General features: G+C 33.4%; 24 protein-coding genes and 1 non-coding gene across 34 annotated transcripts; 11 read left to right on the forward strand and 14 right to left on the reverse strand.

The window, feature by feature from the left end:
* Positions 1 to 1998: 1998 nt before the first annotated feature.
* Positions 1999 to 4527, reverse strand: LOC123704081 (bystin). The gene is made up of 8 exons (XM_045652348.1): positions 4305 to 4527; positions 4079 to 4196; positions 3762 to 4002; positions 3521 to 3677; positions 3185 to 3376; positions 2785 to 2993; positions 2525 to 2675; positions 1999 to 2126 (listed from the first exon to the last, which is right to left on the reverse strand). Exons 1-8 carry the CDS (start codon positions 4437 to 4439, stop codon positions 2046 to 2048), a joined length of 1284 nt encoding a protein of 427 aa, XP_045508304.1. The 5' UTR covers positions 4440 to 4527; the 3' UTR covers positions 1999 to 2045.
* Positions 4528 to 11637: 7110 nt separating this feature from the next.
* Positions 11638 to 14128, reverse strand: LOC123704146. Its single transcript, XM_045652445.1, has 5 exons — positions 13803 to 14128; positions 13186 to 13372; positions 12957 to 13109; positions 12351 to 12502; positions 11638 to 11884 (listed from the first exon to the last, which is right to left on the reverse strand). Exons 1-5 carry the CDS (start codon positions 13883 to 13885, stop codon positions 11683 to 11685), a joined length of 777 nt encoding a protein of 258 aa, XP_045508401.1. The 5' UTR covers positions 13886 to 14128; the 3' UTR covers positions 11638 to 11682.
* Positions 14129 to 14590: 462 nt separating this feature from the next.
* On the reverse strand, positions 14591 to 18323 carry LOC123704163 (very-long-chain (3R)-3-hydroxyacyl-CoA dehydratase hpo-8). The gene is made up of 4 exons (XM_045652468.1): positions 18051 to 18323; positions 17103 to 17220; positions 16087 to 16316; positions 14591 to 15341 (listed from the first exon to the last, which is right to left on the reverse strand). Exons 1-4 carry the CDS (start codon positions 18143 to 18145, stop codon positions 15086 to 15088), a joined length of 699 nt encoding a protein of 232 aa, XP_045508424.1. The 5' UTR covers positions 18146 to 18323; the 3' UTR covers positions 14591 to 15085.
* A 4662-nt stretch (positions 18324 to 22985) lies between these two features.
* On the forward strand, positions 22986 to 24468 carry LOC123704209 (60S ribosomal protein L30). Its single transcript, XM_045652528.1, has 4 exons — positions 22986 to 23060; positions 23163 to 23206; positions 23434 to 23579; positions 24276 to 24468. Exons 2-4 carry the CDS (start codon positions 23186 to 23188, stop codon positions 24448 to 24450), a joined length of 342 nt encoding a protein of 113 aa, XP_045508484.1. The 5' UTR covers positions 22986 to 23060; positions 23163 to 23185; the 3' UTR covers positions 24451 to 24468.
* A 1356-nt stretch (positions 24469 to 25824) lies between these two features.
* On the reverse strand, positions 25825 to 34450 carry LOC123704116 (collagen alpha-1(III) chain-like). 3 transcript variants are annotated; one of them, XR_006753082.1, is made up of 10 exons: positions 34116 to 34450; positions 33790 to 33983; positions 33305 to 33430; positions 32186 to 32372; positions 31822 to 31938; positions 31469 to 31540; positions 31076 to 31204; positions 30524 to 30666; positions 27843 to 27953; positions 25825 to 25937 (listed from the first exon to the last, which is right to left on the reverse strand). XR_006753082.1 is itself a non-coding variant. In XM_045652422.1 (9 exons), the coding sequence occupies exons 1-9, from the start codon at positions 34202 to 34204 to the stop codon at positions 29509 to 29511; spliced, it is 1065 nt and encodes a 354-aa protein (XP_045508378.1). In that variant the 5' UTR covers positions 34205 to 34450; the 3' UTR covers positions 29157 to 29508. The 3 variants fall into 3 exon arrangements, 2 of the variants coding, with proteins under 2 accessions (XP_045508378.1, XP_045508367.1); XM_045652422.1 differs by lacking the exons at positions 25825 to 25937; positions 27843 to 27953 and adding an exon at positions 29157 to 29519 and having other exon boundaries at positions 30524 to 30663; XM_045652411.1 differs by lacking the exons at positions 25825 to 25937; positions 27843 to 27953 and adding an exon at positions 29157 to 29519 and having other exon boundaries at positions 34116 to 34447.
* Positions 34451 to 38076: 3626 nt separating this feature from the next.
* Positions 38077 to 38733, forward strand: LOC123704201 (p53 and DNA damage-regulated protein 1). Its single transcript, XM_045652516.1, has one exon. It carries the CDS (start codon positions 38248 to 38250, stop codon positions 38641 to 38643), a length of 396 nt encoding a protein of 131 aa, XP_045508472.1. The 5' UTR covers positions 38077 to 38247; the 3' UTR covers positions 38644 to 38733.
* A 2486-nt stretch (positions 38734 to 41219) lies between these two features.
* Positions 41220 to 58635, reverse strand: LOC123703894 (serine/threonine-protein kinase mig-15). 4 transcript variants are annotated; one of them, XM_045652097.1, is made up of 22 exons: positions 58351 to 58635; positions 58110 to 58175; positions 57323 to 57530; positions 56637 to 56813; positions 55882 to 56113; positions 55172 to 55300; positions 54708 to 54935; positions 54326 to 54399; positions 53910 to 53994; positions 53338 to 53455; positions 52953 to 52973; positions 52764 to 52860; positions 52426 to 52555; positions 51062 to 51173; positions 49202 to 50146; positions 48015 to 48137; positions 46451 to 46670; positions 44147 to 44367; positions 43632 to 43822; positions 42733 to 42859; positions 42312 to 42446; positions 41220 to 42201 (listed from the first exon to the last, which is right to left on the reverse strand). In XM_045652097.1, the coding sequence occupies exons 1-22, from the start codon at positions 58414 to 58416 to the stop codon at positions 41953 to 41955; spliced, it is 3954 nt and encodes a 1317-aa protein (XP_045508053.1). In that variant the 5' UTR covers positions 58417 to 58635; the 3' UTR covers positions 41220 to 41952. The 4 variants fall into 4 exon arrangements, with proteins under 4 accessions (XP_045508053.1, XP_045508045.1, XP_045508060.1 ...); XM_045652089.1 differs by having other exon boundaries at positions 46451 to 46859; XM_045652104.1 differs by lacking the exon at positions 49202 to 50146.
* Positions 58636 to 63791: 5156 nt separating this feature from the next.
* On the forward strand, positions 63792 to 110418 carry LOC123704005 (zinc finger protein MSN2). 2 transcript variants are annotated; one of them, XM_045652249.1, is made up of 3 exons: positions 63792 to 64076; positions 83745 to 83778; positions 105095 to 110418. In XM_045652249.1, the coding sequence occupies exon 3, from the start codon at positions 105509 to 105511 to the stop codon at positions 107225 to 107227; it is 1719 nt and encodes a 572-aa protein (XP_045508205.1). In that variant the 5' UTR covers positions 63792 to 64076; positions 83745 to 83778; positions 105095 to 105508; the 3' UTR covers positions 107228 to 110418. The 2 variants fall into 2 exon arrangements, with proteins under 2 accessions (XP_045508205.1, XP_045508196.1); XM_045652240.1 differs by lacking the exon at positions 83745 to 83778.
* A 2579-nt stretch (positions 110419 to 112997) lies between these two features.
* Positions 112998 to 121643, reverse strand: LOC123704099 (serine protease inhibitor 88Ea-like). Its single transcript, XM_045652370.1, has 8 exons — positions 121459 to 121643; positions 117354 to 117651; positions 116870 to 117037; positions 116015 to 116276; positions 115577 to 115675; positions 115314 to 115444; positions 113991 to 114117; positions 112998 to 113451 (listed from the first exon to the last, which is right to left on the reverse strand). Exons 1-8 carry the CDS (start codon positions 121461 to 121463, stop codon positions 113291 to 113293), a joined length of 1251 nt encoding a protein of 416 aa, XP_045508326.1. The 5' UTR covers positions 121464 to 121643; the 3' UTR covers positions 112998 to 113290.
* A 7477-nt stretch (positions 121644 to 129120) lies between these two features.
* LOC123704033 (cytosolic non-specific dipeptidase) lies at positions 129121 to 145125 on the reverse strand. Its single transcript, XM_045652287.1, has 9 exons — positions 144715 to 145125; positions 144173 to 144370; positions 142791 to 143052; positions 140847 to 140994; positions 138644 to 138744; positions 137076 to 137206; positions 134728 to 134850; positions 131445 to 131603; positions 129121 to 129543 (listed from the first exon to the last, which is right to left on the reverse strand). Exons 1-9 carry the CDS (start codon positions 144979 to 144981, stop codon positions 129493 to 129495), a joined length of 1440 nt encoding a protein of 479 aa, XP_045508243.1. The 5' UTR covers positions 144982 to 145125; the 3' UTR covers positions 129121 to 129492.
* Positions 145126 to 150107: 4982 nt separating this feature from the next.
* On the reverse strand, positions 150108 to 156439 carry LOC123703988 (nicastrin). The gene is made up of 15 exons (XM_045652219.1): positions 156205 to 156439; positions 155936 to 156037; positions 155491 to 155686; positions 155022 to 155225; positions 154832 to 154933; positions 154583 to 154673; positions 154399 to 154468; positions 154156 to 154260; positions 153624 to 153865; positions 153084 to 153351; positions 152825 to 152979; positions 152486 to 152716; positions 151539 to 151641; positions 150955 to 151180; positions 150108 to 150522 (listed from the first exon to the last, which is right to left on the reverse strand). The coding sequence occupies exons 1-15, from the start codon at positions 156248 to 156250 to the stop codon at positions 150498 to 150500; spliced, it is 2166 nt and encodes a 721-aa protein (XP_045508175.1). The 5' UTR covers positions 156251 to 156439; the 3' UTR covers positions 150108 to 150497.
* Positions 156440 to 161497: 5058 nt separating this feature from the next.
* Positions 161498 to 165654, forward strand: LOC123704051. 2 transcript variants are annotated; one of them, XM_045652317.1, is made up of 7 exons: positions 161498 to 161671; positions 162569 to 162784; positions 162889 to 163008; positions 163456 to 163593; positions 163986 to 164106; positions 164277 to 164389; positions 164475 to 165654. In XM_045652317.1, exons 1-7 carry the CDS (start codon positions 161648 to 161650, stop codon positions 165216 to 165218), a joined length of 1476 nt encoding a protein of 491 aa, XP_045508273.1. In that variant the 5' UTR covers positions 161498 to 161647; the 3' UTR covers positions 165219 to 165654. The 2 variants fall into 2 exon arrangements, with proteins under 2 accessions (XP_045508273.1, XP_045508265.1); XM_045652309.1 differs by having other exon boundaries at positions 161499 to 161671; positions 164274 to 164389.
* A 7249-nt stretch (positions 165655 to 172903) lies between these two features.
* LOC123703972 lies at positions 172904 to 177127 on the forward strand. Of its 2 annotated transcripts, none has more exons than XM_045652199.1 (4): positions 172904 to 173063; positions 173480 to 173617; positions 173957 to 174088; positions 174493 to 177127. In XM_045652199.1, exons 2-4 carry the CDS (start codon positions 173495 to 173497, stop codon positions 176563 to 176565), a joined length of 2328 nt encoding a protein of 775 aa, XP_045508155.1. In that variant the 5' UTR covers positions 172904 to 173063; positions 173480 to 173494; the 3' UTR covers positions 176566 to 177127. The 2 variants fall into 2 exon arrangements, with proteins under 2 accessions (XP_045508155.1, XP_045508163.1); XM_045652207.1 differs by lacking the exon at positions 172904 to 173063 and adding an exon at positions 173168 to 173387.
* Positions 177120 to 179561, reverse strand: LOC123704089 (mitochondrial chaperone BCS1). The gene is made up of 7 exons (XM_045652360.1): positions 179138 to 179561; positions 178912 to 179051; positions 178615 to 178827; positions 177968 to 178106; positions 177663 to 177857; positions 177398 to 177535; positions 177120 to 177295 (listed from the first exon to the last, which is right to left on the reverse strand). Exons 1-7 carry the CDS (start codon positions 179458 to 179460, stop codon positions 177175 to 177177), a joined length of 1269 nt encoding a protein of 422 aa, XP_045508316.1. The 5' UTR covers positions 179461 to 179561; the 3' UTR covers positions 177120 to 177174.
* Positions 179562 to 181095: 1534 nt separating this feature from the next.
* LOC123700097 lies at positions 181096 to 188702 on the forward strand (the record flags this gene model as incomplete). Its single annotated transcript, XM_045647223.1, has 11 exons — positions 181096 to 181286; positions 181537 to 181758; positions 181964 to 182179; positions 183083 to 183226; positions 185138 to 185307; positions 185463 to 185505; positions 185667 to 185801; positions 186125 to 186284; positions 187435 to 187578; positions 187837 to 187993; positions 188527 to 188702. Coding segments are annotated over exons 1-11 (1758 nt in total), but the record flags the coding sequence as incomplete, so codon positions are not given.
* Positions 188513 to 210789, reverse strand: LOC123704025 (transcription termination factor 5, mitochondrial-like). The gene is made up of 9 exons (XM_045652275.1): positions 210550 to 210789; positions 209585 to 209822; positions 209308 to 209468; positions 208736 to 209076; positions 208330 to 208461; positions 207537 to 207655; positions 206976 to 207206; positions 206338 to 206589; positions 188513 to 188703 (listed from the first exon to the last, which is right to left on the reverse strand). Coding segments are annotated over exons 1-9 (1611 nt in total). The 5' UTR covers positions 210686 to 210789; the 3' UTR covers positions 188513 to 188702.
* On the forward strand, positions 195804 to 203169 carry LOC123704107 (homeobox protein OTX1 B-like). Its single transcript, XM_045652399.1, has 3 exons — positions 195804 to 196505; positions 202189 to 202312; positions 202422 to 203169. The coding sequence occupies exons 1-3, from the start codon at positions 196150 to 196152 to the stop codon at positions 203073 to 203075; spliced, it is 1134 nt and encodes a 377-aa protein (XP_045508355.1). The 5' UTR covers positions 195804 to 196149; the 3' UTR covers positions 203076 to 203169.
* A 435-nt stretch (positions 210790 to 211224) lies between the features above and the next one.
* LOC123704104 (transmembrane protein 43 homolog) lies at positions 211225 to 216807 on the forward strand. The gene is made up of 8 exons (XM_045652385.1): positions 211225 to 211405; positions 211527 to 211631; positions 211729 to 211955; positions 212168 to 212361; positions 212888 to 213063; positions 213653 to 213881; positions 214217 to 214322; positions 215742 to 216807. Exons 2-8 carry the CDS (start codon positions 211527 to 211529, stop codon positions 215857 to 215859), a joined length of 1155 nt encoding a protein of 384 aa, XP_045508341.1. The 5' UTR covers positions 211225 to 211405; the 3' UTR covers positions 215860 to 216807.
* A 707-nt stretch (positions 216808 to 217514) lies between these two features.
* Positions 217515 to 222683, reverse strand: LOC123704137 (72 kDa type IV collagenase-like). The gene is made up of 8 exons (XM_045652432.1): positions 222543 to 222683; positions 221443 to 221575; positions 221057 to 221158; positions 220563 to 220728; positions 220186 to 220237; positions 220011 to 220100; positions 218383 to 218514; positions 217515 to 218101 (listed from the first exon to the last, which is right to left on the reverse strand). The coding sequence occupies exons 1-8, from the start codon at positions 222627 to 222629 to the stop codon at positions 217910 to 217912; spliced, it is 954 nt and encodes a 317-aa protein (XP_045508388.1). The 5' UTR covers positions 222630 to 222683; the 3' UTR covers positions 217515 to 217909.
* A 1985-nt stretch (positions 222684 to 224668) lies between these two features.
* On the reverse strand, positions 224669 to 232451 carry LOC123704172 (72 kDa type IV collagenase-like). The gene is made up of 8 exons (XM_045652477.1): positions 232411 to 232451; positions 231147 to 231282; positions 230473 to 230571; positions 229287 to 229449; positions 226538 to 226586; positions 226265 to 226363; positions 225576 to 225707; positions 224669 to 224928 (listed from the first exon to the last, which is right to left on the reverse strand). Exons 3-8 carry the CDS (start codon positions 230540 to 230542, stop codon positions 224758 to 224760), a joined length of 684 nt encoding a protein of 227 aa, XP_045508433.1. The 5' UTR covers positions 230543 to 230571; positions 231147 to 231282; positions 232411 to 232451; the 3' UTR covers positions 224669 to 224757.
* A 23056-nt stretch (positions 232452 to 255507) lies between these two features.
* LOC123704187 (peptidyl-prolyl cis-trans isomerase NIMA-interacting 4) lies at positions 255508 to 256946 on the forward strand. 2 transcript variants are annotated; one of them, XR_006753097.1, is made up of 4 exons: positions 255508 to 255687; positions 255775 to 255896; positions 256014 to 256502; positions 256732 to 256946. XR_006753097.1 is itself a non-coding variant. In XM_045652501.1 (3 exons), exons 2-3 carry the CDS (start codon positions 255812 to 255814, stop codon positions 256331 to 256333), a joined length of 405 nt encoding a protein of 134 aa, XP_045508457.1. In that variant the 5' UTR covers positions 255508 to 255687; positions 255775 to 255811; the 3' UTR covers positions 256334 to 256946. The 2 variants fall into 2 exon arrangements, 1 of the variants encoding a protein (XP_045508457.1); XM_045652501.1 differs by having other exon boundaries at positions 256014 to 256946.
* A 506-nt stretch (positions 256947 to 257452) lies between these two features.
* LOC123704153 lies at positions 257453 to 264556 on the reverse strand. The gene is made up of 5 exons (XM_045652455.1): positions 264461 to 264556; positions 262210 to 262339; positions 259889 to 260049; positions 258926 to 259114; positions 257453 to 257650 (listed from the first exon to the last, which is right to left on the reverse strand). The coding sequence occupies exons 1-5, from the start codon at positions 264536 to 264538 to the stop codon at positions 257477 to 257479; spliced, it is 732 nt and encodes a 243-aa protein (XP_045508411.1). The 5' UTR covers positions 264539 to 264556; the 3' UTR covers positions 257453 to 257476.
* Trnak-uuu lies at positions 261011 to 261083 on the reverse strand. Its single transcript has one exon. It is a non-coding gene; the product is annotated as a tRNA-Lys (tRNA).
* Positions 264557 to 273887: 9331 nt separating the features above from the next.
* Positions 273888 to 276831, forward strand: LOC123704178 (SPRY domain-containing protein 7). Its single transcript, XM_045652490.1, has 4 exons — positions 273888 to 274087; positions 274336 to 274506; positions 275576 to 275884; positions 276318 to 276831. The coding sequence occupies exons 1-4, from the start codon at positions 273985 to 273987 to the stop codon at positions 276413 to 276415; spliced, it is 681 nt and encodes a 226-aa protein (XP_045508446.1). The 5' UTR covers positions 273888 to 273984; the 3' UTR covers positions 276416 to 276831.
* Positions 276832 to 283171: 6340 nt separating this feature from the next.
* On the forward strand, positions 283172 to 285095 carry LOC123703997 (para-nitrobenzyl esterase-like). The gene is made up of 3 exons (XM_045652230.1): positions 283172 to 283379; positions 283448 to 284712; positions 284795 to 285095. Exons 1-3 carry the CDS (start codon positions 283179 to 283181, stop codon positions 285063 to 285065), a joined length of 1737 nt encoding a protein of 578 aa, XP_045508186.1. The 5' UTR covers positions 283172 to 283178; the 3' UTR covers positions 285066 to 285095.
* The last annotated feature ends 2598 nt before the right edge of the window (positions 285096 to 287693 follow it).

The raw sequence follows: 287693 nt of genomic DNA on the forward strand, positions 1-287693 counted from the left end.
GCGCAAACTCTCGTTGAATACCTAAATAAATTCAGTGAAAATAAAATATCACGCACATGCGAATTTTTCTTTTATTTACATTCCCACTTTGTCAAAATATATTTTTTTGATTATGAGTAGACCTTTTGGCAATTGAATTACCTATCTACATCAAAATGGATTCATAGGAGCAGACAAACTAAAAAGGGACTATGTTCTATACTATATATAATGTGTGTATAATTAATAAACGTTTTTTCAAACGTTTTTTTTTTGTTCTATACTACGTAGGTATTATATTTTAATCCTTTATTATCGTAAGTGAAACTTGGCAATACCGTCACGTTATGGAGTAAGGCAACGATGTTGGTATCTTTGAATCTTGCCAAAGAAGTTTCACTTCCGGAACACACGCTCTTTTTTTCCTTTTTTAAAGTTGATTTTAATCCTTTAAATAAATCCGCCAAGATCCTTTTTTCAAATTATGTAATAGGGTGGAATATAAGTAAAGCCTAAGGTAAAGCCTCATCGAGGCAAAGTGCTCCTAATACTGAAGGTAGAAAACTAAAAAAGGTGATGTTCCATTATTTTTGTTAAAGAAAATAAACTGCATTCAGTTCAAAATGAATTTCGAACGAAACGAAAATTCAGTTGCCACATCTGTGATTCGATTATTCGATTTAATTGCATTGATCGCTACGGTCAATTTTAAAGATATATCTATCTCATTATGAAACTAGATATTTCCATTTTCATCGATAGTTGATCCAATGGGCAATGGCATATACCAACCTAGGGGCTAGGTGGAACAGTGCCCTAGCTCACAGCTCTAGTTCAAGGAGCCATCAAGACTCAAGTCCTACCATAAAATTTAACAGCTTAACTTTCGAAAATTTATCTCATTATTATGACAGATTGTTATTTTTTGGATCGAAATAAAATGAACAATTCATACATTTTACAGCAATATAAAATTTATACTTAATACTTATAAAATGGAATAGATAATAATTCAACAGAGCATTAATTCAACTATAATGCTCTAAGCTTGCTCTAAGTAATTCAATATTAGAAGGAATGTCTGCATGTTTCCCGCATACACTGTGGCACAGACTAATAATAATATACTATCGACTGTAGTTTGAAGCTGACATTGACAGTTGTATTTTGATTGTCATTGTCAAATGTCGAGATTTTTCAAAACGCATGTTTTTGTTTACACGGTTTACACTTTTTAGTTTTTAGTTAGGTAGATATGTTTTGAATTAATTTATTCTTTTTCAATTTGTATTTCAACATAAATAATAGAATCATATTGTCACAAGAATTAAAGGATTTGTGATGAAGATCATTTTAAACTGTTTAATAACATAGTGTGAAGAATGCCGTAATAACCTCCAAATAAAACTTTCCCGAGAGAATCATAATATGAAAACTTAAAAAAAACAATAATATGCATATCTATAAACAAATATGGAAACGAAGAAATGTATTGTAAAGTGCTATAAATGTAGGAATATGCTAGTTGATGATCTGCAAACATCATCGCCTAGTCCCGAATGTATTTCAGATGGAAATTGCAATAGTTATGACGTGAAAAGCTTCATATACCTCTTAGAGGACAAACTGCCGGACTGGATAAAGAATAAAGTTGAAGAAGAACAATGGACAAAGGGAAAATTACATTGCAGTAACTGCGGTTGTAAAGTTGGTTCATTCGATTTTGTGTCAGGTAGAAAATGTGAATGTAGGAATACTGTACTACCACCTGTACATTTTATAACTAGCCAAGTTGATATTCCTCTTGGTACTATATTTAAATAAAAAATAAATTACTTTTCACAGAATGTATGCCTTATTCTTTCCACACTTATGCAAAATTAAGATTGTAGTGAGTATAATGAATACGAAAAATTACAATAATATTTGGGAGGGTTAACACTGCTGCAAGGCAATAATTAACCCCCAAATTAAATAAATATTCTTATCAATTCCAACGCATAGGTAAATAAAAGTCAGTTTAAATTGTACAACAATATATATTTTGCATTTACTTAACATAAAATTTATTCAACCACCATACAACTTGGTACAGCTTCATTGACTTCAATATCCCTACATTTGGCAGCATGGAGTTCTCGTCTTATCTGCAACAATAAAATAAGTAATATCAAGATTTTTGAACAATCTGACAAAACATTATTTGAAAACATTAAGTAATTGTAAAATTATTAACTTAATTTAAATATAAAATATCATCTCATCTTACAAGTAATTAGTACAGTACGATTCAAACTTAATGGCAGCTTGGAACATTGTATGTTCCGAAGCGCAAAAAAGCAATTTTAGATATCAGCGGGACATTAAGGGACCTGTGCGCACGTTCACTCACACCTGCACTAATTTCCGAACCACCATTAAGTTTGAATCGAACTGCAATAACAAATCTTTCACAAAATGTTTGCAACTGCTTCGGCATGGTCATGTCATGAACTGATAACATCTAATACAGCACAAATAAAACTTTTTGTCACGTAACAAATACCTCAGGTGTAATAGTAGGATGTGCTTGTTTCCTCAACAATTCCAAGAGAGCATCACGCTGCTCAGTAGATATATCTGCCTTGTATCTTTGTACAAATGTCAGTAAGGCTTGATGCCATAGTACAGGCAATGTTCTGTGATCATTGTTAAATCTGAAAGATAACAAATAGAATAGAATAACATAAAGAATTCATAAACCAAGAGAAATACTTTAAAATCATGGTCATTTGAACTTCTACTGTAGGTAGGGAAGCAACTAACCTTAAGAAGTGGAATACTACAGAATCAACCACTCTATATGGTAATGCATACTTCTTATCAAATAGAATCCTAAGGAATATTGAACTAGCACCAGTGTAGTCCATTTCAGCTATTTTCAACATAGCCGCACTTGAATGTAATACAGGCACAGAATTTCGAGCAAGTACTGAGCCTACAATAATAGCTTCCCGTAAAGTACAGTCACCTGCCTGGAAGAAACATATTGTACTTCATTACATATATTTTAGACATGTATATTAAAAAGTATATTTCATTAAAAAAATTGTAATATGATTCTTATAGCGTAGTTCCTATAAAAAACCATTACAAATGCATTGTAATAAATATAAAAACTTTAAATTGTTATAAATTCCTTTAAACCTTAAGCCTAAATGCTTACTTCCAACAAGGGTAACAGAATACCCTTCATAAAAGCTCCAGGTTTGAAGAGGGATTTCCTCAGAGCCTGATATAAATGGAAATTTAATCTTTTGTATTCAGCCAAATCATCTCTCACTCTTGGCAACAATACTAGATTGTAAAACCTTTGGGCCATCTTTTCCTTTAGATTTGATGCAAATATTCTTGTAGCCTGAAAAATGTTATACAATAAAAATATAATTATTTTTTATTAATTTAATAATTCGTAAACTTACATAGAGAAAATAAATGAAAAAAAACTACAGTCATAGAAAAATAAATTTTACTTCATTCTCTGAAAGAAATTAAGATATACCTGATACATAGCAGCCGCAGACCAAGTTGTTGGTTCAGTGAGATATAGAATTTGCTCCCAATTTTGCAAATGAGGGATCATTTTAAATGCTTTTGGCAATTTTCCTGATCTGTACTTCTGTAAGACATCTCTAACTCCTTGATACATAGCTTTTATCCTAAAAGAATAACATTTTTAAAAATATTTCAAATACTACCTTTGAAGAGGAATTTGATTTATTTATTAGTAAAATGTTTATTACCTCGGATCTATGTTCTGTAACTTGAGTGTTTCTACATCTGAGAATTGTGTTTGGAGTTCAGTGTGTTTGTCAGTTATTTTATCCTTGATAATATCAGCCAATGTTCTTGTCCTTTCAGGATTCGCTGACATAAACATTCGAATTGCCTCCTCATCTTCTTCATTGATTTCAATATTTTCGTAATATGTGTCTGGTTCAAGATCATCCTGATCTGATTGGTCCTCATTGTCAGAATTGGAATCTAGAGGAAATCATTTTTTTAATACAAATAATTTTTCATGCTAACAACAATGTATGTGTTCGAGTAACAACATTACCATTTATAGACAGAGGAAGTGTATTTTTAGTAGAAGATGAAGCAATGTCAGTTCCAAATTCAGCCTGTTGCCGCCGAGCGGCTTTCAAGATCTTTTTCGACAAGTCTGCGTTGACGAACTATAAATTAAAATAATAGTATAAAAACTGATTAAAATTAACTTCCCCTTTGATAAATTTTTACCACCGTAATTACTGTGTTATCACAATAATCATTATAATACTTACTTCTTCGTCCTCATCGTGTCTATTTTTTTCTTTGATTCTGTTCTTCGATTTCACTGAATTTGTCGCTTCTATTTGATCAGCAAGGGCTATGTTTTGACCTACTTGTGAGGGTTTTAATTTTTTCGCTTTTCCCATGTTTACCAATTAAAATATACACTCAATGAAACATTAAATTGAATTCCACACGTGTGCCCACAAATTTATATGGCAGCTGTCAGAATATAATATAACATTGACATATTTTCACAATTGACAATTTACTCTGTGGTAATTACCAATTCCAATAACAGATTGTCTATGATTTCAAAGATAACATAGGTACCTATTATTTTATACCTACCATGTAGGTACCTACATGGCAGTTCGAAAACGTTAAGGCGCGGAATAGAGTAAAACCCAGCTCTAGCCGTTTTTTGTACTGTTTTCTGGAGCTATCTCCTTCTTATCCAAAAGATATATCAACTAAATAAAAATACATTAAATTTCTACATATTCTTGGCTCAAAAATGGTAAAAGTATTTTGTTATTTTATTGACTTAAAGTTTAATTAATCTCCTCCCAAAGAAATCCCAGAAATTAGAAATAATTATATTTACCGTGTATCTCCTCTTAAACTAATGATTCTTTTGATTTGGTATTTACACTATTGGATAGGCAATTTCATTACGAAAATTATGGTAAAAAATTTTTTTTGATAAGACCTATACTAGATTTTATAAACATTTTATTCAAAATTTTGGGCGTATTCGCAATTATATCTCTTGCGCTTGTATGGGAGGTTCAGTCGGCCGCTAGGTCTCGAGGGTGAAGCTTGTGTCGTTTGTCGCCGTGAGCGTCACATGACAATCACGTGACCCATGTTTGTTCGAATAGTACGAATATCAAACAATGAGCGAGGCATAGACGCTACTACTATTAATTTATAGTGAGATTTTAGAAATCATCAATAATATAATAACTGGTCAATGAGCTTTAGTTATTATAATATATTAAAGTGAAACTTTTATTACATCGTCTCAAACTTTTTGGTCTGTGTAGCGCATGTCGCGTGACGCACGATATGTACGATAATTATCGTACAAATACGATAATTTTTAGTTAAATGTCTATAGTGTGAAAAAAGTTTCACTTTTACCGTGGTTTCATAAAACCACACAACATTTTTTTTATATAATTATGATATTTAGTTTTTAAAACATTCAAATGCTTTATAAATATAATTTTTTTAATAATCGAAAATATTTTATAAAAATTATTATAAATTTATTAATTTATGCAATAAATCACATTTTACTTTTTAAGTTTTTAGTGAATAAGTATTAGGATTAGACAAACAACATTTGAAGTTTTAAGTATGTATACTACTTTTTGTCATGGGTGTCATTTTCATGGTTTTTGCGGTACCTAGCTAAATTACCCAATATGAGGTCAAAACTAAAATCCAAGATGGCGCCGAGAAAAATTTTACATCTTTTTGTCATGGGTGTTATTTTCATGGTTTTTGGGGTACCTATTAACCAATATGAGGTCAACATTAAAATTCAAGATGGCGCCGACGATAATTTTACATCTCTTTGTCATGGGTGTCATTTTCATGGTTTTTGGGGTAGGTATAAACCAATATGAGGTCAAAACTAAAATTCAAGATGGCGCCGACGAAAATTTTACATATTTTTGTCATGGGTGTCATTTTCATGGTTTTTGGGGTACCTATTAACCAATATGAGGTCAAAACTAAAATCCAAGATGGCGCCGAGAAAAATTTTACATCTTTTTGTCATGGGTGTCATTTTCATGGTTTTTGGGGTACCTATTAACCAATATGAGGTCAAAATTAAAATTCAAGATGGCGCCGACGAAAATTTTACATCTTTTTGTCATGGGTGTCATTTTCATGGTTTTCGGGGTAGGTATAAACCAATATGAGGTCAAAACTAAAATTCAAGATGGCGCCGATGAAAATTTTACATATTTTTGTCATGGGTGTCATTTTCATGGTTTTTGGGTTAGCTATTAAGTTATTAACCAATATGAGGTCAAAACTAAAATCCAACGACGAAAATTTTACATCTTTTTGCTATGGGTGTCATTTTCATTGATTTGTGGTGCTTATATGAGGTCAAATCTAAAATACTACAAGGCGCTGACAAAATTTTGATATTTTTTGAAAGAAAGAAAAAAAGAAAATACTTTTAATCACAAATACAACATTTTAGCTTACAACTAATACATTTTGAGAACAATAGAAAATAAAGAATAAATATTACATCAGATATATTCTAGTATTTGGTCAGTATTTGTGATAAGGTGGACTACTCAGCATTTGCCTCTCCGTATTAGTGGAGAGGCGCCGGTTTTCAGTAGTCCCCTCTACTTGCTACGCTTGGAGCACCAGAACGGTTTTTTTTTTTTGGGTGGTAAAATAAATAGCATAAACGCTTGTTATAATTTTGAGATAGGTGAATAAAAGATAAGTAAGATAGTTATAATTAAAATAGAAAAGAAACAATATATTATATTATGTCTAAATATAAAAATGAAATGTACATACACATATAAATATATACATAATGATTTGAATTCTGTTCGATTAATATGTAAACGATTGTAAGAAAAACCACATAAATGACACCCATGACGAAAAGATGTAAAATTTTCATCGGCGCTATCTTACATTTTAATTTTGACCTCATATTGGTTAATAGCTACCCCAAAAACCATGAAAATGACACCCATGACAAAAAGATGTAAAATTTTCGTCGACGCCATCTTGAATTTTAATTTTGACCTCATATTGGTTTATACCTACCCCCAAAACCATGAAAATGACACCCATGACAAAAGGATGTAAAATTTTCGTCGGCGCCATCTTGAATTTTAATTTTGACCTCATATTGGTTAATAGGTACCCCAAAAACCATGAAAATGACACCCATGACGAAAAGATGTAAAATTTTCATCGGCGCTATCTTACATTTTAATTTTGACCTCATATTGGTTAATAGCTACCCCAAAAACCATGAAAATGACACCCATGACAAAAAGATGTAAAATTTTCGTTGGCGCCATCTTGAATTTTAATTTTGACCTCATATTGGTTTATACCTACCCCCAAAACCATGAAAATGACACCCATGACAAAAGGATGTAAAATTTTCGTCGTCGCCATCTTGAATTTTAATTTTGACCTCATATTGGTTAATAGGTACCCCAAAAACCATGAAAATGACACCCATGACGAAAAGATGTAAAATTTTCATCGGCGCTATCTTACATTTTAATTTTGACTTCATATTGGTTAATAGCTACCCCAAAAACCATGAAAATGACACCCATGACAAAAAGATGTAAAATTTTCGTCGTCGCCATCTTGAATTTTAATTTTGACCTCATATTGGTTTATACCTACCCCAAAAACCAAGAAAATGAGACCCATGACTAAAAGATGTAAAATTTTCGTCGACGCCATCTTGAATTTTAGTTTTGACCTCATATTGGTTAAAACCTATCCCAAAAACCATGAAAATGACACCCATGACAAAAAGGTGTAAATTATCGTCGGCGCAATCTTGAATTTTAATTTTGACCTCATATTGGTTAATAGGTACCCCAAAAACCATGAAAATGACACCAATGACAAAAAGTTATTTAAACTAGAAACCATTTGGAGACAGTTTTTGAATGGGAACATCTAGTTTAAAAGAAATATAAAAATATCACCGAATGATGATCATTACAGAGTACCATCAATTTTGATTCATTTTAAAAATTTAATATAAAATTCATCCATACGACTATAATTTAACTCTGAATTGGTAAAGACCAAAATTATGTGTTAGCACCATTATAATGTTTTTCTATAAAAAAATATTTTAAATGCCATGTCTGTTACTTCTGAGCTCTGTGAATTTTACTTGTATTTGAAACAGTTCACGCGGATGCGCGTTAGGTGGCGCAAGAATTATTTGCGAAGTATTGTAGAAGCGGCGGATAGCTGTGGTTCGGGAAAGAAGTGTGAATGCTCAAGGTCACTCGCTCAGGGAACGACCTTAAACAGGCAATTTTATGTTGTTGTTCATGTTATGGATGCTCTATGTGTTATGGTGTCATTATGCAAATAAATGCACCGTATTTTATGTTATTTATCAACTATGTTTATCAATATAGGATTCAATAATTAGGATTAATATAGGTGCTGACTATTTCTGCGAGAATATATCTTGCAGGACAAAGTATGGACCGTATGTCAGCACTAAATAAAATTCGCGCATATTGCTCAGTCGTACAACGACGCTATTTAGAAGATCCATGATATTGGCACTATTGAGAAACTTGAAGCTTGAACCATCGCTATAATATTATGAAGAACAAAAAAGGCATAAGAAACGACTCTGTTACTTTTTCATAATGTAGCTGTAGTTATCACAGTCAAGACGTGTGAAACTCGTCTTTTCTTCCTCACTTCTTGAGATTATATTTTTTAAGTTAGAGTTAATGATTTATGATACTTTTTGTTTCGCCTCCTCGCCTCGCAAGCAATATTCCACGCGGAATTTTAATAGTTTGAAATTTAAATGAACCTTCATTGGTACTTATTTGAGACATCCTGTAGGTATATATTTTGTTATATACAGGATGTCCCAAAAAGTAGTGATATACTAAAGCTGAGATGTATGTTAAGAGATTTTTCGAATTTTCGGAGTTATGACTTTTTTTTAATTTTTCACCTAGCTGTATCGCCTGAGTACGATGAGATTTTTATTTATGACTAGCTTTCTATACCCGCAGCTTCGCCCGCGCATCAAAGAAAAACCCGCATAGTTCCCGTTCCCGTGGGATTTCCGAGATAAAACCTATCCTATTTCCCGGGGTAAAAAGTAGCCTATGTCCTTTCTCGGGTATCAAAATACCTCTATACCAAATTTCATGCAAATTGGTACAGTAGTTAAGGCGTGATCGAGTAACAGACAGACAGACAGAGTTACTTTCGCATTTATAATATTAGTATGGATGACGTTAATTATTGTTGTGGTAGATGCTTGATTTTTTTTTGTGTGTGCTAAGCTGATAGATAGTCCAAATCAGTACGGTAACATTTACTATCGTTAGATCTTTGAATGGAATAAAAAACGGATTAAATGCCCTGTATATGTACTAACAGTCAAGTAACCTAAGCAAGTAACAGATTTAAGACGGGCGAGATTTTGATATGGAGATGATATTTTGATAGGCTGTAGGTACTTAACTTTGTGCATGTTGCAATTATTATGTTTTTGTTTTATGCGATGTTTACTTTTTATTTTAAGTTTTTTGAGAGACTATTGTTGGACAGAATTTGGCTTTGATAGGTAACTACATAAGTTTAGACAAAGTAGGCAATGTGGAACGCATAATCGCCTTGAGTAAGTATAGCTTACCCATTGAGTATAACTTGTGCCATAATAGGTATGTGATAATAATATTAATAAAGAACCCGCAGGACACCTTGTGGCGGGGTATCGGGGAGTAGCGACCCCGCGGGAACCGAGTGCTCCCGGGGGAGGCCCCTGTCTTCATCTCCGGCTTGCCTTCACCGGCCGGTCGGAGTGAAGCCTGACGAGGACAGGACCCCCCCACCTCTGGTTTGCCTTAACCGGCCGGCCAGAGTGGAGTCGCGAGAGCTTTTAGCTCGAAGGGTGGAAGCGAAGCGTAAGTGGCGAGTGGGCACGTGATGCTGGACCCTCAGGGAGCGCGTGATCGTCGTTTAAAGTTCAGGGACGCCTCTCCACCCTTAGCTGCTCACGACATGTTGCCCTCTTGTTGCTAAGTTACAGCGACTTTTTAGAGGGCCCATCTGTGAGAGGGCGAGTCACCGTCTGCCAATATATTTTTACAAACTTTGTCGTAGAAAGGCAGACGCCATAGTTCCTATAGATCCAGTAACCTGTCCACATAGCACCCCTTCCATAGTCCAGTTATTTATTTCCATTTTCTGTAATAGTCCTACATCGGCCGCGGACTGCCCAGGGCTGTATCTCTATATAGTGCAGTCATGGGCAGGCTGCGGCTGGTGTCCCATAACACATTAAACACTCTCAAAAGGGCCTCTGCGTGTTGGATCCGATTCCCCACGTAAGCCTTCCAAAAGACCGGGTACCGTCCTTCTGGTGGTACCCGAGTATTATGGAGATGAGAAACTTAATAAAGATAATATTGTAGTCTTAAAAATAAAATGGGTTAGGTATGCGATTCAGTTATGAAAGGAAATTAGGAAAAGTCAATAACCTTTTAGCTTTAAGTTAGTTAACTACTTAGAAATTCTTTTTGCATTTCAGTAACCGTTTTTTTTTGTTTTTCCTGACTCTTACATCTAATAAGCATAATATTAGCATTCTATATTCACTTGGATTATTAACAATTATTAATTTGTTGAATTAACAGCTACTAGGTACGTCATTAGATGGCGCTGAATCGATCCCATTCAGTTGAATCGCATAGCAGATATATACCTAAATAAAAAATAAAAAACGAAGTTAAGATTGTAGAAATAGTTTGGAAAATCCAAAAGTGCACGCCTCATAATCTCATCCTTTACAATAAAATTGATTATTTATAAAGAGTACACTATAAATATAAAAAAGAAATAAAATAAAACAGTTGGAAAAGTAAAGAAAGCGGTACCGTAATAATTGAGCTATTTTTCTTGTGGCCCCACCTAGATGTGAAACTGCGCAGGTTTAAGGGACTGACTACCAACTTATTTTTTTAAACCTTGGCTTATAGTAGAATCGAGTTTATAATGGTGAATTTTGAGTACACTATAAATATAAAAAAAAATAAAGATTATATGTATATAGATATACTAAAATTATGGAGAACAGTCGATATTTTTTTTTGTTTATTTAATAACAATTAAACCACATCGAATCAGACCCTGAAAAATGAAAGGGTTCTATTCCTGAGCATACTCAAGCGTAAGAGAAAAAAAAGACTCGATTAGTAAACTATTTCGGTCGCTATCGTGTTAACAAGAAAATCCTCCGCACATACAGACACACGGACGTCCAAGACAGAACTTTTTTAAACTGTTTTTTAACTAGTTTAAATAACAAAAATGACATCAAAAATATCATGAATGTTAAAAATAGAGTTTTTTCTTAATATGTGTGTGTATGTATTATCTTACAAGTGCAATGTATGATACATAAAGACATTTTAAGTTTGAAAAATCAGATGTTTTGCGCGAAGTGACAGTAGTACCCACCTCAACGCTTCGCTTATGAGGCGTGCAATAGACTCACCGAAATGGGTTAATATGAGTAGGTAGGTATAATAGAAAACGACATTACTGATTATATCTATTTAATAATAAAATGTTATTGGTTAACACATTTTGCATCTAATAATTGTAAGACTCGATCTGGTTGATAACTTCACGAATAGCAGAATTGATGTCTGTGATAGCAGATTGAGCCACATTACGTATTGTTGACTCAACGGTCCACATGATGATACCATTGAAGAGAGTCGTGAAGACTCTGATAACTGGGTTGACAAGCCAATCAGTGAGAACATTTCCACGTAGCGCTACTCGTAGGCGTCTGTAATATTAATATGGATTAATGATAAAAATAAGTTATAAATCTGAAGATTGTAAGGATTTCGCCCTGTAGGTACCTATATGTATTCATTATATTCATTTATATTTTATCTATAGTAAATTAGGAGGTTGATAGTTAATTATCTATTAGGTCCGTTTCAAATCTCTTAATCGTATCAATACAATATCGCTTCATTTTCATCGTGAAGTTGGAGTTAACTGCATTATAGATGTTATTACGAATTCAATTCATAGACAGCATAGGTAGGTAGGTAGGTATATCGTTCGTTTTAGATATGAACATTAAATATTTTCCATAAAATCCAGCCCGTTTTGACCAAGTGGTTTTAGCTTCATCATCGTGTGTATACTTAGCATAATTAAATGGACTTGTACTATATGTATGGAAATGTATTCAGCAGCCTGACCTCGACCTTACTCGTTGAAAGTTGAAAATATTAACTTACCCGACATCCGTTAGCGAGAACTGTTGTAAGTGAATTTCGTCATTATTGAAATCTATTAAGATATCGGCAACTATTCTAAAGCGATCCAATGAACCAACAATTCGTCCCGTGGGACCAATGTTCATGACCTTTACAAGGTAATCATAATTGAACTGGAAACAAAAATTAGGCACCAATTATATAAAGCCATAAATTCTTAAAAAAATCTTTCCGTAAATTTTAGAACGTGTTCACAAAAAAAATTACCGCGAGTTTTTGTTACTTCATAATTTACTTTTTATAAAATGTACGTACATATTAGATAAGTAGGTAAGTAAGTATGTATATGCATTTGCGTCATTTTTTAACAAACACAAAAATTTACCTACATTTTAATTAAAATTATTCTGTCTGTGATCTTATCTTTGAAACAACAACAACTTTAACAGGAAAATCAATGGTTTATGGTTTTGTAAAGACTCATAACTCTCTCCCTTTTTTTTTGTCCTCAAAGCCCTTGCGAGCGCCACTTCTAAATAAGTAGGTATACAAAAGTTTCACCAACATCCCCTATACTACTTTACTTTACTTTACTACCAGTCTTTCTTTTTCACGTAAATCACGTACCTCAAGATCGCTAAATTGAAGCTGGACCTTAACACGCAACATCTTAGCAAAGTAATTTACAAGCTGATCTTCAAATCGAGAGACATTAACGAGACCCGTCATACTTCCATTTTGAAGCTTCAACCATGCGCTATATGTGATGAGTAAGAGTCGCTAAAATTTTAAAATAAACGTTTTAAAGTGAAGATATTCCTTAGAGACATATTTTCACGTTAAAATAATAACTTACCACTTCAAAACCTTCAACAATATCGGGTAGAAACATGGGATCCAAGCCATTTTCTTGCATGAAAGGTACAAGCATAGAGATGGTATTGTCCACGTAATCATTGACTGTTGCCGTTTGACCTAGATTCCATTTTGGACTTACGTCCTTTCCAATAGATGGTGAAATATCATCAAAATACAATTTTGCTCTATAATAGGCATAAAAATAGGTACTTATTTATTTTGCATTAAACAAAACAATATTCGAATCGAGAATAAAAAATATCTCCCTAAATACCTTATATAAAATGCAAATGATGAATTGAATTAATTTATTTCAAAAAATCTAAATACGCCACTTTCTAACTAGTACGTACTGAAATATTAAAAAAAAAATTTGGCTTCAATATAATTATTAATTATGTAACTACCTAGTTAGTATGATGTTAAAAGAAAATCGATCAGTGAAACAGATGTATACCTAATGCATCTGCCCCTACCCCACTATGGGGACATGGGACTTCACTTTATGATGTTAAAAACAATATTTTTGGCAATTTTGTTCTAAATTCTACTCTTCTAAATATTACAAAGTGTATGTCTAGAATACATAATGCTATCGAACAACGCTGTACTCACACATGATTATATTTGGCAACATTGCCTTCGGCGGCAATAAGCAGCACCGCCAAAACCAACGCTGTTGTCTTCGTACCCTTCATGCTTTCAACGCACTTGAATAATGAATTAACTTATTTTTCAATAATAGATTGCTTTATACGAGCCCTTGATTAATGATAAATCTTACACTTTATCAGTTACCACTGGTGCTAATTCAAAACAGGGCTGATTATTAATTGACGATAAAAATCGTAATTATTTGATTTGTATATAAAAATTATCATTAATTAAAACGTTTATCTTAAACACAAACAATTGATGAACTAGATAGTCAAATATCCTTCAATCGTTTGATAAGAGAATTATGTGAAATAGGTACCTATTACCTTAATAATGATACCTCGAGTCGTTTTGTAATTAAATAATAAAAACAACAGATTTGATAAAACACATTAAACACAAAAGCTAATTTTTTTTTTCAATGAACGTAATTTTTTTGTTCCTTCGTTCTTTATTCGATATTTTCAGATCTTTTGGCGCTATATTAAACGTGTTTCTCTTAGCTCTATGACATTAGGTACATATCTACCTACTTATCCTTCACAAAGTTCGTATGTAACGTATATTGCTGACCTTATGGTGCCATAAGACTCCGCAATAGTAAAAATGGCAATAAATAGATTTTAATTCGTACAGATGTATAGGGGTGGATACCCTTTAATATGTTAAGTCGTTTCTGTATTTATAGATAATTTCAGCATAGAATGGGAATGGTAAAAGATAAGGATATAAATGAAATGCACACATGATATGTCATAAAAATAATGTATTTCACCATAGCCCATTCATATGTCCTTAGCATAAATATAGTACTTACATAAATAATAATCATAACAGTTGTTATTTACAAAATTGGAATATAAATTTAATCGATGTACAAACAGATATCATTGCGATTTTTAAACATAATGAATCTTAGTCAACATTAAATAGGTATCAAAATTGTGCAAAAACAAAAGTAAAATAGACACACTACCCACTTATCTTCTAGAAAAATATAAAACTAATAACAGCATTGCTTCTTTATATTTCTTATAACTATACGAAACTCAAAAAAAAAGGTGAATTAAATTCCTATTGCCTACTTATCAATATGATAAGCATAGTAAGCCCGTCTAAAGAAAATTATACTTTAGAGATTCGCATTTGTATTTAGCATTTTTAAATAGAAAATTCATAATAAGAATAAATAAAACCCGACTACCCGTTAAATTATACTCTAATTCACTGAAAATAACCTACTATTTCGATTTTTTGGGTTCACCAGACAGCATCCTTTTCCTTTGTTTCAACATGTGTCCGAAGAGAACAGGGAATAACGGAATATAGGACAGCATGTAAATAACCAGGAAGTAATAATAGTTGAATATAAAGTTCCATGTGTTGGGCATAGACATGGTAAAGATTTGCTTCTCTACGACTTCGTCAAGCGTGTGATACCAGCATAGCAACTCTCCTGTTATACCAATTGGATACAGAAACAGGAAGGTTGAGTACCTGTGGAAAAAATAATAATTTTTATAATTAAAATTTTAAATGTTTCCGAAGGTTTTGCACTGATTTTATGTATAAAACTGAAAATAAAATGTAAGTATATGAACTTATACAGGCACATACAGGTGCGGTAACCGACTGACGCCTTAATTACATCGATAACGAAAATAAATGTCGTTTTGTGAAAGATATTTTTACTAATTGTATCCTTTTGCTGGCGGCTCCGTGCTCCGTCCGATAACGAGAAATTATCTATTTTAAATAATTAGAGATTTAAATTTCTAGCCAACTTCATCTTCAAAATTCATGCATTATTTGTTCATGTTGACATCCCATTTTTACGCTATAGATAATTTCAATCAATGAAATTTTATTTTGTACGTTCATATTTTTGGCCTTACTTATTAAATCAATTAAAAACTAACGTATCTTTAGTAGTACGTAGATATTTATAAATTACTATTATTTAATGAGTTTTTACTAATCCATTGTCTCAAAAACCTATTAAATATGAAATATAGTAGGTATATACCTTATTAGCTTTCCGCAAGTGGCTTCGTCCGCTTTGACAAAAAAAACCTAATAAGATATATACCTAGTACTAAAACCTTCCTGTTGAATCATTATCTATTAAAAAAAACGTCAAAACTTGTCGCATAGGTATTTTAAAGCGACTTTGTTTTATACTACATAATATTATTTCGTGATAGTGGAGTAATTAAATCCCAAACTTAGTTCCATAGCTTACCTTAAAAACAGTAGATTTTCAGGCACCGCTTTCATAATATTCAATGCATAGTATGAGTATCTGACTATTTCGGTGATAGACCAAGCAAAGACGCATACTGGTAGTCCAGGGCTAACCGTGGGTCCATGTGCTATCATAAATCCACCACACACCAGGAAAACCCTGGAGAACACTTGCATGAGAACCAAGAATACCCCTGACGGTACCAAGCCAACGGCTGCATGGAGGATCTGAAAATAAATACTGTATTACCATCTGGGTTTAAATATAATTTGAAACTTTATAGAAGTAGTTTGAAGGGCCCATCTTCTTGTATCTTATATTGAGGAGTTATGAAAAGTGCCATTATTATCAGTAAGTGATTTCAAAACAAATAATCAATACTATCATATAGGTAATGTAGTTATGAGCATAGCAATAAGGAAGTTAACATAGTTATCATCAAACATGAACTTTGCATCTGTACTACTTACTACATATTAAGTACTGAACTTAATTATCTATTTAATGACTCCACATAAAAATTTTTTAGAAGGAATTGAAATTTATTCATCCATATGATTAACCTTGCTATGACCCTCACTGTTTTTTATAAACATACAGATATGGCAGTCCTAACTAGGGCATGCTATGCTTCAATTTACATTCTAAGTGTGGCAGACTAGCATATTTTTTTATAATATCTGTGCATGATCACATAGGTAACAATTGAGAAATGTATACTTTTTGAAAAAAATATGTCATATTATATAGGTAGGGCATTGACTTTCTCAGCAGTCAAAAAATCTGCTAATTAATAAATAAGGTAATAGAATTATAAACTTATAAAGAAAAGAAAAAATTCGATCACGAGGCGGGACTCGAACCCATCCTTTCGCGCCATTCCGGGGCGGATTCTGACCAACTCCCAAGTCCGGCCTCGTAATCGAATTTTTTCTAATATTTATTAAACATTTGAATTCCATAAAACCAAAAATATCAATTTCAGTAAAAGAATTATTAAATAAAGTGCATACTTCTAAAACTGCAGCATTTTGAAATATGTACACTGTCCATTTAATTTCTTCCCAAAAAGTGTCCAAGGTTCCACGGTTCAGGAAGTGGACAAGAGTTTGCCATAACATGTATGACCATCTGTAACAACAGAAAATATTAACCATACCATAGTAGGTACAAGATAAACATTTTCTACATAGCTTTTTATATCCTAAAAAAACATGTTTTGATGACCATAGTACAAAAAAATGTTTAAAAAACTTTAGCCTTTTTGGTTCCTTTACAGCATGTATATGTATAATAATTATAACTAATAACAACAAGGTCATACAAAGGTTGGTTGGTTAACTGCATATTAATTAGATAAATATATGATTTATTTTTTTTATAAATCAAGCAAGCAATATCACATATTACCTGTTACTGTGAGAATTTATTTAACAGGTAAAATGAATATTTATCTAGAGTTCTTTTTGATTTATTTTTATTTTTAAGTTGCATATTTTATTATTAATTAAAAACTAATTTTACAACATTTTTGTAAACACTGAACATTTTGTACATATTTGAATAGAATATTAAAATTTTATAGAACAAAATTTAGAAAAATTATGATTCTTTTGAATTTTTTTAAAGGAAAGCATAATACATAAAATATATCCCATATGCGGTTGGCCAAATACACCCTAGTGGGCCTAGTGGATTAAAAAGAAATATAACATGTTTACAATTGAACATAATACCTATCTAAGTTTTAAATCAAACAAAATTTTTATTTATTTAATCACTTGTTATGTTCATGATATCAATAGATGAATAATCTTATCACTTCAGTGATTTAATTATGATAATTTATTAAATTTATGGCGTTCAATTTTTCAGTTAGTTACTCAAAATAGAGTACCCCACACGCTACATAATCTTGTTAAAATAAATACCTCAATTATACATAAAAAAAAATTAATCACCCTAAAGTTTGCACACTGTTATAGGCGATAAGATACAGTTTTCCAACAGCTGATAATTCTGTGTTTTTTGGCTTTTTTAAAGTTTTGGACGACATACTTAATATAAAGTCTACAAACTATATCATATAATAAAATCGTAAATCTAGCAATAAATAAAGCTATAATTTTCAATATACGCTACGTGTACGTAATGTGCAGTTTCACCGTATCACGTCTGCGTCATCACCATAGAGTAATATAATATATACTGGTCATCAACTCATCACTCATCACAATTCACAACTTGTTATTTACTGGTAGTAGCCTACTCACGATTCAATTTCAGTAACAATCTGTTGACACAATCTGCAGTGAGCTGACAGATTGTGTCGTGAATAGTATAGTTGAGGGCACGTTGGGGGCGTAAAAGGCCCTACTCACGGTTCAACACAACCAACAATCTGCTGAAACAATTTGTTGCAGTCGCGATTGAGCGTTCTCTACTCACGATTCATCCAACCCTCAGAGCGTTTTCACATTGTCCGGTCCGATATCGGATATCGGGCGCCGATAGCCGATATCCGATATCGGAGGCTAAGTAAAATGTATGATTTAGGTACCTGTCTTTCACATTGTCCGGTCCGATATCGGATATCGGAGCCAACACCGATATTCCCGTGAACTATCGGACGATAATGTTCAGTGTTACCAACTCAATTTTCGAAAAGATAGTATACCAACAGCAAAAAAAGCACTAGTTTGTGTATTTTCAGTCATTTCTAGGCGCTGAATGTAAAAAAAAAATCCTTTCATTTACTTTAAACCTTTTTATTAAGAAAACATTCATTTAAGTATTTAAAGGCTTTAAAAATACTATTTTTACGGGAGCTATTTTAATACCGTCCTATAATATACGGCAATTGGCTGAACTGAAGTAAACAAAAATATCTATATCTTTTTTTACGTCTCAAATATAATAAATACAACAAATAAAGTTTTTTATTATAGTTTGCCATGATGACCAGTGTTGCTAGACCTTATGATTTTTCGGGTGATCTACTGATTTTTCAAATAGGTACTAGCTTGGAAAGAAAGGGGTAGTTATAATATTTGTTAAATACTACCCAGAATATTTTAAGAAAGGAAAAGTAAATTTGCATATTATGTTAACGAGGTATCAAAATATACTGCACTTTCCAACATGTACAATAAATCAACAAAAATAGTATGACATATTTTAGAAGAAACTGACGAAATAGTTAATGGAGAAACAATTTTATGACATTCAAGAATTTATTACATTGCGGAATCTGTGACAACGAAGAATTAGTTTAGTTTAATTTATTTCGTTAAATATTTGCACACCCAGATAATAGGTAGAATGATGTACATTCTACCTATTATTTATAGGTATAATATATATATATTATTATTAGCACTATAAAATTGTAATAACAGCACCTACATTTGTAAATGTAATTTGAATTTATATTTGCCAGTTTCGTCGCTTTAATACTGAGTTGAATTTTATTTTATTTTATTTGTTTATGAACATAACAGTCGTAACTACATGATTTAATATAAAAAAGTTCTAAAATTCACTACGACCACACAACATGTTTAAAATAATGGTACGCGATTATTATCATTCTTCTTGTCGTTCTTAATAGGTAATCTATTTTGTATTATATATCTTTATCGCTTTATATATTTATTAACATATTTTTATGGCCTTTATTTATTCCTTCCTATACCTACTATTGTGAATATAATATATTGTATTTCTCGATAATCTCATAGTTACATATTAATAATTATATTCTTACTTATTATATTTATGCTCTGCCCTATTCCTCTCCTCAAACTAACTTCCTTCCGTACGTCTGGTTGTCTGGAAGAAATCGCTAATTAGCGATAAGACCGCCATTTGTTTAAATTTATAATTAGATTAAGTTCCTAGTTAAGTTAAGTCAGAGCAATAAAGTATGAATAAATAAATAAATAAATAAATAAACATGTTCTATTATTAAAAAAAGAAAAACAGCATATAAAAAAAACAAGCCTCACAATGAAATTGAATATTGAAACTAGATTCTGACTCTGCAGAGGGTACAAATCCAAACTCCGCAGTCAGCAGATTAAACCGGTTTGAAAAACATAGTTTATTTACTACTATTTATTTTATTTAAAATAAAGTTTATTTTTTGTAACATAAATGCATCCACTGTTTTTTTTAATTCTCCATATATCTACTTTTCCAGTTTCTGGCAACACTCATGATATCGGGACGATATTATCGGATAATGTGAAAGGGCAAATTGTGTCCGATATCGGATATCGGCTATCGGCTTCCGATATCCGATATCGGACCGGACAATGTGAAAACGCTCTCAATCTGATGAGTGATGACACAATTTCATTCCGCGATTGCTTGCCACAACGTGTGCATTACTTGCTCTGTGGTGTGCACGTCACGTTGATGCTAAACCTCAACGCAATAATACGCATTATTAATGGATATACAATTTATGAAATATAAGATAATTATCTTTGTAAAGCTTGTATTTTTTCCAATTTTATTGATAGATTTCAAGGGCTATAAAGTATAAACGGCTATAAAATATAAACATCTTCCTCAAAATCTCAAATATGTAAAAATGTCTTTCCCGCGTTTATCTCAAAACCGCCATTTTGCGCGTGATTCGATGTATTTCAGTAAAGTTGCATAATATAGTAAATTATTTTTTGAAAAATAAGGTCATAAAGAAGTTTCACTTCTTACGTGTGTTCACTAGTACACTAGTACACGCACACATTTTTTTTATAATAATTTAATTGCCATCAAATATCATTAATATTTTAGTCTGTCAACTTTAGAGCGTTTTCACATTGTCCGGTCCGATATCGGATATCGGAAGCCGATAGCCGATATCCGATATCGGACACAATTTGCCCTTTCACATTATCCGATAATATCGTCCCGATATCATGAGTGTTGCCAGAAACTGGAAAAGTAGATATATGGAGAATTAAAAAAAACAGTGGATGCATTTATGTTACAAAAAATAAACTTTATTTTAAATAAAATAAATAGTAATAAATAAACTATGTTTTTCAAACCGGTTTAATCTGCTGACTGCGGAATTTGGATTTGTACCCTCTGCAGAGTCAGAATCTAGTTTCAATATTCAATTTCATTGTGAGGCTTGTTTTTTTATATGCTGTTTTTCTTTTTTTAATAATAGAACATGTTGTGTGGTCGTAATGAATTTTAGAACTTTTTTATATTAAATCATGTACGACTGTTATGTTCTTATACAAATAAAATAAAATAAAATTCAACTCAGTATTAAAGCGACGAAACTGGCAAATATAAATTCAAATTACATTTACAAATGTACGTGCTGTTATCTACCACAGAACAGTAAATTATCTACGTAGTACCACAGACTAATAATAATATAGCCATACGAGCCATGACAACCAAAATAGTAAACAAGCCAAACAAGCTCAAAAGTCGCCGCGCGTTCTTGACAAAATGTAAGGTCGCCGCATTCTAATTCTGAAATTTTAGAGAAAACTAAACAAAATTGCCGTATTGTAAATTTTCTTTTCAATAAAAAAGGTTTGATTTAAAAAAAATCAACTGATAGATCGTAGTTGTACATACAGTAAAAATAACTACAAAAAAGAAACCGACTTCAAAAACAGCTGGAAAAGTAAAATATAAAAAAAAATTGATATTATTAATTACTTAATATTATTTAGATGTGCTATTTATTATACAGGTTTGATATCGGCGCTAAAACAAAGCACTAAATCTGTGACTCAATGACAACAATACAATTAACAGCTTACAGCACAACAGTAGTCCAAGTAGGAGGAGGAGCGGGCCAGAATTAGTAAATAAAGATAAAAGACACTAATATTTCGAAGATACGGTTGAATTTAAGAACGCAATATATTTTTGTTTACTTCAGTTCAGCCAATTGCCGTATATTATAGGACGGTATTAAAATAGCTCCCGTAAAAATAGTATTTTTAATGCCTTTAAATACTTAAATGAATGTTTTCTTAATAAAAAGGTTTAAAGTAAATGAAAGGATTTTTTTTTACATTTAGCGCCTAGAAATGACTGAAAATACACAAACTAGTGCTTTTTTGCTGTTGGTATACTACCTTTTCGAAAATTGAGTTGGTAACACTGAACATTATCGTCCGATAGTTCACGGGAATATCGGTGTTGGCTCCGATATCCGATATCGGACCGGACAATGTGAAAGACAGGTACCTAAATCTACATTTTACTTAGCCTCCGATATCGGATATCGGCTATCGGCGCCCGATATCCGATATCGGACCGGACAATGTGAAAACGCTCTAAGTGTCATAATTTGTCATCCATCGCACAGATAGCACTATTTACAAAAATCGATGTAAACTGTGTAATTCTTATAATCGATTTATTAAAAATCGATTTTTACCATTAATAAAATCGATTATAAAAAATCGAAAATGGAAAAAAAATAATCGATTAAAGTAATAATCGATTATTTATTCACTTCCCTAATTTGAGGAAGATGTTTATATTTTATAGCCGTTTATACTTTATAGCCCTTGAAATCTATCAATAAAATTGGAAAAAATACAAGCTTTACAAAGATAATTTATCTTATATTTCATAAATTAGTATATCCATTAATAATGCGTATTATTGCGTTGAGGTTTAGCGGCCAGGCATCAATGTGACGTGCACACGTTGTGGCAAGCAATCGCGGAATGAAATTGTGTCATCAGATTAAGGGTTGGATGAATCGTGAGTAGAGAACGCTCAATCGCGACTGCAACAAATTGTTTCAGCAGATTGTTGGTTGTGTTGAACCGTGAGTAGGGCCTTTTAGATTTGTAAATTTGGAAATTTGTAAATACTGGCAAACTTTGCCACTGCCCGCTGTGCTGCCCGCTGACCGCTGCCGTAACTGGCAACACAGAATCTAAACTTCTTTTTCGTTTACGCTTCGTGTCGATCGGGTAGGTTTGATGGTTAAAATTAAAATTTATTATACGCAATAAGATTCGGTCGAACTTTATTTAATTGGAGATTTGTTATAATACTTTGTTTTCATTTTACAGTGTGATCCAAACGAACCATCAAAATGGTCGCGGCTAAGAAACAAGTGAGTATGAGCACGTGTTTCAATACTTTGGTCCGGACCCTTGGCATGGTTATTATTACAATTCTGAGGATAATCTCCTAAAATGTGGTCCCAGATTGATGGCTACTCGATAGGCTCGCTTATTTTTAATATGGGAGGTTGAGATTGTAGCCGACAGTTTACTGCTAAGAGGTTATTTTTTTCCAAGTTCCAATTCTGCCATTTTTACACTTGTTTCTTTGTTTCAGAAAAAGACCATTGAGTCTATCAACTCAAGGCTGGCGCTAGTAATGAAATCTGGCAAATACTGCTTGGGTTACAAACAGACACTGAAGACACTGCGACAGGGCAAGGCTAAACTAGTCATCATTGCCAAGAATGCTCCTCCCCTAAGGTGAGACTACTGAGAAGTAGAGTTCCCCAAATTGCTTTAATTAAAGGAAAGCATATGGAGTCTCCGGACTAAGAAGTATGGTTTCCCCTTTTATTCTCATCAATTGATTTACTTAATTCTTTGAAAGTAAAATGTAAAGTCGATTAAACTGGGAACCCTATGGAGTAGTCTTTGGAGTGATCCATGTGCTTTTCTAGAGAGGTAAGGCTAAAAACTTTTCATTTATAGTCGAAGTAGATATAAATGTAATGTTGTGTGTAAGCATATTTGATACATTATCTTATTTATACATACTATGATCACTTAACCCATTGAGCCCCAAGCGGTCCCAGACACAATAGATTTTCTATTGTGTCTGTGGTGCCGGGGCCTGAGTTATTAACTATTTTATCTCATTTATTTACACTTATTCTCTGATTCATTTTCCTCTTGTTTGTCTGAAAACTGAAAAATTCTAATAACTTACCACAATACAAGTCAACGTAGTAACTCGGGCCCTGGAACCACAGACACAATAGGCGGGCCACTTGGGGCTCAATGGGTGAATCAAACAATTATCATGTCATCCTTTTATACACTGTCAATGTGTATGTAGCATTGAAAAATATTCTCAATTTTGAAACAATAAGAGTATGTAGTAGTAGTAGTAGTAGTAAAAAAGGGGTAAACATTTTTAAACGTTATTTATTATTGCAGGAAATCAGAAATTGAGTACTACGCTCTGTTGGCCAAGACCGGAGTCCACCACTACAGTGGAAACAACATTGAGCTGGGCACAGCTTGCGGAAAGTACTACCGCGTGTGCACACTCGCCATCACAGACCCTGGTGACTCTGACATCATCACCACATTGCCTGAGGCAACCGTTTAATAAATAAGTTTAAATTAATATGTGTTTTATTTGCCTTCTTCTGCACATGTCACAAAGTGAATATATAAAATTCCAATAATATTGTAATGTTATGCTTGTGTTATTCTGAGTCTTCAGATACAGACAAAATTTCATTGTAATTGGTTCAGTAGCATTTGCGTGAAAGAGTAACAAACATCAATACACACTCACAAAATATTAGTAGGATTCTCCCTTGTAATATTGTAGGATTACAAATTTCAAGAGATCAGATATGTAATAAATTAATTTACTAGTGAGTTAACAATGGTACAATTTCTATGTTTCGTCCGAAACAAAAAACAATTCCAGATATTTTTACAGATAAATAAGGAACCCTAGTCCGGTTCTTACTTACCTACCTACTGTGTTGTCCCGTGATTAAGGTCTATATTCCTTAACAAAAAAAAATGGTCGCTGTATGTAAAATGTAAATGAACACGTGCTCGACTGGAACGCAAGCTAAATTAAATAGTTTATCTGAGTACATACCTACATAATTCTTTGAAAACAATTGCGAAGAAAAGCTTCTGTAGCTAGGCTACTAGTTATTACTCTGTGCTCCAAGTGGCATTCCAATTTCCATCTTCAGTAAATGTAGGTACACAAAGTAGGTATTTCGAACATAGTTTCTATGCATGACACTGTTTTAGATATTGACTAGCTTACCGCCCACGGCTTCGCCCGCTTTGTCTAAAACCTAATAAATTATATACTAGGTACTAGAGGTCCGCCCCGGCTTCGCCCGTGGTTCATATTTCGCGATAAAAGGTAGCCTATGTCCTTTTTCGGGTATCAAAATATCTCCATACCAAATTTCATGCAAATTGGTTCATTAGTTTAGGCGTGATTGAGTAACAGACAGAGTTACTTTCGCATTTATAATATTAGTATGGATAATCTTCCTCTTCAATCACTCTATCTATTAAAAAGAACCGCATCAAAATCCGTTGCATAATAATTTTAAAGATTTAAGCATACAAAGGGACAGAGAAAGCGACTTTGTTTTATACTATGTAGTGATATGTAATTTGACTTTCATAATAAATGCGGTCTACTTTTTGCGGGTAATAAATAATAATTAAATTTGAATTATCATTTAACAATCGTGGTGAATCTCTCAAGGCACTAGCCCAGAAAACGCTTGAATTAATCAGCAATATCAGAGGGTCTTGAAAAACATATATGGATGGTATTCAAACAGTTGTCCAGGTTTCACGCAAGAACTACTAGAGGTTTTGATGATACTTACTTGTGAAATGTCCTCAAAATTAGGTTTTATTGAAAAAAATTGAAATAGGCACGAGCGTAAAAACTAGCGTGCTCATAATATGATTAAAAAATAAAACAAGACAGTTTTCTAAATTAATATTTTTTTATTTTGCAAATATTTATAAAATAACAATCATTGCGGTTTTTATGTCACGTATCGCCGATTCTCGTGCTCACGTAAAACGATATTCTGAAACCTGTGAACAAAAAATTATTTTAGAACTAGAATATTAAATAGAAAATCTCTATCAGACAATTTGTTCGTATATGTTCTAATCTGTTCAGCAGTTCTCAGTATTAACATTTATCTAGACGTGTATCAAAAAGTATTGGCTATGTGCGAAGTGGGTTGTGGGGAACGGCAAATCGACCGTAGCGCACGACGTGGCAGAAGTGTGAATTAATTCTGGGCTGTCATGTGTCAAATTGCTTTATTTTCATAACTTCCTTTATAATTTTAATTAAAAACGTAAAAATTTGCGACATGGGTGGAAAATTTGCGACATGGTAAAAATTTGGGACATAGTACATGCTGTATCGTAAATTGTAAAAACAATAGGAAAAACAGTTTGTGCAAGTTTTATTCGTTTCCAACATCAAAGCTGTGGACATTACAGCAAAGACAAAAATGGACAGCTGCTGTGAAGAGAACCAAGAAACTACTAAAGAAGAAACCCAACAAACATATGATATTGCTCGAGCTAGAATCCATGTGGAAAGAATTATGCAAAGACTGAGAGTTTATCGAATTTTAGATAAAATTCCTCACAATTTATTTGATTGTAACGATAATATTGTATCTACATGTATGTTGTGTATTAGTCAATTTACAGCCCTCAATTTTGGATAATATAAATAATAGTAATCGTAAATAAAACACATTTTTTGTAATTCAAAACAAAGTTTCTTATTATTAAATCAATGTCGTTTTATTCATAAATTCGTATTCTTTAAAAATGAAATAACAATAAGTAGAAATAATTTGGAATGAAATCAAAAACACAACATCTACTAAAATTACTTAACATTAGAGCAATTGAAAATATTTTTTCCTGTGAAATCACGCTTACGTGTAGCTTTTCCTGTTCGTTCTAAGCTCTTCCACTTCTCCCACATGCTGTGCTAATACTAATTTTTTCCCTTTTGGCTCAGTTTGAGGTTGGAAATGTATTTTATGCTTAATCGATACAAATCCCGTACGTATTATAATATCCATATTTTTCACGAGGAAGAAAATCGCTAGGTATATTATATGTACTTATACACACTCGCTTTTTTTCCATTTCGTTGAAAAACTAGTTGAAAATCAATATCACAAATTCACAAAAATATCTTATAATCTAGTTGACATGATTTGACAGATGACAAGTCCTGAATAGTTGCGGCCACTAGGGGCTCTGTCATCGCGCACACAACGAATAGTTATTATTCAGATTGCTTCACAAATTAAATAAACGAGTTAAAAAATTTAAACCCGCGACTTCCGTCACTGAAATCTAATTTGCTTTTCACCATAGTGGTATATTTTTATTTCAGACTAGCTGCTCCGCACGGTTTCACCCCCGTGGCTCCACCCCTGTTGGAAGTAGCGTGATGATATATAGCCTACTAGCTATGCACTCGCAGCTTCACCCGCGCAGTCAAAGAAAAACCCGCATAGTTCCCGTTCCCGTGGGATTTCCGGGATAAAACCTATCCTATTTCCCGGGGTAAAAAGTAGCCTATGTCGTTTCTAGGGTATCAAAATATGTATCTCTATACCAAATTTCATGCAAATTGGTTAAGTAGTTAAGGCGTGATTGAGTAACAGACAGACAGACAGAGTTCCGTTAGCATTTATAATATTAGTATGGATAACCTTCCTCGATAAATGGGCTATCTAACACCGAAAGATTTTTTCTAATCGGACCAGTAGTTCCCGAGATTAGCGCGTTCAAACAAACAAACTCTTCAGCTTTATAATATTAGTATAGATATGTAGATATCGTAATGCCTATTGGAAATGACTGTGATGAATAAAATATTAACAAATATGAAACATTTTTGTTATTTTTAACATTACAAACATAAATTTCCGCAAATAAATATTTTTAATCACTTACCGAATCTCGTTGCTCTCCCGCTTCTCCGTCATTTGAGCCGTTCAATGGGTTGATCTTTTATGTAATTCTTGTTTATCAAAGCTCATTTTTGTCATGATTTTCAACCAAATTCTGTAAATTTAATAAATGTTATAAAACCCATTCGACCTTTATACTTAGAACTACTTATTGTTAATCGCCTATCTATGTACACTTTACTATTGAAATTATGTTGCGTTAGTCATGACTGGTGATACAATGTATCATTGAAATTTTCCTTACATCTAAGTTTCTGAAAACAATTATGTATACCTTTTAATATTATTTTAAATTTATTTACGTACGAATAATGTCTAGAATAAATAGCATACCCAATACTATTACGATATTTTTCTTTTGTTATATTTAATATATATATCATAATATTTCGGTATTAAATGTGCGCTGGCTATTTCTTAATAATAGGATTGTGCAAAGAATATTTCAGTAGAAAATTATTATAGATAATTATTATTATAGATAATTATATATTATAGATAATTGTAGATTAAGATTCACTATTCCTCAGTTAAAATAAGCGTTAAAGAATTTCTTATTGACTACAACAATATAACTTTGAATGACTTATTTTTATAAGAATATTCATTTTGGTTAAGAAGTTTCTTTGATCGCTAAATGTTGTTTTAATCTTTTATGAATTCAATAATAGCTAGTAATACTAATCATAACACCAAGATATACAACGAATTATTCACTGTTCTTAAATGATTTATAAGTTATTATATTATAATAATATCTTGTGGTGCTATGATATTGCTTTTCAACTTATTTATAAAATTATGTAATAAAATGTGTTACCTGTATTCATTATAATCATATAAAAAACCTCTCCCATGGATAGCTAAAGCTATGATTTGTAACATTTCTTTGATCTCTTGCTGCTCATTCATTCATTGGTAGTTTAATCTTGTATTAAATTAATACTTTTTAAATAGTTATGGTCTTGTATAATCTAAATTTTATCTTTATTGTAAATAGGACCATTTTCATCTTATTAATACAATTTTACTAAAAAAATACTTGGGTGAAGTTTGACCATTTACTATTAAACATAGTTTATATTTAAGAATTTTCTGGTTACTTATAATCTATGTATGATTCTAAAATATCATTTCATCTCATAATTAAATATTACTAAATTAAACTAAAAATATTTATTTTCAATGAAGAAAAAACAAAATTGAGATGAACTTTAAATTATTACTATGTATCTATTATTCTTCTTATATTATATGTATCTTCATAATTTGGCCAGCATAAATAAATTGCACACAATTTCTTTCATAGTTTTATTTTATAAAAAAAGTATCTTAACTTCTAAGACATGGTATGTTTAATACCATTACAAATTAATATTAAATAATACACATTGGGCATGTCATTGTATAATTTAAGAATACGACGTCAACTTAAGTAGTTACAATTTATATGTTAAACAAACATTATTCAGAATCTACGTTACTTGTAGTCAAATTTTATTTTGTCATAATTCTTTGCACTTGTTCAGTAAAAAAAAAAAACTAATAAAACTATGTTTTATCTGTTCTATATTCCTTAAACACTTGCATTAAGCGATCCAGCTAGATTTATTTCGAGATGTTTTTAGGTTCTTTTACACTCAAACCAATCACCAACTGCCTGTAATACAAACAATTACATAGATACTAATATTAAATTATCAATGTATGGCCTTATTATTTTACAGTAATTCCTACATTATTGACTACATTCTTATAAATATAATCTCATTTCAGCAGCATGTTACTTAACTGTAAATTCAAATATGTAATAATAGATGTTAAATACTGTGTCATTATTTTTGTTTCCTTAAAACTGTTGCTTTCAATTTAGTAAAAGCTTGCACTAATTGAATATTCTTACATTACTAATGTACTTAAAACTATTATTGGCCTGTTAGTTTTTGTTGTTGATATCAGTATGAGCCTTCATTATTTTCATTGTAATAAGCTTGTATATATAATTAATCATAAGTCTCAAATAAAATATAACTGTTGTATGTTTTAATATGTTCAATAACATGAAATCTATAATCAGTCAATTAATTTATCAATTCCACCTAAAAGTGTTTCGCCACAAACTTCTACATATTAATGTCATAATAATGTTCAACTTTCAGTATTGCTTATCTGTGGCTGTGTAACGTTTTCCTAACTTTAATGTTAAGATAATAAATCTTCATAACAATTCTTGCTGTTTTACACATAAAAAAATTAAATTATGCTACTAATAAATCTTAAGCCTAATTTTATACTTTCATCACTTGGTTTAAACCAGTGTTTTTTATCCAATCATAACACTTAGCTGTTTCAATTGTCTCATATTTTCTAGCTACCAAGCCTACCTAATATAATCATAATCAATCAATACTTAAACTAAGATCAATATGATCCACCTACAATTATTCCAGCAAACCAAAGTATTATTTTATACATAACCAGTTTTCGCCCGCGGCTTCGCCTATTTTGTCTAGAACTCTCTTAAATCACTATCTATTAAAAAAACCCATCAAAATCGATTGCGTATTATAAAGATCTAATCAGACAGACGGCGGACTGCGACTGTTTTAATTTTTACTAAAATGTAAGTATCAGTTGATAATCAAATGGTCGCTTAGTACTCACCACCATAGCTAGCGTTGTACTGCGTCTGCGGCTGCTGGTACGTGTTGTAGGAGGGCTGCGCGTACGAGTCGTACGCGGGCGCGGCGCCGCCGTACGACGGCTCGCTCGGCCCGTAGCCCGCGTCGCCCGCGCCTCCCGCACTGCTACACGAACAACATTCAAATTTAATTATATGTACCTACTATTTATTTATTTAATTAGTTTTATTTTTTGATTAGGTGTTCAATAGAGGTATAGTTTACGAGTCTTTGCCATGAATGTATGTGCACAGATATAGTAATAGTAAATCACAATAATTATCTTGATTATATAATATAAGTATGTAATGATAGGTAGTGTGAGTGAGTGATTGTGATGTACACATCATACAGTTTTATTTTTGCAAACACTAGTTTTTCCTAGTTTGTGTATCATAAAGTAGCAAATCAATATCATGGGACATATTGGGATTAGATGTTTAATTAGAAAGTGACTTCTGAGTTCTGTGGAGGTATTACTGAAGATAACAATTTGATAAATTAAAAAATTATTCTAAATAAATACTTCACTTACCCATAGCCATCATTTTCGTAGCCCCCTTGTCCCGTGGAATAGCCATAATTTGAGCCATAACCACCAGAATTATAACCAGTGCTCGCAGGGGCGGGAGCTGGTGTTGAATAGCTACCACCTTGATATGAACTAAAGAAACAAACAACTTGTTACAAACATATTCCTAATCAATTCTAAATTTACTTATGAATAACTATATTCAGTTGTGTTTCTATCTGCATCTAAGTATCAGACGGCAATTCCTATCAAAACAGTTTCATCATGTAAATACAAGCACTAATATCAAAGAATAGATTTGACTAATAAGAAGTACATAATAATTACAACTATTCAATAACTACTTAAATTTAGTGATATTTACAATAAGATATTATATGTATAAATGTTTATTACCTAGATGTGTTGTATGAAGATGTTGCATAAGGATCTGCCGCTGGCTGTTCATATGGTTGGTAACCTGTGTGTCTGTAACAAACAACTTACGTTTGGCGTCTTAACTCTAATAAAGTATTTTATGTTATTGTAATCAAGTATTCAGAATAAAATTAGCGTCATGTGTGTATCAGACGGCACATTCCTATCAAGATAAAGGGTTCATCATTTCATAAAATTATATGTATCAAACATATTATTTCTTAATATAAGGTATTGACATACAGATTACTTATATTTTTTTGCAGTACATACAGTATAAGTACTTAATTTACATCAATATAAGATAATTCCAAATATATTTAACAACTTACGCTGGTGGTCCATAACCGTTTGGTTGTGGCGCTGGATTGTGTGCCGGTGCCTGTTGGTAACCCCCAGATTGCTGTGGCCTTCCACCTCCTCCGCCGCCACCCCGTGGGCCTTCAAACCTGGTAAAATTTGGATTAGTGAGAATATCTTAACAAAATATTATGTTAAAAACTATTGCGTTGAATATATTCACTAATATTATAAAACAAGACAATATTTTTGTATTAATGAATTTGCATTGAAGTCATGTACTTTTGCGTTCATGACAAATAAGTAATTGAAATCTTAACTGAGAGATTAATTACATTATATTAAACCCTTGGCTACTACTACGCAGACATACTGATCAAGTATTTTATTAGTTACCTTCCCCGTTTTGGTGGAGCACCTGGGCCACCATGCGGAGGTCCACCGCCTCTCTTGTATGCGACTTGCGGAGGTGAAATTCCCTGGGGTGCTGGTCTGGGTAAGGGCCCACTCTGGTCATGTGGGGCTCCGTGAGGACCGGCTGGCGGGCCTCCTTGTGGACCATGACCACCTCGCCCTCCTCTACCTGATTTAGTATGATAATTTATTACATTGTAATACCATAATATATTGAATGTATCAGTATGGACTGGTTTGATTAACGATTGAATGATTAAAAATGCATTTTAATTGATTAATATTGAATAATTTAAAATATCCATATTTATTTTATGTATGATGATTAATTGAAAGCCTTGTAAAATTAAAAAAGTTTGGAAAATCCAAAAGTGCACGCCTCATAATCTCATCCTTTACAATAAAATTGATTATTTATAAAGGTGTATATAATATAAGTATGTAGATACACTTGTTCTCATGTGCCAATGCTCTTGTACTGTCTCAAAACAGTTGGAAAAGTAAAGAAAGCGGTACCGTAATAATTGAGCTATTTTTCTTGTGGCCCCACCTAGATGTGAAACTGCGCAGGTTTAAGGGACTGACTACCAACTTATTTTTTTAAACCTTGGCTTATAGTATAAAGAATCGAGTTTATAATGGTGAATTTTGAGTACACTAAAAATATATAAAAAAAAAATAATAAATAAAAGTCGATATTTTTTTTTGTTTATTTAATAACAATTAAACCACATCGAATCAGACCCTGAAAAATGAAAGGGTTCTATTCCTGAGCATACTCAAGCGTAAGAGAAAAAAAAAGACTCGATTAGTAAAGTATTTCGGTCGCTATCGTGTATGTCAAAACAGACACACGGACGTCCAAGAGAGAACTTTTTTAAACTGTTTTTTAACTAGTTTAAATAACAAAAATGACATCAAAAATATCATGAATGTTAAAAATAGTGTTTTTTCTTAATATGTGTGTGTATGTATTATCTTACAAGTGCAATGTATGATACATAAAGACATTTTAAGTTTGAAAAATCAGATGTTTTGCGTGAAGTGACAGTAGTACCCACCTCAACGCTTCGCTTATGAGGCGTGCAAAAAATAGATTACCTCTCATGTAAGGACCTCCACGTCCAACACCCCTGTCTCCACGAGGCACAAAGTCACCTCTTCCTCTACCACCACGTCCTCTCATTCCTCCGGGACCTCCTCTGTTGTTGACAAATCCACCTGTATCTAAATTTTTTGTAGGTTAGATTCAGAAGCAAACAACAACGACAATCAAATGTATTGAATAAGGCAAAAGTTAAAGCATGTTTTGTTTAAAAATATTGCTATATTAGCTTTCCACTCGCAGCTTCGCCCGCGCAGTCATAGAAAAACCCGAATAGTTCCCGATCCCGTGGGATTTCCGGGATAAAACCTATCCTATTTCCCGGGGTAAAAAATATCCTGTCCTTTCTCGGGTATCAAAATATCTCTATACCAAATTTCATACAAATTGGTTCAGTAGTTAAGGCGTGATTGAGTAACAGACAGACAAACAGAGTTACTTTCGCATTTATAATATTAGTATGGATTATCAATAAACTTACTTTGTGGAGGTCCTCTACTCTCAATGGTCGGTACTGGATGTGGGCCAGGACCTTGTGGACCGGGTGGAAATCGGCCACCTCTCTCACCACCACCTCCACGCATCGGTCCGCCGCGGAATGGTCGAGGACCACCTCGCATAGGTGGACCACCACCTCGCGGCGGACCACCTCGACCCCGCATGCCAGGTCCGCCCCTGAATACAGTATTTAGAGGTTATGGCAAATCAGACGTCATCGTCATTGCATAAAAAATTGCCGACTTTATTTTAGCATGAAATTATGTGAAACAAACGTGTAACAAATTAAAAATACAGGATATATCATACCGTCCTCTCATATCAAAGTTTCCTCGCCCGCGAGGGCCCCCGGGTGGCCCACCGCGTCCTCCACGAAAACCACGATTTGGACCGTCCATGGTAAATATTTAGATCGATACGATCGGACTTTAATTTTATGAATAAAATCTACATAAACTAGTTCATAACTCAACTTAAATAATTATTAATTTGTCTGTAAAACACTAAGCGACATTCGATCTAAACCTTACACAAAATGGCGACCGCCAGAAAGCGCGGCCCGCAAGGCGCGAACAGCAGCGAGTCGCCGGTAGCTTCCACAGATTAAATATGTAATCCACAGATTGGTAATTTGGTAATCCTAAAATCCTATGTGATCTCGATCATTTACTTAATGATCTAGGCTGTTTACCAATTACAGACTACAGAGCATAATGCGACTCAGTGGCGCACAATGCCGACTTAATGACTTATGCTGATGCTTAATTGGAACGTGAAACGCACCAGCAGGTTGCGCTAAGTTCAGTATTGAAAAAAAAAAAATTCATAGAGTGAAAGGCCCTACTCACGGTTCAACACAACCCACAATCTGTTGACACAATTTGTTGCAGTCGCGATTGTGTTCTCTACTCACGATTCATCCAACCCTCAATCTGATGACACAATTTCATTCGATTGCTTGCCACAACGTGTGCACGTCACGTTGATGCCTCGCCTGAAGCTAAACCTCAACGCAATAATACGCATTATTAATGGATATACTAATTTATGAAATATAAGATAATTATCTTTGTAAAGCTTGTATTTTTTCCAATTTTATTGATAGATTTCAAGGGCTATCAAATATAAACATCTTCCTCAAATATGTAAAAATGTCTTTCCCGCGTTTATCTCAAAACCGCCATTTTGCGATTACTGCATTCTAGTCTGCTGAGACAATTTGTCTGGTTGCTTCCGCGCCGATGCAATTCGCAACCTGTTGGGTTCTGAGAGCAATTAGTTGGGTTACACCCCCAACGTGCCCTCAACTATACTATTGACGACACAATCTGTCAGCTCACTGCAGATTGTGTCAACAGATTGTTGCTGAAATTGAATCGTGAGTAGCGTAGCTTAAATAAAAGTGGTTGATAGTGGTTATCATAATAATTGGTTGAAAACTATGTACGGTTATTTTAAGTAATTTGGATTTTGATTATTTCATTTACATTTTTTTCAATGTTTGTACCTTCATCCATACTTATATTTATTTTTTTAACATAATTTGAATTAACTTTGATTATTTCGAAACGAAACGAAAGCTTTAAATTTTTTTTCAACAATTAATAATTACTAACGATAAATCGATTGCACGCATCAATTCACGCGCATAAGGCCACGTTTCCACCTGCAAGTAAACTCGCGGAAGTCTTGCATGAGTTACTTGCAATGTCGTTTACATATCCTGCAATTTATTGCTGCAATAATTAATGTCATGCGAGAAGCTCGCGGATGATACTATAGCAACTTATCGCGGAGGTGTTTACACACCATATTGCGAGTGACGGGATAGGAATTACTGACACAATTTTTCTATTCTATTTTGTGAAATAAATCGTATACTTTAATTTATAATGTGTACTATTTAATGTAAAATGATCTAATGAACTAATGTAAATAATATATTGTTTAAATAATAACTTAGTTAAATTATAAAATTAGATAAGCATAATATAAATATATTGTATGCCAATTTGTTGGTGAATTGTGCGGACATGAAATTTATTATAAAAACTTTGTAACCACAATTCAACAAATAAATTTTCATTTCATTTCATTTTCAAAAAATAATCACATTATTCCATCTTAAGATCTCATATAATCCTATTGACTTTATAGCTGTTTCTTCATTTTTCACAAGAGCATTCACGACTCATTAATTTCAAATAAACATAAATCTAAAGCCGTGCGGGCGATACTTGCAGCTTGCTGGGAGTACGGAACTAGACCGATAAGTTGCGATATCTGTCGCGAGTAGACGCAGTCATGTTTACACACGCTGTCGCAACTTCTCGCAAGAAGCGCTTGACAAACTGTCGCGACAGAACTTGCTACATAGTTTACACTTGCAAGTTGCTGTCAGACAGACTGTCGGACAGTTCTTGCAGAAGTTTACTTGCAGATGGAAACGCCGCCTTACTTTTAAGCACAGCTTTTAAGAGTGCTCGATTGTGCTAAGCGTTGCTGTAGTTGGAACATTCAACATTAAGCATTTATGCCTACAGATAATTGCCGCATAATGCGCTCTAGTGCTGTCTGTGAGTGCTGTCGGGTAATGTCCAAGGTTAATGTCACGAATATGTACAATCGATGTACATGCGGTATTATGTTCGAAAATTTAATAATCTGTGGGTAAACTATTAACTAGTCAATGTCAATGTCATTGGCGCAGAGTACCACATATGTCAATGTCAATTTTTTTTTGACAGTTAGTAGTTAGGTACCTACTACCTACCTACCATTTTTGATTTTACTCCAGGGGGGGGACACTTAGAACAAACTGACATTTATTAAAGAAAGCCACGCGATCTATACTTTGGCGAGTAAAAACTTATTTAAATAAGTTTATATTAAATCCCCAAAAGATGGCATCGCACTTTCCGAAGTTTTTGCAAAGTGAATAAAGATATTTAAATAAATGGAAATTATTCTTTAAACATTGTTTTATTTTAATAGATCGAATGCATGTCTTACTTTTTTTCAAATTCCAATAAATAATTTTGCGATTTCAATCGCTTCATATGGTATCAAATTAATAAACTTGCAACATCTTCTGAAAGCTTCTCAGTGTTGTCCTATATGAAATCAATGCAGTAAAATAAGGCAAATGAAAACCTTTCTTTATTCAAAGTTTAAATGAATTAGAACAATAATCTCAGATTTTTAATTCAGTACCTATCTTATCTAGAACTATAATTATTCAGGAAAATATTTTACATAAAAAAATAGTGCGTCTAACTAAATAAAATACTGAAAACGTCTTATTTAATTTACATGAAAAGTGTTAAATATGATTTATTAATTGGTAACATTGACTAACTTTTTTTTTGTAATTTGTATTTGATAATTCTGTCATAAAATGGCGGCGACTATACGTGAACGGTGAAGTTTATTTACGTTAAAATTACTTAATTAGTTCATTTTGTTGATAATCGTGTGAAGTTTATAGTTCTCGTGAAAGTGTGGTGAAAGTGCGTTGAATCGAGCCCTACGTTCAGGCTTTCAAAACGTTTTACTGAAAATTATGTGCACGGACAGTTTTGTTTTAGATAAGTACTTAAAAATATGTAATATTACAATATGTGAAAGCATTTAAAAAATAAAGAACTAATTTCTTTTATTGTCGTTTTCTTCATTATCCTTAGTAAGTACTTCAATTTGTTTTAAGAAATTTGACTGAATTATACCTATTTAGCACTTCCAAATATCTCATTTTTAAAGACTCCGTATTTATATTCATATAATGAAACTAATATAAATACTAATTATATAAGCTAATTATCTTGTAATTATTACAACTGAAAAGTTTTTTTTTAAATCACCTAAATCTTTAAAAACCATCCATTTTGTAATCATTTAGATCTTAGTCTTATTTCTAAAATGTTGAAAATAAATGATAATAAATCAGTTGTAGGTATTCTCTGAAACAATATCGCTCTCCTATTTCAATAACGACGCAAATATAATATGTGAGCATTTATTCCAGGCACATATTATTTTTGCCTGAAATGATTATTCAAATTAAATTGCGTCGTTATTTATAGAAGAGTAGTGATAAAAAAAATATACCTACTACCTATGTATATTAACGTATATATGTATGTAGGTATATGGAATTAGTTCTAACCCCAAAATCCAGAGGGCTCATTGTCGCCAGTCAAAGTCAAATAGGTTGGCCTTCATATGCTTCAAGAGGGCTCTCTATGCCCTATTATACATTATACTCTTTGTTTTACTCTGTGATTTTACTCACTTTTGATAGGTTTAATCTTGATTTTTTATCTTGATATATTAATTTGAAAATATATTCAACGTCCAATAATAAATTAACAGTGTCATAAGCATATTTAAACTACAAATAAAATACTTATGTTAAACAAAGAAAAATAAATACCGTCCCAACATGGATGACCAGGCTAAATCACTAAAGTATTTAGTGTCGGTAGAAAAGTTGGCGGATGAAATTTTAAGCGACAGACGTGAAATAGTGTTATTGGATAAGAGAAGAAATCAGAATCGTGAAGCATTAAGAGATCTCACTAAGACAAATCAAAAGCAGTGCTGGGTTACTGTTGGTTCAGTACTTGTTAAACATAACATTGAAGCTACCAAAGCATTGTTGGAAGCTGATCAGAAGCAACTTAACATAGATATAAATAAGCTGCGTAGTAATCTTAAAGTTAAAGTTAATGATTTAAGGGATTTGGAGATGCAGCCACCTGTACCAGGCTTAATGTTAGTGCCAATGTCCAATAAAGAAACAGAAGCCTTTTCAAGAGCAGGACTTATAAAGTACTAATGCAATGCATTGAATGGAACCACTAAATTTTATGATATGCTATCTACAGAAAATGCTGATTGGGATATTGAAGAAATTACTAAAATACCAGAGTTGTGTTTTGTATTTCAATTACTAAATTTTAACCTAGTTTACAATTTTTAGTAGGTAATTGAAAGAAACTTCAAAAAGATTGGGTAAAACTAATTTATCTTATTTATTGTGACCCTTAGGTTAGGAGACAGTAGACAAAATATAATTTCAGATTGAGATATCTCTAAGCGAAATTAAGTTTTTCATGTTTACCAAATTGGAAATTGTTTGTCATTATTTACCTACAGGTCATAAAAATAATTTTAGTTATTTTAAGATACGCATCATGTTCCCAATTGTTTTATAAATCTGAAACTTTCAAACTTAGTTTATTTTTGATTTTGAAAGGGTGATATCAGTTCGTTTTTTTCATTTGGGCTTGGAATATTCCAGGACATATAACTACCAGTAAAATTAATTTTTAATGAAAAAAAGAAAAGGCATATTTATATCAAATATATGAATTATTATTATTTTATTTAATTAAAAAAAAAATACATACCTTTTGGCAAGGCAATTCAAATGAAAATAATTATTATCCAAAAAAAAAAAAAACGTAAAATAAATTCAGTCTGTACATAAGTATATATAAAATATTTTTAATTATTCTACTACATATCGATCTTCCATTATCCATTTCCTACATAGGTCACATGTGAATTCAAAACTATCGCTTTTCCATTTCCCTTTCCTCAACAATGAGATTTCTGAACATGGCACGGAAAAAATAGATGGGTTTTAAGATACCCTTGTTTTTTCTCTTTCTCTTCATGAGATCAGGTAAATGTTCTGATCAAAATTATCAGTGGAATTTTATAAAATTTTGGACAATTTCACAGATAACTTAAGCTGTTTCTGTATGTTCTAGTGTAAAATTAATGTACATACACTGGTAAAGTTCAAAGACCATGCTCTGTTGTTAAAACTACAAAGTATTGTAATCTTCTCTGTACAATTTGAAAATTGAATCGTCATTGAGGCTCTAGGTTAGAGCGACGGTATATTCACGAGGGCAGTTTGGATAATATTTAAATATTTTTTATTGTACCGTTATTATGAAATATCAGAGCAGAGCTTTCGACTTGGCGGTAACCTTTTTCCTTCTTGGTAAGAAATCCTTGGAGCTTCTTTGATGTTTCGACTTGTCACGATTCTATGCTTCCTCTGATTGCATGTCTTGTCCGGCTCATATTATATAACACGTCGCTTCCGCAACTTTCGGTATCGGTAAATCTAATCGTTTACTGAGTTGAAATTGCTTGCCACTGTTTATCTACGAATTGCCCAGCTTTGACAGCAGTTTTTTTTTAATTTTAACATTTTTAAAAAAGTTCTCCACGGATGCATTACATTAGTGCTTCTTCTCTTTCCGTGCAATCAGTGAACAGAGAGGAATGAATGGAATAATTCGCATCATGCAGTTTATTCTAGACAGCTCCGGCAATTCTTGGTGTAAAACACGATGAAGAGCGAAAAATGACCATTATACAAAAATTTTGACTCACAAAATACGATTCTTTTTTTAAATAAAATAATCGAAATGAATTTTCAGTTTGATTCAGACCTTGCCAATTGTCTTTTTTCTGAGATGGGTGTGCTACTCAATGTGCGATTAAATGGGTCTAATTCACAAGTGTCTCTTGTGTGATATTATTTTTTCGTCCGATGAATCGCAGTGTGAAAAGATGGGTGTGCTAGGTACTCAATGTGCGACTAAATAGGTCTAAGTGTCTCTTGTGTAGTATTCTATCCTGTATTCTCAGTTTCCGATAAAAAAATCAAAAGATGAGGATGTTCAATAAATATTTAACCTTTTCAGAATCCAAAAATAAACTAAATTTGAAAGTTTCAGATTTCACATGAGTGATAAACAACTCTTTCACTTGATCTATAATTATTTCAATGTTTCCACAATATATTGCTTTTCAACAAAATATCCTTTTTTGCATTCTTATTAGTTCAGGATGCAGACATACATAACGTAACACTTGTAACATGTAACCGTAACCTTGCGTGTTTGTTTTAGCACTAGGTAAAGTTTTGATTCATTCAACCAAGATGTGAATTTCAATTCTTCCGTGATTGCTTAGCTATTTCCTCTGTTCTTCATTTATGGTTTCTTGATCTTTCAAGGCTTTTTCAAGGTATCTGTTGTGCCAATATAATATGAATTCCAAATAGTTGGGCAAGGGCTTGTTGGATGGACCAGTAACTTCCAACTTAATTTCAGAAGCTTTCAGTGACATAGCACTTAGATTCCAGTAATCCTTTTTTTAGTGGGGAAATTATGCAAGATTTATATATAATTATAAATCTCCTCCAGGGAAGGAACAGTGGGTTATGTTTGGATTTTTCATTTGTTTTATATTTTTGAATGAGTGAGTGAATTTGTGATCTAGCTATAAAAAATGTGATACTAAGAATAAATGTTAAAATAAAAGATATTTATAATATTTTGTGTTTTATTGGGCTAAGGTAATTTCAAATAAAAAAGTCATCAAATATATAATTTTCAATATGCACAGTTACATCTTTATACATGTAAATAATATAGTACATAACAAATAAATAATAAATAGTACCAAATTTTGGATTCATCCATGATTAAAATTATTGCAGTTTGGTGTGATAATTACCATATACAGTGACTTGACTAAGTGCCAATTTATAAAGGAGTATCCTTAAAATGATAATTTACATCACCTACGAGTATATTTTTACGATTGTGTCAATCATTTTTTAATTATTAAAAATGGCATTGTTATTTGAACAAGTAAATAATGATATAACCAATGAAATAATCATCACCAAATTAGCTAAATAAACAATATATTATGGCATAATGTGATTATCTAGTCTGATTTGTATTACATTCTCTTTCAGAAATAAACATTTGCAACGTAAAATCTAAGCATTATTAACTTACTTAACAATAATTGTCAATATCAAAACTTTATTCTATAGGTTATTGCTTAATAATATAATATATATCTTAGTAGCTTGTATTGAAATTACATTATTCAGTACAAAATGCCACATAATATGAAGAAGGTCCTCCAATTAATTTTTATATTTTGTGGATTGTCTTTTGAGCACATTTTAAACCGGTAATACTCATTCTTCAAGCTGCTTTTTAGCCGAAAATCTTTCAATAACATTGTGATCGATATTGTGTGTCAATGAGGGCCTAGTGCTACATCACAGATCCTAGGCGTCCTTCGCCTATACGTCGTTTCACTACCAATTGGCCATCCCTGGCTTGTTGAGCGTCATGAAATATATTTGGCAGGAAGAACCGCCTTTTGCGGACGAAAAGAATACTTTGTCATTACGCTCACATAAAAATTTAAGTCGTTGGGCTTTTTTGTGCATGAACACGCCGTCAAGATGGCCGCTTTCGACGGAGCGTATTTCTATAGCTTTGTTGCCCCACCCCATTATCTGTCCTGTGCCAATGTAGGCTACAGACGTTGGCATTTCTCCCCACTGAAAAAAAGAAGAGGTAAGTTTACTTATAGTCTTTATGTTTTCTCAAAGGCCAATGTTGTGTTTTCTCAAGGTCTTCCTAAAACATAATAAAAAAAAGAAAACATTACCTGAAGTACAATGTTCTTGCTAACTCTTCCATATGTGTTCACATAGACGCCTTCATTATCATAGCATAGCAAGAGCTGTCCACCATTGGAATTGGGCAGTGGAACAATGCAATGTGGAACTATAGCTCCCTGGGTCTGAAAGTAACAAAAGGAAACATTTCACCTCTTCACTCTGCTGTGAAAATGTGATATACAATTCTAATTCTAATTTGTAATATAAAAAAGGCATTACAGTTATTCAATTATTACTTTAAGAAGGAAATCTATTATGCATTTTGAATTATGCATATAAAAATACAAGGAATTTGATTTTATGAAATACGGGACACAATATATTAAACTTGTTATTATTTATTTATTGTTGTTTACTTTACTTTACTTTAGAAATTCCACTTATTGTTATTAAATCGTGTATACTTACATGTTTTGGAATATAAATATCATATACACTGGCAGTATCGAGATCAACAGCATGGAACCCATCAGCAGATCCATAAATTACTTTCAGTCTGGTGCCTTCTTCTATTGTTAAGTCCACTAACAAAGGCCTAAAACATAATACAAACATGGTATTTACTTATGTGGAAATAGAACTTTTATATTTATGTTCTCACTAGCTTACCGCCCGCGGCTTTGCCCGCTTTGTCTAAAACCTAATAAATTATATACTAAAACCTTCCTCTTGAATCACTATCTATTAAAAAAAACCGCATCAAAATCCGTTGCGTAGTTTTAAAAATTTAAGCATACAAAGGGACAGAGAAAGCGACTTTGTTTTATACTATGTAGTGATAGTGATTGGAACTACTTGCATTACATAAATTTAGGAAAAAATCTATATTACTTATGTGCTGGTTAATGGTAAAACAATTTTATGACATTGAAGAATTTATGACTTTGAAGTAGTGTAAACTGAATTGTGTGTGATAAGTGAAGTGTGTAGTGATATAATCGTGTAAATCGTAGTGCGTTCGCGTAATTGTGAAAATTGAATTGTGTGTACATTTAAATAATTAAACTAATCAACTTTCTTTTTTAATATTTGCACACCCAATAAATGGGTAGAATGTATTAGCCACATAATATTGTAATGAAAACATCTATAATTTGTAACTACATTCTTGCAAATAAATATAATTTGAATTTGAATTTGCTATTTGTAATTTTAGTTTTGCATTTAGCTTCATCTTTATCATTCATTATTTCTTTCTATACTCTTAGTTGTACGGTGAAAGATGTATGTATAAAAAGGTAGTTAAGACACTACTGGATTACTCAAGTTTATAATAACTTGCAAATTAGCTACTAAACAATTTTTACCTGTGTTGTAAATCACCAAAGCTTTTAAATGCCATAAACTTGTGATACGGTTTGGGCGCCCACGCGTATATCTCGATGGAGTCCTTGAGAGCGATCACAAGGAACTTGATGCGCTCGTACTTCACGATACGGAAGTGCACTGCGCCTTGGAGTTCACCGACGTTGATCCAGCCGTTCCTCCTTTCCACTTGCTGTGTTGAAAATAAATTATATTTGACAAAGTTTTTTTTCGATATTTTTTTTTTATAAATGATAAAGGTTACAATACGAAAAACAAAGGCTAGCTAATTAGCATAGCTCATTTAAAGACAGTTTCACAAGTTCTGGATATTATCTTCTGTTTAACAACATTGTCATTTAAAAGTACAAACAATGTATGAAAATTTACGTCAAAAAGTGAAAAATAACCGTATAGTGATTTTATCAGCAAGTTCAGTTGTTATACCGACCTTAGTACGAACACATTTTTTTCAATTTGTAATCCATTATTCAATCTTTAAATAAAATATACTCACGTCGCTGAGTCCGTCTGTGCGTAGAATTTTAGACTTCAGCCAACTTAAATAGTACACTCTGACGCGATTCTTCTTCCCAGACACCGTTACTAAGATATTTTGACCTTCTAGCACTTCCATTTGTTGGAAGCGGCGTCGAGAGATTAACTGATACACTTTGCCTTGTCCAGAACGATCCAGTAACATGAGACCATTTTCGGTACCAATAAGTAGGTTTACTCCTGTGAAAATTACGATAAATTAATCTTGTGTTAAAAATAAATATTTGGTAATACAAATTAAATTGTTGTTGTCTGTTTGTTTTTTCACTACCAAGTTGGTTACTTTGTAAATGACACTTCTTTATGATCGCCTTGTATATCTCAGTGTATTGTTAATCTAATACATACAGTGGTGGACGTTTAATTAGAAACACGTAACAGGATGAAGTAGTCATCAAATTTATTTACTTTTGTGTATTAACGTATTAGAGATTAAGCATAATTTCATATGTAATAGAACACCCGTTTATCTAGTTTTATAAGAAATTGCTTAATTTTAATCAAACGTTAGCTTATATTAATAAAATTAAACAACTTTAAGTGAAGTCTGATTTCCGAGTATTTTCAGTCTGGACAACAAATTAGAAACAGCATGGTTCGAGTGTTCCAAAGTCAAAACCTGTTGAAATGCCGCCAATATTTTTTTCTTCTACAAATATTTGCACCGTTTTTTAAACATTCCATCTAAAAGTTTCTGAAAATTAATTTGCTTTGCAGTATAAATGGGTAAAAGTAAGATTTGTGACCCATCAACAAGAAAAATAATTTTAAGTTTACATTTTGACAAAAACTGGAGTTACAGGAAAATTGCAAATCATTTAGAGTGTTCGATAAAAAGATATTCAATGCTACAGTTTATTTAAAAGAGCATGGTACTTCTGATTAAGTGCCTAAAAAGCTCGACCATGAAAAAGCACTGCACGCGAGCATAGGCAAATAATTCTTTTTGCAAAGATGGATCCATTTAAAAGTTCAAATTCTATAATAAAATTAGTTTTTTCCGAAGACGAACCTCGCAATGTGTCGATGAGATCGGTTCGCAGGCAGTAAGTCGAGGCAAAATTTTTTGGGAGAGACGCCAGGAAAGTACAGCTTCTTACTAGGCAGTACAGGGAACAACGATTTTCATTTACTAAGAAATATTGCTAGTGGACAGTCCGCCAGTGAAAAAGTTTTATTTTGGGATGAAACTAAAATTAATTTAATCAATTCTGATGGCAAAGGATACGCGCGTCGTTCAGTTAACCATGCCTTAGATAATAAATAAACAGTTCAGCATGGCGGAGGAAACATTATAGTATGGGCACGTATGGGGTTGTTTTTAGACTGTTATAATCTTTATAGACAACAACGGCTTTACAACATCGTGGCTTAGATTGTATGAGATTTTAACACGTTTGCAAAAACATATTTTCTAATACAATTGGAACCTTTAAATGGATCCATTTTTGCAAAAAGAATTATTTGCCTATGCTCGCGTGCAGTGGTTTTTCATGGTCGAGCTTTTTAGGCACTTAATCAGAAGTACCATGCTCTTTTAAATAAACTGTAGCATTGAATATCTTTTTATCGAACACTCTAAATGATTTGCAATTTTCCTGTAACTCCAGTTTTTGTCAAAATGTAAACTTAAAATTATTTTTCTTGTTGATGGGTCACAAATCTTACTTTTACCCATTTATACTGCAAAGCAAATTAATTTTCAGAAACTTTTAGATGGAATGTTTAAAAAACGGTGCAAATATTTGTAGAAGAAAAAAATATTGGCGGCATTTCAACAGGTTTTGACTTTGGAACACTCGAACCATGCTGTTTCTAATTTGTTGTCCAGACTGAAAATACTCGGAAATCAGACTTCACTTAAAGTTGTTTAATTTTATTAATTTAAGCTAACGTTTGATTAAAATTAAGCAATTTCTTATAAAACTAGATAAACGGGTGTTCTATTACATATGAAATAATGCTTAATCTCTAATACGTTAATACACAAAAGTAAATAAATTTGATGACTACTTCATCCTGTTACGTGTTTCTAATTAAACGTCCACCACTGTATATATAAATCTCGTGTCACAATGTTTGTCCTCAATGTACTCCTAAACCACTTAACCGATTAAAATAAAATTCACACACCATGAATGTTCGATCCAACTTGAGAGATAGGATAGTTTAAATCTCAAATCGTTTTAGAGAAAACGGGCGAAGCCGCGGGCGGTAAGCTAGTTGTATTATAATATGTATTGATATAGAAACAAAATCTGACCCCATAGCGCAGCACACAGGATCTCCGAGTTGAACCGCTTCTTGTACTTCCTGATCTCGGGCGTGTCGGACGAGATGTCGTGTCCGGTGGGCGTCACGTTCACGTTGACGTGGCTCTCGCGGCGCGACGCGTTGCCCGAGCCGCCCGTGTTGCCCGAGCCGCCCGTGCCGCTGCCCGTCGAGCCCGCGCCGAACCCGAACGTGAGGAACGAGCGCTGCTTCTGTTGCAAGGGCAGAAACTGTTGCTGCGACCCCACCGACGAGTTCGACGGCGAGTGCTGCAGGGGGTGGGGCGACCCGCCCTGCACCACGAACGACTTGGACGGCGTCGACTGGACGGACGAGGGGAGGGGGTGGTGGTGGTGGTGCGGGGCGGGGGCGGGCGTACCTCCCGCTATGGCCTGCCTGTACTGGAAAAGAAATATACAATGTCAATTCGTTTGTAGCGATTGTAAATCAAGAAATAAAACACATTTGATTGTATGTTTTTTATCGATCTGTTTTGTGAATTGTTAGTTCATTATAAATCCACCGCCCGTTTATTAGTCAACATCTCAAGTATGGTCGGAAAGTTATTTGCGACATGGCCAGTATCTACATTTTATGGTGACGCATGTTTAATTGAATGTGGATGTTGAGTATAATATTGTAGCAGGCAATGATTTTGCATGTGTAAATATGAAGTGTAATAATGTTCATGAGACAGTATGATTAAGAGGTATTGAAAAATGGTTATTATTTATTCGGGTTTAAGTAATTTATTTTTTAACATTTGGGAACTCGACAGTAGAGTAATTTTATTTTGAAATGTTGACTCTAGTTTTTAACTTTTTTTTACTTCATTGCCAGTTACATTTACAAGATTAAAAGTACCATGAACGGTAAATCTTTACAACATATCGTATTATCCATAAAACCTCTCCCGATTATCTACCTGAAAGCTGTTTAGTCAAGTCGATTACATGTAAGCAAATCTATGAGTATGCATAAATAGAGAAGAAATGGGAGTATATAAACAAACAACATTCTATATACGCTTGAATTGAAGCATGTCTTGTTTGCGATACGTTTCGTACTTACGCGGTGGTATCGGGTGTCTGCAAACCGGTCGCGGACCGTGGCTCCGATGTGTGTTTGCATGATTGACAACCATTATTACATTAATACTATATACTATAAGCTCAGCGCGGCAATTTGCGAATATACTTGGGGCCCCAAACATGATCTTAATCTAAGCATAAATAAAATTAGGAGTATTCTTAGGCACGTTTTAGAATCTTAATAAAAAAGAACAGTTAAATAGCCCATAAAGTTGGGAGCCCCGTGGGAATGTTAAATGGGTAACGCGGCCGGTTACACCTTGAATATTTATCACAATAAGCACGGTATGAATGAATATATTGGCAAAATTGCGTAAATATACTATATGTATTTTAAAATGCTTCTGATTACTAGATGTAAATGTATAACATATTTAACCCATGATGATATTTGATATATTTTATGAGGAGGCTCAATGTATGGGACATTATAAATATAGGGGGAGTATTTGGGCTGTTATTTACCTCTTCGCTGGTGGATTTGTCATGTCTCGGCGGTGTTGTGGGTTGTCCAGCCTGGCTCAAGAGGTCGGGTAGTACGGAACTCGTGCGGGACCCACTTCCCTCATTATTTCCACCCGAGCGACCCTGGGAGGGATATCCACTTATAACTCTATTATTCTCAAACAAATAGTAGAGTTATATGAATGGTTTCAATATGGTTAAAAATGTAAATAGATACAATACAAAAGTTTCAAAAAGTACACCTTTTAAATGTAGTGATTATAATTTTTAAAAAGTCAATTGTGCATAAAAAAATATTTGTGTAAAATATCGAGATTTCTTACATTATTTTTGGAATTGGAGAAATATCTTTATGATTAAAATAATATAAAAACGGTATAAAATGATTAATAATGTAAAAGTTACATCTAAAATAATGGCGATAAAATCGAGCTATAAACTGTGCATTAATGTTTTAACGTTGAATCAATAGCGGCATAGCGAGACAAACACAAACAGTAGCAAAACATGCAAGTGGAACACATTCACAAATCTGATGTATAATGTTTCTTTCCAGCTTCTGTGACATTTCGTTAGGCGATCATTCCCAAGTTAAGTTAAATATCGTTTTAATGGCACAAATTTTGTAATTTCATCACTCAGGACACATCGCATTTCTCGGCAGGAAGACGGTATCCGCGCACAGATGGTAGAAATTGTTAGTTTATTAATAGAGTGCTTTGTTAACAGTGGTTAGGTTAATGTCAACTACCGAGCTAATATTTATATAAATGTTTCTACATTTGTATATACACCATTTGCAAAATTGTACTGTAAACTCTACATAATACAGATGCTTACAATACTATAAGTATCATATAAAATATCACGCCAAAATACAAGACTTATGAGCAAGGACTAGAAATAAATAATTATCTACTGTACAATCTATTCATAAGAAACATATTACAATGTTATTACTGATGATATCATTAATTACGTATGAAAACTGGACAATCCCCATATTTGCCTCAACCACCACCCATAGCTACAGAGTCAAACATAGCTTGATATACGTATAATAGCATTGCAAGTTACTCAGGTTAGTATACAGTTGTTAGATATACAAAGATTAATGTAACCCTCATACCAAAACGTAAGTAAGTATAAAAATATTAATCAAACTATCCCGAGCAGTGAGCAATTACCTGTTCCTGTGCGTTTACCGCTTCCTGCCCACAACTTGACAAAACCTCTGTGTGCCGATTACAATTCCTTCGGAAAACGATATCGGATTCTGTCTTTTCTCTGCGAGGTTTCATTATATTGCAGCTGTCGGGTATATTGGGGGCTGGTTTATTCTCCAACGTATTAGCAGTTAGATCTAAAGTTCCAGTTCTCTCAAAGGAAGCCCCACTGGTGAAACAGATGCTAGTCGCCGGAGAATCACTGTTCACGCTGCTCTGGCGACTGATACCGTTATTTTCACTGTCTTGCCGAATTAATTCGGCGACGTTCTTCAGAGCATCAATGGGATTGTTACCCGGCACTTTTCTATCTGGGGTTCTTTTATCGTTTCTTTTGGCTGCGTTTTGTGAAAACTTTAAACTGTCATTCATTTTTATAAAATCTGTCAGTATAGGCTCACCAGAGGATTGTGGTTTATTGCTTTGTTTTCTTGAATGATTGAAAATTCCGCTAGACCTTTGTTTATTAACACCAATTGGACTTTCATGCTTAGGAAAGTATATGGCTGAATGCCGTGTACTAGACAGAGGAAAGAAGTCTGAATTCTCTCGCCGGAACCCTCTGAAAAATCGATTCGGAGAGCTAACTTCTGATTCTTGTTCTTTTTTATATTTCAATATATCCGACAGCTTTTCTTGTGTGGATTTTTCGGGTTTTTGGAAAAGTTGTTTGTGGCGAGAAGGCGGAGTCGCGATTGCTTTATATTTGACCCATGCATCCTCCATTTCAATTCTGGATTGACGTTGGAGTTGGGCGCGCTTTTGCTCAGTCTCCTTACTAGCGTCTTGTTTCTCCTCTTTGGCTTCAGAATTTTTCGAAGGGAAAAATCTTGCAAAGTCCCAGTCTTTCAGCAATACCGCCTCGTCGACGTCCGATTGCCTCTTATCGTTCTCTGTGTTCTCCCTCTGATGTTATTCAAAACATGTTTAGTATAAAAGCCACATATAAATAAAATTGTTATAAACAATAGATATGATCGCTCACTATCTTATTTTGGCGTGAAAATTAACAGATTAATGCATTAACCTCACCAAACTATAGAGCCAAAGGCGGATAAAATGTTGGAAGCCGAGGACATGCTAAATTTTTATCACAAACATTAAATGCTCACTTTAACATGTACTCAACCTTAATGACATTGTAAAGAGCAGAACAACAATAAAAACTCTTGTGTATTTAAACATTTTACCCCTAGACATCAACAATTAATGTTACATTTCTGATAAATAAACACTTTAAAAGGGCATGAAATATAGTTTTATTATCACAGTGTTGTTTATGAGGGTCCTAATGAAGATGACAAAATGCTCAAACAATATAATGGAGTGTATATAATTTGAATGCAATAAATAATGAGCATATACCATACATTATGTTTTAAATTGGATTTTTTTAAATGAATGATTAAACAAAAAATATAATTGTTTAAAAATGTGCCTTCAAACAAATTTCTCTTAAAATCTCAAGCACGATTATACCATGTTTTGCGGATATGATTGACAATATAGCATTGAATATTATATTTCGTTAAAAAATAGATTTAAGATAAAGTGAGAATACTGATATTATAATAAAAAAATAGGTACATACATTAATTGATCAAGTTTCCCCACAAAACCCACCACTAGTTAACTCGGTAACTAAACGTCTTTTTTTTTGCAAGTAGACACCATTTACATTTTATTACTTTCCAACTTTACCAAATCGAATTTTATAGCATTTAAATGCTTCAAAAAAAAATTTTTTTTTTAGAAATAACATTTTAGCATATCCAATCACATCCACCTCCATACATAACAGCATACATTGACAAAACTCACCCGCTTGACGAGCGTGCGGTCGGCGTGCGGATCGTCGTCGTCCGGCGTGGGCGGCAGCGGGCGCGTGGGCGGGCCCGCCGCGCCGTCCTCCGACACCGCCGACAGGCCCGGCCTATAGCAGAACTCGGGGCTGACAAGCCGCAAACGAATAACGGGCGCGTGCACGGGACACGGGTTTGTAAACGGGGTAGGGAGCGGTAGGGACACGGGTTTGTAAACGAGGTAGGGAGCGGTAGGGACACGGGTTTGTAAACGAGGTAGGGAGCGGTAGGGACACGGGTTTGTAAATGAGGTAAGGAGCGGTAGGGACACGGGTTTGTAAGCGAGGTAGGGAGCGGTAGGGACACGGGTTTGTAAACGAGGTAGGGAGCGGTAGGGACACGGGTTTGTAAACGAGGTAGGGAGCGGTAGGGACACGGGTTTGTAAACGAGGTAGGGACACGGGTTTGTAAACGAGGTAGGGAGCGGTAGGGACACGGGTGTGTAAACGAGGTAGGGAGCGGTAGGGACACGGGTGTGTAAACGAGGTAGGGAGCGGTAGGGACACGGGTTTGTGTACGAGGTATAGGGAGCCGTGGAATTTGGCCGCAAGGTTTTATACAAAAGGTAGTGGAGTGGTGGAATAGCAAGGTTTTGTATAAAAGGTAACGGTATAGAGTTTTACAAAGGAAAATTAGTATAGATGGGATAGGGAGTTTAACGAGATAGTTTGTTAAAATGGGACGTCCAGGTAGAGGATACACGGTTGCGAATTGTAATTGGATAGAAAATAGCATTCATAAAAGAGGAGAATTAAAGTAATGATTCGTGAGAAATGATGAAGTGTATTAATGGAAATTTAAATTACAATAGTAATAAAGATTTGAAAAGGGATTCATGTTGATGGATCAAAATTTTAATGAAAGTGGAAAATAAAGTTTGATAGAAGACACATAGAATTTATCAAAATACATGATAATGAAATATGAATAGTTATTTAAGTGGAAGAATATGAGAGTACATAGGATTCATGGAATAAGTATGAAGATGAATTGTATGGGGTTGGGAGAATAAAATGTGCAAATGCGATGATAAAAAAAAATAAAGGTGATAAGGGGAAAAATAAATGTAAAATGCAAAATAAAATAAAAAAAGAAATGGAAAAATGTCATTAGTTGAGATGTAAATTGATATGAAACAAATGTTGATATAAATTCAAAATTTTTAGACATCACATGATTAAATTGGACTTATTCAAAATCAGCATAAAATTTATACTACAAGTTAGAGCACAGAAATAACTTCGAATACCAAAGTCACCGGCAACAACTACAGTCTGTTATTGATAGACATAAATTTATTTTTATTATAAAAATCTCACTCACAGGGGCTTGGGCGGATCGCTGGCCAGCAGAGTGCCGTCGTTCCTCACCCGGCCGCCGCCCTCGTCGGCGTCGGAGTCGCTGTCCGAGTCCTCGAACGTTGGTTCTGGAGGATTTCGCTCCACGGGCGGACCTTGAAACATTATTATGAAATAACAATTTATTTAGTTACTTAATTATAATGGAAAAAATCGCCGAAAGAAATCGAACTTGAATTTGAAAATTTAATCTACCTCATAAAAAAGGTTAATTTGTCAATAATTACGTAATACACAATATACATTATATCTTGAAAAAATCGATGCGTAAATTATGTTAAATAGGTAATACTTTTGAAATACCTTGTCCATTCGTTGGTGCTCTGGGCGGTCGATTCGGAGGTTCGTTTCCAGAAACCACTCCAAGTTCATTCAGCTGAGCAGCAAGTTTGTCCAAATCCTAAAAATATGTTTTAAGTGAATAATCTAACTAACAATTTTGAATAATTTAAATTTTTATAAAATTAAATAAAAAACGAAACCAAAACACACCTCTGGCCTTCTTGGCGGAACCTGCGTTCGAAGTTAAATCAACCGTGCAAAGAAAAACAGCGTGACATGAAAACAAAAATACAAGCAATAAAATAACATAAAACATACATTTTAAAATATCAGAAAGATTTTATATAATATTGCACCAATTTTCGTTTATAGCTTCTTATTCCACCGTCACGCATTAATTCTTCCAAATTAATGTAATAAATTTCAAGATAGAAGTATTGATATTATGTTCTCTCTGAATTTTCTATTCTATTCCAAATATTCCTTAATATACTTATATGCAGGTTATTGCAAATAGCTGTAATCTCAATGCAGATTATTTTAAAAATATTTTTAAATTCATTAATCAAATTTTTACATAATATAGTGCACATACCATAGGAATAAACTTGTTAGATCGCTGCGGCGGCAGGGGGCCGCTGGCGGGCGGCGTGCCGTTGTTAGAGCCAGAGCTGTTCGACGAACCAGATGATTTCGGCGTTGGGGGAAGAGGCCTGAAATTTAATGTATTCAAAGTATATTTATATTTAGACGCTTATTTTATTAAAGAGTTACCTGAGCAACAAAATAATCCATACTATAATATTATAAATGCGAAAGTAACTCTGTCTGTCTGTCTGTTACTCAATCACGCCTAAACTACTGAACCAATTTGCATGAAATTTGGTATAGAGATATTTTGATACCCGAGAAAGGACATAGGCTACTTTTTATTGCGAAATATGTACCACGGGCGAAGCCGGGGCGGACCGAATAAAGACTAAAAATTAAATAAAGAAAACATATAATATTAACCATTCTAAGAAAGATGCGTGAGTAATGTAAGTAAGACTTATGCATTGTTATACAAAATCTGGGTACCTAATATCTAATTATGAAACAATTCTGTACCTTAATATACTTAACTTAAAATAATGTAAGTTTTTGTTTACAAAATGTAATAATTACCTATATCTGTTAGGCTGTTGTGCCTGTGGGTCTGGCACTACAATCAGTCTTTGTGGAATGGATGGTCTTGCTGGCGGACCAGGTTCTATATGCAACAACATTTATGTTAACGGAATTTAAATAACAATACCTTGTATATAATGTATTTGTTTATATGTTTCTATCAGGAATTCATTGTAGAAAAGTACGAAATAAAATCCTTATTTAAGAAAAACAATATTGCAGAAATAGTAAAAAAATATTGATTAGGACTTTCTTATATCTGTTGTGTATTGACAAAGTAATCATTTATTTTAGTTCCTATAAGGTGCATATTCATAAAGATAATGCATAAATACCTAATAAGAACCATAATAATATTAATATAAGGTGTGTAATATAATATTTATGAATCTAGCAAGCAAATGCCAATTTACCTGGAATCTCCTCTCGCTCCTCGCGTTTGCTGTTGCGTTTAGGCGGCGGTTGGGGTTGTTGCGCTTCCGCAGCTCTATATTTCATGATAAAGCATTATTTAACACACTTTTTTTATCAAATGTTAGTATATCTTTTATATTACTGTTAATACGCTATAATGGACATGGATTTTAAAATCATTTGCGGCAATCTAAATAAAAATTTCTTGTTTCGGAACACCACAATGAAATAGGACATCACTGCCACATAGAACTAATGCATTTTTTTTCATTCAATATTTAAAACATATTTATTTAACTTCTTTATACATTGCTATTAAGATTTAGTATTGCAAGCGGCAAGCGACAGACAAATAAACATAATATCGACATTAGTACTAACCTTCCTTCTTGTATCTGTTGGAAATTCCTGCGTAGAGTGTCCCCTCCTTGGTGCGGTGCGTTATGCACAATGGACGATGGTTCGCCCGCAATCGCATTGTCTTCCTCTTCACCCTCCGAACCGGAGTACTTATAGTCTTCACGCACCGAGTTCTCTTGCTTGCGTTTTTTGCATCTGTCTATGTGATCCTTCAATTGTATCCTCACTTGCCGCTCAGTGGGTTGATCTCTGTAAGTAGGCATAAAATTAAATTTTTATACTAAAATGTTATAAATGTATGTTGTTTGATCTTTTAACAATGCATTAATATCAACTAAGTATTTCAATGTAATAATATTTATAAATTTTATTTAAAACAAAAATGAAAGAATAAAACACATTTCACTTTCCATATTTTTTATACTTAATTTTAAACCAATTGAAAATAATAAATGTCCTTTACTATAATGAGATAAAAGGTTTACCTTATGAATGGATGTTTTAGCAGTTGCTCAGTGTAAGGCCTTTGATGATAATCCTTCACAAGTACAGTTTCAATGAAACTATGAAATTTCTTTGCCCACTTCTTGGACTTTAAGCGAGGAGGAGAATTTCTGTAAAAAAATAAATACATTGTGTTTAAATTATAATAAATTATTTATTTCTTATACTATTTAGTTCGCCTTTCTAAATGGTTGAATGGCAAAATAGCAATTATAATTATTATTCTATGGCAACTACCCAACACAAAATAAGGTTATTATAAAAGGCATGCCTATAAGATGATGCATAAATTCACAATAAATTCATAACAAGTAAACATAATCTCATATTCAAAACAAATAAAATATTGTACATTACATATAATGTGTAAGATAAGATATAGAAATATAAATAAACAGAAAAATTACATTGTAATGTACTGGGATATGGATCACAAATCACAATCCGGTATTTATTCTTATCAAAATGAAGTAGTATTTTTTTTAATAATAATTGTAAAAAGAATATACAATTATTAATATTTTTTATGAAATTACACATAACTTTGTGTTCAAAGATTTGTTAATATTTTAAAATATACATTTTAAATATAAAGGTTTGAAATGTACATCCCATTAAAGAATAGTAGCAATAACAACAACTCTCTAATAATTTGAAAAATCTAGTAAGATTATTGTACCTAATCTCTTACCTTGGAATAAGAAACAGAGCTCTCATAGGATGTAAATCACATAGAGGCGGTTGACTCTCTGCCATCTCGAGGGCAGTGATACCGAGAGACCAGAGGTCAGATCGATTGTCGTAAGTCGCCTCTGGGTTCTCATCGCACGCAATCACCTCTGGTGCCATCCAGTACGGAGTTCCAATGAAGGTGTTCCTCCTTCCAATTGTTCTGTCCAACTGGGCTGACACTCCAAAGTCCACTAGGAAAACATTATTCAATTGTTAATATGATAAGTTAGCTAGTAAGCAATAATAGGCAATGCTCAGGTGCAGTCATAAAACACAAATAAGCTTTATGCTTAAATCTCTAAAACCCCAAATGAAATATGGTAATAAGGATGATTTCACCAAATACACTTTCTGGGAATGGGATAATGGGAAAAGAATGGGATATCTATCTGATGATGAGAGAATTTAAAGAATATGGTGTATGTTTTAAGATTCTGCACATGACAGACAAACAGATGTTGAGGATGAGTTCGCTTTATAATAACTACTAGCTTCCCGCCCGCGGCTTCGCCCGCTTTGTCTAAAACCTTCCTCTTGAATCACTCTATCTATTAAAAAAAACCGCATCAAAATCCATTGCGTAGTTTTAAAGATTTAAGCATACAAAGGGACATAGGGATATAGGGACAGAGAAAGCGACTTTGTTTTATACTATGTAGTGATGTATTGGTAATTGGTAAATAAATATTTTTCCTTAAGTAAAAATCAACATACCTAGCTTCACTTCAGCATTGTCAGTCAATAAAACATTCTGGCCTTTAATATCACGATGTATTACTTTGTTTGAATGCAAATAGCTGAGACCTCTAAGGATTTCTCTGCATATATAAGATATCCATTCCTCCTTGAGGGATTGTCCTTTAGTTGATTTAACCAAATCAGTCACAGATCCTAAAATGATGCAAAAGTTAAAGATGTGTTGAAAACAAGTAAATTGGTATAATGAAAATATTTCTATATTAAAATTAATGTTACCAGCCTCCCTAGACAAGTGGCTTTCTATTAGCGTAAAGTTCAATAGAATAGACTAAGAATGTATGAGATTGACGTAAGCTGTAGGTAAACGTATCTACAGCTTACGTCAATCTCATACATTCACAATCTATTCTATCAAACTTTACGCTAACAGAAACCCACTTGTCTAGGTGGGCAGGTTCTCTCTCTCGATTTTGAGTACATACATTATAGTAATGAAAGATGCATCGTTAAAGTTTACATAAATATGGTCTTGATTTTAAAACACACTGTTATCAAAATATTCTCAACAGAGTAATGAAAGGGCACATTATAATGTAAATCAGTATCAAAGGTCATTGACCTCACTTTCCCCAAGTGTACTTCATTAATCTCATAAAACAATATAATTAGTATATAATTAAATAACATAATGATATTCTTACCAGCACCACAATATTCCATAACCAACCAGAGCTGGTCATCTTTACCAGGCAGACTCTTTTTAATAAAAGCACCATAATACGTAGCAATGTTGCGATGGTTTGAATACTTTTTGAGTACATTGATCTCAAGCTTTATTTCTTCCTCTTCATCTTGAGTCACATCCATCACCTTGATGGCAGCAAGTTGACCTGTTTTTGTGTGACGTCCCTAAAACATTCCATACAACAAACAGTATTGTTGGTGTCTATGTTCATACATCTCTCATACTTTCAGAACATCATTATAATAAAATTGCTCTCATTTTGTATAATTATGCAAGAGTGTAACTTGAATGGTGTGAGAAAGTTAGATGATTGTTATTTTATATAAGACTGCCACAACTACATTTTTGATATGAATGAAAATTTATGTTTCAAAAGATTCAATACTGTTTTCAAAAGCAATGTTACAACAATAACAAAAGTATAATGGAATCATTGTTTATAAAAATAAGAAAACTGAATGTAAATGTTGAAATGCCTGAGATAAATCCAACAATAGTAGGCCACTACTTTATTAGAGAAGACAGATGAAAATTAATTATGTTCATTGACATTAATAACTGTCCTCAAATGGTCAAGTTGTTATAATTGTAAATAATTAAATTAGATTAAACGATTTCAAGAGCTTGCATTAATGAGTCGAATGTTTCTTGAACAAAATATAATCCAATAAGAAGATTTTTGATAAAATATTAAAAAATGAACTTGAATAAAATCATGATTATATTATGACAGCAGCACTTACCTTGTACACCTGACCGTACGTGCCATTTCCGACGACTTCTATCAGTTCAAATATACCAGCAGGATCCTGAAAATAAGTATATGCGAGAAATGTATAGATAAAAGCTAATTATATTCCCCAATACACCTTCCCTATGATTCACACCCCGTGAGATCATTGCACTCTAAGCGAGTTAAGACAAAGAGGCCTTTGGAATGGAAGTTTGTTAGATTGCTAATAGAATATATGTTTTTAGATTTACCTTTAGTGCACTGAGGTCAATGTCGTCTAATGAACAATTTACAGACGGTGCCAGTTGATGCGCCATTTTGAGTATATTGTCACACACGAAGACAAAGCACGAGATCCTCACATCAATATGTAAAACTTACAAAAGCTCTTAGATTATTACATTGATGTAGAGATTTGTAGGAATTTATTATTGTACGTCTGAATAATTTATAAAACACATTGTTTACAATTAAATTTACAGTGATTTACAGATACACAATTTATATGCCGCACACACACCCGGCAGGGATGCCAGATTTTGCAGACAACATTCTAAATTCTACCATCACAGACTTTTCTTCTACTATAGATTAAAAATATAAAAAATATAATTTGTAAATTTAATTCTGTTTTTCTAAATTAAGAATACCATAAAAAAACATTCTGGTCTCTCGTAATATACTGTGATAATATCATGGTCGTTGTATCAAAATGTAAACTTGCTATCTTTTAGCATTGCATCCACTTCCATCTTGCATACATTTCACATCCACATCGTGATTGCATCAGAATGGGAGGTTTTAGAGAACTGGTAACAATAAGGCGAATGTCAAAAATGTGTCAAAAATAGATAAAACAGATAATAATTAAAAAATCGTGTAACACAGAAATTGGTAAAATACACATAAAATACCTGTTACAATATAATACCGATATTATAATATATTTTATTTGTGTAATTGTTTATTACGCATGGTGTAGGCCTTAATGTATAAGCTTATGTGTTTGCTTTCGCTTTATTTAATCATATTGAATTTAATTTGGAGATATTTCACATTCATGAACACTTATATGCAAGATTAAAAAAAAAAAAATTACCGCCTTTTTTGAAGATTGCTTTTACTGAAAAGAATCTGCACTAAATTCGGATAATTAGATCCAGCCGCAGCGTTTTTAAAATATTATTCTGAATGCTAGTGTTTTAAATCATAATAGTTACGAAGTGGTTACGAATAATAATTAATAGTACAGACACGGGGAAGAAACATTGTGAGATTTGTTCAGTAATGGAAAATAAACTGGATTTTTTTTATTTAAATATCTTTCCATTTTTGCATCCCCACTAAAATACCATCTTGCTCCTGTGATCTTTGAAATTTCTTACGCATCCTTTAATCTATAATACTTACCTTTTTTTTCTCAGGATGTTCAGAGTGATCAGAAGAGGTCATGAAATCATGAATTATATGTTTCTGTAATGGAACAAAAAAAGGCTGCCTACAAGTTAGCAGCAACAAACTCACAAACACAGAAAGATGTGAAATACTACTGAAAATTATCAAAGCTTAATCCGTAAGAATAAGAAAAGAGCAACAATTGTTTATATTGCAAAAAAATAGATCGCAATTTGCAGACTTAACATTTCACGAGGCTTTGCCAGTGCTATGTGCAAAAATGGACACCAGTTATCTGTTGAAGATGAAGACGATGGCATAGGATTTACATTTGAATTATAAAATGTAATCATAGATTACTTTTCTCGTTATGTTTCAGGTACGTAATAAGTTTTCGATATTACTTTACGAGTCAATCACGCAAAAAAAAAATATAGGTATATTATACTTATAAATCTCTCTCGCCTCCACGAGTCGGGCAATTCCTGAAATTCATATTACATAATTAATTAGTAATTTTCCTTCCTTCCTACCTTCTTTAACATAAAAAATTAAAGAGGGTAGGTGGTAGGTAGGTGCCATTTAGGTGTGAAAGATTTTAAAAAGTATTTATTTTTAAATGTTTGTTTTGATTTGAAAACAACGCTATTTAAACTTTCTCTATCAAGTGCTTATTCTTTTTATCACTTATTAGATAAGAAAAAGGAGAGTGTATATTCTTGCATCAAAATAAACATACTCATATCTAGGCTAAGAAATGTGTGATCATAAATAGCTAACATACTATATGCATATTGCATATGTTATTACTATGGTTTTATGCATGTCGTATTTTAATTGACGAAAATTACAATTACAACATGAGATATGAACAATATTAAATGTAAGTATGTAGTAGCAAATATTATTAGATTTAAAGGTTTTTTAGGAACCCATAGATTTTAATGATAGCCACATAATGTACAGCACAGAACATATATTACCCTTACAGTACTCCCAAACTAATAATGCGCATAGAAAAATTCGTCACTGTTCGGCAACTGTCAATTCCGCGAGCCTCCGAAGATGATATGTATATAGAGTGGTTAAATGTATTTTCTTCATGCATAGTTTATTAGAATTATGAGTTTTATTGTGATTACTTATATGGTAAAAGAGATAAGTAACGAAATTTGTTTCGATAATTCAAAAGTTAATAGCGAGGATAAGCCACACGATTACGAATATATATTTGTTGTATTGATTTACTTGGAAAATTCTATACTTAGAACTATTAAAGTGTCTTTCTGAAACTGGCGTAATGATGGATGTATGGAAGGTTAAAATAAGACAAAGTTTGTATTTAAAAAAATGATTTTCAAACACTGGTTTACATTTAAATTGTGAAATCTAATCATTAAATTCTCAGTCCAAAGGATTTACAGAATCAGGGAATATCTCTATTTCTGATATCGTAGAATGATCAGAACTTTTATTACCTATGCTCTTATTAATTTTCACTTTCCCCACTGCTATCTGCTAAATGAGTAAATAATCATTTTACCGGATAATTGAACTTTGAAACAAAACTAAGAATGGTATGTAACAGCAGCTCTATATAATTCCATACAGTGATAATACGTGCGGTCACCACCAATAAATAAAGACGACTGACGGATTTTTTAATTTTTTGACTGACAGGCTACCGTCACTTATCGCCCGAATTGTTTTCAATTGTGTATGACTCTGAATTGACTCCTATTTCTTCCCAACAAGGTGCAAGATGCAAGTGCATTGTTTAGGGCACTTACGATTCAATGATTCGGGGTGATTCGGGTGTTTCTGGAAATACGATAATTAACGAAGATCTGCATGCGCATTATTAATTTTGGAGTACTATAAATCTCTTCAATACATAGGTACCTGAGTACCTGACTATAATCTAACCGCAGTCGGTTCGATGTTGATTTTTATATCATAAAAAATGGTAAGAGCAACAACATATACATCTCTTAAAACTTGAAGTCCACGAGAGAAGCTGCAAGCTGCTGATTAAAACGATAGTTTTCAGTTGCTCTCTCGCTTATACTCTCGTAGTATTAAGTGTTCTTTACATAAAAAATACAGTGCCATGTTATTTAGATTTCTATATTTTTCTTATACTTCACGTATTCGCGGGATAGGTATACGATCGGAAAATATTTTTTCTTGCCACCCTTGTTAGGGTGTTGTTTTATTGTTTTTATGACAAAGATAATGCCACTCCGGAATAATGTAGCTTTCTAATAAGCTTACAAACAAAGTACAAACACATCTTTATAATATTAGTGTAGATTATTAGAAAATCATGGTCTTCTTATTTTACCTAGGCAAACCGGCAAATACCTAGGTATCACAAATTTATTTAAATTCAAAATTCTGAGAAAATTAAATTGTGAGAGAATTGTTTTTGCATTTTCAACAAATCGAATTAACCCACAATCTTAGATTCTAAAATAAAAGGTAAAAAACAATATACCTACATTATCTATACATATCACAGATACATAGGTATAATAAATCTGTAGAAGGGTCAATTCTGTACATTGAAAATATTGAAAAAATAAATAGCAGTGGGTGTTACTGGATCGATACCAAACCCAAATATGTGATTAAAAAAATTTTCGTCTGTCTGTCTGTCTGTCTGTATGTGAAGGCATCACGTGAAAACTAGCGGTTCGATTTCGATGAAACTTGGTATAATTATACCTTATTATCCTGGGCGTAAAATAGGATACTTTTTATCCTGGAAAAATACGTAGAAAAAATTAATCTTAATTTTTCAGTTTTATCCATAGACGTTGTTCCGTAGAACCGCGAACACACGTTGCGTATTATTATAGGCCTAGCCGTATTTGGGAATTGGGTCCAATAGATATTTATAAGATGTTATTGACAGAGGTACTCAAAATGGAGAAATAACCATCCACGCGAAGACCGACATCCGCGCGGACGGAGTCGCGGGCGGAAGCTAGTATTTAATAAGTTTGTAATCTAAGACTAAAATGTTCAGATGGACAGACATATTACATATGCATTAAAATTTAAATGCACTTTACGTAAAATTAGAGATGAAATTAGTAAGTAGAGAACAATTTTCCACAAAAATTGTAATAAATTCAGTGAATTTGAGTGCACTGCAATCTAGAACATATGTTCAAATTATCTTTTTAAATTGCTTTAGATTAAGATTTCTTGTTTTTATAATCTTACCACAGACCACGATTATGATAGAAAGTGTTGATGCACTATAATTTGGATAGAATTACCTAGATGAATGTAAAGATATATTTCTTCTAAGACACATTTCATATAATTTAATATGTCTATATCTTTATAAAACAGGAAATACGTTGAACTTTAACTTCTTATTTACATCTTTCAAGTATATTAAAGGTTTCCGAAAATTATATGGAATTCACAAATCTTACCGACATTATGAAATGACAAATTCCTGCAAGCGATCATATTATAAACTCACACCCAAAAGCTTGAAAATTTAAGCGCCAAAGGCTATGGTTGTTGATTGATTGCAGTAGACACAGCAATACCTACTCGTTCATTATCATGGATACAGACATTTACAATGAGTACCTACTAAGAAATAAATGCTCATAAGTACTAAAGGTCCCTGCTATTTCGTGGTCTCAGACAGCCTTGGTTGTCAAATTTAAAATACCAGCCTTCTGATATATTTGTTCGTCAGACTAGATCAGGGTTCAAGATCTCATTGATATCTATATCATTACGTGATCTAATTTTACTTAAATATGCGAAGGTTGCAATCAAGCTGAACAAAGAATCTAAGGCAACTAAAGTAATGATTGCGCGCACCGAGACGTGGTTCGACAGTGGTAATTTTGGTAGTGAAGATACTGCATCTGTAGTCTAGACAGATTAAGTACTGACCTAGTTGTGGCTTAAGCAGTTAAGCGTGTGTTATTGCACAAACACCTAACTTAAATTATTGACTAGATATTATAGAAGTAAAATACAGCCTCGCCAGTCGGTACTACGTGGCTACGTGCGGCTGTGCGGCCGTGCATACCGAATCGTAAGATAAAAGCACGCATAGGTACTTTACTAACTCTGACACCCACACGAATTCATCGGTCTACGTCTGTGTTGGGGTTATAGAACACACATGCGCAGACGCGCCAACACTAATAAAAGTTACCAAGACAGAAGTGCGGTGTACGGTACTATTTGTTTGGAGGGAGGTTGAGGCACTCATACAAACGAGGGAGAGGCTGTGTTGGCGCGGGCCGCGGCCTGGCAGTTTACCGTTGCAAGGCGCGTTGTGCGGCCGGACGTACGACCGTCACCCGCGCGCCGCCGGCATTCTGAAGCACCGGCCTCCGCAACCTGCACCCACTGCCCTCACCACCCTGGACTTGCCACCGGGACTTTATTACTGTAATCGTTGTGTACATAAGGGGTGTTAATGGACTGATTGATCGAGCCTTGTTTTCTAACTTAGAGACGAAGTGCTACAACTCGTGAATATTTCACTGAAGTGCAATTCCCATTTCTGTTTCTTTATTGGATCGTCTCTATATCTACGGTAAGTCTCATAGATCAGGGTTTTTTATTTTAGTAAATAGTAAAAACAGGAGTATTAAGTATTTTAATCGGTGTTTGATTGCAGTGTATAAAACCTAACATTATTTTCGTATTAAGTCCCATTGGAAAGCTGTGCAGTATAAATATGTATGCATCGCAACCGTTCAAGCTTTGACAATGATATAAAAAGACTATTAGATACGATTTCTCTTGAAATATTGCGCTTTTATTGATTATCTCCTGTAACGTGTATATTTTTCATATTGTTTACATATTGTATTAATAATATTATTCAAACGGGATACAATAGTGATGAAATTTGATCTACATTATTATCTACATATTGAGTACTTGTTAATTCTCTTTTCTGTCTGTCATTACTTGAACTAGTTTATTTCCAACTCATTAAGTATTAATTGCCTGAAGTAAAACTCACGGCAGCACGTTCCGTGTAGACCGTACATAATAATAATTTGACATTTAGTATGGCAACTTTTGGACAGTGGAATTTATACTTTATTAAGCCAGCAGATGAATTATTTTAAGTTTTTATAACTTTCCTTAGAGATAATGCAGAATTTTCATTTAATATTATTTGATATTGTTTTCTTTACTTATAGCAAATACTTAAACTAATATAAGTAGTTTCTAGAAGCAGGTTGTCGTAGTCACGAATAAATTAACTTTATCATGAGTGTATAATATATTAAAAACTGCTTGATGTCTAATGTCTCTAGTTCAACGTGGTAGCCACGTATTGAATTCATTTTAATAAATAATTTCTTGGTATATTGGTAGTTCATAATTTTATACATATACCTACAATATATAATAATATAGTTTTATGTTTTAATATTAACAAATATCTTACTGCATTTATTATTTATCTATATAATGTGTATATAAAATATCAGCGGCAATAAAATTGAAACCCGTTGTAGGTACGTATGAATTCATCCGGTATCAATTCAAATTGAAGAAAAACTCCACGTGAGCTACACTTGAGAAGCAATTTTTAACATGTAGAGACAATGGTCCATAATTGCCCACTTGAATGCACTAAAGGCTGACAAATTACTGTATAATTATATTAAAAAAACGTTATAATTAATTAAGAGTCAATAAAAATGTCTTATGAAAATTACATGTATATTGTATACCTAGATAGGTACCTTGTTGAATCTTGTGTCAGTTTTTATTTATCAAAGTAGGTATCATAGTTATTAATTGCAATCTTAAAATAATTGATCCTAAAGCTGTTAAACTAATATTATGTATTGAACAATTAATCAGCTGTAATAGGATATCGAAGAAAATTGTTTTGGTTGTATGCAAGTTGTATGTATTTATTCACGTTATTACCAGGTAGGTATTTTAGGGCTATAGGTACTTACCTATATTTCTTTAAAACATTGCACTTAAAATTTGGTTTTATTTTAACCAGCTAGATTATGTGAAAAGCACGTGTATACAGAATGCAAATTTCCAGTTTAGCTGTACAATTATACATGTAGGTACTAAATAAATCTGTATATCTTCATTTTGTATATATGTATAATATTGTGCGTTACTGACGCTTACCGTTCCTGACCGTATCATGATTATTTTATGTTCTTTGAAGTAAGTAAGGCAGTAAAAACTGGTAGTTGTTAAAATTACAGATACACCTACACTCTTGCCAAAAATGCTTATCTATGTTGTGTATACGCACATAAAAAGAAATATAAAAATTATCTATGAATCGATAAAGAGTAGTCCATTGTACATGTTATGAATAGCATTATTAAATACAAATAATAGATTTACATAACATTTTTTCATATTCATCAGGAGTAAAGTCGTGACATAGTAATAACATCTGACAAGTGGACCTAGGAAGCAGTTTACTGACATAATAAATTCCCTGCATACTTATTATGGGTCAGATGAGAGATTAAAGTAGGTATTAAATACAAATAAAACGGAGAATAAGACAATATATTATTAAATTATAAATGTTGATGCGTAAAATTGATTTTGTCTTGAAAGCCAAACGTTGTTTCAAAATTCAAAGTACGAGCACTTGTTTGATACGTAAGAATAATTAAAAAAAAATATAAGTAAAAAGTTATTTTGTTTCGTTTATGTTACAATATTATTAATTAAATGTGAGCCATTATCAATATAAATACTTCTACGTAAATTAATTTTTATTCATATAAAACCTGTGTTTTATACAAGTAAAATTCTGTATTTGACACCACATTAATTGAGTATACAACGACAAAACATGCGAATTCAAATTATATTTCAATTGTACAAATCATAAAGCCCTTAATAGACGAGAATATAGCATTTATATTACTTATATTTCGCTAAGAGATATCTTTAAATAGTAATAAAATAAATATTACCTTATTAAAATATTGATAAAGGCGTAATACAGTTTATTTCATTTATCGTTAATGTTATAGCCTTAAGATTGTTACACATAATTGTAGCAATGTCCAAGACGGTTGTTTCGAAATTCATTACTTTAATTTTAGCTGTACTTACGTCGGACGTTAATGTAATATCGATACAGTTCTTGAATGATTATGTAACTCAGTTTCTTACTTTTCATACATCTTTTTCTAAAAAATTCTCATAGTAAAATGACATGCTTCCTGCCACATACAAAGGCAAATACAGTAGTCATAATTGTTAACAATAAAATTTTAAATATGCATTTTATTGTGCACTTAAAATCTGTTTACTAAAATAATAATTTCGCATTCTTTAGTAAGCATACAAAAATATATTATCGGTATTACGTTTTTATACAAAAAATAAAATGGTATTAATTACACGAAGGTTATCGGCTTACGTTTTTAAAAATGATACGATTAAACAAGTATAAAACAGGAAGAGTTAACATATCCCGGCTGACTTTATTTATAAAAAAATACTTATTTACTGTACATTGTTGGACGAAAAATATCAAATATTTTTTAACGCGTGACTTGTCCGTGTATTAAGCACGATTACATAGTTAAGGGATTTCAAATATATTATATATCTGCATTATAAATCATTATTACTGAATACAAATCATTCCTAAAAACGACCTTGCCATAACATAATCATAAATATTTATATGTACATATTAATTACAGTAATAAACCTAATGGAAAGTTTTCTTTTCGACGCACAACGCGTTGAAGTCTTTTGGTCAGACGTATATATAAACCGATGCAAGCTTTAAAATTAACGCTATGTCTATTTATTGATTCTGTGAGGAAAAAAAGTCTGTAGTCTTTTTTAGATCATTAATTCATATGATGAATTTTAATTTTAATTAGAAATATTATGAAAGTTATCATCATTTTATATTAAATCCTACAAATTTTGAGTAAGAATCTATTATATTATGTGCCTTTGAATTAAAACTTTCTAACCGTTTTTGATAAAAGTTTCACTGTTCCTTAAACTGTACTTAATTGTATATTATTATATAATAATAAATATAATATTATTAATACAAATGGAGGAAAATTATAAGATCACGTGCTCTTGTAAGTAGAAAAATTTGGGCGTATCACATGTTATTTTAATTATTCTATTGGATTCAAATTTAATCTAAACTACTAGTTGTTAACTGAACTCTAATAACTACAACTAAATATAGAACATTATTTTTTGAACCTTATTAATAAAAACAAAAGAAAGATGGAAAGGTTCAGCAAAACGATCTATTAATTTTTTATCGAATGTAATAAACGCCATCGAGTCAAACCAACTTGGAAATGTTAAGAATGAAGTGTAAATATTTATACAAATCTTGATTGTATCGTGATTAATAAGTACCCCATTACTTGAGAGTAAATGTCTTCTGACACAATGAGACAGCCGTGGTGACGCAGCGCTGCCAATAAATTACGCACATATTAAGAGCTTTATTACTTCCATATACTTTGATATTGTATTTATCTCAATAAAAAAGACATAAGCAAAATGTTGTATTGAATATAGAGTATAAAATGGGATCCGCGAATCCAGCCATAAATCGTTAATATACAACATACTTGAAACATTATAATATAAACGACTTTACCGTCCGAACATTGTTGTCGAGTTTATTGTTTTATTTGTCCTCGTGACCTTTAATTTTGATTAAATATGAATATTTCGGCTAAGCAGGTAATTTCCTTATCTATGAACGGAGAATTTTAAATTAAATGTAGGTTATTATCAATATTTAGTTTTGTTTATTTTCCACGTCCAATGTGCTTTTAGATGAGCAGTTTTTATCAATAAGTTTTATATAGAAATTATTGAAATTAGCTCCGCTAACGTAAAGATGGCATTAAAGCAGTCAGCGGGCGCGGCTGGGCGTAACTAGCATTGTTCACGCTCGCATCGTGCCGTGGTATCTATTGACTGTTGCCCTATGCAGATGTGGAAAGTTAATCCCATACCTTGAAAAGATGCAGAGGAGAGCTACGTGCCTATATTGAATAATTAGAAATCTTCATATAATTTCACAAATTCTAATTAATAGAAGTATATGAAAATAAAGAGGCATATTAAGTTTATTATATAAGATAAAACGTTAGTATGCGGCACTAGTCCCTTTGCTGTATTAATAAATCCTTCGCTGATCCAATTGGATTTATAATCAGTCGTTGGATTTAAAATATTGATAATAACTGGCAAAAATCTACTTACACATATCTAGATATTATCACTACGTTCTTGTTACAAGTTAATTTGGAACACGAAACTGACTCATTAGGTGAAGTAATCACACGTGATTTACATGTCCATGGATTCAGTTTTCTTTTGTAAAATGCTATTTGTCTTTGCAAGCTTTGTGTAGAGTAACAAGTGCAATCTCGTCATCAACAACTGACATATCGAACTGTGCTATGATTCATGACAGATTCATCTCAGCGATCCACGTCGTGAAATGGCGACATTACACAATATACACAAGTGTTCATTGATTTGCCGAATTAAACTATCACCTTCGAAGGTAGGCATCCTCTAAGCTGATGCGCAACCTTTACTTTACGTAACTGCATAGAATAGCGTATGTATTTTCTGTTTAAAATATCCATAAATAATATAAAGCTATCATGAAAATGGCCATGAATCATTACACAGCAAACATTTGCAATTGGACATAATATGCACTAAAGTATTTGACTAAGTATCAATTGAAAAAGAAAGTGCCTAAGGCACTTATATTCTCCTCAGAATTAACGAGATTTTAAATAAGCACCCAATTCAGAATAACTAATAAGTAACAAAATTCACTTTTATAACAAAATTTCACGTATCACATGAAAAAAGTACAAACATACAGAGTTTTACCTTACTGGAAAATCCCCTGTAGAGATGCTAAATAAATTAAATTTCCCCCCGACTACAAAGGAAGTGACCTTTACGATTGGGAATTTCATAACTATCTTGAAACATGTGTTATTCCAAATTGCTTTTCTTACGAATCGTGTCTGGATACAAAAGTGGTTCAACTGTAGTGAGAAGATAAATTTAAGTGAAATGACCGAGTAGATGCCTTGACCCTTTGCGGGCGTTCACGAGGCGCAAGGCGGAAGACTTGTGCTCACTCGACCGCGACCCGGTCCTGCGTAGAAAATGCCCGTCCTTGTGATTTCACAATGTCTAACCTTTGACCTTGAGTTAAATACCCAAAGATAAACGTTGACAAGTTTTTTAATGGGTTAATCATCTACACTGATTGTCTTGTTTGGAGTGGATAAAAAAGAAAAGTGTAGCAAAAAGTATTATTGTTAAAATAAGTTGTGCTTGGATTTTTCCACCGTGATATAATTTTTATATTTGCATTGCTGAGTTAGAACTTCACTTAGTTGACGTAACTTACGTTATACAATTGAGATTTTGTTTTTTTTTGTAGCTTATAATATAGATTGAACCGAATATCGATATTTGTTTAACCCTAATCGGATTTGAAATTATTGATCTTATATAATGTTCAAAATTCAAATATTATAACGGATAAAACGAACCAAAGTGTGAACATACGGATTATTAAGATAAATTAAACTAAAGAAATAAGAAATATAGACCATCTCATGGGTTATTTTTATTAATATAATTTATTACAATATAATATGCCTTATTACTTGATTTCAAAGGAAGTAAAGACCTACATTTTATTTCCTCTTTCTATTTCCGTCACACTTATTACATTTTTTTTTCAAAACTCGTATATAGAGGTACTGGTATAACTGAGTTATAGATTCTATTTCCTCTCAATGTCTCTCAGACAGGTAGCATTAACTTATTGTGGACGTTCCTATAGTAGTCAAATAAAAAAAATACTATTCTGTATTGAAAATATCTTATAAAAACGAAATCAAATAAATATCTTTTAGTAAAGATATAACCCACCAAATGTACAAAACTCTACAACTCAATTAACCCGGCCACGAAAAAATCACTTTAAAGGCTTACCCGTGACTAATCTGTACATTAAATTTTAATATGTTGAAATACACTCAGCGTACCATAAACATATTTTCTATCTCACCATGTGCTACAAAGCACACACAGACATTCGGTTGTTTTTGTCGAATATTCGACGAAGAAACCGCCGAATACCGCTAGCGACGCAGTCGGTTATTGCTCTCGGATTCCGCAACAAATTAACATGTATTCAGTACGGCTACATTTAATACTTAGTGTTTATACAATATAAAGATTTTTACCACTTTCTATTGTAAATTGAGCATGTGCGTATATTTTGAAATAAATAAACTATAATAATAAAACTTATAACTGCTAATAAAACGTTAAATAAAATAACAAAATCCTCACAGATATTAATTAAGTTTTATTCTTCATCTTGCTAATCTATACATGAACTAAAAACTTGACGGAACCATTTATCACCTTACCAGTTTTCAAATTGCATCCAGTAAATCGATCATTCAATAATCCGTTCACAGTAATATTAAATACGCATTTTGAATTAAATAGGATTTGTACAGAAGGAATTTATCAAGCAATTATTGTAGCAGAAACAAAATCTCGAAGTAAAACTAAGATGGCTAGCCTGATCCGGTTTTAGGAGAAAGTAATAAATTATGTTCTTGGCCAAATTTTGATTGATAGCTTTGCATATTATATTATAGCAGTCTTGTTTTGTACATATTAGTCCATATTATCTATTCATCATATAGTTGGTTTTTAAATTCAATTTATCTTTTTTCATTTGCTTAGAATGTTACCTAATCGCCTTATTCTTTGTCTTAAAATTACTAACAAATGCAATGAATAAATATTGAAGAAATTTTGAATTTAAACCAGACATTAGTCATGAACACAAAAAGATAACTTTAAGATCATTAAGCATATGTATGCCGTAATGTACAAAACAAAAAAGATAACATTTTGTAAGCAATGGCTGAAAATAATTTCATATACAATACGGAACTGCTAATTAGAAATTTCTACGATGGCACTAATTGCCTTCTGTCACTCCTCGAAGTAATTAAATCAATACGATTGATTAGCATACAGTCCAGTGATAAAATCAAACGCTTCGATGCTGCATTTTATGCAAAGTGTCATATGTTTGCAATTTTGAGACTCATAGCAACTAAAATATGTGTTCATAATTCGTACACATGTCTGCAAAAATTTAAGCTGCATTTTGTTGGCTTGTCTACCCTAGTTTCTCTTTTATTTTTATTATATCTAGCATCTTAATTACTTAATTGCTTGGTATTTGACTGCAACAGTATTTGGCAAATTGTATAAATTAAAATAGCTTGCAGAAACATAAGTTTTGTTAACATACGCGTTCTGTGTATTTCTAATAAAATAAAAGTAGCAATATAACACTTCTTGGCGTAGGTCTTCATTTTAAAATTAATGGCGTTGAATTGTTGTCTTATAGTGAAAGTAAATCCGAATTTAATAGCGTTAATTTAATAAGTGTGTTAAATAAGCGGATTATACTGTACATTTTAATATATTGATTTTTAAAAACGTTAAATATGAATTTAGCACAAAGCTTCGATAATAGACTAATGTCCTTCATTGGCATTGGACGCGGAAATTAAACGACTAAATTACTACCTACATTCCGTATGCAGACAGCAAAATATAGCGTTACTATACGCTACAGTTCCACTCATAAGATTTTAATTATGAATCGTTATATAATTTTGTATTCACATAATGTTCAAAATTCGTTTCTCACTGTATTCATAGACACACTCGGTTATTAGTTCAATTTTTTGTGGAAAAATCCGACTCTTGTTCGAATATCTTGCAACAAAATAGAATTGCACTGTTCACGTCGTTTACTTGGTATAACAAAAACAGCATTAGTAGTATTTAATCGAGCGTGGGATTACGAGAACAGATTTAGGTATAAATTAAGTTTTAATTCGTTGTCTTGTACTTTTCTGATTGACCTTCAGCTTTTAGCGTATTGCCGGAACATTTGTCATGGAGTTTGTTAAGATAAAGACTGATTTATTAAACTCAATAAATGGAAACCTACCGAAATGCTATTGTTTTAAATTTAAAAGCTATTTTTAAAGATTTATTACGCTTATAAACGGTTGAAAAGTGTTAATCTTTCTAAAATGTACATTTAAACTAGATTATTACACTACACGAGAATAAAATTCTTTTAAAAATGTGAGAACGTTAGTTATATTTTTGTTAAGAATAATAAGTACCTTATTAGAATTTTAGAAACTTATTCTAAGAGCCATAAACCTGAACCGAGTCGAACATCGGTGAGTTTTAACTTTTTAAGTATCTAGAGCATATTCAGATTAAATATTAAAGTAAGTTAATGCACACTCTCAATGATATTGTTGCTAAAAACAATGGTTAGATGATTCTACAAAATGAATAAAACCGCAACAGTGGTATCCAATTAAGTGGATTGCTAATAAAAGTGAAATCGAAGTGAGTGCAGTGGCCGGCGGGTGGCAGCGGCCACCGAGACTCGTACGACAACCACACACATTGATCTGCATCATTATCATCGTCATTTGTTTACTAAATCCAGCTACAAGCTACTATCACAGACTAATCTACTATTGACAGAAGTTTTAACTCGTTTGGACCGCATATCTAATATTAGAATCCTTACGCACACAACATCAACCAAACGATAAGTATAATTAATATACCGTTGTATGTTTTTTGCTGCTTATTATTTCATGATCGTATAAAAATATTAATAGATTATTTTATCTATCTTAACACAATAATAATTATTAATAAAACGTCGGTGATTTGTAAGTTTTTATATGACTAAATTTCTCGTCTTATATTTAGCTCAGCGACCCGATGTCGCCTTCCTTAATAATAACATTAATTAAAGAATAAACTTTGTAGATTATAAGTAGAATTTGAGATTTTTTGTATGTTTACAACTTAATGTTCTGGTTTACTGTTTCGTCCAATCACGCAATTTGTATTCATTTTGCAATGCTTAGATAACGTCAGCGGCAAATCTGAGGAACATTGTTATTCGTTTGAGATGGGATCATACACGTCGTTATAAACATTGATATGATGATATGATCCTTGCGATTTCCTGCGAACATTACATCCGTTGACATAATATATCTAGTTATGTATCAGTGATACTCTTGCTTGGGCAGTTAGACTGATTTCTATCAATGTAGAGTCTTAGTTAAAAGTATTATTAAATACTTGTCTAGATAGGGACATATTATTTGATACTTTGATTTGATTGAACATAATTAAAATAAAAGTAACAACGTTTAGCTCGTAATGTAAGCTACTATAAGCAGAGCACGGCGTGGAGGAGCGCGGGGCGCGCGGTGTTTCGGTCCAAGCATGATTTATCTCGAGCTAAGATCCGGTTTGCACCGTTTAGCGGCACCCACGTCTATAGTTTGCTTTATCGAAGTAAAGCAATCATTTGGCACTTTGTTCTTGGCAATTATGCGTCCTTTGTATTGTTACGTTCATGCTTTAAATTTGATTACATTTTATTTCAAATAATTTTTTGGTTCAATATACTATAATTAATTATTGAACATTGTAAGATAATAAATAAGGAAGTTAGGTTGTTTATATTGATATTAGGTTAAATCTATAGATTTATTTCCATAATTTTACCAACGATATTAAATAAAATATACATAATATTACAATATTAACAGGAAATTTACCAAAAAGTTGGTGCACAATGAAGCAATTAATTAATTAAGTATATTGATGGACGGCGCGATGCTAAATTAGCAATTAAAGTAATTGAATTCGTTCCAGCTATTCAAGTGTATGTACATTGCGTATCGACTGAAATGGAAAGTCTGAAAACGCACAATGACAAGCGAACATGATGGCTCATAGATCATGCAAATAAAGCAAAGTCTGTGTTATTATCTAGACACATCACGATCCGTTTGACATGACTCTCACGTCTGTGTGTCTGTGTGCTGGGTTCTCGTGAGTCAGTAGGCAGAGTTGCGCACTGCGCACGGTGAGGAGGTAGCGCATAGCGTGCCAACTTATATTACGGTTATTTTGCATCATTCTTAGCTCTCGCACATCGCTACTGAAAGAGACAACTGAGGAAAGTCATGACGAAAGCAATGCGATGCATTCGGCGCGTCTGTAATAAAAAACATTCACTCAAATTGATTGCTGAAAATATTAACACGGCCAGTTGCCAGTAAAAATTAAAATTGGTCTTTACACCCCCAATTTCAGTTTTCATATTTTAATTTATTTTGATTGTAATCTATATAATAAGTTTAAAAACAGTCTTATTAATATCATCGTTATTTATTCCATGAATCGATAAATATGTAATGGAATTTCATTATGTAGAAAATGTGCTTTGATAGCAATAACGGCAACCATCAATTTAATAATCGTGAATCGATGTTGTGATCTTTAAAAGTCGAATCGTGCCCTGAACATTTCTTTGTTGCATTTTTGTAGGAACCAATAAACTTTTTGCTCATAGACATGAATTTCGCCGGCCGCTCTAGGCGCTTTCTTCATTACCCAATTGCTTGTCAATGCTTCATCATTATTGACTGACCGTTTGACCTCGCCTCTTATTACTAATTTATTTACACTTCTATTGTAACATAGATAAATACCCTATTCACCTGGTGTTTGCTTACAGTCATTAATAATAATGGTAATTCAATTTTTTGCCAATTAAGACTAGATTGATAAGTTGAAGACTTGTTTTGCATCATATTTTAGAAATTTAATCTCCTATAGTTGTTATGAATAGAAATGTGTCTTATGTCAGATCTATCTTATTATTTTTAAAGACTGATGATGTAAATTACTTGTCATGTTTTACATTTTATCGCCGCATAATTTAACTTAGTTGTTTATAACTCTCTACAAAGAAAGACATTTAGGTAATTAATGTTTTCTGTAGAAAATATGAAGTTTAGGAGAGAGTTTTGAGGAACGGTTTGTAGAGTTTAGGAGAAGTTAGTTTTACATTAGGAAATAGGATTATGTCAAACTAATTAACATGGTTAGGTGCATTGATGTAAATGTGTTAATATTGAAGTGTTAAGAGATTGCATTGTTATTGACTGAAGTTGGTCAGCTGTAGCATTAGTGTCGATTGGAGGATTACTACAGTTCTTAATAAAGGTAAGGCGTCGATATTTAGCTGTGGGTCAGTGGCCATAGCGAAGACTAAGACCACTTTCATCGCAGCCGCTCACGACTTATATTATCGGTGCATCTTTCCATTAGCCGCGTCCGCAATCGTAACCATAATCTATATGAAACTACCGAAATAAAATTGAATGCGAAATGTGACTTTGTAATAACCATATAAAAGTAATTAAAAATGTATAAAATTAAATTTAAAAATTTTAATTGCTTAAACGTATTATAGCGAGTAAGAATGCAATATACAACACCGATTTCATCCGTGGTTGAGTAATTTTTAGGTTTTTACTAAATGTGAACATATTATTTATTCGGTATTTAAATAATGTTGTTAAATAATTTTGATGTTATAACAAGCAAATATGTGGTAAATTTGCTTGTTATTAAGGGCTCTATGTTTCTAATAAGCCATTAAGAAAACTTAACGACAAAATAAAATGCTTAGAATGTATTAAAGTTTGTAAAGTGTCAATATGTTGGTAGGCTTATTTGCTTATAATTTAAATCGAAAGATTGACCTTTTATTAAGTTTTCTCTTAAACAACACTACACAGTCGCTTATTGCTTAATCGATAATAATATAAGTGAATTATTTGTACCATAAATGTTACATTATTTCATGTCTAGCAACATTCAATTATTAATTAAAGTTTAATATGTGTCCTTTTTACTCGTTACCAGTTATTTCAATTAAATATTCACAGAAATCATTACTAGATAAACAGTAGGGCGATGAAATTTAATTAAACGGAAAGGCTTAATAAGCGATTAAGAAATGGAGGAGTCCCTTTTGTTAATTATATTCATAATTATTTAGTTAAAATTGCTTCGAGAAAAGGTTACGAGCACATTAAATGATGATCATGTTAATTGAGAACCCAAATTGAATTTCGCTCATCATTAGAGGCTGCTTGAATGATTGCTTATAAGAACACTAACCACATAGTCGGGGTCACACCGTGTAAGACCCGCCTAAATTACCTTACCGAAAAGAAAAAGTGTACGGATCGAGGTGTACAAGAAGTAGACGTAAATCAAATTGTAGATGCCCGATAAAGTGGATAATAATTAGTGGAAGTCGTGAAAGTGTTGGGAGAAAAATTCGTGAGAGTTTTGTGTTAGTGTGATTGTGCATCTGTCAGGGTATCCGGTTGCGGTCTGCACGGCCACGGCACAGCTCTAATAGGACGATAGGTATTTTGTTTTTTTGTCATTATCGTATATATGAGTCATAGCCCATAGGCTTACCAACATACGTGTTAAATAATTTATTCTGAATTGACCGCACCGCTTCCTATTTATTCTATTTAATGAATGTCTCTTAAATATTTTTTTAAATAAATCTGATAAATCAATTATTTTTTATTTTATAAAATGAGTCATTGTTAACGACAACAAACCACAATAAAATTTTGTTATATTTTTATTACTTTAAATGGATATTTATGAATTTAAAATAACAATAAAAGGAAACATCTTTTTAATGTGATCTTAAAGTTCCTAATTTGTTAGAACATTATTTTGATAAAAATATTTACTATGTACCTTGATTCCTACCCGGATGTTTGCTGAGCGTTTTGACCCACTTGTGTCAGATCTATCGACAGGTCAAAAACGCTATGTGTCATTCTACGTAGAGTTAAATAACTAATTGGAATATTCAACAAATGCAATACATACGCTATATTTTTTAGCCTACACCGTTAAATCCATATAATATGTCTATTTAGCTATTTACTATTTACCTAAACATTGAACCAACAAGACTAAAAATTGTTATCATTTCCTTCTAATGTAGATATCTTCTTTGAATTTGTTGAGTTTGCTTTCTTTGTTTCCTTAATTATGTGTGTGTAATGAATACACCATAAAAAATATAAATGTCAATTTTAAACTTTGTTTTGTTTGAACTAAGCCAACGTTAGTTATAAAATCTATTCGTTTGAAAATTCTTCCAATTTTACTGCTTTAATAGAATATCTTGATAGACTCTAGTCATGGCTTAGAAAGTAAAGTTTGATTGATTCTAATAAACCTCAATTTAATAAGTAATTTCCAGATAAATGCTACAATTTAGTTCTTTAACGAAGATCTTAGTACAAAACCGATATTATGTATTTTGAGTAATTATAATTTATAGTAAATAAGTAATGAATTATGGCGTGGAAGTGCAAAGCTGACTTAATAGCTTTCGCGTTCGTATAACTGATGGTTTCTCCGGGATATTAATAATCATTTCTTACATTCAATCGACTTAATAACGAATAAACAATTATATGAACGACTCCTCTTATTTTAGAAAAATAAGGAAATAATGAATATATGGGCGAATGTTTTAATAGAACAAGAGAGACTCTACATCCTCATAGAATATCACTGTTCAACTTTTTGTTTATTATCTAAATGTAATCAGTGACACGTGGTCTCATCTGATTAATATATGGATAATATTAAGATTCGATTAATATTGTGTGCACTCTATGCTATATATAAATCATAGGAGTACAAAAACAAACAAGTAAACAAATCACATAAAAGTAACAAAAAAACCTAAAAGCCAACATGAAACATGTGTAAAAAATAGCGAGTTAACTTGTCACTATAAGCAGAACACAACCGGCTTTAAACCAGTTCCCTTATATACTTTAAGTGTATAAATCAAAATAGTTTCAGTATCTAATGGAAATGTAAATGATAAATCCTATGTAATTATAAACACAATTGTAGTACCGAGAAACACTTAATGACAGGTACCGGTAGCGATTATTATGCAACGAGCCGGACCCAGGACAATGTTTATAATATTTATATCACGAGCGACGTGACTTGATCTAGAAGATATCGTTCGATGCTCGCGGTACCCTAATAAACTTTACTATGCGAACCTTTTAGCTCGGAATTTACGCGGAGTTTACAGAATTATAACGATTTACGAGTGGTCTGTACTACTACAAATGATATGTAATATATATGAATAATATATTCATATAGTAATGTTGTCACATTAAAATAGTATAAAGTTTCATATAAAATGTTAGAAATTATACTTGATTTGCAATTAAGTAGAAACGCATAACGTGCCGCAGGTGTGGGCGAATGCTTTCTGTCATTATTAGATCTTCGTTGGAGTTATTAAAATCCCTACTAATATTATAAATGCGAAAGTAACTCTGTCTGTCTGTTACTCAATCACACCTTAACTACTGAACCAATTTGCATGAAATTTGGTATAGAGATATTTTGATACCCGAGAAAGGACATAGGCTACTTTTTACCCGGGGAAATAGGATAGGTTTTATTCCGGAAATCCCACGGGAACGGGAACTATGCGGATTTTTCTTTGACTGCGCGGGCGAAGCTGCGGGTGGAAAGCTAATAATAATATATAGCATTTAATGATATATGTAAGTAAATAAATACAATGTTGATGCATAACAATGATTTTTAGTAACGGCGGCTAGAATATATACATTTACAGCTTAAAATAGGGTATCAATGTTGGTTCTGTTAAAATATTGGACAAAGTTATCCAGGTTTTCTCTACATATAATAGATATAATTTATTTTCTTAAGAACGTCTAGTAATAATACCTATATATAAATTATTTTTAAATAAACACATAATTTTCAATATTATATACAGTACTATATAAAAAATAAAGTAAAATTACATACTTGAGCCCAGTCAGTAAGTGCTGCTTTTTCAAACAAAAAAATAATACTTGTAAGACTATTTGTATTTACAATGGTTCTCCGAATACAATGGTAACATTATTAGTTACAACGACGCGTGTCTAATTTTAACATTTTACTTAAATCGTTTGTATATATTTTATGCCTTTATTATTTGTAAAAGAGTTTTGAGACATTTATACGCATGCAATTTCATAATGGCAAGAAGGAAGTCTGAATATAGTTTATACTGACAAAGAATATTAATTAAATATCAATAACGGAACTGAATCGAGTCAGGCTACAAGTCGACATGGCCATAGCAGTTCTTAAGGTCACTTTAAATGCGTCCACTCTTATAAGTTAATAATACAAAACGCCTTATTGACCTATGCAGAAGTCATTAAAATTAAGACGTTGCTCGTCTCTCTGACATTAAGGGTCATCGCAAGTTTTTATATTGATCGAAAATACATAATTATGTTATTAAATAAATTCCTTTTATAATTGTCATTTAAAATACACTTATATTGGTCTCCGTAAACTTGATAGTCTTATTAAATATTGCTTTATCTTATCGTACCACAATCCTAACGCTTCTGATGTAAATCATGTAGGTCAAGATATTTAAAATATGACTTGACGTTTTTAATCGATTTTTATATGACACTCTCAAATAATAAATAAAAAGTAATCCTCGAAAATAATTAAATCAAAGACATTGTTGTTCCAAATCATTTTTATGAGCCATTACTTTGTACAGCGCTCGTATACGTCAGTAAATCATAAAATTTGTTCAGATATTAAATTAAACGCTAGGACTTAAGAGGTGAAAGGCAATTTATTTTTTTAATAAAAATACTCAATTATATGGAATTATCATTTGTATTTAATTAACGATGAAAATGCAATCAAGAGACAACTTTCTTCATAAAAAGTGACTATGCTACTGCAGTCTACACCTAAGTCGCTACCGGAATGCAGTCTTCGTATGATTATCTACATATTATAATAACGATTTAACGTTCATCCCATATAAATCGCTGTCAAGATTAGCGAGAATTATTGAATTAAAATTTATGATACAATTAGCATTCAGGCGGACGGCTGTAGAATGTCGTGCATGGTGTTATTTAAATAGCATAATATGCGCGTGCGGATCTCGTGACTTGCGACGATGATTATAGAGCCGCCTTTTATCGTGCCGATAATGCAACGTTGCTGCTGCGTAATGTTCAGACAATAGTTTACTTTGCTCAGTGAAAACCGAGCACCGGTGAACATTAACACGGAAAAGACACAGCACCCGTGTATTACTGGTGTTTTAACTTTTCCAATGCTATAGTGCGTCACGGAAGATAAGCGAAATGGGCAGCAGATAGTATGCGAAAAGGATCGGTAATTACAGATGTGAAGCATTGTGTAGTACGGGGCGGCAATCGAAAGCATTTAGTCGTGAATCGGCGCGTGTTGTCGAAGGCTATTGCGGTCGGTTTCTCTCGCACTTGTATCTCGCGATCTCAGCGCGGAGGCGTTTCGTGCGCCTTTTTTGGAATAACTCGAGCAAATTTCGTCGGAAACTTTTATTTCGCTCCGCGCGAGTTGCACTCGGAAATCGGATTTTTATTTTAATGAGCCAGTTTCGCGGCGCCGTCTCGCTCACACCCGCCGTTGCACTGAATAAATAAATGACTTGCTCTACTTTCTATGAGATCGTTTCTTTGGCAGGCCGATGAGACACGCTGGCTCGCCTGTGACGTAGACGCGGCTTTGTCAGGGCCGATGCCCGCTCACGTGTTCTCTGACCGCGTGCTCTTAGCCAACGCTGGTCTGTTGCTCTGTATTCACGAAACCGTTTTACGATTCCATCTAGATACATTTGAGTCACGATTTACTTGCAACAAATGCTTCTTAATAAAACTTCTTATATAAAGCTGCAATCATTTAAATCTCTCCGTTCTATATAGAGAGCTTTAAAAGTTGATCGTGCTCTGTAAGCGCTTGTTATTTTTACAAAAGCTAATGGTGTAAATATGTTTAGAGATTCCGCGTTATCGCCTTCTACGTCACTCTGATCATCGTCTATTAATTAAGTGATCAGGGTCTATGATAATTTTTCTCAACGTATAAATCATTATAATAAATTGGCAGACTTGTAACTGTCAGGTCATCGGTTCCTCATGGAGCAATGATTGATGATGATTCGTTCATGGAATGCGCCTTGTTCGCTATTAAACATTGTTAGCGTGCCTAGTACACAAATGATGTACATAAGACAATGTTCAATGGGCAACACAACCTTTCGATGGGCATATCAAAAGCACACTTGAGGAGAAAATTTCACTGCCGCATTACTTTGACCGAATAGTACGATATGTGTAACCGGCCATGGAAAGGACTTATTTATTAGTGCAATGCACTTGTATGCGTCACGAGTGACACGAAGGACACGCTTTGTCTGGATCAGGTGGTGAGGGCGAGCGGGGTGTGCGGTGCGGGCAGGGCGGCGGCGCGCGGGGGGCGCACGGTCGCGGCGGCTCTCGAGGCCGCTTCCTGCCGCAGGACTGGTTCTGCTATTTGCACCACTTTATACTGCACCAGTTTCCATCAAGTGCGCACAGCCTTCTCAACACTTAGATATTTACTCAACGCGTATAAATTTGCATGCTAAGGAGTTTCGCGGTAGGCTTATTGCATAAATAGTAACCATTTTAAAGATTACTAAAGCAAAGTTTTACATCAATTAGTTTGTTACGTTACAGTAATGAAATCAAATAGCATACGCTTGTTGTCCCAGAATCTACTTCAAGGACAGCAAACGCTTCAGCAAACATAACATAATATCTTTACAGGCTATTGTAATACAAAGCTATAACATTTTTGTTATACATATACGGATATTGCTTAATTGTAAATATACACATTACTCACACACACACACTTCAACATAAAGGTTATTTAGTAAAGTGTGGATATAAACATAATTACTTTATAATGAGATAACTATTTATAGATTTAATGTGCATGTATATATGTCATTTTCAATAGGACAATTTTATTGTTATAACCAATTTAGATTTAAATCTATTTGAATATCCTGATAAATTATAAAAATATGAAAGAAAAACTCGTACGAGATGTTATCTCCTGAGCACAAATTCGAAAGGTAAAATATGTAATACGTTAATAAGAAGTATATACCTCGTAAGCTTACAGGTACATAGGTGTAATGGCTTTTAATTACCTCATAATTTCCTATTCATCAACACTTGACACCTAATACGATATTTGACGTCTCTATCGCAGGAAACTTGTAAACCATAGAAAGTTAACTCAATCTATTTTCATTAAAGTTCATCAAAATGTCTGAGTTAACAGAGCCTATCAAATTATATAATTGTATAGATAATTCCTATTGCATCATAATATGTAAAATAATCAAACAAAAATCTAAATTAGAATTATAGATTATGTCCGTTCTTTATGAACTGTAAGTAAAATTGACAAAAAAAAAACATAAACTTTTAGCTAATACTAAAAAGCCTTTATTTTGAGTCTACATATTTAAAAGTATTTTCAGATAATGTAAGAACTTAACATGTTTCCACAGCATATGCAAATAACAATAAGTGATAAATATACAAACGTAAAAACGTATCAATATGTTTACATTCCTCATCATAAGGAATTTCAAATGCATATTCACGAGACAGCGAGTGCTGTGTATACAGAAAGCCTCAACTAACGATCTTAACAGAAAAATACATATAACATTTAATAGTAACGAAATTGAAGTATGTTTAACTCAACGTGTGCAACCTACATCGACGTATTAGTGAATTTAAAGTAAATAATAAAACAAGTTTCCATGCTGTATCTTAGTGCGGATATGTATTTTTTGTAAAGTTTTCGGCCGTCAATCGAAAGCATAAAGCCTAATATGATTACATAAAGCGATGCAAATGGAAAAGATAATGTTTAATGTATGAATGATTGGCACAACGAGTACAAGCGAAGACACTTAGTGACCCACCTGCATGGTGCCAAAGTGTTTTTCTAACTTGTATCGAAAAAAGTGTTCAATTTCGGACATCAATCAATTACCGCTTTCTAATTTTATGGTTGTTTTTATCTGCAATATGGTTTTTACAACCTATATTTTTAAGAATATTTTTTTCAACGGATACGATGACGACGGACCTATGCTTTGCTGGGCTTAAAATTTCATTATCATTTTTATTGACATCTTAAAATATTTGATATATAAAAATGCTCAAATTATTCAATTATTAGTAATTATCACGAACAATTTTTGATTATTTTTTTTATTTTTATTTTTCAGTGTACCTAAATAGCTGCCACATGCGCATATTGAGGTAACATTTTATTTTTTTAACATAGTTTAGTTCAATTTCATTAATTTTACGTTTGATATGTGACTGCAAAGAGTCCTATTTTAAATGAGTAGGAATTATATTAATGTTATGAGATCGTTAAACTTACCTATATGACCAAGTAGGTACCTATATACCTACAAAAAACAATAATAGGAGTAATTTTCATGATACTTTATATGCGGTTTTATTATATTGATTTCTATCAAACTAATGTTGATTACTAGGAAGGTTAATGCCCGTTCCACAGAAAGTACTTTAAAGTTTGACTTCGAAGAACAACAAAATTACTTTGCTCTTATTCTGGTAATGAGTAGTTTTCTCCAGGTCGGTCGGTCCTTTCGTTCGTTTTTTCATCATTTTTTATTATTATATACTCTTGTTTTGTTTATTCTAAATACCTTAAAATACTTTTCATAAATTGGAGAAATTGAAATATGCAGATTATCTATACTAATATTATAAAGAGGAATGGTTTGTAATTATATATGTATGTATGTATGGTTTTCACGCATAAACTACTGGATCGATTTAAAAAATTCTTTCACCATTAGAAAGCTGCATCTTTACTGAGCAACATAGGCTAGGTTTTATCCCGGAAATCCCACGGGAACGGGAACTATGCGGGTTTTTCTTTGAAAACGCAGGCGAGGCTGCGGGCATATTCGATGTAGCATTTAAACTGTTTAAATAAGATTAAAATGTTTTATTTGCATAAAACCGCCTATTAACATATTTTTTGGCATTTTTGTGATCACATTTAGTTTGAGACATTTAACTGTTATTTTGAGACTAATAGTGAAGTACTTATACGTTGTGATTGATATACTATACTATACAATATATACTAACCCCAGCAATGACGCCAAATAAGACAATGACAAATTAAGCTCTGATTCAAAGATATCGATTTAATCCATGTAGATTGTAGGTAGAGTTTTAAAGTTTAGTTGCAATTATTTACAGGTAAGTTCAAAATATTTCAAAGAGTAAAAATGAAATACAAGGAAAAAGAGTTAATTATGTAATTGAAATCGACCTATTATACAGAGTGTCCCTCTATTGATATACTAAGTGCGAACGGAATTGTAGTTTCGCATACACTGATCACGAAAAATACTTAAACAACAAATTGACAACAAAAAATTTTAGCTAAATTTTTCCTGAAAATCAAGTAATTTCTCTAGCTTCGCTCAGCCAGTATAATATATACCGCTTCGCTAATGTGAGCATTTTGTCTGTTAAAACATAATCTTAAACGATAGGTCACGTGGTAGCGTGGTCACGTGGGCGGGTTGCTTGTTAGGATTGTACCTACACATAGAATTATTAGAATTCAAACATTTGAAAAAAAAAACTGCGTCTGGAATTTTATAAGTATATAGTAGTATTTTTTACGTACTCAGCGTAAGCAAAACTATAACTTCCTTTGAGCTTAGTATACCAACAGTGGGACACTCTGTATAATAGAGACCATGAATTTGTTTTCTACGTTGCGCACCATTTTCCTCATACCATTGAAAACGTATCAAATTAGATGCATTATAGATGACAATTCACTGCATTGTATATCTATCCGATAATACGCAAACATTATCCATTAAAATGAGTGATTTGGTACAAGTTATTTTAATATTATTATAAGTATACCTACGTATCGGAATGAATTGTAGAAAGTCGTTCTTATCGAATACCTTTTACAAATATTCCACCGAAAGTTATTATTATGTCTATTATATATAACTAGCGGTCCGCCCCGGCTTCGCCCGTGGTTAATATGTAATTTACGTTTTCTCTACATAAGAACCATCCTTGGACTTCCACAAACATTTAAAAAAATAATTATCAAAATCGGTTCAGCCGTTCACACGTATCATACTTATTATAATAATTCACTAAATTTATATCATGTAAAATTTGAATACCTACTGCAATATGTTACTAATTATTCTTCCCGATTTTAAAATACATTTCAATCAATAGCAATATCATCAATTTCACTAAAGCAGACAAATTTATAACTAAATTATTATAATCCTGTACGATGTAGATAACCAATAACTTAGTTTAATTTATAGCAGTGTATAAAATTGCAAATCTAATTATAATTACGGAGAAGAAATATTTATAGTTACTATTTATGGCAGATCATAAAATTTCTCTTGTCGTAATTACTTAGATGTTCGATTGTGTAGTTGTACCCACTTGTATGTTAACGAAGCTACATAAGTTATAATCAATTTCATCTGTGATAAATCTTAAACGCTTTATTATAATATATAACTATTTTCATATTTAGAAGATCATTATATCACAATGTGAATTAAAATAAATGTTGTTGAGTTAATAAACGAAAATTAATCGTGCGTATGTAATAGGTACGTACTATTCTAAAATTAAAAGAGTTTAAAATACAGATATAAGTTAAAGATATATAGTAAAGCGGAGGTATTTACTGCACATAGGTTTACCTTTATTATAATATCACGGGGCATAAAATGTTGAAAGGAACATAAAACACTGAGACGGTCGTTGAAGTCTTTTGTATGGCGCTCGAGAGAACATCGCCGGCGCTCTATTGCAGAGATATTTTATTCCAGTTTTGTTGCTTTTATCTTGAATATCTTGCTCATAAAATATGAAAAGCTATAGCACTTAAATTATTAATATATTTTATTTCAATTATGAATAGATGGAAACATGCATTACGTAAAAACAATTTAAATTTCTCGAATAACCATCGAGTGGTTTAATTTAGTTAGTATTATTCATAACGTTGAGTTTCTAAATATTTATGAGTAGATAAAGAACTATTTAATTTACCTAATAAGATTATGTAACAATGGTACATGTTCTGATTTGTATTGGGAACTTTTTGGAGGCAGTGTCAGTGGTAAAGTGGAACAAGGAACTCTCGTAGTTGGCAACTGGTACGTTGAACCTCCTGCGGGTGTATGTGTGTGTCAACGCACACCTCTACCTAAACTTATCAAACTTATATTCGATACGGCGTGCTTGTGTGCGGGCCTACGTAGTATTATCGTGTCTATTACAAAGGTGGATTAAACTGATTCATAATACTCACTAACCACGTTTTTTATACGTTGAAAAATGTAGGCTATTTCTATTTAATATTTAGCAAAAATTAAGCAATGTAAAAGTAATTTAGAGTACAAATGTTGACGAGATAACATAAGTGAACCAATTACGTTTATGAAATAAAAGAATTTGATTCTTTGTTCGATAAAATAAGCTGGCAATAGTATTAAGCTCCTATTTGCGAGCGATTGCCGCAATAACGTCGCGTCGTAACTCGTAAGCCGATCAACGTCCTTGTCGCTTGCTCAATTCTCGATAACTACAGATATTAGCCTCATCGTATTAAATACGTTTGAGATAAAAAAAAATCAGAACGTGAAGTAATTAAAATTGTAATTGTTCTACGCATGACTGTGATACTGACCTTTATAATTTCGAAATTGTTATATCTGTTGAACACGTGAACCGGGCATTGTTACCCGACAAGGTTGTGTGGACGAATGTCATTACTGATTCGATAAAATGTAATAAGCGATTTGAGTTCCTAATAAAAGAATCTAGGTCAACATTGCAAAAATATAACTAAATGGTCCAGATTTAGTTTCTGACTTCAAATTTTTTAAAGTTTTACTTAGCGTCAATGTAAGGTAGCGTAAATCAATTTCTATGAAAAATAATAAAAGCTTCATTTCAGCATAACAAAAGGACAAGTCCATTACAATAAAATGTCAAACCTTTTTAAATATACCAGTGCAGTGTCGGTACTAAAAGATTTAGAGATTAGAATTTAGAATATTATAATGGGTTTGTTTAAAGTTATTTCATATGCGTAGGTATTATAAACATACATGTAGAGCGTATTGTAATTATTAAGGTCCAAGCTTAAAAAAACAGTTTTAAAGTTATAATAAAAGTTTATTCAGTAGACCACAGGCTAAAGTTATTCGATTCACGCAGCATTTCTTGTTACACTATATTTGAAATATTTATCTGACAAATTCCGTAATATCCGTTAGGACTAATTCAATGCACGCACACAGCCGCAAACAGCGCGGGTGTGTCGCACACAAACATAATAAAAAACTCACACATGGGAAGCGTGGAACACACGTGCGCAGCTAGTGCTTACAGCGCGGAACGAGTTGAGAGCGACCTGCAGCGCCCGCGCAAGAAAGAACTCAGCCAAGGACGCCGGCGTAACGGTATGAGCGGGACGTAGAGACAGAGACGGAACACTCGACGTCCCGTTACGTCATCATCTGGAATGGCTACAGAGATGCACTACGTCACAACTAGTATTTTTCTTATAAGAATTCCATTCCATCAATTCTTATATTTACTTAAAAGTATTAGATTTTAAATATTCTACCATAATAATATAAGAAATAAGTAATTTTTCATTAATATTATGTTTTGATTAGATATTACTTTAAAAAAATTCTGAGCAATCGTAACTTGTTTTCACGACAAAATAAAAACATTAATAGTTTCTAAAAATACTTACTTCTTGGTATTCAATATGTTCTAAATAGACATAATTCTTAAGTTTAATTCAATTTTAAGTTCCTCCGTCCGGACATCGACCCAAAAACCTTATACTCTATCTCATTCGCACACTTTAATCTTGATAGTTTTGTCTCGTAGTCACGAATACCGCTGCTCTGTCTTTATTTTGTTCCATTACGATCAAGAACAATGACTATTCGTCGATAGAAGCATGTTCCTATATTTGTTCCACTCTAACAACAAGCTTTTAGCAGTGTAACGAGCGAGACAAGTAGACGTTCGCTACAGAGGCAAATGTTAAATGTTTCGAATTCTTATTGGGCAGGCCGTGAGTTTAAAGATGGCCACTCGTGGACCGTTTTCTTGTTACGATAACCTAATTTTATTCCATTACATCGGTACTTGTTATGCTTAAATTCAATATTCCATTAAAATCGAATGTCAGGAGGTAATTTGAGTAAAAAGACAGCGACCTCGCGGTTCGCACACTGTCGGTTGATGCCCCCGCTCCCCCGCGCCCCTCGCGCCCTCCCGCTGAGCCCCCTCCCCTCCTATCTCCAAGTGTTTGGCTCGGAAATGTCGAAGGTTTGCCGGACGTCAACCGATACGGAACTACCTTCGGTACACGCGTATTTCTAGTTATTAGCCGTATAAGTAGTTCATATAGTAGAAAAACTGGAGCACTTCTGATTGAGCGAACAATATCTTTTGTTTGACACTAAAATTTTTCCTCTTATTCTATTTATTTTTTCTTAATAAAAAATGGGTCTATGATAATGTTTTATAATAAAAAACTCTAGACAAATTGCACTATTCTTACAAACTTGGATAAACATTTGATCAAACATAGATACTCAAATCAAAGGCGGAAAAACTAAAATTTAAATAGATTTAGATTGCTAATACATATTCTAACCTTTCTCGTCTTATATTAAGGACGCTATAACGTATTTTTACAAAAACACGCTGTTTTTCGGTACCATTTTAACTTAAAGCAATTACACGTGAGAACATAGTAATATCTTAATTTAAAGATAATATATTCAGCTCTACGTTCATCTTATAAAAATTGTACGACGTCATACAAAATTGTCGCTGAAATACGTTTTTTCCATCACAATAAACGCATAAAATGCAAAAAAATGAGGTCTAAACCGGTACCATTTTAGGAAAATTAAGAGCCTAATCTATCTTCTTAACTATATCTTATTGAGGGATATATAGTCCTTTATATATGGTGTAATTTTTATGAATCTAAATCAAAATTTTATTTCAATAATGAGCTAAATTAAAAATACTTGTCGATTTCTTCATACATTTTGTTCTCGCGGTTCGTCAGACCGCGCTCAGAAGCGCTCTTGGAAGGACGGGTGTATCGCTCCTCGTGCCAAAAATAAAAACGAAATAAAAAAGATTATTGTGCGTGCACTGTCTTTTTCGTGATTTGAAATATTTGATACTTTTTATGAGTAAACTGTATAAGTTTCATATTCCAATTATTTGTAATTTAAAATTATGTTTTTAAAATTACCTTGCCTGAGATCCTCTTTTTTATGGGTTGTTGAATAGATTGGTGGGGTAAAACAATTCAAGATGGCGTCGATGAAAATTTGGCTTTTTTTCGTCATGGGTGTCATTTTCATGGTTTTTGGGGTAGCTATTAACCAATATGAGGTCAAAACTGAAATCCAAGATGGCGCCGACGAAAATTTTTCGTCATGGGTGTCATTTTCATGGTTTTTGGGGTAGCTATTAACGAATATGAGGTCAAAACTATAATCCAAGATGGCGCCGACAAAAATTTTACATCTTTTCGTCATGGGTGTCATTTTCATGGTTTTTGGGGTAGCTATTAACCAATATGAGGTCAAAACTGAAATCCAAGATGGCGCCGACGAAAATTTTACATCTTTTCGTCATGGGTGTCATTTTCATGGTTTTTGGGGTAGCTATTATCGAATATGAGGTCAAAACTATAATCCAAGATGGCGCCGACGAAAAATTTGACATCTTTTCATCATGGGTGTCATTTTCATGGTTTTTGGGATAGCTATTAACGAATATGAGGTCAAAACTGAAATCCAAGATGGCGCCGACGAAAATTTTACATCTTTTCGTCATGGGTGTCATTTTCATAGTTTTTGGGGTAGCTATTACCGAATATGAGGTCAAAACTATAATCCAAGATGGCGCCGACAAAAATTTTACAACTTTTCGTCATGGGTGTCATTTTCATGGTTTTTGGGGTAGCTATTAACCAATATGAGATCAAAACTGAAATCCAAGATGGCGCCGACGAAAATTTTTCGTCATGGGTGTCATTTTCATGGTTTTTGGGGTAGCTATTAACGAATATGAGGTCAAAACTATAATCCAAGATGGCGCCGACAAAAATTTTACATCTTTTCGTCATGGGTGTCATTTTCATGGTTTTTGGGGTAGCTATTAACCAATATGAGGTCAAAACTGAAATCCAAGATGGCGCCGACGAAAATTTTACATCTTTTCGTCATGGGTGTCATTTTCATGGTTTTTGGGGTAGCTATTATCGAATATGAGGTCAAAACTATAATCCAAGATGGCGCCGACGAAAAATTTGACATCTTTTCATCATGGGTGTCATTTTCATGGTTTTTGGGATAGCTATTAACGAATATGAGGTCAAAACTATAATCCAAGATGGCGCTGACGAAAATTTGACATTTTTCGTGATGGGTGTCATTTTCATGGTTTTTGGGGTAGCTATTAACGAATATGAGGTCAAAACTAAAATCCAAGATGGTCGTCGAATTTCAAGATCGCGTCATGGTAATACTGTCGCGTTATGGAGCAAGGCGGCGATTTTGGTATCTATGAATCTCGCCAAAGAAGTTTCACTCCTGACACGTTTTCTCGGCACACACGTTCTTTTTTATTTTATTCTCTTCGTTTAAATGTTTTAGATAAACTTTATTTTAAATAAAGTTTAGCGAATATATTTAAAGAATATATTTAAAGTTACTAATATCTGTCAGAATATTAACATGATTGCCACAGAGTTGCGTTTTATATTAAATTTCTAAATATGCATTTCAATGTTCTTTAAAATTGTTTTTTTTAAGACTTTCTACAAAACTGTGGTTGTTAACGTTTTTGTTATTTTATTTAAGTTTACTTTAAAGGAGTAAGAAAAATATACCTAATTATCGACGGTTACATTGGGGATTTGGTAATAGCTGTCTCAAAAACCTTGAAAATGACACCCATGCCGAAAAGATGTAAAGTTTCGTCGACACCATCTTGGATTTTAGTTTTGACCTCATATTGGTTAATAGATACCCCAAAAACCATGAAAATGACACCCATGACGAAAATATGTAAAATTTTCGTCGGCGCCATCTTGGATTTTAGTTTTGACCTCATATTCGTTAATAGCTACCCCAATAACCATGAAAATGACACCCGTGACGAAATGATGTAAAATTTTCGTCGGCGCCATCTTCGATTTTAGATTTGACCTCATATTGATTAATACTTATTTAATAGCTACTCCAACTCCTTGAAAATGACACCCATGACGAAAAGATTTCAAATTTTCGTCGGTGCCATCTTGGATTTTAGTTTTGACCTCATATTGGTTAATAGCTACCCCAAAAACCACCCACATTTGCAAATGTGTTTGCTACTTAGGAAAAGTTCATATTTAAAGATATAGGTAATGTGAATGTGTGGTAACGAATTTAATTTATTTCATTCCGACTGTTTCTCGGAATAACATACATTTACTAAGAATTGCTTACAATGCCGGGTTTAATATATTGCCGGTAACATATAATATTATGTATGATAATAATTCTTAAAAAAGTATTTTATATATTTCTTAAAAAGCTTCGATATTGTATACAATAATACAATTCATATTCAAATTGTTGTAAAATAGTCACACTTTTTTAAGTTGGTTGAATACACTAAAATACTTATAAGGATCGTACCTACTAATAATAGTAACAAAATGAATTTTTAAAGTTCCCAGTAATCTTCTGGAATCAATTTCAATAAAAATATAAAAAAAAAATAATATCAAGTATGAAGATGGTCTATAAAATGGAATGCGCTATGTTTACGTGAGCGCGATGTTCCCGCGAACCACGTGGCGACGTTAGATACCTAAATTTGAGTAACGCAGATTTGTGACAGCGTCCTTAATAGTTAATATCTTTCAAGTTCAAAGCTTATAGGATGTGAGTTTATTTTTGTGCTTCTGTGATTCATTTGTGTAGTTGTAGTGAATAGAAATCATTAATCATGAAGACATAATAGTCGTACATGTCAATACTGAATTGTATCTCACATTTGCATATTGTAGTAAAACTCATTTGTATTGCGGAGTAACTAAATGAAACGTGCGTCTTTAGATAATAATATGTATATATAAATTTATTAGAAACGGGAAGTTCTATGACATTGACGGCGTGAAACATTAGTACCGGACGTCGGGTCATTGGCTGTAATTTTTTGCTAGAAAATTTGACTTTGACTGTATGTCTCCCTTTGTCATTGTTATCCGGATTTTACTACGAATCCTGTTCACGTTTTTGTAAGTAGGTACACACTCATTGGTCTATTAATCATTGGGTATTCGGCAGTGACCTTAAAACTTTTTGCTTGGAACAATTCGCGTAACGTTAAAAAAGCAAGTAAGATTGATTTTCCAGTTAAATGATAAGCGTGCGTATTCCCCATTCTGATTGCGTGCACACTGCACACGAAGTGACAGCAATCTGTCTTCAATAGAATTCTCTTTCATAGCGACTGCTTCATTTACTTTTTTACTTGTTGAATTTAAAATATTTAGAGTAGCCAACTAAACTCGTCCAACCTTGCACGATTTGTTCATCTGCTGCTCTACCAACGTATTTTAAATATGTTTTGATAACAATTACCTAATCAAGTTATTATATTTTTAAATAACTATACGTACAAACAATTGTTGGCATTAATATCTTTCATCGGGGGTTAGTTGTTTATTTTCAGAAAGTATATGGAGTTGTTTTGTTTTTATTAGAAGTGAAACTGTATGGGTACTGTTTAGTCTCTTTTTTACCGAGTTCTCTAATGCAGATAGAAATCTTGTCTTGTCTGGCAATCTATTATTTAAAGCTCGTAGATCACCTATCATAAACTACATTTTTGAATTCTTTTTTAGTTTAATGTATAGCATGACCTACTAAGTTCTTAGAAGTTACATCTATTGTTTTCGTATAAATGTCGGTTAGAATTTTTTCACTGAAATAACCACGAGGGAATGAAAGTAGGTATAGCAAATGCTAAATTATTATTTTGTAGGTACGTTTGACATACCTATTAGTGGAGAGATTCAAGCGATCTATAATTCTGGGCTTTTTGACTAATTGCAGTGCAGCAATTAACTCAAAGAGCATGTGATTATTATAAACTTTCACATTGCTCACTAACGGGCCGCATTGATGTTAAGCCGTGCAAACATATTCGGCGCAGTCTAACATAATAACGACTTCAGATGAGACGAGGCGTGTTTCGCAAAACCGATTACGAGTCAAGATTGGTTCTTGATTCTACCGTATCTAATCCGGATAGAGTACATCGATACAGGCACGTCTGAGATGACCCAACTCATGTGTACGTACGTCACCTTATTTATGAGGAAACATGTGCTTTATAAATACGACAAGTGACTTTACAACTATAAATAACGAGACGCTTATATCAAGCAGTAAACACTTCGCTGTTACATTCGTCATTTTTTTCAATTTCGGTCAGTACCTAAGTGTTTCTGCAAATAGCAAAGTTCACTAATGTGGCCATTTAGACATATAAATGATCTTTTCTGATGAAATGTTATTGGGTTATGATTTATTAACACGGTATATTTTAGTAGTATTTTTGACATCTTTATATCTTGAATTTTTTCATTATCTGCAATCCTCGTTTTAGTTGTTTTTTTTTTTATTCTGTTATCAATATTCAAAGTTTTGATGTTTTAATGCGCCTGATTTAAATTTATTGATTCATCACAAAATCAATTATTCGTAATAAACCACTAAGAACAACATTTCTAAAGACACTGAATTTACAGACGATGCTAACATAATTTTTATATGTAGCTACACAATTTCATTTCTTCAAATTCCTCTAAATTTCAGTAGGTAAGTACATAGAGCACTGCACTTGCTTCCTTATTATCGCATACAAAACGTGTAGGTATATACATTATATTAGTTGTAAGTATAGTAATATTTAGTAATAGGAGTCTGCTAAATAAATTTAACTTGCTTTACCACAGAATATAGACTATTATAAAGTCTATCTTCTAAACCACTCTCACTAAGACTGTGACGTAATTTTTTGAAATCGTAAACTGTATATTATGGCTTCAAATTGACTGTAAACCGTTCAGACTTATTAGAGAATATATTAAGATTTACGATCGAAAATTATTTGCAAACGTTACATTATATTACTTTGAATATTCAATGACCTCACACGCAATATACTTGACTTTATTGTCAGAGAAAGGCTCGATTTATTATACTGCAATAGACTTCAATTCGTCCTAAAGTCAAAGATATGATTTCTCATTTCACCTCGCACAAATTACATAGTTAAAAGTATTTTTATGTAAACATGTGTTATTTTTATACTTTCCGACTTCCGTGCATAAATGTATCGCAATCAGTGAGTTCGTAAAGCTTTAATAATACACTCTCGTAATAAAACTGAACTTAATAGCTAGTTATTTTCCACTCCTTGCAAACGAGCTTGTATAGAGAAAATGTCGATCATGTAAATCAAAGTCAATTTCAAGTAAAAAAACATGTAATTTTCATCTTATCATCATTATGTCGTGTTTATGTATGCATTATACTGTCATGGATATGAGAAGATATGGGCAATTACAAAACAATAAATGCATTACCTCATGCATCTCATCAATCTTCAATATTTGATGTATGATTCTTAAATTAAACACCGTTTAAAATTTATAAAAAAGGTAATTTAATTGGAGAGAACACAGCAACTTTGTGCTCCATATACCTACCATTGATCACGAAATATTATCTTAAAGATCGTTAAAAGCAACCGGTACGTGAAATTAAATGTCAATATTTGGAGCACCAAAAGGAAAGTTATAAATAAAATTGTTTTCACTTCATTCTCGTAATTACCTTCACAAAAGCAAGGAACCCTTCAATTAAAACCTACAATTCCGGTTTACATGCGGCATATTACCACAAAGCCAATTTCTCGGCAACGTTGTTTTGTATTCTTCATGAAACAGATTTGCAAATGAGATTTAGAATTATTCTGAATATATGCCGTTAGGTCTAACAATCGCTTTTAAAAAAGTAGAAGCATAGATATCATCTGTTCGCAATTTTAATCCCGTACAATTTACACAAACGAATTTTAATTAATTCATATTCCAAAGCATTTTACCGAAATATTCCGACGAAAATGTAAATGAGTATTCATCATAATAATGTTTTCTTAATAAAAGTACCTTCACTATTAAAGTACATTATGTTCAAACCAAAACGAAAACGGTAGCAATAATAAATTGAATTAAAACCCAGAAAACAAATTCAACGTGAAAACAGAGCATAACATATTATTTAAAATTGTAAACTGGAAGTTTTCGATTAAAGTGCCAATATCGATAAATGTAATGTTCAGATATTAAAATGTACGATACATAGCACTCTCGTATATTGAGATTGAACATCATTATCCGAGTATTCATTGGGTTTTGATCGGCTGTCGCGGATCCGGGTGGCTTAAAATGTCGATATTATAAATAAATTCGTTGTCAAATTACATGCAATATCTTTTATGCTCCATTTAAGTCGCGGTCAATTGTTTACTAAACTACATGCTTTTAGTGGTAACAATAGAAGCTTTTAACGCTGTAACTTGTATAAGGACAGATATGGAATGAAAGTTCAACTTTTGATGTGAATATTAATTATTTTATGAATTTAGGTTCCATATAAACCTTCAATTATTATGAGTTATGATTTATAGCTGACTAATACCACCAAAAACTTATTAAAATACATTTACCTCAGTATCCGTAACATTGATTAGTTTTATTCATTGAATTGTGCCAATAGCGAGGATTTTCCCTTTCTGTTACATTAAACGAGTAACCGCAATAATTTAATTGTACGTCCGGGAATAACAATATTTTGCTGTTGACCGACGAATATCTTGAATAATCTACTGAGAATTTGAAATTCCTAAAGCGCGCCGCGCTGCAGTGCCGTATTTCCACACGTTGCAAATGTGTTTTCGTTTCATAAATGTTTGTAAAACAATGCCTATTTATGCGACGTTAGGATAAAGTCACGTAATAATAAGAGATCGCCGAATAGAACGTAATGCACAATTAGATCACAAAACGTCGGCAGCGGTGTATCAGCATCTGTCGATCTATGTTAATCGTTTGGTGGGACATTAACAGTGCATCGGTAATGGTCAGCAGTCGCCATGTTCGCGTACTCAAGGCTGCACACAGTGAAAGGATCCGCCATTAATCTGGATCATCCGACCATCCTGCGCTATGCAAATGGAGTTCTCAATATCTACTATAATTTAAAGACATTTGCGCGATACCCGTAGGATTTATTTTTACACGTATGATCAATTGATTTTTACGTCACTATTAACTGGTTTTTTTTTGGACGTCTAGGTATTTCTTAGTACATTAAGACGATGTCAGTGTAAAATAAAGCTTTGGTGCAGCTTTCCACTCTGTACCGGGGCACGACGTCAGCCGATAGCGTGTCCCCAAAGACAAGGCAATGGCGCGTCGACACCATCACGGAATATGCAAATGATGCTAAACTGCAGTTTCGAAATATTACCAACCGATAGACGAGATAATACCTATAAATAAGGACATGCTGTTAATGGCGAAATAAGCTGATGGTGTAAGATCACGACTTGAAAATTATTATAATATATTATATTTCCATAACTTTATCATTGATATTTAGAGCATCACCGTAGGCTGTTTTGGTGTTTGACAATATTGCATATTTATAATTTAATTGAATCTCTCGCTATTACTTGAAACATTATGGCCAAGTTTATGTTTGAGGCCTGTGGAATAAATTAAGGTGTCCACTGTCGTATTCATTTGCTTCCTAGCTTACAATTTACATGCTGTAATTGCTTTCACAATTTTTTATATGCATTCCAAAGAATTTGTACAACTCGTTAAATATTAAGACAAAACTGAATAATTAAGAAGATCATTGTTGTTTCTTGTTTAATTATCAATTGTACTTAATCACTATTCAACCTTCGTAACAAAAAGGTTTGTGTCCTTTATTTTGAACAGACATTAGATACTTATTACGTTGTATCATAATTACTTAATATGGTGCTGTTATAAAGAAATTAAACCACTTACTTGCTTCTGTATACAATCATCAAATAAACTGACATTGAATATTACTATAAGCTTTTGTAATACATAATATTGTAAGTTCGCTTCGCGTGTCAAAATGCTCTTTCAATCTTTTGTTTGCATTCTTCAAGTCATCTATACTGTTCAATGTAACTTACTATTTGAATAATTGCCATTCTCAATATAGCTCTTAGTGCTTGTCCATTATGTTCTGTGATTTAATAAATATATGAAATGATACGACATTTTATAAAGCAAATATTGAATCGAGTCATCAGTTGCAGAAATATTTTCTTCATATTTATAGACACAACCTGTCATAACTCAAAACGCATAAACACCTATTTATTGCTGTAAAAAACGTAATGCAATGGATATTAAATTATATTATCATAACATTCCAATTATGTGCCGTATTTTTAATACTAAGTGTAACAATTATCACGGAAGCACTATACAAGAAGCCGTAGTAGGTAATGTATCCAGTTTTTGTCTTTTGTTGAAAGTTTCATGTCCTTGCGGTGGCTGTATTTTATTTACGTTACATAAAACAATGTTTTTGATAATTTTATGAACCAAGTTAAGGTTAATTATATTCCATAGGGTAGAAACTAAGATATCTTGTTTGGTTGTTATTCTTTTATTTTTATACAGAATAAAGTAACTTAACTATTTACTATTAGATTTTACTATTAGATTAGAGAACGACTGCCGTTTTAATTTAGAGAATTTTGTGGTTATTATGGTAGATATATAATTTATGATTTTACAAGGAAATAGCCTCGCTTCCACCGGTTATGTGCAAACTTGTAATTGTAGAAAATTGAAAATGTACCCCATCGCCATAAAGCTTGCATTACCTGTAAGAGAATATCACGAAAAGCGGGATAACAGTGATTAAATACCATAAGAGAGTGAAGGTAGGTGGTTCACACGAAACGAGAGCAAACCGGATCCAAATCGGAGGGAACGTTTTCTGTAACTGGAGCAGAGTGCCGATGCCGGCTCAAATATCGCCCCTTATGTCGATAATAAGGTTTTCTTTCGAACACTGTATTGCGGCGGTTTCTCTTTTTTGTGTACACCTGCAATGTGGGGCAGTCTTGCCTTGTTTCGAAATAATATCATGATTGACGCTTATCGGGCAAATTATATTTTAAGTGTAATTGTCACGATCCGTGGCTACAATTAAAACTTGCTTTTATAATGTGTGTGTATAGAAAAATTTCGTAGGAAACTCCAAACAGCCTCAAGCACTTCTTTCTTTACGCTTAATGTTTTTAACAATAACATTTAATTAGTGTCAATTTATCTCCATGACACCGAATCACTTGATAACCATGTATGGATTTCGTCATTAAAATTTGTACTCTATAGGTTGAGTAACGATTTAGCTGGGTCTATTCAGAATACCTTCTGTAAAATTTTCCAACATCACAGCCAGTGGCCAATCTAGTGTCAATATCGCCCACGTACTTCAAACTAGTCTGGGAAGTTGTTCTAATGTTTATCTTTAAATGAAATTAATGGATGAGATGTTAGGATAGAGTCCTAGAGTACCACAATAGTCTTCTAGGAATATTTTAGTTTTAAGACTATATATAACATAACCCATATGTATTTTTTGTTAACGAATTTTACTGTTCCTAGAGGAACATCGTTATTCATAACTTATTTTATTCATTCACTTATTCTATGCCATAAACAATAGCTTAGCAGGTAGTTGTTTGAATAATGCAGAAAATGTTTGATCAAATTTAGTAGGTAGATATCTGTATCGATATTGATTTATACTCCCACAATTCATGTATACGATCGTGTATTTAATGCTAGTCATTATACGACGGTGGCAGGCCGCTAGCCGCGTGGGAACCCGAGCAAGCAACACTGTTCGATATACACGGCCATATTTTACGTCAGAATTCGACGCACTCTAGTTGCTAAACGGGCACGTTCGGCCACTATTAAAGCTGCGAGCATTGTGAATCCTTGCTAATACAACCAGATTTCTCATACTAACATTCAATACCGTCTTTAGCTTACAACCAACTAATTAAAGTAACAAATTATATTCAGCTCTAGAAATTGCAGACGAATAAACTAGAATTCTGATTTTATTACTGGAACGTAATTTAATAGTTAAGTCATAGGTAGCTGTTATTATTATTTTAACCTAGCCATTATGCGAAAGCGAATTTGTGTTCAGAAATTGTGTTAATTGAATCCAACTTTATCTGTATATCGTCTGTATTGATAGCAGCACAAATAAAAATAAAGTTTCGACACGCAACGAACGTCGAAACATAAAAAAATACATTTTCAAATTTCATTCACTTTGTTTTTGAAGACGTTGCAAGAAACGATTTCAATTGCGCTTAAGGATAATTTTACGTTTATTGGTTCCAAAATTGAAGACAAGAATCTGATATAAAATTGCGACAGACGTGTGTGTGAGAGAGATCAAAGGCTGTTTGAAGCAAACGGTCATCTTCAGCAAAATGCCAGAGGTGAGCTCTACGCGACCGAGCGTACTTCGATATTGAGTGACGTGACGACGTTCTGGAATTCACTTACGCTCCATATTTGGTCCGCCGCAACATGTATTGATATGTAAGAACCATGACTTGTCAGATAAAATACATTTCTTGTCGACTATATTAGTAACCGTTTAAATCTTCCATCTTAATCCGAGCGTAAAAATTACCATATTCCAGCTAGAAGTTTGTAATGCAAATGCTGTTTATAAATCAAAGCAAACAGCTGAAAATGTAGTTGCCAATCACTCGTAATTCGTGGCGCAGGTGCACGTGCTCTCCGATGGCCCATTTTCGAGAACAGCGTCTCGACTCGATGCGAAACATGTAGTCTATGTAAGAGCACCAATTAAATCCGTCGCATTGTCGTGAACGCGTATCTCAAGTGAAAATCGCCGCTCGCAGCGTGGCCCACGAAACCGCCGGGCCCACTTCTCGGCACTATCGGACTTATCGAAATAATAGCATTAATTGTCGCTTATTTTTGCTATAAATAAATGGAACACAATTTGTAGACATCATTCGATCTTTCCGGAGATAAGTCTATACTTTGTATTACCGATCGAGGCCGTTTAGATTCATGTTAATTAAGATAACGAGATAGGTATAGGTAGCCGTCGTAGGTGCATTCGTTGCTCAAGTATTTAGTTTATAGTTAGATTGTTAGATAGCGAGATAACCGAACAAGGCTTGTTTCGACGTAATTTAACTTGCTAGACTTGCTGGAGACTTATTGATGCTTTTGTTGATTCTAGTAAAGGTGTAAATTTTAATCTGGTACTGGCCATGAGAATTATTTATCTTTTGATTTAGAACGTTTACTTTATCCTTATTATGGAAATATACATTTGATATTAAAATAACTACTGTTTATATAAACATTAATAACTTTTACGTATAAACGTACGGCAAGTCATTATTTTCACACGGTACAGACAAGTTTTCCGTAAACGGTCGAACCGCTTGTGAATCACGTATGTACAATATTCCTCACTATTTTAGCTTTTAATTAAGTCTGTGACAAATTAGCCATTAATTATGGACTTAGACACACCTTCCTATAACACATCACGAATCACGATAGTTTTGAAATTCATGTAAAGGCTTCCTAGAGAGTCTTTTAATTAAAAGTGAAATGTATATACCTACCTACCTCTGGTATTTTATGTAAATATGAGTCGTATTAAGAAAATAATACTTATTTATTTAAATCGTAAAGGAATGTTTGAATTTTATATAAATGAGACATAATGTAAGGAACGCTCTTAAAATTACAGACAATTCAATGAAGTAGTTAAAGGTTACAGGGTCTAACTCTAAACATATCTACGCGTATACACGTATTTTTGCGATGCCAGTAAAGGTCAATGCAATGAAAATATAGACATAATACAACCAATTGCTTAAATAATAAAACTTTTATATTGATTGCTCTCACATTGCTAACAGCTCCATCTGACGTAATGAACTCTACATAAAATGCATCTAATATTATTCTAATAAACTCGAACCTGTGAAGTAATAATTAGACTGTAAGCACTAAGCATTGTTTAAGAGCTTTAAACTTTAACCTTAACTTAATGCAACTAATCATGAGACTCGTTTAACTTTAATATTGATTGCACACTAGTTAAATACATAAAATTAAAGACTAGAAACCACAAAACCTTTACTTAGCCGTCCTATAAAATAAAGCTTAACCTGAAGTATTACAGCAAGCAGACAGCGCTTATATTAATTAAAATTTTTGACTACTTCATTTTATATACATAAACTTAATACATAAAGGCAAATCGGCTTTACAAAACGTGCAATATAGTGTGAAATCCATTATGTAATTTCTGTTTAATTCCATCTATATGACCATCATAAAACTGTAGTAAAGCGTTCGTTTTCATATCGATGTGGCACAACAAAGCTAGTGTCGATCCAATTGACTTTGCCGCCGACTGCGCTGCGCAGGCGCAATGGCGCAACGCTCGTTAACCCACATGCGCGATACTACCAAAGTCATCATTACATACCAGCAAAAAATGAAACACTAACTTCATCGAAATATTAATTTTTAATAACTACTTTGTACAATATTACTTACTTACTTACTGGAGTGGCGCAGGGAGCCAAAGTGAGTCTTGGCCTCCGACAATAAGAGCCTCCATTTTACATTGTACAATATTAAAGTCGAAAAATAAATTATCTTGGCGGATTAAATTGTCAGTCACTGTAACACTCGAACAAACGTTTTTCCCCCAAAAATATTTTACCTCCATCTCAATAATTTAACCAACTCCTCTCAAACGTAAGACTATAAATACTATAGGTATTATTGAGCCTGACTTCTAGTAAAACAAATTACAATCAATAGACTATTAGGCACTGATACTCGTATTTAAGGCAGATGTACTAGGAGTGTGATCATATCATTTCAGCATGGTATTTAGGTTTAGGACGATCAGCAATTTAATCTGCCAGTACTCAGTTTAAGATTATTCGCTAATTGTTGAATTATACGTACGCCTTAATAAATTCCAGAAGCATGTTTCTTGTGAGATCTATGTCAAAAAATCTAGTTACTAAAAAGTTATTAACGTTATTTGTTGTAAGTTTAAGTTTATTACAATGTAGGCATATGATCATGAAGTGTATTACACTTTTTAACCGACTTCAAAAAAAGGAGGAGGTTATCAATTCGGCCGGTATGTTTTTTTTTTACGTATGTACACCGATTACTCCGAGGTTTCTGAACCGATTTACGTGATTCTTTTTTTGTTCGATGCGGGATGGTGTCGAATTGGTCCCATAAAAATTTTATTCGGATAGGCTCAGTAGTTTTTATTTTATGAGCATTTTTGTCTGTATTTGTAAATGTTGCAAGTGCAAGTTTGAAGTCGGTTGTTTTTAACGCAGTTATCACTTGTTTAAATTAAAAGAATTAAAATATTTAAAATAAAATTTGTCTAATAAAAAAGGGAAATTTTAAAAACACGGTGGTAGCACGGCTGAGCTCTCTTAGAAAACTCACCAATCTGCTTTCAAATTTAAATTCAAAATTCTAATTTATTAATTTGCAAGAATGTGGTAAGTTCATTAAAAATTACCAACGTGGGTGTAAAAAAGAGTAACAAGAAGCATGTTTTATCTTATTTTATGCATAGTATTCAATATATTACACAGATTTCATGCAATTTCTAAATATTATTAGGTTATCGTAATCCTAATAAAGTCATATCACGAGAAAGGAAATTTGCTATCGTTCATATTGTGTATGAAGCAATAATTTATATTTAAATTTTGAACACACGCATCACGCATGATTTATTTTTCATTCTACATATTTATAAATAAATACAAATACATATTATAATTATTGTTTATTTCGTATTTATTTAACGATAGTAGTACTTTTATAATTGCTGTTTACAATTTTATGTCTGTTAGTGTAGTTAAATTTTATGTCTAGAACAAGGTCAACTGCCTTATAACAACACTTTTGCAAAATCATTCGTAAATTTAAATACTTCATTTCCTAGTTGTGTATTAAAATTAGGCTTATTATACATTATTCTAAATATATGCATATTAATAATGAATATTTATTGCGCCTATGTAAATATATGTATATACGTACCTAAAATAGTATTTTTTGTTAAACTCAAATTTAATAATAAAAATGCGAAAGTCTGTCTATTTTTCTGTAACGCTTTCACGGATAAACCACGGCACTGATTTGAACGTTTGAGATAAAATATCAAAAGGTCAAATTTAGGCTACTTTTTGTCAAAAATCAATCCTTGAACGGATAAAGTTAGGTGTGAAACTTTTGGGCAGCGGTTCCTCTGCCGGTGAAACCGCGGACTACAGTAATAAATAATAAATATTCCTTGGTAATCAATCTATTTTTTGCACGACTAAACCTTTTTTACACCTGTATATAATAAGAATCGTGTTCTAGTATCAAAAACCTAAACTTAAAAATATACAATGTAAATTCACACAGAAAATATTTTGATATTTTAAGAAATAATTTAAGAACGTGTATATTATTGTAACCTGACAGATGAAATATAATACAGCGTGTTTCGGTCCGCGAGCTCGCTCCAATTCGTCGTGTCATTTGACAAACCTTTCTCGTTTTACGTGTAATAAAGTACTATAAATACTTATACAATGTAGGTATACAGTATACTGCCATGAGATAAACATATTTTCATGTAATATTCTGATATTCGATACAGGTGTAAAACTGGTAGTTTTTTAAGTAGGTGCCTACGGTTAAACTAGGTTTGGCAATTATATGGTTTCGTATTTGTTATAAAAATGTTAACGGTTAATTGAATCTGTAGTCTTATTTTCTAAAAAACTAAATGAAGTCTTTATTCATCAGTAGCTATCGAACAATAATTACTACACGCCGTGTTAAAGAACTCGAAAAATACTGATATCATATCAACCTTGTGTGCTAATTATTATTATACCGATCAAATCCAAAGAAATTAGTACAAAGATGTTGAAAAATATAAAAATAAAACTTAAATAGTTCACCTTTTCCGTAATAAAAATCAAAAATGACATCTGAGAACACTAACGAAGGCATTACGTGACGTCTGGTAGGCATGCTGCGTGACTCGCTCGCCCTGGTTTTGTACAGGATCTAAGCACACGAATCGATAAACTTGTTAATTAAATATTCAGATACGACTACATTATAATTCATTGACCATCGAACTAGGCTTAATTTTTATAACGCTTTGTCCTACATTATTCTAATATTTGCATTTTTTCGTTTCAGATTCTACAACATTTCAAGATATGATGGACACAATAACTCGACATAAAGCGTATCGTTGTAGACGCCAAACGAGCTGAGTTATTAACGAGCAGTCACAAGGTTGGGGTGAATAATGGGAAAGAGGAACGTTCGGATCAAGATTGCACACTCCGTTGGTCCGCCTATTGTTGTTCACATACTAGACACATCTGAGTAGCATCCCAGCCTACGCTTTAAGACATTACCAGTTACCGCCGCACTAGCGACTGCCAATAAAGTACAAGTCATATCGGGTTATAATACACGTATTTTACTTAGATGTATTTATTTTAGTACAAAGAACTGAACGTTGATATCGCACGAGATTATTTAATGTGGTTAAGTTATAATATTAACCGAGTTACTGTTCTCGGTCGTTTCGCCTAAACGGTAGTCATGACGGCCACTGCTCCTGAATTATCAAAATCAGACTTTTTTGATTTTGTCACTTCTAACGAAGTAACTGACGCTCAATATAAACAACAGATGCGATCAGTTAATGTCTTCATGGAATCGCCAGACTCACGCTCGAATCCCTTACTATCAGAGGAGCCAAAGGAACAAAACAACAACAGCTTACTGAGTGTAACCTGTAACCAATCCTCTAGTAGCAACAGCATGACCGCTGCAACTACGTCGAACCCCCTTCAAAGTTTTGATTCTATTTGGAACGTGGATAGAGATCGTGATCGCTTAGAAACAGCCATGTTGGAAGATTTAAATAAATATTATTGGAATCAAGACGCCGATATAAGTGCAACACATACATGTGCAGATACTGCTATTTCAAATAAACTCATAAGTAACAACACAGACGGTCAAATTTATACACTGACTGTCCTAAATCAAGATACTTGGGTAAAGGATGAAGATGTATCCATGTCCAGTCCAGCGGACATAGAAACAAACCCTTCACTAGATCTCGAGTCAATATTAAATATGAACGGTTTTCCACATGACTTTAATCAAGACACTCTGAATCCCAATATATTGCCAAAAGTAGAAAACTTTAACTATGAAGAAAATGAATCTGAAAATAGAAGTACGGAGTTGAGCACAAATAGCTTAGTAAAAGTAGAAGCATATAATTATACCGAAACTGAATTTCAAAGCAATGACAAGAAGGATGATTCAACGCGTAGTCCTATTATTGGTACTTCATCATTATTGGATGCACAAGTTGAATTTAATAATAACAATAATGATTGGAAATTGACGGATCAGAATACAGAATCAAACGACTCTCTACTAAGAAGCGCATTACAAGGAAAAGCCTTCATAAGATACAGTACGTTACAAAAGAATGCTATTACAAAAATTGACGCGGAAACGGAACTAAAAAGAGTTATTATAAATAACAATAACAAAGCTGATGTTCCTTCAATGTATCAAGATACGAAAGAACCCGATGCAGAGCTTCTCATGTCAATAGCACCGCAAAATGGCAATGTAAATATTTCAATACTCTTAGAAGACCCGACAGCTACAGTAGTGGCAAATGGTGACAATTCAACACCTTCACAAAGCGTGGACGATATATTGTTCTCTCAGCTTGATGCTACATACTCGGACGATTATGAAAAGTTAAAAAGAATAGCGTCGGAATTAGGTGAATCGGTGCAACCGTTTTGTACTGTAGAGCCAATAGATCCTACGCGAAACGTCTACAATATTCATCATGTCAGTGGTGAATTGGTGACGATGATACCAGCCGGTGAAGTCCAACTCTCCCAACACTTACAGATGATGACGGCGTCACCTACCGTTACCAGTACGAAATCAATGGGGAAAAAACACAAACGGTTTCCGAGCAAAAATACATCCCCCACATCGCAAACCCAATCTGGGACAGCGGTTCAAGCAGCAACGTCGACATCTAACGGCGTGAGAAAAGAAAGATCATTGCATTATTGCTCCATATGTTCAAAAGGATTTAAAGATAAATACTCAGTAAATGTGCACGTTCGAACGCACACCGGCGAGAAGCCGTTCACGTGTTCTCTGTGCGGTAAAAGTTTTCGACAAAAAGCGCATCTGGCGAAACATTATCAGACTCATATTGCACAGAAAAGTGCCGCTGCCAACGGTGCTTCAAAAACGACAAAACAAAGATAACTGCCCATTCCACATTTTCATTTTGCCTGATAGTCAATTATTGTATATTGTCACAGTGATAATAAATGTATTAAAATAAACGAATCGCTGAAGGCTGATCACACATGAATTTGGTAAGGTGCTAAATAGTTCTATAGACAAATAAGGCGAGTGTAAGTGATATGATTGATATGACACGTGTCCATCAATATTTGACCGTTACTGTATTTGTTAATTTGTATGTAATTCCGTCCGTTACCGATAACTTTTAGCTTTAGCTAGTATAAAATAGATTAATACTTAAGTTATTTTTTGAGCGTATTAAAACTTAAATGTTTCAGATGTATAATTTATAAATGTTTGCAAACGTAAGAATTGTGTTACAAGTCTTAAGCTTTTACGTGTAAGTGTATAATTAGACTGCGATGCTCTGCCGAAAGGTCTTTACTTGAAAGAACAAACTTTTCATCGATGGTATTTAAGATGCTTAACAATTTTAGGATTGCTTATTACTTACTCGCACCATAATTTCTCTTGCGGCCAATGTTAGATACAGTGAACTTTCTAAAAAATAGTAAAAAAAGCAATGTAAAAGAACGAGCATTCATTGCCCACTGCTATCTTTCACCGCTCAACTATCGTATCTCTACTTACTACGTAGTCTTGGTCTCAACTATATGGATTATTTTTCCTCATGTCAGACCATGAATGCGAACGATTCACTTTCGAATACACATCTTAAAAATAATAATAACTCAGACATTACATTGACATGGCAATATTTAGCTTGATTAATGTTAGTTATTATTTTCCGTAGCTGACAGTATCCTTGTAATTTCTCTATAATAACATGTATTAAAATAACAATGTATTTTTCTTTACTAACCACATAAACTAGGTAGTGCAGTGAAGGGTACTCTTATGGCAATATTAAATTGATCCCTTTATTTTACGAGAGGCGTGATTACTCCCCGATTGCTATAAATTTCCGATACAAGAGGCGATTCAATCGCTTTATTTTAAATTGTTCTTCCTTTCTCGTCTAATAAATTGGACTTTCTTTGTTTCACTCGTGCACTTAAAACGAAGCCTCGCCTAGTTATTACTAAGATACTCCGAACAATACTCAATAATTAATGATTTATATAATCCTCAGAATGAAAGTGATACTAGAATTTTATTTCTATTTTTACGATGTTATCATTGTTTCTATTATAGTCAAACTGTCCAACCTACAGAATGTCGCGCAGCGTGTTTTCTTAATTTTAACATATTATTGATACTTTCTCTGATTGTAACTATTTTTCTTATTAACATTCTGGTTCGGTCATTAACTTTGCATATTTTATTTAATAACGATAAGTGGTTTATCAATTCTAACAATTTTAACATTAATTATAAACATTACTAGTTTTCAATACAACTTTACAAGTATCAAGTTATTCTGTAGGTCTTTGGTTTAACAATAGAAATGGATCGTGACAAAGCAGTATCGTAAATGTTTATCGCTGCGATTTAAACACGTTCCATAGATATACCTATTTTAAATTTCCAAAATAAATACTTTAAGACTTGTAATTATTTAGGGAGCATGATATCTATTACCTATATTATGTTGAGATTATTTTATATAATTCTGCATATTGAATATATTATGTATCTTGCCAATGTTGTTTGGTAAAATGTGTGCTTACTATAAGAACTTGACAACGAAACACTGCCTTGTGATCTCTCTGCCTACACGAGAGACTATTTTTCTTAGAAAAATTTTTTATTATTAGATACTTTTACCGACAGTGCGAAATATATTGTGGGTAAAATATTTACTACGTTAATAAGTATTATTTACTCTTCCTCTGTAATGTACAATTTGGAACGAAATCATGTTTTCGTAATGTTTACACCAATAATATTTTAATACTCGTTTTACAATTATGTACTTTTTGGAAGCTTATAGTTTTTTAGCAGTTTACGTGTATTTGAACATGTTTATATTATTAAGTATTTTTAAATAATACTCAATCGTTGTAAATAACAACTGTTCAAGTCTAAGGGAAATTATTTTGTAATTTGTGGCGTAAACTCTACCACTTGTATCTCATTAGATCATATCTGAATTAGCGAATTTATAGACATTATATTATAAATGTTATATGTATATTAAGCAAATAAGATTTTTGAGAGATTTACCAGTTAGATGTAAGAAATATGGCTCTACCTTAATTATAGAATACAATTCGCATAAATGGTTGTTAATATATTAAACTTGTAAAATATTAAAACTATCTATTGTTTGTTTTTGGATCTTATTCGAGAAATGGGATTTATTTCATTACAATCGATTAATTACTTAATATTGCATTTGTTCCTGAGTTGATTTTTAGATTTTATTAAATCTAATGTATAAGATTTTAATGATAGCTCGATGTATGATTAATAATTTAATGTAATTGATACATTTTATAGAGAAGGACGTGGATGAATTACTATTGTAATTAATGTCGGCATAATGACGAACAGTTGTAAATACTTTTTAATTTAATTTATTTGGAAATATAATTGCTCAAATGTAATCGTGAAATTTAAAAATTGTTCACTTCGTCCTTAGATGCCGTCCCTGTACAATAATTTCATTATTTATTTATAGATTTATATTTAAGACGATAGAAGGAAAACGAAAAAGATTTTAATTTTGATTTAATCCGAGCTGTGATTATTGTTTATGTATGACTGTTTAACGAATGCTACTTTGTGCTTGAAGTAACAGAATCGTCACAAAAACGCGCTATTCTTGTGTCGATACTGCTACAATCGTAGTCTTCCAACTGATAAGGGTTGTATTCGCACGAACCTTTTGTGGGACCTATACGTTTCAGCGTTGCACAAAATAAGAGTAATCATTTCCATTGACCATATATAATTTAACTTTAACTCAATATGAATATAAAACACGAGTCACAATGCCACGATTTAATTAGCTATTCCATTTTTTACAATATTGTTATTATTATAATTTGTATAGACCGCGAAGGTTCGTTGTATGCGAATATAATGAGTGAACACGGTTTGCCTGGTTCAAACAACAGTATGAAGTATCCGTTATGTGAATGCAGTTTGTAGCTACCATAATTTTACAATATTTTCAGTTTTATATGGAATTTCTACATTTTTTACTTTCCTACTTAAGTTTGCTAATAAAATGTTTTATAATATTTTGTTGTTTTATGTTGTATCCTTTAATTAGGGATAGAAACCTCATCGATTAATTCCAGAACATACCAAAACCTTCATATTCACTTTCTTCATATTTCCTATTTATAAGGAACAGTTATGAGTAAACCTAATATGTCATTTAACAATAAACCTTGGCTAGTGATTATGAATCTAAAAAAAATAACACAGTCATAGGTGACCTACCACTGTCGTGACATTTAAAAAAACCGGATTTTTATTACTAACTGCTTGTGCTATCCGTGCTTTAATAATTTAAACCCTAGTTATAAATTATGACTAGACTTTAATCAATTAGAGACTGTTGGCCAAACATTGACAATTTTATAAAAGTCACTAGCCGATCTTATCCTGTTTTAGTGAAAAAGTCGACTAATAAAAATTTCCTACTAATTTAGCCATACATATTCATACAGTAAATTCAACGTGCAAATGTACAAGTACCCCAATTGCATTGTGATAGCAAGACGATCAAACAAAAGGCATGTAAATAAATAGAAATAGCGTCAGTCTCCGGCCGGCCATTGTTTCGTGTTCCGGCCGATGTGCGGCGGCCACACGTTGTAATTAGCTCCATTGTAGGCAGAGCGATCCTATCGACGACGTGAACACTTCCGATGGATTTACGTACCTTGCTACACGCTTTCCACTCATTGTTTAAATATAATCTCCGAGCAGACCTATATATGAATAAAATTGGTATAAAGTTTAGTGTTATTGCGGCGAGCGGTCACTTGTTTCCTCATTGCTTGCATTGCCTCATGACTTGCTTGGTTTATGATAAACGTCTCACTTAATATCAAAATGAAACGCAAAAAATTAAGAATTTACTGTGCACTTGGTTGATGTAGAGCAATAATTGGCTTAGGCACAAAATAATATTAACTAGTAGGCTTAGGTCATAATGTGGAGATTTTATCCAGTAGTCGTCGCAGTAGTTTATAAAAAACATAAAACGAGTAGAACGTTTGAAACGATCGATCTTGTTGAATTAACGATAAAAGCTTACACAAGTTTACAATAACGATCAATCACATTAGGCCAATTAGGTCAAATAACATTTTTATAATAAGTAAGTACATAAACTAGTGAGTGTGTAAATATTATGGTCTTTCCATTATTATTCTTAGAGTTAAGTTACGAATAAGATAAATTATTTATAAAATCAATTGATATATTTTGACTTTAATTTTACAAATGGCTTTTATAACACACATATTCTGGGCTCTTATAAGGTAAAGTTAGCACATCTTTAGCATTCCTTCCAAGAATTCATCTATGGTGCATCAAGCTGCAACTTTTTGTTTTCATATATGAAATACTATTCAAACTAGGAATAGCTTATAAGCTATTCCTAGTTTGAATATTCCATATTCAACGCGTACATATTTGGTAAAGCGCTTTTAGAATAAGGAATGCAAAATGAATATTAAATTGTAAAAAGCGACAGCGGAAACGTTTAAGTTGTCGCCTTGTAGGAACGCAGTAAATGGAAATAGCAGCCATATACTAAACAGAACAAATGAATCTAACCACGCACATTGCATTTATGAGAAATTTAACTCACAAATGCTTATTACGAGATGTAAACATTGGCCTGTGATTATAACTTGACACGCTAACTTTCTAAATGTGATGGGTCGTCAATTTTATCATAGATTTTCCAGTAAGTAATCAGCACTTATTAGGAGGGTCACGAACCTCACGTATACAACTAAGCATCGGCTAAGTTACGTTCATGCATATTACTATTCGACTGTTTACAAAATGTCAATTTGAAGTAATATATTATTAAGTTATAGGTGTCATTACCTTTTATAGACTTGAATAGTAGCATTGATCATCGATGTATTATTAATTTTTAGTTAATAATTTATCTTTCTTAATAGTTGCTTGCATATTTGTAATTGCATACATGTAATCCTACCCTACAAAAAACGTTCAAAAGCTTCATTTTTATTTGACTCTCGAACTTTTCTTCATAATATATATTTTTACATTAATGGCGACAATATAATTTCGCGAATATGGATTATATCTGATATCATTTAATAAACAGTTTAATACATATGAGTATGAGTCAGTGATTTTAGGGCCAAAATTCGGGCGTATGTTTCTATTAAAATATATCCTGCAGAATTATTTCTGTACAATCATTGTTTATTATAACCAGCAAATAACAAATTATTGAAATAGTTAATACTTTATACTTGTAATGTTTACCACAAATTACTGATGGAAATTATCATGAGTATAGGATTATAGGTAATACTTATAGGTATATAAGTACTAGGTACATATACAAAGTTAGATTGTTGCCTTTTGTTTTACTTAAAATTTTATATTACTTCAATATATTTTTTTCCTGCATGAATATAAGAACAATAATTGTCCTGCTGGTTTTTGCTTGATATTTTTTTCGATCAAATAGTAAATATAATTTTCCAAAACGCGTGTTTCCAATTATTGTGTCATTCATGTTCTTACTACTGAATGAATTACCTTCAAATATTCTAATTAATATGATCAGCTGTTTGTGTTATGGAGATATAGACAGAAATAAAACAAAATATTTTAATTAAAATTTTTATAATAAATTAATATAAAATATTATGTATAAAAGAACGTCTTTCCCATCTTCATCAATAAGTTTTTATAATACTTGAAGATCAACATATCACTATTCCGTAAAATAAACATTGAATCGAGAGATTTATTTGAATAAATACATTGTATTTAGTAGTCCCATTTCCATACATTCCATATTCCTCTCAGCGTTCTCACTCACACGAGGTACGTATACGTACAATAAAGAGAAAATAACATGTTTTAAATAATAAGTATCTACGCTTTTTACTTCTTAGGATCTCTGTAAACACCCATAAAGAGTATAGAGTTGGTGGGTCTCTCGTAAATGACATAAACGAATGGGAAGTTAGCGATGAAGACACTTGGTTCTGCTGGACGAGATGATCGGAAGCCGAATATTGCTGTTGCCGCTGCTGCTACCGTGCCTGGAAAATAGAATTTACAATTACAACGTTGTTGTGAAAAAACATTGATAAATTATTTAAAAAATTGTTGTAAGAACTTCTTTGATAAATTATTGGTAAACGATAACGTGTGTTATTACAATTTTCAACTCGAGCATAATAACATGATTTTAAAAATAAAACAACGACTAAATCGATTTTAACCCATTGAGCCCCGAACGGCCCGATCGGACCACGACACAATAGATTTTCTATTGTGTCTGTGATTCCGGGGGCTGAGTTATAATGGATGGCACATGGAATAATATTAGACAAGGTATATGGTTCTGATTCGAAATTTATACCAAGTATGGAATCCATAAATGAAGAAGAAATAAATTCTCCCACAGTTCATTATATAAATGTATGAAATTCATGTACAAAGGCAGATAAAATATAATAAACATGAAATTTTTAATGGATAGATGTTTGTCACACTTTCAATATTAAATTTTTGTGAAATATGTATAAAATTTTGAACAGAAATAGATATACGCCAGCTAGTATGAAAGAATAATTACCTTCTTCGTCAACTTGTATCTTTGCTTTATGGACTGCATCATCGAAGACAATACCGCGGTCATCGGTAAGAGTGGAGAAGTCTGATGTCGCGTTGAAAAGATCACCAACACCAAGAGTTTCGAGAATCTAAAATGTATACATACAGATATTTAAATTATGCATTATATACGTACAGATACCTACTTTACTACGCAGACACAAGTACCTACTTTTAATTAAACAGTTATAATTATAGTAGTAGGGGAGCCCAAGAGGGGATTTTGGGATTTACTCGAGCGCGTCAGATTACTATTAGGGACGGTACCTTAGCTATTCATTAGTACCTCTAGTCAATATGAGCAGTTATGGTTGGTGGGTGCGCTCAGGGGCCCCGCTGGAAAATTTGAATAATCCATAATTCCCTAAGGTTGAGCTCGAATCGTCAGATTAGCGAAATGGGGACTTCTTATATTGTAATTAACCCCCCCAGATATTAATCTGACGCGCTCGAATAATATTACTTTAATTTTTTACCCTTTCTTCATAGCGATTAAATCGCCACTTTAATCGTCAGATTAACGTACCTATACTTTTTTTCAGTGACGTCCTGGAGCATGCAAAATATCAATATCTAACGCGCTTGAGTATTTCCAAGCCATTTTTTTTCTTTTTTAAATTAAAAAAAATCAAAAAACCCTTCCCCACCGCTAAAAGTGAAAACATTATAGGACCTTTTTTTCTCGCTATGGTCTAATCTACCAATTCTAATAGGTTCCCGTGACGCTCGAGTAAATCCACATTTAGCATCCTGGGCTCCCCTACGTATGCTTATAACGTGATTCTTTTTAGGTCGCTTAATCTTTTATTGATTCTCTGCAATTTAAAACTACAACTAAAATTCAAGTGTTGATCGATCAACCAAAATTGCTTCTCTTCAGGGTTATCTTTATTTATATTTGAGTGAGGATATCTATTGATCAACAAACTGCGTAAATTGGGCTCTTCTGCTTATATGTGTTTTATAATTTAATTTCTTATGTTACATAATATGATACCCACGTTCTCATTCTAATTTACTTTTAACCAAGTCATCTATTTTATCGTACTGCGAGTGACGTAAAAATACATGAATCAGAAAATACCTATGTCCACAACCTCGTCAGGCTAACTTCGTCAACCACATCATAAAATGTGAGGAAAAAATATTTTTAAATAATGTTCCTCTGAGATGTTCCTTCAGTACCCTTGCAGCGAGTAGGTAACAATTTCTTAGAGTACGTTGTAAATGACAGTAAAATGTATATAGGTAGTACATAATATAATACAATGCTTTGATTACTTACGGGTTTAAGTTCTAGAGATCTTTCAATGGTAAACTTGGGTATTTCAACGACAACCTCGCGACCCATATAACCTTCTTCAACTACAGCGGCAAGACGCTCCGGAGTTAAATTGTTGATTATGTTTGATACACCTGAAAAATAGAACAGATAAATGAGAAATGCTTGAAATTTTTAATACATATGCTGTTAACGCTAGCGCTATAGCGCTATGCTAAAATCTGCTTGCAGAGGTATAATAAGCAAATGTAATATAAGTTGCGTACCTTCCTTCATGGAGTAAGGTGGAAGAAGAATGTACATGCTGATGTCATTGCCTTTGTATGGAAGTTCTAGAATTTGAGCTCCAAGGTCCTCATTTACCACTGAAAAGTTGATAAAAATAATTAATACAATGCAGTTACAGTGTAATTATAATCCATACTTAATATTATAAATGCGAAAGTAACTCTGTCTGTCTGTCTGTTACTCAATCACGCCTAAACTACTGAACCAATTTTCATGAAATTTGGTATGGAGATATTTTGATACCCGAGAAAGGACATAGGCTACTTTTCATCCCGGGAAAATGACGCAATCCCGGAAATCCTACGGGAACGGGAACTATGGGGGGTTTTTCTTTGACTGCGCAGGCGAAGCCGCGGGCGGAAACCTAGTGCATTATAATTAAATTATTATTCTATATTATACAGGAAAAAACATACTATAATGGAATATTCCCTTTTGCCTCATGAACGGCACTAAGGTTTGGCGAGTTTCAGAGACGTAGAAAACTTGCTTCTTTGTTCTTTCAGCGGGGAATTTTGAGGCCCACACGCCTTTGAAGTACGCAGCATTTGCTAGAACCAGCTTCGTGGAATGTGAGATGCCGTCTGCGGGAATAAGATCCTTGATGTTGTTCTTTGTAACGCGTTCGACCCAACTGTTGATGTGATCTCTTGATTGATCTGGTTGGTCTTGGAAGTTCTGAAAGAAGAGAACAAAAGTTATTACCGTATCTAAAAAGAACGATCTAATAAATTTTATGAGTAACCTAATCAATGACCGGTGACGTTAGAATAAGTAAATAAAAATATTTTCGTATACTTAGTAATTTACTTAATTTACTATTTATTTATATCAATGTTATTGAATAATTATTAGGCTATGCAATCATCAGTCACGCCTGTAGACGTATATGCGTTACATAGCAACAGCGTTTAACTTTTCCATAAAAGTATTTTGCTTGGTCACAAATTGAGAGAGTGCAATGAAAGAGAAAGTTTCAATGGCGTATCGACGATCTTTTAAGCGAAATCTGATTACTATTCCCCTCATCTGTCCTGGCATCCATCTCAATGGACAATTCATTATTTTATAATTTACTAGTATTCCACCCCGGCTTCGCCCGTGGTACGATATAGCATACAGCCTTTTCCCAAACAGAGTGAAAAGATATTTTGAATTTTTGAAAGAAAGAAAAGAATATTAGTTATTTTTAACTATTTTCTCTCTATTAGCACGATCAAAAGCCACCCAACTTATAAGCATAACATCAATTACATTTGTAACAACATTACCAATGCTTCAAGTTCCCCAGAAAGGAGGTCGAGCAAACATTGTCTGACGTGCAGCCCGTTGTCGACGAACATCCTGTTGGCGTTTGTGAACTCATAGCTGTCACTGTTGTTGTTCATAGCCCGCGACCTCTTGTCCACTTTGTAAGCCGTCAGCAGGTTCACCTTGTCCTGAAAACGAAACGTAAATTTAGGATACAATATCTTGGTCATGTTGTGTTAGCTGCGCTCTTGAAACGATTGTTCTGAGAATTAAACGTCTACATATTACAATAGTGAATACATTTGTCTAAGAAAGATATTTCAGATATATATGGTCGAGGTATTGTTATGTTGTTCATTTTTTATTTTAAGATTATTAATATTATTAAATATGAAGTAATTAAGATTTACATCAACAACGCTTCTACATAGTTACATCCTAATGATGATTGCTCTATGCAATTTTATTTTGAATAATAAAACGCCCTGTAAAAATAAGCCTTACCAAAGAATCTGCAATTTTCAAGGCTTGTTTCAGCCCTTGTTCTGTTTGGTGGCCCGCTGCAAAATACCCAAGGAGCAGGGCATGGTACACCGAAAATGGTGAGAAGAAGATGTTGTCATCCGGTACATATTTGTTGATTGCATTAAACAGGTCTAAAGTAAAATGTAGTTGACCCTTGTACATATTTATTCGATCGTCGGGGTTAAGTTTTTTGGATGTATCGTCTTTGTAAAAACATTGGCTGTTCACCGCCGCAGCCGATGCGATGATCAAAAGTGCTAATTTTATCATCTTAAATCTGAAACAAACAATTTTTAAGTATAAATAGGTAGGAAGTTCATGGTTTATCTTGAAGGCCTTGTTACACATGAAGATGTCTTTTTGGCAATCAAAAGGCTTTGGTGCAACAGTATTGAGTAGATATTAATTAATAAAATAAAACTAAATGCATAATCCGATATTTCGGTAGTTACAATTCCATGTAGAGTCAAATTGTTTAAGTGGAAACTCGTTTTGTTGAGTTGAGTGAATGCCTTAATTGTGTATAGTCATCCAATAATGGCATGTAAATATAATAGTTATTGTAAAAATAATAATTACCGTTGTAAAATATGCGTCAACGTTTAACCTTAACGCTATATTAAATCAAGCAAAGGATTGGTCACGAACGGAATCGCGCGGTTGTCCCCGCGCGAAACTGGGAAAACCCAGCGACTCGTGTTTTATTCATAACATATGCATTTCAAGACGAATTCTTGTACATTGCTGATTGCATATTATCCATGATATGAATACGCAGAATTATATTATTTGTATGTCAAGGCAATATTTATTTTACATAAATCGTAATACCAGCTTTATTATTCGACGAATTCCAATACCTTATCCATTAATGCTTTTGTTATTTATGACACACTATTACAATTATTTATCATGACCTTTTTCAAATATTATCTAAACAAATAACTTTTATCACCAATGCTATTAATGCAGTGTAAGTATTTGTTTATTCCAAGTATTAGTAACATTTACATAATTATATACTAGAGAAATAGATAAAATAAAATGCTGGATTTTCGCAACCTTCATTCTATTCTAATTTGTTAGAGGGAATTCCGATGTGAACAATAGAATTCGAGCATAATGCACGGATTTCCCTTTGGAGATCATCAGCGCAGAGAAAGTCAGACACGTCAGCGCATTTGTTACACAACAACCGGACCACTAAAGCGTGTCATTCGTACCCGCGAACGGTTTATACTTGAATGAGGACAAAATATACCATTAATACTCTAAAAGCACATAATTACCTGCGTTAAACGTTTAGTTGAGAGAAATTGAGGTTTCATTGTCCAGACCGCAGTGAAGTCGTTAGATCACTAATATGTGAGAAACTTACGGCGATGACCTATTTCAGTCAGAAAATTGAAAATTTATGCATTCTATTGGATGTACATATACATTTCCATTTAATATAATCATAATATCAGATGATGGTCAGTATGTAGGTAATTAGAGTATTATGTGAATGTAAAAACCCTGTGTCTTATTAAAAAGAATTAAATTGCAATTCATGTTTACGTTTCGCATGTAAGGTAATCGATACATCGTAAAAGTAAGCCCAGCTGGGAAAATACGTTACCTACATATTCCCATACGTATAACGGTGCATTGCGAATCATTGATTACGGTAATGATTTCAGAAAACGTAAAAATGTTTTATGACAGCACCGTTAAGAATTAACCGTTGCAATTTAAAAAGTGGATTGCAAATTTCATTAATGTTTTATTAGATGTTATGCTTTAAAAATGAATCAGTTGGAAGTGTAAATGCATATTTTAACGGTTTTAGACATTAATATACCTTCATATAAATTTAATCTTGTACGTCTTCTTTTCAAAGGGCTACCTAAAATTTTGTAATTCCTTTAAAAACCTTCGCGTTTTTTAAACCAGTCACGCCTAAAGTAACGTAACGTTTGCATAAGATTCAATTGTATGTACTTACTACGTTATTGGTAATGTACGCTACTGGAATATGAAACAACAAACAAAGACTGGTGTTATCAGCTGTGGACACATGTGGACATATTGATCGATGAAACACAACGTCATTATTATGACACTTGTACTGCTTATTGGGTTTATATTTTTCTACGTGTAAGCTGCGGTCTATATAAACAATTAAAATGCAATGGGAGACATTCTGAACATTAAATTATACAAATATTCTTGGGGAACGTAATATTATAGTATCTATATCTATTGATTCATGACTATTTTAGGGGCTGCTATATATTGAAGAATCAACTAACGTTCGAAGTGAAAATTAATTGATTATTCAATATCAGCTAAATTATAAATAATCTCAGCCGATTTTGATTCTGTTGTTATTTTCAGACAGCATAGCATACGGATTTCCATTAGGTACCCGTACATACTTTGATAAAAATGATCTGATATTAGTGACCTATATTATGAAAAACACGTGTTTGAATATACTTGGTGTTACATAAAACATAAACAAATAGAATACAAATTTAACAATATAATTAACACAAGGATAAACTATACAGCAGTATAGTTAAGAACTTACAAATATAATTGCTTCTATTGTTTTCCAATTATTGACGGCATATTAGTAAAAAAAAAAAATATTAATTCACTGCATACAATTGATGTAACATATTTTTTATAATTCGGAGGTAACTATTGTCAAAACATGACCTATAAACATATTTGTTTCTCAAAGTTGTATGTTTTCTTCCCCAAATTTTAACTTGCATGAAAAATATTTCTTATGTTTTAATGGTTATATAAAGAATTCTAAACCTACTTAAAAATGTAAGAGACAACAATATCAAGTTGAGATTCAATACGAAAAACTAATTTCAGCTCACGGTGATATCGATTGACCGTTTTGCTTAAAAGAGGAAAGATATAGGTACACCCACCCAAACCTACTCATACTTTGTCTTATATTTTAAAATATAATACACCTAGGTTAAATGAGACGCTTTATATATTTAAACACAAAAACTAGTTTGCATGATGCAGGTATATTATATTCATGTATTCTACCTTAAAATGTGTTCTGAATAATATATTATGTTCCACCGGGGTCAATAGACGATTTTAGGCCTTGGCAACTTAAAGTCGTCTAGACGTGTTGGGGACATATTATTATGTATGTTTATTCTTAAATGCGTTTCCTCTGCATTCCACATTCTTAACATTCATTTATTGTAAGTACATATCAAGTATCAACAATATTTTACTAACGATGTGCATGTGCGTCTTGAAAATGTACAGATTAGTTGTCTAATAACACCACAGAAATGACACCTAATTGCTTGTCATTGTTCTGACTGACCTTATATTTTATACAATTTTTTATACTGTGTGTATAGTATGTATAAATATAAATTTATAAAGCATAATTTTTTATAGGGATGTTTTACATTGGCTTATGTATGTACCTTAACGTATTTTCATACAATAATAATTATAATAATTGATCATGATCAACAATGCTCTACGAGAGCACATAACGAGTAAAATAATATTTGTGTACAAACAAGAGTAAGCATTGTAGTCATAATATCCAAAGTAATATTATACCAAAATATATGGCATTATATAAAATGACTGATTCTATGAATAGACTACGACTTATACATATGTTGTAATTTCAACGCAAATTCGTCATAGGCATTAGAAAGCGTGCATGAAAATCAGCATGAGTGGTATTGTTATTTGTATTTACAGTTTAATATAAACACTGATTAGTCCAAAACAATCTGTAAATATTACTTAATTCTGACGTTAAAGCTGTGTATAATCTGAGCTTTCTATTAATAAGATAATATTAGGAGTAGGTATTATAAATTTAACAAAATATATTTTGATCTCTTGCTTGCTTATGTAATGGACAAAATGCAGTATTAAATAGCGGTAGGAACAGTTTTTAAATACCTAATTTTAAATAATTAAATGCTTAACCTAAAACATGATTTAAAAATACCTATATGCATTAATATACATATATATGTAACCTTAGCAAACAGGATAAACAATATCATCCATGAAGGAAAACAACGCTCACCTCATCCTTTGTCTGAAAAATCCTATTGTTTTCGTCCGTCAAATATATTTGGAGAGTAAAAATGTAAAAGTCACGTAAAATCACTGTTATTTTTAAACTTGTTTTAATGTTTTTGTTTATGTGAAAGTAACGTAACGTTATTCTGAAGCGGAGCTCTGAGGCTAACTGATTGAGAACCGGCCGCTATCCTCTTTTATGTTTGTGACTGGTATACGTTTGAAACCAGGCGGTGACACGAGTTGTATACTTTTATATTATTCATAAGTATATGGTCATACTAATTATTGTAGGATGAACCACCTTCTCGAAAACACAAAAACATTTAAAATATCTGACAAGAATCCCACGAATTGTTCAAATTCACTGGAATTTAAGAAAACGTGAAATAAACTTCCTCGTTACAAATAACTACAATGCGTAGTTATAAAAATACGTAAATAATGTTTATAACATTTGCCTATAGTAATATGAATTCATTCAAATTATTCTAATCGTACATAGAGAATTCTGCTCTATAGGCACATACCTATTTAAAAACATATTTTTTTAAAGCATTTAATTGCAAACATTTTGTGAAAGGGTTCACTTTTGTGAAACACTGCTCCTCTTGACCTATAAAAATATGTAGCCTACAGTAATTCCCAGACGAGACACTTCGTAAAATGCCCGCATTCCTACATTTTCGTAACTTATTTTGATTTAATTTATATTAACTTGTTTGGAAAACTTACCTAGATTTAACTAAATATCGCATATCAATTTTCGTAGTAAAAAAAGATCGAGTTGGACAACTTAATGTTACAGAAAATATCATAAAATAGTAGGTACGGCAAATTATTATTTTTAATCGTAATAGGTACAATATGGAGTAAGGATTAGTGCTTAATGATAATTCAATTAAATAGACCGATTTGGATAATTCTTTTTTTATTATATTCCTTGAAGTAAGTACGAGGATGGTTCTTATGTAGAGAAAACGTAAATATGTACCACGGGCGAAGCCGGAGTGGCCGTGGACCGCTAGTATTATATAAAAATGAATGAATAAAATGTATACGTATGTTATTTATAGAGTGCGTGAGCCCACGAAAGTTTCTATTACTTGGTAAGCCATATATCGATAGACTACCACAAGCGAAGCCGGAGTGCACCACTAGCAATTTATAATGTTTGCATAGATAGAGAAATCAAAGCGACGTTATATTTGAAAAAGAAAAACGGTTACGATAAAAGTTCATTCAAATTTACTTATTCCACAGGAATGGCGTTATTTAATAATACGGTACTAATTTTTTTATCTAACATTAATTAAACATATTTTTATCAAGAATAACGTAAAAAAACTTAAAAATTATTGGCGTAAAATCTACACTATTATCGAATGAAATATCACAATTAATAAGATTAAACGTAGGTACGTCCGTACGTGCATAATTTATTTTGCACAAATTACGCAATTAGGTAACTATAATAATTATTAATTCCATGAAACAATGAGTTCATTCATTCCCTCTTGCATTTATTGTAAGTGCATTATCTTCCGTTTTCCCTTCTGTCTCTTAAAATTCATATCGCATCATTCATCAAAATTATTAGATAGGTCTTTTCTGTACCAATTAAATTATAGTTAGGTAATTGCGTAAACTTAGAATAACTGTACCTACTAATGTTATTAATCTTAATCTTTCTGATGATATTATTCGATCGTTTTCACGATAAATTGTTGAACGAATTTTACCAATTTTTATTTAATGGACAAGATGAATACATTATTAGCAAAAAATATAACAGAAATCGCTGTTTTGCATGCTCGTTATGGTGAAATTTCAAACAGCCTTGTCACTTATAGGGAATACCCAATTCAATATGCATAGGCAGGAAAATCCCTTACGTGTTCATTGCCATAAATGTAACGCCATTTTACAGATAATCGTGGCGTAGATAAATCCGTTCGTTATTTTAAATTAAAAATAATTAAAAAATACAAAATAAATCCAGATAGATGCATAGAGCATAAAAGTATAGAAGGCCTAATATGTAAAATCTTGCAACTTAGCTCTCGTACTCGGTTCACCCGGAATAAAAACAAAAAATATAATTCTCACCAAGGTTTAGTTATGTATGAATGTATCTTTAAATTTTGTATCGAAAAAACCTATATATGTATTAATATTTAAATTTTCAGAATAATGTGACTGGGAAAACTTGGACCCCTAGACTGATATAGTTATTCTGCAAAATTGTATAATCGCACATCTTGTTCAATCGATGATATTCGTAGATCACAACAGATTTTCACCAGTCTGTTACACACAAGAATAAATTTTTTGGTAAGTTATGAGAAGTGGAACTCGTTTTCGTATGCCTATCTCCGAGGACTTAACACTTCATATCAATTATAAATAATTCTACGAATATAACAATATGAACCTAATTCTAATCACCAGACAGTGAATTCGATATGCTTATCATTTACGAGGTTGATCTTAATTAGGCGTCTACTTGTCCTCTTAAAAGAAATTCAATTCGTTGATACTTCGCCTGTAGCGTTTTCACTGATTGTTCAGATAAATGCAACTATAATAGTGAGAATAATGAACTTTCTATAGGTAAGTGAACGTAAATGTTCTAGATACAGGTTACTGGTTAGTATATCCAGGTTAGAAACACTTGTGATACATTTGATATAATAAAAACAATACTCTTATTTAGTTAGCCTTTCTTTTTTAGGTAATTTGATTGAAAATCAAGGTTATGTACCTATATGCTTTTATTGACATTACGATAAACACATAAGTAAAAATAAGGTTGGTAATTGTATGTACCTACCGCCAATATACAGTGAATAACCTCATCTGTGAAAGGGCCGTTTAAATACAAAATTATATTATGGCGATTAGCCTTTGATTATAGCTCAAAATGGCTTCTTTGAAAGTTTAAAAAATACAGGTTTATTTTTTTAAATTAATAGCTATACTGGTTGAGTAAGCTACTAGCGATATAAATAGTACCTATCTAAATTCTAATATTTAGGCTAAACATTATTATTTTAGGTACCTAGGTACTAACCAGATGGGTACCTAAGTATATTTTTAGATACGGAGAAAAATAACATCATTTATCAATATTGTTATTTAACCACAAATAATATAATTAAATTCTATAACATCATGTCTTTAAATAATAGATTTGTATTTATCGGAAACGAACAATAACAAGGAAAATATATTGTTATACTTAGAATCATCGCCTCAAAGATTTTACACATGTTAAAGAATCGTCACACATAGTCGGATAAGAGAACGATTTTCTCATATTATTCTTATATTAGTAGTCAATTTTCCGGTGTTTACAATTTCTTATCTGGGTTCTGTTACAGCAATTATTTTCTACTGATTGGCATTTTCTATTATTATCTTAGTATTATCTAGGTACTTAACTATAGCCGTTCTAGCTATTATTTATCGCTTAGTTTTAAGGGATATTTTCTATTGACAGATTCTCCTTAACCAAGTAGGTATTGCATGTATTAATTCTTCCATATTTTCAGCACCCTAGTGTGGTCTACAAGTCGCTACGGTCTACGAGTCTCATGTGTTTTATGATGGCTTTATGAGTAAACTTTTGAATAACTTCGTTTTAAAATACTAAGATGATAAGTTAGTAATTTGTATCGTACAAACTGGCAACGCCTTTTGAGGCTTTTATAAGGTAATCGCTTTTGTCCCTCTTATTAAAAAAAAAGAAACAAGAATACTTTCAAAAATTCTCATGAAAATTTCAATCCCAAGATTATGTTCGGGCTTGATGTAAACAATCATTTATTACACTTAACATGAAAAGAATTCATTGATGGTTCCAACATACAAATGTCTGACTTTGTAAATGCGGATCAAATTCATCCTAAAAGATTGAAGATTAATTATTGGTACCTATTTATGGACCAGTCTTAGGCAGATTTATAACTTTAGGTACCTTTCTTAATACACCTTAAAGTAAAACTATTAAGGTTGATTGTGCTTTAACGTTTGCTTCTTTCAACCAGAATTTTGATAAACACATTTGAAGAGTTTTAACTTCGTCTTTGTATAGTATTGTGTATGTAATTGTTTTTTGTTATATAAAACTAGACATACTAGATACACACCTATATACTCAGTCTCAGTCATATATAACTTGAATTTATTAACTACTAGCTTACCGCCCTTGGCTTCGCCCGCTTTGACATAAACCTAATAAATTATACAGGGTGTAATCGTTAAGTGTGCACAAGCGATTATTCCGTAACTATTGCAGATACCAAAAAAACTTTAAACTGATATCGAAAGTACTTAACCTAATGAGTAAAATGGCCATAATAAATTTTTAAAAATAAAACGAGAAATATCCAAAAATGTTACACTAAACGCTCCCATACATTTTATTTCCCATACATTTTGTATTCATAGCAGATTTTCGAAGTGATGTCCTCATTGTGCAATACAATGAGGAGCTCTATTTACAGTTTCTAAATTAACTTCCCTTCAGCGAAGTAATTAAAGCAGAAAACCAAAAAAAGAAAGAAAAAGCTAAAATCTTTCATATTAAATGTACTAGGTTGATCCAAAAGTAATGATAATTGGGTATTTCCTGTGCACATAAAAAGATAAAATAAATGTTTTTTACTTGCTCATGTATTCACTAAGTAATCACAAAAAAATCATATCAACAGGCCACGTTTCCAATTATTTACATTAATTTGAATGTGAACCGTGTGTGCCAGAATGTTTCCCGACGAAAAGAAGAAACAACAATTCGCCATGTAGAGGGTAAATTTCTAAATTTTTAATGATATCAGGATAATTTTTTGTCACGTTTTGTGATCATGTACGTTACCCGAGTTCACCATGTTTATGCTGAAACCAAAAAAACAATCAATGTCCTGGATGCGAGCTTCCAAAGTGAAGAAATTCAAAGTGAAAATCAGTAGGTTAGATTAAAGCGGTAGTTTTTTGGGACGCTGAAGGAATAATTATGGTGGAATATTTTAAAAAGGTAGCCACTTTATTGGGCTCTTACTAAACAGACCAAATTAAAAGATTGCGCTGGTGCGTTGTCTTGGTGTAACAGCGTTCAGATCACAAAGCGTCAGTTGCGATGGCTGCTATTCAAAAATCGGCATTCCAAATGCTTGAACACCTACCCTATTTTTTGTGTCCCTTCGTCCAGCATACTCACCCTGGAATCCTGATATTTCATGAATGTCAAAAAACTGTTCTGAAATAGTGCTAAATAGTGCCCAAAGGAAAAAAATAGTGCTCTTGTACTTGCGAAGTTATAGCCATAGTTCGATGAGTATGCTGGACGAAGGTTTCGCCCAGCATACTCACCTCCGTCCGGAGAATCTGTATACGCTTCAAACATAATTCATACTTCAAAAAATAGTTCCCAAATAGTGCCAAACGGTGCCCAAAAAGAAAAAACAGTGCTCGAATAACTTCGGAGTTACAGGCTTCGTTCAGTGAGTATGCTGGGCGTAGGTTCTACGCCCAGCATACTCACCTCAGTGCGCGAATATCGAACGAGCTATAGGTACAATTTACGTCTCAAAAAATTGTGCTTGAAATAGTGCCCAATATCAGTCCAATTTTTGCTTGACTTTTGACCTAGAAAACCATTAAATTTGATTGTAAACTTCTACATACATTACATTGAGTACAGTCGAATACAATATTATTAACTTTCTTTCTAACAATTTTTGTCTTGTGTAAATTATTAATTGTCTATGTAAGGGAGTATTTACTTTAGAATCGCAATATTATTAATATATAGGGTATTTAATATTAATAAAAAAAACGTGATTATAAACTGTGATTGCTCAATTTATACTTATTTGTAAGATAATTTTATTGTGATTAAAACGTTGTAGCAGTAAAACAAAGTACAAGTACCTACGTGTTATATTTTAGAAAGTTTTACCAATATTTGGCTAAACATTTTTTTATATGTATATTATATACAATATTAAAACTACAATTTTTTCTATTTACATTGATTATATTATGAATGTTAACAAAAGCTGTGAACTAGTTAACTAGAATTCTGATTACTTTGGCCCTTTAAATAGTAATAAATAACGTAAGTAATTAAAAATGTTTTTTATTGCTAAACCTTTCATTGATGAAACTATTGGAAAGAGTTTTAAAAATTTGTATAACTATGTCACAGTACTAGTTTTGACTGGTTATAAGTTTTGCCTGCAACATATATACAAAAAGAAACTGTATAATTTCCTTTTTACAATTTTTCAAGATATTAATTTTATTGGCTCTGCAAATGACTGTTTTTATTCAGACAAACACACAATGCAATGAAGTAATAGACTTCATTTACGCTTAAAGTTTCATTCATTTATTATTATTTATAAAATATATAATAATGCATTTAATCGAAAGTTTTTGACATGTGAGAAAATACCATAATTATTTCCAATAACATGAAGTCTACAATTAGAAAGTTTAATATTTTTGTCCAAAAACATGTGTCGACGACTGTACCCCATTTTACGTTAGTATGTAGAAGTTTACAATCAAATTTAATGGTTTTCTAGGTCAAAAGTCAAGCAAAAATTGGACTGATATTGGGCACTATTTCAAGCACAATTTTTTGAGACGTAAATTGTACCTATAGCTCGTTCGATATTCGCGCACTGAGGTGAGTATGCTGGGCGTAGAACCTACGCCCAGCATACTCACTGAACGAAGCCTGTAACTCCGAAGTTATTCGAGCACTGTTTTTTCTTTTTGGGCACCGTTTGGCACTATTTGGGAACTATTTTTTGAAGTATGAATTATGTTTGAAGCGTATACAGATTCTCCGGACGGAGGTGAGTATGCTGGGCGAAACCTTCGTCCAGCATACTCATCGAACTATGGCTATAACTTCGCAAGTACAAGAGCACTATTTTTTTCCTTTGGGCACTATTTAGCACTATTTCAGAACAGTTTTTTGACATTCATGAAATATCAGGATTCCATGGTGAGTATGCTGGACGAAGGGACACTATTTTTTAGATCTAGCTCCTATTTACTTTTATCTCTTTCCTCGGCACAAGAAACACTTTCTTAGCAATAAATTATTTTAAGACGTCAGCGAAGTGATGGCCGCGTGGAGGGGTTTTTGTGGATGAAGTCAAAGTTTTTTTTTTAAGTTTAGGAAAAATAAAATTTAAGTATATTTTCTAATTAGAAGACTATCTAGAGAACTACATAATTATTATAACTGTGATGACCTTGTTTAATATTGATTATCATTACTTTTGGATCAACCCATGTACATGGGATATTCGTATCTCATACTAAATGTATGGGTGGGTTTCAAGTTAATTTTTTAGATATTTCTCGTTTTATTTTTAAAAATTTATTATGGCCATTTTACTCATTAGGTTAAGTACTTTCGATATCAGTTTAAAGTTTTTTGATATCTGTAATAGTTGCGGAATAATTGCCTGTGCACACTTAACGATTACACCCTGTATACTAAAAACCTTCCTCTTTAATCTCTCTATCTATTGAAATAATCGCATCTAAATCCGTTCCGTAGTTTGAAAGGTTTAAGCATCCAAAGGGAACAGAGAAAGCGACTTTGTGTTATACTATGTAGTGATAAATAAAACACAACATATTAATACAAAACCTTTATTATGCACCATTTGATAAATTCAACTTTATTATGATTGTTTAACAGAATATTATGCACATACAACTAAAATATATTACATAGTGATATTATGCAAAAAATTAAGACATTAAAAAACTAGCGTTCTTGGAAAAGAGTATTACATAGTAATTCCACATTGTACTCAATGACATGGAATGTTTATCTTTTTCTTTTTAATATCAAATATAATAAATTGTAAGGCAGCTTTAGTGTGCTAATTTTAAGAAATGAATAAACTCTGGCAAGACCAATCACTATAATTGAAAAAAATACTGATCAATTTTAAATTTCGACTGAATTTTTGCAGTGGCTGCAATTATCTGTAGATGTCGCTCCCTATTTAGGTAATTTGCTGACTTCGTACAAATATGCGGCGAATAGTTTTATCTGGAAAAAAACATTAGCATTACTAAGTTTGAAAAGCGATCAATCCAATCATAATAATTAAACATAATATAATTAACTCAATAATATTATATGAATAAACTGGTTCTCGCGCATGTCAAAACTATTCTGAAATAAAGAACCTCGGTTCATAATTCAATTTCGATAAATGGAAAGAGAAATTGTTATATGTATGTATGTGTGTATATTCTATTATTTTGACACTTGAATAAAACTTTGGGGGTTGGTCGTTGGCGCAAATAGGCCAACGAACACAGCCACCGGTGGCCAGCGACACTTCTGTAGCGAGTAGTCGCTACCGGCTACAAAATATATGAAAAGTGGCTGTTGTTGGCCACTAGTGGCTGTGGTCTGTGGCCCATTTGCGTCGAGAGTAAAATTCGTAATCCGCGGATATACATTTAATAAAATAATCGTCTCAGATCTTAAAGTTCTCAGTTCCAATCCACTAACGACAATGGAACGAGAAGACAATTCAATTTATAAAAATAATACATACGTTGTTTTCTTGTCATTGATTTATAAGAGTACTACTAGCTTTCCACCTGCGGCTTCGCCCGCGCATTCAAAGAAAAACCCGCATAGTTCCCGATCACGTGGGATTTCCGGGATAAAACCATTCCTATGTCCCGGGGTAAAAAGAAGCCTATGTCCTTTCTCGGGTATCAAAATATCTCTATACTAAATTTCATGCAAATTGGTTCAGTAGTTAAGGCGTGATTAAGTTACAGACAGACAGACCGAGTTACTTGCTTACTGCATTTATAATATTAGTATTAGTATGGATTTCATTTGAATCCTATTATTTCATTTCAATACTATTCAAACGCGATTGATTTGTTAATTTATTTGGATTGCTTGTTATTTTATCGAACTTAAAATACTGAACAGAGAGCGTCATTCACGTCAATCATGTTCGTTATAGTGTTTTTTTTTAATTTATTATATGGTATTATATGTAAAAATTAAGTTACTTTTATTTAAAACACTATCGTGAGGTATTCAATGTTCACGTCAATCTTATTCTTAATATTTATTTTATCCGTTAATCTAATTTAGGGCCGATTTTTCAATCCTTGAATAATACTTACCCGTCGAATAAAGTATTACCTACACGATAATATTAAAATGTCACCCGTATACTGTCAAATACGGGCAATAAGAATACATTTTTGAAATGGTAGTTTAATACGTTATTCGACAAATAAATTTTAACCACGAATTGAAAAATCAGCCCTTAAAAATATGTCGCTCTTCCGTTTATCAGGACCATTCTCACACTTACTCTAAAAATCATAAACCGAGAAAAACTTAAATTTGGAGGTAAACTAAACTTTTTCAACTGCCAATTTTGTTTTTTACACACATATCTGAAAATTTATAAGTTGAAAATATTTTTAACGTTTTAGAGTTGAGAAGAACATTATTGAAAGTTGTTTTTAATCGCCCTGATTAACCATCCATACTAATATTATAAATGCGAAAGTAACTCTGTCTGTCTGTCTGTTACTCATTCACGCCTAAACTACTGGACCAATTTTCATGAAATTTGGTAAGGAGATATAAAAAGTAATTAATTAAAGTAAGTAATTAATAAAGTAAGTAATTTGGTAAGGAGGTAGAAAAAGTAGCCTATGTGGACATATGGACATAGGCTACTTTTTATCCCGGAAAAATGACGCAATCCCGGAAATCCCGGGAACGGGAACTATGCGGGTTTTCGTTGACTGCGCGGGCGAAGCCGCGGGCGGAAACCTAGTAAACAAATAAAATCGCTCCCTCATTAGAGTTGCAAATACTTTTGCCCAGCCAGACAAGTTCGAGACCGTTCAAAAGGAACAGACCTCTTTTTTGTAAATAAATAAACAAACAAACAAACTCACCCCCTCGATATAGTTCCTCACGTTGAGCTTCTCGTTCTGCGAATGCGCCATATCATCCCCGGCGCCCATCGGCAGCAGCAGCACGTTCTTACCACTCGCCTCTTGGAGTGTGATTGTCACTGGGATTGAACCACCTTCACGTGACATGTCTGGGTCCGTCTGGAATTTGGAAATAAAAGAATTCATCAATTTTTGTTTTTTTTTTTGGAACTAAGTTCCCTATCGCGCGTTGCGAAAGGGGGCAGGACGGAAAAAATTAAGATGAAAAGTTGTATTAGTTGGTTCAATAAAGAAACGAATCTTCAATGGCGGCCAAAGCTGACTTTGACAGATGGTAGGATCAGCAAAAAAGAAAATAAAAATAACGTAAATTGATAATTATTTTATTAATTATTTCAAATTGTTTGTTGACAAACTTTTTTGTTATTGTATTTGTGTATTTATATGAATTATCATATTTACGTATACAGAATGTAATAAAATCCCCATAATACTTGTAATAAGCCCATAAAACTGAACAACTTTTCCCAAAGAACATATTTTGTCAAATTCCAATAAAACATTATTTACTTTCGCAAATGCATAATTATTGTCATTGTAAATTTATGATAAAAACTATTATAGGGAAAATCAAATACATTTTAGTGATTTAATTTTTCCCTTTTTTTTTGCATACCGTACGGCCGTGTGTGAGCGAGAGGGAATGATAAGCGCCGCCATTGAAGATTCGTTTCTTTATTGAACTAGCTAATAACAACACTTTGCTATAGTTGTAAGCCGTACGGCGTGCGCCTGTTTCTCTGTCTGTCTCTCTCTAACTTAAAACTTCGTTCCATCCGGGTGTCACAGCTAATATTTTTTTGAAGTGAAACTTCTTTAAGCGCGTTGAGAGTAAAATTTCAAGGTCGCGTCATGGCAATTCCGTCACGTCGTGGAGAAACGACGACGATTTTAGTATCTTTCAATCTTGCCATAGAAGTTTCACTTCTGACGCGTGTGCTCGGCACACTCGTTCTTTTTTATCTATGGAGAAAATACAGCTGATATTTTTTTAATACTGGATCTATCAGATGATAGTGCTGTAAGCCGAAATACAGGACTCTAGTTAGCCTAGTTCGGCTCCGATTTTTAAATATTTTGTGTACATAAACATGACATAAATGTTAAATACAGGCTGAAAGCGGACTTTTATAAAAAGAAAGATAAGGAAGTTTGTAAAGAATAGAAAATCGATCACACTGCGGGATTCGAACCCGCGTCTATCGCCATGCTCGGGTAATGCCTATCTCGGCCATCCATGATCCTGCCAGAGCAAAAGAATATATTCGTAAGTATTCAGTATACTCTTTCAGTTTTATGTGTCACTCCGAGCCTTCTTTTGAGATGATTCAACAATGATGGAACGCGGCCTTTATTGAATTTGATATTTAGTTCTATACCATTCAAATGCTTTATATCTAAATAAATATATAAAAAATTATCGTATTTGTACGATAATTATCGTACGTATCGTGCGTCACGCGACATGCGCTACACAGACCAAAAAGTTTGAGACGATGTAATAAAAGTTTCACTTTAATAAATATTTCAAATTTAAACTAAATAGTACCATTTTCTTCAAAGAATGCTATAAACGTGTTTAATGGAATTTTCTTGAATAATTTTCCCATTAACTTTGAAGTGCACGAATAAATATTTTGATAAAAAGGAAATTAACCATAACAAGTAAGTAATTATAATATTTATTCAGTATGTTAATGTAACTAAAGTATATCTCTATCATATCTAACACAAATTGAGTATGTTCCTATATCTACTGTAAATAATTGATAGCGGTCAATGACACGAACATGTGTTTTATCTCGGATGCAATTCAACTGAACATTTCCGTAGTTTACATAATAAAATTTGTTCAATTATTTGCTTCATGATTCATTTATCATTCAAAACATACTGTTAAAATATTAGTACATACAGAGACATGCATAACATTGTGAGATCTCTTAAAAGTATTATGTAGTTGATTTTATTTTTACAAAAACAAAAAAGGGTTTCATGAAATGGGTTTTCTTTAAATTTCGTATTTGAAATCAAAATGTTACACTAAGGCTTTACGAATAAAAAGCCTACAATAAACAAATGCAAACAAGAGAGTAGAAGAATTCGATTTATATCCACAAGTGTCGAAAACAAAAGCAAAAAAAAGGGAGAATACATCGCGATTTAAACTCATTTAATTGTGCATTATTAAAAACTTATTAAAAACCCATTTAATCGTGCATAGACGTCCCGGCAAACGTTGTTATGCCTTACTCTCACTAATACTACGGCCACACTACCGTGATATGCCAATAATTATTGCCACAACTTTAACAACACCTAGGTGTAACCACGACTTATGGCCATAATTCTACAATGCCAATCAATATGACAAATGGCGGTAGGCAATAGCTCCGGCGGCGGTATTCTTTCGCACATCAAAGAAGATTACCGCAGTAATTATTGCGTATGCGGCCACACTACCGTTTGTCCAGTGTGCAATATGAGCTCACCGGCGACGCACGTATCGACCGACATGGAGTGGTCAAATGAAAAAGCGCTCGATGGTGCAAATTTTTTGAATTCTTGGAATTCTTCTCTTTGGGATCTTGGGGATACCCAACAGAAGAACTATAAACATCGCAGTGTACACAATGATGCGTGGCGTCGGATCAAACAAAATTTATCATTTCCAAGTACAATAGATGATTTGAAAAAGAAAAAATCCTTTTTAAAAAGAAAGAATCCTTGATGAATTATTACAGAAACCATATTATATATTAATTATTAACTAATATTTTTTTGCTGCGGTAAATGCCAATAATTACCGACATATCTAGGTAAACTGTAGTGTAACCACACCAGTTCATGCAGTAATTTAGACGGTAATTTAATGCCATAATTATTGCGGTAACAGCCCGGTAGACGGTAAGGTAGTGTGGCCGTAGCATAAGGGGTAAGAAAAATCGATGTTAACCGATTCTCAGATCTACACAAAAGGCACCATAAAATAGTCCAGCCATTTCCGAGGTGTATGGTAACTAACATTGTGACACGAGAATATTTTATAAACATGACATGATTATAAAAGAGCAAGAGCTTCTTGTAGTTCTTCTCCTACAGCTTTCCGAATCGGTGGTAAATGTAACAAAGGTTATGACGATACAAAAGTCCTTTTATAAGAAGTCTAATTGAATAAATAAATGATTGAGTTTTAGTAGATTGTGTAGAGATTTTAGTTTACCTGGTAAATCATCTTAGTGGCTCTAGCGGCTGCCTGGTAGTGCGGGTGGTCGGGGTTCTCGGTCCACGCGCGGCCGCTCTGCGCCCAGATACGCATCTTGTTCGGCGACCCATGCTCTGCCCACTGTGGAGTTTATTATTTATTTTTTATTAAAAAAGGGAGAAAATACAGGGTGTCTCAAAAGAAAGTTTATATTTTGTGGATGAATAAAAAAAAAAGTAATTAAAGTGCATAATATGGGAATTTATTTCTTAAAAATAATATCGTCCAAATGCAGTCCATTGCGTTCACGGCACTCATTTAATCGAACAGTAAAATTATTTATGACAGCTCGGCAGGTAGACACAGTGCCGGCTGCCATTTCGTGTCGGATATTTTCTTTTAAATGCACTAGAGAAGTTGGTTTTTTGGCATACACTTTAGATTTAAGATACCCCCGCAAGAAAAAGTCCATCGGAGTTAAATCAGGGCTGCGTGGAGGCCTATTTATATCACCTCTCCTAGAGATCAATTTTCCCGGAAAAATTTCATGAATTCGAGGTAAAGACATATTGGATGTGTGTGTTGTAGCTCCGTCCTGCTGCAACCATGTTCTCTGGTTATAGCCAGGAAAGTTTTGCAGTGCAGGCACTAAAAACTCGTCTACCATCGCTCTGAATTTACTGTAACTGCACGCCCCTTTCGTCTTCGAAAAAGTAAGGGCCAATAATTCCTCGCTAATTTCTATTCTTGATAATTTCTTGTGGGGGTATCTTAAATCTAAAGTGTATGCCAACAAACCAACTTCTCTAGAGCATTTAAAAGAAAATATCCAGCACGACATGGCAGCCATCACTGTGTGTACCTGCCGAGCTGTCATAAATACTGTAATTTTACTGTTTGATTAAATGAGTGCCGTGAACGCAATGGACTGCATTTGGACGATATTATTTTTAAGAAATAAATTCCCATATTATGCACTTAAATAATTAATAAACATTTTTTCAATACACCGCTTACTTTTTTTTTATTCATCCACAAAATATAAACTTTCTTTTGAGACACCCTGTAGAGCCCCACGGTTTCAACCGCGTGGCTCAGCTCCTGTTGGTCTTAGCGTGATGATATATAGCCTTCCTCGATAAATGAACTTTCTAACACCGAAAGACTTTTTCAAATCGGACCAGTAGCTCCCGAGATTAGTGCGTTCAAACAAACAAACAAACTTTTCATCTTTATTATATTAGTATAGATTTAATACAAAAAAAATGAAAAAGAGCGTGTGTGTTTCACACGTGTCAGAAGTGAAACTTCTTTGGCAAGATTCAAAGATCTTAAAGATTTAAAGTCGTCAGTCAGTGAACGCGCTAGTCATTCAATCACACAGCAGATTCAACCAGATGAATGTGACATATACATCTCTATTATCATTTGTGCACAACAGAAGATATTGATTTCCGCGATAAATAATATAATAACGTTGGAACTATGAAATAATATATTATGTACCATGGTATTTAATTAGACTATTATCGCGAACAAGGCGGCAAGTTTGCATTTACACTATTTAATAAATTGAATTGATATTTAAGTTAAATTTTTTTATAAGTATCAATTAACTCGGACCTAAAAAGCCGAGATCAATTAGGTTGGAACTACACAAGCCTCACTTAAGTATAATTTATTAAATTCGATACAAATCATAAAAAGGATCAAACAAAACAAATTATTAAAAACAATTTCAGAGTGAAAATAGCAAATATATGCGTAAGTATACCAGAACAACTATAAAATATATGAACTTACTAGCTTTCCGCCCACGGCTTCGCCCGCGTTTTCAGAGAAAACCCCGCATAGTTCCCTTTCCCGTGGGATTTCCGGGATAAAACCTATCCTATCTCTCAAGTTGGATCGAACTGCACATGGTGTGCGAATTTTATTATAATCGGTTAAGTGGTTTAGGAGTCCATTGAGGACAAACATTGTGACACGAGATTTATATATATATTATAAGATAAGATGAAGATCCATACTCACTGCAAATCCATACTAATATTATAAATGCGAAAGTAACTCTGTCTGTCTGTCTGTTACTCAATCACGCCTAAACTACTGAACCAATTTGCATGAAATTTGGTATGAAGATATTTTGATACCCGAGAAAGGACATAGGCTACTTTTTACCCCGGGACATAGGATAGGTTTTATCCCAGAAATCCCACGGGAACGGAAACTATGCGGGTTTTTCTTTGAAAACGCGGGTGAAGCCGCGGGCGGAAAGCTAGTTAATAATAAAACATCAAGCTATTCTAGCTAGCTATGCTAAGCATCTAGCTATCAACATCTTACAATAATATTCAAATACGCACCTTTTTATTAACATAATCAAATACGAGTTGTTCAATTTCCTTCGGCTCTTGGTTGGGGACTAGACGAATGGAGAATTTTCCAATCACCTTTCCGGGAATCACGGTTTTTGCTCCCGGTTGAAAAGCGGCACCTATATCGAATATTCCAAAATTAATTATTTATTACAATTTGTAGTAAGTATAAAGATAAAATAAATCAAACATTACATTATGTTATTTAAAAGGATATTAATATACTTAGTATATCAATTACTACACAGTTATAAGCTATCATATGTTTTTTTACAACTGAATGTTTTCAGAGTTCAGACATCAGTTATAAAAACCATTAATAAATTGGTAATGCTAAATGATTTTAAAGGAACAGTTATGTAAGCTTATTTTATTTGAATCGATTAATTATAAAAAATTATAGATATTATATACAAAAAATATATTTTGCGTCATTAATTTTTGACACATTTTATTTTATTAATTAATTAGCTTAAATAGCATAAATCCAAATACGAATACTAATAACTTTTACGTAATCATTTACGCACAAAAACATCTTAAACGGCTTACACTTGACGCTTATTGCGAGTAAACAAAAAAATTGATATAATTAATGAGTTGATAAATTAAAATTGATATGTCCATGAAGTTATAATGTACTAGCGATACACGCAACTTCGTCTGCTTTTAAAAGGAATAGTTTTAAACATTTTTGGTGCTTCACCTTTATTAAACGTATAATTATGTTATAGCCTTATAACTTTGCTAAAAAGACAAAAATGTAGCAGTTTCTGAGACTAACGCATTTAACCGAAAAAACAAACCTATTCAGCTTCATAATTACATTAGTATAGATACACCAAAATTACTGTATAATCATACCGTTTGTGTCCACGGTTTATGTACCTACTACTATTTGCAAACATGTGTTTTGTATTGTGTATTGCACTGAAATAAATTTCTCCATAGATTTGTTATAAACGGTGTATTTACATCAAACGAACATAACAAGCAAACATTATTTTGTAATATTTTATAAATTAGTGTAAACGAAAACTCGTATTCAGTGTTAAGTATTAGAACATTGCATAGGATCTTTTCGAACGCACTAAGAACAACGAAAGAATGTTCTACGCTTGGTTAATTTAAAAGAGTCAAATTCTTTCATAGTGGGGCTAGAATGATTTTTTGTAAATGTATTTGCTCGTTTGATGTAATAGCTCTGTAATTTTTGAAGTGAAACTTCTTTATCGGGGTTGGAAAAAAATTAAGTTTAACATTTTTTCGTTACGCATGACATTTTTCTGTTACGCGCCATCTTTTTCTTATACCTACCACGCGTGACTCGACGTATTTCTGTAAAGTTGCATATAGTAAATTATTTTTTGAAAAATAAGGCCATAAAGAAGTTTCACTTTTTACGTGTACACGCACACATTTTTATTTTTTAATTCTTGATACGGAAGCGTTTGTCCAATATCTTTACTGAAAGCTAAGATGTGGCCGAAGATGGTACGCGCTTCCTTTGTTGGTACTCGTTCACACTACACTTAAAGACCCTTAAATATGCGAACCTTCAATGCCGTGAAGAGATAGGCTCGGGTACCTCCACCTGTGCATCAGAAGCTGTTCCTTCACACCATTGTGCGCTAGTTTGTGAGCTGCTATCGATTGCCTGTAAAAATATTTTACATTTTAATCTAAATATTTATATTGACGAGTACATAGGTAGTGTTCAGCAGTAGTTAAGGTTTAGGATAAGCTTGATAATATTTTTGATAAATAAAAAGAATGTAAAAAATATTCTAAATGAAATGGAATTGCTAATTTAATTTGAATTAGAATAATCCATGTTATCAAGACATATTTTTTTTTAATTAAGAAAAGTATTGAGTATTGATCAAGATGTGTTAATTACTTTTATTTTTTTATTTAAACTCCATTTTAAAAGTACAACAACCAGCTTATCAACAGAAAGTACATTCACTGATAATGTAATCACACCGAGTCCTTATATGTTGCATAATTTAATGTCAATTACATTATTATCAACATGTTAACATTCATTTATTAATACATTGATAAGAATGTAGCTCAAATATCTAAATTGTTAGTATGAATTATCCTGAAAGTGTACTATTTATAAATTATACTACAAATTTACTTAAACATTTTAAAAGTGATGTATACTTAAAATTATTTTAATTATAGCATTTAAATTGTGTAAAGTATTTTACTAGTACAGTTGTATTGTAACTATGTACTTATTTACTCTTTGATACCCATATTGCGGGAGTTGTGAAATAAGGAAGTAAGCTCAGGGGACCAGATCCCCTCATCAACCACAAAAGAAAAGAGCTCATGATATTCAACGACTGAACACATTTTCATAAAAAAATTTCTATGACACAAAAAATAAAAGAAAATCGGTGCATCCGTTTGCGAGCTAACATACCAGAGACATAGTCAGACGCGTTTTAAATTATAAAGCCCCTCGCTTTTAGCGTTATTTTATTTAATGTTAATCTGCCGTTAACCACAAGAATGTTACGACAGCCGCAAAGTGCCATTATTTTATCGGATTATCCGAGTTTTCATTTTAAAACCACATTTATTTTTAATTTTATACATCTTCGAACGTCTAATAGCTATCGTAAAATATAAATACTTATAGAAAAGAATAATGTTCTTTCATCCATCATCTACATATAGAAAAAAACATGGGTTTAATTTTATTTATTACTAGCTGCTCCGCGCGGTTTCACCCCTGTGGCTCCACTCCTGTTGGTCGTAGTGTGATGATAATATATAGCCTATAACCTTCCTCGATAAATGGGCTATCTAACACCGAAAGAATTTTTCAAATCGGACCAGTAGTTCCCGAGATTAGCGCGTTCAAACAAACAAACAAACTCTTCAGCTTTATAATATTAGCATAGATGATTAATTACTTAACGGTTTAAATGACAAAAAAAAATTAAAAAAAAAACACTAATCGCGTTGAAATTAAAAACAACATATTAACTGCGATTTAAAACAATTTTGGTTTTGTATAAATATAAAGCACTTTCCGCATACAGTTTCGAGAAATAAATTTAGCAATTATTTTGTTCATAAGCTTGTGTGAAAATAATGGTTATCCATCAATAACTTTTTAAAACATATGTTTAAAGTACAATGAATAGTAAAAAAATATAACAGGTGAACGCACACTTTTTCGAAAAGAACTCGTCGAACGAAACGAACTTTAGAATTCTTTACATGAAATCTTATGAAACCTCGCACATTTGCCCGCGAACCTGCTAGAAAAGTAGAACCCCAAAATGCTAGATTAATTTGGATGACGTCATCACATTCGGCGCCGCTGGTGAATTTTCATTTTTCAACCTACTTCAATAAATGGAGGAGGTACACAGTATTGTTTTTTTTTTGAAGTGAAACTTCTATTACGGGGTTGGAAAAAAATTTAGTGTAACATTTTTTCGTTACGCGTGACATTTTTCCGTTACGCGCCAACCTTTTCTTATCTCTACCACGCGTGATTCGACGTATTTCTGTAAAGTTGCATATAGTAAATTATTTTTTGAAAAATAAGGTCACAAAGAAGTTTCACTTCTTACGTGTGTACACTAGTACACGCACACATTTTTTTAGTTTATTGGCCCTAACTTTGGTCTGAGTGAACCGATTTTAAAGATTGTTTTATTTGAAACCTGATCGAACCTATTTAATTGACTAGGGACATATTCAGTACATAACAAAGAACAATGAACATACCTGTAAGCTTCAGGGTCAAAATCGATAGTATCATATAACTTCTTTTCGTTTTCCGTCAAGGGTGCTACAGAGTCATAAACTCCTGTTACTTGAATCTTTCCATTCTTATCCACTAGTGTGTTCATCAAGTAAATCAAGTCCGTCATTGCTGCAAAATACAAAATAAAAATACATAAAATGGATATAAAAATAATTATTTATATAAAAACAATGTTACATTCGTTTTTTATTTTGTTTGATTTGAATTTAAAAGAGCAACTATGAAGTTTCTTGCTGGTTCTTCTTCATAGATACTGCTTTCCCAATCGGTGGTAAATGATAGGAATATGTTATAACAATTCAAAAGTGCTTCTAGAAGAAGTCTAATTGAATAAATAAATATTGACACCATGACAACTGTATAAATTGAGGCTATGCTGAATAAATATTCAAAAAACATTAAACAACATAGGCATAATGTAATAACTATATTCAATTAGTATGAATAAAATAATAGTAATTATAACTATTTGCTATTTATTTGCAGTTAATCTTTCAACTGGTCTATTGAATAGGTTTTTCATTCACATAGTCAGAGGCGGCTTGCCCTAAGGAGCGCTGGTGCAGTGAACTCCCATAAATAATTATAATAAAATCATACTCCTTAATTTCATTATTAATATTAATTATTACTATTTAAAATCAATCGTAATCGTAAAAATAAAAAAAAACTATCGGCAATACCAATGAATATATCCATCATTCCATCATCCCATACACCTGTAGGTATAATACTGTATTATAAAACGCGCGTAGCGGAGCGCTCACGATTGCGCTCCAATGAAAAAATATTTTGTACAATTTCTAATACGAAATCCAATAGGAGTGAAAGAGATAGTTTTGTCAGAGTCCTGCGCGTGAAACAGAAGATTTTCTATGAAAAAATAGCAAAATTCGGAGCGCCGCTCCCGCAAACGTTGCCGGTTCGTTTTTACCGCGCGCCCTGGCGCCCATACAAGACAGCGATTTCGCGCGACGTTGCCTATATAAACAAACACTCTAGTCAACTTGACTGCACGCGCGCGAATGTATATTCGGGAATTTTCTAATTAAAATCATAAGATACGTGTTGACTGTTGAAATAGCCTGTAGTTATCAGTATTACTTGTGAGTGTTAAAATGGACAATTATAATGTGGCGTTCATTAAAAAGTGTGTTAAAACGTTACAAATTCGGCTTGAATTGAAAGCTAAGGGACCGCCACGGCCTGAACTTGACCTTACGCAAAAATGTACGACAAGAACGAAAGCATATACGCGTGTGTTTAAATCCGAACAATATGTGGAAACACCGTGGTTGTGTGGTTGTGATGAACATGAAAGCAACAAACTATTTTGTTTTCCGTGTCTTTTATTTGAAGCGGGCGCGGCCGGCGGAGGTGAGAGTGCTTGGACTGAAACGGGCGTTGACGACTTAGCTCATCTTTCAATCAAGATGAAAAAACATTCACAATCTCGGTAGGTAACCATTTGTCGAATGAACTGCAATTGGCGTCTATCGGACGACAAGACATTCGTAAAACACTAGATTCCGCGTACCGAAAGTCAATACGCGAGTTCAATGACCGTGTCGATGAAAACATACATATTTTACGAAGGTTAATAGATTGTGTCAAGTTATAGATATTTTTGCACACCAAAAAGAAAGACGTATGCATTTCCTTTATAAGTATTTTTTTAATTAAATTGTACTGCTTTACACCATGTATTTTCAGTGTTTTATTTCAAGTGAACACCCATAAAATTTTGTCACGAGCCGCCTCTGCACATAGTTATATGGAAAATCAATCATGATAAAGGTAACAAAGACTTAGAATTTTATTCATTTAAATTTATAGAAGATATATTATGAAAAAAGGTAACAGATAGATATTTATATTCAAAAAATATACCACCATAAATTTACCTTCATGCACAGTTCCACCATAGACACCGCTATGTAAGTCCATTTTCGCACACTCCACCTCCAAGAAGTAATAGCTGATTCCTCTCAACCCATATGTAATGCACGGTTTAGTTGTTCCTAGCCAGTAGTTATCGGAAATGCAAACATAATCAACTGAATCGAAGAACCCTTCAGGCTTCAATTTTGTCATTAGCAGCTCATCCAATCCTTCCGAACCAGACTCTTCTATGCATTCAAAGACGAATTTCAAATTTACTGGCAGCTGTAAAAAGTAGCTTTATTGTATCTAAGCCTAATATCCTATATTCCTATCCTACTAATATTATAAATGCGAAAGTTTGTGAGGATAGATGTGTGTTTGTATGTTTCTTTCTCTCTCTTTCACGCAAATACAACTGAACCAATTACAATGAAATTTAGCACACATATAGAAGGTAACTTGGATTAACACATTTATGGGTTTTATCCCGGAAATCCCACGGGAACGGGAACTATGCGGGTTTTTCTTTGAAAACGCGGGCGAAGCCGCGTGCGGTAAGCTAGTGATTTATAATGCTGGAGTTAAGTTTTCACTTGAAAATAGTACTACTATTTAATAGTAGTGAGTTTTTAATTTTTAATGTGAAATGAAAATTTTTGAATGAATTTTTTTCTATTATCTGCGAGTATTGGGCAAACCATAGATTCATCCAATAAAAATACCTTATATTAATTTTCATTAATAATAATAATAGTAAATAAGCAAAACTTGTATTGAACATTTTTATAATGCTTGATAAATGTTTTGTGCTTTTATAAATGTGTGTTTATTTTTTTATGTTTTTGGTTGATATTTCCATTTTTCAACCCAAGAAATCCAGCTGAATACAACATAATTCAATCATACATTTAACAATGTATCATAATTCTAGATCTTAATTACATGAACAGAGATAAAAACAATAATAATATACACAAATGGTAACAATTTGTTATCATTAAATAATTATGATAGTCTTGATAATGGTACAAAAATTTGTAACGAATGTATTGTTATCTTATTATCGTAGTATATTTTTTATCAATTTGCTTCTTGACTTATTTTTTGCATATTATTACATTACTCTTTATCACAATTTGTTGATTTGTACTGAAAGCTTTCTAGTAGTATCACTACATAGTATAAAACAAAGTCGCTTTATCTGTCCCTATGTCCCTTCGTATGCTTAAATCTTTAAAACTACGCAACAGATTTTTATGCAGTTTTTTTAATAGATAGAGTGATTCAAGAGGAAGGTTTTAGTATATAATTTATTATGTTTTAGAGAAAGGGGGTGAAGCTGCGGGCGGTATGCTAGTTAATGATAAAACTTTTACACAAAATATTGAAATAAAATAGTTACCTCTTCACCAACACCCTTGTAAGCATTAATGGCATGAAGCCATCCCAACACTGGTCCCTTGTCATCAGTTGAACCTCTTCCATACAGTTTGTCATTGCGCTCAACTAGTACGAAGGGCTCCGACTCCCAGCCATCAGACTTTAAAGCTGGTTGTACATCCAAATGCCCATAAATACAGATGGTGTTTTTCTTGGGGTCCTAGTAATATAACATTTCATTTATGTTTATGCTAAATTAAGTTTTCTTACACATTATATTAATCCATCCAACGTAATATCCAATTTGTCTATAAAAAGGGGATTTTTAGTAGGTATGAATTTCATTTGATTTAATTTTTTTCTATTTATATTTTTATACAAAGTGCTCGAATTAATTAAATTTTTGTATGAAAACCTATAGTTACCTATGAAAATAAATTATTGTACAAGATAAATCACAAGGACCTGAATGTCATACTTTTTAAAGAAATGTGTTCCCAATTTATTACATTTTTAAAAATTCATAATTTAAATGTTTTTTGTATGAAATAAATAAAAACTTACATTGCCCAAAGTACCAATCAGGACAGGCGGCAATTTAACGTCCTTTCCATCAATTGTTTGATATCCAACGTCTCGCAGTTCGGTACTCGCTCCAACCTCCTTCAATTTTTCCTTTGTCCAATTAACCATTCGAACACAGTCATCGCGGTATTTTACATCACATGATACAGACGGAATTGCTACAGCTTCTTTTAAAAGGTTCTTATAGGAATCAACATTCTGGTCAACATACTTAAAAATCTGTGGTAATACTTTCTCTGAAGGCATCTTCTTGGTTACCTCCTGATGAGTTACTGAATAAAATTTATAATAGGGGCGTAATTTATATGTCAATACGGGGCGCTTTATCACCGGCAAATTCGAAACTGTACAACAAACACGCAGCACTTGGCAGTTGGCGTAATAAAGAAGACATTGCATTATTTTGCATTCCAGTCACTAGTGATGGGAAATCAATAACCGAATAACGTCGATTGTGAAACGTGATAAATGATAATATTAGAACCTAATATCTATAATCTTTGTGCTTTTAGACGTAGGCAATAATTATTTTTAACCGACACATTGACCTAGTTAAATACCTATTAGGACATTAGGTATACAGGGTGTAAACTGTAATCGTTATCGTTAAGTGTGCACAGGCGATTATTCCGTAACTATTGAAGATATCATAAAACTTTAAACTGATATCGAAAGCCCTTTACCTAATGAGTAAAATGACAATTTAAAATTTTTTAAAAATAAAACGGGAAATGTCCAAAAAATTTACATCAATCACTCCCATACATTTAGTATGAGATATGACTATCCTAAACATGTTATATGAAAAATTGTTGCTCTTTTTTGGTTTTGTGCTTAAATTACTTCGTAAATTTTAATGAAAATTCATTTAAAAACTATAAATAGAGCTCTGTGTTGAATACAAGTATTCCAAAACGTGGACGTCACTTCGAACATTTGCTTTGAACACAAAATGTATGGGAGTGTTTAATGTAACTATTTTGGATATTTCCCGTTTTATTTTTAAAAAGTTATTATTGTCATTTTACTCATTACTTTCGATATCAGTTTAAAGTTTTTTAATATCTGTAATAGTTACGATAAAATACCTGTGCACACTAAACGATTAGACCGTGTAGGTATAGAATTTATGATATCATTACCGCGTTCAAATTTTTGAGATTGTAGGTACCTAGTTGTTTTATAATAATTATTAGACTAGTACAAGGGATAGAAAAGTATCCATAACATTTACTATATCATATATTTTACTCTTTGATTTATATTCAATTCTACTTATCCTTTAGTTAATAAATAGGTAGGTACCGAATTTATAAGTACGTAACGTATTTAATTACATTTATTCATCACTTAGGTAATTCATTCCTCGATTTTTTTTCATTGTTTTTTCTCTTATTTTTATTTTATTAACAACATTAATAATATTGGATTACGACAAATTTCGATAGGTACATTATCGCAACTCCCAAATTACAAGTTTAATAAAAAAAAATATTATCATGTAATTTAAAGAGTTTATTTGGTGATGTTTATAAACCTCGGTGTGACTTTGAATAATGAATGTACTTTGCATTACATTAGTCATAAATACCTAAATACCTATATCCAAAAGGAGCTTAAAGATAAAGAATTGACCAACCACTTCAAAATGTGAGAACTTCCATTTTTAAAGTATGTGTATATTTATTTATCATCATAATTATCATGTATACTAGACGAGGCGTTATAGAAGTGAGGTCGTGTCTTATTTGTTATTAATTACCTACCTACCTTCATCAAAATGCAAAACGTAAAGGCATGATTAATTTCCTTTAGTAGGTAGTTTAACTATTCTATTAACCAATTGAGCCCCGAGCACAATAGATTTTCTATTGTGTCTGTGATTCCGGGGCCTGAGTTAAATGATATTGAGTAAAAAGGTTTTTGTTTTAATTTTTCTGCATCAGCTTTAAAACTTTAAAAGTAAAGAAATACCATTAGTAGTAATTACGAAGCTCATATAGTTTCGGTTTAATAACGATAACGTAACCATCGTGATACCCGCGAACGTTATATATAGGTACATAACGATACCACACTATCTCGACAATATTGACATTGATCATGACAACTGACAACTGACAACGACTGTTTAACTGACGTTGTCGAGTTGTATAGAGTTACTAGAAGCAAAAATTTGACAATGATGTTACCACTTTTTTGCCAGTCGTGCATAAGAATAGGTACCACAATGATGAATACTAAACCTGTGACTAAACCTGACTAAACCCAAAGGTGTAAGACGTCATTAGCAAATATATATTTTTCTTACATTAAATAGGTACATAACACTGTATATTTTTACGAGGAAAACTTTCAAGGGTGAGATTTAGAATTTAATAAGAAATTAGGAAAATTCGATAGTTCTATTGGGCTAATGATCTAAGATTGGGCTAAATGGCAAGGGCTACCTATGTAGGATATATAAATTGATTACCAGGTGGGAAAAGATAGCAAAATAAACGAAGTACTGAATATACAATCGGCTGTAGCCCATTAATAATGGACGACTGTGAATAGCTACCTATATAAATTATAAGCACTTATAAGGTACCTAGGTAAGATCCATCGATAACTTTTAAACTTTTTTATTTATTTACTAACCTTACTGTTCTGTGTTACTAACTTTATAAAAATTAACGAAGAAGAAAAATAAGAAACGTAAGTATTTCTATATAAGTATAACCACTAAGTATAACCAAGAAGTATAACAATAGGCATATAATTATGTAAGTAAGGTTAAAATTTCGCTATCGCGATTATAATAAATGCGTCAACATTACCGTGAGGACTGAGGAACCCGTCGCGACCGTCGCGGAAGAATTCCAACCAATACCCGCGGCCCCATCATTAAAGCGGCTCGACGGAACACAGTGGGGTTTTAGTCGGTAAGAATCCGACATAACCCACGGCTCTTTCCCAGGGGGCGTGGGTATCTTTGGAAGATTTCCCCATTATAAAAAAAAGGTAGTTACCTCTTAGCCCTCTTTCCCTCCAAAACGTCTGGAAAGCGTGTTAACCTTTTAATGATAGCTTTATTCTTTTATATCCTCCCAACAAGTTACACTCCATCTATAGGTACATATAATAAATCTGTAGAAGGGTCAATTCTGTACATTGAAAATATTGAAAAAATAAATACCAGGGGGTGTTACTGGATCGATACCCAACCCAATTATGTGATTAAAAAAATTTTTGTCTGTCTGTCTGTCTGTCTTTCTGTCTGTCTGTCTGTCTGTCTGTATGTGAAGGCATCACGTGAAAACTAACGGTTCGATTTCGATGAAACTTGGTATAATTATACCTTATTATCCTGGGCGTAAAATAGGATACTTTTTATCCTGGAAAAATACGTAGAATAAAATTAATCTTAATTTTTCAGTTTTATCCATAGACGTTGTTCTGTAGAACCGCTATATTTGGGTCCAATAGATATTTATAAGATGTCATTGTCAGAGTTACTCAAAATGGAGAAATAAACCATCCACGCGAAGACCGACATCCGCGCGGACGGAGTCGCGGGCGGAAGCTAGTCTATAATATAAATATGAACCAATCGCAAAAAGTGTTGGTAAGCGCATAACTCGAAAACGACTGAACCGATTTTGTTAATTCTTTTTTTATAATATTCCTTGAAGTACGAGGATGGTTTTTATGAAAAAAAAAAAACGTTAACATGTAGGTAGGTACCACGGGCGAAGCCGGGGCGGACCGTTAGTTATTCGATAAATCCATTTAAAAACTCTTTAATGCGTACTAACATGACAATTATTATTTATTGTCCTAATAAATAATAATCGATGGAATAATGACAAGTTAACGATGATATTGTCCAAATAATGAATTCACTAAAAATAATTTATATTTGTTTAAAAAATGCGCTGCATTAATTAAGTAGGTACCCATTTATGAAGTGATGACATCTAGGTCTTGATAAATCCAGGTACCTAATCTATGTATTTCTTTGAAGCTGGGATATAACACTAATAATTCTTATCGAATCAAAGTACTTAATAAACTCAAGTGTGGCGAAAAATGACGGCAGTAAAGAAAATAAAAACCACTTCTAAAGAAAAAACCAAAAGGAGGAGGATTTCAAAATATCTGTATTGCCTGGATTGTGTTATACCAAACTTACTATCGGCATATAAAATGGATTACAATCCACATATAGAACTCGCTGCACCTACCTTGAAAAATACAATAGAAAATGAATTTACTTCGTTTCTTCTACTAGAAATAATAGACAGGGATGCACTAAGCAATTCTTTTATAGGCTATACATACGAGAAAAGCATGTGTGAACAGCTGAATAACATTAATTATTTGATGTTCGCATACTTTCAAATAATAGCTTCAATATATCTGGACACATTTCCGAAAAGCAGTCTTCAAGACCTAGATGCCATGATGTCACTTTACAACGCTCTTTTGCACAAATCTGAAGATCTAAATATAGAATATACTATTCATATCATTTTAAATTTGTTGGTGGCATACCGAATGTATGCAGATAATATGAATAATACAAGTCGGAACCAAATAAATGTATTGGATCCTGATACTTGGGCATTGATGGTGTCATCTAAATACTCACATTTCCCACACTCATTACTCGTCAATTATTTGAAAGATTTCATCGAATTATATTCTTCTAACTCTACGACACACATTATAATATATTTCAAGTTGTATACAACAGATTGTCTGAATAATTTAGGGACGGAAAAGATATTTTCCTATCAGAATCTGAATTGGACCAAAGAGCATGCAAAGGTTTTGCAAGAATGCAATTTACGAAAATATATAATAAACACTATTTCATTTGAGGAAAATAAAGAGATCATTTCTGATGTCCGGTTTAAAGTACCAGAGTCTGCTTCAATAATAGAACTTTATGAAAAAGAATCAAGTCATGAAAAATGTAATGAAAGAGCAACAAATACTGCTAATGTTGGAGGGAATGCGAAATTTGAAGATGGTAAAAAGTCATGTAGAAGCCCCTTTAACAACAGCCTCTGGATAGCAGGCCTGTGTGGGGACTCCTTAAGAACTAAAGTTGATTTCTCAGCGTACATTTTGAAATGCAGCTGTTTTGATGAAGTTTTGGATCTAGATCCAGCAGTAAAATACCTAAGAAATGTGGTTGAGCCGTTAAAATCGACGATTTTTGTTAAAATCTTCTTAAGAGATTTAACAAAGACCTTTCTTAATACGCTTTTCTATTTTCCTATTTGATGCAATTTATGTGAATCTTACAGTTTGCACAAATTTCATGTTTTGAAAAAAATTTGGCAACTATTTCTATATAATGCTACGAATAAATTACAAAATTAAGAAAAACACATTTATTAAATAGCCATTAAATCTATACAATAATTATGTTAAATAAAAAATTAAACCAAGAAAATTTACTAAGTGTTTTTACTTAAACTATATTATTATGTATTTCAATTATTGAGTACAATTTACGGAGATCAATGCTACAATAATTAATACTCTCTTTCCTTATACAAATGTCATATAAATGTTATGGTCAGAATATTTTATATTTCATTAAAACATTATACAAAACAAATAAATCAAATTAATAATTTTTTTTAATGATTTTTAAATAATGTTCGCATTTCTATTTTGTAGAGGTGATGTTATACATTATTCTATGGAATGTTGAAGGGTTAAATCCAGTTAAATAAAACTTATATTCAATACTAATAATTACTCTAACAGTTTACAGTCCGTAAAATCCTGAAACAAAAAATTTTGAATTAGTAAAACATATAAGTACACAAGAAGTACAATCCCTTCTGCTTTACGTCTGTAGCCAGCACGTCGCGAATTTAACTACGAGCGTAGCGGATCAGTATTAAATCAGTACTATATCAAACTCGCCCAGGCGCTAGGCGCCGTATCAGCGACCAGCGTAGCCGATAACGTTGGGAATATCACATTCGAGTATGTCTGTAACCAGCACGTAGCGAATTTAACTACGAGCGTAGCGGATCAGTATTAAATCAGTACTATATCAAACTCGCCCAGGCGCTAGGCGCCGTATCAGCGACCAGCGTAGCCGATAACGTTGGGAATATCACATTCGAGTATGTCTGTAGCCAGCACGTAGCGAATTTAACTACGAGCGTAGCGGATCAGTATTAAATCAGAGTACTGTATCAAACTCACCCAGGCGCCGTATCAGCGACCAGCGTAGCCGATAACGCTGGGAATATCACGTGCGAGTACGTCTGTAGCCAGTACGTAGTGACCGCTGCTACGAGCGTAGCAAACACGCCGGTGATGGCTGCGAGGCGAGCACCCCCGCCCCCCGCGGTGACGAACACGCGCACCCACATCGTTTGCCACACAGATTCCGTCCATGTGGAGTATTCGCCCGATGAAAAGTCGTAGTCTAAAATGTTTGTGTACTCAAATATAGTCAAAAAAGTGTTAATGCAGTTATGTTAATAAATTCATGGATCTGTTGTTTTAAAACCTAAAATGGAAAACACGACATTCACGACATATAAGTTAAATTGTTTTTTTTTTTTCATTTTTTCATATCAAGAAAAAACAATTAGCAAATACAGATACAATCATTAAATGTTATCTTAAACAACATTCACATGTTGATACAAAAATAAAATTATAATTACTAATTAAAGAACAATGAATTTCCAAAATCAATTATTGTGTAAAAAAATGTTTACATTATAAAAAAAAATTATTATTTTTTTGGAAATAAAAAATTTAAAGTTAAAATGCTATACCAGTTTTAATAAACGCTGGGCTGACAGCTTGGCTGAAGTTCATTGTAGTCTGAATACACACGCCAGAGTGGTTCCATCCTCTCAAAAAGTAATATGAGTATCCCTTGAAAATAAAAATGCATTCGTTAATGGATAACTTATCAGAACTATTAGCATGCACCCGCTCGCCACTTAGTAGCACGAGCACATAACCAGCTTAAACGGCTACTATATAAACTTAATAAAATAAAAACCAGCATCATCCAGCAGCGTAATCCAAACAGCGTATCAAGCGCATCGCACACCGTTCGATTAGTGGGTGAACACTAATCATCTCCCGTCAGCAACGCTAATACATGGCCCGCATACGCAACCGACTATACTATAAACCTACTAAATATAAACACCCCATATCGCCGTATTACTTACAGGCGTATCTAGCGCATCGCACTCCGTCCTGTTACCCTGAACCTGCGAGCAGGACGATCACGTGACCTACGTTCACGGACGGGGCGTATAACCCAACCAAATACAATTTCTACTTATCCCTAAGCACTTACAGGCGTATCGCACACCGTCCGGTTAGTGTTCACCCGCTCTCCCATCAGCAGCGCTAACACATGTCCTGCATACACGTCCAGCGCGTGTAACGCAACCAAATAAAAATGACACTTATACCCAAGCACTTACAGGCGTATCAAGTGCATCGCACGCCGTCCGGTTAGTGTTCACGCGCTCCCCCGTCAGCAGCGCTAACACATGTCCCGCATACACGTCCAGCGCGTATAACCCAACCAAATACAATTTCCACTTATCCCTAAGCACTTACAGGCGTATCAAGTGCATCGCACGCCGTCCGGTTAGTGTTCACCCGCTCTCCCATCAGCAGCGCTAACACATGTCCTGCATACACGTCCAGCGCGTGTAACCCAACCAAATACAATTTACACTTATCCCCAAGCACTTACAGACGTATCAAGTGCATCGCACGCTGTCCGGTTAGTGTTCACCCGCTCCCCCGTGAGCAGCGCTAGCACGTGGCCCGCATATACAGCCGGCGTGTTGGCCCACGCGGCCACGCCCACGTACAGAGACGCCGCTTTCTCTGTGGTCACTTCCTCTGTGTTGCTCGCATAGTCCGCAGCGGAAATCAGCCGACACGCTTGGCTTTGTAACAGGCAGTATAGAATTTCGTCCACCTGGAATTATATTAGAATATTTCAGAACAAATTAGGCATGAAAGCAGTAGTACAGTAGTAGTCAACACCAAATAGTATAATAAGTATATAATATAAAAATCGACTTACCAAATGAGCCGAAGCTTCTACAGAACCGACGTATGGTTTACCAGCCACTTGCTGATACAAAGTTTGTGCCAAAGCAGTTGCAATCCGAGCTATCTTTACTTGTGCTTCATTCTGTGTCATTGTTCCATTTGCTAACAATTCTTCTGTTGGTATAACTAAAAGTAAACAATGTAGTGTTACAAATTGAATAGGCCGTTTCATAAAAATAGGCTATAAAAAGTAAATATTAAAACACCGAAAAATTTAAAACCATACTAACATTTGCCATCAGTACTAATACTTAAATTGTGGTATGAGTAGTCAATCTTATCATACACATCCAACGCAGACTCATAGTACATATTCGTAAAAGTGTCCATATGATCCACCAAAAGAACTTCAGGTAATTTCCCACTAAGTGTTTCGTTCTGAAGTATCTTTCTGAACGAATGCAGGGACGATGGCGGCAAATTCTTGGTGAACGCTGGCTCTATTGTAAAGTTGTGTTTGGTGACAGATTGTGACATTTCAGCTAAGAATTCTGTTATCTGTAAAAATGGTTATAATATTATATAAATAAATAAGAAGGTATTTTAAAATTTCTCAACGACAAAATATACTTATAACATATGGTTTATAATCGAAATTTCATAAAACCACTATATTTGGCGAAATTATTTTATTTATTAATAGTTTACTTAATTAACTGAAATAGCATAAGGCAATATAGGCATTTTTAGTTAATTCTGTACACTTCAACAAAAAAACATTCTTAATAATTTAGACATGTTTCTTATTTTTGTAATTAGTTAGTACAAACCTCAGGCGGAATAGAATCTCCATCAGCATACGGCGCGAACGCATACATAGGCCACGACGCGTTATCTTTGTACGCATCCAAAGCCCCGCCCAACTGACCGATCTCTATGTGCAGTTTGATATCACTGGGAGAGAGCGGGCTCACTGGGGGCCACATCTCTCTACTGAGGTCGAAGGCCACGCGCTGGGAACCGATGTAGTCAAACGATTCGCCGTTGAATAGCGTCCATAGGACGTTGCGAGCTGAATGTGGAAAGTAAAGGTATATCATAAACATGGACACAGAAAATTTTTACAAAACATAATACTTAAAATATATATAGGTATAATACTTTTTTTAGACATACTAAAGTTATTCACTTCCAATTATGTAACAAAGAAGGATTAAGGACTGCCAAAAATTAGTAAAGTTAGAAGAATAGATTTCAAATTTTTTTTTTACAAGTAATTCTTGATAAATTTCAAAGTAAACTACTACTCGTTTACTATTCGTTTTATAAAGGTAGTATATATTGAAATTATTTTTAACTTACCGTACAATTTAGAATCATTAACGGGTATCATTTGCGATAGAGTAGCCGCTGCTACAATGAGCGTTGTCATACCGACCGCTGAACTGGCCGCTCCTGGCGCAATACCTAAAATAATAATAATTATATTATTTTGCTCTCATTGCATAAAAAATACTCTACCGCGTCAATTTTGTTTTTCATAATCTAATATATTTTTTGGAAGTGGCATAATATATATACATAAAGTAATTATTATAAACAAACCATCAAACATTGAAGCCGAGTCAATTCTTGCTGTTACTAAAGTCACTGGTTTGCTTTCCACTCCTGTTTCCTAAAATGAAACAATTAATAAGTTCATAGAACGACAACGAATTTATGAAATAATGAATAACTCTGAAATATTTATTTATTACTGGGAAATTTTTAGCTGTAAAAAGATACATACTTGTACTCGAGGAAACAGTGAGTAGTAAACATTATAGTCGCCGAGTGGGTCGCAAACTTTGGTTGGAGTCAGAAAAGCTGATGATGCAGATCTAATAAATAAATAAAGTAAAAGTTAAAACTATATTAAAGTAAAAAAAACTGGCTTATAAAATATACTTCCTCTCATATATCTATACATTCAGAAGACAAACTTTGAATACGGAAAGAGTATTTTAAAATCATAAATTGTTTATATTAAATGACATACCTTCGTAAACATACTGCACTGTTCACTGCAGCATACATGAATGAACTGAGTTGAAGTGAGCAGAGAGGTTGTCCTTTTTGTTCAGTTTTATCAATATTGTATCTGTGAAATGAGAAATACAACACAATTTTTATATTAACAAGCTATTGTTTGTGCATACAAAATATAAACTAGTAAAATAACTAATTACTTGTTGTAACATTTGACAATCTTGACCATTTCATCGGCTTTCGATTCTGGCAGGAAGAATATAGGGAATGGTACATCCCTTCGGAGCAGTCCTGTGCCATGATCATTCCACACAATGCCACCTGCTTGTGAGGATGAGCAGGTACTACCAGGGCCTGCGGAGTATTCATTTGGACATCTCGACTCTTGACTGAATGAACTAGGTCTGAAATTCATATCATGTTAATGATATCCATATATTTTATAACAATAACATTAGTGCTTATAGGTATAATTATGATAAATGGATAATTAATTTATGTATACAGTAAAAAAGAAGAAATAGTGTTATGTGTATAAATGTGATTTTATAGTCACACGAAAGGACATGACAGGAATTCATTTTTATAGAATCTCAAGAAGTATTTCATAACAGTAAAGTACCACTCTCTAATCTATGACTATAATTAAAGCCTGATAAACAAAATTACCTCATAGTTGCATTATCGTAAAGCAGAATTCCAGCTACATTACTGGGCTCACTAATCAAAAGATCTATTACACTGTGAAACAGTGATGTACTGACAACTCCAACATATGGTCCCGCAGTTGAATTATGAACTATCCACTCTGCATCACCTACATCAAATATCATGTGTACTACACCAACCGCACCATTATCCGTTGCTGTAATAAAAGGAATTTCTATAAGAATAAACATATTTGCAATAAATATGCATTTAAAAACAAAATGCAGTAACTTTAAAATAACTCAAAAACTAAAAGTTACTGTCAACTGAAATTTTAGATTTTAGTTCCACAGAACAATAGCTAACCATAACAAAATCGACAACTCGACGTCGTAAGAGAAAGAGTAAACTGGAATAGATATAATCAATTATCAATGTATTATTATCTACTGAGAAATTTACTTACATGAACATCCCATTTGATGTGTGCCATTGAGTCTTCTGAAACAAGCTGCACTTCCTTCAATCGACGAATAAATTTGACCATGCAGTCGTTCACCATTTATATCTATATCAAATCAAATGTAAGTACAGTTAAAATTATTATGCATTGCATATCAAAATAATGAGAACTAATGAAATGTGATCGCAAAACAGCATGGAAAACTTTAAAATCTATGTTATGATATTTTGGCATTACATTAGAATATAGAAAGTAATAAAATAAAGAAATACCTGTGACGAGCACGACGACACACAGAATAATTATGTTTAAAATCATTGTCTTGAATTATAATCTATTGAATTATATCTGTTAATTGTTCTTTATTTGGAGCTTTTTTAATAGGATCTTATATAATTAAATTCATTATTATAAGGAATTACGCTAAAATTAAAAATATAAATAAACACTAGCCGTATTTTATGTCGATCGCAATTCGCAGATGCAAATCTCAGTTATACATCCTTCCTCTATGGATGCAAATGTCTCATGTCAATTGTCAAATGTCATTACCTACTCACCTTGAAGTTTTCACCAAGAAGCTTATATCTACACTGGAGATTTCGGTATGAACATTGACGTGTAACAAGAAAATATTGCCCAGTTCATGTTTTTTATCACTTTCACACCTAACTTGGTATTGCCACTGTTAATACGAAGTTTTCCCAAGGCTACTATGTATGCTGTAATATTCTGTGCAAAAGGTTAGTTTTTGTACATGAGTTTGTTGATAAATTGCCAAAAACGTCATTCAGAAGCATTGTTGGATGAGACAATTATTATTTATGCTAAATAAAATAAGTATCTGAACCAATTATTAAAAAGCGATACTCCCTGCTTATGGGTAGTCACCATAATAAAATTGTAGCAACTCTCACTTTGTCAATATGGCATGTGTGTCAAAAAAATTGCGTCGATTCGAATATTTAAGTTAATATTGTTGCTTATTTAATGAATATTTTCCGAATATAAAGAATGCATTGTATTGTGCAAAATTGCAGAAGTGTTTGGACACCAAATTCTGGCATTGAATTTCACAGGCAAGTGTATATTTACGTTATTTACAATATTCCTCAATACTCCAGCATTGACCTGTTTAGAATCATTTCAATGGCAAAAATTGTCTAAATAAGCATCATTTTAGTAAGCAGTCATGTTAAATTTGTTATTTCCCCAATACTTTATCATTTTTCAACAAGTTTTCAATAAACAAATTTAACAAGTAAGGTAACCATGATGACGAGTTTTTATGGATAGCGAGGAGAATATATTGTAATAACAATATTATGATGAAAATTTAGAACACCATTTTAAAGATTGTTACTAGTAATGAAACAACACACGACATCGGTATTGCACTCACATGTAGTTATAAGATTGTTCGTTTTTACATTGAAATTTATACTTTTTTAACTTACCTTATATTTTTTGTTTTACGTATTTCAGCTTTCCAAAAAGTAAAATAAAAAGAAATATATGTGCCCATCAAGATTACTGAGGATTACGACCCAGAAAAAAATACCTTTTGAAAAATAAACTTTGTAAAGTTAGCTGAAATTTGTGCAAGGCCGCTATAAACAGTTTTTCTTTGATGATTTTGGCTTGAAATTGACCCGTCGAAGCAACGCGTTTAAAAAGAAGATCTGAGTAGCTTACAATTTGGTAAACAGCATCTGATGCAAAACACAACTTTCCTCTATTTACAAAGGATGTTAATGCTATATATCGGTTCATATCCAAGCTTTGTAGCCAAAAGTTATTTAAAACTATCATTCTATACCAATTAAAATTGTATGTACCTATAAAGTATGACCATAATATTATAATATAAATACTGTTAAAAATATACCTATGTCGTTATTATTTATAGACCATGATTTTTAGTTTTTTCTATTTTGAAAAATCCTGAATTTACAAACCAACGTGGTCACTCAACAGAAAGAGACAAAAAACATGACTGACGTCATTCTAGGTCATATTTTCTTGTTACAAGTTAATGGTCATAGTGCAATCTCCAGTGTATTAGATATAAGCTTCTTGGTTTTCACCAAGAAGCTTATATCTAATACACTGGAGATTTCGGTATGAACATTGACGTGTAACAAGAAAATATTGCCCAGTTCATGTTTTTTATCACTTTCACACCTAACTTGGTATTGCCACTGTTAATACGAAGTTTTCCCAAGGCTACTATGTATACTGTAATATTCTGTGCAAAAGGTTAGTTTTTGTACATGAGTTTGTTGATAAATTGCCAACAACGTCATTCAGAAGCATTGTTGGATGAGACAATTATTATTTATGCTAAATAAACTAAGTATCTGAACCACAGATCTGAACCAATTATTAACCCCTTACCGCATACAAAGCCATATATGGACGACGAAGTTTATGAATTTTTTATAGGCTAACTATAAACATTATCTAAAAAAACTACCTTACATCTTAAACAGCATTTCATCGAGAATTGGAATGTAATTAATTTATACAATGTAAATATTATCCATCAGATATATTATAGATTTAGTCTAGCGCGTGCGACGGTTTGAGTGCGCGGAAAAAACCGTGATTTTCAAATTAAGATTTCAATATCAAAAAGGTGAGTAAAGCCATGAAAAAAAATATTACTTCATTCTTTAGTCTTTCTAAAATAAGATAAAACATTTGGTTAGGTTGTTTTTTTTGTTTTAATCATGTTTTTTGTACTTTTCCAAATCTGTCATATTTGGCTTCGTATGCATTCCGTCCAAAATATATTATGTCATATGTGGCTTGGTATGCATTCAAGGATACTTTCACAGATTGTTCCAGTATCGATCCTGCACACTTTTATCTCACTGCTAAGCATGTAAATATCATATCATCATCAATAAATACAGACTCATGCTATATGCCACTGTATGATTTTTGATTAGCCGTTTCAGAGCTATGCGAAAGTCTGGGAAAGCTCTTATTACCAAAAGACGTGGTCGTCTCTCAAAAACTTAGAAACATCAGCATCTCTGATGTCTCCTGCGTGTTCCTAACTCGCCAATTGCTGCAAAAAAGCTACGAAAAACTCCTGCAAGACATCTAGATTTTCATTTTGATTCTGTACAATCTGATGGGATTAGTCATTACCGAATTTGGAAGAAGAACGCCCGTCAGCTATGCCTATATTGTTCCAATTTCGTTCCTTCACGTTATGTGAAAAATATAACGTGTTTTGATGTTATAATGACAAACGTACATGATTATTGTTTTTAGCAATTTCACGAAGTATAAGTTGGCTGTGATTCTGAGTGTTATTTAAGCATCCAAATAAAGTACTAACATTTCGCCCGCGTTTTGAAAGAAAACCCCGCATAGTTCCCGTTCCCGTGGGATTTCCGGGATAAAACCTATCCTATGTGTTGGTCCAAGTTACCCTCTACATTATGTGTGCTAAATTTCATAGAAGTCGGTTCAGTAGTATTTGCGTGAAAGAGTAACAAACAAACAAATACACATACATCCACCCTCACAAACTTTCGCATTTATAATATTAGTAGGATAGGATTTATGTAAAGTATATGTAGTATTTCAGTTGACTTAGCATTCAGGATACAAGCCTAAGTTAAGTTTGGGGCTTAGCAACCGTGTGTGTGAAATTAATCCGGAATATGTTTTTATTTTATTAATTAGTTACTTTTTTCTAATTGCATACGAAGCCATATATGACAGAAAAAATACAACAAACACTGCATACGAGTCCAAATATGGCGCCGTTTCATATTTTCTATAATATAAGTAAATAATTTTTTTTCTCAATTTGATCTCATAATGTAAGGTCTAATAAACACTTTTTTGCAAAAAAATAATTTTTATTTCATCTCCTTCATAATTCATGCAATAAGGGGTTAAAAAGCGATACTCCCTGATTATGGGTAGTCACCATAATAAAATTGTAGCAACTCTCACTTTGTCAATATGGCATGTGTGTCAAAAAAATTGCATCGCTTCGAATATTTAAGTTAATATTGTTGCTTATTTAATGAATATTTTCCGAATATAAAGAATGCATTGTATTGTGCAAAATTGCAGAAGTGTTTGGACACCAAATTCTGGCATAGAATTTCACAGGCAAGTGTATATTTACGTTATTTACAATATTCCTCAATATTCCTCAACTCCTGCATTTACCTGTTTAGAATCATTTCAATGGCAAAAATTGTCTAATTTAGCATCATTTTAGTAAGCAGTCATGTTAAATTTGTTATTTCCCTAATACTTTATCATTTTTCAACAAGTTTTCAATAAACAGATTTAACAAGTAAGGTAACCATGATGACGAGTTTTTATGGATAGCGAAGACAATATATTGTAATAACAATATTATGATGAAAATTTAGAACACCATTTTAAAGATTGTTACTAGTAATGAAACAACACATGACATCGGTATTGCACTCACATGTAGTTATAAGATTGTTCGTTTTTACATTGAAATTTATACTTTTTTAACTTACCTCATATTTTTTTGTTTTACGTATTTCAGCTTTCCAAAAAGTAAAATAAAAAGAAATATATGTGCCCATCAAGGTTACTGAGGATTACGACCCAGAAAAAAATACCTTTTGAAAAATAAACTTTGTAAAGTTAGCTGAAATTTGTGCAAGGCTGCTATAAACAGTTTTTCTTTGATGATTCTGGCTTGAAATTGACCCGTCGAAGCAACGCGTTTAAAAAGAAGATCTGAGTAGCTAACAATTTGGTAAACAGCATCTGATGCAAAACACAACTTTCCTCTATTTACAAAGGATGTTAATGCTATATATCGGTTCATATCCAAGCTTTGTAGCCAAAAGTTATTTATAACTATCATTCTATAGGTACCAATTAAAATTGTATGTACCTACCTATAGAGTATGACCATAATATTATAATATAAATACTGTTAAAAAATATATGTCGTTATTATTTATAGACCATGATTTTTAGTTTTTCTATTTTGAAAAATCCTGAATTTACAAACCAGCGTGGTCACTCGACAGAAAGAGACAAATAACATGACTGACGTCATTGAATGTCATAGTTTCTTGTTTCAAGTTAATGGTCATAGTGCAATCTCCAGTGTATTAGAGGATATAAGCTTCTTGGTTTTCACTTATCAGTATGCGTCACAGAATATAAAGTACGTTATGAGTCATTATAGCCTGTGGTCATCAATAAAAAAAGTGATGCCGTTAAATTCCTACATATAAATTCCTGAAATATTTATATTTTTATTTCTATAGTATTGCGGGAAGCTCCATGGGCGTATCAAATCTAAAAATGTTCTTATAAAAAAATAACGTAATATATATTAATTTTATAAATAATGCTGTGAATGATTGAATGATTTTTCCAAACCTATTCTGCTATCAATTCCAAATGAAATCATAATATTATTTACATAATCTTAAAAATATATTCTTGAAAATTAAAAGGAAGGGTTCTCGTTTATAAATTTTCTTAAAAACCGATAAAAGAGGTAGATCAAAATTTCAACAGACTAAAGAGCATCTCTAGTGAATTTGTCGGCCATTTGCAAAAAGCTACAGCTGTGTTTCAGACTTCACTTTATTTTATCAGTTTCGTATTGTCTTTGCATCTGTTAACTTTATTGTTACCTACTATTTTATTTAATTCGGGCTTATCTTTTCTTTAATTTTCATCATGGCTGAAAAAGTAGAAGTAAAGGCAAGTATTCCTACCATACAGTATTTTATTTTACGTTTTGAATAAAATGTTCCATTGTTTCAACCTTGTCCGTTGGTCGATATTTTTATACGTATTTATCATTAACGTGTCCTTTTTTAATTTCTTACTATTTTTTATAATATCCTCGTCTGTTATACTTTTATTAAAGCAATTATTAATGTACATGTGTGCTTGTATATGTGTTATTTGTTTTTTACGTAGGTATGTACTTCATCATCGAGAAATGCAATAAATACCACGCTTTACACTTTGTGCATTATGTGCATATGGTAAAAAGTCATCATTGTTAATTAAAAACTATAATCGCATAAAAATCATTTTTGTAGGGTAGAAGATTTTTGAATAAATTATTTAAATTGTTATGGTAGTCACATTCGCCTGTAAATAAAACAATATTTTATCTTATCACTTTATTTCAACACTATAATATTAACGAGATATAGAAATAAAGAAAACTACAACTTGATAATCTCTATTTTTCATTTTGAATTAGGTAGTAGTTTGGTAAAAAATGTTGGTTCAGTAATTTTACTGTGCCCTTGATCAAAATGTCTTTGTTAATAGATACAAAAAAAAAACATATCTTAGAAAAACTCTTGGACGAAAGTTCAAACTTAATTTTAACATAGTCTGTTCATTTTAGGTATTTATAACCCATTGAGGCCCGATTGGTCCACGACACAATAGATTTTCTATTGTGTCTGTGATTCCGGGGGCCGAGTTATTAAAGGAATTGTTAACAGTTACTATATCTTGATATTCAAGTATTAAAACCTATTCAATAAACTCCATTGACCCACCCAGTTCCAATTAAAGTAGTTATAGTAATTCACATGATAAACTGTGACATTTAACTTACGCTTTTCTTTATTTTAGGCTGAAACACTGTTAGACCTTGATGACCTATTACAATGCCCTGTATGTTATGAAATTCCGACGGGTCAGATATTTCAATGCAACGAGGGACACCATGTCTGTGGCCGCTGCAAGATGCGCCTAGACGTGTGCCCTGTTTGCCGAGCATTTTTCTTTGGTACAAGAAACTATGCTATGGAGGAACTGATATCTAATTTCAGGAAACTACGCTCAATTGTAAGTTATTTGTATATGAAATTTTGAAATTCTAAACTACATAATACCTATAATCTATTAGGTAATTTCTTTAAACTATGTTTATTCAAATTGTTTGTTTGTAGAAATCCAGCACCAAAGGTTCTGGCTCATCAGATAGTAGCAGCCAAGCCAAAGAAGCCATTACTGCCGAACTTGATGATGAGGTTGGCGAAGATGAGGATAGTCAATCAAACGCTTCAAGTGTAAGTATAGAGATACTATAGTTGTTGAGTTCAGTATACACAGCAGAAAATTTCCCTTTTACTATTTTATATTACTACTAGCTTTCCACCCGCGGCATCGCCCGCGCAGTCCAAGAAAACCCCGCATGGTTCCCGTTCCCGTGGGATTTCTGGGATAAAACCCATCCTATGTCCTTTCTCGGGTATCAAAATATCTCTATACCAAATTTCATGCAAATTGGTTCAGTTGTTAAGGCGTGATTGAGTAACAGACAGAGTTACTTTCGCATTTATAATACTAGTATGGATTATCTCAATAATCAACCTTTTAAAAATTATATTTCTACTATATTTGCACTTTTTTTCAATTTAAATTGAAAAATATTGAAAAATTGAAGAATGTGAGAATATAACAGATAATGGTGCCCTCATTTCAGTACATATTTACATAGATAATTTTCTTTACAGCAATCTAGACCAGCTCCGCCACAAGCCTGTAAAGGTTTGTTTCGTTGTCTTTGCTGTAAAAATGGTAATGCAGAACGTTTACCTGCTGCCAGACTCCTAAATCATCTTCGCTATTTTCATCGTCCTGATCTCCTTGAGGTAAATATAATAAGACTACAAATATTAAAGTCCACAATTTATACCAAAGTATTATCGAGTGTACCAATAATTTTAGAAAATACTTATCTAGGAAAGATTTGTATGTATCTATTTTTATTAACTTCTATAAATTATTAGATAGCAAAGATGCATTAACCCTTCAGCCCCCGGAATCACAGACACAATAGAAAATCTATGGCCCTGGCCTGGCCCGATCAGGCCGCAGTGTAATTAAAAACTTATGAATGTAAAATTTCCTTATTTTTCTGGCAAGAAAAGCAAGTATGTTTTACTTACGTACATTTAGTTTTTTAATCTTGATTTCAGGCTTTAGACATTATTAACTTTAAGAGTATTTTATGGATATATATAAAAATGATTATATATTTTAGGGTCAATCAGAAAATGGGGAATATTTACAAGCTTGGCAATTCCCTACAGTTCCTGGTAGACTAGTAACGGCAGTTCGTGTTGCTGATATGGGTGTATTTTTCTTAATTATTGAAATTGATGGTAAGTAAACTATTATAAAATATATTTCAAAATGTTATTTACTGATAAACAGTATACCATTTTTAATACTTAGTTTGATAACTAGTAGATCTGACTAGTTTCAGCCTAAAATTAAAATAAAAATCAAACTTTTTATTCACATAATCACAAAAGCAATTTTATTTAAGCAGATGACTCGTTGTACGCTTGGTTGACAATGGCTGCCTCTCCATGGGTAGCACATGCTTTTAACTACACTGTTACCATATCTGGTAATGACCGTGAAGCAATATTTTCTGACTGTGTAAGTATTACTCTTTTATTAAAGTTATTTTATGGGAATGGGTAAAATAAATTAAAATTTATGTTGATGATTGTCTCTATTACAGGTATGGTCCGTGAGATCATGTGAGGGCTCGTTGAAAAAACGAGGGCATTGTTTAGCCGTAAAGGGTTTGGACGCAGAGGCTTTACTGGCACCTGAGACTATAAGTGGTAAACTGTCGGTGCGCAGACTACCGGTCGACCAATTGACGAACCAGACCCAGCCACGCGCCGTGCTTAGAGTCGCCAACCGCGGCAACACACAGAACGCGACTCGCTTTGCCGTGGCGCGCAACATGGAGCCTTTCCTGCAAGACTTCCAAAACGACGTCGAGCGGCTGTCTCGCGTGTTCGCCGCGATGGGTCGAGAGGCCAACACGATCGCGCGCACCGAAGCCGAAATCCGTTCTATGCTCGACACTCAGTCGAATAACGACAGGACGGCCGCGTCGTCGGAAAACGAGTCGCAGCCGGTCGTAGAGAACAATACGGCCAACGGAGCGCAACCTCTGTCGCGCAACGCTCGCAAGCGCATGCGGCAACGGTTGCGCGCGGCTCTGAACGCACCGCAGACCCCCGGCGAGTCGCCCGCCCCCGCGCCGCGCGGGTCGAACCCGCCGCAGAGACAGAACGGTCTAGTGCATAATAACCCCATACAAGTGATGACCGGCTTAGCGATAGTTCAAGAGCCACCCGTGCCTCCCCCCAACTTCTCCCAGGCGTCCTCGTCCAGCGGCCCGTCCAGCGGACAGGCGCAACCCGCGGCCAACGGGAGACCCAACAGAAAGGGACGCCGCCACCGTAGATAAATTTACAATTTTCAATACTTATTTTGATTAAGTACTTGAATAGTTACGATTATGTTACTCTAATTTTGAGTCTCAGACGTGTTCTCTGGGGGTTTTTACTGTTAAATGACCTTTTTATATTAATGTAAATAACTCCGTCTTTTGACACTGCAATATTGCAATAAGTGCTGTGATAAAAATGTGCGTGTGGGAATCATGCAAATTAAATACTACTTAAGACTAATGACAGGTTTCTGATCATCCCCAGAGTAAGAAATTTGTGGTAATACAGATAGATGCATAATATTTAAATTGAATGTTATGAAACTAATTACTTTAGTTAGGATGAAATTCATGAATGTATGAAAATTTAATTGGTTTATGTACTTTTTATTATGTTATATGACATTGACGTTATAATATGAATAAGTATAGAATTAAATTAGGAATAAATTGATGTTGCTTGTTTTTTTATTAATATCATAATCGTGAATTCTGATGTAGAATATTATTGTTTAATAATAATCACTGACAAATGCTAGTTATAAATACATAACTATAAGTAAATTTAGTTTGTTTTATTGTTTTTTAATGAACGCGGACGATCCCGGGGCGGGTATAACAAATTTTTTTAGACAGAAAATAAAAAATTAGGAAACGACTGTTTTAAAATAATTGACAAATATTATCCCAAGTGACGGAAACGTTTACTTTTTATTGGTCCGAGAGATTGTGACTGTGAGATTATCTGATAAATTTTACCTGATCGATTTTCACGCAATTTGTCCCATATTTTCTTGGGCCATAGTCACATCATTAGAAAGAGACAATTCACATTCAAACCAGTTTTTGCGCCATAGTGCACAGTCTATGTATCTTTGGATTACGATCGATTGTATTCTTCATTTCATATTATATACAATAGCTGCAACAAGTGATAACTGCGTTAAAAACAACCGAATTCAAACTTGCACTTACAAAATTTACAAATACCTTACAGACAAAAATGCTCATAAAATAAAAACTACTGCCTATCCGAATACAATTTTTATGGGACCAATTCGACACCATCCCGCACCGAACAAAAAAAGAATCACGTAAATCGGTTCAGAAACCTCAGAGTAATCGGTGTACATACATAAAAAATTGATAAATTCGGCCGGTATGTTTTTTTTCATGGTTGGAAACTAAAAATACAGACAATGAAACAGAAAATTTCAGCAACGATAATGAAGAAGCCACCATTAACCAGCCCGGGCCATCAAAGAGAATTAAAAAATGATAGCTGTACAATTTTTAAACAAAATTAAAATTATATGATTTCTGTAAATATTATTATTTCCGTCGCTTGTAACTTTTTACCTTTAAGACTTACAGAATAATCATGTATGCAAAAAATGTAGGTAATTTTGTCTTCTTTGAACCCCTCATAGACACTCTTGTAATTTAGTAAACAATTGAGAAGTTATTTATAATATACCTAATTTTAGCACCTTTAATACAAGATGGCGGCTAGCGCCTGGGTCCGTCAAGGTCGAAAACTTGGATTTTTATTAACCTTTCATATCTAAACAATATTGTTTCAAAACATTTTCTACGCCACCTTTTGTAGAGCAGAGGCTTTTACATTTCCCCACAGACTGGACTATATAGACTATCTGAATTGCTAGTCTTGCCCCACTAAACGGGGTAAGACTAACACTGTTTTTATTCTTTGATTTATAACATACTTTCTTAACTTCTGTCAAAAAACCGTTACATTACAGTTGTCACTTAGATTTGGAACTTTATGTGTTACAGAATAACGTTTAGTTTTGCACTTATTCAGTTTTTTCTTTATTTGGGGGAAGACTAACATATGACAAAAATTAGGGGTGTAGAACCTTTTTTTCTTTATTTGGAGGAAGACTAACATATGACTAAATTCAGTGTAGAACCCGGGAAATCCTGTAATAAAATTATTAAAAAAAGTCAGAATTTTTAAATATCAGACAGAACATAAGTTGACCTCATTAAAAGATTAGATAAAAAGAAATAAAATCAACGTTTTATTACGTCTTTGGATATATTTTTCAAAAAAAATCAATTAAGTACTTAAACTTACACAAAGAAATTAAGGAATAATTACGTAAATAATTTTTAAAAACATTCATTAAAAACTTAGAAGTTATTTGCTTCCAATGTAATAAATATTTATGAGGATATTTTTTTAAATTAATTGTATATATGCAGAGAGAGCAATATTAGCAACCATCCAAACGTCAAACCAATTTGTTAAAATAAGTCATCATCATCATCAGCCTGTATCAGTCCACTGCTGGACATAGGCCTAAATAAGTACCTGTACCTACCATAGATAAAAATGTTTACAACATCTGACTTGGGGCAAGACTGCCATATGTTAGGGTGTATTCAGAAAGAAAGCTTGAAACTTATAAGCGCTTATCGGTGCTTGTCAATGCTGGTTTTGACAAGCTTGTCAATGCTGGTTTTGACAAGCTGGTTTGAGCATTGACAAGCGCCGATAAGCGCTTATAAGTTTCAAGCTTTCTTTCTGAATACGCCCTTAGTCTAGCCCCAGGTCGAATGATAGTCTTGCCCCACCTCGCGATTTAGAGGTTATGTATTTGTTTTGATCAATTTCTTTTTAAATAAATTGGTTTTACGTGGGACCAATATCATTACTTAAAAGCTAGTGTTATTCCAAATTCACCTCTTTTTCCCTCGAAAATTTTATTCTAATCACTACACACTGACCTCGTGTTTTGCTTCCTCAAATGTCAACTTAGAAATGTCTCATGTTCACATTTTTTACGTTAAGTAGCGACATCTGTGTTTTGAGCCGAGAACTTCCTGAGTATTTCCTACTTTATCAGCGTATCAAACTAGAGAAAGAAGCTGTGCTTATCGAGTTAATACACTATGATAGTCTTCCCCCACCTTACCTTACATCCATATTTTCACATGGCATAATGATAATACCTAGTATATTATTATTAGTCTGTGTTGATACATACAAATGTGATACAAATATAGGTATGTTTAAATACTGATTATGCTTTACCTATATAAAAGTAATATGTATATTATACGTCATGTAAGTGTAAGTCAAAGAAAAACCCGCATAGTTCCCGTTCCCGTAGGATTTCCGGGGATGCGTCATTTTCCCGGGATAAAAAGTAGCCTATGTCCTTTCTCGGGTATCAAATTATCTTCATACCAAATTTCATGAAAATTGGTTCAGTAGTTTAGGCGTGATTGAGTAAAAGGACAAAATAAAAAATAAGCAGTATCTTTCAGTCCATTTTTCCGAGGGTTGCACACTCAAAATTTTAATTTCCCTAATTTCCATCAGATTCTGGTTTATCTATACCGCAGAGCACGATACGTGATGATACGACGTACGAAACTCAATTGAAATTTGCACCTTCATTGATCATTCGTTGCACACCGCGGCCGCACGCACTCTGTTGTAGAAAATTTTACTTGATAGTAAGGCTACAGATACAGCATACATACAGCAGAGACTAAGCAAAAGGTTCGCAATTCAGCATTATTACAGCAACTTTGTGAGTAATTCAGAATTATAACAAGCTTCCCGAACAAAATTTGTATTCATTCAAAACCACAGAGTTCAAAACAAATACATTGTATTGACCACAGGTATTAGCATAAGCAAACAAATATTATTTATTTTCTAATAGAGCAATAATTGCGACGACATGTGTCTTGCTGCTATTGGTTCGTTTAAAAGTAAAGTTTATACGTATAGATACTTATATAATATAACTAATAAATTATTATATAATATAACAGTTATATGAATTTCATGTAGATGGCAGTGTTCTCAAACTGTAAACTATTTTACTCCCTACTCACTACTAGATGGCGTAAATATTAATTTAAAGCTAGTGAATTTATAAAAAAATAAAACCTTAAGTTACTATTAAAGTGCTCCTACATTATTATGCATAGCGCATAGATCTGGAAAAGGTGTACGCGGAAGGGCCGATCAATCGTGAAATAAAAAGTCATTGACCCTTGTCGGATCTGTGTAAGCTTGAATTATTATGAATCGTAATGGGTCTACGTAAACATTTTTTTACTTTTCCATGCCTTTGCCTAATAAATATGAAAAATCGGCTAAAAATGGCTGATATATTAACGATCATATCAAAATAATCATCTGAAGCATATCAAAATAACGAGTCGAAGTTTTAAAAAAGCGGGTGGGCGCACACTACCCTTTGCAATGCTGTCACGACTATTCAATCGACAGTCGTGATGAATAGACTCGTTCGCACGCCGTTGCCTAGTAAACATCAAAATCATAAAGTTGCTTGAGGTAAAATAATACCTTACTGCCTCCTGCCTCTGTGCTTCATTCTTAAAGTTATGTGATTGACCCAAATACGTCATTCTACTAATTAGAATGTCTATCACGCAAAAACCGATCCGAACGCTCTCAGCGTTCCCGTCCCCAACTTGTCTTACAATTTTTTATTTATTTTGAACAGGGAAGCGTTTGGCTCAGAAGCGTAGCGTGCCTTGGCGGGGCCCCGTATAAAAATTTGTTTGGGCCCTTAGGAAGGGTAAAGATTTCTCACAAAAGCGCACGTTGGGGGCCCCCTTGGCGCGGGGGCCCCGTATAATTGATACGGCAGATACGGCGGTAGCTACGCCCCTGGTTTGGCTACAATCTTGCCTGATGTTAAGCTGAGATGTGGTCACTCTACTGGGTTCACTCTACGCTTGAAAACCCCCATATTGTTCTCGTCGGGTAACAGAGACTCAGGAAGCATGTTCCCGTCCCTCGTGGTTCGGATAAAGAATGTAGAATCGAACCGCTTAGTCCGGGTACATGGAACGTCCGCCATATGGTGATGCCTAGTATCTGTGTGCCTCGATGATCGATGGAAGAATGGTGATGCCGGAAGAAGATCAGTTACGCAGCGCACTCTGATAAGCCGGTAATCTGGCCACTCTGCGGCGGTGATAACGGACGAACGGGATCATCGTCGTTAATGGCACGCCTCTCTATCGCCTCAAGCGCCTTCAACTGGTACTTGACGGAACCGTCCCAGAGGTGAGAGCAGTATTCCATGCTCGATTGGACTTGTTGATAAAGATTGAGCAACTGTCCCGGGCTGAAATACTATCTCACCTTCGCCAGAATTCCAAGCTTTTTTGAGGCTTCTTGGGCTACTTGTTAATCAAAAGCTTTTGATTCTATGAAGGAACTAAAGTTCAGAGTAGGCGTTAAGGTGATACCGAGAAGCTCGAGGTGGTTAGTTATCGAATTAGATAATAGACACTCCTGGGTCTGTCGCTTCGAGTTTGACCAGATTGGTATCGCCCCAATCGTCTCGCCTGTAAGGACATGTTCATGCGATCGACCATCGCTTCCCGTAGAGACTGAATTTGTTCCGTACTGGCTTGCGCGCTGGATATATATCTCTACAACAGTGCTATCGTCTGCGTACCCATAGATAACATATTTCAGCAGATCGAGATCGTGCGAAAGAGGCGTGTCAAAACAGGAGCAAGTTCAGGCGCAGGTTTTAAGAACTATGGAATTCCAAAAGGGCACGGACAAAACTGACATTGAATTCTTTGAAAATCTATACCTCGAAATAACTTCGTGTAAACAGAGCTTCTACTAAGCCTGCATACAATTAAAAAAAATGAAATTTAATAAAAATTACAATACTTTCGCCTCTATCGACAATATCGAAAATTTCAAAAAGGGATAATTTGCGCCTGTAATCACTATATATATTAGCAACATAATACATTATCTAGTGTATCTATTTTTTATACGAATTTATTTAGCTCAGTCGGCCGCGAAAATTACAATATTTTAAATATTTTTTTTAAAAATCGTGTTTTTTAAATAGAACTCTGGGTGTTCTACTCGTACATTTAAAAAGAGAAACTCCTTAGATATTTCCAATAAAACAAGAATGTCACTTTTTCGGGCCTAAAAACATATAGTGCGGCGGTGTGAGCCCGCGTCTCGTCAGGTTTCAGCAGTGGAGGAAGTGGTAAGTATTTCGTTTCAACCTCAATACGACTAACGTGGTCGAATTGAGCTTGCCGTATAGCCTTCTTGTAGGACTTGGCGGCCCGGTTAAAGGCTTTCTTCTTTTCTGATACGTCCTTTGCTGAGCCAGATATGCCTCATGCTTTAGTGCGTCTGCAATCAGCTCTGAACCAGGGCTGAGCTTTGCCGGACATGGCAACGTCCGAGAATGGAATAATGTACTCCATTCCCTGTCGCAACACATCAGTCACAACATCCGCGCAGTCAACAATCAACATCAACTCTGGCATTTATAACCAATTCATCAGAAAACAGCTGTTGACTCTCACTGATCCTTCCCTGAGGAAATCATCTATTCAAATGCCGAATATGGAGGGTATTCTATAGGATGGAAGCCTGTTTAATAAACTACCATGCCAGACTTTATCAAAGCCAAATATATCAAGTGCTTCCTTATGATTATTTAAGCTTCTCCCCATTGATGAGAGGCGTGAACTAGAAGGTCACCTGAAGATCTCTTCTTACGGAAACCGTACTGGCGATCACTAAAAAGGATCATTGGATTCTAGATACGTGAGATACGCGAGTAGCCTAATGCTCAACATATCGCAAATCGAATACAATCATATAATCTTCATGAATAACAATCAACATTGAATATCTCGAAAGTGGTACAATTTCGGATAGGGTATTTATTATACATGGTCAAATCAGGCAGAAACGATTTAAACTATATGGCCTTAAAGTAAATTATTGATCGACTTAAAGCAGTAAACCTATAACTAACATCATTCATCATCATTCCAGCCTTTCAGGACGTCCATTGCAGGACATAGGCCTCCTCCAAAGATTTCCATAACGACCGATCACCAGCGGCCTGACTCCAGCGGCTCTCCTCCACTTTGATCAGGTCGTCTGTCCACCTCGTTGAAGGCCGTCCCACACTGCGACGTCCTGTACGTGGTCCTAACCTATAACTATAATGCTGAAGAGTTTGTTTGTTTCTTTGTGGGAACGTGCTAATTTCAGGAAGTACTTGACTCATATGTAATACAAGCCGGAGCGGACTGATTATCTGTATTAAACGTAATGGTTAATTAAGATACGGAGGTATGAACTGTCTTGAATTAAGCCATTGACCGAGTGGTGCCCAAATCCCAATATGAAATAATTCAATATGTAGGTATATGCTGATTGGCTTCTGTACACCTAAAAACTTCAAAATACTAGTGCAGCGGTCGTAAAGGGCGAAATAACATAACATTTTACCAAGTTATGAACACTGGATATGGATAATCTATATATTATAATATATAAAAATCAAAACCGGTTCGCGTTGTCACGGCATCACGTGTGAACGGCTGAACCGATTTCGATAATTATATTTATTATATTCCTTTAAGTACGAGGATGGTTCATAAGTAGAGAAAACGTAAATATGTGCTACGGGCGAAGCCGGGGCGGACCGCTAGTATTCTAAATAAGTATATTAATTGATTTATTTCGCTATTGCCTACTAGAGGGCGCTTAAATCAAATACATACTGACAGCTGATCAATGTAATAGTTTATTAAATATCTAGAAGATGGCGGTTAATTTAAAATTGCTGACCGTATTTTACGTAGGTATAGGTACATATTATTACTTGCTCTGTGGGTACATAGGTACATTGTCGAAAAATTTTATGTCAAGCAAAGAAAGAATCCTTCTTACTTGCTCTGTGGAATCCTTCACAAAACGCAAATATCAACAAGTTTCATATAAATTATGTTACACCCTAATTTATAAATTACAATTATTTGTTACAAGAAGCACAAGTTGTGGTAAGTTGAGAAAATTTTATAACCCTAAAAACAGTAAATTATTAACCACTAATATTTGACATGAAGTAGGAACGTAAATGCTTATTTTTAGTAGGTATCATTTGAATGTTGCTAATGAACACAAATTTATTTCCTGTTGGTAAATAATTGAACCCTCCATTATTTATACGACTACCGTAGTACCGTACCTAGGTAGTTACGAATAAAAAAAGTATATTCCTTGTTGTAATTTTTTCCTGTATTTGCGCAAACTAAATCTTACACGTCAAACAGAAGAAAATTTTGCAATATTCTAAGAAAGATATCTTTTATCAAATTACTTATGTAAGTAAATAAGAAAGTGATTTGAAGAATTATCATATTAAGCAGTTAAACCTTACAGACACAAATGCTTAATAACAAATATGCTGTTACAGGTATGTTACTCTACAATGGATAAACTAGAAGTTGATCCAAAGCTCTTTATTACTTGTCGCTTGTGTTTGGAGGAAATGGGCCAATATCAAATTGTACCCAGTGTACAACAACAGATTAGATTTTGTTTTGATATTGATGTAAGTATATTACCAACATATGCCTATAATTTCTACATAATATGTCTCCATTTCGTTGTTTTCACTTTTTCATAAAGATATTTGTTTTGTTGTCTTTCATTTAAATGCTATGTTGAGAGCCTAATGGTGGGTTCAGACGCTTGTGTTCAAATTGACATTCAACAAGCACAAGCATTGGCACAAGCATGTAAACATGTTGTTTGTGCATGTGCCTGTGTTTGTTTGTACCGTAAGTGCACGGGCTGCTTGCCACGTGTCTGTACGTACAGAGGTGATAATGTTAGAAATTTTTTATGTATTATTTTTCAATACATAATAATTATGTTGATAAAATTACAGGTTGATCCTTTTGATGGTTTACCTCAACTGATCTGTAGAGGTTGTGAAGCGATTTTGACACAGTTTAATTCAGTAAAGAAGAAGTATCAAGAGAAACAAAATGACCTCAAAGCTGACATTAAAGGATGTATTGTGAGTAATTGTTTAATCCTCCCTGGGGTAAAAAAAATGTTAAATGTTCTTGATTTGCATCTTTTACCATAACAAATTGTATCTAAGATCTGACTCCTTTTATTTAGATAATAGTTCCTACAATGTTTGTGTTATTATTTGGCACTAACAATAATGTTTTTTGAATATTCTTATCTATTATATCTAATTTCTCATTACTTCTCACTCTACTGTGTTCTTCTTAAGAATACATATAAATGGCTATAAGCTCAGTAAATAATTATATTTCATTGATTTCAAAAATTATTGAGCTCCCATTGATAAACCAAGATTTACACTTTTTTGCTTAGTTTTTTAATTATTTTGATTTCAAACTAGTCACTGCTTGCTTGTATTCACTTATTATTGATATTTTTAAATTTCAGATTAATTCTACTCTTTCACAACAGAATGTTGTAACTTCGACTGAACAAACTGAATCTCAACCTGAAACTAAAGAATCAACCCCTCTTCCCAAATCTTTTAAATTAACATTAAAAAGGAAGCAAACCATTCATGATGCTAAAAATAATCCAGATTCAGAATGTGAATCTTGCTCATCTAGCTACTCAATTATCAAAAAGTCAAAAACCTCAAGAAAATGGAGAAAAAAATATGATAAGTTCTTCATTTGTAGATACTGCTCCAGTGCTTATAAGGATAGAAAAAGTAATAAGCACTTAGAACATCATAAAAGCTTATTGGCGAAATACTCAAACTTAATAAATAACTTTTCTATAGTTATACCTCGCATAGATAAAAAATTGAATTTAACAGGAATGGAAAATACGGTAGCAATTGATCGTGAGAATATATTACAACAATATAATTCAGATTACAGCATACTGTACAAACTTAAATCTAAATATTATTCTGATGTTGAAAAAAAAAGTTCACCAGAGCCTTCTGATGATGATATTGTGACAAAAAAAAAAAGAAATAGGTTACAATTGATATCCGAGAGCTCCAATGAGACTGTCATATTAGAGGGTTCTACCAAGAAGGACAATGGACCACAACAAAATGCAAACAATGTTTTTGAATGTGTTGATATTGGCGATTCTTCAGATTCAGACGACCGTGGGAATGACACTAAGTCTAATGTCAACACAGCACTCGAGGACCACCTGAAACTGAATATAATAAGTCACAATATAGCAGCCTGTTATAAAAAGTTTATTCACAGAATTGATTCTTCTGAAAATTATAAATCTAATAAAGATGACCTTCTTCAACATAAAATTCTTAGTATGGGAAGGAAAGTAATCAACAAAAAAAGGTTTAATTGTAATGGAATGTTACGTTATTTGGAGAATAAACATTTAGCTGTTCATTGGAACAATAAAAAATTGGATTTAGTTTATGTAAGAACGAAATTAAAAGAAAATCGAAAGGTAAATGAAGATGCTGGATGGAAAAGCATAAGTGCAGTAACAAAAGTGAAAGAAAATGATTCTCTCAATAGTTTATTGGAAAAGGTTCATACAATGGACAGGCATTTTTCGATTAATAACATGTCCCCTTCTAGTTCAGCATTACCAGCAACCTTAATTCAAATGGTAAATGATAATAATTATAATTCGCACAAACTATTAAACCCTAATCCTGTTGCCAATCCTAAACAACTTCCAAAGAAAAGTAATTTGCTGGAAAATCAAAATGTAAAAATGATTTCTGGTCCTTTCTCGAGCTGTAGCAGTGAACTTTTACACATGCCCATAATAACAAGTACTATATCCTTAGCAGAATTAAACACTGAAGAGATTCAAAGTGTGGCAGAAAAAAGGTCAGAAGAATCTAGTATCGAAGCTAGTACTGCACAACCATTTGTGCCTCGGATAAAAGTAAAACCGGTGTCGCAATTAATGCCTGAAAAATCATCTAGTAATTTTATAGGTTCAAGTTTCACACAAGCTGCCAAATGGAATGTGCCTGTACCAGAGAATGCTCAGGGAAAATCCAATAAACATTTGCCCTTAGAAGTTCCAACGTCTTCCAATAAACCGCAAACTAAAGAAAATTTACTAGGTAATGACTATGTGATCATGCACACCGTTGAAATTCCAAACCAGAAAACATCTTCGCCATTTTTATATTTAAAAAATTTGTTACAAATACACAATTTAATCTTGATGAATTCTAATGATGTTATAACTAGTGATTTTATATGTTTGATCAAATTCAAGTCTATATTTAACCAAGATAATAAAGCTGGCGTTACACTATGTATGGCTTTATTTAGTAACGCAAAACAGTTTTGTATCAAAATAAAAGATGTTACTTCAGAAATTGATATCAAGTCATTGCCACCGCATTGGCAATGGGAAATACTTCAGTTATTTAGAGGTGATATTGCAGAAAGGTTTCTGGAAAATGCTAAGAAAATTAGCAAACAACTGCACGATGCCACCATATATTTTGTGAGCTTACTGAGGACTATTGTGTTCCGAAAAAACTAAAAGACGTTGTTCTTACCCATGACCATGATATGTCTTGGGTATATGTCTGTTGTTATTGTTCTCCACTAGGTATATGTATAACATATTCCGTGATTTATTGTTGTTTATATAATATGTAGCAACGGAAAGTTGCAAAGAATCTATGATTCTTATGTACTGAATATGTTTTAAGTTCTCTATATTAAGTTTTTCAATGGTTACTTTTGTTCATAAACCAATATGTGATTTACTTTACAAACAATTGTTGTGTTTTACTCTATTGGTTGCATTGAAAATTAATATTGACATTTATTGCTAGTCTACTTAAATAAGTAGAGCCAACAACTTTCAACTTCCTTTAAATTTAATATGTATCTAAAAAAATGGTCGGCTGTTCAGATGTACTTCTCAATTTACCAAGATACCAAGATAATAAATTATATTAATTTATAAGACCTAAGGGATAAGGATTGAGAAACAACATGCAAATTCTATAAAGTTTGATGCAACCTGTACAGTACATAATATGTAAATAAGTGATTTAGTTTTAATATAAAATAAAAAACAAGTTTTTTTAAATAAACATCCTATTATTATTTACATTATGTACTACTATAGCAATTATTTTTATCATCCAAGTGTCCATATAGCATCTACGTTTTCAAGCACTTCAGTTGGGCTTGAGTGTTTATGGAACATAAAGTATCCCTGAATTTGTGCCGGACTGACATCCTTTCTCTTTTCCAAGACCCTGAAATATATAAAGTTTTATTAGCAGTCCAGAATCGAGAAAAATTTTCAATGTTGACTTGCTTTATTTTTGTAAAATGCCTGAAGAGAACATAGTACTAACTTTTTAGCAAAAGTCCTTGCATGATCTGCTGCATCCTTATAAAACCGTAGGAACATGAGTTCTATTTGAGCCTCATCGCAATAGCCAACATATTCTTTCATATCCACTCGGCCTGGTCTTATGAGTGCTGGATCTAGTCTAAAAAAAAAAAAACCCATTAAAGAAATCAAAAGAGCTTTTTTATAGTTATTTGTTTGTCCTTGTGTATAATAGTTTTTGAAAATTCATCATGTCAAGTCTTTATAAAATATGGGCAGTATCATACCTATCTAAGTAATTTGTTGTCATAAAAACTATTCTTGCTTCCGTAGATGCTACACCATCTAAGCAATTCAAGAGACCACTGAAGGTGACCCTATTTAGTCCCTCATAGGCAGCCTTTTGAACGGCGGTGTCCTCACGAGACACAAAAGCCGCGTCTATATCTTCAAGAAGAATGATCGACTGTTGGGGGGCGACACTGGAAACATATTTTATAATAATAAATAGTAAATCTGTTATATGCATCTATGCTTCATTAAATGAGAAAATGTTAATGTTCAATTGAACTCTACAGAAATCTTTTCTCACCTCAAGAGATGGTTCAATCTATCATCTGTAAGGCCTCTTTCAGATAGATTTAAAACACAAATATTGTATTCCAAAGCACCAGCTAAAGCCATTATGAAAGATGATTTTCCACAGCCTGGTGGTCCAAATAGCAAATACCCTAAAATATTTAAATAAGGGATTTATGATCATTAACATATTGATAAAAATTTAAATAACAAAATTTCCTTCTTCATATTGAAAACAGTACTCCTTAAGAAAAACAAATAAAAATATAGCTTTTGAGGAATAATGAACCCTTGTTTGGATAATAAAAAAATCCAAAATTTGTTCCGACGTCCCAGATATTTGCAATAAACTAATTTACTTTAATTGTATGTATTTAATTTAACATTATGTCATTATTGTCTATTTCTCATAGGTTTCTCTTAACTAAACACAAACATATGTATCTATACTAATATTATAAAGCTGAAGTGTTTGTTTGTTTGTTTGAACGCACTTATCTCAGGAACTACTGGTCCAATTTGAAAAATTATTTCGGTGTTAGCTTTAGATTTATTGAGGAAGGCTATAGGTTATATATCATTACGCTAAGCCCAACAAGAGCGGAGCCACACGGGTGAAACTGCGAAGCGCAGCTAGTTAAGTATAAATTATAAAAATACCTCTTCTGTATGGGATTCCTCTCTCTGTGTACCAGGTGGGGTTATCTATGAAATCCAAGCAGTCAGCTAAAATGCGATCAGCTAAGCCATTACGTAACACTACACTTTGTAGAGGCCTCCTTCTCCGGGGGTGACCAAAAGGCCTCCATTCCGATCCCATGGCTGTATACATTATAGTCATACCTTCGTGTTGCTTTAATGCCATTGTTCTAGCTAGAAATAATAAATCAGAATTTAAATAAAACTATAGTACAATATTCTGTCTGAATATAACATATTATGTTTATGCAATATTACCTTCCTCAAGAATGTCATAATAGAGTTGTTTGTTTCTACCAAAGGATGTGAGGGTCACTGTTTCCCATGGTATACCGAGGTGTAAGTCAAGAGTTTGCTGTTCTCTTGCACGATCGACTTTTATCCAAGCTCCACGATATCTGATGTATTTAACAAGTTATAAATTTGTAAGGTTAGGGGAGGAATTTTAAAAGACTTCAAATATGTTTATGTATAACAATATTACCTAAAGAAATGTTGTCCAACACTTGGTATAAAGTCATATTTGGTTTTAATCTGTCCTGTATCTTTTTGTAGGAATGATGTTTCAACACTTAAATGCTGTGTTTGCTTTGCACCCTTTTGTGTAATCCATTGCAACAACCATTGGTAAGACTTATCTCTACACGGAACTTCTAGTGTTATCATACAATGTCTTCTAAATAATAGCATAGATGTTTGAAATCCTTTCCGTAAAATCGCGGCACCAGCTCCGACACCAAAAAGACCGAACCCCGCCCCAAAATAGGGGTTTTGGGACAACGAAGCCACATATTCCGTTAATGGCATAATTATTTTTTCGATTTCTGTCAGGAAATAGTTATTTCATTAAAAAAATATAAAAATAAAATGTTACGCCACAGTAGACTCAAGTTTTAAATATGACATTGAATGACCACTGACAATCAGCTGATCCTATGATCTGTCAAGTGTCAGTGTCATTAGTGATTCAGGCGTTCGCACGGCGTTCGTATACACGTAGAGGATTTACGGTATTTAATATTTATCTAAGTAAACTGGGGTAGAAGCCTTTAAAAATAAAAAAAAATCACAGTCGGATGAAACCCATTAGAAAAGGAGGGAAATATGATGAAAATAAAAGGAAAAATAAATTACGGTCAATCCGAGTTCAGGAAGTGGGAGGGGGGCTTTTAAGAGAAAAAAATGGTTTCTCTCGATTTTCGACAAAACTACAAGTCCTACGGAAAAACGTTCAATGGCAAAGTTGTAGGTAATAAAAAGATCTACAACTTTTGTATTAACAATTTTTTCACATAACCTCAAAATTTATGTGAAAATTTTTTAACAAAATTTCAAGATTCTGTGTTCACGGGAAGTACCCTGTAGGTTTTGATTCTCTTGCGAATGTCGAAATTTGCGCAAATTTGCAGCATTTAAACGACTCTATCTTTTGATTGCGTTAGCGTATAAATTTGACAGTATAAACTTCAGCTTGATACCTCCAGGTGTTCCTGAGAAAAAGGCTATTGACAGACAGACAGACAGACGCACAACATAGTGATCCTATTTAGGGGTTCTGCCTTTTTGAGGTTCGGTACCCTAAAATGGTTACGCTCCTAATTGAAAACCTCATTTTTAGGAAAGACGTTTAATAATAACTAAGTAGGTACATTCTGATTACGAATAACGATATCCTCCAGTAAATTTTGCCTGCTTTTGCTTTTATTATTTATTGCAACCAGTTAAAATGCACGATAAAAAGTATCATGTGAAGTTTGTTTTTTATTTCCGTCTAATAATACAACATTGTAGGTATTATTTACCGCAGCGGGTACACAGATCTCCCTATTGTACGAGCTGATGGTGCGGGTCACGCGACCCCTATCGTCAACGAATGACGTCAGGTCATCTTAATTTACTGTTTGAAGTTTTCTGTTAGCTCATAAATTTGTTACTCGCTAGACTAGGTATTTGTTGCCTTTTCGTTAAAATAATATTAACTTACAAAACTTGCTTGTTATGATAATTATTTAAAAACGACAAAATAAAATCAATCCAGCAGCGATTTTTAATTATTTATTATTTATTATTATTTTTTTAGAAAGAAAGAAACATTTATTTAATCAAGTTTTACTTTCACTGTATTTAAGTAGGTAGGTACTTGTTCAAGATGTCAGGGTATCTAATCCTAGCCTAGTAAGTATACCTTCTTGTTTGGTTTACTGTACAATTTTCTTATCGTTGAAATAAATTATATTTTCACAATAATTATAGTTACCTACTGTATCTATCTGCAAACATTTAGAATTCATTTTTTTTAATAAGATAAGTTTCACAGTCAATGCCACCTCAACTCGTTAGTCGCTCTACTCTATGTGGTCGTGGTTTAAGTCTAAGCTAGTTTAGGCTTAAGTAAAAATATATAGCACTATGTTATACATTTATCTCATACTATTAAATTGTATGTTAAATTTTGAAGAAGTACATTTAGCTATAGCGGTACGAAAATTCGTTCACCAGAAAGATATGTCGGAATATTGTAGACGGCGTGTTGTACCTTCTGTATTCCTTGGTAAACATGTGGTGGAAGCCAATTCACAAATATTGCACTTTTCTCAACTAGAAATGCCGTATAGTTGCTCTATTAGTGTTAGGTAACGTATTTTATTATATTACCTACTCCGTATACTTTGTTTGCTCTGCCTCTATCTTGAAAATATTTTAATCAAGTTTGCTCCACCTACCGGTATTCTATATTATATAAAACTTAGGCATAGTTTTTCCATACACAAGTATAATATAGTATACCTACGGGCTACGAAGTACCTGCATAACAATGTATTATGCCAGTATGTTTTGCTTTTATTTAATTTCATGTTTCGTTTTTATTCTGTGTTTTTTCAGGACTGAATTTGGCAACAATATAATTTTAGTAGTTCAGTTATTATCAGAACGAAGTTTGGCGAAGTCGTGTCTAGTTAATAATAACCAGTTGTTAATTTATGAACTTGGAGAAACGTTTGGAGGATACTGGGGTGTTATCCCCGATACTATGATAAAACTGCAACCGCAAAACTATACAAAATATTACACTTTAAAAACTACACCTGAGACTGAAAAAACTACGTAAGGTTTTATTTCCATAGGTTTTTTGAAACGATTATCCACTTATTATGATTTCAAAATTAGGTACAACGTTTTTTGGAAAGAAGAAAACATTTGTAGCAGTTACGAATCAAGTTCAATTAGGATCGCGCTAGACGCTAGATTATCACGTTTCATTCACTTTATCTTTAAAATTTGGGATAATGTAATTTTATGTTCTAAAAAGTGTTACAGATTATGAATATGAATATGATGACCAAGAAACAGATTCAATGAAACCTCTTTTCTCGCGTACTACTGATGTTAAAACAGAGGAAGATTTCATACGAATAGATGTGCCTTTGGTTAATATTACTGGTAATTTGGGACTGGACGAGATTTCTTCCCATAGAAGGCTTGATACTGATGAATTTTTTGATTTGATTTATGATGTGACGCCTAGGTATTTATTACGCAATATTAAAAAAAAAGTTTGTAGGAAATAGTATTTATTAAAATACTACCTATATAACATAAATAGTAATTTGGAATAGACTTTAACTATAATCCAGAGGTTCGCGCCTGTAGGGCGATATGCATGGTGGTGTCATTGCACCGAACACCACCCCTGGATTATAGTTAAAGTCTATTCAAAATTCAACATCCTGTGCTGGCGAGTGCTATTAAAAAAAAAGACATTAACTGAATAACCTCTTCTTTATGGTCTAAAATCTAAATGAATATGAAAATGATACGATGCGAAATCTTAGGAGTTATAGATAATAAAAGCTTGATGGGCAAACTGAGGTGAACCGTGTATGGCAAAAAAATATTTTCAAACATTCCTAGATATTATATTATACTAGCGGTCCGCCCCGGCTTCGCCCGTGGTACATATGAAAAATAGATGTTGGCCGATTCTCATACTTACCCGATATGCACAGAAAATTTCATGAGAATCGGTCCAGCCGTTTCGGAGGAGTATGCAGACTAACATTGTGACACGAGAATTTTATATATAAGACTAGCTTTCCGCCCGCGGCTTCGCCCGCGTTTTCATAGAAAACCCCGCATAGTTCCCTTTCCCGTGGGATTTCCGGGATAAAACCTATCCTATCTCTCAAGTTGGATCAAACTGCACATGGTGTGTGAATTTTATTATAATCGGTTAAGTGGTTTAGGAGTCCATTGAGGACAAACATTGTGACACGAGATTTATATATATTAAGACAAGATTATTTACGACTAACAAGTGTCTATTTCATTATCTCTTTCTCGGGTACCTACCTATAATTTGTAGTATGGGCACTTCAATTCCTCCTTCCAGTTTGAATATGATTATTACACAATCTATTTATTTTCTCAGGAATGGAGTTAGTTATGACACAAGCATTATACCCCTTGTACAATTTTCAATTAAGAAACAAACAGAGGATCAACGTCGTGGAAATTATTTACAACCCAAATATGAGCTTGATTACAGTTATCAAGGATTCACGCCAGATTCAAGGTTAGGTTTACTAATATCTTGTTGATAGATGTTTCTTACTTCTTGCGAAAGCCACAGGGCAGATTTTGATGATATTTGGCAATAATTAGCTAAAGAACTTGCTTTTGCCCGCCGCTCCCAGCGCGAGTGACACCAGTCACCACATAGCACAGCTAGAAAGTTTGTAGAAAAAAATCTCTGCAGTCTGCAAGAACTTTTATGGCGTTATACAACTGATACTGCTAACTCAGCCCCCGGAATCACAGGAACAATAGAAAATCTATTGTGTCGTGGCCCGATCGGGCCGCTCGGGGCTCAATGGGTTAATAATATTACACCCTTTTTACTCGATATTAAACTAATATCATTTTTATGAAACATTGTCATTCAATTCACATTAAGTGCTTTGGATGTAGAGATATTTAGTAGCAATTTTATCAACAGTAACATTTTATTACTGCTACAAAAGTTATTATTGTGTTCACGAAACGACATAAAAAGGGATTGGCGCCACTGTAAAATAAACTCATCAAGTAGGTATTGCACATTGAAATTGACAAGAAATGAACAAAAAAGGATGAGAATACTATATACTCGGCTACGACGCTACGCTTTATCGAAGAACACAATGGTAGAAACTAGAAAGACAGATTTTTTCATATAAGTACCTACGTGTTTACATACCTCATTGAAAAAAACAAACTTAAATATTGTTGTTAATATTTTTATAATGTGTCTATTTGATTTTTCTTTAAATGTACTTTAAATGCCTTAAGAGTTTCACTCAAATCTGGTAGGTAATTTGCTCTACTTTTTACTTAGGATCTCATACAACACGTTATATAAGAAAAAAGTTACCAGAAAATACAGGGTCACGAAGCGATTAAAATTTAGAAGGAAAAATAAATCTTTGTTTCGAGCAAAGACGACGCCACTTAGAAATTTGAGGTGATTATTAATTTACTAATTACCTAACTATACAATTGTTCATTTTGCGTAATGTATTTTCACTACTTATTTAGAAATAGACAAACATTTCTACACCAAAGCCATACATTATTAATGCGATAATTCAAATTAAATGGATAAGTACTTATCTCCTTTCGTAGCCCCAAAATCCATACTTCCATACTTAACATTATTATAAATGCGAAAGTAACTCTGATTGTCTGTCTGTTACTCAATCACGCTTTAACTACTGAACCAATTTGCATGAAATTTGGTAGAGAGATATTTTTATACCCGAGAAAGGACATATAGGATAGGTTTTATCCCGGAAATCCCACGGGAACGGGAACTATACGGGTTTTTCTTTGACTGCGCGGGCGATGCCGCGGGTGGAAAGCTAGTTTAAAACAAATCAAAGGAACATAATTTTTGATAGCTTTGATTACACCTACAGGCCATACTACTCCAGTCTTTCTACTCCCACAACAAAATCTTATGAGACTTGGACTCCATTGCCAACAATTCAGGATAATGTATTATCTATAATATACAACAATAGTGCTGTTAAAAGTGGAAAATCGTGGGAGTTTATTGAGGACCTTATGGAATCATTTAATTTCACAGCTGCTTCTCCAATAACTACTGAAAATACAACCAATCGTTTTTCTAAACCAGGTTTCAGTAATTTTGCAAAATAAGTAGTTAGATGTCATATGCTTTAAAAAAAAGAATAATATATTAATTAATGTTCATTTTCAGACCCTTCTACACAAATTTTGACACACACATACAGTATTACGACGGAGTATTCAGTAAGGTAAGATGTAAGTAGTTAATTCTTACATTTTTTTAATTAGCCATTTGATAGAGGCCATGTGTAATTTGGTGCCTTGATGTAGTATCAAATACAACACTATATTGGCGAAAATTTTGCGAATGCATTTATAAATTACCTATGAAATCCGTTTAAAATCCTTCTTATAGCGAAGGTATTCCTAGTGTATCTTCAGAGACAAGCAGATCAACAGATGAATCAACACCACTTGATATATTTTTGAATAACACAAGATTAAATATAAAGAACAGCATAAAAAAGAATTTATCGACAGTGGAAACAACGGAGACACCTCTAACGTCTGTAGAAATATCTTCAGGTATTTTTTTTTATGTCTGTAAATTTTAATATTACCTTTGTAAGTAATAAGTATCAACTTACCTTTATTGCAAAATATATACAACTCTTTAAAAAAGCATACAAGATAAAGATAAAGCTTAAAAAAAAATATAGTGACAATTTTTTTTATTTCAGATTCTATTGACGAGGTTAAAATTTTCTTTACGTCCTCGAAAACGTATGTATCGATGCTTTATTAAAAACATTTTAAATTGTTAGGGCGATTACTACGATTATTACGATATACGAGCGATTTGCTCGTATATTAAATTCGCATAAGTATAGCTACATTTTATCTTGTAAGTGAAATTTATTTAAGTTTAATTTAAACTATTTTAGTACTAAACATGAAAGTGGATCTCTAGTAAATCACAAATCCTTTGAGAATGTTGTGCAAGCAGCTCCGGATATTGCAGTGTTACTCAATAAATATAATGTAGAGTCGCTTCCTAAAGAAGTAGAAAATATGACAAGGTAACTGAAAGAATAGTAGTTAATTACAATTATTTTGAAGGAACATTTCTGTTGCCCAATAATTAATTTAAAACAAAATATGGTTTATGTTATCACATAGCAGGTTAAATTATTTATTATAGAGCCGATTTCGGGCATGGATAAATGCGTTTTACAATCCTCAAAGTGATGATGATGTTCAAACTCTAAGGTTGAAACTAAATTGCTTACATAATAAATACCTTAAGTAAAAACATGTTTTTTGTACTTTCTCAATTATACTGGCATTAAAACAATACACCTTCACATACTTCCGTCGCCTGTTTTATTAATTTATATTTTAGCCCTATTCGCAAAAAGCGTTACATCAAAGCATTAGAAATAGAAAACGCACGACCCCGAAATCTCACTACTCTAAAAACTATGACAAGAACAACTGAGAAAGTATATAGATACTCTGATATGCAAGATCTTGCACAGCTTGTGGAATTGGAAGATGATGAGGTATGGTAACTTAGTTATGTACCTAATTACTCTTTGTGAAAGTTTAGATCTCTATAGAATTTCAGCTCCTAACTACCGTTTCACGTTTTGTTATACAACACGTAGCAATATAAAAATTGTATTTGGATTTATCTAATAGTTTGTATACCTATACCTATTGCTTTTAGAATTCTATCTAGATTAGGAATATTTAGTATTTATAAATTTATAAAGAATAGAAAAAATTCGATCACGAGGCGGGACTCGAACCCACCTCAATAGATGGCGCGCGGTGTGTCCCTTAAGACACATAAAACTGAAGGAATAGATTAAATTCGATTGCTCAGGCGGGTCACGAGTGGCTGAGTTGGTTAGGCATCCGCCCCGGAATGGCGCGAAGGATGCGAGTTCGAGTCCCGCCTCGTGATCGAATTTTTTCTATTCTTTATAAATTTATATTTATAAAGCATTTGAATGCCATAAAAACCAAAAAATATAAATTCATATTTAGTATTTATACAAGTTTATTGATCATCGTTTATAACTTATATGTAACTAGCTTCGCCCGCGGCCCGCTTTGTCTAAAACCTAATAAATTATAATATAATAAAACCTTCCTCTTGAATCACTCTATCTATTAAAAAAAACCGCATCGAAATACGTTGCGTAGTTTTAAAGATTTAAGCGAACAAAGGGATATAGGGACAGACAAACCAACTTTGTTTTATACTATGTAGTGATAAGTAACTGACTAATGATTAGTTATGAGTTACATAAAGTTTTGTCCAATTAGCGTGTTTAGCTCATTTTGAGATTTGTATCAAAAAGTCACGAATTAATCCATAGGTACTAATATTATAAATGCGAAAGTAACTCTGTCTGTCTGTCAACAGACAGACAGACAGGTTTAGTAGTTTAGGCGTGATTGAGTAACAACTCAATCACGCCTAAACTACTAAACCAATTTTCATGAAGAGAAAGGACATAGGCTACTTTTTATCCCGGGAAAATGACGCAATCCCGGAAATCCCACGGGAACGGGAACTATGCGGGTTTTTCTTTGACTGCGCGGGCGAAGCCGCGGGCGGAAACCTAGAGTAATAAATAATATAGTATCTACTAATAAAAATATGTTTTGAATAATTCATTGCTACGTTTCTACAATTTTCAGATACAAGGGCGTGTAGCGCTACGCTATCTACGAAAGTACGTAGGCTCGGCGCTATTCAATATATGCGATTACAACGAACCAAAGGCTCGTCAAGTTTATTTGTTCAATTCGTCCAGAATTGTTATAGCTATAAGTAATTTTACGGTATGTAAAATATTAAAAATTAATTTATAATATTTAAGAATTAAGAGTAGAAAAATGCTTAAAAACAATTTTGATAATATGAAAAAAAAAATTCAATTAAGTGATTAAAGGATAGTTTATAATTAACGTATTATGAAATTATAATGTAAATGTATTACACATTCCAATTTTGATACTTTAATATTTCAAATACCCAATTCAATTATAAACTTACCAACGCTTAAAAATTCTGTAACGAACTAACTCCATTCCTGTCAGATGGACAGAATGACACTAGTGGTGACACCAGCAAGCACTCTCATGAGCAGTGTCGGCAGGTGTCCGCCAGCGCACCTCGAGTGTCAGGTTGCAGGCACTAGGGTTTGCATTGACGCGACGAACGAATGCGACGGTGTGCCGAACTGTGGAGCTTATGGTATGAACGTTTTTAAATGGTCTGGTTAATACTCAAATATGGTGTGAATATTTTTAATTAATGGTCTAGTAAATACTTCTGATTTGAATCGGGATGAAGTTATAAATAAATAATGTGGTTAAAGATTTTTTATCGTCGATTCCGTAGTTCCAGAGAAACATAAAGAGACACAAAACATAATAGTAGTCCCTAAAATTACCTACCTACTACTTACAAGTTACAGGCAAACACAAAGAAGAATATTCTTTTATCGTATTCGTTATTTCTAGTCTCGTTATTTCAAGACATACCAACTTTCAGCCGAAATCAGTAGGATACTGATATTATAAATACCTACTACATTTTTAATACTTGTGAGCCTTCAGCTATTCATTATGTTACAAAATATTAGTTTATTTCATTGGTCTTGAAAACGAAGGAAAATTTTTTAATAAATAGGCATATATGAAAAAAGATTTGCTGGGTTGAAATAAAACTACGATTTTCCTTAGAAACGTATATTTCTATAGATATCTATTGGTTCATTCTTTCAGACATATATGACGAGGACCGTCTCCGCTGCGGCTGGTCGTTAGGTCTCCAGCACAATGTATGTTTGGCTGCCTGCACATTCCTCGCAGTTATTCTAACCATATTGTACACAATTCATTATTGGCTCAAGAGATGCGTCCCCAGGGTCTCTGAAGCGTTCTTCGTTTATAGCGACGCATCTGAAAACACGTAAAATGTTTTATAAAATCTAAATGTAGTAACTGTTTAGACTATTTAGAGAATTGGTAAACAAAAAGATTAAAATTCGATTGAAATATCTAACTAAAAGATAAATCAGTGTCCAAACGTTAATCAATCAATGATGCTGATCTAGATTTTACTCTACTGATTGTTGAGATATATTTTTTAAATATTTTAAGCAAATAACATTTGATTTAGAAGCCTATTATTAAAAAAAAACAATTCTTGCTAACAATAGGCTTTAAAATCATAAAATGTGTGTCTTTCAGATTGTATTTGGATTCAATTATGCGTTCACCCAATGATAACACTGACGATTATTCCAAATTATTCTATCAAGCCAATATTTTCGACGATGATGAGGAATTTATGAAAATGAATACCAAAACATCGCGTTGTAGCAGATTAAAATCTTTTCTTTTGTCGTGTATATTCTCTAAGAAGAAAACAATTGCCAAGGAGTGCATTGATGATCCAGCTGCTCACGACATGTTGAACATGCCATCAATTCCTAGAAAAATATATTCCTTCACGGAATATGAGTTGCGTGATATTACACCCGTAATTAAGGACGCGATGGTGCAAACTGGAAGCAGTTTAGAAATACGAGACACTGGTAATAGAAATGAGAATTATCAAAGACGAAACCGAAATAAAGCATCTATTTTATCAGACTTAGATCAAGCATTGGGTGATAACAGCAGTGAACTGAACATTTTAAAACTTATTCGAAACCTAAAAATATCACCTAAACCATCTGGTGAGTCAAATTTATTTGTAAATAAAAAAGAGGACAATGTTTCTCATAAAATAATCGTTACAGAGGAAGAAAAAGAATTGCACAGTACTTTATACGAGCCTAGTACCTCAGTTGCAAAGAAAAAGGAAATACAGAAGACTACAGTGGCTGAAGTTCACCCAATAAAACCTAAACCGGTATTGTCTAAACATTTAAGATTCGATGAAGATATAACTACAATTCCTTCATCAGGATATGAAGATGATGACAGTGAGAGCCATCAGAGTGTTGTCGGTCTTGGTTCCAGTCGTCATTTAACCACGATTGAAGAGGTCGACGAACATGTCAGTAGTAGCAATGATTTTATGCGATTCTGGCGGAGTGGCAAAAATAAGAAGTCACAGAAGAAATCTCATCTATCTTTACGGTAGATAAATATGTTTTTAGTTATTTAAATATAAATGATAGGTAACTATTGTCTTTTATTGATATCCTTAAATGAAAAAATTGAACTAATCAAATGCTTAAACAGATTTAATTTTGTTCCTATGTATACTTAGATTTTTAAAACGATGTACCTACTACGATTTTTTTAATTGATAGGTAGATTGGTTCAAGGTAAGTATATAATTTGTTAAGTTGTAGACAACGTGGGTGAAGCTGCGGGCGGATAGCTAGTATTTGTATAAAAATAACGAACCGAAATGAATTAAGTAAACATTATAAAGGGCTATTCCAAACATAATGAAGTGACTAAACAAAACGATGTACATTATAAACGAGTTTACACATCTGCCCACATATTCCAAGATGATCGTACCTAACGCTCATCGCGCGCCGCTATTTCCTAATTAACTTCAATTGTGCACCGGACAGGACACGTGCCAAAAAGTATGTCGCTGCTTTTTAGACTTTTCGTCATCGCGCCAATTTTATATATCCTGGTTATAGAAATTAATTTATGTGAATTTTATTAATTAAACGAATTGTAGGTTTGCTAAAAAGTTAGAAGGAAGCGCTCTCGATAAAGCTCACTTTAAAGCATTAGTTTTACTAAATGACATGAATACCGAATTTTTAAGCGCGAACACAGAAATAAAAATATTTTGAGTGAAAAATGTACTGGCTATATTTGATAATGATAAGAGAATTCTACAATGGGTTGTGTTTTAAATAATAAAAGGATAAATCTTTATATCAAACAGTTAAATCAATGTCTATATGGAAGAATGTCTTCTATAACACTCCTAGCATAAGAGACATTGTTCAAAATGCAGTTAAATATAACTACTATGTTGTTATTGTTTCATGTACCTACATGTGTTTTTGTTGCCAATTAAAAACTATTTATTATTTTAATAAGATTTCAAATTGTTATGGCTAATGTAGATGATCGGAAATATTACCAGTACATACTTGATATCTACTTCCTATGTAGGATAAAATATATCTTCAAACGCCCAATAATATACAGTTCTTTAATTAAACCAAACCATAAGTTACACAACAAACGCTACATTGGTATCATTAGTTGCAATGACGTATATCATAGCTTTTATGTCAGCTCCAAAAAAGATAGATGTAAAAGTGTCAAGCTAGAAGTGGGAGCCGGTGCACGAGGTCATTTCAATTGAAATCAATTAAAGCAATTGGATCCAATTGAGCGGGCGGCAGATTCAGCGACGTTGCCGGCCACAGAGAGATTTTATGTGAAGCGCCTACGCGCTCGGTCACATGACTCAGCCGTACCTATTGTCATGTACTTGTGTACTTGCAGACAAAACACAATAGAACATGCATACACAATGTAACATAGTAGAATCTGCAGTTGATCCTGTTTATTATATATGTGCGACAATTTTGAGGAAATCATATAGGTAGGTACAAACTTAAGGGTTCAAAATCTAATACTCAGCGTAATTTAGAGATTTGTTTCCTCAAAGATGTGAATGGTAGAAACTGACTTGTATGTATTATCTATACTAATATATAATATTATAAAGCTTAAGAGTTTGTTTGTTTGTTTGAACGCGCTAATCTCGGGAACTACTGGTCCGATTTGAAAATTTCTTTCGGTGTTAGATAGCTCATTTATCGAGGAAGGCTATCATCACGCTACGACCAATAGGAGTGGAGCCACGGAGGTGAAACCGCGCGGAGCAGCTAGTGTATTATAAAAGGGGAATAAGTAAAATATAATCATCTATGACTACATAAGGTACACCACACACTTATGACACATCGCATAAAATGTTAAATGCATATAATTTTTCTTTTTGTAGGTACCAATTTACCATACCATTGTTGATTCAGAATGCTAGATATATTTATTGCTCCTTTAGGGAAAATATTCCATTGATTTATATCTTCCATACATGCATTAATACTACAGTCTATGAAATACGTAATTTTTTAACGTTTTTAACCGACTTCAAAAAAAGGAGGAGGTTATCAATTCGACTGTATTTTTTTTTGTATATTTGTTACGCGATTACTCCGGCAATTATAAACCGATTTGAATAATTCTTTTTTTATTTGGTAGGTCATACGTCAGAGGTGGTCCCATTGTCACCAGGTCAGGATCTGATGATGGGATCCTGGGGAAATCGAGGGAATCCCTCAAATTTTGTAGGCATATACACTGTTTATCAGAATATAATATGTAGATTTTTGCATCTAATGGTCACCATCTGATGTTGCTGAGCTGATGATGAATGGTAGGGGTATGGGATCTCTGTAACAAAATTGTGTAATACCATCGAATTTGAATGTGATTCTACTTTGTAGTTTAAATTTGTATATAATATAGGTATAGTCTTGAAGTCGGTTTTTGTTTTTTTTTCAAAAAATTTACTTCATATTATAAAAATTGAGTTCTATTGAACTCAATTTTTACAATTAGCAGGTTTATTGTAATTGTGCCTTTGGCGTGAACCAGACATATACAGAAAGCCGGAAAACAGCCATTTTAATTTCCGTAGCTAAGCTTCTAAGTTAACTCTACATTTTATTAGAGTGTAAAATATGTTTTACTTTACCGGGCCCTTCGATAACATGCTATTTAATTTTTTTTTCTCTTAACTTCTCTCCTATAATCTATAAAGCTTATTTACTAAAAATCTTAATAATTTTGTTCGATATTGATAACCGCAAACGTAGACACTTGAAATATTCACTGAATGTTTAGAATATTCACTATCATATATTTAAAAATTGATTAAGTATGTTTCGAATAATCTCAGGAACTACTAGATTTTTTTTTTAATGTTTAATAGTAAATTTACTGCGGAATGCTAGAATATAATATAGGCTACACAATATCAAGCAACGACCAGGAAATGCTGATGCGGGTGAAACCGCGGGGAGCAGCTAGTGTTTAATAAGTATTTATTGACTGACTTCACACCGAGAATTTTGTTTATTTGTCACTATCGACCTAAGTTTTTAAAAAACGAAGGATCGATTTGAGAAAAACTTGTCGAAGACAGATGAATTAAAAAGGTAGGTAATTTCTAGTAGAATAATAATTATTAGGGAGATTTAGGATATATTTCTGTTTACACATTTATTTCAGAGGACTGTTTGCATTTCAAAAATACCTGAATAAAAGTCTTTCTTTACAGTATATATTAAGTTACTAGATATTGTAAATAGTTGTAGATTTTATATATTTGTGTCGCAACGTCAATAATACTTATAAAGCGGAAGAGTTTAAATGCGCTTGTCTCAGGAACTACAGGAACTCTACGGGACCGATATCAAAAATTCTTTCACCTTTCAATATGCGCGTTGTCCCGTATTATGTAGGCCATATCACAGATAATATAATACTATACTAGTATATTATTTACCACGGGCGAAGCTACGGCTAGCTACAATAGATACTCGCAAAAATATGCTTGACCCGGGCTTTTCCTGGGTTAATCCGGGAAATAATAATAAGTTTCTGAATATTGCGATTATCGTTTTTTTTCGTGTAACCTTGTGGGGCACGGGGCAGGTGCATTTTGCATATGTTTCAGGGATAGATTTTCTGTACGAACAAGTATCTGTATTTGTGTCTGGCCAGAAGAACCATGACCAATGGGTTCTTACTTAACGGTTATATCTACTGTACCAAGGAGGAATATTTACGTTAGATAGCAGTAATGTCAATCTTTCTATTATTTATGATTATTAATGTTTATCTTTATTTCTAATTTTTTATACGACAACAAGCAAAGCAGCGGGCAGAGCACTAGACGTTAGGTTATCACCGACGCCCATTAGCAATAACAACGTTAGGGACTTTGCGATTGTTTTGCTGCCTTTTGAGAGATATGTAACTAGGCTCTTTTTTGTAGGTATGGTTAAATATTTTAAACAAGGTAAGTATAATTATTTGATCTATGGTACACATTTACAATATGTACAACTTATGTACAATATCTATTATTTATTAAAATGGCAAGTAAACGTGAGGATTGAGGCTCCATATAGGACAAAGCTTCAAGTATGGAAATGCATATTAAATGAAACAACCTATAGCATTTAGCATTTAGTTTTATTTTTATGTATTCTGTACCAATAGAAATCGATACGTTCAATCTTCGAGTTTAAATTATAGGAATTTCCAGAAAAAAACTGTAGGTATCCACGAAGTAAGTATACATACAAATAAATCGAAGCTTGCACTTATCAATAGGTAAAGCTTTTATCAATCATAAGGGTTAGTTTTATACTTTGAAATTAATTTTAGATGGTATAGCTGTTTACCTTACAAGGTGTACTACCTAAGGTTGAGACTCGAGAACGTTCCTGAAGTTTTCCTGTAGCTACAACAGAGCTTAGAAAACAATTTTCCCTAGCATGATTCTATGTTCTATGATTTGGATTATATAACGACCAATGTAAAAAAAATCCACGAATTACTCCAAAATAAGACAAGGCATTTGTTAAAGTGAAACTTTTATTACATCGTCTGAAACTTTTTGGTCTGTGTAGCGCATGTCGCGTGACGTATGATAATTATCGTACAAATACGATAATTATCGTAAGTTTCACTTTTACCGTGGTTTCATAAAACCACACAACATTTTTTTATTTATAAATTACTGAGTGATAGATAAGTCACGGAAACGATATATAAAGTATTACCGTGAGTAGAAGGTAGGTACTTAAAGGTATATTGCACCAAAGCGAAGACTGCATAATAAGTTAAGTCAAAAGTTAAGTTTCAGATCTTTAAATACTTCATCAATGTATGGCAAATTATATGCTCTTATATCTTGCATTACGCTTTAAACATAATAGGCATTCATTAGAAAGAAGAAAGTGTAACTCACATTTATCTGTGTCCTTATATTGTAAAAGCTTTTTCGTATTCCAAAGTTCTAACTTGCACTATATCACTACACAATATACATAAAAACACCTTAGACACTGAACCTGATAGGATTAGTCATTTTCAACCCATCACCAAAACTTTGACTTGACTTGAGTCACTCAATTCCAGAACCGTATGCACAGTATGTAATTGACGTAAGACATTACTCGTGATACGTTTTAAACAAAAACACAAATTGCAGATGCACAAGTGCATCAACGAGTGCAATTCGTGTTGTCTGAAAGTCTCCAATGAGCCCAATGAAGCAGAGATCCCGTTGGCGAGTGCCAGCACCAACCTAAATAGACTCTGATCATCTAAATTGACTTCAATTAAATAACAACCGAAATTGTTGAAATGCGCCATTACTCCCTCAACGTTAATCTAAGTGCCAATAGTCAGGGCGAATGTTTTATTAATAATCCCCAGCAATAACTGTTAATTGATAATTAAGCAATGTCGGCGTCAATCAGCGGAATCGAAGCGCGCACGCCGTAGACGCAGCGCGCGTTGCCTCTACGCTGTCTCGTCTTGCATATTTTCTCCAGACGAAAACTCAATTTAAGTGATTTTGTTTTTTTATAAACAATATTTTTCTCACGGCTATAAATCATGTAACAGACATACCAGTATTATCGATACGGATTTATTATAATGCCCAGTGGACTTTTGAAATAATGATGTGGGTGTTCGCTCCCTAAAACATGATAGGAACAAAATCTCATGTGTTTGTGGGAATCCCGCATGGTGCTCATAGTTCATAATATGAAAGGCAACGGCGGCCGCGGAGATAACCCGCAGTTCGAGACACGATACATCGAGGGTACACCACTGTAGCGACTTAGGGGAGTGGCTGAGCGCAATTCTTATTGGTTCCCCCTCTCAACTACGTTACAGTCGTAAGCGCCTACTCCATACGATCCAATGTCCCCTTTCAGTTAACTCAATACGAAATAGAATAGCGTTTTCAACATAACACGCGGTGCTCTCGGTCAGTGCACTCATTGGTGCGAGTTTTCCTCTAAGCGTCGTATTATGGTAATATAAATTGACCAACCGTAGAGCAAATTCGGTTAGTTCGTTAAAGTTGATTAAAGCCATTTAACCGGGACGGACACGACGAAACGAACGGCGCGGGCTCGGTTCCGAGGGTTCGGCTAAATGAACTTAAATTGTTTAATATCGTCGTCGATAAATTGAGTTTAGGTCGAGCTCACGCAGCTCGACGTAGGTGCTTGCGGCATCGAGGCCGCCGCGACGGAGTCGAGAGAGGTTGGCGCGGAGGTAGCGGGCTCGCAGGCGCCCGCCGCCGACGGCTACATGTACGTGTGCGGGGACCCAGCCGGCAGTGCCGGCCCGCGCTACGAGTGCTCCTTCGAGCCAGCGCCGGGATCCATGGACCAACCTACCTTCGAGGAACACATGTTCAGCGAGTTTGGCAAGGACAGACAAGTGCAAGTGGTGGTTGGAGCTGGAGGTGAACTGCAGTATCGGGAAGAGTTACCAGTGTTCGCGTCTAGTGCTGACCAGAAGAGAAAAGACGAGCCGCTACTTCTGCAGCAGGTCGAAGCGCCTACGCAACACGCGGCACACCCACCTCCGCCTCCACCACCGACCACGAAGAAAAGTGATAAGAAAAAGAGTGAAAATAATGGCATTAAAAAGAAGAAGACCAGGTGAGTGACATAGTGTTTAAAATTCTTATAAAACAATTATTAAAATAATGCTTACTGAAACGTGACTGAAACTAATAACTTAAACTCATAATTTTAAGTAAGTACATATTTAATAATTACGAAGTACGTACACTATTATGTTTACGTTAGCTTACTTAAGTTAGAGTTAACGAGCGTTTATAGAGACATGGTCAAGTTTATGATAAAAACACAATTTTTATGGAAAAGTATGATAATTTGTATATCTAAATTGACCTTATTCATGATTGTAATTCTCACATAAAAGATTTGGCACTTATTTCATCTATACATATAATAAAATCGTAGGAAAGTCAAAACTGTACATTGAATATTTTTTTAAAAGAATACCTGGGCCGTGATCTATAATCGATATAGAAGCCAAAAACATAGTTTTTAGAATTTTTGTCTGTTTGTCTGTTTGTCTGTTTGTCTGTATGTTTGTCCGAGCTAATCTCGAAAAGTACTGCATAGATTTACTTCAAATTTTGCATGAATATTACTAACAGGACGGGTGAGGCTATAGGCTACATATTATTAAGCTATCACCTACGGGGGAGGAGCTGTGAACCTTTATTTTTCTTACGTATTCCGTGTATTACGACAGCGTACAATCTAAAGACTCATGTTTAAATGTTGGTTTCGAGTAAGCCATGCTATTATCTAGCTTTACAAAATAAAAACTATGTCATTTACGTAATTTGGGCAGAGAAACAGTTTAATGAATTTAGTAGTATAAAGACAAATTAGAAACAGCGCCATCTATTAAATGTTATAAAAATCAAATCAATTTACACGTTAACTATTGGAAATTAATAATCAAATGACGCATATATAAATGTTGTTTGACAATATCTAGATTGACACTATAAAAAATTATGCCACTTAAGTAACTTGGGAAGAGAAACATAGCTTATGTAAGTTGTATAATGTTAATTTTGTAACAGCGCCATCTATGAGATTTCGTAAAAATCAAATCAATTTACATGTTAACACTACTGAACACAATGTTAAAAATTAATAATTTAAATATACTTAATTATGTTATTTATTTATTTAACTCTTTAACCCATATCTTCCGTTCCCTATAAGATATATTTCGTGTAAATAATAAACTACATTTTTTAAAGTGAGGGTAGATGTTTATTATTTTAAGTAAAAATAGACACCATTATCTACAGTTAATCTAATGATTGTGTTCCAAAGAGTATAATAATATATTGTTGTGTTCATTAGTTACAATTTTAAAAATCTTCGTGTTTTATAAATTTACTAGCTTACCGCCCGCGGCTTCGTCCGCTTTGTCTAAAACCTAATAAATTATGTACTAAAACCTTCCTCTTGAATTAGTCTATCTATTAAAAAAACCGCATCAAAATCTGTTGCGAAGTTTAAAGATTTAAGCATACAAAGGGACATAGGGACATAGGGACACAGAAAGCGACTTTTTTATACTATGTAGTGATATTTATAAAGCAATTGAATGCCATAAAACCAAAAATATCAAATGCAATCTTCGTGTTTTGTGAATTTTCACCATCATGCGTTCCCACAAAAGGTAAGTTGTTGTTGTTTGTTGGTAAGTTGTTAAATGAAATGAAATGAATGATTCTTTTATTATTTTGAGGTGCATTGGGAACAGAAGTTTTTGATAAAATTTTATTTGTAAGTAGCTTTTTTTATAGATTTACAGTTAACTTTTGATTTTTTTATTTACAGATTTAATGCTAATAAAATTATATCGCCTTTGGAAGACGATTTCTGCTGATATTTTTACTACACCACTTGAAAATTGATGATTTGATGATAAAGACAGTAGCAGCGAGGATTAAGTGGAAATTAGTAATCATCCGCTTCGTCAATTTTTGACTGAAGTTAATGTCCAACGTCCAATGGTTCATGTGGTTCAATCATTGGAAGTATCTCGGGAAATTTTGGAGGATATTTTTCAGGAAGGAGAGGAGGGGCAGCCAACCACATATCAAACTACTACGTTTTAGTACCGAAAAAAATGTTATTGCCAAATGAAACGTAAATTTTGCACTCACAACTTTACAAGTAATGTTTTAAGTTATCAGATAACCGCAAAGTCAAAATTTTATTTTTTTTTGACTTTGCGGTTATCTGATTATAATATTTATCGTTATGGCTATCGACGTACCGACCGTACTGGGATCAGAGTAGGTACATGATATACAGTTCATAATCCAGGATTGCTTAGAGCATTTTCACACTGAAAAAGATGTTTTCTTTGAATCGTAGTTGCTTCATTTATTTATTTTTAATCATTTTACATAATATGTTTTATATTTTATAAATATATCATTTTCATTATTTAAGTAGATAAAATAAATTATGTAACGGTTTTATAAGAAAACACATTATATTTGTTAGGCGACGGTGATTTCTTCCAGGCAAAAGATATTCATCAGCTCAATAAAATTGAACAGTATGTTGTTAGAAACAGTATGTTCTTTAGATTCACAATTGTAATGAGCATTTCCGCATGCAAGTTGTATTGTAGTTTAGATATATCATAGTTTTTACATATTAAAGTTCCGACAAAACCCTCAAATTTTTTAGTAGAGTTGAGCAAGATAATTTGAAAAATGTGCCGTGTTAAGTATTATAGAAAAGGTTAGTACGTTGGTAATTATTATTTCTTCTTCATTTACATGTTGTTAGTAAAAATAAACTTTAACTTACAGTCAAAGTAGTCAAAGTATATTTTAACTAATACTACTTAATATCTATTATACTTATGTTCAGTATTTATCTGTATTATTATTTCTTGACAATTAATATATTTTCATGTCGTATACCAAATTATAAACATAAGTTTAATGTGTAATTAGCTGGATTTATTTTTACACACTCACAGACTTATATTTTATGTTAAATGTTAAAAGAGTGTTAATATGTAGTGTAAATCATAATACATTTTTTCACAATTAAAAACTTTACTTACTCAATATGAAGACCGTTTGACAAATGATAGGGTGCATCATAATAAGATGAACATGAGCATAAGCAATGACTAGAGTAGGGACGCGAATATTACAATTATATGAGACAAGAACGATTAATAAGTTTGTTTAATGAAAGATTAAGAATTGAAACTATTCGGTCTCTGGAAACGTACGAATAGCGAGAGGCCCGTCTTACTGCAGACAGATTTCGTCATAGTCTTAATGTCTTGAGGTAAACAATCTACGAATTCGGTGGTGTGGTCTGACAAATATAAAAGTGGGTTTGCTTATAACCTCACAATTGATTACAGATCATCTTCTGTATAGGCGATATTAACGTAGTATGTTCTTTTTGTAATGCTTTAAAGTGTAGTAAGGCGAGTCGGCTTTCGTTTGAAGATACACCGGAACCTTTGAAATCACTACTTTTAGAGGAACATACTGTGCAATTAGCGTTTAGCTACTATTATGTATTCTGTGGTGCAATGTAAACTGTTATTAGACAATATTCGCTCTTATAGTAGTGCGTTTCAAATGATCCTTTGGTGCTCAATAATTATCAGAAGATCCGTTCATGCTTACTTTTAAGATACAAGGTCAAGTTTACCATTTGATAGGATCCCTTTTGCCTGAAGGCCAACCTAAGTTTGTTTAAATATATTTTGTATTCGACTACAACGAATAGTGGAATACAAGAAATCAATATTTCTCAAATTTAAAACTGAACTCATTTCACAATTTTAGAACAGGTAAATTCGTATGTATGCAGTTTTAAATCGACATTAGAAGCTTTTCCTCAAGATGGTGATATCGGCACTCAGGAACTCCCTGGACGCGTATAACGCCCAGGCCACAGTATTACAATTTTTCCTACAGTAGGGCGACGAATGTATTTTCGCATAGCAACGGAGGGGAACTCGCGGGGGGTCAAGTGACGCGGGCCACGTACCACAAACATGCTTAGTTTGTGGTATCGAGCGCGAAAGATAGTCATCGTGTTTTTAGTAAAGTTACTATGTAAACTAACGTAATTTAATACTTAGGTACATATTCTATAATGGTGTGCTCAAACTGTTAATCTACATTTAATTTAGATTATTATTTGATACTAAGTAATGTAGAATTTAAACCACATTCATGTTTTCTTCAGATTTTAAGATTTTCTTATCAGAGTGTTCAATTTTAATGTAGTTAAATTTTATAAGAGACAATACCTAATTAAGAAAATTTTAAAATAAAGTGTCACGTATTTTTTTTAAACGACGAATGACGAAAAACGACCTAATCGCGGACGAAGTCGCGGGCAACAGCTAGTATGTTTCTATTTTTTATGATTGGATTAGTTACCTTATTAAAAAAATAATATCAAGTATCATTTTTGGGTATGTAATTATATCAACTTTATTATTAGCTTTGTATTTTGACACGTAAGCATTTCTCAGAATCGTGAAAACTAAAGATAAAAAAGTACCTACTTAATAAATTACAAATTTAAAAAAAAGAAACGTACAAAACAGCACTAAAGTGATTTTTAAATGGTTGTGCAAAAAAGGAAATAATTAATATCAAAACATAAACATGATCAAAATCATTAAACATTAAAGCTTCTTGAGTAGCATAAAAAGATATTCATAAAGTATACTTATACCTACTTCATTCATATTATAATTTTATTGGCTACTAATTTCATATTATATCAACAAGTTTAAATAGGGATGATGTGTCGGCATTCCGAATGCACCCTCTGTAGAGTGTAGAGACGATGAATTTATTTAAAGGGCTACTGCGTTTCAAGTGGCCCATAACTAACGCGATGATTTGTTAAAACCTGTCACATATGGCTTTTTATTCAATATTCCACAAATATGTAAGATATTAATATTATTTGGTGGTGAGTTATAGGTTACCCCAAAAAAGATCGAACTATTTAAATTATTTTCATAATTTTATAAATAACTATAATATTTTTCACCTTTTTACAAAACTTTAAAACATTTACGTTCAGGAGCAAATCGAGAGATTCATTTTTATTTATATCACTTGACAACTTTAATTTGAACAATTGAAACAAAAGCAAACAATGGCGGTAGGTATATATGGTATCTTTGTACTTAGGTTCATAAAATAATAAATAAATAAATACGTTGTAACATATTTAAGAGTATAATTATTATGATTTAAAATGGAAAACTGCGTGAATCATGGCTTATAAAATTGTCAATGAAGGGGAAATAATGATCAAAGATAATCATTGGTCCCCCGTCTTAGATTTAACAAAGCTGTAGATGCAGGCGCCGACACTATTCAATCGAAAGTCGAGGGCATAATTACCCGTATGTATGTCAATAGGGAGCCAATTGACTTATCTTGATATTTTAATTAAAATTTCGGGCGGATTTATAGGAAAACATGAATGCTATATTTTGTAAAAAATATATATTTATAATTTTTGATATTAAAAATGTATTAAATTGAATAGCATACCGTTACACTATTTCAAGTGTCGTCAATTGACAGGCAATTAGAGGTGCCCACGCGCAACAGGGGTGAATTTAGTTTCACGCTCAATCAATTTCTGCGCGTGTGCCCGCAGCCATATTGCACGCGTCAGATGGTAGATAGATGCACCCCGGGATGATAAGACCAATTTATTCATAAATTCCTACATGCAATAACAATATTTAATTTGTTTACAGAACTACTTTTACGGCGTATCAACTTGAAGAGCTCGAAAGGGCTTTTGAGCGCGCGCCGTACCCCGACGTCTTCGCTAGAGAAGAGTTGGCTCTTAAATTAAATCTATCGGAATCACGAGTTCAGGTATAAATACACTTCTATAACTCAAGAACTATGTCTGACTTTAATATTAATATAGCGACATTCTTCGAAAGATCTATTTTAATATTTAACGTTTTATCTCTTTTATTAGGTATGGTTCCAAAATAGAAGAGCAAAGTGGCGAAAACGCGAACCACCACGCAAAACTGGATACATTGGCTCCAGTTCACCTAGCTCCACAACCTTAAGCGGTGGCTTTTCGGGAATTAGTGGGAATCTTCCTGCTTTTCCTCAGAATGGCTTGCCAGCTCCAGCGGACTCATGGTCGTATCAGCATTCTTACGAATTATCTTCTCATCATTTATTATCTTCTGGTAGCAGTGGGTACCCAGCATTTAACACTCAACCGGCAGCTTATTCTTATACCACAGTTCTCAACGGTCACGACGGTCAAATGTTTGCTCCGAGACATTCCTACGAATACGGCGAAGGAAGTCCACCTCCCCTGGGTGTTCGAGATTACCCAATGATAGCAGCTCATTCCCCACAAATGGAAGCTCATGGGCACGAGGAGAAGTTGGAATATCGTAACCATGAACACGAAGACAAATACTCCGCGTGTGCGATGCAAGAAGAGCCGCGGTATGGCGCCCCTCCAGAAGACTATGACAAATGTGGGATTGTCCAACACGACAAACACTATGACATGGATCGCCACGCTGACTTAGCGCAGCCTGTAGTCGTTAAAATGGAACCTAGCCCAGGCCAAGCATATACTACATCACTGCCCCCTTTTTTGAATTGAAATACTCTTTTTCGAAATTGTCTGATAGTTTCAACTAATTTCGAAAAAGGGTATTATTCTCTTCGTTTATTGGAAGACTCTTTGGAACTGAAATAATTATTATGGAATACACAGAACAGTAAAAACTAATAGAAGTGTGATGTGGGCGTGGCCCACGTGTCACTTGTAAGGTAAGATCACCTAACTTGCTCTCAGTTGTGCGCAGAAAAATATTCGAGTCGGTTGTCAGCTGTCAAACCTTTTTTCCATATTTATTCATTAATAAGGACGTGTTGTTTTGTATAAGAGACCAAAAATGATAGCAGACACAATAATATCAGCAATGGAGGCATTTCATACCATCGGTAAGTCTTATTTTAATTTATTTTAAATATATTTTATTTTATAACTTCGCTTGTCGTAATTTGTCAAAAATTTATAAAAATATTAAGTCAAAATGAACCTTAATCCATAAGAAATTAGTACTAATATAGATTGAACAGCAAACAAGACTTTCTGGAATATTATTGCAATAAACAAACGAATGTCGGATTAGTGATGCATGTGGCGCATATCGACAGTATCGATACTTTAGAAAAGACAATCACTATGAAATATTAAATTTTATTTTATTTTTCCTTAGCTTTCATTAGTCCTATTAATTTATAGATTTTCAAAAGAGGCTAATTTAAAAGAGAAATGGATAAATGCAAGGTGACGAGTTAACTGGATGCCATACAGCACTAAGCAGTCTAACAAAGGCCACCGATACATCAAACCTACGGCTGTTCCAAGATTTAAAATAATGCATAATTTCTGTTTGTATTTTGTAAATATAGATTTATACTATTCTATTCCGTTTTTTATTAAAATATGATAATATGAAAAGACGTACTTAGTAGTAATAAACATACTCCAAAATGTGACACATTATACTATACTCATATAATAGAAAGCAAAAAAATGCACAAAAAAATATTTATTTGTGAATTATCGATAACAAGGCTGACATCCCTTAGAGCATAGCATCAAGTTAATGTCATTAATGTAGAGTGATACAAATTTCAACCTTATCTTTATGTGTTGAGGTTCAAAGTTATATGTATCGAAAACTAACGCCCTCTGTTGTGGAGTAGCTGAATGTTTTCGAATTTGGAATTTCTGAGCAAAGAGAAACAAAACAGCTAATATGCCTAGAGATGTTATATTAAAATAAACCGTAACAGGGTGCGTTAGGGTACATATTGAAATGCTGAATTTATAACCTAAGTCAGTTTTTACTCAAATTAAGCTGTCCAATCAAAGGCAAAGTTTACTTGTAGTGTACTGTATAACTATCGATTTAAATGTGTGGGTTTGGCGACACTGGTTTTCATACTTATTATGACATTATAGCACTTCTATTAGTTTTTACTGTTCTGTGATGGAATAGCATTTTGAACAAATGATTATTTTTTGTTTTTTCAGAGCTTGTGACAAGAGCAGTAAATATTTTTTTACAAATTAATAGGTTATATCGTAAATATATTTTACTTATAAAAATGTGAGAGAACACTGAAAAGTAACGAACTTCTCGCTGAAGCTCATTCTCAAACAAAAAAATTATCATCTCATTAACTAAAGAAATACCTATTGGTAGTCGGATTGAAAACAAAGCTTATTTGCAATAATAATTTAAGTTGGTTAAGTTTATCAATAAGACCGAATGAATTAAACTGTTCATTAGGTAACTAGTTTATTTAATTTAAATATTATATCGAATATAATGTTATATATATATAAGAATTAAATCATCACCGTGCATTCCTTGTGCCTTATTAGGAATTTCTTGCGTAAAGCTAAATAGTTATAAGTAGTACTCGTATTATTTTTATATTAGGTAGGAACTTATTATATATATTATATATTATTACTATTCATAGACATATAACAATTTGAGTTTTTTTTTAGGTTTTAGGCACGTATAACTTTAACAGAAATCTTACATTGGGAAAAAGTTCTTAAAAATATAGGACCTAGGACCTCTACATCCCAACTTCAGTATATCACTACTTTTTAGGACACCATGTGTAAAAACTATACATTTTCTCATTTTGTTAGCGTATTTTTTGTTTTTCCTTTTTGCTTGTGGTTAGATTTTTGGTTACCTCATATCTGTTCTGTTCGGTTAAAAGTGTCTGTGAATTATTTCTCGTCCTAATATTTATTGTACTGATAAATACAGGTAATACAATAAATAAATTTTGTTACTGCTATGCTAACTTATCTGTAAAACACATAAAAAAATGTCTTCAGAGATTTCGTTACCCAACAACGTATTTTTTTTGTTGTAAAGTTTAATTTTTTCCCTATTCAAATTGGTATTTGTGAATATAGATAATTAAATTATAAATCTTGATTTTCCATAGTAGTACCTCCCTAACACCTTACTTGACGAAACATTTTTTTTTCATAATTAATAACTAGATATAGAGTTATGTAGTTATCTATTTAATACATTTTTCACAATATTATTCCTTAAAATATATTGATAACTGATAATTTAAATGAAATATTAGTGAATTTTACAATTAAATAGCATATTTTTAAGCATTGTAAATACATGTAAGAATAGTGAATTCTGTGCCAAAACGTAGACTAAACTATAGTATACATCTCATTTATTTTATGGAAATAAGTTATAAATATTATATGGTTAGAGCAGTGGTGGCTCAGTGGTGAGACCTCGGACTTCGAATCGATAAGTCCGTGGTTCGAGACCAGGCGAGCGCGCAGGAAATAAATTAATTTTTCAATTTATCTGCGCATGTTGTAACATCACCACTGCTCGAACGGTGAAGGAAAACATCGTGAGGAAACCGACATGTCGAAGAATTAAAAAGTTCGACGACATGTGTCATCCGCCAACCCGCACTTGGCCAGCGTGGTGGATTATGGCCTGTACCCTCATAGGAGGCCCGTGTCCCAGCAGTGGGAACGTATATGGGCTGATGATGATGATGATGATGATTATATGGTTAATTGCTTATCTTAAAATTGAAGTTTTTGAATCCAAAGAAACTTGTATGTTATATAAATGTAATACTCTATATAAGTCAGGGTATATAATAGCTAAAATAAATTTTAGTTTTGTACTTTATTGAAACAGTATGGTTTCATATTTATTTTAAGTTTGTAAAGAGCAATAAGAGATTTTATAAATAAAAAAGTATGCTTAATTTCGTATTTTATTTCATTTTAATTCTTTACAATTTTATACAAAACACTATACAGTTATACTCACTAATTTTGTTGAGATTTTTTTATTGGTTTTTCTTCTCTTACGCCATCTTGCTTATTCCAGATTCCATCGCCGCTAAAATGATATTTTTTCTCAATTTCATAAAGTGTTAAACTTAAAGTCTGGCTATCGGAAAGCTTGGAGTAGTTCAAATTGGCGTTATACGTATCCATTTCCGTTTTGAATTTTTCTCTTGCCATCAAATCACCGTTTCGCATTTTTTGAAGGTGTTTGATATGTTTTTCTATTTCTAACCTAAAATAAAAAGTTTCCTTATTTTAATTTAATGCTTAGGTATAATAGAAATCAAAATAATAATTCTTTCCACAAATTGTCATATAGTCTCAAACTAAAAGCATAACAAGTTATTGAAGTGAAACTTCTTTATGCGCGTTGAGAGTTAAATTTTTGAGGTAGCGTCATGGCAATACCGTCGCGTCATGAAGTAAGGCTACGATTTTGGTATCTTTGAATTTTGCCAAAGAAGTTTTGCTTCTGACACGTGTGCTGGGCACACACGCTCTTTAGTCTTTTACTTGACTTAATTGGCAAGTGACTTCTTAATTTTTACATATTATTTCTAACATATTCCCATTGAAAGCTCAAGCATTTGCCTAAAAGTATACAATAAAACGACTTACACTGGGTACAAGAGTAAATGGCAGTTATCCAATATCACTTGATCCGGAAAATGTTGTTTCAACAAACAAATATTTTCGTATATAATGTGCAAGGAAGTATGCAGCCAGTACTTATGTCGCTTGAGATTACTTAAAATAGTTTTTTTGCTCATCTTACTCCCTTGCAATGATGTTGTTATTAGTATTACGATATCTCGGCTGCACACTTTGCTGCCAAAACTATTGATGTATCTGAAACGAAATGCTTATGATTAAAAAAAAAATAGATTAAAATTATAAAGTTATAAGCCGCAGGCACAGTTAGATTTAACTACTTAGTTGCCAACATTAAAAAAAAAAACAATTTTTTCAATAATTACTCCGGAGAAAATTACGTCAATCTATAATTTCAATGTTGTGTCCTAAAATACATTTAAAAAATATCTGCATCAATTTTTTTTTCTTTAGGATTGAAATTAAGAGAATTATGAATCATTCAATCATCACCATGTACAAAGCATCGGAAGTAGTCGCGTAAATCAAATGTAAAAGTTCTTATTTTTTTATACGAAATATACTTACGTATTGAATATTCTGTGTGCCGACACAAGATGATTCAAACTGAAACACTGTTTTTTAGCAGTTTGAATTTTTGATAGTCTGTTCATCACTTTCTTTTGGTGAACAACTAATGTAAGTACCTGTTGACAAAAATCTATATATTATATTAATCCAATATATAGATTTTAATTCGATGCGATTTAATACAATAATATTGTTATTTTCGTAATAAATTGTATTAATGTTGAATTCATCTTTCATTGCGTCGCGTCGTTATACAAGGTTCAATTTTGATAACAAAGAGAGCCGAGATTTTTTGTAATTTTTTTACTTATTTTGACATTGTACCTTTTAATAACGAAATACTTCAATTAATTTTTTAACAGCTAAAAAGGTCTCAATGCTATTGATAAAAATTTAACGAAAACATTTTGACGCATTTGTGTAGCATTAATTTCATTTCAATTTTTTGTAAAAATCAATTTTCTATCTCACAACGAATTATTAGATTCAGATAATATAGGGTATATTGGAGACTTGTAGAAGATAAATAGATTTGAATTTGAATACTTTCATAAAAAATTCACATAGGTACTTAAAAAACAACACAATCACTAATTTCACGTTGTCAAAACGGTTGTGTTACAATAACTACATTATTTCGTTTCAGTAATGTTAAATGCCTATTGTTTTGCTCATTAAAAAACTCTGCTATTTTGCTTCGGACAAATTTTGAGCGTGATAGTTCATTTAATTAGCTGTTTATTGTATGACATGTTCCTTTTTTTCAAAGGATAGCAGATATCTTACTTACTCTAGGGTTTGTTGCTAGTACTTTATACTCCTTCATATTGACAAGCTCATTGAGACGATCTCTCACTGAAGCAGGATTCATACAGAACACCCTCAAACATCGCCTCTGCGCTTCTTCTGTTATTTCGTATTGCTGCAATCATTTATTTTTACATAATTTTTTTATTTTTTTGACTAATTTGGTTTTTCTAGTTCTAATTATTGTTTGGGTTTTAACACATTGAGATAAAATAAAGTAAGATATAAGTTAGCGCCGACATCAAACCTTATAAAATTTTACATGAATAATGTAAAAATAAATTATGTAAACTACCTAAGTATAACAGCATAGATTTTGTCCGCAAAAGAAATATACACAACCGAAAAATATACAACAATAGATATATGTGTTGAACACGGGAACTAACCTGTAACAAATCCTTAATTTCCAATAGTGAATTATAGTTATTTTTCAATATAGCAGGCTCCAGTCTTATTGCTTCTTTAATTTCAATCCCACCCAATGTGTCAACATTTTCTAAAATGAGATTTGTGTTGACAGGGTCAGAGGATATTATAAAACCATTTCTTCTTATAACTTTCAATTCGAATTTTATTATATTTTCAGCTATATCTATAGCTTGTCGAATATCAGACATGGGCCTATGTCTTAGAGGCAAATAATTTTTACAGTATTTTGCAAAATCTTCATTGCTTATGTGTAGTCTCCACTCAAGGTATCTCTCTAACACACTTGTTCGTATAGTCACTGCAAAATTAAAGTACTTTGAGGAAAAAATAACAGAACATAGAATTAAACATCAAATCAAAAAAGTGCAATATAAGAACCGTTATGAGAAATGCAAGCATCCCACTTTGAAATAATTATGAATCATAATAAAAAACTAAACATATCCTTTTTGGTAAATAGTCTTTTATTTATGTATTAATGTTTGTACATAAATACATACTCAATATCTGATAAATTAAAATTACTTACAAATACTTGTATTTGCATCAGAAAATTTTTTCAAGGATTTCTGCTGATCAGGCCACTCTTGAAATATGGCAAGTAAAACCTCTTCTAAATTAGACTCATTATTGAGAAGACCTTCTTTTTTCAAATAGGATATTGTTCTTGATTTGACTATTGTATTATATCTGAAAAAAAAAAAATGTTAACACTATACTCTATACATTTTACTTTAAAATAAAATTAATAAAAGCTGTTTGCTTCTTGGTTCAATTTTTTTTTAATATTACATACATCTTTATACCTTATTAAATATTTAGGAATTATTTTAGTAAACCCACATTCTTTGAAAATTTCTCCATAATTATCCATAGATATAACATTCATACAAAATAAATGTGGATTGCAGCATGCTTCTTCCGGAGAGATTCCAAACTTTTTAAGTATATCCAATGTAAGATGCAAATTTTCTGTAGTCATGTGAGCTATGTTTGGATCTTTTTTCCTCAAATCTTCAAGATTTTTTGCAGATAATGTTTGGCCTATAATTAAAATAAAAGTAGGTATATTTTTGGTTAGATTATACTCAAGCATGGCGGCCAGAGCCGCGCGCGTTGTTTTTTGTTGGTAGTCTAACTACCAACAAAACAGGGGGCGGGATCCCGACGCGTCACTTTTGTGACACGCGGTGACTCCTGTAGGTGGGTGTAGGCCAACCGTAATCCGGTCCGTGAGGTCGGACCGAGGGCCGCCACCTCTGGTGTGAGGTGGGGGCTGCGAGGGAAACCTCTATAAAAGTGCGCCAGAGGGCCCTTCGACGCGTGAATCACGTTTCGGAGGGCCTATCGGCGCGCGCCCTTCGGCCGGTCGGTGCTGGGGTCGAAGGAACGCCGATGATGGAACAGGGAACAATCCATCATCGGCGAGCGGGTGGCGTGAGCTCGTGTACAGCTTGCGCCGCCCCGGGGTAGGCATTTGGTGTAGGGCCTGGAAACGGGCAAGTGGCGGAGGGCCTGGAAACGGGCAACTGCTGGGCGGGACATGCGGAAGATTGCGAATGTGTACCCGCATCTCGTCTAAAGCAGCTCGTTGGTACACGGTGGGGTTTTAGTCGGTAGGAATCCGACATAACCCACGGCTCCTTCCCCGGGAGCCGTGGGTATCTTAGGCAAGATTTCCCCACTTGAAAAAAAAAAATTAAAAAAAAAGAAAAATACTCAAGCATAGGCACTTTATTAGAAGTTTAAAAGTTTATAACTACCTACTTACCTGTGATTTTTTGGTATAAAGTTACAAATGGTATTTCAAAATTATTAAAGAAAACAGTATTGTGTTTATTTAGGAACCGGTATTGGCTTTTGATAGTTTGCTTGGCGATGAGCAATGAAATTCTCTTTAACTTCATCTTGATTAAGTGGTAACTTTCGTTTATTTTAAGGCACAAGTCATTATTTTATTAGACAATATTATCATTTTATTTTCAAAACCAAGAAGTTCAAAACCTATAAAAATAAAAACAAACAATCTGACAGTGACAGACATATAATCAGCTGTTGGTTTTTTTTTTAATAATTTATTCATAACCATGGATACAAGTCATTCAGTCGCAATCTTAAAATCAGCTGTTGATACTTGAAAGTGTTGTCGCACCTCCATTGAGAAATTTTATAATATTGGCATCTATAAAATTATTTCCATATTCTTTTCATGTGTAATTATTTTTGTTAAAAAATTATGTGTATGTATGGGCCTATTTCTATTATATTTATATTTTATAGCATTTATGTTTAATTTTAAGCTAGGGGCTCGCTTTATTTTTAATTTTGCATTTATGTTTAATTTTGAGCATGAGTGATTAGCACAGATGAGATTGGCATGAGATCACTGATCATCATGCTCTGTGCTGATCATGACTTCATCTGTCATTACTTGCTCTGTGTCATCTGTCAAATTAAATACATACACAAATGATGATAAAAATTTGAAGAAATTAAAATACGATTTATAAAATGCCGACGTACTAATGAAGTATAATTCTGTTAATAGTTGGCTCTTTATCCAGTTCCCAAGCAAGCAACAATAACGCACTAATAATAGAGAATCAACAATTTAAAATAACATCAAGGTAGGTACCTATCAATAACACCAATAATATTAAAATTTTTCAATAACATGTAGCTTTTATTCTTAGCTTTTATTATTGTAAAATATTTATTAGATAATTTTCCAAAAAATATTCCTTTCAGATGGCTTGGTCTGCCGCGGCAAATCACTTCAAACAAACTTGGATAACTACTATAATGAGTATGATACTATTTTGTGGTGTAACTTATTTTTTAATTTGGGCTGAGGTATGTATCATTATATATTTCATAGTCAACGTTCAATCATACGATGCAATTCGGATATTAATGGAATAATAATCTGTATTTCATTCTTTTGCTTTAGGGTCATGCAATAAGAAGTAATTTGATGTTGGAAGAGCTGATGTCTGCAGCTCAGAGTATAGATGTTCATACGCAAGACGATGCAGCGCGGTATGAAGATAAGATTGTTCATATAGTTGGTCCCTTGAGAATCTTAGAGCCAATATCAGAACCTGATTATAATATACAAGTACAGGCGGTAAAGTTAAGGAAGCGTGTACAGATGTACCAATGGATTGAGGAAACTACGTAAGTATACAATATGGAATGAAATTTTAATTTCATATTTATTTTATAACTAAAGATTACTGTGTAATTTAATACCAATACTGTATTTTGTTCATTAAACATCTATACATTGAAAAGTATTAAATACTTATGAGCATAATCTTAACCAAAATATTATGTTTAGTTTGCAATATGTAAACTAATAAGAAATATATATATTGCATTATTTCTAGAGATACAGAGAACTTTCTAAGTGAACCAGCTGAAGAATCACAGAAGACATACTGGTACCGTAAAGAGTGGAAAGATTATGTTGTTGATTCTGCTCTGTTTTATATTCGTCCTGGACATCACAATCCAACATCAATGCCACTCTTTAGTGAAACACACATTGCTGAAAATGTGAAAATTGGATGGATGTATTTGGGTAAGTTGAACTTTGTGTGTATGGTCATAAAGAACCTATTACCGCAATATTCAGATTTTAGGGTCATAGGGTGTATCTGAAGGGAATCTTTATACAACACATACAACACTTATGATTCTCGTGAACACACTTGCTTGTGTGTGTGAGCCATTTCAAACGTTTTGTATGAAGATTCGTACTGGTTGTATCTGTATATATTGTGCTATTACTCAATGCTGAAAGGGATGTTTAGTGGGCCTCTTATGAAAGTTATAAATGGCCATAATCTTCCATGCTAGCAAAGAAAATGTGACACCTAAAACCCTGTTATAGTAAAATTGAAAATCAATCATTTTCATTTTTATTTTATTAAGTACTACATTATTAAGACTCCAAACTCCCAAATTTTTTACTACATTATCTTAACCACTGAGCCACCACTTCTTTTGTATGAATAAACCATTTGCAATTAGCAACAATATAAATTAGTATTAATATTTTTTATTTTATTTAAATTTTAATAATACTCTAGTCTTTTATATTTAAGGATTGGATGTGAAAAGGAAAGTTAATGATTATTATGAAATATGGTCAGATTCAAGACCAGAAAGGAATGATATAAAACTACATTCAGGTTTTTACTACCATGGCAATAGTCCACTGGAACATGAGATTGGTGATTTGCGCATACATTTCTCTTATGCTGGTCGTGAAGATGATATTGTAAGTAGTATTTATTCCTTACTAGAAAAGGATAGGTGCATTGGCATTAAAACAAAAAAGTAGACATTTTAATTTATAACTGGGAATTAGCGCCGATATTGTGGATTTTGTCGCTCATTTCGACAATAACTTCACAGGTATTCTTATTTTATTAATAAAAAAACGACGTGCGGCACTCGGGTACTGCCGCGGTAAAGCTATTGCATGCTATGCCTTCAAGCCACACCTCCGCCCGTCGGAGTGGGGAGCGTGAGGTTTTTTCGTTACGGAATTTCTCGATTCGGTCCCCGCGCTCAAGGCCCGCGATAGAAGCTATGCAATAGCTTAAAAAAATCATTTCACTTATTATTCACGAATTCTTGCGCAAGATGCAATTGCGTAGTTACAATCAAAACTGTGTCCACGGTGCGGCAACGTCGCGTCAGCCGCTCGTCATGCGTTTGTCGTGCGGCGGTGCTTTTTACGTTCACTATAGGCGTAAAATATATTATATGCTAATATATAAATAAAAGTAACAAAGTGAATGTGTGTATTGGTCAATTATATTTTTTTTATTGATTTCTGATAAATAATACATATTTGATTATAGTACACTGCGGTTGGATTAGTGGAAAGAGGCACACTACAACCATATTCTCCCAAAAACTTTCCATCTGCTGATCCAATTTCCCTAATGCGAAAGGGCTCATATAGTTTAAAACAGCTCTACGATTTGGAAAAACGTGACGCAAACACGCACACATGGAAATATCGATTGCTCGGCTTTGTGCAAGTGTTTGCTGCTATAATGACCCTACATCCAGAATGGCTAACTTTATGTGAGTAATTTTGTAGATAAATTTTATGTATTTACGATGATTTTTTATTTTTTATGTATACCTTAGAGGACACTCCAGTCATCTCACGAAACAGAGTAACATTCCTATGCTAATATTTAACTCCGATCTTCCGTGGTGTGGTACTTTCCCCCGTGCGAGCTTCCCGGCAAATTCGTATTGAAGCGTGCTGGACACCCGTAGAGGGTGTCCAGCACGCTTTAAATAAAATTACACAACGTGCGAACAAATAATTTTTATATTTTTTTATTTCGTAATTCGTATTTTTTTGTCAATATATTATTGTAATAATGTAACGAAATTATGCATATTTTCAGTTCTTCAATGTAAATGGGTGTCCAGTAACCTTAGACGATGTACTCGACTCTGGGTCAACTTGGTTCTGTCGTTTTCTTACACCTTGTTCATAATCTCCATTCCTTGGTAAGTATATTGAGATATTTATATATTTACCATTCTATACATACATACATTTTTAAGTATATTCTATGCTAAAATAATCCTGACTTTTTAAAATAAATTTCAAAAAACGTAAAAACCATGATATCACAACAGGGAAGTTAGAAAATCCCGATATAATTACTATGAATTTTATTCTGTATCTGTGTATGTGATAAGTTATTTGGAATCAATCGTTATTTATATTTTGATTTGTGACGTATTTAAGCACGCGAAATTAAGCTCTGTTCTCATAAGAAGATGATTTTATTTTATTAATGTAAACTGCATTGCATAAATTTCTAAAAAACAACGTTCATTCTCGTATACCAGTTTATAATTTGAACCATATGACGTCCACACAGCGTACGCGTAGCCAAAAAGTAAAAAACATTCAATTCAAATTTAAATAAAACCCATTTTGCATACAGGAAAAATAAATACGGCTTATGATTATATATTTGAAATTGATTTATGGTTTATATTGAACATAATATAATTTTATTCTTGAATCAGAATATGCAAATGGAGCCGCGTAATATGTAGATTTCAGTTTGTACGATAACGGTGAAAAACCTGTGATTACATCATAATGATATGAAACAAGTTGAGATAAAATGACATAAAAATTCGAATACTCTATAAAACTTTATCCTGGTATCGTGTAACAGTGGGGTTTTTACTTAAAGCTTCAACAAACTCATCTTAATAATAAATTATCAGTCTCACCAAACGCGAACAGAAGGAAATAGGTATGGAAATTGAATAACTACCAACTAAAATGGGCTTCATGGATTTCAAATTTTGCATGAATATTACTAATAGGTCGCGTCAAGATGGGCTGACCCGTAAGTAAGATTGGAGGCTATATAATGATATTATAAGTGAAAAGTATAAGTTACAACGTGTCGGGAGCGACACGTTGAAATGTGGACTACCTATGTGTAGCCAGAATTGTCTTCAGTTGTCTCTTTTTTGCATTCAAGATAACTGAATCACGCTATCTTATTTTGACTTACAATCTTGTGTGCGTTAGTGTGCCTTTTTTGAAAATCGAATGTTGTTTGTGAACCTTTATAAGTACCTTATAATATCATTTCACAGGTTACTGTTTTGATCATTTTTTTTTTGTTAATTGTATTAATATTCGTGATGTAAGCGTTTTTCTTTTTTTTATATTATGGCAAGGCCAACGAGCAGGCGCAATGCCCGATGTTAAAGTGTGGCGCGAATAGACGTGCATAACATAAGTTATAGGTATTTCTATTAGCATAGAGGGGAATGGTATGGGATAGTAATGAAGATGGGTGGAGTTATCCGTGAATTAAGAGATGGCGTGGTTTTGGCCTACTAACAAATATGATTTTTTCTTAAAAATTTACTTAGTATTTCCATTGCACGCAGGCTGTTCCACAAAGCCACGTTCGGCGCATTAGCGCTTGGCGGCGCGTTACTACCAATCGCGCACTATTCCACGCTCCTCTCGCGCGACACGCGCCGCGCGCGGTACGAGGACCGCTGACGCATGCGCACTGCGATACCGCACCTCGTCGAAATGTGCGTTATGGCGCTCACGTACGCATTCGTTGCGTACCAATTTGTTGAACGATGAATGTGTATTTGTGTACAAATAAATCACATTGAATGTATGTTCCGTTCTGTCATTATATATGTGTATGGAGGGGAGTAATTGTGTTCCGTTCTGTCTGTGTACAGAGTAGTTATGTGTTTTGTCACTAAAAATTAAATAAATAACATTAAATGTATGTTCTGTTCTGTTATTATAAATGTGTATAGAGGGGAGTAATGCTGATGTAAGCTGTGTTGTGTATCTTTTTAAAGATTCGGTCGGTGGAAGAATAAAGTGATAGGTTTAAAGGACTCAAAAAGTAATGTTAAGCTCTTGAACTGTATCCTGTGCTACTTATGTATTAAGTGGTCGATATTTGTAACTTAATGTTTTAAGACATTGCTACTAGAATTTTGAGGTATTTTAAATATTATAAATACATAAGTAAAATTGCTAAAATGTAAAGTGTTTTAGTCTGGTCCTTGTTATTTTTCAATGTTTTTGTTGTTATTTATTTTCAAGATGAAAGAAGAAAAAATAATTATTTTATATTTATTAACACGCAGTGTGTCATGCGTTTGTGACTGGTTGTGCTTAAATTCGGTTTTCAGGTAGATCAATAGCCTCGAATAATGTAAAAGTCCATATAAATATTGTGTACCTACTTAATATAATTATAAATAAGTACGTATTATTTGACGGGTGGGTGACATATTACATATCATTTCATCTTCATTGATACTATTGCCTTTGGTATTTTTATACTGCTAAATGCTAATACCTGTGTACAAACTACAATTTTGTATTGCATTGTGTAATTAAGCTATAAACTTATTCACTACCTAACTACTTTCTATGAATGTAGTTACATATTTATAATTCTCATAAAATAGTTAGAAGTATTACGTGGTATTACTCTATGTATAATGACCACAACGGCTGTACCGAGCCTCAGGTATGTGCGCGGCGAGGCGGGGGAGAGTACCGACCGTTCCGTTTCTTTCTTACTTCTAATTCGTGCTCTTTCTTACCCGGTCCCCGCCTCACCGCACATACCTAGGAACGCGGTACAGCTGCAGCGGTTGCGTACAAATTTATTTTCAGAATTTGTAACACTGACCATAATATTTATAATTAAAGTGATGTTTGTTATGAAAGGATGCCTCAGATATGTGGATCTTTGCGTAAATGAGATTTTGATATAAGAATTAAGAATACTGTATACAATTTTCCGATGCATTTAAATAAAATATCTTGAATGAATGAATTATTTCTTTTATTTTTTAACCTTACAATTACGAATACAATCACACTAATAATTCTACTAAGTAATTGAACTCTCTAATACCTATTATATATAATTATGAGGTTGCAATCCATACTTCCATCCATACTAATATTATAAATGCGAAAGTAACTCTGTCTGTGTGTCTGTTACTCAATCACGCCTTAACTACTGAACCAATTTGAATGAAATTTGGTATAGAGATATTTTGATACCCGAGAAAGGACATAGGATAGGTTTTATCCCGGGAAATCATTCAAATCCCACGGGAACGGGAACTATGAGGATTTTTCTTTGACTGCGCGGGCGATGCCGCGGGTGGAAAGCTAGTACCTCATAATATTACTACCACTAGATAAGTAAATAAAACTAAAAACCTTATAAAAATGCAATATTTCTTATTATATTATATCAAAATAATATTAAATGCATTTTCATTCAAAGTCATTCAAATTATGAAATAGTACCTATAGTATATTTAACCGACTTCAAAAAAAGGAGGAGGTTATCAATTCGGCCGGTAGGTATATTTTTTTCCTTAATTTTCCCTAAATATAACTGTACTTTTTATATGTTCTATGAATCATATCCTTATTATTTGTTTTTAAATGCGTTTATTTTAATTAAAACATCATGTTTGAGTCGCACTTCTGTTTACATCAATGGTATAGTCTTATGCTTTTCGAATGTCATTAAACCATACAAAAATGGAGCTGTTTAAAAACCGCTAGAGAACCAATCTTTGGGTAAATCTATGTCTTCGATGTCCACATCCTCTCCGAAAGTATTGCTAAATGTGTTTGTGAAACTTTCTTTAAAGTTGTTGAAGTTATTCCTGACTTTGTTTGAGTTTTTGCGGTATATTGGCCGACCTGGGTACGATACTACATTCAGATCTTTGTAGTTATCCTGAAATTAGAAGAGTAATTGATAAGATATTGTTTATGGAAAGAAGACGCTTATTCAATGATCGCTCCAATATCAGACTATATTTGTACCTTTTGAAGTAGCTATGGTTTGTTTTGTATTACTGTAGGGATGGTGTGAATGAGAATTTACTGAATATTTTTGCCATGCAATTCAATTCCTACTAACATTAGGCACTATTTATTAAAGTTTGGGAATATAGTGTGTTTCGTAAAATTTGGTATTATTTAAGTGTTGCTCTAGTATATCAATGAAAAGGTTACCCTAATGCCTTGTATGTCGTCTTCATGCAGTGAAAATATTTTGATTCCAAGGTCATAAATAGGGTACATCATAGCTCCGGTTACGTCGGTGTGTCCCATACCAATAACGTGGCCTATTTCGTGGGAGACTGTCTGAAAATATAAAAAAAAATCATATAAAATTTATTAGGTATCTTTTTATGGGTGAGTGTGTATCGATCTAAAAAAATATAATAGCCACTTGATTTGTGTAATTTAGAAACGTATATATCTTAACATCATTCAACTTTAATCATACATCAAGATCCAGTCTTAATGCCCCTGCCACACTGCTACTCGCGCTGCTCATCGCTCTGCTCATCGCGCTGCCGTTGGCCGCGACATTGCCCTCTCTGCCCACACACTGCTCTAGTCTCTACTCGCGCGATTAATCGCGACGAGGACGGCGATCGCGCGATTATGTGGCCAGTCACTCGTACTCGTATTGCCGGTCCTTTGACTCGCGCGCAAAAACCGACAAAATTGGGAGCTGTGAGCAGGACGATGAGCACTACGAGTGGCATGACGAGTAACGTGGCCACACTATGTCTCTGCCTACTTTCCTCGTTACTTCCCATACCACTCGTCGAGTGTGTGGCCGGCGTAATTAAGGCTCAGAAAATACTGGGCATCCCATTGATTCATCAAACAAAAATATGTATATGTTTGTAACCCATATTTTTTAGTCTAGAAATAAAGTTGCTGAAAATGAAAGTTAGAAAATGTATGTGAAGATTCTACCAGCTCACATAACAAGAACTGAATAATATATTAAGTATTATGATTAATAAAAAAAAAAAATAGATGACGTCACAAAAACCGGTGACGCAAGGGTTAATTAAAAATTGTTACGTACAAACTAATACAAACTGGTTTGAGTTTCATGGATTTTGGCTTAGATTGAGTTTTGATTTTCTATAATTATTATTATTAATTGAAGTGTAAGTTTAAAAGATATGTGAATTGTAATTTCATAATTAAATTTAGCTACTAAGGTATTTTTCGCATTAAAATTGTTAATTATAAGTTTGTTGTACAACACCAACACAGCTTTTAATTTAACAGCTTTTTATTTTATTAATAATGTTTATTATTAGTTAACTTCTTAAATAAATTTTTTATTTCTTTGTTAAAGATTGTTGTTTCTCATCATGTTCAGAGTATACCGACCGCAACGTTCCTATTAATATAAAATATGATTAACAGGAAAATACAACACATAAATTAATTACCTAATACATAGCTATTTCTCAAATGTCAATTCTACTATTCAATTAATTTTACCAAGATGAAGGATGGGTTTTTTGAACTTTTCTTACGTCTCAGTATGAAATACCAAAAGGAATTCCCACAAAGAAATACCTAAATCTAAGTACTTAATCTAAAAATATCTACAGCAGCTTGCAACTTTCAGCAGTCTGTAGATAGGTACTACCTACCTACCTAATTATTGTGAAAAATGAGACGCCAACGCTAAAGTTTGTTAATGTTTTGATAGAGTATCAAGATTCTTGGTAATTTGGATACAGTTTAGAAGAACCTACACATTCGGATTCGTCAACAGATCGCAAGCCCAATAAATATTATTTAATAAAACCACTTAAACATACTTGGAAAAGATTAGGTTCTCCTCTAGTGAAATCCTGTGTCCATGGTATGTCGTCATTTAATGTTATAACGCTGGCTTGATGTTTTGTTTTCTGTAAAATAAACATCAGAATTAGTCTTCAATAAAAAAATCGAATTTAGTGATATGTATTTATTTTATAATTTATATCTATGTACCGTGTTTCCGAACGCAATTCTATTGTCAGGCTTTGCGGGTAAATTACCAAATCTGAAATAAAGTTTATTTATTAGTTACTTTAACATAAAACAGTTTATTTGTATTTTGAACTAGTGGTGGAGCTTAAAATGTTAGCGCTGGCGCTTGAAATAACGGAAATAAACGTGGTTTTAATTTCGATTGATTGAAGAAAGATCTCTCCTTTTCGTTAGGTAACTACTCTCGTAACATGCAAATATGTGCACATGTTGATTTTAAATATACATATTTATTTTCTGAATTCTTTTAATTACTCTTCATAAAATTGTTTAAAATACATCCATATTAATGATGGTCAGGTTCGATATTATTTTTTCTGATTGCAAAAATTCGTTACCTAATTTCTATGTCGGTGCGCCCTGAGTCTTTCTTCGTGAAAGTGATTCCACTTGGTTCAGACCAGACGGAGAATCCTAAGAATATTAACGAATCCACCTCTTGCTTGCTCATTGTGGACGAGTATTGGGTGATCTTGTATGTGATGTGCTTCTTGGGCCAATGTCCTATAAGAGAAGGTGTTATAAATCAATAACGCATCAAAGTACCTAATACTATTGCAACATTTGTCATTGCTTCTTCAATTCAACATATCGTAGCGTTTGCCTCTCTGCCCCGTTTATCGAGGAAGGTTATTTATTATCAATTAGATAACCTTCCCCGATAAACGGAGCAGATTCAGAATAAAAAAAGGTCAATCGAAATAGTAGTTCCAGAGATTAGTCCGTTCAACCAAACAAACTTTTAAGCTTTATAATATTAGTACAGATATGGTAGCCAATTAGCCATATGAAATGGGAGTAAATTTTAAACAGAAATAAGTTAACAACTCACCATTCGTTGTATACCTCTTCGAGCGGCGTCTACCCCTCAAGATATCCTTGCCTTCACATCTACTCAGAGACATCAAATATTTGGTTGAGCTATCTAGCATTCCTAAAACGGATAGAATTGAATAAAATCTCACTCTATTCTCAAGTCTCAACCGACTTAAAGGAGGTTCTCAATCCGACTGTATTTTTTGGGTTTGTTACCTCAGATTTTTCGACTGGGTAAAGGAGGAGGATTATTTTTTTTATCTCAAAGCTAGTGCCTCCCGGTTGGTGCCACAAACATTTTGAGGCCATGACCATAAGAAGGCGGTTTAGCTTATAACTTATTTTTCAATAACTAATTGTAATTTCATAACCTTTTCAATAACAGTTGTCACACAATTTTACCTGTTGCTGAAGTTTTTGCGTAATTTTGAAAAGATCGGAGGGAATTCGCGAAGGTAGAATCGTCAACGTTGCAGTGTCCATTACTGCAACTCAAACTTTTTCTACTCAGGTAACCGAAGTCTACCAAGTATCGCTGTGATATAAAGGAATATTATTTTAATAATTATACCGCTTATTGGGCATACCAAGATTCTTGGGCATACCTAAAAAAGTACTATATAACACAAGATACATTGGTGCCCAAATTAGCCTTTATCTTGTGGACCAACAATATTATTAAACTTTACATTATTTATTCTTTTGAAACCTGTACAATCCGTGGTAATTAACTACTTAAATAACTAATTAGTGACTTTATGAGTTCTATATGAACTTATTAGGTATATGATAAACAAACAATATGTGACAGAATATATTGCATGGATCATTTCGGCCGGTTGCAGACCGACCATACGCACGCGTAACTTTGCTACGCACTGCATACGAGGTCCGTCGGTCAAGCGCGTCCGCATGCGTAGCGTCGGTCGACTGACGCACTATGGAAACAATTTTTTTCCATTTGTTTCAAAAAAATGAACGTGTTCAGTGCTGTACCGACCGGTGCACTACGTGCATGCGTGTATCGTCGTTGTGAACATGAACATCGATACCAGGTCTAGTCAGTTTACTGGTACGCAGAGCACTGAATGATACAAAGTACAAACTGATACGCATTGACGGTCGGTCAATGCGTATCGTCAGGACCGACGGTACGCACTGATACGTCGGTGAAGCTCTGCAACCGGCCTAAAGCTTATAAATGAAAACTTTAAAAAAAATATATACTTACTTAAAAAATTGCAACTTTAGCTTTTTGCCATTTCATATTAGTATTGACTGTACTGGGACTCGGTTGTAGGTATAATTTTTGTTATTGTTCTACAGTTGAATCATGAATGTTCCAGACAAGAAAATGCTGTTAAAACTCAATTATTTGTAGGTATGCGTCAAGTCAGTGGCTCGTCTTCTCGTATAATATTGCAGTACATGTTAGAAAAAGAAGGTCGATCTCGACCAACAGACGATCCCAGTTAATAAATTAACATAAATGTATGACTCACCGCATATTGTTTATCATTCGATGAAATATATAAACTATGACTGAATTCACATAAAACACCTAATACTGTCACTAGTAATAACCTCATGTTTGACTTCAAGTGGTCTGTACTTAACTAGGTATTATACAAAGCTGCAGTCTTATTTATGTAAACAGAAAGAAGCCAAAGACGCGTATTTACTTTATTTTTCCTCCTACAAAACAAGTTTGTAAATAACAGATTCCCTGTTTATGACGAATCCAATTTGTTTGGCCCAGAACACCACTGTTATATCATATCAACTAAATAACAAGGATAATTTGAAATATTTGCGTATAGTTTGTACCTATTAACAACTCACAAATGTGAATAATAAATTAAAGTAAAATAAACAGAAAAACTCATTAGGCTCAGGAACATAACACAGAGAGGGACTAGTTCCACAGGTCATCAGGTACCACTACACTGGGCCAGTTTACAAAGCTTGATGTGAAAAAAAAATTAGGAAAAGAGTGCATTGGCGCCCTGATTTTTAACCGACTTCAAAAAAAAGGAGGAGGTTATCAATTCGGCCGGTATTTTTTTTTTTTTTTTATGTATGTACACCGATTACTCCGAGGTTTCTGAACCGATTTACGTGATTCTTTTTTTGTTCGATGCGGGATGGTGTCGAATTGGTCCCATAAAAATTTTATCTGGATAGGCCCAGTAGTTTTTATTTTATGAGCATTTTTGTCTGTAGGTATTTGTAAATTTTGCAAGTGCAAGTTTGAAGTCGGTTGTTTTTAACGCAGTTATCACTTGTTGTAGTCCTTACGACACGATCTTTATTAGAGATAGATTAGAAATTATAAAATCAAATAAAAACGGTTGTATTCATGTAGGTAGTTGTAGTTTGTTGATGTTCCATGTATCCGGACAAAGCGGTTTGATTCTACGTATACATTCTTTATACGAACCGTAAGGAACTGCAAGATGCTTCCAGAATCCGTGTTCTCCGACGAGTACTATCTGGGGGAACTACTAACATAAGTAAATAGGTACCTTCTTAGGAGGGATAGGTACATTCTTCAAACGTCACTACGATTGTTGTTACAGCTGTTAGACAGTTAGAATGATATTGAATCACTTCGGATAACCTTATTATTTGTAAGAATAACGTATGTTTTACTTACAGATAATAAGAATAAGAATACTTACCTACAAATAAAATAAGTTTTCAAATGAGACCATGTTAAAGTTTCAAATACATATACTTAATATAGTTTTACCTAAGTTCATATTTAAAGCATGAAATACAAAGTAAAAAGGTTCAAAGAAAATCTTGAAGGCATCAGTTAGATTTTCCATGACCATGATTTTTGATTTTAAGCTATTGTATAGCTTCTATCGCGGGCCTTGAGCGCGGGGACCGAATCAAGAAATTCCGTAACGAAAAACCCTCACGCTCCCCACTCCGACGGGCGGAGGTGTGGCTTGAAGGCATAGCATGCAATAGCTTTACCGCGGCAGTCCCCGAGTGCCACACGTCTTTTTTAGGGTTCCGTACCTCAAAAGGAAAAAACGGAACCCTTATAGGATCACTTTGTTGTCCGTCTGTCCGTCCGTCCGTCCGTCTGTCAAGACCCTTTTTCTCAGGAACGCGTGGAGGTATGAAGCTGAAATTTATATCAATTACTCAGGTCTACTGTCCCTTGAAGCTGTGAAAAAATCAAACTTCTAAACCAACGCAATCAAAAGATACAGCCGTTTATGCCGCAAATTTCCGACTCTTGCAAGGGAATCAAAACCTGCAGGGTGCTTCCCGTGAACTCAGAATCTTGAAATTTGGTACGAAGCAACGTCTTATAGCATAGATAAAGGAAAAATTACGAAAACCATAAATTTTTAGTTACATCACGTCATAATATTTTTTTTTTAATTGTAAACCTTGCAGGTTTGTACGGAACCCTCGGTGCGCGAGTCCGACTTGCACTTGGCCGGTTTTTTTTATTTATGTAGGTAATCTGCACATTTCCAAATTGTATTAATAATTAAGGTTAAAAGGTTTATACTCAAAGTCAAAACAATTCTTAGCTTTCAGTAGATTTAGAAATATTTTCCATTCAGTTTTATAATATCTTAAAAGGTAAATTAAAATACAACACTCTGCCAGATGGTTTATTATAATTATATGTAATATGTAATGATTATGAGAAAAAATAACTTGTTTGTTATAGAATATAACTTTAAAAGTTTAAAATCCTTTTGAAAAGAATTCTTCCGGTATGTTAAGGGGTTTTATATCCTTCCCAAAGCTGTGTTTCATCTTACTCCTCAAATCGTCGAAGGATTTTGTTATTGTTTTCCTAAATTGACGATATTGGAAACGGCCTGGATACGAAACTACCTGGAAGTTGTAGGCGTCCTGAAACAACATTCATTAAAATTATCAAACTTAGAAAAAAGGTGGATTTTCAAATGTATGACCCGCTAGTTCCACTTTTCAAAAGTTTTACTTGGCAGTAGAGAAGAGAAATATAACATACTAGCTGTTTGTCGCTATAGGAACCTATATAAGTTTCTGATTTAATAAAAGTTATTAGGTAGGTAGCCTTATCCAAGTGGACACAAATACAAGGAACCAAAAATAATTAAAATCCGTTCAGTTTAAGTGTTTTAACTAACATGACTTTCTTTTTTATATAAAGATGCAATAATCCATACTATATTAATATTATAAAATATGCGAAAGTAACTCACTCTGTCTGTCTGTCTGTTACTCAATCAAGCTTTGACTACTGAACCAATTTGCATGAAATTTGGTATAGAGATATTTTGATACCCGAGAAAAGACATAGGCTACTTTTTACCCCAGGACATAGGATAGGTTTTATCCCGGAAATCCCACGGGAACGGGTACTATGCGGGTTTTTCTTTGACTGCGCGGGCGAAGCCGTGGGTGGAAAGCTAGTATAGATACCTATATATCAAAGTGATACAGAATATATAGATATATCAAACCGAAAGACGAGTTGTAGTGACGTCAAAGGTTGTGAGAAGAAAATAAGTAACCTTAGCGCCGCGTATGTCATCTTGGTGAAGTGAATATACTTTTCTTCCATATCCGTACACGGGATACATCATTGCCCCCAAGACATCGGTGTGACCTAAGCCAATAGCGTGGCCTACTTCGTGGGCGACGGTCTGAAACGGTAAGTTTAATGTTCATATCCGAATAATTTAACGAGTTACACGAATATAGAAAGATTATGACCTAGGCCGTGCACGTCCGGGGGCTGGACCTGACACCGCGTTGAAAGGTGGATATTGCACGGTGTAGCGTGAAATAAGCTTTATACCAATGACATTGGCATCTTATATAAAAAGGCCTTCATATCCTAGTTTCTTATAATAGAACATAAAATTAGATAAAAAATATAAAAAAAATCTTTCTTCAAATCTCCAGTTGATTTACATTTGATAAAAATCCCCTTTCATCACTAATATTATCATAATCTATACTTTAATATTATAAAGCTGAAGAGTTTGTTTGTTTTTTTGAACGCGCTAATCTCAGGAACTACTTAGGTACTGGTCGTATTTGAAAAATTCTTCCGGTGGTAGATAGCCCATTCATCGAGGAAGGCTAAAGGTACAGGGCATAGGCTATATATCATCACGCTAAGACCAACTAGTATATCTCGATTTAAGCTCAGTAATTAATAATTATACACTATATAGGTAATATTTACTGTCCTTACTTGAAATAAGTTCGGTGCATCTGATTTGAAATTTTCCTCCCATAGTACCTCGTCGTTGATTCTAATGGTGATTCCTGCACTGGCAATTCCTGCACTTTTCTGATAGGCAATGAAAAATAATTCACACTAATTATTAATGTATAAGATTTTTTTGTAAATTTTTATAACATTGTAAACGTAGTTTTGAAAAAAAAAAGGAAAAAGTAAATATTTAAGTTATAAATTCTTGAATATCATTAGAAGGTATCTAACTATCTTCTGACTTGAACGTACCGTATTCGCAAGCACAATTTTATCGCTGTAAAGTTCTGAACTGCCAAACCTGAAAAAAAATCGAGAGTCGAGCATGCTTCGGCATGAATTACGTCAGCTCGCACAGGTAAAGCTGTGAAAGGATGTGATTCAAATCCCATATAAATTATTATTCATAATTAGGGTTCCGGATATCAAAAGGAAAAAAGCAGATCCCTTTTAATAGGACCTCTCACCTCTGCATGTTCATGAAAGTTGGTAGGTACATAGTTTACTATCAGTCGATCACACCAGCTCTCTTGCCCGCCCGCAAAAAGATAGAAATAATAGGAACTACATAAAAAAGGAGGTTTATTTTTAACCGACTTCAAAAAAAAGGAGGAGGTTATCAATTCGGCCGGTATATTTTTTTTTTTTTTATGTATGTACACCGATTACTCCGAGGTTTCTGAACCGATTTACGTGATTCTTTTTTTGTTCGATGCGGGATGGTGTCGAATTGGTCCCATAAAAATTTTATTCGGATAGGCCCAGTAGTTTTTATTTTATGAGCATTTTTGTCTGTAGGTATTTGTAAATTTTGCAAGTGCAAGTTTGAAGTCGGTTGTTTTTAACGCAGTTATCACTTGTACTATACTTAGTTGTAAGATACCGCTACGAACGCTAGCTTGTCCTATTCGACCGGATACCGAATACTTAGTAGTGGCAAAATATTCGTGGCATATGGCATTTCAAAAATTGTAGAGATGCTATTGCGTATAAATTTAAAAAGAATAGAAAAAAAATCGATCACGAGGCGGGACTCGAACCCGCATCCTTTCACGCCAATCCGGGGCGGATGCTTGACCAAATCAGCCACCCGTGACGCTAGATGCTATTACGTTATATCACTCTGAATTTGAGACACAGCCAAAAAAAAAACAAACCAAAAATTTTACCTTTGAACTATTTTGATTCGCACATCGGTCCTGTGGTTTTGCTGTTAGTGCCCACCAGACAGACAGACACACTTTTGTATTTAAAATAGAACTCAGAATAGATTTTATTATATATATCTAAATGTATACAGGGTGTAATCGTTAAGTGTGCACAAGCGATTATTCCGTAACTATTGCAGATACCAAAAATCTTTAAACTGATATCGAAAGTACTTAACCTAATGAGTAAAATGGCCATAATAAATTTTTAAAAATAAAACGAGAAATATCCAAAAATGTTACATTAAACGCTCCCATACATTTTATTTCCCATACATTTTGTATTCATAGCAGATTTTCGAAGTGATGTCCTCTAGCTCTATTTACAGTTTCTAAATGACTTCCGTTCAAATTTGCCAAGTAATTAAAGCAGAAAACCAAAAAAATAAAGGAAAAGCTAAAATCTTTCATATTAAATGTACTAGGTTGATCCAAAAGTAATGATAATTGGGTATTTCCTGTGCACATAAAAATATAAAATAAATGTTTTTTGCTTGCTCATGTATTCACTAAGTAATCACAAAAAAATCATATCAACAGGCCACGTTTCCAATTATTTACATTAATTTGAATGTGAACCGTGCGTGCCAGAATGTTTCCCGACGAAAAGAAGAAACAACGATTCGACATGTAGAGGGTAAATTTCTAAATTTTTAATGATATCAGGATAATTTTTGTCACGTTTTGTGATCATGGACGTTACCCGAGTTCACCATGTTTATGATGAAACCAAAAAAACAATCAATGTCCTGGATGCGAGCTTCCAAAGTGACGATGAAAAAATTCAAAGTGAAAATCAGTAGGTTAGATTAAAGCGGATGTTTTTTGGGACGCTGAAGGAATAATTATGGTGGAATATTTTAAAAAGGTAGCCACTTTATGGGACTCTTACTAAACAGACCAAATTAAAAGATTGCGGCAGGTTAGTAAGGAAAAGAGACATGGCAAACTGCGGACCTGAACGCTGTTTCACCAAGACAACGCACAAGATCACAAAGCATCAGTTGCGAATTGCGATGGCTGCCATTCAAAAATCGGCATTCCAAATGCTTGAACACCTACCCTATTTTTTAGATCTAGCTCCTATTTACTTTTATCTCTTTCTTCGGCAAAAGAAACACTTTCTTAGCAATAAATTATTTTAAGACGACAGCGAAGTGGAGGCCGCGTGGAGGGGTGTTTGTGGATGAAGTCAAAGTGTTTTTTTTTTAAATTTAGAAAAAAAAATATTGAAGTATATTTTCTAGTTAGAAGACTATCTAGAGAACTACATAATTATTATAACTGTAATGACCTTGTTTAATATTGATTATCATTACTTTTGGATCAACCCATGTACATGGGATATTCGTATCTCATACTAAATGTATGAAGGGAAGTTCATTTAGAAACTGTAAATAGAGCTCCTAATTGTATTGCACAATGAGGACATCACTTCGAAAATCTGCTATGAATACAAAATGTATGGGAAATAAAATGTATGGGAGAGTTTCAAGTTATTTTTTTAGATATTTCTCGTTTTATTTTTAAAAATTTATTATGACCATTTTACTCATTAGGTTAAGTACTTTCGATATCAGTTTAAAGTTTTTTGATATCTGCAATAGTTACGGAATAATCGCCTGTGCACACTTAACGATTACACCCTGTATATAGGTATGTTCTTACTAATATTATAAAGCTAAACGGATTGTCTTGTACTATATAACATGATAATCTCAGTAACTACTTTTAAAAGAACCATGTAAAGATTTCCTCTTTAGTGATATTAATATTTAATGCGCATATCATACTCAATTATTATATCGACGGGTCCTTTGTCTCTCTTAACAAAAGTAATACCAGAAGAGGGAGACCATATCATGAAAGCCATGGCAATCTTAGAGTCGACGTAACGACGGTCCAATTTCGGTGTGTACTTTATCTTGTATTGAATGAATTTCTTTCGCCATTTTCCTGAAAGATTTTAATGAATTAGACAAAATTCATATAAGAATCTATACATATAATAAATCTGTAGAGGGGTCAATTCTGTACATTGAAAATATTGAAAAAATAAATAGCACGTGTGTGTTACTGGATCGATACCAAACCCAAATATGTGATTAAAAAAATTTTTGTCTGTCTGTCTGTCTGTCTGTCTGTATGTGCTGACATCACGTGAAAACTAACGGTTCGATTTCGATGAAACTTGGTATGATTATACCTTATTATCCTGGGCGTAAAATAGGATACTTTTATCCTGGAAAAATACGCGGAAAAAAAATAAATCTTAATTTTTCAGTTTTATCCATAGACGTTGTTCTGTAGAACCGCGAACACACGTTGCGTTACCCGCAGTGGATTCTTTTTTTTATGATGTCATTGTCAGAGTTACTCAAAATGGAGAAATAAACCATCCACGCGAAAACGGACATCCGCGCGGACGGAGTCGCGGGCGGAAGCTAGTTTGGAATAAATAGATATCGAGTGTGATATTATTATTTTCACATATTTGTTTAAACTGAATTATCCAAGACTACTGAATGGATTTTGATTAAGTGAGTCCTCGCAGTTTAAATCGACAAGTCCGCGGGCGAGACCAGGCGAGAGCGTGTAATTAAACGAGTAAATAAATCGATTTTTCAATTTTTCAATTTAATTTTCAACCGGCATGTCGATGAATCAAAAAAGTTCGACGACATGTGACATCCGCCAACCCGCACTTGGCCAGTTTGGTGGATTATCGCCTGGTCCCTTACGGGAGGCCCATGTCCCAGCAACGTATATGGGCTGATGATGATTATGATAATAATGATGAACTTTGCCGTGCTGTACATACATAACATCTACATAAGCTATAGGTACACACACAGGGTATAAATCTACTACCAAGCTTTTGTTACGTGCGAAGCTTTAGTGTGTGGATACCTAAGTTTTTAAAGCGGAATGAAGCTCATATTATATCGATATGAATTACAAGAATATAACAGAAATTACCTCCAATAGTGTATCTTTTAGAACGCCTGCGCCTGTGTACGTCGCGATACGCGCATCTGCTCAATGACATCCAATGTTTGGTTTTGTTGTCTAGCTCGCCTGAAACGTTAATAATAAATGTAGACCTGTGCAGTGTGCACGCCTGTGGTTCACTGTCGAGGAAAGGTCGTTCCAACTCAGAAAGCTTCATGCGCTCATGCATAACACTTTCCTGAAGATCTCTATATGATCAGATGCATAATTATTTACGATTCTTTAAAGGAAGTACAAACATTCATTTTATATATATACTTACATAAATAGATCCAAAAATTCATTTTTAAATTAATAACAAATATATTTTTATAAAGAAAATAAGTGCCTACCAATAAAAAGGCAATGAATATTATGCATGTTCTAAGAATTTTTTGTGTCGGGGCCTTAAAGCATGAGCCACACCGTGCCGGGGATGGGCCGTGCCGAAGTATAGGGAAACAAATAAAACAATACCTATACCACAGACCTATACACATTTCAAAAACGTGCCCCCTCCGGACCCAGAACCACGGTGGATGTTTGATCGATCCCAGGATGGGTGGGGCACGGCCCGGTAGCGACACAGTATAGCGTTAAAACATGCTTAAATCTTATATTCTTTTATTTAAAATCATCAACAAATTGACTGAAAATATTACCAGTCTCCTCGACGTGCGCAAAATGTTGTAATGATTTGACAGCATCCCTCCATATTTTATTGCTGCGAACTTTGCAATATTTATCTTTACATTGTATTGACGATTCATCCAGATAGCCGTATCGGGTCAAGTATTCCTACAATAAAAGAGATATTTAAAAATAATGTAATTTTTGTGCCTTCTTATTATAATTAAGATCACATAAACTTATTTTAATAATAAAAAAAAAACAAAATTGGCGAAAAATACTTGCAGAAAATAATGTTATTTTTGTTACAAACTCAAACATTTATTTATTCAATTAAATGATTATGTCGCTCAGGTTCACACATACTTATAACTATTATAACGCTAATATTATATAAAATACCTACAGTAATTCAATATGTAACTATTATCCCACCAAAAACATAAATGTAAAAATTGGAGCCGAGTTCAATCGTTGACTTAATTTGCCAAAAAAAGAAATGAGATCTAAATGTGTGCCAAATTCTGCAGACAGTCCAGAAATTTATTTACAAAGATGTATTAAGTTCTTAGGTTGAGTGAAAACTCAATTGTTTTATTTTCCCTTAGAGAACAATGTTTATTCCAAAATATAACTTTTTTAATTTGAATAATATAATTATTTTCACAAAGCAAACAACTAATGACCTATTGAACCCCATAATTTGATGAGGCTAGTTTTTAGAACCTCACAAAATATAAACAGTATGTAAAACTAGCCTCATCAAATTATGGGGTTCAATAGGTCATTAGTTGTTTGCTTTGTGAAAATAATTATATTATTCAAATTAAAAAAGTTATATTTTGGAATAAACATTGTTCTCTAAGGGAAAATAAAACAATTGAGTTTTCACTCAACCTAAGAACTTAATACATCTTTGTAAATAAATTTCTGGACTGTCTGCAGAACTTGGCACACATTTAGATCTCATTTCTTTTTTTGGCAAATTAAGTCAACGATTGAACTCGGCTCCAATTTTTACATTTATGTTTTTGGTGGGATATCATTACTTTTTGTACAGAAAATTACTCTGCAAATTTGATTTACTTTACAAATATAATACTTTTTATATACGATTTTTTTTCTTGCGGTTTCTCTGTATGGTTTGTTTAGTATTATTTTCTATATTTTATTGTATGTTATGAATGTCAGCGCACATTGCCCCGTCATTATCTGCAATTTTTTAAACTCGTTTTCTGTTTATTAGATTATATGATTTTCTAAACATCCAGCGTGAATTTGTACACACACTATTACCAAGATGCAAAGATCGTTGTAGAAGAATCGTCGCCTTACTCCACGACGTTACGGTATTGCCATGACGCGATCTTGAAATTTTACTCTAAACGCGCCTAAAGATGTTTCACTCATATTAATATTACGCAAATTAAATCATTTCTACCTTCGACGAAGCCTTCTTCCATTACACCATTTATGGTAATTATTTTTGCATGCTTGTATTGGCTAAACATGTTTGTGCTTTATTAATATAATTGTATCACCATTGAATACCATGTTTAAAGCAAAATAAAGATTTTATTTAACTATTTATTTATTTATTTATTTACACTGAAATTAAAATTAAACTAAACACTCATAAATAAAGAATAAATAAATGTGAATATGTAAAATTATATATATTATTTTTAACTGTATGAGCAATAAAGGCAATATTTTTATTACAATTTTCTTTTATTTTACGTTTAAGGCGACTACACCACCGAAACTAGCGCCCCCCCAACATTTTATTTTTTTACTCCTAAACCAGATCAAATTTAAAAAATCTAGCTCGGTACTTTGCTAGTGTATTACTTGTAGTATTTTTGGTATTACTTTTCATTATTTTGCATTCGGTAAATTAGGAGAACTTTTGATTACCGCCAAAAGTGGCCACTTTTGGCGGTAATCAAAAGTTCTCTAGAATAATGAACAGTTAGAATAGTGAAAAGTAATACCAAAAATACTACAAGTAATATACTAGCAAAGTACCGAGCTAGATTTTTTAAATTTGATCTGGTTTAGGAGTAAAAAAATAAAATGTTCGGTGGCGCTAGTTTCGGTGGTGTAGGCCTCTTAATAACAGTTTTGAATAAAGAAATCATGCAATCGAAGTAATCCGCCCTAGCGATACTAGCGCGAGTGAGTGTGATGTCAGAGGCGCTTCGAATATCTACAGATGTTTCGTCCTAAAATATGTAAACTTCAATAATCTATATCTCAGTCATTTATTGATGGATTTCAAAATTTTTTTCGGCCACTGATTAGTTTTGAGCTATTTTTTAAGACTAGTAAGGTGAATATACTATTTTCTTTTTTTTTAAACTTTTCCATTTTTCCATACAAACAAAATTTATGTCATTGAAAAAAAAATTAAATACAAATAAATTCAGTATTTTCTGATTTTTTCCTTTGTACACTCACTATTACCTAGTTGATTACAAAATTTGAACTTTCTAGGTCATCTGGAAGTGGGTTAGGTTTTGTATATGTCTATAAGTCAGTCAGTCTTAAAAATTGCGATTTTTGGATATTAATATCTACGCAACTGTTTAATCTGTATTTATGAAATTAAAGGTTCTTGTTTATCTTGAGGTCCTCTTGATATGTACCAAATTTGGTTTATATAACTTAAATAGTTTTCGAGTTATAAGGGGGTGAAAAGTGGCTCGAAATGGTTCGTGTAAATATACACACGGCTGCTGCTCGCCAGTTCTCTTCGCTTGAACTCGGCTTGACACGCTGCCGCGTGTCTAGATCTGCAAATTTAAGGAGACTGATCTGAGACGAAACCTATACATATTATAAAGTCTGATAATACTTTCTATTAATCTTCCGATTAAAAATAGACAAAATAGTGTTAACGCAATTTAAGTTTTAACGCGTTTAAACAAACGTTCTTTTTTTTTTCAATATATTGCTAGTTACACTCGGATAATCGGTAGGCTGCATTACGAGAACATTCCATCAAGACATGAGTTAAGTCCTCTGGAACATCGCATTGATCACAATTCGGTGACCTCCTTCATTAGAAACGCAAACTTATTTAATATAGGTAACTAAAAAATATTTAAGAAAAGGACACGGGGTTGGTAAGTTAAAGTAATTTTATTATATCAAAAAGTATGTAGTTAGTTAACGGAAATGTATGTAATCCGTCATTGTATAAAATTCCTAGGAAATGTATGTAATTCCTAAAATCGCACGGAAATGTGTGAAATAAATTATTTTAAATACACATTTCCTAGGAAATCTATACATTTCCTAATTAGCAACCGGAAATGTAAAAAATCTAATACGATATTGGAATTATATACAATTCCGAGGAAGATTATACATTTCCTAGGATATCATTAAATAGGTAGTTTATTAAACAATTTTTTATACATTTCTAAATGGTATCGGAATTGTACCGTTTGTATCGTTCACTCACAAACTCGTGCTCATACATAAACTGACAAATCTAAACACACACACATACACACCCACACACGCACACATTCACCCACACACACACGCACACATGCGCCCACACACAATACACAAACACATTACACACACACACGAATACACTCCACACATAACTATTAATATTTTGTTATTTAAACAGTTTATTATTCTGATCTAGATAACCTATTTTAAGTTAAGGAAGAGCGGGTCCTCCTGACACAGGTTTTATATTAAACTTACTAGGAGACTTTATATTAAACTTACTACTCCATATTATATTGTATGAAATGAATAATAAAAAGTTTTATTTTTTTTTTGTACACATTTCCTAGGATTTGTTTACAATTCATTGATTTCATACATTTCCGGTAACATGTATATGTCGTGGTCATATCGTAGATTTGATCATTTCATGATATGAGTGGCCATTTCACGAAATGGTCGCATATCGTGAAATGGCCAACATAGTTTGATCAGATCGTTAAATCGTCAACGTTTCACGATTTGGTCATCCACATTTGGCCAGATCGTATAAAATATAAAGAGTCCATAAAATATTAAAAAAATTCAGAATAACTTCTAAAAACTTGTTTAATGTCATTTAAGTAAGTGCCGCGGCAGCGGCCGGCGAATGCCAGAAGCGAATCGTTTTTGCAATAGAAAACAGTTAGGTTAGGTTAGGTTAGACTTTGATAAACAACGCACGAGCCGAGCGAGCAAAGCGAGCGTGCCGCGGCAGCGGCCGGCGAGTGCCAGAAGCGGATCGCTTTTTAAAAAACAAACAATTATAATAATATAGTAGTAGTTTCTTAAATTATTTTATTTAAGTCGCATTTTTTCTTAAATACATATAAGATATCCACATTTTCCATAGTACTCGTACCTCTTTGTCGTAAATTCTTTGCTATGACTTTCTTCATAATATTGTTATTAAACGAATTATGAATTAGTTTTTAACTGCGAATAATTTAATTTTCGCCAGCGGCCGCCATCTTGTCACATACCTAAACACAGAGCTTGCAGCGCCTCTACCAACGATTAATGTAACTATTTTACGATATGATCAAATAATTTTGATCATTTCATGAAAAAACCGTGCGTTAACACGTTAGCTGCGAAACAGGGCTTGAAACACCCTATCCGTGTCTCGTCGTTATAGCGGTAGAAAAAAACTTAAACTTCTCTGTCGTGCGGGAGGCATAACTTCCATCTGGTTCAGTGTAGGAAAGTGATATCTATATATCTGAGATGTGCTATTGATTCCTAGTTCAATGGTATACCGACCTTAATACCGGGTTTCTTAGACCTCGTGCCGCACTGAACAAATAAAAATTCTAACACAGTGCGGAACGAGGTTGCGAACACCTCGTACCACCACGCACCTCGTACCGCACCCTAAGCTAGCTTCACGCGGTTAGTGTTGTGCAACGCATTCGAGACTATTTGTGGAACAACTTATTGAAGCTTTTACAAAGAAGGACTTGAATGTGGATACAGGTAATTTTCAAACATCCTAACTACTCGTTATAATAAATATCGTTAATAGAAACGTGAATGTGACATGTTGAGTAACTTTCTTCAAATAGGTTGATAATCATGATTACTATTAGTGTGTTTGTTCATTGAATCAACTAGCGGCAAATCCAAAACACCCGGCAATCGGTGTATGGCTCATCAAAATTTAACTCTTGCCCAAGTCAACAAGCCAACAAACAAGGCACATCATCTCTTAAAGGGATCAAAGAAGAGTAGATGTGTAGGATGTTACGAAAAACTCCGCACCTTCTTAACAAGTCGTGAGGCCGAAAAAGGTAAAGAAAATTCTCACAGAATGCACTGGTTGCAAACAATATATTATTGTTTGACCTGTTTTTATGAAAAACATCCATAAGATAAATAAATACAATTAAATAAAATCGATATTTCTTTTCCCATCACTAAATTATATGAAAAACTGCTATTGTTCAGTGCGGTATGGGGTACATCAGACCCCACATTTTATTTTACCCCTAGTATCTAAACTAACTAATCTAACCACGGGCGACGGTAGATTTAGGTTAATGAACTCATTGTTAATAATAATCACGACAAAAGCCGCACACTTTGTCTTATTTGGCGCCAAAAAAACGATTTTGGTCTCCTACGGGCGGTGGGGTTTAATATGCCTCGTGCCGCCACAATCTCTGGTATAGGACAAGGTTTAAAACGACCCGTAACGCAGTAATGGAAAGTACAGATATTTCTGTGCCGCAGTGAACGTGTTAATTGGCCATATCGTGAAACGATTTCTTATCATTGATCTGCCCAAACCACATCATGATGTGGCCAAACTAAATTGGACATATATATGTAAAGGGTGTCTCAGCGCCGATTTTAAACTTTAAACACGAATTTTTCGGCAACCTGCGGGGTTAGCTGGAGGGGAGTGGTAGCGTTCGATAGGTGACGAGTGCGGATTTTTTAGTCACCATGGCGCAGTGGTCTGGTGCGCATCGCGCGTACGCAGTAGAAGCGTACTTCTGCAATGGGTTTTCGTTGAGTGAAGCACGGCGCAAATTTTGTAGTCGCTATGAAATCCGCCGTTTGAGTGATGCCCCGAGTACTCAATTAATTAAGTCTTGGGTAGAGAAGTTTAGAGCGACAGGATGTTTACTAAATCATTCAATTGGACCAAGAAATAGACCTGTGCGATCGATTGAAAACATCGACCGCGTCGCCGCTGCGGTCGCGGAGCATCCAAGACGCTCACTTAGAAAACATGCTGCCTCTTTGAGCCTCCATCGGTCAAGCATTCAAAGAATTTTGGCTTTAGATTTAAAACTACATCCGTATAAAATCCAAATTGTGCAAAAAATTAAAGAAGAAGACTACAACAAACGAAAAATTTTCTGTCAGAAGATTTTAGAGATTTTTTCGGAGGAAAACGGGATGGACAAAGTTTATTTTAGTGATGAGTCACATTTTCACCTCGAAGGGTATGTCAATCGTCAAAATTGCCGTTACTGGTCATCCAGCAATCCAAATCAAAAACATCAAAAAGCATTGCACAGCCCCAAAGTCACTGTATGGTGTGCAATATCGGCGAAGAAAATCATCGGGCCGTTTTTCTTCGAGAATGACCGAGGGGCGACGGTTACAGTGACGAGTGAGCGGTATATTGACATGATTAATAACTTTTTTGTACCTCAGCTGCAAGAAGAGGATATTGACAAGTCAGATGTATGGTTTCAGCAAGATGGGGCCACAGCCCACACTGCTAGGGTCTCTATGGACACACTAAATGCGTTATTTCCGGGAAAAATCATAAGCCGCTTTGGAGACATATTGTGGCCACCCAGATCTCCCGATTTAACCCCCGCTGACTTTTTTTTATGGGGTTATCTCAAAGCAAGAGTTTTTGATACCCCTCTTACAAATTTGGAGCAGTTGAAGACGAAAATAACGACAGAAGTGAGGGCTATATCAGCGGACATCCTTCGGCGCGTCTCGGCAAATTCACGTGTCCGATTTGAAGAGTGCATTCGCCGCGATGGAAGACATGGGCCTTAGCCAAACGGCAAAACGCCAAGGAATAGAATACGCTATCGATAGAAATTGACATAAGCGTATGATGTTTTGCATAAGGATTCGGTCACCCTACCAACGACAACGACGACCACGAACAAAATTTTCATCCAGTCGCAATTAAATAAAATTGTGCAAAACACAATTAAAAATGAAATTTAAGAATTTCCTGTCGTATTGGTGTTTGGAAAAAAAAAATTTGAGATCAATGGATAAACAAACAGGTTTTTCATAGAAACGGTGGCTCCTAGAAAAAAATTTATTTAACCTTTTTTATAGATAATTAGATTATATACAATTTTGGTTCAGGTGATTGTATGATAAATTTACCGTCTCGGCGAAAATCGCAAAAAACCCTATTTCTTTTTATTAATTGACCTCGAATTTTTTTATTCCTGAGTACCAGAATGACGGGAGAATTTAATATTGATTTTGAACAAATTTCGGCAAGATTGGAACTTTGGTCGTGGTCGTCTGCGTCGTTGGTAGTGTGATCGAACCATTACCAAAATGTCATGAGCTTATGTCAATAATTAGCGTTAGCAGTTTCTATTCCATGGCGTTACGTACGTTTGTCTAAAGGCCCTTGACGGTGTAATATTCCGTACATAAAATCCGCACTAATACACTTTAATTTACTACAATAAAAATATTATGAATACAATTTGTTTTTTTTATACCAATTTTCAAAGTTTAAAATCGGCGCTGAGACACCCGTTATCTGTATTGTGTAATCTTCTTATATATAAAAATGAATCGCAAAATGTGTTGGTAAGCGCATAACTCGAGAACGGCTGAACCGATTTCGATAATTCTTTTTTTATTATATTTCTTGAAGTACGAGGATGGATCTTATGTAGAGAAAACGTAAACATGTACCACGGACCGCTAGTCACTATATAAAATCTTTGAATGTCGAATCTATCAAAGCTATCAACGCTAACAAAATATTTTGTGGCACTTACCAAATATTTATCATGATGATTAATATGTAAAGTATGCGTTAATTCGCAAACAAAACTTAATAACAAAAACAATAATATTCTCATGGCTGTCGTTTTTGTGACTGATTTTTGGACATACACCTGAATTTATATTAAATTAATTTGAATATGATATTTTCCTCTTAAAGACTTAATTTATTTACGATTACTATATAAGGTATACATTCCTTATTATCCCTATTATTTTATTATAATTAAATCCTTATACTGCAAAACCACAATGATAATATGGTCACATAGTTACTAAGGCTGACCGCATACGTACAGTTTCCTCATTAGGTCTCTTGAGGAAACTGTACGTCACTGTACTTACGTCAATCTCATACATTCGTAGTCTATTCTATTGAACGCTACGCTAACAGAAAGCCACTTGGCTAGGGGGGCTGATCCGAAATTCCGATTCGGAGACACGAATAATTAATACCTTACAATATACATATATGTATACTAAATATAAAATATTCTACTCGCCGTAAACGTTCTTAAATTTTTCGGACGGAAAAAAACCTAACGTTCGGTTCGATAATATACCGAACTCCCAGGAAATTTATTTAAATTTTTCTTCCTTTTAATATGTATTAGTTTAGATTTCATAAATATAACTAGCTTTTCGCCCGCGTTTTCAAAGAAAATGCTGTTTATTTCAAGTTCCCGTGGGATTTCCAGGATTAAACATATTTATTTAACAAATTAATGTGCCACACCAAGTTTAAAATATTCACAAGTAAGTATATAAAAACGGATTTATACAGTACATAAGGCGGCCTTATCTCTCACCAGCTTAGCGTTTATGCAAGGTTTATGCTAGCGTCTAGATTTCTCTTCCAGGCTGCCCAAGATAAGAGATAAAGAAAAAAAAGTAAAATAAATATTTCGTGGGTGGCTGTGAAAACTAAAGATAGAATACATCAAATGCATAAATGAATAATAGGAGAGGATAAAAAGCATGATATTAAATTTAAGGATATGCTAAATTGGAGAGGTGCTTATATAAAATAGCTTTAAAAGATTCCTATCCTATGTGTTGATTACAGTAATTACCCTCTATATGTGTGCTAAATTTCCTTGTAATCGGTTCAGTAGTATTTGCGTGATTAACAAAGATACTCACCTACACATACACAAACGTCCATCCTCTCAAACTTTCGCATTTATAATATGTATTAGTAGGATTGTAGGATAGGATAGGATAATTATGTTTGTTGGTTACGACTTATTGCAAACTCCATCGATTAAAAAAATATCGTACCGAATAACATAATATGGTAGGGTAGATATATTTTTTCCCCGACTCAAGCTCATACAGAATCTGAAGATCGAAGATGTGGTTATAAAGTGACATGAATATTGAATACACGGCCCTGGAGCCTGGGCACTGGGCTTAGGGAGTATACAGGGTGTAATCGTTAAGTGTGCACAGGCGATTATTCCGTAACTATTACAGATATCAAAAAACTTTAAACTGATATCGAAAGTATTTAACCTAATGAGTAAAATGGCCATAATAAATTTTTAAAAATAAAACGAGAAATATCTGAAAAAATTAACTTGAAACCCTCCCATACATTTAGTATGGGATACGAATATCCCATGTACATGGGTTGATCCAAAGTAATGATAATCAATATTAAACATGGTCATTACAGTTATAATAATTATGTAGTTCTCTAGATAGTCTTCTAACTAGAAAATATACTTCAATATTTTTTTCCTAAACTTAAAAAAAAAAGCTGACTTCATCCACAAAAACCCCTCCACGCGGCCATCACTTCGCTGTCGTCTTAAAATAATTTATTGCTAAGAAAGTGTTTCTTGTGCCGAGGAAAGAGATAAAAGTAAATAGGAGCTAGATCTAAAAAAAAATAGGGTAGGTGTTCAAGCATTTGGAATACCGATTTTTGAATGGCAGCCATCGCAACTGACTCTTTGTGATCTGGTGTGTTGTCTTGGTGAAACAGCGTTCAGATCCGCAGTTTCGTCAAGTTTCGTCTCTTTTCCTTACTAACCAACCGCAATCTTTAAATTTGATCTGTTTAGTAAGAGCCCAATAAAGTGGCTACCTTTTTAAAATATTCCACCATAATTATTCCTTCAGCGTCCCAAAAAACTACCGCTTTAATCTAACCTACTGATTTTCACTTTGAATTTCTTCATCGTCACTTTGGAAGCTCGCATCCAGGACATTGATTGCTTTTTGGTTTCAGCATAAACATGGTGAACTCGGGTAACGTCCATGATCACAAAACGTGACAAAAATTATCCTGATATCATTAAAAATTTAGAAATTTACCCTCTACATGTCGAATCGTTGTTTCTTCTTTTCGTCGGGAAACATTCTGGCACGCACGGTTCACATTCAAATTAATGTAAATAATTGGAAACGTGGCCTGTTGATATGATTCTTTTGTGATTACTTAGTGAATACATGAGCAAGCAAAAAACATTTATTTTATATTTTTATGTGCACAGGAAATACCCAATTATCATTACTTTTGGATCAACCTAGTACATTTAATATGAAAGATTTTAGCTTTTTCTTTATTTTTTTGGTTTTCTGCTTTAATTACTTGGCAAATTTGAACGGAAGTTCATTTAGAAACTGTAAATAGAGCTCCTCATTGTATTGCACAATGAGGACATCACTTCGAAAATCTGCTATGAATACAAAATGTATGGGAAATAAAATGTATGGGAGCGTTTAATGTAACATTTTTGGATATTTCTCGTTTTATTTTTAAAAATTTATTATGGCCATTTTACTCATTAGGTTAAGTACTTTCTCTAAATCGGACATCAAACAAAAATTTACTCCTTTTCATTCAGAAATCTGAAATTTAATTTCAAATCAACTACGTGTTTAACTATAAAGTTAAAGTGGGATAATATAACTTACAAGTATAATTTATTACTAGCTTCCACCCGCGGTTTCGCCCGCTTTGTCTAAAACATATTACATTATAATATACTAAATTCTAAAGCCTTCCTAAGAAATCAGTCTATCTGTCCGTTGCGTAGTTTTAAAGATTTATGTGATATACCTAGACTATAGAGACAGACAAAGCGACTTTGTTGTAGGTAGTGAATCTATGAATATCTTTAATCTTGAGTAATTATATAGGTACAGAGTTTCTGGCCGATCTTCTCATTTTATACAATTCAAAATACTACATTAATTCTACATTAATTTTAATGAATTAATCTCAATCAATATGTAAATAACTATATTTATATTAATTTTAATCCAAAAATGTATATTGGTCACATATACTATGTTTGCCGACGATTTACAGATCTACACGCAATCAACCCCTGATAACCTACCTAACGCAGTTCATTCCATCAACAACGAACTAACCAACATAGTAACATGGTGTGATCAATTTGGCCTAAAAATCAATCCGTCGAAAAGTCAGGTCATCGTTATCGGTAGTCCCTACCAAATATCGGAGGTTGATTGGGGTATACTGCCTTCTGTACAGATTCGGGGAGAAATCATACCATATAGCGAGCACGTCAAAAATTTAGGTGTCTACCTGGATCAGACACTATCTTGGTCGCATCACATTCAGGAACTGAGTCGTAAATTTTATGCTGCTTCCAGTTCATTGCGGCGTCTTCGTAATTTCTTACCCATATCGACCAAATGCTAGCACAGTCCCTTCTCCTTCCTATTATTGACTACGCTGATGCTTGCTTTCCTGATTTATCAGTCGAGCAGATAGAAAAACTTGAGCGCCTCCAGAACTATGGTATCCGGTTTGTATTTGGTCTTCGCAAATACGACCATGTTTCTTCCTTCCGCATGAAGCTCAAGTGGCTCCCAGTCCGCTTTCGCCGGAATGTGCATTACTTGCAGTTACTTTATCGTGTCCTGTTTGACCCTAAGACTCCTTCATACCTTAAAAATAAATCTGACTTCCTGCACTGTGAAAGCTATTCCCTTCGTTCAGTGGATAGGCTTGTCCTGTGCACACCTTTCCATCGCACGCGCTTTTATGGTGATTCTTTTACTATTACGGCCATTAACCTATGGAATTCCTTACCCATACCCATAAGGCAAGCTCAAACTCTGTCTAAATTTAAGAGCCTCATACGTGACCACTTTTTAAATCTTGCGTTTGAATCGATATAGTTTTTTTGTATAATTGTAGTATATTTTATAGTATATTATGTTTATATTTTTATGATGTATTAATATATTATTATATTTATTTTATTTATAGCATTATAATTATTATTATGTATATATTGTATATATCTTTTGGTATGGTATATTATATCTTATTTTAGTGTGTATATTATGTATTTTTAATATCATCTATTTATGTTTATTTTTTTACCTACCTCCGCTGTAGTAATATTGTTTTTCACACAATCTGTTGGTTGCCTGGAAGAGATTACTTATTAGTAATAAGGCCGCCCTCTGTGTTGTTTGTACTAGTTTAAGTTCTATTGTACCTACTTTTGTTATGTTGGCAGCACAATAAAGTGTTTAAAATAAAATAAAATAAATAAATACTCTTAGCATATACTGGTCAATCTCAATACCATGGAACTATAGTCATACTGGAACCCAAACTCCTATACTGCCGTCCTTTAACTAGAAAGCCGTTAAGCCACCGAAGTGAGTTTCGAGTAAATGGCAAAAAACACGGAAATCGTTATTTCTTAAAAATTATGACACTTAGAATAATTATTGTGAGATACATCGATCGACATTTAATTATATTATATATAAACTAGCTGGTGCGTTGTGCGCGGGCTGCAAGCAGCCCGCGAGCCCCTTTTGCCCCTGGGTTGAAGCAATAGGGCAGTCATTTGAAAATATATTCGAATTTTCTGTCCATTTGTTACATCTGCTAACAGCGATTCTACAGTCAGTCGTTAATGCTTATAAATTCCCCATTCAAGTATTTTCCACTCCGGGAGGCTGTCCACCTTCGAGAGAGCGTGGTGCGCGGGCTGCAAGCAGCCCGCGAGCCTCTTTTGCCCCTGGGTTGAAGCAATAGGGCAGTCATTTGAAAATATATTCGAATTTTCTGTCCATTTGTTACATCTGCTAACAGCGATTCTACAGTCAGTCGTTAATGCTTATAAATTCCCCATTCAAGTATTTTCCACTCCGGGAGGCTGTCCACCTTCGAGGGATCGTAGTGCGCGGGCTGCAAGCAGCCCGCGAAGCATCCCAGGGCAGAAATCTTCAGTCATTTGAAAATGCATTCGAATTTCCTATCCATTTGTTACATCTCCTAACAGCGATTCTACAGTCAGTCGGTAATGCTTATAAATTCCCCATTAAAATATTTTCTATTCCGGGGGGCTGTCCACCTTCGAGGTTGCGTGGTGCGCGAGCTGCAAGCAGCTCGCGGCTCATCCCAGGGCAGAAATCTTCAGTCATTTGAAAATGCATTCGAATTTCCTTTCCATTTGTAACATCTGCTAACAGCGATTCTACAGTCAGTCGAAACTGCTTATTAATTACTTATTCAAATGTTGTTAAATTTTTGAAACGTCTTATCGATAGCGGGCAGTGACTTTTCATAATAAACTGTTCAAGAGTTAACCTAACACGCTCGTCGCTTCGCTCCTCGCTACCTATTTGAATATTTAGGCCGGCCGCTGCCGCGACTCGCTCGCTTCGCTCGCTTGGCTCGTGCGATAGGTAGTTCAAAAGTTAACCTAACACGCTCGTCGCTTCGCTCCTCGCTACCTATTTGTATATTTAGGCCGGCCGCTGCCGTGACTCGCTCGCTTCGCTCGCATGGCTCGTGTGGTAGTTCAAAAGTTAACCTTACACGCTCGTCGCTTCGCTCCTCGCTACCTAAACTGCTTATAAATTACTTATTCAAATATTGGTAAAATTTTTGAAACGTCTTATCGATAGCGGGCAGTGACTTTTCATAATAAACTGTTCAAGAGTTAATCTAACACGCTCGTCACTTCGCTCCTCGCTACCTATTTGAATATTTAGGCCGGCCGCTGCCGCAACTCGCTCGCTTCGCTCGCTTGGCTCGTGCGGTAGGTAGTTTATAAGTTAACCTAACACGCTCGTCGCTTCGCTCCTCGCTACCTATTTGAATATTTAGGCCGGCCGTTGACGCGACTCGCTCGCTTCGCTCGCTTGGCTCGTGCGGTAAGTAGTTCAAAAGTTAACCTAACACGCTCGTCGCTTCGCTCCTCGCTACCTATTTGAATATTTACGCTGGCCGCTGCCGTGACTCGCTCGCTTCGCTCGCTTGGCTCGTGCGGTAGTTCAAAAGTTAATAAATATTTTCTACTCCGGGAGGCTGTCAACCCTCGAAGTTGCGCGGTGCGCGAGCAGCAAGCACCCGCGGTGCCGTCTTTTGCCGATGCTATTCAATTACCCTTCCTACTATGGAAATTTCCATACAAAATTTTCGAAAAAAAAAATTTCGCTTTTTAGCAAAAATTTTTATGTGCCTGGAAGCGGACCAAGTTTTTAAACATTTTTTACCTTGGTGACCCCAACCTAAGTGCCACCAGTTCAGAGAGCCGTTGAATTTCATGATGTATGGAAAATGGAAACCGGAGGTCGGAGAGAAATTCTGAGTATGCAGTTTTGTAAATCTGACTAATCAGAGCACAGAAGTCAATTTTCAGACCGATCGTGACGGAACCGGCGCCACCATCTTGCTTTGAAAAATTGGCAATTCTTTGAAAAAAAATTGCGTCCAATTTGAAATTTCTCGATTGCCCTGGTAGCACCCCATCTTCCTGATCATTTTTTAGTTCTACACCCCCCACCTATCTGGCGCCGTTTCAGAGAGCCGTCGAATTTCGCGTTGTATGAAACTCGGAAACCAGCGATGGAAACTCGATTATGAGTATGCTACCTCAATGTGCGGCTCGATTAAAGCCCCTGTGCCAAGTTTCAGCGCGATCACACCAGCGATGGCCGTTTTAGAATTTGTATGGCGGCGGCCATTATTTCCGCCATTTTGAATTTTTTTTGCACTCTGTGGTAATTGCTCGAGGTCTACTCCAAGTTTAGTTTGAGCACCCCAGATGTAGCTGCTACCGTTTGCGCGGGCCGTTGACCGTCTTCGAGAGATGAGGGAAAGTTTAAGATTTCGGATTTTTCTGGATATCCTGGGAGCTGGGCGAGTACGAATGCATCATTGGTGTATTTCTCCATTGCACCACCTCGGCTAAATTTACGTTTTTATGTTTGCGCCAAAAATGGAAAAATTCCAAAATCGAGCGTCCCACTACGGCTCCCTGGTAGCGTCCCAGGGTGGTGATTATTTTTAGTTCCGGGACCCCCCACCCAACTCGCACCGTTTCCGCGGGCCGTTGGATTTTACGTTGTATGGAAGTTGGAAACTGGGGCCCGGAGCCACTCGAACGGGGCACCGATCGATTCGCCGGCTCGAACAGAGCACGTGTGCCAAATTTGAGACGTAAGGATTCATAAACGGCGATTTTGGCAAAGTACGGCGGCCATCTTGTTTTCGCGAAAATCCCCATTTTTCCACCTCCCCTGGTAATCGCCACCAGTTCTGAGCATTTTTTGTTGAGACACCCCCCCTCCAGGTATCACCGTTTTTGCGCACCTCCAGGGGTCCACTTGGTTTTCGAAGATGATCGAGATCGCTATATTTTTCCGGTGGTCACTGGGAGCACCTCTACACGATCACGTCAAAATCCCCTCAACTTTCCCCGTAGTTTCCGAGAAACCCGATGTCAGTCAGTCAGTGAGTGAGTGGTAGTGTAGCTTTATATATATATGACTAGCTGGTGCGTTGTGCGCGGGCTGCAAGCAGCCCGCGAGCCCCTTTTGCCCCTGGGTTGAAGCAATAGGGCAGTCATTAGAAAATGTGTTAGAATTCCCAGTCCATTTGTAATTTTCTGCTAACAGCGATTCCACAGTCAGTCGGTAATGCTTATAAATTCCCCATTCAAGTATTTTCCACTCCGGGAGGCTGTCCACCTTCGAGGGAGCGTAGTGCGCGGGCTGCAAGCAGCCCGCGAAGCATCCCAGGACAGAAATCTTCAGTCATTTGAAAATGCATTAAAATTCCCCGTCAATTTGCTATTAACTGCAAACAGCGATTCCACAGTCAATCGGAAGTGCTTATAAATTTCAAATTCAAATATTTTCTATTCCGGGGGGCGGTTCACCTTCGAGGGTGCATGGTGCGCGAGCTGCAAGCAGCTCGCGGCTCATCCCAGGGCAGAAATCTTCAGTCATTTGAAAATGCATTCAAATTTCCTATCCATTTGTTACATCTGCTAACAGCGATTCTACAGTAAGTCGTTAATGCTTATAAATTCCCCATTCAAGTATTTTCCACTCCGGGAGGCTGTCCACCTTCGAGGGAGCGTAGTGCGCGGGCTGCAAGCAGCCCGCGAAGCATCCCAGGGCAGAAATCTTCAGTCATTTGAAAATGCATTCGAATTTCCTATCCATTTGTTACATCTCCTAACAGTGATTCTACAGTCAGTCGGTAATGCTTATAAATTCCCCATTCAAATATTTTCTATTCCGGGGGGCTGTCCACCTTCGAGGGTGCGTGGTGCGCGAGCTGCAAGCAGCTCGCGGCTCATCCCAGGGCAGAAATCTTCAGTCATTTGAAAATGCATTCGAATTTCCTGTCCATTTCTTACATCTGCTAACAGCGATTCTACAGTCAGTCGAAACTGCTTATAAATTACTTTTTCAAATATTGTTAAATTTTTGAAACGTCTTATCGATAGCGGGCAGTGACTTTTCATAATAAACTGTTCAAGAGTTAACCTAACACGCTCGTCGCTTCGCTCCTCGCTACCTATTTGAATATTTAGGCCGGCCGCTGCCGTGACTCGCTCGCTTCGCTCGCTTGGCTCGTGCGAAAGGTAGTTCAAAAGTTAACCTAACACGCTCTTCGCTTCGCTCCTCGCTACCTATTTGAATATTTAGGTCGGCCGCTGTCGTGACTCGCTCGCTTCGCTCGCATGGCTCGTTTGGTAGTTCAAAAGTTAACCTTTCACGCTCGTCGCTTCGCTCCTCGCTACCTAAACTGCTTATAAATTACTTATTCAAATATTGGTAAAATTTTTGAAACGTCTTATCGATAGCGGGCAGTGACTTTTCATAATAAACTGTTCAAGAGTTAACCTAACACGCTCGTCGCTTCGCTCCTCGCTACCTATATGAATATTTAGGCTGGCCGCTGCCGCAACTCGCTCGCTTCGCTCGCTTGGCTCGTGCGGTAGGTAGTTCATAAGTTAACCTAACACGCTCGTCGCTTCGCTCCTCGCTACCTATTTGAATATTTAGGCCGGCCGTTGACGCGACTCGCTCGCTTCGCTCGCTTGGCTCGTGCGGTAAGTAGTTCAAAAGTTAACCTAACACGCTCGTCGCTTCGCTCCTCGCTACCTATTTGAATATTTATGCTGGCCGCTGCCGTGACTCGCTCGCTTCGCTCGCTTGGCTCGTGCGGTAGGTAGTTCAAAAGTTAATAAATATTTTCTACTCCGGGAGGCTGTCAACCCTCGAAGTTGCGCGGTGCGCGGGCAGCAAGCAGCCCGCGGTGCCGTCTTTTGCCGATGCTATTCAATTACCCTTCCTACTATGGAAATTTCCATACAAAATTTTCGAAAAAAAAAATTCGCTTTTCAACAAAAAAATTTATATGCCTGGAAGCGGACCAAGTTTTGAAGTATTTTTTACTTCGGCAACCCCGACCTAAGTGCCACCAGTTTAGAGAGCCGTTGAATTTCGTGATGTATGGAAAATGGAAACCGGGGGTCGGAGAGATATTCTGAGTATGCAGTTTTGTAAATCTAGCCGATTAGAGCACAGAAGTCAATTTTCAGACCGATCGTGAAGTAACCGGCGCCACCATCTTGCTTTGAAAAATTGGCCATTTTTGAAAAAAAAATTGCGTCCAATTTGAAATTTCTCGATTGCCCTGGGAGCACCCCATCTTCCTGATCATTTTTTAGTTCTACACCCCCCGGCTATCTGGCGCCGTTTCGGAGAGCCGTCGAATTTTGCGTTGTATGAAACTCAGAAACCAGCCATGGAAACTCGATTATGAGTATGCCAACTTAATGTGCGGCTTGATTAAAGCCCTTGTGCCAAGTTTCAGCGCGATCGGACCAGCGATGGCCGTTTTAGCATTTGTATGGCGGCGGCCATTTTTTCCGCCATTTTGAATTTTTTTCACACTCTGTGGTAATTGCTCGAGGTCTACTACAAGTTTAGTTTGAGCACCCCAGATGTAGCTGCTACCGTTTGCGCGGGCCGTTGACCGTCTTCGAGAGATGAGGGAAAGTTTAAGATTTCGGATTTTTCTGGATATCCTGGGAGCTGGGCGAGTACGAATGCATCATTGGTGTATTTCTCCATTGCACCACCTCGTCTAAATTTACGTTTTTATGTTTGCGCCAAAAATGGAAAAATTCCAAAATCGAGCGTCCCACTGTAGCTCCCTGGTAGCGTCCCAGGGTGGTGATCATTTTTAGTTCCGGGACCCCCCACCCAACTCGGACCGTTTCCGCGGGCCGTTGGATTTCGCGTTGTATGAAAGTTGGAAACTGGGGCCCGGAGCCACTCGAACGGGGCACCGATCGATTCGCCGGCTCGAACAGAGCACGTGTGCCAAATTTGAGACGTAAGGATTCATAAACGGCGATTTTGGCAAAGTACGGCGGCCATCTTGTTTTCGCGAAAATCCCCATTTTTCCACCTCCCCTGGTAATCGCCACCAGTTCCGAGCATTTTTTGTTCAGACACCCCCCCTCCAGGTGCCACCGTTTCTGCGCACCTCCAGGGGTCCACTCTCTTGTCCAGGGTGTTGGAGATGTCAATATTTTTCCGGTGGTCACTCGGCGCACCTCTACACGGTCACGTCGAAATCCCCCCAACTTTCCGCGTAGTTTCCGAGAAACCCGATGTCAGTCAGTCAGTGAGTGGTAGTGTAGCTTTATATATTATAATAATAATAGTTTCTAACCAGACACTGTTATAATTTATTTTTAAATTCACTTTTTCTCGTTTAGCTCAGCATATAATCTGAAAATTTTAACTTTTTACTGGACAAGACGGCCGTTGACATACCATAGCGACTTTTTAGCTAAGTAATTTAGTATTTTTATTTTCATTTTGCGATTTTATTTAATTTATAAATAAAATGCTTACCTAAAACGTCGTTAAGCTACTATAACTGCTTTTAAACTATGACTTTGGCTTTAATTTAAATTTCAAAAACTTTATAATCAGCGGTTAAGGGCTTTTGGATGCTTTTGTACTACGATTCTATATAGTTGTACTAAATTTTAATCTTACTTATGTTAAAAATTTGCTGCTGTCTGAGGCTTTGCTCTCCGGAATTACATCCCCTAGGTCACCAATGGAAAGGAAAAGGATTAAAAGCTTTTAGATTTAAGTATTAAGGATTTAAACACTACTTATCTAAATTAATGGTTTTCGCGTCTGTCTGTGAGTAACAAGTATTTTAAACTCTTTTACTAAATGACTCTTTTAAGTTTTTGATAAAATTAACCTTTTTTTTACGTCATGTTCACGTTTATTTCATTACAGAGGATCATTTCGTGGTTAAGATTGAGATAAATCTTCTAAAATTGCAATTATAACGTTATTTTATAAATACTCTTCTGCGAAGCCATCATACGAGTCAAGGATATGTGAGTACAAATAGGACAACAAACAATGTAAACATAAATCGTTTTCTGAAAAAAAGTTAAGACTTGTGCACGAGGGTTTTGAAAAAAAAAACATCCTGGTTTCAAAAGGGCTTCAAGCTCTTATATGTGGGATTCTCTTAATAAATAATGTTGCTTCTCAAATGATTAGAAGACTCTTTCATCCACATTCAGAAAATATAATATACCAGAATATATTATGGAAAATAGCAGGAGGTAGAAATAGAAAACTTTTTATTTGCTACCATGTTACAAAAATACAAATCTTAATAGTCTAATATAAAGAAAAGAAAAAATAGAAATAGTGGGAAAATGGACTCCCCGCCAGGGGGTCAAAGGTAGTGTACTCATAATAATTTTTCTATCACCATCTCAAGTACATGGCTTGACAGTCGATTACTAATTCCACCCAAGGGGTAAATGACATCATTAATAAATAGTACAGACTGTCTATGTCCTCTTTCTCGGTTACAGAGACTAATCAGAGTCTAAACAGAGAAGTACGATTGAAAGTTCGCACTGTCGTAACATGCAGTACCTACCAAATTTTCGTAACTTTGACTTGTTATATTTTCCGTAATTTAGCTGCTAGATTGTATTAAACTTAGTAAACCTGATCAGACACTATACGTCTTGTAAAAAAAAATCAAAAGCAATCGGTACTCTGCTTGGGGGCGACACAATTACAGCATCACACTCATCCCCGAAACTGATGCATCACCAGAATCGGATAACTGCCTTTTAGCTAAAAAATGAGGGTTAACTGCTTTGTAACCAAGCAAAAAAATGTAATTAGAATTTTTCCTAAATAAAGTTACTTAACTAAAAAAGCGTTAAGGGCGAGTAACTGCAAATAAGGTAAGGATTTCCATTGGAATCGTTATATGAAAGCATATCACAAAGCAGTTATAGTCAGTTTGCGTCCCTATAGTCAAGTATAATCTGATGACGTACTTTTAGTCAAGTAAAAAGTTAAAAAATAATTATGAAATGTGGCGGTTAAGGTACTTTAAAGGAAATTTAGCGAAGTAGTGTTGGTTAGACACTTTCAAGTTATGGAATCGCCGAAAATTGTGTTACTTAACGGCTCACAATATTTTCTTATCTCTATAACTATTAATGCTAGAGAAATGATTCTTAGACAGAAAGATAGAGAATTTTGAACTTTGTCACCCTACATTTAAAACTGAAAATTGACCATTTGAGGGTTAACGGCTTTTTAGTTAAAGGACGGCAGTATAGTAGGGGAGCCCAGGATGCTAAATGTGGATTTACTCGAGCGTCACGGGAACCTATTAGAATTGGTAGTCCTATAATGTTTTCACTTTTAGCGGTGGGGAAGGGTTTTTTGATTTTTTTTTAATTTAAAAAAGAAAAACGATTAAAGTTGCGATTTAATCGCTATGAAGAAAGGGTAAAAAATTAAAGTAATATTATTCGAGCGCGTCAGATTAATATATGGGGGGGTTAATTACAATATAAGAAGTCCCCATTTCGCTAATCTGACGATTCGAGCTCAACCTTAGGCCTTAGGGAATTATGGATTATTCAAATTTTCCAGCGGGGCCCCTGAGCGCACCCACCAACCATAACTGCTCATATTGACTAGAGGTACTAATGAATAGCTAAGGTACCGTCCCTTATAGTAATCTGACGCGCTCGAGTAAATCCCAAAATCCCCTCTTGGGCTCCCCTACTACTAAGAATAAATAAAAAACTGATAGAATGACCGCAAGTAACCCCTGTTTTCCCCATAGGGTAGCCAGTGTGATTGTAAATTTTTCCCCTATTGACGTGCATTAAAAATCGACTGTCAGTATAATATGACAAAAATCATTAATAAAATCCGCTAAAAAAATGAAATTTAAACGAGATTCATGCAGGTTTGCTTTTCCATTGAAATAACAAAGGTTTACAACTTTTAAAATGGATTGCTTATCGAGCACGCTCATAATTTTTTTCCCATATTTTGAATTATGTTATGAAAATCGTTGCGCGGCAGCCCCAATTCTAGGTGTCAAATAATGTTTACTGCAAAATGGCGGATGTTTATATTCATTTCGTGAGTTTGTTCTTGTATTTTGGAATTATTCTGAGCCAAAATTAATAGAAATGATTGTAAATATATTGTGCGCGGTTGCAAAAGTGAGTGGCAGCCAGGATGTGATATTATATTTCATTCGTAAGTACAAAAAACCATCCATAAACTACGCTTCATGTAAAATAATTGTAGTTTAGTAATATTTCTACTTTAATTGTTGTTAAATCTGGAATAATTGATCGAAGTTGTGATTATAATGTTAATTTCGATTAGGTTTTTTCCATTTAACATCGTTATTTGCTTATTATTAAATGTTTCATGATTGTAGTAAATATTAGACTAGGGTGACCATACTTTATAAAATTGTGTATATAATATATTTCGGTACGGTATTTTATATGAGGTAAAAGAAAAGGAGAAGTCTTTCTCCACTGGCTACGTCTTAATTGGCGTGACAGTTAATGGTATAAAAACGTTGTTTACTACTTTTATATAATGATATATTGTAAAATCAAAAACTCAAAGTACATAATATATAGTACCTACCGACTGAAATAGAAGCACTAGACAACAGCACAAATTTTGTGTTTTCTGTATCTAAATGACATTTTTTTATATTTTGCAAATAATCTTCTTTTCTCTTTACAGGGTTCCGTCCAATCTAGCGGAACGTAATACATGGCTAAATAGCTAAATATAGTAGAATTAAAAATATCCTGTTTTGAAAAAGCGAAGATAGCAACATTCATTTCAAACCCGCACTTGGACAGTGCGGTGGATGTGGCCTGTAACCTCATAGGAGGTCATGTCCCAGCAGTGGGAACGTAATATATATGTTACGGGAAATAAAATGTATGGGAGGGTTTAAAGTTACATTTTTAGATATTTCTTGTTATATTAAAAAAAGTTATTATTGTTATTTTACTCATTACGTAAAGTTTCATATCGATATCAGTTTAAAGTTTTTTGATACCTGCAATAGTTACGGAATAATCACCTGTGTAATCGTTAACTGTGCACTTAACGATTTCACCCTGAATATATTATATATTTTGTTTTTTATTGTATGATAGGGAAGCGCAAGACCACGATCTCATATTTCAAGTACTCTTAAAACTATATAAATACTAAAGGGTATGGAATAATAAAAATATTTTCAGTGAACCGATTTCGTTATTTTTTATTGTTATTGTATCTTATAATTTGCAAATTTGTAAAGGCAGTTGGCATTGTAATGATAAATAAATAATATTATTAAAACACATTGATATTTTACTTCATTAATTCTTAAATCTAGTATTACAGTAAAATTTTAATACCAATAAAATTGATGTATCCATAATTTTTTCCTTAATATCCTGAATTTTTTATCTTTATACTCACCCCACGGAAATATAGATAAACTATATATATTTCCATGACTCATCCTAGCTAGAAAGAGACGGAGGGGAAACGATAATTTTCAAGGTCAAATTTCTTGACTGCACTTTTTCTTTGGGAGTGTGGGTTCCAGTATGTATATAGTTCCGTGCTCAATACTCATATTTTTTTTTTTTTTTGGTTTTCATGGCAAGAAGATGTGACTATTTGCCAGTGTCAAGTATGATAATACTCATATTATTTTACTGCGGCAATCAGTGTGATCAGTGATGTGTCAAAACGAGACATCAAAATTCAAATTAGGGATGTGACCTCGATTCAGAAAAATCGATTACTCAATAATCGATTTTTTTTGTTTAGAAATAAATCGATTTGTGAAAAATCGATTTTTTTTAAAAAAATAATCGATTTTTCTTTTCACCTCGACTTTTTATGCGAAAAAACCTATTCGATGTAAGGTAAAAGCCCCAATACCGGACCATGTACCAGTACCAGAACACTCCATGCATTTATAATATATATACCTATATATTTGTGAATATAGATATACAAATACATGGAGTACAGATGGCGCTGATTTTTTATCGACTTGTTCAGTAAACTTACTTACCAATTTTTTCATAATACTGAAGTTAGCTGTCACGTGTAAATTTTAAAATTTATCACAAATTAATTACAATAAAAAAATGCTTCTAAAAATTTTCATTTGTAATTTATTATTAATTTTCACATGTGAAATTTTTGAATTAATTTTTTGAAGTGAAACTTCTTTATCGGGGTTGGAAAAAAATGTAGTGTAACATTTTTTCGTTACGCATGACATTTTTCCGTTACGCGCGATCTTTTTCTTATCCCTACCACGCGTGATTCGATGTATTTCAGTAAAGTTGCATAATATAGTAAATTATTTTTTGAAAAATAAGGTCATAAAGAAGTTTCACTTCTTACGTGTGTACACTAGTACACTAGTACACGCACACATTTTTTTATAATAATTTAATTGCCATCAAATATCATTAATATTTTTAGTCTGTCAACTTTAGTGTCATAATTTGTCGTCCATCGCACAGATAGCACTATTTACAAAAATCGATGTAAACTGTGTAATTCTTATAATCGATTTATTAAAAATCGATTTTTACCATTAATAAAATCGATTATAAAAAATCGAAAATGGAAAAAAAAATAATCGATTAAAGTAATAATCGATTATTTATTCACTTCCCTAATTCAAATTACATTAGTTGACGTCTGTGGTTGACGTGATCTGTCATTGCAATTTGTAAACTTAATTTTTTTACCATTTTTTACTATATATTATTTATTAATAAAGTGCAGTAATTATTATTAAATGTTCTTGAGCCTGTATAATTATCGGTTAATTTAAGTTCAAATTTACTTACTATTTAGAATCAAAAGCTTTTAAAGGTTAGAAAAAAAAACAACATTGCGTTCATTAATCATTATTTGCTAAGATTATTTGTATCATCTTATTTATAAAAACGTATCCCTTAGGTATCCTTTCTCTACAATTGGAATAAATAAATTTAATATGCCACCTAAAAAACAACCCGACAAAGGTGGTAAAGGCGGCGGTGCAGCAAAAAGCGGCGGTAAATCAGGCGGAGACGCAAAAGGTACAATAATTTATAAGTTTGTTAATTCATAAATTTAAGTCAATGTCATTATCTTATGATTGATATATTTTGAAGCATGATTAAAGTAATAAACTGTTGACATAATTTTGATTTCAGAATCAGCCGGCAAGGAAAAAAAAGGCGGTACAACTGTCAAAGTACGTCACATTTTATGTGAGAAACAATCAAAATGTTTGGAAGCTTTGGAAAAATTGAAAGCCGGTCAGAAGTTCCCTGATGTAGCCGCCGCTTACAGCGAGGACAAAGCGCGACAGGGCGGCGACCTCGGCTGGATGACGCGTGGCTCCATGGTTGGACCTTTTCAAGATGCGGCATTTGCTTTACCAATATCTTCTGTGACAAACCCTGTTTACACAGATCCCCCAATTAAAACGAAATTTGGCTATCACATTATTATGGTAGAAGGCAAAAAATGAGTGATACAGTGTTTGAGTTTGAATATTTCTGGGCGATACTTTTGTTATTTATAATGGAGAGAATTTGTTGCCTGCAAGAACAATTTGATAAGGATTTTTCATTGTTACCTGATGCACAGAGATCCCTTGACTCGCTAGTTTCTAATATTGAAGACTTTGCAAATAGAGAGTAAGCTTTTGTAATAATATTTTTATAAATGCATAAAATTTAAATTATCAGTAAAGTATATTTACTGTCAAGTCTTGGGCTTGATCCCTTTTTGAGACTGATGATGCATTTGTCCATAGTGTGGACTGAGCAGTTAAAAATATGAATTGGGATTATAAAACATCAAATGTACATATATATGTATTGATAAATCCTTTTAAAAATTATAATTGTTACTTGTTGTTTTCAGTTCTGGACTAAAACTTAGTTTTCTAAGGCTTTATCGGTTAATGCACATAACAATGTTGCTCACTTTGGTATATTTCTGCAATGTGTGCCTTTGGTTCATCATGATCAAGAAAGTTCCGACTCGAACCCTCAAGTATAGATTTAAATTATCTTTTCCGTCATAATGTTTTTCGGGATACAATGGAAATAATATGAAATAAATATTATTGTTACTTTTCCTTGCTTTTGTTTTTGGATGCTTCCTCTGGTGTTTTATTTATTCTAATACTAAATATGTACTAATATTTATCTAAGGTTAATATTGAATCTGTACATATATTGTGTTTTATCAGTAAGAGAGAAAATGTATTTTATGCATACTTAAAATCTACATCTTAGTTCAAAATACATATTTATTTTAATATTTGGTTCTTGTATTTGTAGAAATAATTGTACCATGAAGTCAGCATATTGTTATTAATATAAATTGGGATGAAAAAGAACACAAAGGGTTAAAGTAGTTATTTATTTAAATAATTTACTAGCAACCACTTCAGAACTTACATAATATGTAACTGGTGTAACAGAACCACTACATTATACATTAAATACTGTAAATAAATATCAATGAGGTATCACTTATAAGCTAAAGGACAAAACATTCAAATTTAACATACAAAAATATTATTTTTACATTTGATTTTCAAAACTATTATTGGAATTTTGTTTTTTATTCCTCGTCCTGATCAAGAATCGTTCTTTTTGCTTTAAACTCGTAAATTGGGATTTGTGTATCTAACGTATTTGAGTAGGGCATCATTTTCTTCGCAGACAAACGGTTTGACATGATGGCAAGCTACGTCGTGCCAATGGACACCGTCGTTGTAGAAGTTGTTAAGGATGGCAATACAGTGTTCTGCTGCGCCGCCTTGGATGAGTTCCTGTAAATAAATAATAAATATTAACGCCTGCAAATAAAATTAGCAAATAGCAATATCGTATAAATCCAACAGGCGTCGAAATTTTTTGGATATGTATTTAATAAATCCTTACAGAAAAAAATACTCTGAGGTTTACAGATAAATATAAATTAATATGGAGAATAAAGAAAATTCCATTGGATCCACAATGATAGTAACTTAATATTTTCTGATTACAATAAAACAATATTATATGCTGATTCCAGCTTACATTACGAATGTTTAAAATCTACGAAAATTTTAAATGCATTTATTATATAATCACCCGGATCTTGTCCTGTATTAATTAATTTAATTACTACTGGTGCAATAATGCATTGTCAGATCTATAAAGGTCATATTATAATAACGACAAAATATTAAATAAAAATCGTCTGAAATTTTTAATTAATGTAAAACAATCATATTATAATAAAATGATGCATTTAAATATTCATGAGTAGAATACGTTAATCTATTTTATCACCGTTTGTATTTGATATGATATTTTAGAATTACAAGTTAACTCTTTTGAATTGTAACGACTTATAGATGGTTGATTGGCATAATACCTCCTGTACTAATGACTTTCTCTACGTTTTAGTATTACTCTACGGTTTTCTTTAAACGTATATATTTTCCCTCTTCTTTCCTTGTTGAAAAAGAGAAAAATCATTTGCACAATAAAGAAAACCCACGTAATGTTCTCGAAGTAATGACGCGATTACTTTATTCCGTTGCGCGATCACCTAGGGAAAGTGATGCCAAACAATACGGCAACGTACGCCGAATATCGATGAGCTTTTGTGCGAAGTAGAAAGCGGATTGCTCATTGCATTGATGCGGGTACGCCCTTCAGCAAATATTTCGCAGGAACATTAATATTCACGACACTTTCGTTTTCATTGCGTGACATCCGCGTCAGATGTTTAACCGCGGGGTGGTTTATGACAAACATTACTTAACGGTTCGCGGAATCCAATACGTTGCGTAATAACGTATTAGCGATTGCGTACATTTACGGTACTTTACGCGGTATTGTCACTGCATTGTCTAACCGCCTCGTTAATATTTGTCATTTAGTTACAGTTGCTTAGTTTGGAGAGACAATGCAAGAGTAACTTACGCGTACGAGCAGGTACCTATAAGTTTTTAAATTTCGGGCACACACAATGGCAAGTTAAATTCTACACCAAGAATGAAAGCATTTATGTTCTTTAAAACTCCTTTCACGAACCTCTAATCAACAGTACTTACTCTATTGTCTGGTTGAGGTTTGCCGATGCCACCACCCTCTGACCAGTCGTTTTGTTGGCGGTTCGTAGTGGGAGCAAGCTTTTGCAGCTCAGCGGTCCAGAACCATCCGTTGATTTCGTTAGGAAGTAAATCAGGACGATTACAACCCTTGAAGTCGCAGAGACGACCGGACGTCCAGATGTACTTAACCTGTGATTAGGAAAGAATAAGTATAAATGATGACTTGATAGACATTTGAAAATATATTATGCATTTAATATCTGTCCATAGACCATAAGTAGCAAAGCTTCACAGCATTACTATTATTAAAATTAACGAATATGTTTAATTTCGTAGTATCGAATAGAGAAACCCTCTTGCATACAAACATAAAAGTATTCAGGTAGGTATCTATCGTTAAGAAAAACACACACGTTTTCGAATTCGTTATACTGTTGTTGTATATTTGAACCACTTTCTTTTTCGCTTGAGTTTTCAAAATTATATTGTTTTCACTGCGCGGTTGAAATGGTAATTATTTGATCTATACATATAAACGTGACTAGAGTACAGAATTTTAGGAAAATTCTACGATGTGTAGGTACTCATAAATTATGCCGGCCAAGGATTGAAGGAGAATAAGTATTGGTGACATTCAAATTTCAAATTTGGAGTTTTCCTTTTATCACCTTTGCTGCAAAACAGAACACATGAAAAAAACAAGTAAAAGCAAACTGCAGAGAGCTCTAATATAATTTGATATTTTCCAGGAAGCCAGCTCGGTATGAAGAAATTTATAAAATTTACGAAAATGCTTTCAGATGCATAATATAATATTACCTAATCACCTACTTGAGAAACATTTATGTGAATAGGTAAAGACAACGGAATCACAAATTCTCCTCACATACTTAGAATCAATCTCACAAGATGAAATAAAGAAAGTCTGGAAGGTCATATATTATGTAGCCCAGTAGCCGTTACCTTATCCTGGACGATGCGGGCTTTAATCCATTCGTTTTCATCACTCGTCTCCAAAGACACGAGGTCCATGCAACGTTGTCTGCAGAAGTTTCTGGCTGTCAGCCAGTCTACCTCCGTACCACGCTGCGCGGGGTCCCTCCAGGAGAAGTAGTAACCTTTATCTGGATGAGATATATTATATTATTATAGATAGTTAGAAGTATGTATTGAATATTTTTACTGTGAATGAAGTCTTAGATACTTATACGTAAATTGTAGGATTTTTTTGAATGCAATATTTTACGCTTCATATAAATGCCAATATTATTAATTTATTCATCATCAATAATAATTAGATACAAAACAAATGAACCATCACATTTTAACAACGCATTTTAAAGTAGGTATCTTGAGTTGTTAGTAATTAGTATTTAGGTATTTGAATAATACCTATTTTGATATGTAGAAATGTTAACGCGGAAGTCGAAATAGAATCAATTAGATACCTATAATAGATGTTCATCTATATGTCGTGGCCATATCGTAGATTTGCTCATTTCATGAAATGGCCAACATAGTTTGATCAGATCGTTATATCGTCAACGTTTCACGATTTGGTCATCGACATTTGGCCAGATCGTATAAAATATAGGTTAAGTCTAACCTAAGTTAGACTTTAATAAACAACGCACGAGCCGAGCGAGCAAAGCAAGCGTGCCGCGGTAGCGGCCGGCGAGTGCCAGAAGCGAATCGCTTTTTAAAAAAGAAACAAAAATGGTCGCGTTTCGTGAAATGGCCATCCACGTGAAATGAGCAAATCTACGATATGGCCACGAAATATACAAAATGCATATTTTTAGTATCGAGTATGGCAAAAGTATTTTCTATTATATTGTGTAACAAAAGCATGGGAATTAGGTAACGATTGTCAATGGAAAACTTACTTTCCATATTGTTGTGGAAATATATCTTCATCGTCAGCTATTGTTGGCAATATCTACTTGAATGAAAGCAAAATACTGTTTTTGCTCATTTAAAAAAATAGGTCAAATGTGAGAATGATGTATCTTCATAATTTAAGTTATTTTATAAAAATGCATCTGAAGTATAGTACTAGAAATAAATAAAAGATAAAAAAGAGGCCGCCCGAACAGGGACTTGAACCCTGGACCCTTGGATTAAAAGTCCAATGCTCTACCGACTGAGCTATCCGGGCTCTATCAATAGTTGCGAATTTTTTAAAAATAAAGCGTAAGTAGGTACCGTAATATTTAGCTAAATATATAAGATATTTTTACTGTTACTTGTGAAAGATTTTTTCAGATATCACTTCGATTACATTCATTTTCATTGCAATCTTATGGAATGTAGAGACTTATAGCTGTTTGAATCGATTTTTCCACCCTTTATGCAATCTGCATCAGTTAGAAAAGAAGAAAAGTTAGAAAAGCGACTAACACCTAAAATTACTATGAATGGATTTTCTATCGCCTTATTAAGTATAATGAATCTAGAGACAATCGCAAATGCATACCGTTATATTGTCATAAAGCACAGCGGAAGATGGCCATGAATGACGTAAGCCAACACAAAAATGCTCACATTATTACGAATTCCCGTTGAGCAACTTGTTCTCTTATCTCGTATCCGGGAAAGATAAAATCGAGATTTTTGTCTTTGTCAGGCAAGAAGTTTTCTCGGAACTACGCAAGTGTTGTTATCGGGGACGACGCAGGTTTATAACCTTTTGAACGAGAAATCGTATGAAGGCGTAAAATGATGATGTACTTTTAGTTTTTACAGCTTTTTACTTACATAAGTTACTTAATTACGTAGGTACCTAATTATATACATCCTACTAATATTATAAATGCGAAAGTTTGTATGGATGTTTGTTACTCTTTCACGTAAAAACTACTGAACCGTTTACAATGAAATTTAGCACACATATAGAGGGTAACTTGGATTAACACATAGGATAGTTTTTATCCCGGAAATCCCACGGGAACGGGAACTATGCTGGTTTTCCTTTGCAAACGCGGGCGAAGCCGCGGGCGGAAATCTAGTATTTTATAAGTCTTACTCCAGTGCCGTAGGAACTCCAATTAAACTTTAAATTCCTAGTATCTTTCTACATAATATCTTCCATGTTTAATAATTAAAAACAAGCGTTCATCCTCTTAACGGGAACCGGGATGGTCAAAAATAAATATACTCCCTCTAGACCTAGAGCTTTCATTAAAAATCGGTTAAGTGTTAGATTTAGGAGCTTTTGTATTCAATCAATTAAACAATTTTTCCTCTTTATAATATTACTATCTATAGGTAGATAAATCACTTACTGTCTGAATATCTCTCATGAATCGTTCTCTGCACACATTGAGATGGTTGAGGTGGCTCTAAAACGCGCCCATTTGGGAATTGCGCGTGCGCAACTGCCAATACTGCTAAAAGGACTATTTGCTTCATTTTCTAGAAAAAAAAAACAAACTATTTATTTACAGTAAGCATACAAAAATACCATGAAAGTGTGACAACAAAACAAATATTTATTTCTTAACAAAATTGTATCCTGGTTTTTAACCGACTTCAAAAAAGGAGGAGGTTCTCAATTCGACCGTATATATATTTTAGCTATACAAATGCTCGTGAATTAAAATTACATTACCTACTATTTATTAGTGGTAGGTACGCTTAGATCGCGATCGTGGTAACTGGTACGACCTAAACTCGAAAAAGGATGAGAATGTGTCAGTCCTACTTTTTTGTTTATTATTTGACAATTAATTTAAAATTGTGTTTATTTTCGACGAGTTCATCACGGATGCATTCCTAATATTATGTTGTTATTTGTAGAATTTACTGCTGTGTTTTCCTTACTCCGCTAAGTGTTAATAATTATTACTCACAATCACAAAGATTGTGATTGTCCAAAAATGTCAATTATTTAACCTCAAAGGTCGAGGTTGAATGTAGACTTTAATAGAGTTATTAGCAAAGAATTTTCAATAAGATACACATACTTATTTATTTAAATCAGAATCATTTATGTTATCATTATAACCCGTCCGCATTTTTTGCTTTATACCTATGCGATTTATTTTTTATTACATACATTTTCTTGTTTGGCTAGACGAATCGCATACTTAGTTAAATATATTTATATTTTTTTTCTATTAAAAGTCACCAGATACTTTTAAAGTGAGATAAGTGTTTATTTACAAACGTTTATCGTCCGTTAAATTTTAAATTATCATACATACATAGTAAGTAGTTATTTTTCTTTTAAATAAGGAAATGACTATCTTATCACAGTCATGGTAAACAATCAATTAATTAATTAACAATACATATTGAATTGAGCATGTTGTTTTTACAAGATGTTAGGTACTTAACTGGACTATCATTATCTAAATTATATTTTAGAGAAATGAATGTAACAATTTGAACTTTTTCTTTATTTAATTTAGGTAAGGTATGTGGTACCTGTACAGGATTTAAAAGATAATTGTTTACAAACACTTTCCATTGATTCAACAGGTAATTATTACGTAAGGCTGTAGTACGCCTCAATATTGGGAACGAGACCGGTCCTGTGTAGAGATAGTATATTACAATGTTTTTGTAGGCTTTTTTTAATTTTTCAAAAAAATGTTTTGGTAGATATAATTAGACGATTTAAAACGACAAAATTATGGTGATTTTAGAATAAAGCAGAAAAAATATTCGATAAAAAAGGCCATCGTCTTAATTGCTTTGGAAATAAAAAAGAAATGAAGTGTACTCACACATCATCAGGTATTTTTTATTTTTTAAAATCATCTAGTATAAAAAAATTATATTATTAATTTGAAAGTATTGGAAGCATAAATATATTTTTAAGGCTTTTACGCACATAATATTCTCTATAAAAATATTATAATCTTAATATTCTCTATAGAAAACATGAAAAGGAAGAGACTACAAATTATTAAGAAAGTGTTTGTGAGTTCTCAAAAACCGTTGGTTTTATCTTTATAGGTACTAAAAGGGATCAATTTATGGTTCGAGCTATCCACGAATTGTAGAGATTCATGGTAACCGCAGGGACAGGAGAAAGTGACCTTGTCCTCAAAGGTTTAAGTTCATTCCTCCTCTCATTAATCGGAATTTCAACTAAGGGTCAATGAATTTTCTATGCTTTTACAAAGAAACAGGTTAAACGAGATATAGCTTGTTATGAATTCTGCAAAGTTTGTTAGTTAATTCGCAACAATGACGAACGGTTACTTGTTATTTTTTAAACTTAAATAATTATTTTTACAATGTAAATTAAATATTTTTTTTATTTATTCCGTTGCATTATTCATTTAAAATTATGCGATTTTTAATCATAAATTAATCACTGCACAAAATATTTTTTATAATAAATAATTAGATTCTAAGTACCATAAATATAAATTATACAGATCATAAAAAAACTCGAAATATTCACTTTTAAAACTTTTTTTATCACACACGCTTTTACTAAACATATCCCATAAAAAATAAAATAGCGCCTTATAAATTTTCTAGTACTTTTCTTTCCGAAAGATTATGGTTAAAAGCACTTACCGTGTGATGTCTGCGTCCGTATCCGTCACTAACTGATGCGCCGGCGCAGTGCGGCCGATTTATATGGAGGTAACGCATGAGTCCTGACTAACAAACAATACATACAACATATTCAAAAAAATAATCTTGTAAATAAAAAAATATTCTCCGAAACCAGGATTATAAAATATGAAACTCTGTGGAGGATTTATATAAAGGCATTTATGTTTAAAGAATAATGTAGATGTGTACGTTACGCCCGCATATTTGAATAAACAGTGTTGTAAAAATTGTATAATTGTGTATGAGCTTTCTAACGACAATAATTGTAGAGATGAGCCATACTTATCACCGATGTAATATTAGTGAACGAAGTATCTTTCAATATTAGGTTTTAATTATCTTTAAATGTATAATGTATATATATAGAGATAAATCCATAAGTATATTTTGTAAGTTGTGATTAAATTTTTTTAGCTTGTTTTGTTAAGGAAAATAAAGAACTTATCTTTAGTGTGTTATTTCATACTTTACAATGTAGGCAAGATTGTAGAATGTTCTAGAATTTTTACAAAAATTTTGGACACACTACGTGATTAAAGTCATGAATTCACCAGTGGCGATTGACCGACAAATTTTTATAACAATTTTTTTCAGCACATAATATTACGTAAATTTTCATCATTTCTACATGACCTTATGTAGGAAATTTGGATTTAATTTAAAATCAAAATATGTAGCACAAAAAACAATGGAGTACGAGTATGTAATATTAATATGGAGATAGGCTTTCCTTTGCATTTTTAAATGCTACATAGGTTGTATTTTCGATACCTAAATACTTAGTTTGTACTGTGTTCTAAAACAATAAACATGTCAAGGTACAAATACTAAAAATTAATACGAAATCTGAAATCAAAATGATGAATTATGAGCTCTCATATCCTAATATAGTACCTACTATATAGGTACCTACACTTTATTAATACATCAATAAAAATATATCATTATTAGATAGGTTCTCTAATGACTAAAACTCTATATTTTATACTTACTCTATATTTTAAAGCAATTTGTTAGTTGACATTAAATTACTCGCCAGTAAGTACAACTTGCCGCCAGAGCGCCTCCTTGGTACGGTGGTTGACGCGTGAGCGTAACACCAAGGCCCAAGGGGTCCTGGGTTCGATTCCTGGTGGAGGAAAAAAAATGTCTCGGTCTGGCAGGACACAGAAGGCTGATCACCTACTTGTCACTAAAGAAAATCGATCTGATGTTTATTGCTTCTGCCGTGGGGTAAGGGGTGGGGTACATGGGACATCACTTAAGTACAACTTACTTATATGCATTAAGGTCAGATATTGTATTTTTATAATTTGTTTCAAGAACATAGAGCGGTTTTATTTACAATTATTAAGTTCCTAATCCATACTAATATTGTGCTAATATTATAAATGCGAAAGTATATCTCTGTCTGTCTGTTACTCAATCACGCCTCAACTACTGAACCAATTTGCATGAAATTTGGTATAGAGATATTTTGATACCCAAGAAAGGACATAGGCTACTTTTTTCCCCGGGACATAGGATAGGTTTTATCCCGGAAATCCCACGGGAACGGGAACTATGAAGGTTTTTCTTTGACTGCGCGGGCGAAGCCGCGGGTGGAAAGCTAGTAATTATATATATATATATATATATTATATATGTAATGACTCTTCTGAAATATGAGATACAAAAGGTAGGTATTTTTCACAATTCATTCCACCAAATTATTAAATTAAGATCATTAATATTGCAGGTAAAATATTTCATATATAATTTTAAAAGTCCAAGTTGAGTTAGACCCAGGCGGCCAGGCCTCCTAAGTTCAAACTTCAATTAAATATCTAACTTTATTTATTAAATTTTTGTCCTTCGAGCGACCGTCAAGTTGAAATATTTTTCAATATTCAAGTTGAAATCACTCTGAATTTTATAGCAAAACTAGGTTTTTGCACCCGACTCCACTCGACTTCGTCAAATACATATTTTAGCTATTTTTAATATACATAATGTATAAATTTATCCTTGTTATCCATGTGAACTTTTTTTTTGGTAAATACTTTTAGGTAGGTACTTCACATTTTATCGTCTTTCAGCCAAACGCAGGTGAACGAAACTGGATATAATTTGAATTTTTTAAATTCATATCTTATCCAAATCCGCTCTTTCATCAAAAGCAACTAGGTATTAAAGGATTAAATTGATTTCGAAAAAAGAAATAGACTAAAAGCGGATGCAATTTAAAATGGGATAAATTGGCGGGTAATTCCAATTGATGTAAAATATATGAAGTTGGTGATTGTTGTGATTGATATAAATGAGATTCTAATTTATTTTTCTTAAAATATATCCTTTTTAAACTTAATAATAAGTAGTTACCCTGAGGTGAAACTTATTAGGATTACGCTACATCCGCTATAGGTAGGTACCTACACTAAATTTGCTTCTTCAAGAAGCTTACATACTTATGTAGTTCATGATGACATACTGTATCGTAAATATGTAATATGTATTAATACAGAATGACGCCAAGTAACTTCCCAACGAGCTTCACATAGAATAAATTATTGTATCTACCGATATCGGTATATACCTACATATAGGTTTAAAATAGTTTTAAGTGAGAAGAATCACACTCTCCAGAAGAACATGGGACATGCCCTATGTTCTTCTGGAGAGTTAAATTAAAAAATCCGTAAAATTTTAATAATTACCTGCTATGCATAATCAATGTAATCTATACTTCTATACTACTAATATTATAAAGCTGAAGAGTTTGTTTGAACGCGCTATTATATCAGGAACTACCTACTGGTCCGATTTGAAAAATTAGTTCAGTGTTAGATAGCCTATTTATCGTGGAAAACTATATATCATCATGATAAGACTAACAGGAGCGGAGAACTGTAGGTAAAACCGCAGGGAACAGCTAATACTTGATAGTTCTTCTGTACCTACTTCCTACCTACCAACGCTATAGTAGAGTAAAGCGCGTCACACACGGTGAAGATACTATAATATTTTATGTTAAGATTCTCCAATATGAAACGATATAGTATCTTAAGGTATCCGGTATCAGCGTTCTGACCATCATTTTTCTTTTTGTCATTGCGTACTCTTAACATTAAATATTATAGTATCTTCACCGTGTGTGACGCGCTTAACTATTTAGTAATCTGTGGTAATAGCGTATCCACATACTTTACGCTAATGTCCGATGGTTCATTTCCAGATGGGTGTACTATAATAGTGATTATTATTAAGGAAGAACACTATAGCGTTGTTAAGTCGTAAGCAACCAACCAAATAAAAATTTCCTTGTTTTTCTATACTTAATTGACAATGATAATACGTAACTGAGAATGCAATTGTTACCTCATATGCAAGTCATATGCATAGAGCAAGCGTAGAGATAGTCTCAAAACCTAATTTCATTACTGTTCAAGTAATAATTGATACTATATAACCTTAGGTATTGAAATCTAGTTTTTTAGAAATAATTCTCACCGAACTGTGATAATAAGTGTGCAAGCATTATAACGTATACATAAGTAATATAGCTAGGTATATCGTTTCTTTAATAATTATGACATTAAAAATTAAGGAGGTAACTGTAAATATATAGGTTTGACCAGTTGACCTTTTCATAACTACCTACAATATTGTATAAGCTTTAAACACTTTATGCGTGTTATAAAGTTGTTTCTTGTATTTTTATAAGTTCAATCACCTTTATTACATAACTGCTTGATCCTGTTTGTGTTTAATTTTAACTTGGAAGTATAAAAAAAATCAAAATAGACTACGAAAGCTTTTTGTATTTTGTGTATTTCCTAATAGTATATATTTTAATATTTATTGGTAAGTAAGAAAGAAAACCTTAAGTTGTATAGTGAAAATTATTTTCAGTTGTCCAACAACTATGCTCCAACTTAGGTATCAGTGTAAGTCCCATCAAAATTGGTTGATGAGTTATTTAGATAGAGAGCTTTTAAGTTACTTAGTAGGTACCTACCTACTTGTTTAAGTACTTTGCTACAATATTATTTTAAAACACGTGTCTCGTGTCCGTTTGATTAATTTTTAGCGAGTTGTAGGTAATAAAATCAAATCTTCTTAGAATTATATTATTTGTTTATTCGTGTACATGCGTGGATGTTTATTGTGCTCCTTCAATTAATATTAATCACCACACCGATCCAATTTTTGCAATCGTCTAATTAAAGCCCAATATTTAACTCAAACATCTGATATTTGATCTTATAATTGTCGATAAATAATCAAATATTTAATTAAGTAGGTAATTTATAACGATTGGCCTCGACATTTATGAGCGATTCATAGATAAAATTATAATTTCTCCTCCAGAATTAATTAATAATAATAAAAAAGCCCCTATTGTAGGGGCTATCTTCGTACCTACTTACTTATTTACAAAGTTATGCAAAAGAGTAGGTACTTTTAGCCTTCAGGAAGTCTCAGAAGTCAGAGTTCGACTTCGATCGCGAGATAAGTAGTTATGGGCAATATACTTTTAACCTACTTAATTTATGTAAAAATGAATTTTGGTTTTATGGCATTCAGATGCTTTATAAATATTAATAATTTTAAAGAATAGAAAAAATTCGATCACGATTCGAACCCACGTTTTCCGGAGCGACACGGACGCCTTGACCAACATGGCGACCCATGATTCCGCGATCATTCTAATTATGTTAAAATTCTGAATTTCTTTAGATACACATTTCCTATACAATATGTACGTCTTACAAAGGCGTTTATGGCTCTGAAATGCTGATTTCAGAAGTACGGTTTAGCAGTTTTTAGTACATACTTAATTATATTTATATATTATTATTTGCCACTTTGTAAATTGTTTCTTGGCTGAAGCAACTTCTTATTCATTTACATTCCTTCTACATTCACAGACTGTTTTTGGAATTCATGGTCGAAGCTTACGCAGACGCCAAATATTAGAAAATATTAGACTCCCGTCATTGAGATAATATTAATATGGAGACGATACCGCCTACATCACTTATGTTCCACTCAACATACGTCATGTGGCGTAACTGCACTCAGTCGCTTGCTCGCTCATTGGCGCGAACGTCACGCTCATTTTTTATTTGTTTTAAAGTGAAACGCATCAAATATGCCTACGTGTGTGTTAACGATATTGCACAAATAATACAAAGAATACGGAAAAGTGCAAAGGAATAACTTTTCATCAGTTTAGTAACTAGATAATAATTTTTAAACTTAGTTAGAGAAAAATTTTTGGCGGGCGACATTTTGTCATAGATTAAAAATTTAAGATATGACATTGGGCATGAAATAAGTGTTGTTATTAGTAATAATTGCTGGCGTATATTTTTATAGTATAAAATAATAATTTTACATATTTAGAAAAGCATAGACTGGTTGTTAATTGAAAACAGGTGAAATCATGAAATATGAAAATCAATTACTCAATCACCAATTTTTTTTTGTTAATTGATTTTAATCAAGTTTTTAATTGATATTGTATAAGCTACTTACTGACTTGAACGTATAATTGAATTATTATTTATTTATCTGCACTAATATTATAAAGAGGAAAACTTTGTTTGTTTGTTTGATTGTAATTAATAGGCTCATAAACTACTGGACCGATTTTGATGAAAGGAGAATGCCCATTTTTGGTACTGGTTTTTCTCATGCATCAAGACAACAATACTATTAAAAAAAATCTCGGCAATTTAGAGGCCTTCTTACCATCGGAAAATATATTTTGAACAGGGAATGTTTTGTAAAATCTAATAAGACATGTAATTGTTTAGATCCGTTATTATAGATTTAGTGTCCATTACCGGTTACCACGGTAACCAAGCGGTAACTTATTACATTTACTATGGTAAATAGCTAAATGTATTAATATCGATTATTGTTTTCATTGAATTACAAAAAAAAACAATTAACATAAAATCACTCTTTAAGGTATTGTTTATACACTGTAGGTTGTTTTAACAAAGATAGTGAAGTAAAATAATATAAATATGTATATATAAAAAAAAATATTATTATGACATAGCTTGGTAGGTAACCAGTTATTTCTTATTTGTTTCTTTCTTCGAATATGTAGTGAAAAAATGATTCAAACAACAACAACAACATGTAAACCGAATAAAAACTCAATTGGCATTTTTTAAGTATATATTTAGGTTTTCTTGAAATCCGTCCCGGAAGATTTCTGGTGCCTACCTACACTAGCCGATGAACAGATAGACTTTGTCTGAAAGCATAAGCTCTACGCATAGATTAAAATATATGTTAATCGAAAAATAACCTTTGGACGATAAAATGTTACCTAAATCACACATAAACCTAACTAAATCGGGGTTATTTAAGTTTTGAGGTTATTTCACATTTTTCTCAATATCTTGAAAACCCCTGTTTTTATCACAAAAAAATCAATTGGTAAAAATCTTTTGAATATCGAAGAACCCTCCAAAACCACTCTGGCATTGACGCAACACTGTACTGTGGTCCATACTTTCATGGGCATTCTTCTTTGGCACAGACAATCTTAAGACCCTGAGAAAGAACATAGGCTACTTTTTATTGCGAAATATGTGCCACGGGCGAAGCCGGGGCGGACCGCTAGTTCAGAGATAAGTAATTAATATTTTTTCTATTCAAGGTTTCCATGTCTGGGCCGTGAAGAAAGGGAAAAATTATTTTTTTTCTAAAAAAGGCTCAATTTGTAAGGAATAAAACTTCCCATAGCCCTGACTGAACCTAAAACGTCACTATTTACATCATCCTTTATTATATGCCAGATATTGTTAGCCCAGCGTAGTAAAGTCAGTTTATACCTAAAATAAATATTAAGTAAGTACAAAGAAAATTTCAAGTCAACGTGCATGTAAGGAGTGGCACCCAATAAAATAGACAGAATAAAACAAAGTGTCGCCTCTATAGCGGTGAGTCAGTGACATCGCATAATCTATGACTGTCTAGCCGTCATTCGCGCGCCCCGCGCCGCCGCGCTTGGCGCACAGATTTTGTTCGTGGTGTCTGCTCCATATTAATATTATCTCAATGACTCCCGTCTGTTTTTACGTTATATTTCGATTAATCTACTAGTTCTTGGCTGAAAAAATACACAAATATAGTAGTTTTTTCGAAACAGTTCCGCGTGATTTTTGTTTTAAACTGCGTGGTAGTAAATTTTTTATTTTGTTTGTGTCTACATTAGATGATAAAATTTTCGTCGCAACCGCTTCAAGCCATCAACTGCGCAGTTTGTAGCGACAGTTCGAGCAGGCGACCAGCAGTCGACGACCGACTGCTCGAGCCTCGAGCTGCCCGTGTACGGCCGCTCTATCGCTACCTAAAGTGCGTAAGGCGACACTACATCAATCTTTTGTATCCTATTCGTAATAATATGGAAACCATCCATTTTAAATATGAATATCACAAAAATAGAAAGAAAAAGATGGATCAAACAATAGTTTTAATTGTGTTTTTTTTTTATTGTGAAGCATGCTGTGTGAAGCTAACTGCTGGTACGCTAACGAACTCGCGAGCCAAAGGTCTAAACCGCCAATGGAGCACTTAAAAGTCTGCGGACTTCAAGAACGGCGAATTTGCTCGCTGGCTCGTTGTGCATGCTTCAAATTCTAAGTCTGCGGTCCAGAAAACTGGCAGTGGATCAGGCGAGCCGGCGAGCCTACAGTCTTTTTGCGACTTTTGTGCTGACCGCACGCGCTGCGTCTAGCTACAAAAATGAATTTACGCTCGTTTCGTCGCGAGTTTGTGACGTAATTTATAAAATGTTTGTCACATGGAACATGATTGTCTATGGAAGTACACCAGCAGAGACTATAAAAATTAATTGCTAAAAACTTCCGCGTACGATAAACTTGAGATCTACCAAAAATATGATCCCAACGGTACAATATCTGATATTAAAAATACCATTCAATATCTGCGTCTTTTTTAATTAAGTAACACGCCGTGACTTCGGCAAGCAACGATGTGAGCTTAGAGTATATATACTATCTATAGAGTGCGAACAACCAAGTGGGAACAGTAGGCACAGGTGGGAACAACACGACGTTCCCGCCGCGAGCGCTCGCAGTCGTGGTTGAGTGCTCACGAAGTGCGTTGCTCTGGATTTTTTTTCATATTACGAATAAACATGGTGAAATGTGCTGTTCTATCTTGCAAAAACGATACTAGAAAATACACAAAATTGAAATCCACTATCACATTCCATCAGTAAGTCGATTGTTATACTTATTTTTATGAAAATAAATCTAGCATCGCGGGGGTGAAGGGTAGGTGAGAGGCGGACACGCGCAGGCTTGCTCGCGCGCCTCACTGCCGCCCCGTGATCGTAGTGATGTGACCTGACCAACGCTGTACTCGATATAAAGTTTACTAGAAGAACTATATTTTAACAAATTATTTATTTAACTTAAAATTTAAAACTCTTTTAAAAATGTATTATTAATATATTTGTGGTGTGTTTTGTATGATACACTTTCTAATATTATGAATGCGAATGTAAATGTAAAGTATGTAATGTTACGATATATTTTCTGAACCGCTAAATTGATTTTGAAGATTTTGATAGTAGAATGGATAAAATTAAATAAAAAAATTATTAATATTATTTATTATATTATCATTTTAAATTATTAATTATTTCTTAATATTTTTTACCATTTTTAAAACATTATTATTATGGTTTGATTTATTATTAAAGAAATAGCACTAAACCTGATCTTTTATTTTATTAACTTTATTATTTAAAAAGTACTCACGTTTTTCTGATATTCCAATTAAACATATTTTTTTAAAGTACTTATAATTAATACAAGAAAATTTCATATATAATATTTAATATTCAAATGGAATAAACAAACTTTATTCAGTTGGTAGACAAATTTAAAATTACATATTTATACTTTATTCGTATATTTTTCCTTTAATAACTTATTGAACATAAAATTTACTTATGATACATATTTATTTACATAACTTATCGACAGTTCAACACGCAATTGATACCTACCCATCCCTATTTGTCACACACACATCTATATAGTATCTATAGCTCATCTGCCTACGATGCGCAATAAGCAATTTGTGCAATACACTCGCTCTATACTATTGTAATATATACTCTAAGGATGTGAGTAAACTTTCTGGTACCTACGCTAATGGATCACCAACGCGAGTCGACGAGCCAACGAGTCAACAATCTAAACCGTCGGCTCGTCGGCTCCCCAGTGTATTACTCGCTTATAATTATTGTCATCTGTTGCACCGGAGTGACATGAAAGTTTCATTATGACATTGACAATATTGACATTTGACATTCGTAAAGCGCAGCTTCAAAGATTGCTTCAAAGCCGTAGTTCAAAGCCGAATAATTTTTTACAAACAATGAAGTGAACAAAACAATAAAAATTTGTATTGATTTTTCCTAATAAAGCCATAACTCTGATAAAATGTTCTGTTGCCTGAAAAATTGTGTTAATGGTTTCTCACTGACTCCTAGTGTCCCAATCCGAGTGAAGGAAAATCCGATACAACTGGACACACTTCATATGGGTATTTAACACATATTTACTGTTTGTTATTAATTTACTAGTTTGTGAAAAGTTAAGCACTTTAACATATTTTGTTGTGAATTATACATGTAGATCATTTAAACACATTGAAGTTTTTATTGAATTATAAGTGAAAGGAATAGAAACAATATAACTGTACATGTTGCAATGAGCTAAGCATATCCTGTAGATAACGGATTTGTTTGAAGCTATTTACAATATTGAACTCGAGATAAATGGTGTTTTTAGGACATGAAGTGGTGATAGTGAAGGGTGGTCAAAGAGCATGTGGCTCAGGCTGTGTTTTGGGAAGTGCTCCTTTGGTCCAGAATAAGGCCTACTTTGAAGTGAAGTTGCAGCAAGGAGGAGTGTGGGCTGTTGGGCTTGCTACCCGAGAGACAGACATTAACAAAGTGCATGGTATGATGAAATATTGAACTTTTAATTTGTTTTCTTTATAAAATGTTATAAGATTTGGTTTGTTCCATATATGGTATAAAAATATCTGAACAATGACAATTTAATTTCAAATTCAAATTAAATTTATTTGCAACTGACTACTTAGTAAGATTTTATAATTTTTAAATGTGACAAACAAAAAAATCATTGTATGTTCAACTATTCTGGTGTTTTAAATGGTATTACTAACAGAACTTCCTACAAAATATTTAGTTATTGTGTTTAACTTTGTAAGTATTACTAGCTGCTCCGCGTGGTTTCACCCCCTGTGGCTCCACTCCTGTTGGCCGTAGCGTGGTGATATATAGCTTATAACCTTCCTCAATAAATGGGCTATCCAACACCAAATAATTTTTCAAATCGGACCAGTAGTTCCCGAGATTAGCACGTTCAAACAAACAAACAAACTCTTCAGCTTTATAATATTAGTATAGAATTTAATTTACCTTTTCAATGTCAGTCCATATTTGGTCTCACGCACAGAACTCCTTTTACAGTTTAATTTTCCTATTACAACATCAATAAAAACCCAGAATTTATTAGTATTCTAAACAAATATTCCTTCAGGGTCATTACCACTTGAATCATCGTCAGTTGACTAACAACCAGAGCCTTAACATTGAAAAAAATGCTAAATAATTGCAACATGTTATGTCAAGCTTTCCAATCATTCTAGGCTCGAGGTTGATGAGCCAAAATTAATGTGGGTCAATAAAACACATGATCTGTTTGTCAAATAATAGATAATTAATAAGGAACAATGAAGAAAATAATACAACAAAAAAACGTGACGTGGCGCGTTGAGAGTAAAATTTCAAGGTCGCGTCATAGAAATACCGTCACATTATAGAGTTAGGCGACCATTTTGGTATCTTTGAATCTTGCCAAAGAGGTTTCACTTCTGACACGTATTTTTTGTTGTATTATTTTCTTCATATGGACATTGAAACAGATTAAAAATCTACAACTAAGTTTGTCATATCCACTCTCATTTTACAATCTGTTAATAATGATCATTATCTCATTTCAGGTGGTGTGGATAAAGAATCCTGGTGTTTGAACAGTGATGGTACAGTGAGGCACGACAATGTGGAACTGTATCAATTGAAACCAGCTCCCGGAGAGTCTCCAACCACTGAAATACTGGTTTCAACTGGTTCCTCAGATCATATAGATGATAAACAGGATAAAGATGAAGAAATCAATACTATTATGCCAGTTGAAGGTGATGTTATAGGCCTAGCTTACGACCATGTCGAGTTGAATTTCTTCTTAAATGGTAAAAATATGGAAATACCTGTGCGGAGTGTTCGAGGGACGGTTTATCCTGCATTATATGGTAAGTTTATAATATCTTTATGGTTGTAATACAATGAATAATGGGTATATGTTATATTTGAGTTCCAAGATATGATAGGGACAATAAAAACAAAGAATATATTTTGTAGTATTTACTTGCATCAATTTTGCATGGATTTCAAAATTCTCAATTTAAATTCAAGATATGTTTTTTTATTATTCATTCCATGTAAGAACCATGGTATTTCATGCATGATGCAAGTGATTCTCAGGAATTAATATAATTTTAATATAAAATGTACTATTTAGCACTATGTTGTAATAAAAATTATGCACCTGCTATTATGAAATATACTATAGTCGGCAATACACGTCCTTATGTGACCCGCCAACTCAGCGATGTTCTAACGACCTTTGTAACTAGCACATAAATAAAACTATATTTACTATATATATGTTTTACACGATTTCAGTTGACGATGGTGCCATATTGGATATAATACTGGACAATTTCCGATACCCCCCGCCCACGGGATATGAGAAGATAATGGTGGAACAGTCGCTCCTCTAACAAAAGGATCTCAAATGTAATGCTTAGTTGTGCGTGGACACTGGCTTGTGTGATGTTTACCTGTGCGAATGTCGTTATGAAAGTCTGCGGTATTTATGCTATAAATTATAATCTATTCTATATATTTAATATCCTAACTGTATTATATAAAAACAACTAACTTGAATATTCTATTATATCTATACTAGTTTAAAAAACTATGATCTATTTTTTTAGTAACGAACATGATAAAATTGTAAATATATTAATTGTTCTAGATTTTGTTTGGGTACACAAATCTTCCAATGCAACAAACTACAGAAACTTGATATATAATAGATATTAACTTCTTATAATTCCTATTTTTTGTTGTTATATAATAATAATCCACTAAAATATAGAAATAAGTTTCAAAGTTATAGTTTCATATAAATTATATTTAACATGGCAATCATTATCTATACATATAATAAATCTGTAGAAGGGTCAATTCTGTACATTGAAAATATTGAAAAAATAACTAGCAGGGGGTGTTACTGGATCGATACCAAACCCAAAAATGTGATTAAAAAAATTTTTGTCTGTCTGTCTGTCTGTCTGTCTGTCTGTATGTGAAGACATCACGTGAAAACTAACGGTTCGATTTCGATGAAACTTGGTATAATTATACCTTATTATCCTGGGCGTAAAATAGGATACTTTTTTTCCTGGAAAAATACGTAGAAAAAAAATAATCTTAATTTTTCAGTTTTATCCATAGACGTTGTTCTGTAGAACCGCGAACACACGTTGCGTATTATTATAGGCCTAGCCGTATTTGGGTACAATAGACATTTTATAAGATGTCATTGTCAGAGTTACTCAAAATGGAAAAATAAACCATCCACGCGAAGACCGATATCCGCGCGGACGGAGTCGCGGGCGGAAGCTAGTATTCAATAAAATGTTGTCCTTCACAGTACAGACCATATCAAAATACATAGTTTTTAGGATGTTAAAGCACATATGTATGTTAAATTGGGACTCGCAACTCATATATTTTTATTTTGTAATATAATTTCTCAATGTTATAAGTTAAATTCCCGCAAAAAAAATTACTGATGAAACAGATATATTATTTGGTCCATGCTATTTTAAAGAATAATATTGAACAGTGTATTTAAATATTTTTTTTTAATTTATAATTATTTGCAAACAGACGTCTTTTTATTCACAAATCGTGTATGTGTAAAGACTAAGGGCCCAGTTATTTAATTACGAAAAGGTACAAAAAATTAAATCAAAATACTTCACGTATTATTGTACAATTGATTTGAAATTTGTTTGATGTTTCGGGTATTTTTTGCGTCATAATTTATTATTTCCTTATAAAAGATAATATACATAATTATTTAACTCACACTCCTTCAAGTGTTAATATTAATTATATAAGGCAGCGGCAATCGCCAAGTCTTTATATACTTACACAAATAGATAAGTTTGTTAAAGATTGTAACTTCAATCCCATGGCCATGTTTCGATTATATTATCATGTTATGTTAAAAAGTATGTCATTTTCAAATAATTCTCAATTATTTAGGAAATTTTACGATCGATATTCAGATAACAATTATATTATTAGTAGAAAGGTGTGGGCTAAAGCGCTCCAGAAGCGGCCCATAGAAAATTAGCTAATTAGCCAGATTTGGCTTTGGTAGCTTTTTCGGTCAAATTTCTTGAATCGTACCATCTTACTTTTACGTCTTTTTGTGTGTGCTTTAGTTATAATCACAGAACAGTGTTATAATCGTGTTGCTAACCAGTCTCTACACTTTATTACTTATAATATCTTTGATAGAAAAAAAAAAGTCCTTGATTTTTAGAATATCTATTAATGGTACATCTTTGACCAATCTATTGTGTAGTGAATATTATATTGTATTTTTGTATGAATAATTCATTTCGTCATTGAATAAAATGTCAAAAATTATAGGCACTATGCGGTACGTTAGTAATTGACTGATTACAAAATATGTTTTAACGTAAAAGACAAAATTAACATGAGTTAAGAAACTACTTAGATACAGCTCCTACAGTATAAAGAAAGGAGTATTCGATGTATGTATTTTAATACTCATAAAACCAACACAGTATTGCCATAAATATAAAACTAATTGAAGAACTTTGGTTTTTATGCATATATTATTAAGTGCCAATATAAATTGAAGTCATTTAAAGATGCGTTGTTTGTAAATGTGTAGGTACGCATTTATTTTGTGTCGGTGTGCTGAAAACTATATGTGTATAAACAGCTCCTTATTAATTACGGATGAATAATAATTAATATTTGCCAAGATGGCTGCCTAAAAATAATATTGGTCTATCTCGCCAAAATATTTTAAATTTCAATTATTCAATCAATTCAGATAATTTTAAATTGTATGCAGTATGTACTATTTATTCTTTTCCTAAGAATTTAATTAGTTCTATAAATTTATGTTTCGTATTGCTAATATAGTTTGTATGGAGGGTGGAATTAAGAAAAGACGCTTGCTTAAGCTTCGGAGAAAAATAATATGTAAAAGAATTTATTATATTGTATGTATTATTAAGTATATTGTAATTGGAACTGCTATGAAGTGTTCTTTGAGCCTTCTGGCGTAATTTTATAGCATCTACATTAATACTACCTAGGAAACCGATGGTTTAATTTTCTACAGCTAGAATTGTTACTTTAATTGTGTTTTAGTTACTTGATAGTTTTGGCGGTGCTAAAACTTTCTTACACAATGAAACTTTTTGGAAAAGCATTGAAAGTTCTCCAATCAATAAAACTTTAGATGATGACTGTCTCCTTACTATATACTTTAATTTAACAAGTTTTTAGATTAGGAATTTTTCTTAGAAAGTATGTCGTGTACCCTATATATTACAAGCATACATACGGATTTCCTTACATCTACCCTCAGTTATTTTATTTGCTTCAAATACTATGTACATATATCTAATTTATTAAGTAAAAACAAAACACATAATTTTAATAATGATTTTTATTTCGTTGTAAACTTGGCATGTATGTATTTAGGTCGTTACTTAATTGCTGAATAACAAAGAATCATCTAAGTACCTAATAAAGTGTTGAGAGCATCGAAGTATTTTATTTAAAAATGCATGATAGATAAGTAGTTACTGTATATTTCGTTTACTTATCATTAAAAAAATCTATATACAGACATTTAAGAATGCGGGAATTTGTATTTATCCCGCGTTTCGTACTATTTTAAATTATTAATAAATAAACGAAAAATTTCAAGATCTTTACTTAAAACACGTTTAGGTCCCAAATCCAAACACAAAAGATAACCCCACTATCATCTGAAAATCTTAATTAAAGAACTTAAGACTAATAGCATAGTTACTATGAAGAGAACTTATACTATGCTTATTGGATCTTTTGTAAATAAAAGAAACTTCAACTGCTTTGCCACGCAAAAACCAGCAACACCAGTAACTATTTCTAAATACACTATCCAAACTTGTAAGAATTTATATAGATATTCGTTAAAATTGATGAAAACTATAATATCTATACAATTCTTCTATATGTACCTAGAATGTTTATACGGGTACTATATACATACAAATGTTTTAATCACCACAGCTATAAAGTACCTATAAACAAAGGTTCCAAAACAGCGATAATTTCGATTTAACAACACCGAGGTTGTCAATTGTCATTGTCCTTTCAATTTCATCGGATAACAATAAAGGTATCGGTGAATTTCATGATATTACGACCGCATTTCCATAAACCTACCCTATACTTTGTTCAGGAAAGAATTTTTACAAAACTGATTTTTAAACTATTGCATAGCTTCTATCGCGGGCCTTGAGCGCGGGGACCGAATCGAGAAATTCCGTAACGAAAAAACCTCACGCTCTCCACTCCGATGGGCGGAGGTGTGGCTTGAAGGCATAGCATGCAATAGCTTTACCGCGGCAGTCCCCGAGTGCCACACGTCGTTTTTACTTTTATTCATTGCCACAAAATGATGCAAGGCCTAGGTATATACCTATGGAATGTAATTTACACACACCAAAGTCATGTGACACACTACCATATAGAGCTTTTTGAAAGTTGCTAGCTATGTAGGAAAATAAAACTGCTGGAAGTATTATGAGATGAAGTATATACCTAATATGACGAGAGCATTGGGGCCATTACATACCTACTATGAATGGCCTATAACATACGTGTTAGACCGTGGTTGTATGACGTAATTAAATACTGATAAATATTTCAGACATCTTTACTTGACCAAAGTCAAGACTATATTACTTGCTACTTGCTCTGTGGTCAAGACAAGAATGCCCCGCAACTGCAGACAACCAATATTTTATAGGACGATCAAAACAACTATTCGAGTGGTGTGACTGTGTCGTGTGAGTCAGCGCACTGCGCAGGTGTTATTTGTGTTGTTTTGATCGTTATTTTGAATATGACATGACATATTATTATTACTTGATAATTAAATGATTGTTAATACTTTTATCCAATTGATTATTATTAAAATAATTACCTAATTAAGTTAATCAATTGATTTACTTTTAAAATATAATTTTATGGTTAAATTAAACGCGCTAACATACTCAATTGAAACATATTAAGTATATTACAATTTCTCGTAACCAGGCAATTAAAACTTCAATAAAATATATATAAATAAAAATATTTCAATTCACTCTTGACAGCTTTGCAGTGATAACAATAACGCGGGAAGTCATTTACTGTACTGTAAAATTATTTTCCCACTCAGTTCCAAATGTTAAATGTCACAACCGAACAAGTCTAACTGGCTGAAATTTGAGTCCTGTCTCTCCCATATATACTGGACATTGGCGAAGTCCCTTTTTATTGGGTGGAGCCATTAATTAAGAAATTTCAAATTATATTTATTTGCAAGAATGTAGTACAAATTATAGATCTTTAAATTACAATATTATGTGGCTAATACATTTTACCCATTGATTGAGTGTGCAAAATATATTAAGCAGAAAGTTGATTAGTCTAATTAATTATTATTATTTAAATATTTGACCTCCTCCTTGGTACAGTGGTTGACGCGTGAGCGTTAAACCGAGAGGCCCTGGGTTCGCATCCCGGTGGAGACGAAGAAAAAAAAATGTCTTGGTCTGGTAGGACACAGAAGGCGGATCAACCTACTTGTCCCAAAAAAAAATCGATCAGTGAAACAGATGTATAATGTGTCTGCCCCTCACCCCACTAGGGGACATGGGAATTCACTTTGGTTAGTTTTACTTAACACTAGTTAAAATCAAGATTAAGATTAAATCATTTTAGGCATAGAGGATGATTTGTGAAAGAAGATAAATAATAATTAAAATAAAACAGAACGAAATATTTTGTTATAATGATTTGAAAAGCAATCGCTAATGGATGGAATGATAAGAGATATTTAGGAATTAATGGAGTGCTTTGTTAGATTTTTTACAACTACCTAAGTATATTGTATTTTCCTTATAAGAAGATTATTTTGTGGGATTTATCTTCGTAGGTACTTATTTATTTTTATTAGGAGTAAGTTTATTCGGACGTAATCTATACTATATACTATAATAATAATATTATTATAAAGAGGTAAGGTTTGTTATTATGTATGTATTTCACGCATAAACTACTGGACCGATTTTGATGAAATTTTTGATAGCACAGACAATCTTTAGACCCTGAGAAAGAACATAGGCTACCTTCTACCGGGCGGACCGCTAGTATCTTATACTTAACATATTTATGATATTTTGATACATAATAATTAATTTGCTTTGAGTAGTTACCTAATAGTAGTTGCATATAAATATTTAAAAGAACTTCAAAATGTACTGAGCTTTCATTAATTAGTTTCTATTTACCTATAAACCATTTATGTACTTATATTATTTAAATTATTTAAAAACCCATCGAAGCAAACAAGACAGATGAATAAAATAATTGTAAGAATTATTTATAATCTTAATCCATTCCACAATATTCATTACAAAAACGCGTATATTACCCGAAAAATAACTTTGAGCCCTAACTCTTCTTACGCAGCAGCCACGAACTCTCGGTGCGCTCTTCAACGACCATAAAGCTGTCTCGACGGCCGCCGCCGAGTTCGCTGTTCGACGTCGAATACAGCTTTAAAATACAAAATAATATAATAAATAGCACTGTAGGTCGCCTGACGTGTATGGGGACGTTCGGGTACCTACCTATACGGTATGGTGACACTCGAAATAATTGATTTTCGATTTTTCTCCGGCCACCTGTACAGGTTCAAAAAACTGCACAGGTCAACTCCCATACTTATGACCAACAGGTGTACCCAATGCCAGCCACACACGCTACGGAACACACACAAGCCATACACACACAATAGAAAATCTATTGTGTCTGGGACCGATCGGGCCGCTTGGGGCTCAATGGGTTAAGTAAATAAGTAGTACCTATTGAGAGCGCTACACACTAAAGTGTATCGTTCCGTATACAATATACTTGAACGTCTCCAAACACGTCAGGTGACCTGCGCAGGCATACTTGTATGATAGACCATAGCGTGTATGGCCTACATAAGCGTGTGTGGCCGCCTTAAGCGTGGATGAATCATGAGTAGATGTCTGTCGAATACCACACATAATTATTTGTTAAGCACTGCGGTCTTATCATCATTATATCTTTGATAATAGAACTACTTCAACTTCATATATAAATCAGCTTTTAATTGAATTGAAATATCACTAAATCATGACGTTATCATCTTCTGTGCGGATAATTTTTTATTTAAGTATATCACTATATTATTGTTATGCTAAAAATAGTTCAAATTTTCGTGTAGTACAAACGTCGCAAGGACCAGTTCGGGGTTATCTGGACGCTAATGGAGAAGTGTTTGAGTTTTTTGGTATTCCATATGCCAAAGCACCCACAAACACTGAAAAATTTAAGGTAACCTGAAATTCTTATGTGAATAGTATTTTTTTAACGTAGTACACATATAACGGTTTCTGTTACAGGCTCCTCTTCCTCCAGATACATGGGATGACATATACGAGGCAATCAATAATAAAATAATATGCCCTCAACCAGATTATCATATGAACATACCAGATAATGCTTTTATTGTTGAGGATTGCCTCGTTGCTAATGTATTTGTACCTAATACCAATATTGAAAATGCTCCCGTATTAGTGATAGTTCACGGAGGTGCTTTCATTATTGGCACTGGAAATGGGTTATCTTTTAAAAGATTAATGAAAACTGCGGATATGGTTGTCGTTACTTTCAATTATCGTCTTGGACCACATGGATTCTTGTGTTTGGGTACAGAGGACGTTCCCGGTAACGCTGGAATGAAAGACCAAGTTGCTTTGTTACGTTGGGTACAGAAAAATATCAGATATTTTGGTGGGAATCCAGAAGATGTCACTCTGAGTGGTTTTAGTGCGGGTGCATCGGCCGTTGATTTATTAATTGTATCTAACACTACACGTGGTTTATTCACCAAAGCTATTCTGGAAAGTGGATCTAATACTGCAGCGTTCAGCATTCAATCAGATCCAATAGAAAAAGCAAAAGAATATGCCAAGTTATTAAACTTTACAAACGTTGATGACATTCAGGCATTAGAGCAATTTTATAAAAATGCATCCCATGATACTTTAATTTCAGCTGACGTTATGTCCAGATCAGACTCCACATTTCTCATATCCCCATGTGTTGAACGTGACATAGGACAAGAAACGTTTCTTACTGATAGCCCGGTGAATATTTTGAGAAGCGGTAATTTTCAAAAAGTGCCGATGTTAACCGGTTTCGCGAACATGGAAGGATTGTTTCGAATGTTCATATTTGATTTTTGGAAAAATCAAATGAATGAAAATTTTTCAGATTTCCTTCCAGCTGATTTACAATTTCAAAATAAGGAGCAGCGTCAAGAAGTTTCCGAGAGAATAAAATATTTTTATTTTGGAAACGAAACAGTGAGTGAAAAGACAGTTTTAAACTACGTCGACTATTTTACTGATGTTATTTTTGCCTATTCCATCTTAAGGACGGCAGGTCTACAAGTAGCGGCGGGTAACGATAAAATATATCTGTACGAGTATTCCTTTGTCGACGAAGACACTCCTTATGTTCCATACACAAATGTGCGTGGTGCAGATCATTGCGCCCAAACGACGGCGGTATTTGACGCATTTGTAAAGGACGAATTAACTCCTGAATATCGGGAAATGAAGAGACAAATCCGAAAATTATGGGCCAACTTTATCACCACCGGGTAAGAAATAATTCATTTATTAAACTCTCTTAGATATTTTATTTGAATTGACATTTTAAAATTGAATTTAAAACATTCACAGAATGCCCGTACCAAATGCCACGGAGTTTCCAAGTTGGCCGGCAATGGGTGACGACGCCGACGGCTCCCCATACATGGCTCTCAATTTACCACTACAATTAAAAGACTCATTGCTAAAAGAACGAAGATTGTTTTGGGACGACATATACGCTAAACACTATCTTGAACCTAAATCACCATCCGCTCGAGGGAACGCAAAATCCAACACGATGCCTTTTAATATATTTTTATATATTTGTATAGCAAGTGTCATGATTAAGGGATCATTTTAATCTCAATAATATATTTTAGTTTTCTTGCCATATTGTTTTTGTTTTTAATACATACTTACGTATCTTTTTAACATCTTGAGCAGCTTGAACTCACATACTAATAACTCTATTATCTTAGATATAGGTATGTACATATAATAAATCTGTAGAAGGGTCAATTCTGTACATTGAAAATATTGAAAAAATAAATAGCAGGGGATGTTACTGGATCGATACCAAGCCCAAATATTATGTGATTAAAAACTTTTTTGTCTGTCTGTCTGTCTGTCTGTCTGTATGTGAAGGCATCACGTGAAAACTAACGGTTCGATTTCGATGAAACTTGGTATAATTATACCTTATTATCCTGGGCGTAAAATAGGATATTTTTTATCCAGGAAAAATACGTAGAAAAAAAATAATCTTAATTTTTCAGTTTTATCCATAGACGTTGTTCTGTAGAACCGCGAACACACGTTGCGTACCTATTATTATAGGCCTAGCCGTATTTGGGCCCAATAGATATTTATAAGATGTCATTGTCAGAGTTACTCAAAATGGACAAATAAACCATCCACGCGAAGACCGACATCCGCGCGGACGGAGTCGCGGGCGGAAGCAAGTAAATAATAATTATCTAAATAAAAGAAAGTTTATGAAAATTTAATTATTTTAATTAATTATTATTAGAGATAACCCTTTCTAGGTATACCAATATAAAATAAGATAATACCTAGATACCTATCATGTTTTCTCTGATTGTCTGATATACGAAGGATATACGAAACATCAGTTTTTATTATTTACTAGCTTACCGCCCGCGGCTTCTCCCGTTTTGTCTAAAACCTAATAAATTATAGGTATATAAAAACCTTTCTCTTGAAAATCTATCTAATCTATTAAAAAAACTGCATCAAAATCCGTTGCGTAGTTTTAAATATTTAAGCATACAAAGGGACATAGCGGGACATAGGGACAGAGAAAGTGACTTTGTTTTATACTTATTATGTAGTGATGACGAACACCTATTAATAACAATTCAAAACATTAGGACTTAGGTAAATTTTTTATTCACTTGGTAATAACAAAATTTTAAATGAACTTTAATTTGATATGGACTGAGAGATCGCGAAGGTAGGATCACATCTCGCTCAATCCTGGGGCCGTATTATGGACCTCTTATTTTCAGACAGTTTACGCCGTGAATTGAACTGACTGGCAAAATCAAGTTATGATAGCAATTACCAATTTACCAGCAATGGTTAAACATGGTATTTAGGCGCGTAGACCTGAAGTCGACGGTTTTGGTATTTTTGAATCGTGTGCCGACAAAACGTTTCAGAAGTGGAACTTCTTTGGCAAGATTCAAAGATACCAAAATAAACTGTTGCCTTACTCCATGCCATGACGCTATTGTCATTCCGCGACCATGAAATTTTACTCTCAACGCGCCTAAAAAAGTTTCGGTGAGGATTATATAGTTGGTGCCTTTCCTCTACATAATTATATATTTATTGTTTTAAAAAGATACTTAGCCTTTATTTTGTTTATTTTAAAATTAAGAGCATAAATTTTGATTGAATGTTATGATAAATTTTAAATGTAGTATTTAAAATTTATATTAGTATGTATTAATTTACCATTAAATTTTGCTTTTTTTTGTATCTATTTATTTATTTATTTATTTAATTTAGACATACCAACAGAGTACACATGAAAATTATCACAATTAAAACTAAACAACTATCGAATATTAATATGATGTATATGTTACAGGAAATGTATGTAATCCGTCATTGTATACAATTCCTAGGAAATGTATACAATTCCTAAAATCGTACGGAAATGTGTGAAATAAATTATTTTATACACATTTCCTAGGAAATCTATACATTTCCTAAATAGCTATCGGAAATGTAAAACATTTAAGATATTGATATGTCGCAGGCAAGGGTTGGACTAAAGCAAAGGGGGCGCAGGACTTAAAAAATTTTTGATGGAGTTGGTATCATTATAACACCTATTTATTATTGTTTTATCGTAAAGATTACGCTTATATAAGCATGTTTTATAGGAACAACTTTTCTCTAAAATCAAAAATAGCCGAGATATTCGCCCTCAAAGTTAGGTTAGGTTTAGGTTAGGTTAGCCGTTAGGTTAGGTTAGGTTAGGTTTGTTAAAAAAAAAACTACACAGAAATAGGAGCCCCGCGAAGCGGGGCTCCATCGACGAAGATCGAACGATCGAAGATAATAATATGAACATAATATTATTACAATTTTACGGTATGACTGTTACCCGATTGTATCAATAAGAGCTATAATAAAAAAAATAACAACGTGTTTTATTACAGAAAGCATTTACTTTACACATTTCCTAAAACGATATAGGAATTGTATACAATTCCTAGGAAGATTATACATTTCCTAGGATATGCATGCATTAAATAGTTTTTTAAACAATATTTTATACATTTCCTAAATGGTATCGGAATTGTATACATTTCCTAGGAATTGTATACAATTCCTTGATTTCATACATTTCCGGTAACATATACACCAATTACAGGTATGCACAAGAAAACTTATAATATAATTATAATATAACTAGCTTTCCACCCGCGGCTTCGCCCGCGTTTTCAAAGAAAAA

Source organism: Colias croceus, chromosome 2 (genome assembly GCF_905220415.1).
Source record: "Colias croceus chromosome 2, ilColCroc2.1".
Classification (NCBI taxonomy): domain Eukaryota; kingdom Metazoa; phylum Arthropoda; class Insecta; order Lepidoptera; family Pieridae; genus Colias; species Colias croceus.

What these genes read in the sequence shown, in the direction of transcription:
- LOC123704025 (XM_045652275.1), bottom strand. Translation starts at nt 210,685, where the DNA reads ATGAAGTTAAAGAGAATTTCATTGCTCATCGCCAAGCAAACTATCAAA. An exon ending in AAATTAAGGATTTGTTACAG is followed by an intron (nt 208,462 to 208,735) that starts GTTAGTTCCCGT and finishes AAATGATTGCAG; the next exon opens with CAATACGAAATAACAGAAGA. An exon ending in CATTTACTCTTGTACCCAGT is followed by an intron (nt 206,590 to 206,975) that starts GTAAGTCGTTTT and finishes TTTTTATTTTAG; the next exon opens with GTTAGAAATAGAAAAACATA.
- LOC123704209 (XM_045652528.1), top strand. Translation starts at nt 23,186, where the DNA reads ATGGTCGCGGCTAAGAAACAA. An exon ending in TGGTCGCGGCTAAGAAACAA is followed by an intron (nt 23,207 to 23,433) that starts GTGAGTATGAGC and finishes TCTTTGTTTCAG; the next exon opens with AAAAAGACCATTGAGTCTAT. An exon ending in AAGAATGCTCCTCCCCTAAG is followed by an intron (nt 23,580 to 24,275) that starts GTGAGACTACTG and finishes TTATTATTGCAG; the next exon opens with GAAATCAGAAATTGAGTACT.
- LOC123704172 (XM_045652477.1), bottom strand. Translation starts at nt 230,542, where the DNA reads ATGTCATTGAGCAGATGCGCGTATCGCGACGTACACAGGCGCAGGCGT. An exon ending in AAATTGTGCTTGCGAATACG is followed by an intron (nt 226,364 to 226,537) that starts GTACGTTCAAGT and finishes ATTGCCTATCAG; the next exon opens with AAAAGTGCAGGAATTGCCAG. An exon ending in ATGCACCGAACTTATTTCAA is followed by an intron (nt 225,708 to 226,264) that starts GTAAGGACAGTA and finishes TTACCGTTTCAG; the next exon opens with ACCGTCGCCCACGAAGTAGG.
- LOC123703997 (XM_045652230.1), top strand. Translation starts at nt 283,179, where the DNA reads ATGACGTTATCATCTTCTGTGCGGATAATTTTTTATTTAAGTATATCA. An exon ending in CAAACACTGAAAAATTTAAG is followed by an intron (nt 283,380 to 283,447) that starts GTAACCTGAAAT and finishes TTTCTGTTACAG; the next exon opens with GCTCCTCTTCCTCCAGATAC. An exon ending in GCCAACTTTATCACCACCGG is followed by an intron (nt 284,713 to 284,794) that starts GTAAGAAATAAT and finishes AAACATTCACAG; the next exon opens with AATGCCCGTACCAAATGCCA.
- LOC123704116 (XM_045652411.1), bottom strand. Translation starts at nt 34,204, where the DNA reads ATGGACGGTCCAAATCGTGGTTTTCGTGGAGGACGCGGTGGGCCACCC. An exon ending in AACTTTGATATGAGAGGACG is followed by an intron (nt 33,984 to 34,115) that starts GTATGATATATC and finishes TACTGTATTCAG; the next exon opens with GGGCGGACCTGGCATGCGGG. An exon ending in AACGGTTATGGACCACCAGC is followed by an intron (nt 31,541 to 31,821) that starts GTAAGTTGTTAA and finishes TGTTTGTTACAG; the next exon opens with ACACACAGGTTACCAACCAT.
- LOC123703972 (XM_045652199.1), top strand. Translation starts at nt 173,495, where the DNA reads ATGGATAAACTAGAAGTTGATCCAAAGCTCTTTATTACTTGTCGCTTG. An exon ending in GATTTTGTTTTGATATTGAT is followed by an intron (nt 173,618 to 173,956) that starts GTAAGTATATTA and finishes ATAAAATTACAG; the next exon opens with GTTGATCCTTTTGATGGTTT. An exon ending in CTGACATTAAAGGATGTATT is followed by an intron (nt 174,089 to 174,492) that starts GTGAGTAATTGT and finishes TTTAAATTTCAG; the next exon opens with ATTAATTCTACTCTTTCACA.
- LOC123703988 (XM_045652219.1), bottom strand. Translation starts at nt 156,250, where the DNA reads ATGATTTTAAACATAATTATTCTGTGTGTCGTCGTGCTCGTCACAG. An exon ending in TACGATAATGCAACTATGAG is followed by an intron (nt 155,226 to 155,490) that starts GTAATTTTGTTT and finishes TATGAATTTCAG; the next exon opens with ACCTAGTTCATTCAGTCAAG. An exon ending in CCCAGCGTTTATTAAAACTG is followed by an intron (nt 151,181 to 151,538) that starts GTATAGCATTTT and finishes CAAACATTTTAG; the next exon opens with ACTACGACTTTTCATCGGGC.
- LOC123704104 (XM_045652385.1), top strand. Translation starts at nt 211,527, where the DNA reads ATGGCTTGGTCTGCCGCGGCAAATCACTTCAAACAAACTTGGATAACT. An exon ending in AATTGGATGGATGTATTTGG is followed by an intron (nt 212,362 to 212,887) that starts GTAAGTTGAACT and finishes TTTATATTTAAG; the next exon opens with GATTGGATGTGAAAAGGAAA. An exon ending in TTCATAATCTCCATTCCTTG is followed by an intron (nt 214,323 to 215,741) that starts GTAAGTATATTG and finishes CATTGCACGCAG; the next exon opens with GCTGTTCCACAAAGCCACGT.
- LOC123704099 (XM_045652370.1), bottom strand. An exon ending in AAAGGGAATATTCCATTATA is followed by an intron (nt 115,676 to 116,014) that starts GTATGTTTTTTC and finishes TCAACTTTTCAG; the next exon opens with TGGTAAATGAGGACCTTGGA. An exon ending in ACCTTACTCCATGAAGGAAG is followed by an intron (nt 115,445 to 115,576) that starts GTACGCAACTTA and finishes TCTATTTTTCAG; the next exon opens with GTGTATCAAACATAATCAAC.
- LOC123704163 (XM_045652468.1), bottom strand. Translation starts at nt 18,145, where the DNA reads ATGTCGTCCAAAACTTTAAAAAAGCCAAAAAACACAGAATTATCAGCT. An exon ending in AAAATGCTGCAGTTTTAGAA is followed by an intron (nt 16,317 to 17,102) that starts GTATGCACTTTA and finishes ATTTATTTTCAG; the next exon opens with ATCCTCCATGCAGCCGTTGG. An exon ending in GAAAATCTACTGTTTTTAAG is followed by an intron (nt 15,342 to 16,086) that starts GTAAGCTATGGA and finishes TTTTTTCCACAG; the next exon opens with GTACTCAACCTTCCTGTTTC.
- LOC123704137 (XM_045652432.1), bottom strand. Translation starts at nt 222,629, where the DNA reads ATGAGGTTATTACTAGTGACAGTATTAGGTGTTTTATGTGAATTCAGT. An exon ending in CGAATGATAAACAATATGCG is followed by an intron (nt 221,576 to 222,542) that starts GTGAGTCATACA and finishes TTTATATCACAG; the next exon opens with CGATACTTGGTAGACTTCGG. An exon ending in GAGAACCTAATCTTTTCCAA is followed by an intron (nt 218,515 to 220,010) that starts GTATGTTTAAGT and finishes TTATATTTTCAG; the next exon opens with ACAGTCTCCCACGAAATAGG.
- LOC123704153 (XM_045652455.1), bottom strand. Translation starts at nt 264,538, where the DNA reads ATGCGTTACCTCCATATAAATCGGCCGCACTGCGCCGGCGCATCAGTT. An exon ending in ACGGACGCAGACATCACACG is followed by an intron (nt 262,340 to 264,460) that starts GTAAGTGCTTTT and finishes TTTTTTTTCTAG; the next exon opens with AAAATGAAGCAAATAGTCCT. An exon ending in AACCTCAACCAGACAATAGA is followed by an intron (nt 257,651 to 258,925) that starts GTAAGTACTGTT and finishes ATTTATTTACAG; the next exon opens with GAACTCATCCAAGGCGGCGC.
- LOC123704107 (XM_045652399.1), top strand. Translation starts at nt 196,150, where the DNA reads ATGTACGTGTGCGGGGACCCAGCCGGCAGTGCCGGCCCGCGCTACGAG. An exon ending in ATTAAAAAGAAGAAGACCAG is followed by an intron (nt 196,506 to 202,188) that starts GTGAGTGACATA and finishes ATTTGTTTACAG; the next exon opens with AACTACTTTTACGGCGTATC. An exon ending in TATCGGAATCACGAGTTCAG is followed by an intron (nt 202,313 to 202,421) that starts GTATAAATACAC and finishes CTCTTTTATTAG; the next exon opens with GTATGGTTCCAAAATAGAAG.
- LOC123704187 (XM_045652501.1), top strand. Translation starts at nt 255,812, where the DNA reads ATGCCACCTAAAAAACAACCCGACAAAGGTGGTAAAGGCGGCGGTGCA. An exon ending in ATCAGGCGGAGACGCAAAAG is followed by an intron (nt 255,897 to 256,013) that starts GTACAATAATTT and finishes TTTTGATTTCAG; the next exon opens with AATCAGCCGGCAAGGAAAAA.
- LOC123704146 (XM_045652445.1), bottom strand. Translation starts at nt 13,885, where the DNA reads ATGAAGGGTACGAAGACAACAGCGTTGGTTTTGGCGGTGCTGCTTATT. An exon ending in GTTGCCAAATATAATCATGT is followed by an intron (nt 13,373 to 13,802) that starts GTGAGTACAGCG and finishes TGCCTATTATAG; the next exon opens with AGCAAAATTGTATTTTGATG. An exon ending in TTGTTGAAGGTTTTGAAGTG is followed by an intron (nt 13,110 to 13,185) that starts GTAAGTTATTAT and finishes TTAAAATTTTAG; the next exon opens with CGACTCTTACTCATCACATA.
- LOC123704005 (XM_045652249.1), top strand. Translation starts at nt 105,509, where the DNA reads ATGACGGCCACTGCTCCTGAATTATCAAAATCAGACTTTTTTGATTTT.
- LOC123704178 (XM_045652490.1), top strand. Translation starts at nt 273,985, where the DNA reads ATGTTCTGTTGCCTGAAAAATTGTGTTAATGGTTTCTCACTGACTCCT. An exon ending in ACTGGACACACTTCATATGG is followed by an intron (nt 274,088 to 274,335) that starts GTATTTAACACA and finishes TGGTGTTTTTAG; the next exon opens with GACATGAAGTGGTGATAGTG. An exon ending in GGTTTATCCTGCATTATATG is followed by an intron (nt 275,885 to 276,317) that starts GTAAGTTTATAA and finishes ACACGATTTCAG; the next exon opens with TTGACGATGGTGCCATATTG.
- LOC123704051 (XM_045652309.1), top strand. Translation starts at nt 161,648, where the DNA reads ATGGCTGAAAAAGTAGAAGTAAAG. An exon ending in GTCAATCAAACGCTTCAAGT is followed by an intron (nt 163,009 to 163,455) that starts GTAAGTATAGAG and finishes TTTTCTTTACAG; the next exon opens with CAATCTAGACCAGCTCCGCC. An exon ending in AAGCAATATTTTCTGACTGT is followed by an intron (nt 164,390 to 164,474) that starts GTAAGTATTACT and finishes TCTCTATTACAG; the next exon opens with GTATGGTCCGTGAGATCATG.
- LOC123703894 (XM_045652089.1), bottom strand. Translation starts at nt 58,416, where the DNA reads ATGGCGCATCAACTGGCACCGTCTGTAAATTGTTCATTAGACGACATT. An exon ending in CTAAAACATCCATTCATAAG is followed by an intron (nt 54,936 to 55,171) that starts GTAAACCTTTTA and finishes GCCTACTTACAG; the next exon opens with AGATCAACCCACTGAGCGGC. An exon ending in TTTGGTGATTTACAACACAG is followed by an intron (nt 42,860 to 43,631) that starts GTAAAAATTGTT and finishes ATTATGTTTTAG; the next exon opens with GCCTTTGTTAGTGGACTTAA.
- LOC123704089 (XM_045652360.1), bottom strand. Translation starts at nt 179,460, where the DNA reads ATGCCATTAACGGAATATGTGGCTTCGTTGTCCCAAAACCCCTATTTT. An exon ending in ACAACAAATTACTTAGATAG is followed by an intron (nt 177,536 to 177,662) that starts GTATGATACTGC and finishes TTTTTTTTTTAG; the next exon opens with ACTAGATCCAGCACTCATAA. An exon ending in GCAAGGACTTTTGCTAAAAA is followed by an intron (nt 177,296 to 177,397) that starts GTTAGTACTATG and finishes TATATATTTCAG; the next exon opens with GGTCTTGGAAAAGAGAAAGG.
- LOC123704033 (XM_045652287.1), bottom strand. Translation starts at nt 144,981, where the DNA reads ATGCCTTCAGAGAAAGTATTACCACAGATTTTTAAGTATGTTGACCAG. An exon ending in ACAAGGGTGTTGGTGAAGAG is followed by an intron (nt 143,053 to 144,172) that starts GTAACTATTTTA and finishes TACTTTTTACAG; the next exon opens with CTGCCAGTAAATTTGAAATT. An exon ending in TGAGGAACTATATCGAGGGG is followed by an intron (nt 129,544 to 131,444) that starts GTGAGTTTGTTT and finishes GTTTTTTTCCAG; the next exon opens with ATAAAACTATTCGCCGCATA.
- LOC123704081 (XM_045652348.1), bottom strand. Translation starts at nt 4,439, where the DNA reads ATGGGAAAAGCGAAAAAATTAAAACCCTCACAAGTAGGTCAAAACATA. An exon ending in ACTTCCTCTGTCTATAAATG is followed by an intron (nt 4,003 to 4,078) that starts GTAATGTTGTTA and finishes GATTTCCTCTAG; the next exon opens with ATTCCAATTCTGACAATGAG. An exon ending in TTACAGAACATAGATCCGAG is followed by an intron (nt 3,678 to 3,761) that starts GTAATAAACATT and finishes TTATTCTTTTAG; the next exon opens with GATAAAAGCTATGTATCAAG.
- LOC123704201 (XM_045652516.1), top strand. Translation starts at nt 38,248, where the DNA reads ATGGATGACCAGGCTAAATCACTAAAGTATTTAGTGTCGGTAGAAAAG.